This window comes from Elgaria multicarinata, chromosome 1 (assembly GCF_023053635.1).
Source record: "Elgaria multicarinata webbii isolate HBS135686 ecotype San Diego chromosome 1, rElgMul1.1.pri, whole genome shotgun sequence".
NCBI classification, from domain to species: Eukaryota; Metazoa; Chordata; class Lepidosauria; order Squamata; family Anguidae; genus Elgaria; species Elgaria multicarinata.
In genome coordinates this window covers 184,711,323-184,999,680 of record NC_086171.1, presented here as the reverse complement: position 1 = coordinate 184,999,680, position 288,358 = coordinate 184,711,323, and the positions used below count along the sequence as shown (strand labels likewise).

At 43.5% G+C, this 288,358-nt stretch overlaps 2 protein-coding genes and 1 long non-coding RNA gene across 4 annotated transcripts; 2 read left to right on the top strand and 1 right to left on the bottom strand.

Annotated features, from left to right (window-relative positions):
- Positions 1-55,408: 55,408 nt before the first annotated feature.
- EPB41L1 (erythrocyte membrane protein band 4.1 like 1) lies at positions 55,409-264,936 on the top strand. 2 transcript variants are annotated; one of them, XM_063145358.1, is made up of 26 exons: positions 55,409-55,912; positions 79,648-79,704; positions 197,220-197,422; positions 202,400-202,564; positions 209,926-210,030; positions 210,130-210,172; positions 213,205-213,280; positions 214,918-215,136; positions 215,345-215,432; positions 217,002-217,154; positions 218,766-218,863; positions 224,877-225,052; positions 227,446-227,591; positions 229,208-229,243; positions 231,861-232,052; positions 235,880-235,978; positions 242,260-245,178; positions 245,779-245,886; positions 247,120-247,524; positions 248,474-248,560; positions 248,962-249,042; positions 257,655-257,708; positions 259,009-259,098; positions 259,945-260,025; positions 260,575-260,691; positions 261,623-264,936. In XM_063145358.1, the coding sequence occupies exons 3-26, from the start codon at positions 197,234-197,236 to the stop codon at positions 261,629-261,631; spliced, it is 5,736 nt and encodes a 1,911-aa protein (XP_063001428.1). In that variant the 5' UTR covers positions 55,409-55,912; positions 79,648-79,704; positions 197,220-197,233; the 3' UTR covers positions 261,632-264,936. The 2 variants fall into 2 exon arrangements, with proteins under 2 accessions (XP_063001428.1, XP_063001436.1); XM_063145366.1 differs by lacking the exons at positions 229,208-229,243; positions 235,880-235,978; positions 242,260-245,178; positions 245,779-245,886 and having other exon boundaries at positions 55,426-55,912.
- Positions 176,110-180,443, bottom strand: LOC134411530 (uncharacterized). The gene is made up of 3 exons (XR_010026357.1): positions 180,283-180,443; positions 179,851-179,941; positions 176,110-177,062 (listed from the first exon to the last, which is right to left on the bottom strand). It is a non-coding gene; the product is annotated as an uncharacterized LOC134411530 (long non-coding RNA).
- Positions 264,937-270,781: 5,845 nt separating the features above from the next.
- AAR2 (AAR2 splicing factor) lies at positions 270,782-286,298 on the top strand. The gene is made up of 4 exons (XM_063145410.1): positions 270,782-270,871; positions 272,597-273,390; positions 276,604-276,833; positions 285,553-286,298. Exons 2-4 carry the CDS (start codon positions 272,634-272,636, stop codon positions 285,718-285,720), a joined length of 1,155 nt encoding a protein of 384 aa, XP_063001480.1. The 5' UTR covers positions 270,782-270,871; positions 272,597-272,633; the 3' UTR covers positions 285,721-286,298.
- The last annotated feature ends 2,060 nt before the right edge of the window (positions 286,299-288,358 follow it).

Here is a 288,358-nt window from a genome sequence, read left to right as displayed (position 1 = left end):
AATTGCTCCCCAAGGGGGTAAAGTTGAATAAGAACAAACAAACAAACAAACAAAAAAGACCATGGTGACTTCCCCTAAATGGAAGCAGCAAAGGTGGACTGCAGTAGATTATACCTGGTTTCTCCCTATTGCTAGGTATGTGCCCTTATTCACAACAGCATCTTTCTCCACTGGGCAGGTTTCTGGTGGGCCTGTTCTTTCTCATTCTACAACTAGCAAAGAACAAATACACCTTTCATTCACCAAAGGCAGCTGTAAAGGACTCCAGTTTCTGGCATGAGTGAATGAGCTCTAAGAGAAGTGGGAAACCGGTAGATCACCTTGTGGGTACTAATTAGTTTTGTGTTTAGAAGTCTGCCGTTTCCTGGTTAATTATTAAATAATACATTGTGAATGAACAAAATGTGGCTGATGGCTAGGGTCCCAGTTGAGCACTCCCTTTCTCTCTGGACTGCCACATGTCTCTTTTAATCTAATGCTTTCCTTTCTGAGCATCATCTCTGACGGCTATCAGGATGTAGCTGATAATTCCAGAAATAGTTGTGCTTTTGTAAATCCAATAGACCAAGAGGTGATTTTTGATGCCAGCTTTCCTGAGTGCATTACACAAGCCCTAGAAGGAGCAGGCAGAAGGAGCAGAAACTGGTCTAATAGCACAATCATTTGCATTCCTTACCCTCTCCCAAATCCCTACCAGCATTGCTATGGATTCTGGTTGGAGCTTATTTATTTCATTGCAATAAGCTTAGGACTGTTTTAACCCCATCGTAGTTATCCCCAAATAGTCCTTGAAACCATTGCCTAGGTTGCATGCTGGACTGACTTCTCTTGAATGTTCCGCTTACTATTATTCCATCATAGCCAGACTGTCATCTTTACAGCTTTCCCCGTGCCATCTGCGTGCATGCCTTTTATTGCACTTCTTCCTCTCACCACAGAATTTGTTCCAGGGAATGATGGATGAGACAGATTTGAATGCAACTCCAGGCTGCATGGCGCCTTGAGGTGTAGAAGAATATACTTTGAAAATGCCTCTTTCATTCAGGGCTAAGATGCACGTTATGTGACAAACCTAGTGGTGTAGTGGTAAATTTTTATTTATTTATTTACAATATCTATATACCACTCCCCATTCAGAATTTCGGAGCGGTGGACAAAATAAAATAGAATAAAAACAGAATAAAAACACATTAAAAGTACATTCTTAAAAGAAACAAAGTGCAAAATAAACTTTGGCTAGTCATTAAGGGAAGGCTTCCTGGAACAACAACATTTTCAGGAGGCACCGGAAGGAATACAAAGTTGGTGCCTGCCTGATCAACAGAGGCAGGGAATTCCATAGGAGAGGAGCCATCACACTGAAGGCTCTTCCCCTGGTGGACTCCAATTGGATGATGGGTCTATGTGGAACCACCAAGAGCAGGTGCTTGGATGACCTCAGTGACCAGGCAGGTTGATAGGGGAGAAGGCGCTCTCTAAGGTATCCTAGTCCCAAGTTGTTTATGGCTTTGTACACTAGGACAAGAACCTTAAACCTGGCCCACTAGCAATTAGGCAGCCAGTGCAGTTCCCTCAGCAAAAGAGTTACATGCTGGAAAGGGGCAGGCACTAATCGTTACAGTGTTCATGGCCCCAGCCCCAAGGAGAGTCCGAACATTCAGCCAGCTGTGCTGAAAAAACTTGTCAACAAACCAGTTCTAGCCATTTTCATCCACCAAGGTCTTTTATAAAGTTAATGCCTATATAAAGTTTATAAGAAGTGCAGCTAAGCTCAGGGAGAACAGGAAATCCTGAGGGGTATGTGTGATGATGCCAGCATCCCTGTTAATAAAGAAATGGTGGTACCGCCTTCCCTGTGAGTTCTGACTCAACTACACCTCTGGACAAATTCGTTTGCTGTGTGTAAGGACATCAGATGAGACATGCTAGATCCTTTTCCCACAGTTGCCAACCAAATGTCCATGGGAAGCCCACAAGCAGAACATGAGTGCAAGAACATCTGAATTATCCCTTCCCTGAGCTCCTTCGAAATTGCCCTCGTGAAATTCTCTACTGACCTTCTCACCTTCTTATCTTGAAGGATAAGGCTGTCAGTGCCTACTAGTCCATATATTGCCTTCAGCATCAGAGGAAGTTCGCTTCTGCATGGTAGTTGCTGGGGAACATGTATAAGAGGGTGCTATCTATCTATCTATCTATCATCATCATCATCATCATCATCATCATCATTTATTACATTTATATACCGCCCCATAGCTGAAGCTCTCTGGACACTTTACAAAAGTTAAAACAGTGAACATTAAAAACAATTATACAAAATTTAAAACCATAAAAAGCATAAAATACAAACAAAACCAGACCATATCTGTTTAAAACATCTATTCTGGGGTCAGTTAAAAAACAGCATATGCTATGAAATGCTGTTAAAAGCCTGGGAGAAAAGTCTTGACCTTGAGCCGAAAAGATAACAATGTTGATGCCAGGCAAGCCTCGTTGGGGAGATCATTCCATAATTGAGGGGCCACCACAGAAAAGGCCCTCTCTCTTGTTGCTGTCCTCCGAGCTTCCCTCAGAGTAGGCACCTGGAGGAGGACCTTAGATGTTGCGCGTAGTGTTCATGTCAGGAGAGGAGTTCCATCAGGTATTGTGGGCCCAAACCGCATAAGGCTTTATAGGTTAAAACCAGCACGTTGAATTAGGCTTCTAAACATGCAGGCAGACCATGCAAGTGGGCCAGAGTCGGTCTTATATGCTCAAACCTTCTGGTTCCGGTTATCAATCTGGCTGCTGCATTTTGCACAAGCTGCAGCTTCCGAACCATCTTCAAAGGCAGCCCCATGTAGAGCACATTGGAGTAATCTAATTTGGAGATTACGAGAGCATAGACAACTGAAGCTAGGATATCCCTGTCCAGATAGGGCATGTCCTTGTATGGAGTGCCCCTAGGCACCATTTAGCCACTGTGTGAACAGAATACGGAACTAGAGAGGCCCTTGGTTTAATCCTGCACAACATTTAGAACATGAATTCTACCATGGAGCTGTGGCCCTCCCAGTAGAGGCTGGAGGGTTCGATTTCAGTGGGACTGTGAGTTCATTCTGGGTTTTAGTCAGAACCATTCAGGACTCTAAATAGATATCCAAAGGGCTGAACCTTTTTGGGGAATAGAGCTCAGTACTTTGGATAGCTCCTTTAGAGTTCTGGCTGGTTCTGAGTCAAACCCAGAATGGAATCACAACCCCACCGAAATCAGAGCCACCAGCGTCCACTGGGCCCTTCCCAATACATTAAGAATTCTCAACGAGAATAAAGAGGGCATCCTGAAGGAAGCAGAAGTCATTCATCCATGGCCATTTGGTGATGAGCCACACAGATAGCAAACATGGGGATCTGCTCTATGTTGCATCCCACTACATAGTCTGAAACTCAATATCCTGAAATTCAGCCATGGCAGAGGAAATGAACACTGGCACTGGGCAAAGGCTTTTCAATACAGAGACTGAGAAGGTCAAATGGGTAGAAAAAGCCAACTCATTTCCCCAGAGGAAGGCTAAATATCACCCCCATACTACAGTGGATGCAGAACGTTGGCTGCCATTTACAGATGTAAATATATGGAAATGTGTGAAAATCGACTACTCAGCCTGTGAAATATGCCCTTTTAACAAATTCACCCCTTGCAAAGAAAAGACAAGGAGCACCATTTCAGGAACCACAGCAACACAAACATAACAATGTACTAATGCTGCATCTGATGAAATGGGCTATAGTCCACAAAAGCATAAGCCAGAATAAATGTGTTGGTCTTTAAGGTGCCACAAGCCCCTCTGTTATTTTTGTGGCAATAGACTAACACAGCTACCCTCTGGAAAACGTACACACCCAGCAATGCACAAACACAAATTCACCCACTCCCAAATGTGCAGTTGCTGAGTCTTCTAATGTTTGAAAAATCAGAATTCAAACATTTACAGGTTATTGCACCAGGGCCAAAACTGAGAGATGATGGTATTTTAGGAAACAAAATGAGACCAGACAAGACTGAGACCATCTACTTATTTGTAACTGGTTTAAAAAACCTCCTTTGCCAGAGGAGGAGGAAGAATGGAAGAATTGGTTCTGACAAGAATTTGTATTTAAACTTTAAACCATCAATTATGTAAAGGCTGATGCTCATCAAGAGGGAAATGGATTCATTTATATTTTTGTTGTAAATGCTAGCTATGAGTTCTCCTGCTGTGAGAGATATGTAGTCAAGGACAGAACTTTCCAGAAGCTTCTCTCCCATTACAGTGGGAAGGTGTCGCTCTCAAATTATTTCAATGGCTGAATTCACACAACACACTAACCCACACTGAGTGGGTGAGTCTGGGTTGTTGTTGAACTGTGGGTTAGCATTTTGTCCATAGCTGGGACATTTTCTGCAAGGTGGCTTGTTAACCATGCAGCGTGGCTTATTTTCTCAAACAAGCCACCTTGAGAGCCCATAGTTTGTGTTGGGTTATTTAGGGTGGTTAACAAGCCACACTGCAGAAAATGTCCTAGTTCGGACAATGGGCAAACCCACAGATCAATAAACAAGCCACGGTTTAACAACAACCCATACTGAGCGTGGATTAGCATGTTGTGTGAACTCAGCTAATGACTTTTCACGATTCTTCTCCATCGACAGACACAGATCGCTATCATATTCATATGATCCGACAGACCACATTAAAGCTCTTAATCCATTGTGTTTCTTGTTTGTTCTAATTCCTTACTGAAAGCACAAATACATTCAATACTCAATGTTGCAAAGTCTCAGGATGGGCCTTAGGACCATAGTCCACCCTCCACCCAAACGATCACCCACAGAGAAGGAGGAGATGGGGGCAGTCCCAAACAGGCCTGGGCTAGCAGGGCCATCAGGCCTGGGCTAGCAGGGCTATAAGAGCCCACCCATGCTGATGCTAGTCAGCATCCTTTCTTTTCTTTTTTAAAAAAATGTTTATAGTCAGTGGGCAGTCAGCTGGGCATGTACATAGTTGCAGATGCTTGTTTTATTCATTTCAGTTAACAAAATATATTACCCTTTTCAAATAGAAAATGGTGCTTATTCTGAGTAAATGTGGGCAGCAGAAGCAAACTCCATTTCGTTTCTGTAGTTGTGATCCTCCGATTTAAATGAGTTTAAAATGTAATATACTTGACCATCTAATGGGCCCCTCCATAAGAACATTAAGTCGGGGGTCTTATGTTACCTGGCTTCATCCCTGCAAGCCCCTCGACTGCTCAACCCAGGAACTTAGGAGAAGCTCCCTTCGTATTTGTTTTTTAAAAATGTCCATTTCCTTTTGCCATTCCAGAAATGCTCTGCTGGCTAAAGAGGGAAACCAGGGCCAGCTAAGTAAAATAAAACATGACCAACGCAAAGCAGTCTTATTTCGAAGACAGGCTTGTCTCTGAATGATGGTAATTGGTCCATTTGTCATGTTCAAATGTCACCAGCTTTCAGGCCTAATGGGAAGTGCTGTCTTTGGCTTCCGTTGTGGTGACACAATGCACTGCACTAATGCCGGGTAAATCAACATTTGTACTGGCCCATTCCAACTTTCAAAATGGCAGCTTCTCTGCTTTTCCTTCCTACCTTTGCTGCATCTAGCGCCGTAGACACCATGGCAAAGAGGTTGGAAAAGCTTTGTGGTGCAGCCATAATGGAATGCTGTTGTTTAGCTACAGAAAGAGACTGGGGGAGTCTTTTGTTCCCCAATGGGGATATATCCTGTGCCATATGACTGACTATTAGAACTACACCTTAAAGCAGCCTCCCCCGACCTGGTGCCCTCCAGATGTTTTGGACTACAATTCCCATCAGCCCCAGCAAGCAGGGCTAATGGTCAGGAATGCTGGGAGTTGTGGTTCAAAACATCTAGAAGGCATCAGGTTGGGGAAAGCTGTGTTAAATTCTATTTCATGCCAGTGATGTGCTAGGTTCTGTACAGAAGTGACCTTGTCCATGCTTAGGGATTTAAGATTGCTTATCCACTCACATTAATACAGGCTGAGAGCAAAGTGGAGGAAAATCATTCATAGACCTCACACACACACACACACACACACACACACACACACACCCCACCACCTCCATCTCTGGCACTCGAGGATGGTGCTGAACAAAGTGCAAAGGAATACAGAATCACAGCTGAAGGAAGCACTACTCCTCTCAACTCAGTGCAATAAGCTGATGATCCATCACTGGGCTTGCAAAATAAATAGCTATCTCTTTGTAATTTCCTGTATAAATGCCAGCAGCTGTGGGAACGCTGAACCTTCCTGAGCCCTTTAATCACATTTCCTCTTTAGTCACTGGAACTGATGTGTATAGGTGCCATTAATATATCCCTCGCTGTCAGTAGCTGAGAGACAGAGCTGGAGGGCCACTCGCTTGGCCAGATATTCATATACTTTTGGAGCCAATTCAGAATCTGATTCATTGGTCTCCAACTGGTGGGTCAGAACCAGTCGCCACTGCAGTGATTTTTCTTTCTTAAGAAAGACAGGAGGGAAAAGGAGAAGGAGCTACATATGGAGAGCTCTGGTCAGGATTGGGGTAGGGGAGGCTGGTGGCTCCAATTTAGGTGGGGGGGAAGGATCCCATTCCGGGTTTTAGTTACAACCAGCCTAAAGGAGAAATCCATGGTGCTGAACCCTATCCCCAAAATGGGCCCAGCACTTTGGATAGCTTTGTTAGACTCCTGGCTGGTTGTAACTAAAACCCAGAATGGAAGCTTTTCGACACCGAAATTGCAGCCATCAGCTTCTCCTGGTTTGGGGCATTGTCAGACAACTGCCAAAGCCAATGAACTAATAGGGAGCTCATGGTGAATCGCTGCAGGTTTCTCCTCCTCCTCCTCAGTGGAGCACTTTGGAAGCCCTTCTAGACTTAATGGTATTATAGCCCCCTTTAGATGACAATGGGTCCTCCTGTCCATTCTGTTGAGTGGGTCCAGGGCCAGTGTCAAGGGTAGACACACTTGGGCACCTGTCAAGGGACCACACCCCAGGAGGGGCTCTGGAGTTGCTTCGCCTCTTCACCATTGCAACCTGCTTGTTCCCTTGCCTCTCACTCTGCCACAGACAATGGTAGTGGTGAGAAGGAGGAGCAGGAGATGCCACCACCTACTTGCTCACTGGTTCTCTGCCTGCCAAGCAATCACATTGTTGCAATGATGAGAAAGAGAAGAAGGCCCAATCGCATCTGTTGACTATGGTGGTGAGAAGGTAGAGTTACTGAGAGAGGGGGCACTGAGGGTGCCTTTCTCAAGGAGGCACCCAGAAAAGGGCCTTTGATGATGAATGTACTGTATGGGCCAATTCATGCCAGGAGAGGTGCTCCATCAGGAATTTCAGCCCCGAGCCATGTAAGGCTTCATAGGTCAAAATCAGCATCTATTAAAATTATAGTATTGATTATTTTATTTTATTTTGGTAATGGGTTTCTTCTTTTTTGGCAATATGTAAGTGGACACCCTACCCTGAACTTCACAAAGGCTCTCTTCTTTCCCCACAATAATCTTTTGCTATTTTGCAAGCCATTTCTAATTTTCTTTTTGTTTTCCCTTTGCCCCTTTCGTTCCAGGCATTTCTCTCTCCCCACCCCTCGTTCCAATGGTACAATGTACATCACATTGATATGTACAGATCTTGTAAAATCTGTTACATCTCTGTTTCTCGGAAGTCAGATGCCTTTCAATCCGTCTCATTGATGAAATTGTTTCCCCCACCCATCCAATTTTCCAAACTTGCGCAAATTTGCACTTACACAAATTTGCACTTGCAAAATTGTGCAAATCCCCTGCCTTGCAAAATTATGCAAATCCCTCCAAAATGCATGTTTTCCTGCTTTAGTTTATAGGGGCAATGCACATTTTTCTTTTATTTTGCATATCTTTCTACTACTAAATTTACGTAAATTCTGAAAAGTAAATAAATAAATAAATATGGTCTGCAAGTCTGGACAATCCATGTGACTCAGAGAAAGCCTGTCCACTGTGGAATCAATGGTTCAGATTCATAGGTCCACCTATGAATTCGGTTCATTTGATTCTGTTGCAGATCCCTAACATCACCTTCATTTATTTTTTCAAAACAACAACAACAAAAATCTGAAAATTGCCAATACACTGGCCCACTCCCCACAAACAAACATACACCTTCACAGTGTCCATTCATAGTGTGGGGTCTTACTTGGGAGTAAGACCCATTGAACAAATTGTGAATTTGGAAAGCTCTGATATATATATATATCTCAGAATATATAATAGCAAAATAGCCTGTTATTCTGTCATCACCGAACCGAGGGGGAAGAGAGGTTAGCATAATGTCATTTTAGCTACCCACATTTTTCAGAAAAGTGCTCTTACGTATACCTTGGAATGGAGCAGCTAAAAATAAAGGGAAATATATTCTCCCTATTCTTGTTTGCTCCTCCTTTTCTCTCTTCTAGCAGCTCCGTTCGCTTTGATCATGCTCATCTTCCCTCATTTCCCTCTGTCTTGCCTCTTTCTGTACATGCAGAGGCCACGTTTCTATTTATGCATCCGCTCCCCGCCCCCAGCTGCTTTAGCATCGCCCATCATCAGAAAAGAGTAAGGATCACCTTCTTTCCCCTCCGCTTCTGGCTTCATTAGACACATGAGTGGCACTGGCAATTACAACAAGCCTGCTCAGTATTCTGCTACCACTTTGCTCCTTGCCTGCTCCCACTGGTCATCACTTTCATGGCTGTTCAGCACTTGCTGAAAAAAGTGAACGGCTCGCCTGCCAGTCCCTGGGCTTGGAACGCCGGAGTGACAGCTCAAGCGGAGCTTACTTTGTAGGCAGAGTGGTGAGACATGGTCCCTGTTTCCCTTTGGTGGTGTGACAGACATGCTAGCTGACATGTCAGGAATGTCCTGGGTCGTGTGCTGCTCGGAGCATGCTGGGATTCTACGTCTCTGAACATATCAAGGCAGGTGAAGAACGCCAGTTGGAAACCATGTGGCGTCATCCCCCCTGTCTCACTCAAAGCCCAAGTGTTCTTCACGTGTCTTGAAATACAGACCCCTCATAGTACAAACTATAAGCTTTTATTTCAGTAGTTGGTCTAAAGACATCTTGCACTACTTCAGGCACAAACCTATGCATATTTAGACAGCAGAAAAAGTCCTACAACTCCCAACATTCCCCAGCCAGCATGGGAGTTGTAGGTCTTTTTTCTGCCTAAACTTAAATAGGATTGCATCCTAATTAATTAATTAATTAATTATATTTCTATACCATCCAATAGTGTGGGATTTATGTACTGGTGGTGATGTACTGTGATTAAGGGGCCAAATCCTGCCTCTCTAGTGTCTGAGTTGTAATTCACATGCAATCACTGCACAGCAACAGAGAAGCTGCTTTCAGACAACGCAATAGTCAATGGTGGGTTAATAGTCAACTCCGTGGTTGATTATCAAGGCGGTACTCCCCACACAACATGATTACAATCAACCATGGAGTGGATTAGGGGACCCCCCCTCTCTCCCCCCAGTCCTCCCACTGGTATCCCATCAGACATTGTGAGTTCTGCTGGCTGGACTAGAGCAGCCGCCACCGCTTTGGCTACTCTTGCCAGGGGACTTCAAGAGGCAGCTGGACAACCATCTGTCAGGGATGCTTTAGGGTGGATTCCTGCATTAAGCAGGGGGTTGGACTTGATGGCCTTGTAGGCCCCTTCCAACTCTGCTATTCTATGATTCTATGACTCTGCAGTTGCCAAAAATAACTAACTGAGTGCAACAAAATACTCAACTGTGCCCAACACATGACACGATACCCAACACTGGTTCAAATAATCAACTCTGCACAGCATTGGTTATTTCCTTTGGTTATTCAGCTGAATAACCAACTATGGTGTGGAAAAGTCCCAAACGATGACACAATAACCCACTGTGGACTATTTAACCCACTGTTGCTTATCGTGTTGTCCAAATCCAGTCTCTCTGGATTTGGACAAAGCTCTGTTTCAAAAATCTATCCATCCTGTTGCAAGCTAGAAATGCAAGGGGCTAAAGAAAGCTGCTGTCTGTCTCCCCTTCATCCAAAGCAGTCTCCTCTTTCTGCTCATTTCGATGTTCAGCCTTGTGTGGCTCTCTGAATCTTGCCCTTACAGAGTCTATTAGTCCACCCCCTGCCTAATTATGATTTATTACCTGCACTCTGAGACACAGGCAAGCAAAACAGCTTCCAGGCTGACTTGGCGCTGGGCTCTCTCCTCCCCACCTTGTTGCATAGAATCATTAACTTTGAGTAATTTCCTTCTGGTAAACAGGCAGTGAGTGACTTTTCCTTTTAACCCCTTGGTATACTGTGCTTGGTGCACTCAGCCACACATTGGGGGAAATACAGGTGGGACTGCAAAAAATAAAATAAAATAAAGGTTGCAGTGTATGTTTAAGCTGTAAATTGCTCAAGCAGGCCATTCTACCAGTGGAGGCTGGTGGCTCCGATGTCAGTGGGGTGGTTAAACCCACTCCGGGTTTTAGTCAGAACCAGTCAGATAGCTAAAGGAGCTATTCAAGGTGCGCTGCCCCACTGACATTGGAGCCACCAGCCTACACTGCATCCTATTCTCCCCCTTCCCCAAGTAGAGCTGTCCAGGCAGAACTTTGGGGCAGAGGTCTAGGCCCCCAGGCAGTAGAATGAGCCAGAGGGATCCCAATCACAGCACAACTGGCTTTAATAGACATTACCATCTATTTTATTTATTTCGTTTCATTTCTGTACCGCCCAAGAGGTGAAGCTCTCTGGGTGGTTCACAATTAAAAACACAAAGTACAGCATAAAATGTCACATATGGGAGCTTAAAACCACAATATAAAAATACAACCAGAATAAAAGTGAGCAGCAATGGAGAGATTTCAAATACAGATTTAAAACATAGAATTAAAACAGCAGAGCTAAAAGATTAGAATGCTAAAATGCTAAAATACTGGGGGAAATTAAAAAGTCTTCACCTGGCGCCAAAAGGAGTGCCATGGAGATGCCAGGCGAACCTCTCCAGGAAGCTCATTCCACAGCCGGGGTGCCACAGTAGAAAAGGCCCTTCTCCTGGTAGCCACCTGCCTCACTTCCCTTGGCAGGGGCTCATGGAAAAGAGCCCCTGAGAATGATCTTAGGGTCTGGGCAGGTACATAAGGGAAGAAGCAAAACTTCAGATAATCTGGCCCCAAACCATTAGGGATTTGAATGTTAGTATTTTGAATTGTGCCCAGACGTGGACTGCAGCTGGAAAAGTACTGGCGTAATGTGGACTCATTGGCCAGTCCCCATAAACAATCTCGCTGCCCTATTTTGGACAGCTGAAGTTTCTGGACCGTTTTCAAAGGCAGCCCCATGTATAACACATTGCAGTCATTCAGATGAGAGATTATCTGAGCATGGATAACTGTAGCTATGCTATCTCTGTCAAGATAAGGGCGTAGTTGCTCTATCAGCCTAAGCTGACCTCTAAACAGCCCTCCCCTACTAAATCTGGTTTTATATTGCCTTTTAAACTTTTAATGTTTTAAATTTATACTTGTATTTTATGGTTTTTAGTTGTACACTGCCCAGAGAGCTTTGGCTGATGGGCAGTATAAAAATGTAATAAATAAATAAATAAATAAATAAATAAATAAATAAATAAAGTTATCTCATTGTACCACTGCCCTCTACCCAGTTTTCCCGTTGTCTTTTCCAACTGAAACTCAATATTCTGATCATGCCCAATCCTCATTAGGTAGTTTTGGGCTTGGCCCTTTTCATGGGCTTTTTGAAATTGCATTTCTGCTAACCTCAGGGTTCCATCAATCATGTAGATCCCCCCCCCCTGTTTCCCAGTGGCCCCATTTCGCTCCAGTCCTGTCTGCACAGGGTCACTAAGTTCAGTATTAGAGGGAGTGCTTATTATACCACCCACAGCCATGTTTCCATGCATCCTGATTGTCCTGACATGAGAGAGAACCAGCATTGGTTTTGTCAGTGGGGCAAGCTTAGTTATTTCCAGGAGCAATTTGGACCAAGGCTGAGATCTGAACTTTTCCCTTGTTAATATAGCTGTAGAAATTCTCTTTCTATAATAAGCTTATTAACTGTAGTTAATAAGGCAGAGCACTGAGGCTATGAAGAGAGCTGTCTAATAAAGGCCACCTGAGTCATCGTATGCAGGGGCAGCTCTGGCTGATGGAGAAACTGATTGCAATTTGCAATGGATTTGCCAAGCGAAATAGTACATGCCCCCAGATTAAGAAGCACTCCAGGCTGGAGCAGTCCAATTTTGTCAAGGTGAGTCTCCTTTTAAGCCTCATTTAGGTCCTCTGCGAAGAGGCCGTTTTGAGAGGTGGAACACACATTGTGTTTTGGCATGTAGGAAAAATGGTCTTGTGAATGCTTGAAAGCATGTCTGAAGTGCGGTTCACCATGTTTGCAAACAGGCGATCAAACATTGGATTGAGCTAAAGTGGATTGAGTCTTGATTTGGACATGTGTCAACACTTTCACAAAACCTGTTCCAGCGCATCCTAAAAAATCCGCCTTGTGTATGAAAACGATTGTATGTGAATTGGCCCTGACAACTGAGATATTTTTTCCAGTGTTCCCTCGTGTTTTGCACAACAAAGGGGTAGGTGAAATAATGTATGGGCCTTCACATGAACCCCTCATGTGCTCATGACTACTGGGAGAGGAACTGTGTCCCTAGGGTTGAGCACCTTGGGTAGCTCCTTTAGTAGGGTGACCATGTGAAAAGGAGGACAGGGCTCCGTTATCTTTAATGTATAGAAAAGGGAATACATGCAGCACCTGCTGAAGTTCCCGCTTCATTACAAAAGATGCGAAAGAGGGCAGAGCTCCTGCAGCTTTAACTGATGTGATGAAGAGGGAATTTCACTAGGTGCTGCATGCATACAAATGACACCTGCTGAAATTCCCTTTTCTAAACAACTGTTAAAGAAACAGGAGCCCTGTCCTCCTTTCTATAGGGTCACCCTATCCTTTAGAGCTCTGGCTGGTTCTGATTGAAACCCAGAATGGATTCACAGCCCCACTGGAGCCACCAGCCTCCACTGACACTAGTGTCTTTTATCGGGATTAACCCTTTTTTGTCCCCATGATGCATTTTCAGAGAGAGAGAAAATACCACTCCTGAAACTGGTATTTTGCCTACAAATGCGCCCTTTGCTACAAAAAGCACCCTTGGGAGCAAAGAGCAACTTCAGGGAGTATCTTTGGTGAGAAAATATCACAGGAAGAAAGGATTTTTAAAAACCACCCCTCAAACGACAATCCTGATCCAACTAGAACCCACACCCCACAACTACTGCTATTTCAGAAAGAGAAGTGGCAGGTCCTAGTCATGTCAAATGTAACACTTGGGCCCTGGGAAAGGACTACTTGCTATGAAAAGACAGATTCCAACAATAGTTTCTCAGTATGCCCTACAATACACCATGGTGTAATGGGCCAGATTTAAAATGTTTAAAGATGTAATACTAATAGAGTGGCCATGTATCCTATTTTACAGAGGACAATTCTCTATTTGAAGGGCTGTCCAGTCCAAATCTGGTTTAAAGATAGAGAACCATAGGAGGGAGCAGCAGAGGCCTTGAAGTTGCCCACCCACAGTTACCACCTGGAACAGGTAAGTAGATCACCTGGTTAATCCCGATTCCTCCCCTTCTATCATGAGATATACTGCATTGGACTTTAAGTCATAGCCATTATTTCTCGATTTGCATCTCTCTCTCTCTCTCTCTCTCCATGGGCTGAGTTTGTTTGTTTCTAGCTGACCTCAGAATAGCTGTTTTTACAAGGATACTGTTGTTTTAATGCTTATGTTTTTAAATTTTGCATATTTGCTTTTAATGTTTACTGTTTTTAACTTTTGTAAACCACCGAGGGAGCTTCGGCTATGGGGCTGTATATAAATTAAATAAATAATAATAAATAATAATATCTATCTATCTATCTATCTATCTAAATCAGCATGTGCTGTTTTTATGTGAGACTGTATCCCGTTTTGCCCTCTTTTCTCATGACTCATTTCCTCTTTTTTGGTGTTGCACAAGTGGCCACCCAAAATACCAAGAATACTTACATGGAAATCAATTCAATTAATGGGACCTGCTCCTGAATCAAGATGGTTAGAGTGGGTTCTGAAACTGAATCTTACTTCTACTGACTACAATGATGTTCTATTCCTTCCAAGAGGACTGGCAAGGTTTCAAGCTTTGGGAGACAAGGAAAGAGCTTTCTTGGAATTTCTTTCATATTAATCAAAGGGTAAGTGCTGAAACACACATATTGTTTGGAGCAGCTGAAGCAAAGACAGTATGACGTGGAAGCCTGCCATATCTCTGTCCAACATGCTGCACTGCATTCTCAGTCTCAAAGGAGAAAGGCAGGAAAAATGGGATACAATATACATTGAAGGTGATGGTGATAATTGTTGTTGTTGTTATTTACTTACATGACAAATGATCAAGCAAAAAGGTATTTCCACTTCCCCACATTCCTCTGGCACTGGTAGAAGCAAGCATAAAGCAATTGATAGGAAATGCCCAATATTAATGTGCTTTAATTACATAATGAGCAAGTGATTGGCATGGTATGCAAATCAGAGGCACAATCCTATACACCATCCGTTCTCAACACGGAACCTTTCAGGTGTTTTGGATTACAACTCCTATGATCCCCAGCCAACATAGCTAATGATCGGGGATGAAGAGAATCGGAGTCCAAACCATCCGGAGGGCATCAGGTTGGGCAAGGCTTCTATATGCAGTGTCTTAGGAGTAAAGCCCATTGAATTCAATGAGGCTTTATTTTGAATAGACATGCATAGGATTGTGCTATCAACTGCTCAGATTTTGTGGAACTGAGATATGGTAACCCTAGGGAAGAGGCAGAGAAGAACCAGGATGGTTTGATGCTTCAGGCAGCCAAATGGTACCACCACGGTAAAAATATAACAGACTAAATAATTGAATTTTTGCTGCCCTTTAATGGTACCCCGAAATCTGATGCCTAAGTTGGGCCACTTTAGTCTAACTATTGGTAGGGCTGGCCCTGGGGAAAAGAGATCCAATGTTGGCAATTTGGTGGGTAGGGGAACCAGGAGCAGTTCACGTCTCCACAGGGAAGCAGCAACAATGTGATGGGAACTAAAACTCACGAACGGAAAGCATAGCTAAATTCAAGAGGACACAAAGTCAAAATGAGGGAGAGATGGATGAAGGACCTTGAAATGAAGGGCACAGGGATGGAGCTGTAGTACTGGGAGAGGAAATGTCTGATTGCTGCATAAGGAACTGAGGTCCGATGGCAAAATCTCTCATACTGTCTTTAGCAAGGGAAAGCAGCAATTGATGCTGACTGCTGATGCTGTTTCTCCCTATTACATTCTCCATGTTGTGTCAGAGTTGGGAACCAAGGACTTTTCACTGGCCACAATGTTCTACAGCAGCTGCAGGAGAATTCCAAAGAATTTAGTAAGAATTAGGCACAAACTGAATTTAAGCAGATTTAGGCACTGCCATCTTTGTGGTGCAACATTTTAAAGTACGGAGGTCCCCTAACATCAGGGACCCATGAGAGAACACAACACAGTGGGAGAATAGGTGGTATTACAAAGGAATAGTGGGCAGCATGTTGTTGTTCCTTGACAAAAAAATGTCTGTCCTACAGTTTTTGCCTTCAAAATGGTAACACTGCTGTTCCCTTCCCTCCACTGAGCAAAACCATCCAAGATTTCAAGAGAACTCTGTGAGAATCTTGTTATTTCACAGTACTTGGCAATGAGATGCCAGCTGTTGCTACAGCTTTTGTGCTCTTACTCTGCTGAAGTCAGGCAGAGGTTTCTCACCATGCAGATAACCTTGTTTAGAAAAATAAATAAAGGGTGCAATTCTGCAGTTGTGGTTTTATAGCACCGCTTTTCATGAGCGCAAGAAATCCTAAACTGATTTATCAAGCAAATTAGCAGGACATTTGAAACACTGAAGTTGGCCAGATTGATTTTATGTAACCTATTCAGCAGTGGCATACATGTAAAAAAAAAAATCAGTTTTTTTGTCAGAAACTATCACAATAAATGACAAGAATTACTACTTGCCTGTTTCTTGAAAAGCCATAATGCTTGTCTAAACCCAGAATGCCTCTTCACTGTGTTATTTGCACCCCTCTAGCTTGTTATGAAAGTCCACTTTGCTTTTCTCTGCACATACTCTTTGCATGACATAAAATGCGTCACCGCTTGTGCTGCAGACGTCATTTTCCAGTTTGTTTAAAGTAGACTTGCCCAAAAGAGTTTGGGGGTGGGGTAGAGGAGGGTGGAAGGAAACTTCTTGTCCATTCATTTGCTTGGAGGAAGCTCAGTGAGTTCGTTTGACAAGTATGTTCAAACGTTGCCATGGGAAAAGTAATATGGCCTGTAAACACCACTTGCAAACATTTGGGCAAAGTTGCTTTACTATGGATTGCTAGCTATGGCCACAGCTAGACCTAAGGTTTATCCTGGGATCATCCAGGGTTCGCCCCTGCCTGAGCACTGGATCCCCTGTGTGTCACCTAGATGAACAGGTTTGACCCCTGGATAATCCAGGGATAAACCTTAGGTCTAGCTATGGCCGAAATGTCTGTTTCTTGTGTCTTGGAACGCAGCACATGGGTGCTTATTTGTTCTATGAGTATTGCCAGGAGATTGTTTCTAGGACTAAAAGAGGAATCATTTCTGATGGGGTCAATGCGTTGCAATAGCTCATTGATATTATATCAAACTTCTCCTGTTAATCTACAAAGCTTTTCACTGTCTAGCTCCTTCCTATCTTTCCTCTCTCATCTCACACTATTGCCCCGCTCGTGCTCTTCGCTCCTCTGATGCCATGTTTCTCACCTGCCCAAGGGTCTCTACTTCCCTTGCTCGGCTTCGTCCATTTTCTTCCGCTGCCCCTTACTCCTGGAACGCTCTTCCAGAACATTTGTGAACTACAAATTCAATCGCAGCTTTTAAAGCTCAGCTAAAAACTTTTCTTTTTTCTAAAGCTTTTAAAACTTGATTTTGATCTGACTTTTATACTGTTAGTTTTACTCTATCCTGTGCCTGTTTGGTGCATTCTCTTCCCCTTATTGTTTTATTATGATTTTATTAGAATGTAAGCCTATGTGGCAGGGTCTTGCTATTTTATTGTTTTACTCTGTACAGCACCATGTACATTGATGGTGCTATATAAATCATCCTCATCCTCATCATCCTCATCCTCATCCTAGGACAAATTCACTCGGCTATGTTCTGAGCATTTTTCAGTCCAGGGCAGCATTTATATTTCCTGCATCAATTAAACATGTATAGACAGCAGTGCAAGTGGCCAATTACATCGCTGACGTGCGTGCTGTGAGAAAATCCTCACATACTGTTGCACTCAGGTCAGTTGTTTTGCCAATAAATACTTTATTACGTGTTTGCACTGGCCAAAAAAATCAGTTTGGACCCGGATTCAGTGATTCAGAAAATAGCCTGATTTGTCTCAAAGTGATTCGGAGTCTGCCTGCTTTGACTTAGGTCCGAATTAAAATCTCAATTTAGGAATCCAAATTTCATGCCTCCTATTAACTAATATTAGACATCAGCAAATTGCTATACTTTTTGTTTGTTTGTCAGAATTGGATGAAATTTTCAGGCAAGGTAGTGCTTTGTGAGGGGATTATGGGTTGAGGTGATGAGGTGAATTTCCCTAGTCAGCTATGGAAAACCAAATTAGGAACAGAGGAAACTGCCTTATACTGAGTCAAACCATGGGTCTATCTAGCCTAATATTGTCCATGTCCACACTGACTGGCAGAAACTCCCCAGGGTTTCAGGCAGGATTTTTTCCAGCTCTATCTGGAGATGCCGAGGATCGAACCCAGGACCTTCTGCATACAAAGCATATACTCTTTAGCTGACCTGTGGTTCTTTCCTCACACACTTGCAACATATTCCAAGTCCATTACCAAGCCAAATGAGGGGGATTGCATTGTTGATGGTGTCAATGGGAGCACAGTGGACTTGGATCCCTCCCCTACAAGCAGCCCCGCCATGCCTCTTCCCACCCATGTGCTCTCACAGCTACTTGCCTGCCTCTCTCATGTCCTCCAAATCCCCTACTCTACTACAGCTGTAAACCTGGTATCAGGTGGGGAGCAGGAGGGGAGAAAGACACCACTCTCCCACTACATCAGCAGCAAGGAAAGTAAGTGGGTTGCTAGGAGGGCAGAGGGCTTGCAGGCACTGGGTGTAGGGAAGGAAAGGAGGACTTGACTTCTTTTCCACCTCGGACTCAAGTGCACGCCAGAAAAGAATTCCCAGGGCCATGATGCTGGCCATGGAATTGAGGAAAACATTATGAGCCAGGTTTTCATATTGCCATTCCAAGAAATATGAAACTTGGAGATCTCGCTAGAGACATTCTAGGAATAGAAAAGCTGCCTGGAGGAAAGACATCTGGAACTCCTACAATGAATTAGTAACAGCTGCGTTCATTGGTCTTGCAATGACCATCTGAGTAGGCCCTTGGGATCTATTTAAACTACAAACATATATTGGCTTTAAACCACTTCAGTTGCCTTGGGTTCCTCCAAAGAAGCCTGGGAACTGTAGTTTGGTGAAAGTGCTGAAAACTGTGAGCAATCCTTGACTCCCCTCACAGAACTACAGTTGCCAGGATTTACCCTGACAGGGCCGGTAGAGTGAGGCAACTGCCTCAAGTGGCAGGTGCTAGAGGTGGGGAGTGGTTATAAGGTGCTGAAAGACCTTATTCACCATGGTTAAAGCTGTGGTTTAAGGTGTCTTCTGAATGGAGCCAGAGTTGTATGGGTCATGTATGGCCTAGCCTGCACTTCCTAAGATAGCCTGCTGCCCTCAGGTACTTGTCCCATCACCAGTTTTGAAGTAAGATTCCTGACAGCCTGGCTGGCTTCTGATTGTGGAATGGGGGAGTGGAGTGTCATCTTGTCCTTCTCCTCAGGCAGCAAAATATTGGGACAGCTCTGTTAGCTGAGGAGAAGTAATGACTGTGAAAACCAGCTTAGATAATTAGTGAATACAGCTTTATTCTTTCCTTACAGGCTATATAACTGCACAGTCCATCTTGGTGACACAATATTCCTGTTCTGTGTAGGCCTGAATTATGAATAAGGCCGTAGGCTTCTGCCTTGCTCCCTTTGGTAGTATCACAAAGTGCTGCTTTCAGATCATTTTCTTGAGTGAGTGCAACTGAGTCACAGCGACCTTGGTGTCAGAGTTTGTCTGTTACATGCCACCACTGGCACCATATGTACACCGCGTAATTGCATGTGTAGCCACAAGTAATCATATTAATGGTCCAAAATAATTGCCAGGTATGGTCCAGTGACAGAATAAATAACATGCATTTGCATTTCAGATGGATGGTGAAGGAGGAGGATTGCTAGGATGTTATTCCTCTCCGCATATTTGAAGTAAAGGGGAGTGACAGCTCTCTGGTATGGCCCAAAGCTTTGTGGATTGCAGCACTCCAGTGACATCACCGCCCTTGACATTAACAGGGCCTGTGGGCTTGTTTTCTGCATCCTCAGCCATTAACCTTTCCCCCTCTGCCCTAATAAATTAACATTGGCTGTGAGGCATTGCAGAAGCAGAGAGTAAACTCTAGTTGTCTTGACCAAGAGTGGGGGCAGGTGCCCCAGCCCAGAAGACTATTCATCTAATTACCTTCACCTCCCTTAGAAGGTGCTGGCGATTCTTCATCAAGCGGGTGCAGCCTCTCTTAGAAAACACAGGAGCACGTCTCCGCATTTGATCTCTTTCAGGGGGGAACAAAATAGAAGAATAGCTCTGACAGTGCCACTTAATGTGGTAGAGAAACCACAACAAGCCCAATGGAAAGCAGACAAACAGTAATTGAGGCATTTTACTGGCATTTGCCCGTGCCTAGAGAGCCTGTGCGTTTCTATCCCCTGAGCAATTCAAGAACTCTCCACTTCTCCCCAGGGATGCGTCCTGAAGCAAGCGTCTGTTGCGTTTTGACAGAGATGGGAAGAGTTGAGGTTTCTGAAGCAAGCCAGAGTGTTCTTATTCCTTGGATTTCTAGGGATATAGAACTTTCGGATTCCCTGTGGGGGAAAACATGATTTATTTATTTGTAAAATATCTTGGGGCAAAGGCAGTCATGACGCATTCTCAGGATGATAGAAGTCACGTGAACACACGTATCCTCTGCCCGGAAAACAAAATGCCTCCGAATTTTGACAGCAAACGGGTGTCAAAATCACTTCCACCGCATTATATTATTATTTATTTTATTATTGCATTTATATCCCACCTTTCCCCTCCTCTCCATATATTCCCACAACGACCTTGTGAGGTAGGTTAGTCTGAGAGTCAGTGATTAGCCCAAAGTCTCTCAATGAGCTTCATGCCTGAGTGGGGACTAGAACCCAGCTCTCCTGAGTCCCAGTCCATCACTCTGATCGCTAATTATTTATTACATTATTACATACCACCCAAGAGCTGAACTCTGTTCACCACACTGGCTCTCTATTAGGAAATGCATCTTTGGTCTTAGTTGCCTTTCTAAAAATAGCCCAAGGCAATGTACACTTTTAAAAATACAACAAATTGATTTTGGTGGATTAAAAGTATTAATTAAAATGAATGGTTTTTTGGAGGGAATGATCCTGTCAATCATCTGGCATTGATTTGTATTGATTAGAAAGCTGGTAGTAACAGGGTTCAGATGCTGAGCCTTTGGGAGTTGGAGTGCAGGTAAGAGGGCATGAGTCTCTGGGACTGAGGCTTAAGAGGAAAAGACCATACCTGGGTAGGTGGGCGGGCAGGCAGCAAAGTATGAGTGGGGCCACTGAGCAATGGTAGACAACATGCTTTGTATACAGAAAGTCCATCAAGTTCAACCCCTATTAAAAGGATTACACAGCAGGTGATGGGAAAGACCCCTTGCCTGGGAGTAAGAAGAAGGTTGACCTTCAGATGGACTTCAACTCCCAGAAGCCCCTGCCAGCATAGCCAGTGGTCAGGAATGCTGAGAGTTGAAGTCCAAAACATCTGGAGATCTACTTTCTGCCTACACCTGCTCTAGAGCAGGCTTCTCCAATCTTGTACCATCCAAATAAATATGCTGAACTATAGGTCCCATCATCCCGGTACAGCATGCTGGCTGGGAATGATGGGAGTTGTAGTCCAACCCATCTTGAAGCCATTAGGTTGAGGAAGGCTGCTTTAGAGAGCCACTGCCAATCAACAATATGGGGGCCATTGGACAAATAGCCTTGCTGGGTTTAAGGCAGCTTCCCTAGGAAGTACAGCAGGTCCATACAGGGCTTAAAGCAACTGTTTGTTGCTCTGCCAAAGCCTTTATAGCTGTATCAGGCAAAGGCAATCCCAAGGACTACCTGGGTGGAAGAAGTTCCTTTGGAGCACATCAAAGCCTAGTTGCTCACCACAGGGGGCAGCAGAGCACAGATCCATAGTTCTAGCTCTGGTGGTTCCTGACAATGTGAAAAGAATTATGCTCTCCTATGAATTTTGGAGCCATTTCATGGGGGTGTGACTTCTTCAAAGCTATATGAGTTCTAAAACTAGCCAACAGAGGGAGACAGAGAGCCATTCTATGGCACTAAGTTTCAGATCTATCCAATTCTGTTCTGGAAACATCAGCTGAAACATCTAACTGCAGCTGCTGCTGTTGGTTTTTCTAGGCCTCAGGCTATAGCAACTGCCAGATATACACTTCTTCTGAATGAATGTTTTGTCGACAGCCAAGATCTGCAATCCTAGAGCATTCCAAAGTTTCCCATTTTCATCTTCCCACGTTAACTAGTGCCAGATTTAGAAAGTGAGCTCATTCAGCTCTGAGTCCTCCATGAACCACCAAGCTCACTTGGAGGAGATGAATTAGTAATAATATCATTCATATTAACGGGAAGCATGAAACAACCTATTATGTAAGTCACATCAACTTTGCTTCTTAAAGGAATATTAGCTAGTGACATTGGGACTTACTGATGAATGAACCTCCAAAATTAAGCTTGATGCATAGCAAGAAGAGGCTCCATCTGTGAAACTTGGGTAGCCTTTAATCATTTCTTAATCCTGTTTCTGAAAGTTGTGTTGTATTTGGAATAAAAGCAACACTGCCCAAATGGAATAAAAGCAACATTGCCCAAATAGAGGAAAAGCAACATTGCCCAAATGGGGGGAGAGGAATAGTTTTGTGGGTATTATTATTATTATTATTTATTTATTTATTTATTTATTTATTTATATAGCACCATCAATGTACATGGTGCAGGTTTAGTGTTGCATCTGGATTTATAACTTATTCTAAGATTTTGCACTCTCCACTTCTCTGAGTGAAACAAGGAGGCAAGTGGCACAGGATTAATTTCCTTGTGATAATGGAGGGGGTAATGGATTTGTAATATCTGCTGACTGATACATTATACATGATGAGCGTGGAGGAGCAGGAAAGCATCCAAACAGACAGCTACCTCCCAAATCAAACAGCTTTCCTTGGAGTCCTATAACTCCTTCTTGTCAGCCAAGAACCAAAAATCAGACTTTGGTCTCCTTCACTGGCTAGAAGGGACTATATGAATATTTTAACATAGGTAGTGAGGGAACACATACAATGATTTCATGTAGATCTTCAGCAGTTTATTTATTACGTTTATATACCACCACATAGCCAAAGCTCTCTGGGTGGTTTACAAAGATACCATACATTTAATTGCCTTGTGACTCAGGATCAAACTACACAACATATTAAATATGTAGCATGCTGCTTACTCTCTTTTACTTACTCTAAAGTAAGTGTGCAAGATCCAGTTTGAATTGGGACAGCCATGTGTGGGTAGAGGAGGTTTAAATGTCCCCCAACGTGGGGTTATTAAAAAGTTGGAAGCTGGCGTCAAAGTAGGCTTTTGGGGAGGAAATTTTGGGAAATAAGTGGAATGGATTCAATCTGGATTGGACCCCACATGCTTAGTTTAGAGTAATAAAGAAAGAGAGGGTCACCTGCACACCACATTTTTAATATTTTTAATAAACAGTGCAGCTTGAACCTAAATCTTTATTCCCCATGACAATAAGATGCATATATATATGCCCCTTGCAAACAATTTTACAAGTAATTGGGGGGGTCGTGGTTGGATACAGTACTGTGTACTAGATTAATGTTTGATCTAGTCCTGTGGGGCTCTTACGTTCAATCAATTGAGACAATCAACAATCATGACCATGTTTCAATTTAGGCAAGATAATTACCTGATAATGGTTGGGTGAATTTGGGCCTACTCAGATGTTTTGTTTATGATTACTTGCATGAACATGTAAAACATGTTCCCCCAACCCTCTCTCTGACCACCACTACTACTGGGAGCAGTTGGGTTTTCTCTCTCTCTCACTCACTCCTGCTGGTGTTATACAACACAAATGGGCTGAACAAACTTTGTTTGAATCTCTACGCTATACCTGCATTCCTTCCCTTACCCTCATTGGCTGCTCCCGGTAGGTAGGAGTGTGGAGGGCTATAACATCACAACATGGGCAAGCACCACCAAACATTATGGAATAGGACGTTGGGAGCTGTTCACACAGCTGCCGTTTCCCCGCAATGGATGTGTGATCAGTGTCTTGTCTAGTCAGAGCCTGAGTCTTGCAGCTTGAGGTTTGTTTAATGCTTGGTTGGATTTATTTGAGTCTTCTGTTTTCCAAATGCTGACTACAGCTCTGCATGGGATGGAAATAATGATGCAGTATCCTCTTTCCCTGAGCTGCCAGGACCCCTAGGCTGTGCAAATTGGGAGAAGCATTTATTTTATTTTTTAAAAAAGCTTCTTGTCTGAAGAGCAAGATTTCTGTCTTTGCATTTTCTGCTGCCTTGGCGGCTTGTCTTGCTACGAGGTCATGTGAGCCGCCATTGCTGATTCAGGGACCATAATGAGCCTCAGGGGGAGGGGAAGAGAAGACAAAGTCGGGTTTGTTTTCACAACCCCCCAATTTCTTCTGCTTAATTCCCTTGTGTTTGTGCTTGGTCAGAGCCGTTAGCTCCATTGCCAAGAACACCGTCATGGTTGTTGTTGCTTAAACAAAAATGAGGGCGAGGAGGGCAAAGCTGGCCCATAGTAAAAATAGCGGTGAAGAAATGAGGAGAGTGGATGGAATATTTCTGCACAGTAAATATCCTAGCACATGGGGTCCTGTGGGCACATTTTTTTACCCATGGGCACATTTGGGAACTTATGAAACTGCTGTGGCTACCGCCACAAAATGCCTAATCAGTGGATCAGTACTTTGGTGTCTACCTGTTGCATTCTGTGGAACTTAGACTGTGTCTTATTCAGCAAAAATGTTTGTTTCGTGTCTGTTGGACACCACAACATCATTATAATAAGGGACTGTCTGATTCAGCTAATTGCTGGTGGTGCAATACAGCTAACGCTTCTTCTAAACATACGTTTTGTCACTGTCCAGTAGTTGCTTCTCTTTGCTTATTACACAGATATATTTTGTACTGGAATAGACCTTAATATCCACATTCTTTTACATTATTTACCTGCTTCATGGAAATGAACACATGGTCAGTGTAAATGGATTCCTTGTGCCTTTTTGACAACTATAAGAGGGATATTGCAACACTGGAAGGATAAACCTCACCTCTTATAATCCAATAGGTTGAGGCTCTTACAATGCTTTCAATTTAAACACATGGCATTTAGATTCCATCTTCAAATGCATACTTATTTGGATATTTGGTCCACTTTTGTTAAAGTCTATGTATAATTGCTTGAAAGTTGTGTGTTTTCATACAAATCTATGTATATATTTTAAAAAAAAACACACACGGAATAAATAAATAAATGGGAGCCCACATTGGGGTCCCCTTTGCAGGTGCCCTTGGAGGTACCTGCGGGCACCATGGCACCCACAGGTGACACATTGGGGACCACATTCCTAGCAGTTGGCCTGTTTGCAAAGACCCAGCGAGGAACCCACCTCAGCAATAATTTGGAACAGAAATTATGGGATAGGAAATGGCCTAGGACTGTCATTGAGACAAGACATTTGCTTCTTACATTTTGCTTGTCAGAAGAGAAATGGTCTATTATGGCCTCCTTTGTGCTGTAGGAGCAGATGCAGTGTGACATCTTCTCACACTGTGGAAAGAACATGGAAGATCTGGGACATCACCAGCACTGCCACTCCCAGAAATTATAGCAAATCAGGATGGGGATGAAACACAGTATGGGCTTGGGGCCTTCTTAGTGGCACAGGAAGGAGCCATTGCTGGTAACCTCAAAGGGGGACCATAGGTAGAAGCATAAGAACCATGTGGACTAAGAGAGGAGATTGTTTTTAAGGTATTTCACTGTGCATTCTGCCCTAATCCAAGAGTCTAGGCAACATACAATGGGTTGGATCCAGAGTTGGTTGTGACTGTCCCCTTGATTTCAGTGGGTCTCCTCTAAGCATGACCAAGTCTGGATCTAACCGAATGTTCTGCTTCCCATATGTCATGAAAGACACACAATGCTGTTTCCAGAAAAGTATTGCGAGTTCCTGAATAGAGAGCTGATGAACTAAGTAGCATCTGAGATGTGATGTATTCTTTGTGTAGTTCATATCTTAAAAAGCAACAAAGCACAATGAAAACAAACAAACAAAGTTTGACAACCTGTGACACTTTTCCACTATGTGCTTCCCAGTTAAATGTGCATAGGGTTCCCGCCCAACTGTGGATTTCTCACTGCATCATGAGTTCATTTTCACCTTATCTTGCACTCTATCTAATTAGATTCTTCCTTGTTTTGGACACACTATACATCCCTCCCCCTCCACTACTCTAAATTGATCTATTAACATCTTCATTAATGCTATTTTCATTATTCTATTGTTAATTGCCCTGAATGCAGAAAGACCAAGTTATCAATAATTAAATAAAACTAAATAAAAACTATTTTCCTTTTTGTAAAGGCCATACCTCACTTCATTCCACATTTAACCTTCATATAGGGCTAGCACACACACGCACAAACACACACACACACACACACACACACACACACACACACACACACACTTATTAAAGCGCACACACACACACACACACCCTGTGGCAGTCAATGCACATTCGCACATTTGAACTTGTGAATGTTGCAGTAACTTTCAGGAACAAGATCTACATCCACCATATCCTGGAATATCTTTGAGGGCCAAGCTGCATGTTATATTTAGCTACATGTTTCTTTTTTCTGACAGGGGAAAACTCCCTTCACCCAAATGATTTTATCTGCAGGGGGAAACAATACTGGTCCCCCATATCTTTCCCCTGTGGGGTGAAAAGCAGCTTGAGGAGGGCAATGTTGAGCAGACAAATGGGTGGCAACCAAATATCATGCAGGTCCTCTGTTCAACCTTGAAACAAACAGACAAACTAAAAGTAGTGAGGGAATGACATGTAACACAGGAGTGGAAAACCTCAGGCCTGTGTAGGTCAAATCCAGCCCTCCTGAGGTCCCAACCCAAATCTCAGGGGTTCCCCAGACAGACAGACAGACCCCCCTTCTTCCCCCCCCCAACCATTGGGTGGCTTTCCAACTTTTGTGCAATCTCCCCTACCCTTTTTTAACAATTGAAATGCCTCTCCTAATGCTTAGTTGCTGGGAGTAAGAACTTGAAGCTAAAATACACAGGCATATTTTTGATGTATTGGCCCTACCTGCCCTTTTTCCTTCAGCCCCACCCAACACTGGAATGTGGCCATATAACTCACAACCCCCAGGCCTGGTTCAAAGCATCAAAGTCTTCTGGGAAAGTCAATGCATGTTGACCATAACCAATTAAAAGCTGGCCATGTAACTAGCATAACATGAGCTCCTCAAGTAATACAAGTCCCAAGGACCATACTTACCTCATGAAGGCTTGGCTATAGGTATCTTCTTTGGTTTATATTATTCTCCAGCTGCAAGAAAACATGTTCCCAATCATTTATGAGCTAGGAGAGAAACTTGAGGTGGATTTCTCCAGCTCTTTCAAACAAATGGAAGCTCAGCTCCCTCCTTACCCCATGAGACATTCCTCTCAGGCTTCAGCACTGTTCTAATTGCCAGTAAAGATGGTAGTTCTGTCACTGGGGGGTTTAGTTCTAATCCCCACTGGCCCAGCAGTGGAGACTAACATAATCTCACAGTACTGGCTGAAGGCTTTTCTCATTAACTTCTTCCTAGACTGCCGCTAGCAGATGTTATTGAGGAACACATTCAAAGAAAGGGGGGGTGTCTAGACCTCCTAGAGAAGGAATATCTTTAAAATATTCCCATGTAGAGTCTCTCCTACAACCAGTAGTAATGGCAATATAGGGACCTGCATTCTGTACAATTTTGTCTCTTCCCCCACCCCTTTCCACTGGAAAAGGGGATTTTGTCTTTGTCTTTTGCTCCTTTCTGCTTCACTCTGCCTTGGACCAGCCCCACCCTCACCAAGTGCCATGCAATCAATAAAGAAGAATAAAACAAATGGCCCTGTGCACAGGCTAACCATCTAATGATAGATAAACCAAGAATAAGGGACAAGAGCAAAGGAAAATGATGGGTGGCAGTGGAAAATGAAATATCCGCCATGAGAAGAGGAAGAAAAATGAAACATGCTACATCGATCAGCACGACAAAATGAATGCTAGCACGTGATTTCATATTGCAGCTCCATAATAATAAAAAGATGGAATCAATAGCAATGGAGCTGCATGTGTTGAACCAGTCGTAAATTGTTCAGTGTGGTTCAATATGCATCCTGATCATGACTCAACATGTTTGTGTTCCACTTTACGAAGAAGGAGAATTTTTAAGACTCAGAAAGGCTCAAGGGCTCAGTGTTCATTGCAGCCGCCCCTCGCCCAACCTTGATCCCCAATTCCTTATGTTCTTAGTAAGAGTGCAGTAGAGGCTGATGGTGCCTATGTCAGTGGGGCATTGAATCCACTCTGGGTTTCAGCCAGATCTGGTCAGAACTCTAATGGACCTATCCATGGTGCTAAACCTTGGGGATAGGGTTTGCACCTTGGAAAGCTCCTTTAGAGTTCTGACCGGTTCTGATTGAAACCAAGAATGGATTCATTGCCCTCCTGACTTCAGAGCCACCAGCCTCCACTGAACCGAACCCAGTGAAATGCTTAACATTAGTTTTACCAGATGTTACTGATGTGTTGCTTGGGGAAGATGCAGGTTGGGGGCAATCAGGGATCACATGTAATGCGTAGTTGGGCCTGAGAATTTCTGCTTGCATCTTTTAAAAAGTAAGTTGCTAGCCCTCATGGTTGCAAGACAGAACCTTAGGGACTTCCTTGTGCTTTCTCTCTTCCCCCTGTCACACTTTTCCATGCCAATCATGTCTATTTACTTGAACATGTGAATCATGGAAGCAGAGTAAATTACAGGAAACTGATACATCTTCAGAGTAATGCTTTGTTCCTGTTTGTAGTCTAGACCTATTCAGGTGTTATGCTCTTGCAGAGGACGTCACATGAGCAGGGAACATGGCCTCACCAACTAGCTGCAACCCTGACAATGAATAGCCCCTCCTTCTGGTGTCTGCACGAATAATGTGAACATCTGCAGGGAGGGAGACTTGCAGCTGTACATGAGAAGGCTTCCACACAACCTGAAACCCTATGCAATTGGTATTCTAGGTCATGTGGAGTCCTTCGTGTTTACAGCTGTAAGTGCAGATATCAGGGGGAGGACCTAGTCAGCTCATGTGACATCAGTGGCATGCTCCTTGCTCCTGTGTTGTTCTACACAAGAGCAATAATGCCTGAATAGGGCTCCAGAAGTCCTTGATTGCAGATATTAGATAGTGGATGGCTTGGGGGAAGGCACAGAACATCACCACACTTCTGGAATACAACAATATGTTTTAGTATGGAGTGCCCCTGTTCACTGTTCTAGGGGGGAATCCGCACGTCGCTCCCAGAGCGCTTCTATGCGGTCCCAGTGCACCCCGAAAACTATCGTGTGACTTCCCTGTAAAAGAAACGACTAAGAGCCGTCCATGCCGCCGCCGACGACGACGAGGAGAGCTCTCCGCTGGCGAGGAGAGCTCGGCAAAAGAAGGCGGGGTGAAAAGTGGAAAAAGCTCTCCACCCCGTCTTCTTTTGCCGAGCTCTCCTCGCCGACGGAGAGCTCTCCTCGTCGTTGGCGGTGGCGGCATGGACGGCTCTTCATCGTTTCTTTTACAGGGAAGTCACACTATAGTTTTCGGGGTGCACTGGGACCGCATAGTAGCGCTCTGGAAGTGACGTGCGGATCCCCCCCTAGTCAGTCAAGCAACCATCTCTCTCCCCCACAAAGCAACTTGTAACTACTACTCCTACCCAGTTTTCCGTTTCCACCTCCACAACAGTCAGTCAATATTCCATAGCACTGGGCTAACCTTAAATAAATGGACACACAGATAGACAGACATTCATGTATTCACTCTTCCTTTACAGAGTGAACATGTCTGTCTTTCTCTAATGTAATCCTATCATTCTAATCTCTCTATCTCTCATCCCCCTGACCTGCTCAACACACTGGACTTAATCTGCTTATTTTTCTATCCTATAAAAGACGATGATTTGTTAGGCTGCATTATGGGGGATCTAAAAGTGAAGAATCATGAAGCTCCATTGAACTCATTGGAGTGTTATTTGGCAATTTGATGCAAGCAGCACATTTTAGCTGGGTTTACTACTCCCCAAGGATGTGCTCTTGACCCGTTCTTCCATCATTCAAGAGGCAGGAATGATGTCTGCCACAAGCCCAAGCTTCTGCTCTACTCTCTGGTTTGCTGTCTCATTTGCACCCCTGTCCGTCATATCTTTTGCGACTGAAAAGAGAACTAGATAGAAGCTAGCCCTGACTTTCCATGTGAAGATGTTCTGTGCCAAACAGAACAAACAGTAGAAAGTTCAAGGCAGCCTTTACAGGGTATGTTTTCTTTGGAGGAGACCACAATGGAGACTTCAGGATAGGTTAAAGGGTAGGTGGTGGTAGATGTTGATGATGGTGTAAAACAGTTAATGTCAGCTTTAAGACAGGGAAGACAGATAATTCCTAACATTGTCATCCAAATGGTGGGTCCTTATAGTACAAGGTTTGTCTTTCACAACTATAGACTTTTGGTTTTAATACAGTCTATTCCATTTTTTCAAACAATTCCTTTATCTCCACCATTCTTGTTGTTAAAATTGTATTGTAGTTGTAGGGTGATCATATCAAAAGGAGGACAGGGCTTACAGTTTTATAGAAAAGGGAAGTTCAGCAGTGTTGTTTGTATATATGGGGAACCTGGTGAAATTTCCTCTTCATCACACCAGTTAAAGCTGCAGGAGCCCTGCCCTCTTTTAAATCTGCTCACTCTAGTATAGCTCCTGCAGCTTTAACTGTTGTGATGAAGAGGAAATTTCCCCAGGTTCTCCATATATACAAATCACACCTTCTGAAATTCCCTTTGCTATCAACTGTTAAAGATACAGGAGCTCTGTCCTTCTTTCCATATGGTCACCCTATGTAGTAGCAGCCCCTGGCGCTCAAAGAAGCTTCTTTGACTGATAGAGGAGTCAAGAAAATAAAAGGGTTCTCTCAAGTTTCATTTCACTACCTTTTAGTGCCAAACACAGATTCACTGTGGGTAGTTCTGTGAACAAAGCTTGGCAGGTATCTCCTGCCCAAAATGATGTTGGGGTGGGGGGGAATTAGGAAGCAATGTAGTCCCACTACTTGCCACAAGGTGGCTTGGGCTCAGTTGGTAAGATATGTGCTGCTAATTGGGTTTATGCATAAATTTTAAGTCTAGATACAAGCATTCGTCATTCAGAGGAAGAAATTCCTAATTCAAGAGACAAAGAAGGGACTATTGCCTCTGATAGGGAGTGGCTACACTCAAAAGACTTAGGTGTAACCATTGTAATTGGCTGCTTTCACAAATCCAACAGACCTTTCCTTCAGCACTTCTTGAGGGTGACCTTCTAAAAGCTTCACCTGCCAGTTTTCAGCATGTCAGGCTGATAATTAAAGGCACAGAAGCAGGGAAGCGTAAAATGTGGCCACTATAAATAATGGTCAGGAGGGCTGAGTCTTTAACGGTGAACTGTAAATTACATGCAAGCCAAGAGATAGCGGAATCCTAAATGAAAGCAATGACAGAGTTTACTTGTCATGAAGAGATGGATCTTCTCATGCAAACTTTTCCAACCTGGGGCCCTTAGCAGCTGCAGCTTGTGCAAAATATGGCAGCCAGATTGATTGTGAGGACCAGAAGGTCTGACCTTATAGCATCAATTCTAGGGTGCTTGCACTGGCTGACTGTATGTTTCTAAGCCCAATTTAAGGTGCTGGTTTAGGACCAAAATCTCTGATGGAGCAGCTCTCCTTGTATGAACCTACCTATACACTATGATCATCAACTCAGGCCCTCCGCCAAGTGCCTCCTCCAAAAGAAGTTTGGAGAATGGCAACAAGGGAGAGGGCCTTCTTGGTGGTGGTCCCCCAATTGTGAAATGCTCTCCCCACTGAGACCCGACAGGCACCAATACTGTCATCCTTTCAGCACCAGACTAATACTTTCCTCTACTCTCAGGCATTTGACAGCATATAAGGTTTTAACTGGTCCTGGGATTTTTTTTAATTGTTAAATGTTTAAATTGTTTTGTAAATGGTTTTATATTTCACTTTTAAGGTTTTAATCTTTTGTAAACCATACAGAACGCTTTAGCTATTGGGTGGTATATAAATGTTGTTGTTGTTGTTGATGATGATGATGATGATAAATACAGCTCCCATAATCCCCAGCCAGCATTAGTCCAACATATATGGAGGGTACCAGGTTGAGGAAAGCTGTTCTGTTACTTTTTTGTTTCTGCATTCTAAATAAAAACAGATAAAATAAAATAAACCTAACAGGGGATGACTAAGGGCCTGTTCAGACAACACACTAAGCCATGATTAGGCTGCTAAACCTCTTGCAGCAAATGGTTAGTGAGCATGTTTAAACCATGGTTATGTAACTTAGGGTGACCATATGAAAAGCAGGACAGGGCTCCTGTACCTTTAACAGTTGTATTGAAAAGGAAATTTCAGCAGGTGTCATTTGTATATATGGAGAACCTGGTGAAATTTCCTCTTCATCACACCAGTTAAAGCTGCAGGTGCCCTGCCCTCTTTTAAATATGGTCACTCTAGTATAGCTCCTGTAGCTTTAACTGTTGTGATGAAGAGGGAATTTCACCGAGTTCTCCATATATACAAATGACACCTTCTGAAATTCCCTTTGCTATCAACTGTTAAAGATACAGGAGCTCTGTCCTCCTTTCCATATGGTCACCCTATGTAGTAGCAGCCCCTGACACTCAAAGAAGCTTCTTTGACTGATAGAGGAGTGAAGAAAATAAAAGGGTTCTCTCAAGTTTAATTTCACTACCTTTTAGTGCCAAATACAGATTCACTGTGGGTAGTTCTGTGATGATTAGGCTGCTAAACCTCTTGCAGCAAATGGTTAGTGAGCATGTTTAAACCATGGTTATGTAACTTAGGGTGACTATATGAAAAGGAGGACAGGGCTCCTGTATCTTTAACAGTTGTATTGAAAAGGGAATTTCAGCAGATGACATTTGTATATATGGAGAACCTGGTGAAATTCCCTCTTCATCACCACAGTTAAAGCTGCAGGAGCTATACTAGAGTGACCAGATTTAAAAGAGGGCAGGGCACCTGCAGCTTTAACTGGTGTGATGAAGAGGAAATTTCACCAGATTCTCCATATATACAAATGACACCTGCTGAAATTCCCTTTTCAATACAACTGTTAAAGATACAGGAGCCCTGTCCTCCTTTTCATATGGTCACCCTATGTAACTACCATAGTTAGGAATGATTCACATGACCCGCTAAGCCATAATGTTTAGCTCAAAATGCTTAACCACTGTGGCTTAGCATGTCATTTGCACAGGGTCTAATTGAGTTTGTTGTCCTACACTAGACGACAGAGGAACATAGCTGAGATATTTCTTTTTACATGTATACAGGCAAACAGGGCTGGGTTCAGATTCTGGAGGACCTTTGGGCAAGACCCCCTCAATGGGCCTCCTTCCTCGGTGAGTTTACCTTCTCACCACCAATGTCACCAGCTGCTATGTGCTTTGTCTCCTGTCTCATCATTTCTCATCTTCATCCTCTCATTCCCAGCAGAGAGCCATTGAGCAAGTATGCAGTGGCATCTACTTCTCCTCCTGCTCAACACCACCATTGTCTGGACCAGCACAAGAGGCAGGTGAACAAGGCAGATGAAAAGTATGAACCATTCCAATAAGCACTTGCTGGGCTGTAGGCCCTTGGCTGGTGCCCAACCATACCTACCCTTGACACCGGCCCTGCAGGCAAACCTAGGAAGCAGGGATGAATTAATAACTGTGTTGCTCAGTATGCTCTGGGACCTTCCTAACTGGGCCCCACGTTTACTGTAATTATCAAAGAGCTGCTCCTTTAAAAATAGCACAAGTGGCTGTTTTCTCATTATGTGTGACATAAGGCAGTGGCGAAACAGGATTTTAGCTGCAGGGATAGTTAAAATGCTAAAACTGTAATTCCATGTACACTTACCTTGGATTACAATCCTCGTGTGGCGCAGAGCGGTAAAGCAGCAGTTTCTGCAGCTGAAACTCTCCCCATGGCCTGAGTTCGATCCCAGCGGACGCTGGTTTCAGGCAGCCGGCTCGGGTGGACTCAGCCTTCCATCCTTCCGAGGTTGGTAAAATGAGTACCCAGCTAGCTGGGGGAAAGGTAATCACGGCCGGGGAAGGCAACGGCAAACCACCCCGCTATAAGGCCTGCCAAGAAAACGTCAGTGAAAGCTGGCGTCCCTCCAAGAGTCAGTAATGACTCAGTGCTTGCACGAGAGGCTCCTTTCCTTTCCTTTCCTTTCCTTACCTTGGATTAAGCCCCTTTGAACACAGTAGAACACACAATTGCTCTTTAAGATTGCAGTCATATCCACTTACTTCTGAGTAAACATGCTTAGGGTTGAGCGATAAGGCTGGCAGTCTAACTGATAGCTCCATCATCACACTGGGGGGAAACATGCTCCCTACCGTCGCTTCTCCTCCCATGTTTTCAAGAAGAGGAAGTACACAACGAGCACGAGGCCCATTGAGTCCGCTGCTCTAATGACACTGCTTCTCCTGCACACAGCAGTAGAGAGCAGCAATTCCATGTTTAAAAATACATCGGACTTAACCAGGGTTTTTGTTGTTGTTGTTGCGAAAGGAAGGCCACAAGGGGCGGAAGGTGCATGAGAGGCAGACCACATCATGTGAGGGTCGTGAGCAAACTCCATGAGTGCCCGGTAACAAGTGTGCAATAAAACACTCATGGGATGGAGCTTTGAGTGTCGCTGAAGTCAGTGAGATTTACTTCGAAGGAAACATCATGAAAGTTGCATAGCTTTGGTCTCCATTCTATAGCAGATTCACATGCTCTGTCCCTATTTACCAGGAGGCAAGCCTCAAGTTCTCATCCCTTTCACTGATAAATCATGGTACCCACTGTGAACCACCCAGAGAGGTTCGCTATTGGGTGGTAGAGAAATGTGATAAGTACATTAAATAAATATCCGTCTTTAACATTTAGCCTTGTTAAAAATGTGTTTGTGTTGCTAGCTTTGCTACTCTTCAGGTTTCAGCTTTACTCCAGAGCTATAGAAATAAAATCTCCGCATGGCAAGGTGGATGCATCTTGTCCACCTATGCACATGCATTAACATTAAGACACTATGTTGTGTACCGCCTGCCATTTAATGTGCTGATGAAAGACCTTTTGATAACCGATCATAGGGCAATGATTCCCCCCCTCCAACAAATCTTTAATGAAAAGAACAAACATCTTATTGGCTTTGAAATCAATGGAAGATTGGCCATTGCAGAGTAAAATGGACACAGCATGCAACAGACCTAATAGAGCCTCTAGAAATGTATAATGGAGAGAGTAGGGCTCAGGCAGTGATGTCTAGTATGAGAACAGGGCTGCACTCGCACACCCTCCTTTTATATGTGGCATAAGTTGTCCTTTTACTCTTTCATTATGTAGTGAGCTCCTATTTAGGCCGTTTTATTGTAGATGTTCTATAAGCATATTGGTTATAGACTAATAATGATAATGATAATAATTTATTATTATGTATGTTCTTCTTTTTGTTGCCTTAAATAAATAAATAAACTTTATTTTGAAATAAAATAACATTTCATGAAAGAGGAGGAGGAGGAGAACCACCACCACCCCACCACCCTATTTTCATCTTTGAAATATTGGGAGTGTTTGCCGAATGTAACTCAGCCTTCTCCAATCTGCTGCCAGTGTTCCCCAGATGTTGCCTCTGAATGACAGCTTGAGTGCAGGGCTCCTGTACCTTTAACAGTTGTATAGAAAAGGGAATTTCAGCAGGTGGCATTTGTGATGAATTCCCTCTTCATCACAACAGTTAAAGCTGCAGGAGCCCTGCCCTCTTGACCAGACACATCCCCTCCCCCTATGCCCATGCAGCCCTGTCCCCCTTTTCATATTAAACCAAGATTGACTGTTATTTTGATATTGTATCGGTTTTATATGCTATTTCAATTAATTTTATGTATTTGATTTATATTTATTGTTGTACTAAAGTTGTTCCCCACTTTGATCCAAAGGGAGAGGCGAGGAATAAATAAATAAATAAATAAATAAATAAATAAATAAATAAATAATCCCTACTAGCAGTCAGCCAATCCATTTATGGTCCTCCTTTAGTAAAATAGGAGCACTACTTTCAAATAAAACATCATCATCTAATATGTACAAGCATCAGTATCTCGTAGGAATTTCTATAATTGAGAGTATAGCAATAGGAAATTCCCAAAGTAACAAGTCCCAGCCTTCAGTCTGTAATTGTGATGTGTGCTGTCTACATAAATGACCTCACCCTATGTGAACTACAAAGCCACCTGCTTTGTTGTGGCATGTGCAGAAATTCTTTAACATTTACCCCTTATTCTTGATGAAACTCTGCTTGATTGGCAGAGATTGCTGTAATTGGCATGAACATGCCATTTGACCAAGCAGTCTTTTCTTTTACGAGTATTTTCACTATCTAGGTCAATCAATTCTCTTGATTGTTTCTTGCAAATGTTCTGTACGTTGGTTGTTCCCCTGTCCAAATCTAAAACCCTTCCTTGTGTCCTGGATGTGTTTGTTGGGGCAAAGGCAAGGCAGTTGAATTTCTAGGCTGACAGCCATGGCTATCATTATGAGGTAGGCACAAGGGAGGAAAAACCAAATGACCATCCCCAGAGGGAAGGACACTATGCGTGCACATGCCACCATCAGTGCACACATGCCAAATTTGTGAGCCAGAAGAGTTTTTGAAGAAAAGCAATGAGCTTTGTCCAATAATCCTTTAAAATAGCTCCCAAAAACAGCAGAGCAAATTCTGTCTTGAGCTGGAGAGAGTTTGACCAACACTTGACACAGAATGGTCTAAGTAGAGACTTCAGAGGAAAGTCGTTTTCCTTTTCTTCCTCAGTTTCCCATCTGTAAAATGGAAATAACAGCAATGTGCCACATATGTTCATTGTGAGGTCCAACACAATAAATTGCTATGCAAATTAAAAGTAGAATTTACTTGGTTATCACGGAACAGAGCCTGCCTCTCTGATTGCAGCTTGGAAGATGCCAGCTCAAAACTCGGCTCATCCATGAATGCACTGTGTATTTTTTTTTTAATCGATGCATCACCTTTTCATTTATCAGTAGGATAGCCATATGCCTAAGAGGACAGGACTCCTGCATCTTTAATATTTGCATAGAAGAGGGAATTTCAGCAAGAGTAGTTTGCATGCCATTCCCTGCTGACATGTCCTCTTTTACTCAAAGGTCCAGGAGCCCTTTTGCACCTTACCTACTAAGGAGAGGTCCTTTCCACTCAGTCTTAGTTTGTAAGGTGGGAATATTAATAATCCATCCATCAAAGTTGTTATGATTTTAAAAGAGATAAAGCTTCCAAAACATTCTGAATATTAAAAGGCACAATGGAAATGATTAAAAATAACCTAACAGTTTCCCTTTAAGGAATGGTAATATGAGTCTACCCATGGCTCATACAAACTTATGGCCCTCCATATGCTTTAGCTTCACCACTGCTGGCTAGGGCTGATGGAAGTTGTAGGTCAAAACATTTGGAAAACCACAAGTTTCCCACCCCTGTTCTAAATTTAGTCATACTTCGTCAAGACCCATTGAAATCAATGGGACAAGTTAGTCATGACTTACTTAAGTCCCAATGATTTCAGTGGGTTTACTCTAAATCAAACTAAATCTGGAACCAACCCAATCGTATGTGTATGTGTTCACAGATGTGTGCAAAAAGGCCACATTCCAATTAATAATAATAGTGTTTTAGTCCCATTGAAATCAGTTGGATGCAATTAACTTCTCCTATACATTTCAGCAGCCCTAATTTTAAGTGGATTGTATATAATATGACCACTTGTTACTCATTGGCTAAGCACGTGATCTTGCCCATGCTTGGAAAGGAGCTGTGACATCATTAATGACCAGAATTATTATTAATTGTTATTAATTATTATTAATACACCCCTTCTTCCTCATGCCCATACCATGTTGTGACCTTTCACATGCCTTGAAAAGTGATCGTGCTGTACATTCTTGCTGTTCCCCCCAACATCTGGAATTCCGGTTGCTGTATCCAAAGGTGGCAATCCTCCAGTGCTCATAAGGTTGTACAATGGGAAGATAGCACTTTCTAGAGCAACCCCAGAAACGCGTTGAAACTAGCATTTTTGGAATGGGGCAGGTCAGTGGAGCTCCCTTCTGCAAGCTCCACTGATTTCTTCTATTTTGGAAATGCTAGTTTCCATTTGCTCTAGGAAGTGAGGGCTTCCCATTTGCAGTAGAAATCATTCCTGTGAACACAAGGGCATCTTTGGATGCTCCCCTTGTAGACCTGATAGGGTGCTATAAGTAATATTGAGGATCTTGTGGAAGAATTGTGCCAAGCAAAAATGCTTTGGGAGCGTGCCCAACCGAGGTGGGCAACTTGTGGCCCTCCAGGTATTGTTGGCTTGCAACTCTCATCATGCCTCACCACTGGCTGTGCTAGCTAGAGCTGATGGGAGTTGCAGTCCAACAACATCTAGGGGGTAACAAGTTGCCCACCCCTGCTTTACAGGATCACGTAGATAAGCCCAACGGACTTGAAACATTTCTAGGGTTCTCTGGATTGTCCATTATCTCTGACTGCCCTAGCTTTTGAGCCTGAGACCCTGCTGCAAAGCATGGAAAATCTGTCCATAACTAAGGGTCAGTGAGTGCCTTTCTTCTTTCTGTTGGCAACCAACTGGAGAAGCTAAACAAAGGGTCTTTTCATGCCTAGTGTAAACAATATGGAGCAATGAAAGGTTGTTATTGCATTGCATCATATTTCAAACAAGCAAAGCCAAGGGCTCTCAAAATAGCCAGCTGCCATCAATGGACATGAAGTCACCCAAGAGTGGGTTTTTAAAGATGTCCTGTGCTAGTACTAGGCATAAGATGAAACAAGGAGAGAATGCTTAGTAGGACCCTTTCCCAAGCTCAATCATCATGCTGATTGAGGATGATGGGAGTTGTGGAGGATATGGGCAACAGGTTGGGGAAGGCTGCACCTCTGCATCAGTTCTGATTGAATCATTGAGTAGGAGATTAGACAAAGGCTGGAGTGCTGGGCTGAAAACAACAGGATGAAATTGAATAGGGATAAATGCCAAGTTCTACATTTAGGAAATAGAAACCAAATGCACAGTTACAAGATGGGGGATACTTGGCTCAGCAATACTACAGATGAGAAAGATCTTGGAATTGTTGTAGACTGCAAGCTGAATATGAGCCAACAGTGCGATATGGCTGCAAGAAAGGCAAATGCTATTTTGGGCTGCATTAATAGAAGTATAGCTTCCAAATCACGTGAGGTACTGGTTCCTCTCTATTCAGCCCTGGTTAGGCCTCATCTAGAGTATTGCGTCTGGGCTCCACAATTCAAGAAGGACGCAGACAAGCTGGAGCGTGTCCAGAGGAGGGCAACCAGGATGATCAGGGGTCTGGAAACAAAGCCCTATGAAGAGAGACTGAAAGAACTGGGCATGTTTAGCCTGGAGAAGAGAAGATTGAGGGGAGACATGATAGCACTCTTCAAACACTTAAAAGGTTGTCACACAGAGGAGGGCCAGGATCTCTTCTCGATCCTCCTGGAGTGCAGGACACGGAATAACGGGCTCAAGTTAAAGGAAGCCAGATTCTGGCTGGACATCAGGAAAAACTTCCTGACTGTTAGAGCAGTATGACAATGGAATCAGTTACCTAGGGAGGTTGTGGGCTCTCCCACACTAGAGGCCTTCAAGAGGCAGCTGGACAAGCATCTGTCAGGGATGCTTTAGGGTGGATTCCTGCATTGAGCAGGGGGTTGGACTCGATGGCCTTGTAGGCCCCTTCCAACTCTGCTATTCTATGATTCTATGATTCTATGAAATTTATGAAGGTGAACAAGGCTATCAATGGCTACTGGTTCTGGCGGCTTATATGCTACTTCCACTGTCAGGGGCAGTATGAATAAGCACATGTCCACCCAAGTTCCTTATTAGCAAGAATGCTGCTGTTGCTGCTGCTGACTTGTGTCTGTTGAACATAAATGGCAAGCAAATTGTCTTGGTAGTGCATACATGGGTTTTTGGAGGAAACATTTCACGAAATGCGAATGGCCTTTAGAGTCAACACTTCCCCTCGCCCTCACCCGTCCGGTGTAGCAGAAATCTTCATAGCTCTTAGGCCATGATCACTATAGAACTGCAATGCCCTGTCCTGACCTAAGAGTGAAATGTAAGTCTGGTAAGGCAGGAAAAGGAAGAATGGCTGGTGAACGTCCTGCTGCGAGACTCGGTAGAACTTTGGCCTTGAAGTAAGAGAGAAGACGGGATTGGACAAGATTGAAGCAGCAGCTGTAAGTTCCGCTGGGAATCAGAGGAAAAGTCAGCTGATGGCAGCCTTTGGTTCAAAGAAGCAATTGGTAAGTGCAGACTGTAAAGATACAGGATGAATTGCAGCTTGATGGCCACTTCTTACGCTACCTTTTGTACACAACAGGATATCCGAACACAAAAGACAGGCATAGCTCTGAAGAATACACTAGAAAGCGGTATGCATGGAGAAATCACATTTCTCTTTGAAATAGACAGAAGCAGAGGGGTGATCCTTTTCTGCTTTTTTATTGGTGAAAGCTGTTTAGAAAACAAGAAAAAGACAATAAAAACAAATAACACAAGGCATTCCTCATTGCTTAAGATGCTTTTAATCACTGTGCCCATCTAAGCAATATTTTTATTAGGATCAACCAAAATCCCACAAAACTGTGTAAGCTTTTGAGTTCTCCAGAACTCTCCATCAGCCCATCTGATGAAGGAATCGCAGGAATCTTGCTCCTTCTGTTGGCAGGGCCAAAGATTGATTTTGGGTGGTGCACTGGTCAAGGGAATCAGCTGAAGTTAAATTGTGAGTGCTGCACACAAAGGAATGGAGACTTTGGTGTGGGTCGGGGTGTCTTCTTCCCCTGGTGGTAGATTCCTGTAATGAAGAGTGCTGGAGAATGCAAAAGCTTGCACACTTCGTGGAATTTTGGTTGGCCTTAATAAAGGCGTTGGTCAACTCTGCATCTTGGATCCCCACCCCCCGTCCAGATAGACCAGCATGGCTACGTTGTTGTTGTTATTGTTAATCAATCTGTTTATGCACAGTATTAGAAGCATAAAGTAGAAATACTGCTGCCAAATTTTAAAAGATCAGGTGAATCTTTTCAGTGCCCTTTTCAGCGCACTGTCCTCCGCTTTTACTCTGTGTGTGTGTGTGTGTCTGTCTGGAAAGTTGAAACTTTCCCTAGTGAGAAAGATACCCTTCAAAAATTCAGTAAACTTGTACTTGCAACTAAATTCTACCTAGGCACTTTCATGGAGTTTCCCTTTGAAGCCGCTTTGTGAAGTGTGGTGACTTTGAGTTTAACTACAGTATGACCTGGAAGACTGAAGTAATCTCTCCACTGACTTCTGAATATTGGCCTTTTATTGTCAGATTTACGTCCATTTATTCTCCTCAGTAGAGACTCGCCCATGTGGCCTAAGCAGCTTTGCAACGTGGAAAGCTTCTTTAGAGTTCTGACTGGTTTTGACTGAAACCCAGAGTGGATTCGCCACCCCACTGACATTGGAGTCATCAGCCTCCACTCTTCCTACGCAAACAGCACCAGGGCATCAAAGGCAACTGATGGCAAATATTTTATTTATTGAATGCATTTATATCCCACCTTTTTTTCCTCCAAGGAACTCAAGGTGGCAGACATAATCCTCCTCCTCTCCATTGTATCTTTACAGAAACAACAACCCTGTGAGGTAGGTTGAGCTGAGAGTCTGTGACTGGCCCAAAGTCACCCAGTGGGTTTCCAGGGCTACATATCATTAGGACCTGTAGTAGTGTTGCCTTAGTAAATACAGTGACAGAGATAGCACTGGGGTGGAAGGTTTATTTATTTATTTATTTATTTATTTATTTATTTATTTATTTATTACATTTCTATACCGCCCAATAGCCGAAGCTCTGTTGCAGGGCCTTGTCTCTTGGCTTTTAAAGAAGGCTATCAACGTGGATCTAGTAGGTGTAGACACATAACACTGCACAGATGTCTTTTTAAGTCATATGAATAGCTACATAAAGCAATGCTTTTGTAGAAATTGTTGCATGGTGTAAATCAAACTTCCCCAACCTGGTACTTTCCTGATGTGTGGGATTATGACCGCCATGCTGGCTGTGGATGATGGGATCTGTAGTCCCCCACATTGGGAGGGCAGCAGGTTGGGGAAGGCTAGTCAACACTTTTGTGTAGTAACTGTGGGAAGCTGCTTTATACCAGGCCTGACTATTGGTCCATTAGTATAGTTCACTATTGTATTCCCTGACCAGCAGCAACTCTTCTAGTTTCAGGCAGTGTTTTTTTAACGCCTTCTGCTACCCAAGTTGTCAGGGATTGAACCTTGGGCCTGCTGCACGCATAGGCATGTGCTCTCCCACTGAGCCATCGTCCTGCAATTCTGATTGATATGCAAAAGTTCTGTACGCTGCTCTGAGATCTTAATGATATAGGGCAAATATAAATGTTTTAAATAAATAAATAAATAAATAAATGTTCCACATGGAGGCTAGCATATGCAGCAGGACCCTCCTTATTCTCTTCCATTTGGAAGAATCCTCAGTTAGTGTCTGGACCGTTCTCCACCTGACTCCCTGATGTAGAAGGGAACAGGCTTGTTCTCAATCACAGAGACCTTTGCATCCATGTAAATGTAGTGCTTTGAGTGGAAAACTCCAGAGGGAGAAGTTGGGTAAGAAATTAGTATAGCATTGATCTTCTACATTTTTTTTCGACCTAATCCTCTTTGCAATTAGACATGCGCTTAGATAAAAAATGAGTGAAGGTTGCTGTTCAGATTTTTTGTTTAATTAACAGAGGAGCCAAACAAGGTTGGTTTGTTAACTCTCCTTTATGCACTTTCTATCTTAATTAGAATTAATGGCATTGGCTGTGCTTCCCAGTGTAGTCATGCGTATTTAAGTTCCACTGTTTTCAGTAGAAAATCTAGAAGTCATTGTGAACAGGGTTGCAGGGACTTTGGTGTCAAGATGTATCAAACTTCAACGATGAGAAATTTCACATTAAGGCAGCAAGCTTTACAGCACAAACCCAAACAGGTTTCCTCAGAGGTAAGCACCATTGAGTTCAATTGAGTTACTGCCTTGTAAGTGTATACTGGATTACAGCCTCAGAGATCTGAATTCCTTACATCAGTTTCCACAGTTCAGGGCAGGATTATGCTCACATGTATCCCTTGTGTATACTGCACACTTACCTAACTATAGTTTAGCCCACAGCAGGCAACAAGGAGAAAGCAGAACTGAGCAATATGCACAGCACAGAAGTGTTTGTTAAAAAGTTCAATCAAATTGCACATTTTAGTGTGGCAGCCTGAAATCATGAGTTAGTTCAAGAAGTGGATCCCCAGTTGGGCCCTAATGAAGGAACAGGATGCTCATCATTCTTCCAAGACTAAGATTTCTTTAAAGGAGCTTTAGAGTTTGAAGATTAGCCACAGAATCTGTCATACCCTCTTGGGATGCCCTTGGCAAAGCTTCAGTAGATATAAAGGGACTGACTTGTCAAAAGCAATCTGCTCACATTCTACAGGAGAAGCAGAAATTTGTGTTATTATCTTCTGAAATTTTAAGAGTAATATTGGACTAGATGAATTGATACTATAAACTTCTAGTATCACATCCCAAAATGATAATCTGGTCTATGGCTTCATTTGCCCTCCTTGCAAATTTGCAGAATACTAATGAATCATTCTCAATATAATTTTTATTCCAGCTATTTTATCCTGATTTCGCTTCTAATATTATACTTTAGAATGATCCCCCTTTTTTATTTAGGTACTGTTTTATCTTAAATTGTGTGGCTGTGTTGATACCTTGGAAGGTGCACATCTATTATTTTATTGTCTCAGTTGCAGTGCTGAAACTAATGTGCTTAGGTTTGGGCATAAAGGTTTTCAAGACATTACGAAGGGAAAACTCATCCCCTAGTGCAGAGCCATAACTTCAGCTCAGAGACATTAATTGTTATTGTTGACTAGTATTATAGGTCCTCCATCCCATGTCCTTGTACAGCACACTTATACTACACAATGCCTCTTGTGGAACTCTGATGTAGGGTTCTCTCCTGCTCTTGTACTATGGAATGCAATGATGGAGGCTGGTACAAATATCCACCAGCTAGAACTGGTAATTGGGGTGGAGATGGAAACTTTCATGTGCCAATAAGTTTGTACTTCTTCACCAGACAGAAGATCCTGCTTCAGCATCAAACAGGCAAGTTTTCCATTACAGTTGAAGCCAATCCACAGGATCACACAGTAAAATCAATTTTCTATTAATTTACTGCAGTGTTTGATTCTTGGTGCATCAATCCCAATGGTAACTAGCAGAGAAAAGTCAAAATCCTCACACTTTGCCCCATCTTCACACTGTGTTAGGTCCAATTGCAATTGTTTTACCCACCCAGTATAGGCTTTGAAGGAATTAGTTTGTTTAAAACCTTGCACAGTGGGTGCTTCAGATGGAATACTTTAGCACCACCAATCATTGTTCAGCTATTCTGTCTTTTCCTCTTTAATGGATTTTCCATGGTAAGAAAAAAAATGTAAGTAATAATGGAGGGTTATGAGTGGAAATCGAGGATGTCTCCTCCACTGTAAAATCCCACAAATCAGGCAATGTGATGCCATAATCTGGGGGCTGCCTATGTGTTTTAAAAGCCCTGCATTGGCTGTGCAGTGACACTGTATCAGTTACATGATGCAGCAACCACCTCACAGCCACCGCGGGGCTTTCCTGTGAAGATGCGCATTGGAAAAGTTAGTGACTTACCCCAACTTTTCCTGCCAGAGCAAGGTCACTACGGCTCTTCCACTGTCTGATGAGGTGGAAGGAGATCTCTGACTGGTCACCAGAAGTCGGGCAAGGGGCAGGGAGTGGACCCAGCAAGTCGAATGGCCGCCAGAAAGCCCACTCTGCCACTTCCAGTGAAGATTACTCGCTACCACCTTACAGCTGCCAATGCAGCACCATGAAGGCAGGATCCTGGAAGTACCCGGTATCTAGAAGAAGATCCTATGACATTATTATTATTATTTTTAAGGGAAGTACACATAGATGAAAAGACAGGAAATTAAGCCCTGCAGAACTGGAACAGACAAAATCACAAGTCTCAACTTTTATCTATAGGCTGAGAACATCTTGAGAGACAGCAGAGGGTGTGAATATAAACATACCCCTCTCCCAAATGCAAAATTTCTTTAATGGGCATGTTACATAGTTGCAGAATGTAAGGTCCTTTAAAGTGAGGAAAGGTTATTTGACTGCTACTAAATCAGCAGAGAGAGATCCAGCATGTGACTGGCTACAATTCAAAAATAAAATGCTGGTCGAGAGAGATCAGAGTTAAGGTCTGTTCCTGCATTTCAGTACGCAAAGCACTTTTGTTTTCTATGCCTCTTTACAAGGGTGTAGAAGTTTCTTTCTCATACTAGTATAAAGCCCGTGTCACCGTGGGCACTAGTGGTCTTGCTCCTTCCCCGCTCTTTTGCACCTCAGTCCCCTCACCACAGAGGGGCTCATGAATAATGCAAATGTGGCTCATTCATAGTGAACCCCCCTCTGATATTTGCATGCAGCACGGCCCCTCCCCAACTGGCTAGGGTGACCATATGAAAAGGAGGACAGGGCTCCTGTACCTTTAACAGTTGCATAGAAACGGGAATTTCAGCAGGTGTCATTTGTATATATGGAGAACCTGGTGAAATTCCCTCTTCATCACAACAGTTAAAGTGCAGGAGCTATACTAGAGTGACCAAATTTAAAAGAGGGCAGGGGCAACTGCAGCTTTAACTGTTGTGATGAAGAGGAAATTTCACCAGGGTCCCCATATATACAAATGACACCTGCTGAAATGTCCTTTTCAATACAAATGTTAAAGATACAGGAGCCCTGTCCTCTTTTTAATGTGGTCACACTACAATTGGCCACCTCATCCCCCCTCCCTGCTGATGGTGACAGCCTAACCATGCAAAGGCACCCAGGGCCCGCCTTCATGCCACATTGACTGGCCAAGCAGGGCTGCCCATCATCCCCCTGGTGGATGGGCTGCCCTGCCTGTTTAAAACAAAAATGAGCAAAATCAGTCTGGTAGAACTCAAGTAATAAGCCTTACACTACCATATTCTTACATAGATGGGAACGTCTAGAAACTGCCCCTTGATCTCCTGTAGGTTGGGTTCAACCCATAGATGGCACCAGCACTGGTCCTGAATCATTGCTAAACATCAAATCAGCCCAGATTGTTATATAACGTAAGATGGTTGACACCTTGAAATTACGGCTTATGATTTTGTACACAGGATGAATGTGATATTAGATAAAATTAATTATAACAGGTACTCTGTTGCATACACAGCTTGATAGTTGATCCAACCGTGGATTGTGACTGGATTCATAGGGGAAGGAGAATTAATTAATTAATAAACATTCCCAACTTTGCAAGAAAGCATTTTATTGTATCAGTGACATGGCCAGAATGAAGAATATCATGGTCATATGCTAAACTGAAAGCCCTCCTAGAACACTTGCGCACATGCTTATACACAGGCCACACTAGAAATATGCTGCAATCCCAGAACGTGAATTCAAGGCAGACTCTTGACAAATGACATTTAAAGCAACTGTTTTTCTCACATAGAGCTTCACCGTATGAGCAGTTTATCGCACACTCATTTTCTGGGTCCCTTTCATGACATTGCCAACCTCTGATGCTTCTCTTGCTCTTTTCAAAAAGGAATCCATCATTTATAAAACCCTGAAAATGCAGTAATAAATGGAAAATGCTCTATTTGCTGGTGGTAGAATTGAAACATGGGAAGGAACTGGCAAAAGCAAAGGGGGAGCGCATGTATTGTGTCGGTCGTTAAACCTATGAAGACTCCAGAAGACAAAGCCCGGGCTGTGGGATTTTTGCTGAATATGAAGAATCCCATAGAAATGACCACCATTTTCTGAGGAATGCTAAAATGAGAAAGATGGAAGTTTTAGTAGATAAATAAATTCATCACAAGGACCCAGTTGCATAATAAATCTGATGGTTAATCCATCCCTGAATTAAGATTATTGTTTTAAGAGTGAGACCATATGCTAGTACAACCACAACATGTACATAGAGCAATATAAATCTGCATTGTCCTTTGTAAAGTACTTTCCCAATTTAGCTAAGCACCACTTCATCCAGCCCTTTCAGATGGAGTTCTCTGGCATTTTTATAGTGCACAGCAATACCATGCAAGACTTTTTAGCAACCGACTGGAACTGCAAGTGGAGTTTGTGGAATCAGTTCACATTTAACTTATATGCCAGTTTCCTCTTTAATCCTCTGTTCTAAACCATGACTTTCTTTTTCTGAAGAGGTTTCTACTATCTACTCCTTTTTCCGGTTAGGTTTTACTGACTATCATAGCAGCAAAGTGACTTGCTGGAGTTCATCCATTGATCTACACTACTACTTTATGGAGGTATTGAAGTACACTGACAACTGTTGAGGCCCAGGACACATCTACAACAAGCAGGATATAACACTATGAAAGTGGTATGAAAGCAGCATATGGTACGTGTCAATGGGCACCAACTGTTGTCAGTGCTCTTCAGTGCCGCTACTAAGCAGTAGTGTAGCTCCTGCCTTTTATATACCACTTTCATACTGCTTTCATAGGCCATAGCTAGATGGGGCAAAATCCCGGGGCGATCCCCGGGATCATCCCTGTGCATCCACATGACACACAGGGGATCCCGGGATTGGGAAGGGATGATCCCTCCCTTGCCCTGGGAACTCACCCTCCTCTTTAGGCCCGTTTTTTCTGCGGTCTCGGGTTGAGCCTGAGACCGTGGAACATGTGGCCGGGCACCACGGTTTGTCCCGGCTCCTCACAGTTACCTGTGAGGAGATGAGACCTGTGCATGGGGTGCAGCACTCCTTAGGAGCACTGTGTCCATGGGGGGTGGAGTGGGGGGAGCGGGGATTTTTTTTAGAAACACACCACACCACTTACCTTTTGCACATGAGTGCTCATGCACTGCTTGCTCTTTAAGAAATTTTTTTAAATGGTGGGCGCGATACCTCTCCCTCGGAGGTCATTGCATGCCATGTGTAAACTGAGGGGGGATCTCGCAATAAAACTTTTGTGATATCTTCACCCCTTTGTCACGGACTAACAGGTAGGTCTAGCTAACGACATTGTGCAATATCCTGCTTGGTGTAGATTAGGCCTTAGTGAGGAAAGAGAACCCTGAATCTTCTTTAGTCCAAATGAACTCTGCCTTAAGGCTCATTATACTACTACACCAAAAAGACACACATACACACACCCAAAAAAAACTCATCAAAGAGAGCTGGCTACCCTTTCATTATCAGGGCTCTACATCTCTCTATGGTGGGCACATTGGTACACCCTTGCACTTATGAGAGACAGATCTCTCAACAAATTTTAGGGGGAGAGGCCATACAGTTCGAGCGCTCCTCCCCATCCTTTCCACAAACATTTATGTGTTGGATTTAGTTGTGCTAGATGGCAAAATGCTTATTGGTGCTGTCCAGCTCTTCCCACTCTCTCCCAATTTTCAATCAGAGCAATTCAGACTCTACATTTTATGGAGCAATTGTGTTTGACATGGGTGCACTAATGTGGGTGTTTCCCATGTCAGTCATATAAAGCATTGTAATGAGATGGGGACACAGACGACCTTTGGGGGATCCCGAAGAGCCCTGTGATTCTGGTTTGATCAGGAGAAGGTTAATGGACACAGTCAGACTGCTAGAGATATGTCTCTGGCAGAGTGGTCAAATATCCTGTATTTGTTATTGAGACAGCTTGGATGAGCTCTTCTAGAAGGAGAGAAACATTTGGGAATCAGGCCTTACCTTCTCCTCCCATCCTCCATTTTTAGGGATGAGGTCATGAAGCTGTGAAAAAGCTGGAGGTTTTGGAAGAAGATTCAGGCAGCACTGCAACAGCATTTGAGCTCTACAGCTGCATATTTGGTACTGGCTTGTCTCCTGGGAGTACGGGAGCAATGAACTTTGGGGCGTCTTTGGAGTGCTAATGCTGCAAACCGCCAGTTATGCTCAATTTGTATATACATGTGTAAATAAACCATACATCACCAAAATGTCATCAGCTTCCAGTACTTCATTCCAAGGGGGAAAGAAACCCTGGGTAAAACACACCTGAGTTCCCACCGCTCAGTGAATTGGGGTGCAAGTTTGTAATGGTATGAGTGACATACACATGTCCTTAAATACCCACCTGGGAGACCTGTTCTGGCTGTGGCTCTTTGACACATGTACATGAGCGCTTAGGGATGCACATCTGTCATTCTTGTGTGTCTGTTATGGGAAAGACTGACATATTCATGGCAAATGCAATGAAGAACTTAAGAATAGCCATGCTGACTTAGACCAAAGGCCTATCTCGTCCAACTATCTATTCACACAGTGGCCAACTAGATGCCTATAGGAAATGCACAAGTAGAACATGAGTTCCCCAACAAGTTGTATACAGAGGCATACTATCTTGGATTCTGGAGGTAATATATATAGCCATCACGACTGTGGCCATTGATAGCCTTATCCTCCATGAATTTGTCTAATCTCCTTTTTAAAGCCATCCATGTCCATGGCAGTCACCACACTTGTGGGAGTGAATGCCATCGTTTAATTACGTGCTGTGCGAAGAAGTGCCATGGCAGGTATAGAGCTGCTCCCCAGGTTTCTGTGTAAGATTCATGATCGGATCTCCCAACATGTATTTTCTTATATTAACCCATTACAGCTCTGACTTTGACCAGAAGAGTGGTGCTGAGGAATGTATGTATCACTGGAGACTGGTGGCCCTGATGTCAGTGGGATGGTGAATCCAGTCCAGGTTTCAGTCAGAACCAATCAGAACTGTAAAGGAGCCACTGATATCCAAACCACCAGTCACCACTGGTGTGCATTTAACCTTTCCTGCCTCCCACTATTTTTCTGATTTATATTTTATCTCCCCTACCCATGTTACTATTAGCCCAAATACAAGCATAGCCTGGCACAGCATACACAACCAAGTGTGAGCCAGTTTGCACACAGTGTTGAATGCCAGTACTCTGCACCAGTGGAATGCCTATATATTATCACTGTCATTCTCTGAGGGATCCTTCCCTTGAAGACTCAGACTAGTATGACCCTTCTCTTTTCAGTGCTCAGTTTCATCCAGGGCTAGGACGAAATTAAGCACTGTCACCTGTTGCTATATCACCTTTTATGTATTCGGAGTGGCTGAAGCCATTTTTTCACAATATGGTTTTCTTTACTGGATATACTTGAATGATTCTCATGTAATTCAGCCTTTTCGTCTTCACCCTTGAACTATTTACTGACAAAGAGCTTGCATATGATCGTGGTCACTAAAGATAAGCACAGTGCAAACTTATTTCAAACATGCACAGATGGCTGTATTGACGTGGTGCTGGAAGCAGAACCACGTCAATACTATTTTCTGTAAATGGATAATCACCACCAGCCTCCATGTTTATTTGTTTGTTTTGGGGGTGGAAAAGGTACTGACCATTTATTCAAAGGAGGCTAATCCTAATTAGTTTGGGAGCCAAATGTATTTAAGGCTTATCTAACGATCTAGATATGAAATTTGCATAGCACTGCAGAAAGCATTAATAAAGCACGATTAATCTCAAACTATCTATCTAGCCCTATTCATGGATTATTATGAGTGGTGAAACTCACCATATGCGCAGGAACAGGGTTGTGCTGAATAGCCCCACCCCTGCCATCATGCCAAAACATAGCCCCGCCCATAGGTGTCTATGCATACATGCACAAATACCTGCAGCAGGAGGCCCTTCATGCATACACATAGGCTTCCGTGGGATTTAGAACCCTATGGCCAAATTCCTGCTCAGCTGGTAAGTTTCACAACTTAGCATAACATATGAATAGGTCTATCTATCTATCTATCTAAAATTATTGCTAGGTGATGTACAAGATAAAATTCACACAAAGTCATTAATAGATTAATAGGTATGATTTATCAACTCATTACTAAATGACAGATTTAAAATGTGGATTTAAAATTGGATTTTAATCAGCACTTCCATTTGTGAAAGGATATTCAGTACCACAGTGTTGCCATCAGTGATATGCAGTGATATATTGAGCGTAATCCCATGCATGTTTAGACAGAACGTTTCACAGACCTAATACAAAGCACACTAAGGTCTTAATGTATTACTAGAAGACTGAAGCCAAATACTTGGCTGATAAGTGCGAATCAATATATGAAATTCTTCCTCATCCTCACTACTGAGGGGTATGTGTGTGTATGTATGTGTGTGTGTGTGTGTGTTCTATTACGTCCTTAAGGTTGCCAGTCAAAATGCTACAGTGACAGCAGAAAACAGAGCTTGTCAAATTCTAGATCTAGCACTTGAAAATGGATGCTCTTTTGATCCTTTATACCAAAGGTAGTTCTAAATATGTTTATGATGTATTGCTAACATCAACAGTATACCATTGGAGAAGTGGCCCTGACTTAGCAACACCTGTTACCATATTGGCAGCTAGTCAGGAGCCTGAGGCCAAAGGCAAAATAGAGACATCACATTTGCATATCAATTGGCAAATATATTACGTGCAACTGATGCTGCATTTGCATGGCCATCTTCTCCATTTTTAGCACTGAATCTCTCTACATTATATGTTTGCAAGTGTCCATATGATTGGATGATATTTAAATTCTGTAAATTATTTCTATGTAAATATAAAATGACATTCTAGACAAGAGCTCTTAAATACATACAACAGCAGTTTTTACATTTGAAGGCATTGTTCTCCTGGACACGCAAACATGAAAGTGGTACATGAAAATGATATCAAATGAATCCTAAAATGCCAGGGAACAAGGCATCTGTGGGCAGAAACATACTGATTTGGCAAATGTCCCAGAATGGAAATGGCTTTCACTGTATTTTGGTACCCTGAATAGGTGTAAGTATCAAGAGACCAAATGCAAAAGTACCATAGAAATTCAATTCTGATGTAGAACTTGAGCTACGTTTTTGTAAGCCTTTAGGATGCAATCCTATAACTGAAGAATCCACTGGTTAAGGAGCTGTAAGATCTGGAAAAGATTTACTATGCCAGTGGAATTGGCAGACATATCACTGCCATGCCAGGTGCACCAGGGGAACCCACTCCACCGGTGCAACCATTCATCCAGTGAACATACATACACAGAACAGCTGAGACCTGTGCTCCTGTCCTGCTTCCCACCCCATCCCTTCTGTTGTTCTGGGCCTTCCCACCAATATCTGGGGGTGGGGCCATGTGACGTATTTCCCCCTAAGGGCAGTGGTGCAATGGACCCAGGCATGGCAGGGTCTCTTTGAGCTTAGCCGCAATGTCACAGGTGGGGAAGGGCGGAAGACAGCGGGGTGGGGATTTCTCAGGCAGCAACAATATGTAGCTGCAATCTGTCCCTATTGTAATGCAAAGTATTTTGGAATGGCCTGGTCTTGCATGGGAAATTAAGACCCAATAGCTTTATAAAAGAGATTGAAGCTGAGGGGAGACATGATAGCACTCTTCAAATACTTGAGAGTAGGGCTGTGCACGGACTCACAATCCGCTTCGTGGCCCGACCTGAAACCTCTGGATCAGGCCCGATCCTCTTTGGGCCGGTCTGCCCATCCTCCGCTGCGCTCTGCGGAGCGAGATCCGGCTCCACCGCCATCACCACATGGATGGCGGCCGCACTGCCATCACCAGGTAAGCCAACCCCCCACCCCCTTACCTGTGTCTGTCATTGCGAGCTTCAATTGAGGCCCTGGCTTGAAGCCAGAAGAGGCCTCGGTCTTCACTTCCGGCTTCAACCGGGGCCTCAATTGAAGCCCGCGACAGACCACGATGGACGCAGGTAAGCCTCCCTCCTCCCTGCCCCCTTACCTGGCTCTGCTGCCACTGCATGGATGGCAACGCTGGCGACACCAGGTAGGCCAACCCTCCAACCCCTTACCTGTGTCAGTTGCGGGCTTCAATTGAGGCCCCGGCTTGAAGCCGGAAGAGGCCTCAGCCTTCACTTCCGGCTTCAACTGGGGCCTTAATTGAAGCCTGCGATGGACCATGATGGACACAGGTAAGTCTCCCTCCTCCCTGCCCCCTTTACTGGCTCCATTGCTACTGCAGCAGCGGCAGCACCAGATAAGTCCCCCTCCCCCCCACTTACCTGCGTCCAGAGCTCCAGATTGAGACGACCTTCTTTGCCTCAATCTGCAGCCCCCCCCCCCCCGACTCACTTCTCCTCCACCTTTTCCGGAGGTGAATCAGGCTGCCTTGCTATTGCTTCTCTGACCCAAAAAGAAGCGGAGCACAGCCCTACTTCACACAGAGGAGGGCCAGGATCTCTTCTTGATCATCCCAGAGTGCAGGACATGGAATAATGGGCTCAAGTTACAGAAAGCCAGATTCCAGCTGGACATCAGGGAAAACTTTCTGACTGTAAGAGCAGTATGACAATTGGAACCAGGGAGGTTGTGGGCTCTCCCACACTAGAGGCCTTCAGTAGGCAGCTGGACAGCTATCTGTCAGGGATGCTTTAAGGTGGATTCCTGAATTGAGAAGGAGATTGGACTTGATGGCCTTGTAGTCCTCTTCCAACTCTACTATTCTATGATTCTGTGAAAAGACTCGCTCTGGATAGGCATGAAAACTCCTAGACTTGGTTTGTTGATATGGATATTGGCCTCTCCTTGAGGGTGCAGCTATTGAGGTGTCACGATGAGCACCTGCTTCAACTTGTACTGCTACACCACTGCCTGGGGGTATTTGAACAAGAGCCAGTGGGAGCATGTGTGCATTCATGCATTTATCCTTGCAACTATCCCTTTTCAATAACTATGAGCACTGGGAAGGAGAAAACAATTCTTATGTGGATTTGACCGGTGTGTTTCTGCCTGTTTTACAAACTGCACAGGAGTCCCCTTGCATGTGGCAGCTGCTGGGTTTTATGTCTTGATTCCAAGTGGGATGGGCGGGGGGGGGGGTGAAATGCACTGCCTTGCCCATGAGGAAGATTAGGACCAGCAACTTCCAGTGTGTGTTTGAACAGATAGTGTCTTTGGCTGTACCTGCTGTTTAGTTCTTTCCATTTCTTGCAAGGTGGGGGTGTAGCAATGTGACAGACATGCCCCTGGCTCAGCCTGCATGAGTTGGCTCCCTCCGTGTCCATGTCGCATGTAGGTGCCATCACCAGCATGGTCCCTGATTGGTGGGCTTTGATTGGGTTTCCACAGTGGGTCATTTTTATGCAATTTTTGTATTTTCTCAGTGGTGAGTTTTCCCCTGCCCCTCCCAGACTGAGCACACATGATATGGCAACTACTCTACTGATGTATCTCTTATCTCAGCATAATGAAAGATGGAATACTAGTATGCTTAGGGCGCAACCCTATGGATGTTTAGACAGAGAAAGTCCTACAATTCCCAGATGAGGAATGCTGAGTTGTAGGAGCCTTTTTCTGCCTAAACATGAATAGGATTGCACCTTTAGTGATTACAACATTTTACATTTCATCTTGCAACATTTCATCTTGCTTCCTATTAACCAGTATTGCTTGAATAGCCATGTGTGGTTGTGTCATCCAGCAAAAGAGGTGATGGCAGTAAGCCTCTGTACAACAGCTGCTGGGGAACTTGGGCGTCAGGGTGCTGTTGCACTCATATACTGCTTGTAGGTTCCTGGTTGACAGCTAGCTGGTGGGCCATTGTGTGAACAGAATGCTGGATCATGGCTCTTCTTATGTTCTTAAGATGTAAAAAAGTTGGCAGTGCAAATCCATCAAGCTCACTGGGAGGGAACAGATTTCATTAATACATTTTAACTTGCTTTAATTTTTGTAAGATTATACTGCCTTTTCAATGAATATTGAAAATAAAATTACTATCCTTCAGCCTAACGTTCTTTACAGGTTTGTTACTCTATTAAGGTTACAATACTTTTAAACAACAACAACAACCTGCATATTCAGAAGCAAAACATATGTATCTGAAGGAATTGATTTCAGATTTGGATACAAAAATTATAAAGACACTGCAAGCACTTTAAGACACTGAAAAAGTGCTATGAATGAAGCCAATATTTGATGGATATACACACATCAGGATCCAATACTGATGCGATTTCGCCCCCACCCACCCCCCGTAAATACGACGGTGACCTTAAGAATCCGTCATGGGGATGCGTGTGTGATTTTTGGGCGTGCCGTGCGCTTACCTTGGTTTACGGAACAATGAGAAGGGAGCTGCTGGGGGCGGGGTTAGCGTCTTTGCATCTCTCTGACTGGCAGAGAGGAAGGAGAGAGGCTGGAAGCAGACAGGGCTAGCCCGGAATCGCATTCTAACGCCCTTAAACCTGTCGCTGGTTCCTTGCTTCGCACACCTGGGATGCACGAGAGGAGGACTTGAGCGGGCAGCTCCGCCGGATGCGTTTTCCGCAGGTGCGGTGCGAGTTCGAAACCTCCCTCCTCCCGCTGCTCTGAGATCGATTGCATCTCCTTTAGGAGCAGCTCCTCGCCGCCGGTGAGGGGGGAGCTGCCGGCTGCAGCCCGTGCAAAGGCTGTTTTGTTGCACAGATGATAGGTCCCTCATTCCCCACCCCACCCCCTTCCCTGGGAGGCTGGTTCAATTGCTCATGACGTCCCTCCCTCGCTGAGATCGCTGCCCTCCCGCTTTCCAGCTCACTCATTCCTGCCTCCTGCTGCAGCTGCCTTGCATTATATTCCCTCCCCCCCTCCGTTTTTCCCCTCCCTGACGCCGCTCTCCGAGACAGCCCGATTCATTTTTCTTGCTGCTAGAGAAGGAAGAAAGCAGTGGGGGGAAGCGGCCGCTTTTATTCCCCCCCCTTTTTTCTATCTGCATTTTTTTAATAATTAGCATTGCAAGCAGGCTGTGGCAGCCTTTGATTCTCCTCGCCAGATGAACATCGCCTTGGACACTTGGACATCTTGACTCCGGATTACTCGAGGGGAAGAAGAAGAAAAAAAGGTTAGCCACGACGACAATCGCCCCCTCCCCTCCGCCCCTTAAAACTCCCGCGATGGCATCGTTTGCCGTTGCTTGTCCTCCCACTCTGCCTGCTAGCCGGATCGGGTAGACGCCCCAGTTGTGCGGAGCCAGACGAGCAGCGAGATCACGTGGAGGTCTCTATAGAGTTCAACGCCTGCAGGCACCGGGGGGCGGTGGGTGAAGCGAGGGAGAGACATCGATTGGGAAGGCAAGGAGGAGATCCGATCCCGCGCGTGTGTTTCTCCCGATATTTACACAATCGATTTTTATCTCCCCTTCCCTCGTCGCCGTGCTGCAGCTCTCGGCAGCCACCGTGTCCAGGTGACATTATTTTATTTTACTTGTCACATGCTTGCATTCCTCTCGAGCCTCATCCCACGCCGTCTCTTCGCTTGTACAGCGCCCCCATCTTCCTCCCTTGCACTGGAGAGGGGTGTGTTCCTTTCTTTCCTCCCTACGACGAATCAGCGCCTTTTCTCTCCACCCCCCCCCGCCCCGAAACACCACCCGCCTTCATTTGCTGTTGCGTGCTAGAAACAGGGGAGGAAGAGAATCCCAGCCAGGCATTCAGGTGCAGCGCCCTGTTGATCCTCTCTACCTTTAAAACAGTAAAAAACAAAACAAACCGATTTTTTTTTTAAAGTCCCTCGGTTTCTACTTAGGACTAATGCCTCCTCTCGACTACCCCCCCTCCCCAGTACCCGATCTACATTCTTTCTTGCCTCTCAGCCTTGAGGTTTAGGAAGAAGGGCTGGAATGGCCGGGTGGCGAACTGCGTTTTGTGTTTTAAGAAAGCGAGCAGAGCAGCTGTTTGCTCCCTCCCAAGACTTCGCTCAGGAAGTCGATCAAAGGGCGAATCTTGTATGCCTGCCCCTGTGTGTGTGTGTTCCCAATTTTTATTTCCCGTGGAGGGCGGAGCTGTGCACTGGGTGTGTGTCTTTTAAATCACGATGAAAGACAGCCTGGCTAATCCTTGGAGGAACTCTGAGCAAGGAAATGTGTGTGTGTTTGTATTTGAAATCGTCTTGATTTAGGGTTTTAGCGCGTCAAGAGAACTACTATTCTAGATCCAACCGGCGGTCTGGTTCCCTTTCCGTCGAAAAAAAGAGGGGGCGGGTGGGTAGGTAGGCTTCCGCTGTAAGGTCTCCTTTCCCCCCGAAGGCCGTTGCTCTTCTTGTTTTTGTACACCTGGGCAGGTGTTCTGCTAGGCAGGGGCATCCTTGGCAAGGTCAGATGGCACTGGAAGTTCAAGTCTTTTCCCGTAGCTGAGAGACGCCGGGAATCTCAGCTCGGCTGCCACGCCCAAATCCCAGCCTCTGTGGTGACAGAAATCGGAAGCCTTGAACTCTGCATGGGCTTTAAGCTCCGTTCTGGAATTAATCATCACCTGTTGGAAACTTGCTTTCCCCCTAAGGTTATACTTAATTTGTTGGAGGCCGCTTGCTTACATTTTAAGAATAGTCATGATTTAACTTTGAGTGGTTTGTTTTATTATTATTAATATTATTAGTAATTAATAAATGTGTGCAGTTGCATTTGTAATATCATGTGACTCAAATGCCAACACTCCTCAAGGATTGCTTGTGGTTTGAAACCACTGACTTGGGTAAAGTGGCTACTCTTTAGTTTAAGGTTGTTTGTTCAGAAATAAGCCCCCATTGAGCACAATGGGGCTCGTGCTTTGTTTGCAACCATAGGCTATAATCCTAGGCATACTTATCTGTCAGTAAAGACCATTAAGTACAATGGGATTTACAGGCGAAGAAATGGGGCTGTGTGTAGGGTTTTTTTTTTTTTGTGGTTTGTTCCTACGCAACACTGGGAGAAGATCTAATCATAATTATGAGAGATTATCATTTCTTTAGAGTTACAGATTGAAACTTATTGGAGAGCAGGAGAAGTGGCAGTTTACCCACCATCCATTGAACGGATCCACTGCTGACTTTTGTACTTCAGATACTGCTCTATATAGTGGCGAGGTACAGTTTGGAGCATTGCTGTACTTAACTTGATAAATGCGTTATAACTAACATTATGCAATCATGATAAACAGCAAAGAGACTTAATTGTATATTAAAGACTAGCACATTTATTGTGGCATAAGCTTCTGTGGGCTACAGCATAGTCTTACAAAAGCTTATGCCATAATAAATGTGTTTGTCTTTAAGTATCTTTGGTTTTGCTACTACAGACTAACACAATCACCCATCTGGAAAATACATAACATGTGAACAAACCCAGAAAACACTGAGGGCTGGACTGTAGCAACTTGCCCAGAAAAAACGATTGTGGCAAGTTGCTTAGTAAATTGCAATTCATGCCTACTCCCTCTCTTTCTCCTGTTGCATTTTGTCATTTGAAACACCAGGGGCTCCATCTTGTATCTCTGAGCTCATTGAACATTTTTGCCTTGGACTTCTAGGGGATCTGTATTTATTTCTTTGACCAAATCGAGGCTGCAAGCCCCTAGGGCAAGAGCTGGACCACGCCTCTGTTGCGAATAGCACTTTGTATACAGTTGCAAATGAATGTTAACGAATAGTAGGAATTTCTCGTAAATACTTAATTCATCGCTGATGATCTGTAAAACATTCCTTAAGGATCTGTTACTGATGCAATTTCTGATGCTGAGGAATGCCTGAGAATGAATTAAAGGTACATATCAACCAAGCAATTAAGTCGCTGACATTTGCTGTCATGCCACATAACTCAAAGTGGCCCAGTGGAAAATGCCTGTGAATTTTGTACCTTGTCCTGCAGGCGAACAGGACAGTGTGCAAACTGTCTAGAACAGTGGTTTTGTTCTGGGGTGGTGTTAAGATTGGATTGTAGATGTTCTCCTAATGCCTAGTAATAGGCCTACTGATTTTCAGAAAATTAATTTGCATGAAACATACAGGGAACTAAAAATGCTATAGGTCCCAATGTATTTGTTTCTTGAATAAAATCATATGGCAAGCAGTAGAGCCTGATGATAGACATTTTCTTAATGGAGTGATTAGGTAGTTGATTAGCATTAGGTAGTTGATTGGCATGAGTAGCAGATATTGAACATTTTCCTTCTAACATTATTGCTACAATGAATGAATTCTGGTTTCCACTGTGACATTATTTAAGGCTGGCATTTCACATATTTTCCCTTGTCTTATAAATTTGTATTCTGCAAAGGTAAAAGTTTAAAGTAGATAACATGGTGTTCTGGGTAGTATCAGGTCATGCAAGATGAGAGTTGGAGATGGTTTATTATGTCATTCAAATCCTATCACAGTTTTAATCTTCCTTTTGTTTCAAGCCTTTGTCGCTTTCACAAGTTGTTTGATTGCACTAGCTGTGTATCTTCAATCCAGATGTCTTTCACTTTTTGCTGTAATGATCTGATTGTGTAGCAGAGACGCAAAACACTTCAGCTACATTGCATCATCACACCACTTGAAGAACAAATTCTGGCAAATTGCTTTCCCTGCCTTCCATTTTGTAAATACAGCATGATGATGGGATCCCTACATACCCAGCTGTATGTAGGAGCCAAACCTATGATTGTTTCTGCCATCAATGAACAAACAGACTTTGTACATAAAGTAGACAGGCCCAATGTAACAATTGATTTTGAGAATCCTGCTGATTGTAAAAGTCACCCTAAATAGAAACTCTCTTCATTACCATCATTCTGTATTAACATGTTATGAGCAGTGCGATCCTATACCTGAGTCCTCAAAAGTGAGCCCCGTTTAGTTACTCACAAGTGTGTATGGGTTGCACCTAAGGATGATGTCTATCACAGGTAACTGATGTTAGAGCAACTTGAATTCTTCTGCCATCTACTTGCGATGCTACACTTTGCAGTCTTACAATTGCTGTTTATATTCTTTGAGTTGATCAGTTAAAGATGTTTTGGGTGTGGTATGATGGCTGTTGAGGCACTTGCTGGCTTTATGCCCCTCACATTAAGTAGCTTTTGGCCCTTTTCAGAAGGCACCTTAAACCACAGCTTTAATTCACCATGGTTAAAGTTGTGGTTTAAGGTGTCTTCTGAACAAGGTCGTTGACTTATTTCAAGAATCATAGAAAGCTTTTGTGGAGGAAAGGGGAATGGAATGGAACATGACATGTCAATGACCATGTGTTCACTGCTAAATAGTTAAACACAGTCTGGAACCCAATGTGCTATTGCTGCTAGTATGTAGACTTAGCACATAGCATTTATTTCCTTTTTTTCCCTTTGTGTCTTCTTCAACCACAAACTGCTGCAGGATGTTTTTACCTGTAAAAGATGTTGCTACCTTTCCCTGCTGCGGGGTGTGCAGTACACTTTTTACGCAAGGCTTTATTTTAGCAGCCCTTGTGATACTCCCTTTTGTCTTAAAACTTATTAAGAATCACCAACTTGAGCAGGAAGGGGGGTGTAGGAAGCTGGAGTATGTGTGAAAAGGTAGTGTTTAAAAAGGTAGGCATCCTGAGACCCCACCCTATCTGCAGTTAGTGTCCTAGAGCCAATTCACTTGCATAGGTAACTCTTTGGTATGAGCATTCATTCTTAGCAGATGTATGTTTACCAGCTTCGCTGAACAACACTGTGTTAAGAGTGAAGAGGGAACCCTTGGTGGTGATTATGGACTGTAAAGGCATGTATTAGAACAATCACTGGTGGTGATTCATCCTCCTCGCATTTGGACACAGTGTGCACATCTATCCCTATGGAAAAGCCAACATTCCATCACCACAAGGTGCCATCCTATCCCCAGTGCTTTTCAACATCTACATGAAACCGCTGGGAGAGATCATCTGGAGGCAAAGGGCGGGGTGCTATCAGTATGCTGATGACACCCAAATATATTTCTCTATGCCTTCGACAACAGCGTCAGCTAAGGATAGTGTGTCTCCTCTGAATGAATGCTTAGAGTCGGTAATGGGCTGGTTGAGGAAAAACAAACTGAAGCTGAATCCAGACAAGATGGAGGTGCTTACTGTCAAGGGCCCTAACCTGGGTTTGGAGGTGTGTCAATCTGTTCTGGATGGGGTTGCACTCCTGCTGAAAGACTGTGTTCGCAACTTGGGGGTGCTTCTGGATCCGTCACTGCAACTGACAGCCCAGATAGATGTGACGGCCAGGAGTGCTTACTATCAGCTTCAGCTGATACGCCAGCTGCGCCCCTTCCTAGAGTTGGAAGACCTAAAGACAGTGGTGCACATGCTGGTAACTTCGAGGCTTGACTTCTGCAATACGCTCTACATAGGGCTACCGTTGTGCCTAGTCCGGAAACTTCAACTAGTGCAAAATATGTCAGCCAGGTTGGTCACTGGTACAGCTAGGGGTGACCATATTACACCAACTTTAAAATTACTTCACTGGCTGCCAGTTAGTTTCCAGGTGAAATATAAAGTGTTGGTTATTACCTTTAAAGCCCTACATGGTTTGGGTCCAGGTTACCTGCGGGATCGCCTTCTCCCACACAATCCACACTACACATTCAGGTCCTCTGGGAAGGGTTTACTCCAGTTAGACACAACTAGGCTGGCAACTGTTACCCAGAGGACCTTTTCTTCTGCTGCCCCCAGACTGTGGAATGGCCTGCTGGAGGAGATTCATCAGCTTAATGCTCTCTCTGAGTTTAAGACAGCTGTAAAGACTAGTCTCTTCCAGCAGGCCTACCCAGATGAATTTTAAACCTAAAAATCTTAAGATGTTGTGATTGCTATTTTAATATTGTATTGGTTTTATATGCTCTTTTAACTAATTTTATGTTTTATATTTTATTTGATGTTGTTTCTCCCCTCGATCCGGAGTGAGAGGCCGGTAATAATTTATTTATTTATTTATTTAGAATATTTATATACCGCTCCCCATTGAAAAATTTCGGAGCGGTGTACAAGATAAAATGAAAATAAAAACAGAATAAAACAGTTAAAACAAAATTTAAAAAGAAGCAAAAAAACAACAAAGAAATCCAAGGCTGCATGTTAAAGAAAGGCTTCTTGGAATAATGATGTTTTCAGGAGGCGCTGAAAGGAGTACAAGGTTGGAGCCTGTCTAACCTCCAGAGGCAGGGAATTCCACAGGAGGGGCGCCACCACGCTGAAGGCTCTTCCCCTGGTGGATTCCAATCGGAGGATGGATCTAGGTGGAACCACCAGGAGCAGGCCCTCGGATGACCTCAGTGACCGGGCAGGTTGGTAAGAGAGAAGGCGCTCTCTCAGGTATCCTGGTCCCAAGTTGTTTAGGGCTTTGTATACAAGTACAAGAACCTTAAACCTGGCCCGGTAGCGAATAGGCAGCCAGTGCAGTTCCCTCAGCAGAGGAGTTACATGTTGGAAAGGGGCAGCTCCAGACAACAGCTGAGCTGCAGCATTCTGCACTAGCTCCAGCTTCCGGAGCAGCTTCAAGGGCAGCCCCACATAGAGCGCGTTGCAGTAATCCAATCTTGAGGTTACCAATGCCTGTACCACCGTGGTCAAGCTATCCCTGTCCAGGAGAGGCCGTAGTTAGCGAACCAACCGAAGATGGTAAAGGGCACTCTGAGCCGTGGCGGCTACTTGAGCCTCCAACGATAGAAATGGGTCTAAGAGTACCCCCAAACTACAAACCTGTTCTTTCAGAGGCAGAGCAACCCCATCCAGAACAGGCAATGAGCCTGTCTCCCGGACTCGGGAACCACTCACTCACAGGGCTTCCGTCTTGCCAGGATTCAGTCTCAGTTTATTGGCCCTCATCCAGCCCATTACTGAGTCTAGGCACTGGTCCAGGACTTGCACAGCCTCACCTGATTCAGTTGTCACAGGGAGATAGAGCTGCATGTCATCAGCGTATTGATGGCATTTAGCTCTAAATCCCCTAATGACCGCTCCCAACGGCTTCATATAGATGTTAAATAACATTGGGGACAAGATGGTGCCCTGCGGCACTCCATAGCTCAATTGCCAGGAGGCCGAGGACTGGTCACCCAATGCTACTCTCTGAAAATGACCCCATAGGTAGGACCGGAACCACTGTAAAACAGTGCCTCTGATGCCCATCCCACAGAGTCGATCCAGGAGGATACCATGGTCAATGGTATCAAAAGCCGCTGAGAGATCGAGCAGGATTAACAGGGTTGCATTCCCCCTGTCCCTCTCTCAATAAAGGTCATCCATCAGGGCGACCAAGGCTGATTCAGTCCCATAACCAGATCGTAAGGAAGAAATGGACCCAAGGATGGTTTTAAACCAGAGATGGGTAGAAGGTAGATTGGGATGTCCTGGTAGTTCTCTAGGTAATTTGTGAGTTATTTCCAATGATTTCTAACTCCTGATATTTTAGTGATAGCAAGTAAAATTGCAAGTTAAAAAAAAATTCCCCAACTCTGCTATGGCTGGTCTTGTGCTAATTGTCTAACTCTCAGTCCCAGTACTCCTCATCTGTAAAGTGGGAGTATTAATTGCTTGCCTTTGATTAGGTCTTTGTGTAGCTCTGTTGGCCAGTTTTAGAGTTTTGTGTTAGACTCCCTGCTAACTGAGATGTGGATTTGTATGTATTACTGTGTATGGTTTATAGGATGGAGTAGATCATTTACTCTTGCCTCTGAGCCACTATTTTGCTTCTAGTAGGGATATTTGAGCAATTTGTTTCCGTTAGTTTAGCCCCGACCAACTGTTGTTCCTGAATGCACTAAAAGACACCAATGTGCTGAGGGCAAAACCTGCCATCCACCGCCGACTGTGGCCTGCCCCTCGCCCCCACCGCCCTGCCTGTCATAATGACAGGCATTTTGATAGTAGATGTAACTGTGTACCTGTTAGTCTTTTCCGGCTCTGAGCTGAATGAAAAATGTGAGCAACTGTGATAAGCATTACTGATACTTCTTCTGCCCTGGCCACTTATCTTTTGTGCCTAGTGTGTACCTCCCTTGTGCCCCCTCTGTCAACAGAACTTATTGATGGTGGTGAAATATTTCTCTGTTCTGTTTGCAATCTCGGTGTAGGGCTTATTGCTTTAACAGCAACTTTGGGTAGTAACGGAGGCATTAAATCAGACATTTTCTATAAATAGGGTTGAAACATTTGCGATCATTACTACTGCAGGGAGAGCACATACATCTTGAGGAAGGTGCGGGTTGAGACTCTGTAGGCTGGCTTTTGTACTGTGCTGCACAACTCAGTGACTGATTAACGCTTGGCTCCGAGAAATGTTAATCACTCCATTCCCCAACCCCTTTCGTTGTAGAAGAACAGCGATGTTTTATGAATCTGTGTGTCTTTTTAGTGACCTCTACGTTTTCCAGCGCAGAGTTGCATTCCAAGGGCTTTCCCTAACGAAAGAGGTGACGTTTACAGCATTGATTTTTTTTATGGAACTAAATTTCCACTCTTAAAACAGATTTGTCAACCATGTCTATTTGAGCCATTGGCAAGAGAGATGCTTCATGTACTTTTCCTTCTTCTAAACTGCAAAGGTCAGTTGGAGACTTAATTCTGATTCCTGCCTTTGGAAAACTTCTCACGATGTGTTACAGTTCTTTTGAGCTTGGAGGTCTGGCGCTGAAAGTATTGGCTTGGCAATCTCATTTCCTTACTTGGGATGCTTGTAGAATCTCTTTGGCCCGCTGCATAATTTTGCTTTGCACCAAATGGAAGTGTTAATGTTTTGTCATCTGCAGAATAATGTCGTTGCTTGATATGATCCTTATGTTGTTTTGGGGATGCAAATTCCTTGCCAACTTAACGGGATTGTCCCAAATCCAGAGGCATTGATAAATGCATGTGCCTTCTCTGTTCACGTTGGTGAAGGAGGCAACTCTTGTAGACCCACTAGTGTCCCTTTCATTGAAATGAATTGTTTATCTGCTGCAAGTGAGAAGTTCTGAGTTGGCATTAGAGCCCCTATGCATACAGAAGTCTCTGTTCTGGGGAGATTGTTTGGAATGATGGCATAAAAATAGAGTAGACACAAAGCAGAGAACACGTGTGTTGTTGGAATTGTGTGTCATATATGCATGTGCATAAATTTGTACTCTATAAAAGCACAGAGTGCATTTTTTAATAGAGCATGCATAGATGCTCTATAAAAATGTCTGAAAGCACATGTATGCATTTGACAGATTTAGCTGAGCAGCCGTTGTTCTCGTTGGAGCAGTCGGATGGCTCTTGCGTCAGCGAGTTTCCAGTGCATTTGCCGAAAAAAACCCAAAACCATTGTTGCTCCTAATCCTTACAATCTGCATAAATGCTTGCTTGCAGGAGCCCACTGTTGGTTTAGGGCTACAGTTATGTGAAGAAGCCCAGACTCAAAGCTCTGGAGAAGACTCTTAGTCATGCTCTGGGGATGTACGGATTTGGTTAAAACTGTTCCGTCTGTGTTTCGTGGATTGTCGGGCATCTTTCGTTCCGTTGTCTGTTCATTGACAGAATTGGATTTTTAAATCAGAATTTTATTTATTTATTTATTTATTTATTACATTTTTATACCGCCCAATAGCCAGAGTTCTCTGGTTCACAAAAATTAAAAACATTCAAAGTATAAAACAACAGTATAATACCATAATATAAAATACAATATAAAATTTCATTCTATTTCCACCAAATTGCTTTACCACAATTGCATGCCAGTGATTATGTGCCCTTGCAGTAATGCACATGAACACTAATGCAAATGAGCACAAATCCCCACCCCCAGCAGTGAAAAACCAGCCTGCAGAACCCACATGAATCAAAAAAAGCTGGTCCACTGCAGAATCCACAGGTCTGATTAATAAAAATCTGGACTCATTTGAATCAGTTACAGATTTGTCTGACATCTCTACCATGTTCCTTGTATTAAAGTCAATGGGGACAAATAGTAACCCTCTCTCAGAAGCAAACCCTTAAGCAGTGGCCCTAAAATGTCTCCCTTGAGTTCTTGCTTGCTAAGAATGTGAACCGCCTAGAGAGCTTTGGCTATGGGGTGGTGTACAAATGCAATAATAATAATAAATAATAATAAGGATGCCTAGAAAATCATCATCATCTAGTTATGTAGCGCTTTATTGCAAAGTGCTGTACATCAAGTAAAGTAGTTAACAGTTTACAAAAGATACAATAAATGCAATAATCCTAATAGAAGACCTTAAGTGAATCAAAGACTATAACCATGAGAATATTCTACAATATACTAGATTCAAGTTTACAGCAGAACAGATAAGAAAACATATAACTTGGTTGGAATAATATCTCTCGCCCTGAAGCAGTGCCTCCCAAGCTCCACCCTTGCTTTTAAAGTCTCAACGTGTGGTGGTGGGAGGGAGCAGGTGGAATAGCCCACCCTCGATGGTACAGCATCCCACCTTGAAGCAGCACCTCCCAAACTGCAGCTTCAGCTATTTTAAGGTTCTTGCCTGGATTGCTAAGCACACAAGTATGGTTCCCCTTCTCTGCCATTTGCTTCTTCTAGGTGCCCCCCCCCCCAATTTGGCCACCTGTAAGACCAATAGGCTTTTCTTTTCTTTACAATAGTTCGAACAACTTATGAACTTTTATTATCTGGATAGCTAAAGCACTTTAGCACATGTTTTGCTAGTCATGGCCATAACAATGGTAATAGCACACAGGAATAGTAGTGATAAACATATATAGCCATGGATGGTAATTCCAGTTGAGTTATTCAGAAAACAACTGCTTTTGCCTCTACTCATAATTTAAATTTGAAAAGCGAGTTAATAAAAGACCCAAACTGCTTGGCAGAATCAAATGCCCTCTCTCATCTCTTTATTGCTCCTCATATGTACTCTTCTTCTTTACCTCTGTTGTACCTAATGGGGGAGATCTGGGATGTATATTCTCCATTAGTATCTGGTGTGGATCAGATGGGAGTGCAAATGCAAATATGCAGGGTGGAGCAGTCTTCTGCTGCACAAAGGAAATGTTGTTTTCTTTCTGTCTTCTCTCCCCCCACACTTCCCTTTTTAAATTTGAATAAATGGAAGAAGAGATCAAAGGCGGTTTTCTTGAAGCTTCGTTAGGGGATCATAATAAATTCATGACCCTCTCCACCCTGCCTCGCACTCTGCCTGTCTCTGACATGACACCTTTCAGCAGATATTTTTAGCTTTGATTTCTTTCCTTGTGCAAGATCGTGAATGGAACCACATCTTGGCAAATGAAGAGCCATTTCAGGAGCCGTTTCATTGCAAGCGGGGAGTGGTGGGGAGACCAAGAGGAACCCCATTGTGCATTTTAATGACACCCCCCCTTTGTAATAGACTAATCTTGTTTGTTGTCATTAGTGTTGCTGGAAAACGGGGTTAGCAGAGTCAGAGCTAGACAGGTATAAGCTGTCAAGGCTCCCTGTCTGTAGGGAAGCATCTGAAGTTGGGAAGATGTGAGCAGTGAAAGCAGAGGGGAAATGGTCAGCCAACTCCCCTATTTTTCTATTGGGGGTTTGAAATGTGAATCTTTGCTTTACGATGATGTAAATGTGAAGAGGCAGACCTGGGGATGCTAAGAGGGCATTGTTGGTTATTTCTGATGCTACTGTAGGGGGATGATGGATCTAAATGAACAATGGAAGCAATTAAAGTGCTCTAATTAGATGCACTATTGATCTGGCACCATTTCTGCTGGCAAGGGTTTCTGTCGATATTGGGTAGCATGGCACACAGCCAGGCACTCTGGGCTTCTACAGGGTTTATTTTTTCCTGGAGGAATCTTACAATAAAAAGAGAGTGATTATCCTTGAAATCTCATTTATTTAGCAAATGTATAAGCCACACCTTCATCCCTAAAGCATTTCAGGGCAGTGTACATTTTTTTAAAAAAAGAAGAACCAAGAATGGTACAATACAGGACAGTAACATAATCTGAACATCAAAAAGGAAATGTATGAGGCCTAGAACTATTCCAATTGGCTAAAAAGGTATAGACTTGTATCTAAAAAAATGTAAAAAGAAAACACGAAAGCTTGTTTTGAAATGCCTGTGCACCTAAAAAAAAAAAAGGCACTGCACAGTATCTTTTAAAAATGAGGGTTCTTTCATATTGTAGTATTGGAGATCAGCACAGGTATTTACATATGGCTGAATGTTTTTATTTAAAGTCTGTCTCAAATCTCCCCATCCTTTTTCCCTACCCCAAAGCAATCATTTGGGCATTGCTGGTGGCAACACAAAGCACGTTTAATAGGGAGTCACTGCCCTCTAACTCAGTAGAATCAGCAATGATGGGTGACTGGCTGAGACTGAATTCAGCTGAAGCAGAAGTGATGGTGGTGATTGGTTCTCCTTGATTGAGCAGATATGTAATTTGAGGATTCTCTTGGACTCTGATAAAGGAGGTGTTTCCAGAAGTGCATTTTATCATCTGCACATCGTTTGGTGGCTGCCACCTTTTCTGGAGCAGGGCAACTTGGCAACCATCATCTCTGTATTTGTCACAGCAGGAAATGACTCCTAAAATGTGTGCAGCTGACCACAAGCAATGTTAGATATAGGGATGGGTGAATGAGCAATATTCCAGATCGCGAGGATTCTCCGAAAATCGACTCGCTATTCATCTGATGTCTGATTCCTATCCTTGTTTGTTTTCACTGATCGCTCTGCTTGAACAGAAAAATTGCGCAAATCGAGCAGCGATCAAGCATGGCATTCATTCATATTCCCCAAATTTGTGCATATTTCTTCCATAGACTAAAGCAGTGGTGATTTGGAAATTTGCACAAATCAAACAGGGAAAATTGCACAAATTGAATGTGAGCACACATTCAACCATTTACAAATGTTTTCAGTGGATGCGTTCAGAGTTGTAAACAGGCCATATTCACATATTTTGCAAGCAAAAATGAAATTCTTATACATCCCTAGTTAGAGGCTCTTTTTTGATCAGGAATTGGAGAGCATGAACATGTGCATTGCAGCTGCATTGGCTGACTACCTCTTAGCTTGGTACTGGTTATTCCTGGTAAATTGGCACTGGGTACTTCTGGTACTGTAGGACACTACAGCACAATAATATTGTACTTGCCTCTTGCTTTGATATTTGTTTTTAGGCTACCCTGATAAAGGTGTACTATCAGATATTCTTCTATATATCCTTCAACATCTCAGTTAGCCCATCCCAGTAGTTGTATTGACATATTGTTCAGGGTTGGGACATATTTCCTATTTTGTTTTGACTACCTGTTAGCTTCTGGGCCCAATGAGGAGGGATATTTTTTACCTGTAAAGCCCTTAACAGTCTGGGTCCTGTGTCGGTTAGGGACTCTTCTTGTTAATACCTTCACAAGAGTAACATAGATAGATCCTTATCTTATCTTATGTAGTAGCTTGAGGCACAAGGTCTTTACTGTGGGGGTTGTTTTTATGTGCATTTGAAAGTATATAATGCAAGGATCAGGCTGTCCTTTTTGGAGTGGTAAGAATTCATAGGAAGATAGTTATATACAGAGTTAAACCATTTGTTCCATCTATCTCAATCTTGTCAACACTGACTGGCAGTATCTCTTCTGGGTTTTAGACAAGTACCTTTCCCAGACCTACCTGGAGATACTGAGGTTTGAACTTCGCACCTTTTGCATACAGAGCATATGTCCTATATAACTTGGTGCCTTCCAGAAGTTTTGGACTACAATTCCCATAAATCCTGACCATTGGCCATTTTGGCTTGGGTTTGTGGGAGCTTTAATCCAAAATACCTGAAGAGCACCAGGTTGCCTGTCTCTGCTCTACACAAAGCTATGAAACCCTTTGTTTTTAGGAAAAGAAAATTAAAAATTAAAATGTTGACAGTATTAGTTTCATTTTCTAAAATGTTTGTGGCATGGATTTAAGGGTAAATGTTTTATTGAGATCTGTACCCTGAGCAACCTTGGTTCAATTCCGAACAACACCAGAGCAAACCTTCTAATAAATAAACACAGAGAATTTATGAAGACATGGATGAAGCTGGGGAAGCCATTTCTAGAGTCTTCTCACTACGTATATGCCTGCCAGCTATGCTCCAAACACAGTGAAGCATGAAGTGTGTGTGTCGGGGTGGGGGTGGGTGGTATTGACTGTGGCCTATATACTAAAAGGGCCATATCCTGAAATATTCCAAATGATCTCATTTTTACCAGGGCTGGGCAGGAAATTAGTTTGGTGTTGTTTTCCCCAGGGGAGAGAGAGCGATTTAATTTGAAAATTTTAAAAGCGTTCTTTTTGTCAGATTTTCCACTATGTTTGAGAGCGTTCAGTGAAGGCTTAGGAGCCGATGCAGCAGACCCAAACACTTCTTCAGACTTGCCCAGACCAAAAATACCACAGAGTTTATGGAACTCTCTCATGCTCCTGGTCAAAATGCTTTGGTTTTCCATTATAGAACCATAGAATAGTAGAGTTGGAAAGCCATCAAATCCAACCCCTTGCTCAATGCAGGAACCCACCTTAAAGCATCCCTGACACGTGGCTGTCCAGCTGCCTCTTGAAGGCCTCTAGTGTGGGAGAGCCCACAACCTCCCTAGGTCATTGGTTCCATTGTCATTTTTCCTAATGTCCAGACAAAATATGGCTTCCTGTAACTTGAGGCCATTATTCCATGTCCTGCACACGGGGATGACTGAGAAGAGATGAAATGGCATTGTCTACACAGCAGTGACAAAGTTTCGTGAGAAATGTGTGTTTATGGTGAAATTTTCGTTTTGAACGACATTGATTTCATCTAAGTTTTTATAAATTAGTAGCTTTAGTTATTCCACTGTTTTCCTGCTACATTGCACTTGCAAAATGTGGCACACAAGTGCTGTAGCTCCATGTAAACTGCCAGAGAGCTTTGGCTATGGGGCGGTATGTAAATTTAATAAAATAAATAAATGTTTGAATTTTTTTTTCTGTCCCAGGAAAAGGTCAACTAGTATCTTGTTAAATCCTGTAATTTCCCCACAATTGGAAATCTTCAGTGACCTCACTTTTGCTAGCTAGCTACTGTAGAGAATTGTCTCCAGAACAGGTCATAATTTCTCAGGATTTTCCAGGAAGAAGTAACTGGGCACCCAAATGCTGGTGATCTTATTAATGAACAGCTAAAATTTGTAGGCAGTATAGATTTTCTGTGTCCAGCTCTTCCTTGAGGCCTGATTATCAGACTGTGATGTGATCAAGTCACCAGCTTGCTTGGTTAGCTGTAGCTTGGTAAATAGTTATTGTCACATAAACATGTATACCACGACATATTCAAATTGGCCGTAATAGAAATCACCCTGTAGAGACTTCCCCCCTTGTTCTTCATGTCAAAAAAAGTAATATCTGAATCAGACCTTGGTGAAAACAGGCAGGATGTCAGAGGTTTAGGAGAAAGTGTACCCTTTAGGGGCTTTTAAAAGCATTCTTTATTGCAGGGATACAGTGCACTCCTGCTTTATTGATGCCCGAATAGTAAAGAACTGGGCAAAATGTAGGTTTTGCTGCAAATACAATAGCTGGAGGGTTCAGTTCTGTTTTCTTTTTTTGTGAATCAGATGCCTACTTGTTGTGGGGCTTTGCCATGTGCTGTGGATGGCTGCTGCGCCATCCATTTAGAGCTGTCAAGGGAGGCTTTTGAGCAGCCAGTGCTCATTAAGGAGGTGCCTGATTCCTGCAGTTAATGATCTAAACAAAAGGTCTAGGTGAAAACAATTTAGGATCACCTGGGTGCATAAAAACATAAGAAGAGACCTGCTGGATCAGAGCATAGGCCCACCTAGTTCAGCATTCTGTTCCCATTGTGGCCGATCAGATGTCAAGAGAAAGACCACAACAGGGCATACCCAGCATTGTTGATTTGTTTTTAAAAAAGAAAAGAATGAATAACCTCTAAAGTTCCCTTGGGTGTTCGGGATTGTGTCAACATACTTGAGGAATAATCCTCTGACTTTCCTTCTAGTACACTGCTCAGGGATAGAGTCTCTGTCTGCATCACATAAACTCATGGAAGGCAAACAGTAGAGGCTGTGTTTTCGTTGCTGGGCCTATCCAGAAATCTGGTGTAATGGAATGAGGTTTTATTTGATATGTCACTCCCTTTCATTTCTCTCTAATGCTTTAGTGGATAATACTGATGTGTCCATCTGTCGTCAGGCCTACAAATGCATGTTTGCAAATTGGAGTAAAATGAGTACCCCCACAGAACAATATTTTTACTGCTGAGTTCTGTGAGTTGTATATTAGTATTTTGCCAACAGGGCATGGATGTGATCACTCATTCAGCAAGGGTGCCAGGCTCTGACAGCATTTGGGTAGATCATGGTAGGCAGGCACGTACTAGCTCCTCATCCTTAAGCTCTGCTGCTGTTATTGTCCAAATAGCAGATATGGCCCTCCAATTGCGAGTTTGATTGTTCTTTGGGATAGGCCTCCTAATGCGCTGGTCGCCAGGGGTTCAATACTCCACCATCCCCTGTGCTTGCAGACCCAGGGAGGTAACAAAACCAGAGTGGGAGCTGAAGCCCATGGTTTGCCATAATACATAGTTGATTGACTGTGTTCAGCTTGGAGGATCACAAGCTGTACGGGTGTCCTTTGGGGGGAAAGAAATGCATTTGTGTGTTCTGAAGTTCTTTTGACTCTTCTCTGCTGGAATTGTCAAAATGGCTCACCGCAATTGCGACGTGGAGGGAAGCAAATACTGATAGGGTGACTTGTCTCTGACCCCCTCATTCCACCGTGTTGCTGCATCCTCTTCTGTCTTTTGATCCTCATGCTCCTTTCCTCCTTCTCCGTGTTTCAAAAACTTCTTTGATCATCCTGTGCTTGTACTCCTTCGAAGCTTCAGTTTCATGAGGGTGGGAGCTGCAATGAAATCAAAAATTCCACAGCAGAGGCACAACAAAAATATTTGGGTTTCTCTATCACTTGGCCTCTTTGGGAAGTGAGGCTCAAGGGAGACAATTAGCCCAGGCTATTAGCCAGCCTGTGCCTCTGACTGAGACAGTAAGTCTCCCTCAACAGGAACAGTGATGGAAGAGAGTAGTCTACAAAGTACAGTAGCATTGGAAGGTATCTGGTACAGTGTTAATTGCAGGTGTATGTGATGAAGAGCAGCTTGTTTTCCCACTCTTAACGAGATGGGGAAGGGTGATAGGAAGAGCCTTTAATCTCCTTCACAAAGTCCCAGGAGCTATTCCATGATTGGTGTATCACTGTAATACACCAAGAGGAAGATGGCATCCCAGTTTCCACCCTGAGTCACTTCACGCATGATATTAATCGTACATGGTGATAACAGGGAAAACCTGAGTACTGAATGATGCGTACTTTCCCCAACACACATATTTGAAGAAAAATGTGTGTTTATGTGCATTTATTTATTAAAATATTCCTTGGCCGCCTTTCAGGGCAAAAGCCCTCCCAAGGTGGCTTACAGCCGACACAGATATTACATGCATATGTAACCTGTCATAAGCACATAAATGCGTGTTTTTTTTCTTATTCTTGTACAGGCCTGGAGTTAGGATATCATCAGTGCACATAAAAAATCACATTGATGGCAGTGGCTCGTTCTCCCATTGGCTGGTTTGGTTGCTTTAAATCAGTGGTTCTCAACCTTCCTAATGCCGCGACCCTTTAATACAGTTCCTCATGTTGTGGTGACCCCCAACCATAAAATTATTTTCGTTCTTCTCTATACGATCCATTGTCATGGGATGGTTTGCTAATGAAAATAATACATAACAACAGCTTTAATAATACAAAAGATGATACATGACATAGTTCAGTCAATACAGTTTCCTAAGACCATCGGAAACTAGTTCAGAACTTGTTTCAGTTAGAGAAGCATCTTGATCATCTCCCACTGACCTAGTTCTGACAAATCTCTTCATAAAATCTCCTTCCCTCAGATGATATCCATGGATGTTGCGCTGACATTTCCTTCTAGGATGTGTCATCTGCTCTTCATGAGAGGAAAGGTTGGTCCATATTCCGCACACACCACTCTTGTACAGACTCTGCGGACTCTTTTATGTCAAGGTCAGCTCCAGGGCTATTTCTACCTTGTGTGGAAATTCCATTAAAAGTCCAGGGTCTTCCGCTGTATACTCAGAACCACATCTGGGTATTTTCCGATCAGTCTCACCCTAAACTAAACCCACTCAAAAGAAGACCCTCCACTGTACTCTGTATATTGTCTTACTACTGATACGCATGTGGATTTAGGAGTTGAAAGGCAGGTATAACTGGCTTTCTCAGCAGTTCAGCATAACTTTAAACAGGTTGTTTCTAGGAGCTCACACCTGGGCAGCTGCCTACCCCCTATGGCCTCATAAAGATTGCTTTAGTTTTTCCGTATGTAATTCTTGAATTGAGCAAACCGCAGGTTAGTTACTCTCCTTCCCGCCCCCTCCTCTAGAGGAATGTGCATATCTCACAAACAAGGAACTTGCTCTGCCAGATGCAAATCGCAGCAGGTGCTGCTTTTAAAACACAGCACAATCTTGCATAAGCATATTGGTTGCCACACAGTTGCTTTCCAGTGGGCTTCTTTATTTTATTGGGTATGAGACTGCAAGGCTTTGAGCCCACTTCAGCCCTCATTGGACACATTTGCCCTGCTAAAGTACCTTTCATGAATCCATAACCAAGACAGTGTTTGAAAAGGGACCTTCGCAAGCCTTTTTCTGAGTGTTCGTGACTCCGGTTTGAATCGCTAGGGATGATCAAATCCCTTTGGAGACGGATGGAATTGAACTTGACTCATATATGCTTCCACTTTCCCCAGGAATGAAGTCACAAAAGATAATAGTGGAACTGGCTCATCAGGTATATACACTTTGGTTGCATCACTTTTCCATACCGGTGTAAACAGATCTGTGTCACTTTACTGTACCGTGCATTGTTTTTGCACTGGTTGTGCAGTAATGCACACCTTGAGTGCAGGCAGAGACGGCTGTGCTGGTGTCTCCTCCATGGCAGGTGTTTGGAGTAGAATCATCTTGCTGCTCCATGTCATTCCTGCTTCAAGAGGTAAGGTACCTAGAGACTCCTTCCCTTGCTTCCTAATGTCTCTGGAGAGGCCACCAGTGAGGGAGGAAGCAGCAGCCAGGCACCTCTCCACCGTGCCTGGGTCCAGCTCCAGCTGAGAGCACCCTCCCTCCTGCTGTCACCTGTAACTGCTGAACTTTCCAACTAAGATTGTAGTGCCTGAATTTGCTTTCCTTTTCCCCCTCCTCCTCCTCCCTCCCAATCCCCTTTCTTTTTGTGTCATGTCTTTTAGATTGTAAGCCTGTGGGCAGGGACTGTCAAGAAATACCTTTGTAAGCCGCCATGAGAGCCTTTTTTGGCTGAATGGCGGCATAAAAATCCTTAAATAATAATAATAATAATAATAATAATAATAATAATAATAATGTCTCAGCAATGAAAGCAGGAAGAACTGATAAGGTTGTAAGTGAAGGTATTTGATCTTTTAAACTGCGGACACAGAAATATAAATAACATTCCGTATGATACCTCCGCCATTCTGTTATTCATTTATCACTCACCTTTGATGAAAGGTGGCTAACAACAACTGCATTAAAAACAACCCAACAGATGTAAGTAAAACAGCAATAAAAACTTAAAGCAGCAATCAGAACAATGCATTAGTCACAGCACAAGATGAATAAAGTGTACTCTATCATCCAGTGGCCATGTATTACTTTTTACCAGATGATAAAAAATCCATGCGAAACCTCAGTCTGTCAGGGACGATGAGCAGGACAGAAGGAACATACAGGAGAAGGTGGTCCTTAAGGTAACCAGTGCAGAGGGGACAATGCTGGAGTTATGTGCTCCATCCTACCTAAAACTACATTTCCTATGATTGGTTGCTGAGTTGAGCCAATAGATGATGCAGTGTCCGTCACTCCTTGCAACAACAAACTTAATTGGTGAGTGCTGACAGGATTGCAGCCAAAACAAGGCCACTGAGGAACCACATGGAGGCTTCAGCCTGCTCAGGAGAGCCCCAGGGTTTGCAGAAGGGGTGCACCCCACTTAAGTAGCCCAATGAGCACAGAGCAGGCCACAGATAGTTGGGTATGTGTGTGGAATGGAGTTAGAAATGTTGCTATAATGTATTACTTGCCCTTGCAATGTATGTTGCTATGTTTTTAGAATACAGTTGGCAGGCTTTGTTTGTCCAAGAGAACTGGAATATCAGGAATTGCTGGGCTTGCCGATCAGATAATGACTTCTACTGCACCTGCCCTGAGCTCTTGTCAATTCTTGGCTACCCTGAAGGCATTTTTCTTCACTGTTTTAACATACTGGCATTTATAGTCAGGGTGATGTTCTGGAATTCTGTGCAAGCATAGAATTTGGTGTTTAGCAGAAATTTCAGTGTCCTGAGTAGCTAAGCTTTTTTTATTTTTACAGCAGACTTCTAGTCCCTACAACCGCAAAAATGTTTCAGTTATACTGATTGAAATATACTTCCAGTGCTTGACCTTCAGAGGCTTGGGAGCAGGGGTTCAAGGGTAGGCATGGCTGGGCACCTGACGAGGGCCCACGACCCAGCAGGGGCCCACTGGCAAGAGCTTCCTGGAGTGGCTCCTCCTCACCATTCCAACTTTCCTGTTCACTTCCCTCTCGCTCTGTCAAAGACAGTGGTGGTGAGAAGGAGGAGCAGTAGATGACATTGCCTACATGCTCAAGGATCTGGCTGTCATGCAAGCAAGTGGGAGCAATGATAAGAAAGAAAAGTGGGAGCAATAGCAGTTGGTGACAATGGCAATGGAACAGGTAGACTCATGGAGGGAGGGGGGCATTGATGGTTTTTTGCCCAAAGGTCAGGGTGGGCAATTTGTGGCCATCTAAATATTGTTGGACTGCGACTCCCATCAGCACTAGCCAGCAGAGCCAATGGTGAGGGATGATAGAAATTGCAGTCCCACAACATCTGGAGGTCTACAGGTTGCCCACTCCTGAGTTAGAGTAATAAAGAGGAAGGAAGGCCAAACTGTTGTGTGGACAGGAGTGGCTGTGCAAGAAATCTTTAGAAGAAGGCAAATTATTATTATTATTATTATTATTATTATTATTATTATTATTATTATTATTATTATTTATTTATATAGCACCATCAGTGTACATGGTGCTGTACAGAGTAAAACAGTAAATAGCAAGACCCTGCCGCATAGGCTTACAATCTAATAAAATCATAGTAAAACAATAAGGAGGGGAAGAGAATGCAAAGTGATCATGATTGCACTGGGGGAGGGTTGAAAGCTGAAAAGCTGTTTTCCTTAAGGGGGTGGGGGTGGGGCTTATACATTTATCTTTTTATATGTTTTCTTGTAAGAATGCATGACCAGCAAAAGCCTGATCTTTGCTTGGCAACAGCAATTGTTGGTTTATGTACCATTGTACTTGAGATGTCATCTAAAATTAACCTTTCAAGCTAAAGTCTATGCTTTTCTGGTCTTTTGTAAATCTACCCAATGTCACTCATTATTTTGTTGTTTTTTGTTGTTAAAAGTTGATTTCTGACTTTTCCATTTTAATTTTTTTTGGCAAGAAGTTTGATTGCAATTTCTTGATTTCTCCTGCCGCTCTAACTTGTTCCCAGTAGTGATTTTGGAGAAATCTGCAACAGAATCAAATGAGTTTGGATTACTGTGTATCTGACCCATGGATTCCACAGTAGACTGGCTTTCCCCAAGTAGCATGGATTCCGTGAACTTGTGGGCCTTTTTAAAAAAAATATCCATAATTTTACACAAATTTAGTCGTAGGGGAAAAAAACATAAAATAAAGAAATGCCACCTGCAAATATGCATTTTCCCTATAGGCTAAAGCATGAAAATGCACATTTGATGGGGGGTGGGATTTGTGTATTGGCTCAAGTGTGGATTTCCTCAAGCGCAGTGGGGAAAAGTCAATGAGGATATGGCGGAACGAAAGGCACCTAACAATCCACGAAGTGCAGATGGGATAGATTTTACATAACTACTCACCAACTCTATTTTGTGTTTTCACTTAATGCACATTGCTTGTTAGTTCAATTCTTATGGAAAGTGGGAGAGGGGGAGAAGAGACACAGAGAGGAGGAAAAGGCAAGGCAGAAGAAGGGGGGATAGAGAGGACAGGAAAGGGAATTGGCTTGTGTGGTATGCTCCAGTTGCACAGGTTCCCCCCCCCCCCCAAATAGTCCTGTGACACTCATTTTAGAACTGCGCAAGCAGAATTTGGATAGCTAACAGGATGCAGTAATTCTTTCTGGCCTTTTGTAAATGCTCTTCTTTCATTCCATGAAATACAGGCTAGTGTGAAAAGCAGGCCATTCTGGGGTTCTATCTGTATTGTTTCAGTCAGGTTAAACTCATACAGGTTGTAAATAAAAGTGTAAGCAATGCTGGGAGGCTCAAGAACAAAACGGCATTCATTGTGGCTCCTGCACCAGGAGCTGTCATGACCCCGCAGGCCAAATGCTGCCTTCCAGAACACTTGGGTGACCACATTGTCTCCCCTGGAACAGCAGTGGTGAAGTTAAAGTATATAATGAGAAGATAATGGCACACAGGACAGATGGCCCGAAAATTAGAGTGTGATTAACAATGTACTGCGCAGGCCAAAAAAGTATCCATTTCATTTGTTGAGAGATGATTACTACAGCCAGTCCTGGGGAAATAGTTATATACTTGTATCATTTTCATAAGTGCATGTCTGAGGCCGAATCAGAGAGCCCATTGGCAGCCTGAAGAAAGTTCTGTTTTTTACCTTCGTTCACCTTTTGTCAATGCCACGTTGGATATTTTTTTTAACACATCCAGCCATGATTCTAGAGCATTTGCAAAGCTGTAGGAAATACACAGTGGTTCCATTCACAGCCTTCAAATTGTTGTGGGGATGCTGGTGTTTCATCAAGGTTTCCTGTAAACAATGTATGAAATGGCCTATTCTCAACCTGGGGCCTTCCAGAGGATTTTGGACCTCATCCTCCAACATCCCCAGCCATTGGCCATGCTGGCTGGGACTGATGAGAGCTGTAAACAGCAGCATGGCACCATGTCAGGAAAAGCTGTATGAAGTGTGGGTAACAGCTGTGCTTGGAAAACCAGATGGGCAATGTCTTTCTTCCAGTGCATGTACATGGGTGTCTTTAGCAGGGGTCTCCAACCTTTTTGGGATGGTGGGCCCATTTGGAATTTTGAGAGAATGTTGTATGTGCTCTCACAAAATGGCTGCCATGGCGGCGTTAGCCAGTCATAAAATGGCTGCCATCATAGGCATAGCCTAGCATGGCGAAATGCTCATTTCCCAGAAATCAAACTACTGATATTAAAAGAAAATGGATTTGCCCAAGAACCTAAGTAAAAGGCAGAGCTGGGGATCTGAGCACTGAAGCACAGAACCTCCTTTCTGAATCCAAATAAAGATGATATGATGGTACTGGAGGGCAGCAATTTGTTTTGCAGCATGCCAGTGTCCTAATTAAAAATGAAATGGTTTTTAAAAAATTCTTAAGAAATAAGATAAGAAGCAGGAGGAGCCTGGCAAGTGTCAGTAGAGATGTCCAGGCACATTGGTGCCCATGGACACCTCACTGGACACCACAGGCCTTGATACATGTTTACTGCAAAGAACTCTGGAGTACCCAGTAAATGTGATTGCTCATAGTGGATAGAACTGCTTGTGGTGTTCAGTTATCAGAAGAAAACCCTGGACTTGTAAAGAATTGGGAAGCATCTTAACAGTGACAACCTGTACATAGGATGTAATTCTGATGTGCCTGTGTGTGTTTTAAAAAAACTTCCAACCTCTCTCTTGTTTTCTCTCCTGTAGTCTCCAAACAGTGCTTGAACGGAGATAAAATTGTCCAGGACAGCAGCTGGGGACTGGGTGAGTTTTCTCGAAGTGTTTAATTTTCCTTCCACTTCTTTGAATGGAAACGAAACCAAAATTATATATAAAGATTGAATGGTCTTACTATCCTATTTAAAATTTAAGCAACCAGCTCATGGTGTACTTGTTTCCTGGTAACTTCGTCTGAAGCACAGTTTATGCAGCAAAACACATTTGTAGTGTGTATGAATATCAAGGGTACACTGGTATTTCCCTACATTAAACATGTAAAGCAGGGCTTTTGCAACATGTGGTCCCTACTGCCCACCACTGCCCCTCAAAATTGCTTCTTCTTTTTTTTTAAAGTAGTCTAGATTGGCCAGTTTGACCTCTTTTTACCCTTTTGGCACTCCATGGCTGCTTTGGATGCCTGTATTTTTTAAACAACAATTGCTATGGGGCAGGGGAGGTATGTGCATGTGCATAAACATGTCCCCTGGACTCCCATAGTTGCCCTCCCTTGATGCACAGTTCTTTAAATACTTATAGCGAGGCCTGTGCTGGTAAGGGATCAGAGAGCCATTTCTTAGATTTGGACTGTTACATTTTTTTTTGGAATTCTGTTTTCTCTCCCCCTCTGTGTGTGTGTTTTAATTGCCTTCATCTTATTGTGTACATTCTGAATTACTGCCATAAATCCTGAACAACCAGTACACCTTCATTCTATTCCATGCACAGCTAACATTTGTTTAGTCACGGTACCTCTTGTGCCTTTGATCTGCTGCTGTCACAAGGAGAAAGCAGATAGGCACCGGCAGGCAGCTGAGCACATGGGCTTGGACAGAGCTTTATGTGGAAGTTGTGTTTTTCATGATGTATAGTGTGTTCTGCAGCTAACTTGCAAAGTGTGAAGGACAGATGCACGCCCTTAAATACCCATATATTCGCATGCCTGGGAACACTGATGTGCATGTATCGTTGGGTTTGAACCTCTTTCAGCCTGTGGGCTGAATTCAATTTTGGAGAAGCTCCTGGGGGGGGGCATGTTCCAGCGGGGTGAGCAAAAAGGGCCAGGGCCAAAAGCAAAAGTAGGGGGGAAATACTGAAAATACAGAAACTACCAGTGCATTTTAGGCTAAAGGGGAAAACTGCACAAAAGCCAGGAACTGCCTGATTGAGGAAAGAGGGTGGGCCAGGGAAAGGAGGTGGGGCTCTCTAGGGAATTTCAGGTGGGCCAGGTGCAACACCCGTATGTAGTGTGAGTGCGGAGCTGTCTATATGGCTTAATTGCCCCATGGTGGTTGCGCAGTGGCGCTATGCCGGTTATACGATGTAGATGCCAACCCGGAGCCACCATGGAGAAATTATTGAAGCTGCACCGTAAAAAATTAGGAGACTTACCCTGACTTTTCTCTTTGGAATGAGGTAACCATGGTCCTTCCACCTCACTGCAGCATTGAGCCAGGGATGGTCTGTGATGAATGGTGGCCGTTGATTGGTTTCCAGAAGCCTGGGAAGAGGGGGCGGCTGCTGCAATACCCAGATGGCCAGAATACCCCACGTTCCCTGCTGGTGTGTGGATTTCCCATCACCACCCCTCAGCAGTGATATCGCAGGGTTTCAGGGGGAAGGAGCAGTGAAGCAACACCGTGTTTAAAGGCGTGGAGGTCATGTGTTTTGTGTGGGGAAAACACTACTTGATGCATAAAGTGTGGAGCTGTTTATTGATAGAACCTTTCCCCCCTCAAATCTACAGACCAGCTCTTCATTGAGGACACTGGGATCTTCCCATGTGACCTGCAGATACTGCTCAGGTCTGCCTAGGTCCTGGCACTTGGATCTTCTGCGGGGAATACTTGCTTGATGATGCTATCATGCATCAATAGTTGCAGTTCAGATGAAACAAAACCTGGCAAAATTCCTTTCTGTGCGACGGGGTTTGTGCCTCACTCCAGGAAGGTCCTATGGTATGTGTGTGCAAATTAATTACTGCGGTCTCGTCAGGGCAAATAAATATCATGCAAGTGACACAAGGGGAATCCATATCTTTGAGGTGAGCTATAAATGGGTCACTGGCATGGGAGAAGATAAAACGCATGTATGCGCCTCAGGGGTTGTAGATTTTTCTCTCTGAGCAGGTTGGCTTGTAAATTTTTATAAGCAATTTCTGCTCAGTAATTCCAAGGGGCTTGCCTTGTATTATTGCCAGGCTTAGAGGGCATGCTTTAGTTCTATATTTTTGCTCCCTCAACTCCTCCATTGCAGATAATGATTATTACCATGCCTTCTTCAGGACAGAGGGAAAGATGGACAGAATGAAAACAAGGCAGTAGCATCAATCTTATTCTTCCTTGTTGTATGTTGAGCCACATGCCTGTCTGCTAAAAATTATTTCTAGGCCACCTTTAAGGGTGGAAGCCTCTCACTGTGACATACGAAAAAAATCTACACAAAGTGGATACATCAGCAATCAATAAAAACATATTCAATAAGAACCCATAAGAGCAGATTACCAATTGAAATCAATAAAAACCAACAGCCCAGACTTGGGGAAAGCCAGCAAAAACGGGGGTAGGGGTGGGGTCTTCAGAACCTTCACCTGCAAAGGAGGGGCCTGACAATCCCTATGATGGAAGTTGATTCAGAGGTGTGGGGCTACCATTGAGAAGATCTTCTCCCTTGTACTCGGCAGACTAACTGCACTCCACGGTGGACAAGTGAGACAAGAGAGGCAGCTGGACAACCATCTGTCAGGGATGCTTTCGGGTGGATTCCTGCACTGAGCAGGGGGTTGGACTCGATGGCCTTGTAGGCCCCTTCCAACTCTGCTATTCTATGATTCTATGAAAGGCCTCTATTGATGACCTCAAAACGTGGGCAGGCTGGTATAGGAGATGACTGAAGTTGGGTCCAAAGAAAAAAATAGGTTTGTGGAAACTGATTAGAAACAATGTACCAAATTCAAGTGGAGCTCTGCCTGTTGAAATAAACCCATGTGTCCATAGAAAATATATTTAATCATAAAACAAATATGTGCACTTAAAATTTGAACAGAATAGTCCACAAACATACAACAAACAATAATCCCAACTAAATTTCAATCCACAAGGTCTTCATCCGTGGGGAAAAATATATATACAAATTTTTAAAAACTTTTTTTTGCCCCAAATACATGAATTTCCAATAGGACCAAAATTTGGCTCCTATAAATCTTTGAAGATGTACCAGAAAAGACGGGGGACTTGGTGTTCCTTCCTCTCTCAAAGAAACTTGACTCCCAAGTTGTATCTGAAGCATAAATAATGTTTTTAGTTCATGCAGGCTTGTAAAAAGCACTGCCATCAAAAGTGTATGCATGATAAGGTTACCCCCCCACTACCCTTCATTTAAAAAAAAAAGAAAAAAAAAGACTCTTTTTCTTCCTAAAAATCTCTTTCATCCACTCTGGTTGTATCTGTCCAGACAAAGTATATTTTGAGGTATCTGGCAAAACAAGCGAAAGGGAGAGACAGATATTTCACTCGACAGTTCTCGAAAATTCTTACCACTTTCCTTTTTTGCTATTGGCTAATTTATGCTAGTCCTCACTGATTTTTACCTGTATTTAATTTCTTGACAATACATTGCAAGGATAGTCAAAGGTGAACAAATAAGGGACAAGGTCTTTGACCCCCATCTCTTTGATGCTTCCGAGCTTTGGTTCAATCCCACACATGGTAAGAACCCAGTAATTGCATTTTGAAAACTGTGTCTTGCCTCTGACCTGTTATGAGACCTCTTCTGCTAAAGGTTAAGACAGAGATTTAGGACTCTACGCATCAGTGATCCTATCCGGAGAGTGACAAAGCTGAACTAAAGTAATGGGAGTGCATTTAATTTCATACGTGACATTTCTACTTTCACCTGCAGGCAGCTCACCATTCCTACAAATGCTTTGGTTCTTGTTTGTCTGCTGCTGAACATCTAGCTGCCGGCTTCAATATTTCTGGCAATGTTGTTGATGATAAAATTCCATAACTCGGTCTAGAAAGGTCTCGGGGGGAATTGCCATATGTCAATAAACACATAGACAAGGATGATCCAGTGGACATTGTTTACTTGGACTTCCAAAAGTCCTTTTGATAAAATCCCTCACCAGAGACTCCTGAGCATACTTTGCAGTCATGGAATAAGAGGAGAGGTCCTCTTATGGATCAGTAACTGGTTAAAGAACAGAAAGCAGAGAGTAGAAATAAGTGGTAAATTCTCCCAATGGAGGCAAATAAATAGTGGGGTCCCACAGGGATCTAAATTGGGAACAATTCTTTTCAAATTGCTCATAAATGATCTGGAATTAGGAGTGAACGGTGAAGTGGCCAAGTTTGCAGATGGCACCCAATTATTTAAGGTGGTTAAAACCAAAAGGGATTGTGAGGGGTTCCAAAAGGATCTCTCCAAGCTGGCAGAGCGGGCATCCAAATGGCAGATGCAGTTCAATGGAAGTAAGTGTAAAATGGTGCACATTGGGACAAGAAATCCCAACTTCAAGTATAACCTGATGGCATCGGAGCTGGCAGTGACCGACCAAGAAAGAGATCTTGGGTTGTGGTGAACAGTTGGATGGAAATGTCAATCCATTATGCAGCCACTGTAAAGAAGGTAAACTCCATGTTAGGCATTATTAGAAAAGGAATTAAGAATAAAACTGCCAGTTTCATACTGCCTTTATACAAATCTATGGTGCGACTACACTTAGAATACTGTGTACAGTTCTGGTCACCACACCTAAAAAAAGATATTGCAGAGCTGGATAAAGTGCAGAAAAGGGCAGCTAAAATGATCAAGGAGCTGGATCATCTCCCCTATCAGGGTAGTTTACAACAGCTGGGATTGTTTAGCTTGTGAAAAAGGAGGGTAAGTGGAGATATGATAGAGGTGTACAAAATTATGCATGGTGTGGAGAATGTGGATAGGGAGACATTTTTCTCCCTCTCTCAAAATAGTAGAACCAGGGATCAACCCATGAAGCTGATAGGTGGGAGATTCAGGGAAGATGAAGTACTTCTTCACACAGTGCATATGGAATTCATTACAAGATGTGATGATGGCCACCAATTTGGATGACTTTAAAAAGGGGGTTGGAACATGGAGGAGAAGGCTATCAATGGCTACTAGTCCTGATGGCTATGTGCTACCTCTAGCATCAGAGGCAATACGCCTATATGCACCAGTTGCTGGGGAACATAGGTGGGAGGGTGCTATTGCACCATGTCTTGCTTGTGGGTCCCTGGTTAAAAGCTGGTTGGCCACTGTGTGAATAGAATGCTGGACTAGATGTACTCTGGGTCTGATCCAGCATGGGACTTCTTATGTCATGTTGATTCTAACAGGGTGGCTCTTAACTGTCTCCTGGGGTGGCTTTCTCCCAGCTGGACTCACTTCCTCTATCGGAGCCCATGCCCACCTGGGAGAAAAATCTCATTGGAGAGCAGGATTGCAAAATGCCAGTGGGGATTCTGCACTCCTTACCTGTATGTCGCCTTTTGCTCTTAAAATTGGACAGACACACCTGATGTATATGTGCTTCTGGCAGATCAGGGCTCAAACATGCAGATCTGCTAAAGTGAAGTCTGGTCTAATGGAAGTTCTAAGCTTACATGTCTGTAGATTTGCTTATTTGCAAGCTCAGTTATCCCAGTAATACAGATATTACAATGGTCATATTATTTTAAGTTCCCTTCTTTTACTCTGTGTCTGTTTCTGTGTTAACTAGGTCAGTAGGTGTCTTGCTTAGTTTCCCTCTTTTCCAGGTTCCAGCCTGTTTTCTCCTTGCTACAACAGGCAGCAACAGCAGAGGAATACAGTTTGCACAATTGTTGGAAGACAGTGTGAAGGCAGGGGAGTACTTCTCTGTTCATGTATCTTTGGATATATGAAAAGTGCAGCAAACCCACAGAGTAGGATCTGTGTGTCAGATCTCACATAATTCGAGCCTGACTGCAGGTCCTATGATTGAAGTCTTTTGTTGTTCTTAAATTTCCCAATTTGTACAGTGCGCTTAGTTTCACCTCAAGGTGTGAGCATGTCAGCGAGGGAAAGAAACAGACGTCTGCAATAGAACTAATTTGACAGTCACCCTGTCAGCCTGGGGGAACTCCTGGGAAATCTGCCCCAATTTTTCAGCTGTTGTACAAGAAATTGAGAATCCAAATGGCCTGAGCTCCCATCTGAGAAGACGGGCTTCCTTGTGGGTTTGGCTTTTATCAGTGTGCGCCTTTGCCATGGCAAAGTTTGTGGGCAAGCTCTGTGTAGGCATGCACACGCAGGCATTTTGCTTCTGTGTGTCCTGCTGTGGTGGGGCACTGGGGCCCCGGGCTCCTGTTTCCTTTTAGTCTGCTTGCCACCTAGCACCGTGTTTGCTTGGGATCATTCACTGTGGTACATTGAAGTAGTAACGTGCTGTGCAGAAGGCTGTTTTATGATAGCAGGAATGTTGAGCAGATCCTCATATCTGGGGATTTAGAAGAAGAAAGTTAATGGTTTGGCAGGAAGCCTGTCCCATTGGCTATGTGTATGTGGCTCCTATTGGATAAAAATCCTGGACTGAACCATCGCCACATTCCGCTGCCTTCAAGGAGAGTTGGGCAACTTATTCTCATAGCTGCTAGGGAAACATTGTGGTGACCGCCAACCTAGCAACAAAGGGGCTCGGGCTTTTGCTTAGCCTCAGGCACATTCGGTGTAGAGGGTTGCGAGAAAAAGCACTAGCAGTCAAAGAGTGTTGGTATTCACTAAATGAAATGGGTAGAATGAGGGACTCCATACTTGGGCCTCCTTTTCTTGTGGTGCCACCAGGTATTTCCTCACCCAATGTGATATCGCAGCCCCATTGTTGAGAATTTATTTATTTTATTTTAAAATAAAACTTTCTCAAGGCGGTGTACAAGATAAAACCCATACAAAAGTAGATAAATATGTAAAGCTGGGGTCTGATGAACATGGAATCTGATTCCAGAAGAGAGGGGCCATCACTTCTGGAATCTTACCAGCCTAACCACCCTTGATGGTGCACAAGTAGGGAGGGCTTCTGTTTGATGGCCTCAAAGTGCAGGAAGGCTGGTATAGAAGAAGGTGGTTCTTCAAATGATTTTGGACCCAAACCATTTAAGGCTTTAAAGGCTAAAACCATAATTTTAAATTGGGCTCAGAAACCCAGTGGCAACTAATGGAGCTGGCACAGTATGATCAGCTCTTGAGCCACCATTAATATGCAGGAGGCTGCATTCTCCACCAACTGAAGTTTTCAAACTGTCTTCAAAGGCAGGCCCATGTAAAACACATTACAGTACTCAAGCCTGGGTATCACCAGAGCATGAATGACCGAGGCAAGATCCTCCCTCTCCAGATAGGGTCATGGTGAAAACCTTTCAAAAAGTTCTGGCCACCACCACCACCTGAACTTCCTGAATTAGCCCCAAATCTAGGAGAATCGTGAACATAATTTTAAGGTCCTTTGGCCCGCTTTTGACCGCTTTTGTCTCTGGTTTCAGAGTTCACATAAACTTTAATAGATATTGTGTATAGAGAAATACCACTGGACAGTTGTAATGGTCTTTATGCTATACCTCCTTCAGTTCAAAGGCAGATGGATGGTATATTTTAATTATCTCTTATGTCAAAACTTACTCCTGGTGGAAAGCAAATGTGCTATGGAGAAGGTTGGCTTAATCTTCTGTGATAGGATAGTTTTCTACATGCATGCAGCATTTGCTTTTTTAAGTGCAAGAGCCTAGCATTCAAATGTGAGCCCCACCCTGCAGTCTGAAGCAGTACAGTCCAAGAATGCAGGACACGGAACGATGGGCTCAAGTTACAGGAAGCCAGATTCCGTCTGGACATCTGGAAAAACTTCCTGATTGTTAGAGCAGTACAACAATAGAACCAATTACCTGGGAGGTCGTGGGTTCGTGGGCTCTCCCACACTAGAGGCCTTCAAGAGGCAGCTGGACAGCCATCTGTCAGGGGTGCTTTAAAGTGGATTCCTGCATTGAACAGTGGGTTGGACTTGATGGTCTTATAGACCCCTTCCAACTCTACTATTCTATGAAGAAAGGCTGTGTGACCTATTTCTACTTATATAGTTCTGTGAAAATGCAGGAGATGCACAGCTTAAAGATGGAGACAGACTGTGCACCAGCATGGACACCCAACTACATTTGTGCAGTTATAAATGCATTTAATTCCCCACAAATATGTATTCACTTAACTATTCACTATAGTAAATGTACACAATCTCTTGAATCAGAAACTGATGAGAAAGTGAGTGAGACAAGGTTGGATGTGACAAGGTGTGCTTCCCATCTTGATTTTGTTTGCAAAGACTTCATATAAGGCCTCCCTTGATTAGGATTCTTTTAAGTAAGCATTTCAGGAACCCTGGGAAAAGCAGCATGATACTTGTATCTATGTGTGTATGAGCTTGTTATCTCTCTCCTTTCTACAGCTGCAGTGCAGCTCGTATAATAATCAGTTATGAATATCATGTAGAACTTGTGACTGTGTGTCTCTGTATCAAACTGGAAAGAGATAAAGAAAAGCCCTGGGTTTCTTTGGTGCACTTTTTCTAAGATTGTGTCTCTTGCTAGTAAAGATACAGATGATGCATTTGTAGACTTGGAGGTAAATGATAGCTTTAGTGTTTGCAGCCAGTTGGATTTCTCAGCATGGTAGTTGACAAAGTGGTCCTACAGAGCGATCGCAGGCTGCGGTCAGGGATGTTTAATGATTGCTAGATTGGTTAGGAAGGCTTCCTTTTTTAAAGTCTCAGACTCTGTACTTTCAAACCAACTTTATGTTTGAATTACAGGTTCTAAGTGATACCTTGGTCTATGGCGTCTAATCGTACAGGCCAGAATGTGGTGGAAAAGCCTCACTTGGATATAAGAACATAGCAAGAACATTGTTGGCACTGACTGGCAGTGGCTGTGCAGGCATTCAGGCAGGGCTTTTCCTAGCACCACACGGAGATGCTCGAGAAATGAAAAATGGATGAGGTCAGATGATGTCATGAGGGAAGGGGCTTTGAGAAGGAACCCCACCCACATGATGTCATCCAACCCACTGGCTTACTCCGGGGGGTGGAGTCTACCCCCCTCAGACCAAAATATGTTCTTGCCCCTGACCTAAAGCTTCTACTGTTTTCCTGAGAGATCTTTTATTGCATTTTGTTATTTCTCTACTGTTTCTCTGCACCTAATATCTTTGCTTCCCTTCATTTACTATTTCATTGTTCCATTTAATTAGTGCTTAGATTCTTAGGGGCCAGTTCACATGATCAAGCAGTCTACCATGGCTTATTTAAGCCACGATGGGCTGTGGCATGGGTGGGTGGCCATTTTGAATATTCAGGCTGCAACCATGGCTTGTCATGCCATCCAGACTCAGAGAGGGTGGGTTGCTGGTGTGGTTAACATAGGGTGACCATATGAAAAGGAGGACAGGGCTCCTGTATCTTTTAACAGTTGTATTGAAAAGGGAATTTCAGCAGGTGTCATTTGTATATATGGAGAACCTGGTGAAATTTCCTATTCATCACACCAGTTAAAGCTGCAGGTGCCCTGCCCTCTTTTAAATCTGGTCACTCTAGTATAGCTCCTGCAGCTTTAACTCTTGTGATGAAGAGGAAATTTCACCAGGTTCTCCATATATACAAATGATACCTGCTGAAAATCCCTTTTCTATGCAAGTGTTAAAGATACAGGAGCCCTGTCCTCCTTTTTATATGGTCATCCTAGTTAACAAATCATCACAAACTTAAAAGAGTCCTTGGGTTCTAGACTCGATGACACAACAAGCCGTGGCAGTACCTGAATATTCAAAACCCACCCAGCACATGCTGGCATGCGCAGCAACCCACTGTGGTTTAAATAAGCCATGGTGGGCAGTAGTGATCATATGAACTTATTCTTGTGTTTCTTGCCTCTAGATCTGAAAGCTCTCTAGCTATCTGCTTATAATATAGGGTTGATCGCTGTTGCTGACTTTTCCTCGCTTTAGTGAGGGATACCTCTGTGAAATCTAAATAACTTCCTATTTCCTGGTGAAAGTGTCTTAGTTCTTTGACATTTGTGCTGAATTCAAATGTACACCTTGAGATTGAATATTTTGGTGACCTAGTGGTGCTAAATAGGAGTCTTGTAAGTTTTTTCTTAGCTGAATTAATTCTGATTTGCCATTACTTTAAGTGATATACGTTGATGAAGCTGTGTGATCAAAGTCCCAGTACTTAATGAACTTCAGACTAAATCATACTGGAACCTGTTATTTGCATATGCTTTATAGATATTGCAGAGTATGTGAAGTGTGATTATCCCCTCCTTTCCTCCCCTTCTTCCGTATGACTGTTCTGGTTGAAGTATAGGGTGAGAAGCCAGTTTCCCCAACAATGAAATTTCCTTTTGGTACTTGCTTAAAAAAAAGTCTATACTCTGTTTACCATATTATCTGCTACCCACAGAACATGTTCACATTTCCCCCTCCATATTTGTACTGTGCATGCAGCTTGGACAGCATTCTCTCCCCACCCCGATTTTTATAACTATTTTGGATGCAAATGTTTTAAGTTTTGTTGTGGTATATTCCCTATCCAATCAGTTGGGGACTTCTCTTTCTGTCTTTAATGTTTTTCCCAATCGTAATTGCATCATTCTATAGAATAGCCTCCCCCAGCCTGGTACCCTCCATATATGTTGGAGGATGCTAGGAGCTGTTGTCCAACACATCTGGAGGACATAAAGTATAGTGTTCTTTGTCCTTTATTTCTGATTTTTCCCTCTTCTTTTTTTTGCGGACTGTATGCAGAGACTCAACTCTCTGCACTTCCAGGGCTTGAAACCTGTCTTGGAGTAGTTCAGCTGCCCCCCACTTCTCCAAACTTTTCTGAAAGGTTAAATAAATTCCCTTGGCAACTACACCTCATCTTCATGTGTCTCAAATTCCATGAACTGTCTAGTCCCTTATCAATGAATCTTTAATATCTCCAGAATTGTGACTAACTGACAGCATCTATAAATCGATGCGGTTCTCAATCAATACTTCTTCCTGTTGCTGGATCTTGAGTGGAAAAAATACTTTATTTTTCCACTGGAGTTGTAGTGAGTATCAAAACATCTTATTATTGCAGTCAGGGTATGCTGTGTTTAGAGAATGTCTGAACCCAATTCTCTCTTATCCATCTTACCCCTACTCCAGTCAAGTACCAAAACACTTTAATTTTCACAGCTTCCTCTTTATCTGCTACTGCATTGTCCACATACAATTGAACTCTGCTCTCTAGCTCTTTCATTCCTCAGTCAAGTTCTTGTGTTGCAGGTTCTAATGATTGCTGGTAACTTCAACTGCTCCACTTTCTCTGCTCTTTTAATCTTCTGCTGTATACTCAGTTCTGTGTTGTTGTTATTATTATTATTATTATTTATTTATATAGCACCATCAATGTACATGGTGCTGTACAGAGTAAAACAGTAAATAGCAAGGCCCTGCCGCATAGGCTTACAATTGTTTCTTCTGTGAGCACCATTATTTGAAAACTGCTAGATTGATTAGGAAGTCTTCCCTTTTAAAGAATTGAACGTACAGCGTATTTTTCAAGCCAACTCTTAAGCATTTATTTTACATAAAAGTTCTGCAGAACCTCTGCTGTCCATGGCCTCTCTTTCCCTAAGCCAGATAAAGTAGGTGTTGCCTTTAACCGGCTCTTCCCAAAAGTACAATATTATTAGATTGAAAGTGGTTCTCTTCATAAAGTTACAGTGGAGCTGCCTGGATATCTAAACGTGGGGCTGTGTGTTTGTTAAATCTGTACTTTGCAATTCTTCCAAGGAGCTCAAGCTATCATGCTTGGCTTCCTCATCTTGTTGTCCTTGTAGTAAGCTTGTAAGGTATATTTGGCTGAGAGATGGGCAGGATCTACACTACTGCTTTAAAGTGTTTTATAACAGTAGTGACAACGGTTCCGGCCCAGGACACACTTCACATACAGTTTTCAGATTGTTTTCAAAGTGCCATATCCTGCTTAGTGTAAATCTGGCCTAAGTGAGTGGCCCAATACGAATTAAAGGCATAAATACAAAGCAAATCACTGAAGAACCATGTATTCCATATACCACCACTGAAATCCCTTTGGCTGACTGTTGTATAGTGCTGGTTTCCATCCTTCTCCCCAGTTGTATTTTCAGAATTATACAGCAATCACAACACTTCCATAATTTTTCCATGTAAACAGTTCACACAAAAAAAACTTGGAAAGTTTTTCGGTGCCATTCACTCAGTTTGAAATAGTACCTGGTTTAATATAATGTGCACATTATTTGTTGGTGTGCATAACCTGCTTTCTGTAAATGTTCAGATTTTCAGAAGTCAAGGCATCCTAAGCCAGCTGCTTAGTAATGAAACTGAAGTAATTCTTGTCTCTCTTAAAGCTTTATAAGTTTTAAAAGTACATTGTTTCTACGTTTTTTGTCTGTGAAACCAATTTCAGGTGTGTGTGTGTGGGGGGGAAGAGATCTTGCAATCCTTAATAAAAATACATACTATTTGTAGGTCACCTATTGTATACTAGGATGTCCTTAAAAGAATGTAATGTGTAGGCCTAAATGCTCCAGCCCCACATCTATTCCTCAGATGGTTCTATAGAGGCGCTGGAAGCAGGGCCAGCTCTATCATTAGGCAGAGTGAAGCAGTCACCTCAGATGACAGATTCTGGGAGATGTCAGCAAGGTGTGGGAGGACAGAGCTGTGGACCATGTGGCCTGCCCTGAGCCTCCTAAGCTAGATTGCTGCCTTCAGGTGTGGGAGAGAATGCTGTACCATGGTTAGTGTTGAAGAAAGTTTCAACTGCCAGTCCAGGCAGTTTTTGAACATGGAATGGGAGACGGCACCATCTTGTCTTTTGTCTCAGGCAATGTCTTGAGTCAGCCCTGGCTGGAAGTGACTATTGAGAGGCACTAGGTATTTGGAGGCAGGATGGTTGCTGAGGAGTTAAAATGATTGGGTAGGGGTTAATGGTGGTGTGCTTGGTTTTTAATGTTATGGGTTTGTTTTGGGACTAGTGTTGCACAATAGAAGCATTTGTTGCATAATCTGAACTTTTGTGCATAATATGCCATGGCTTCCTTGACACCAGTAAAACAATCCTTTTTTTTAATATTGAATACAAATAGCAAGGAGCTACAAACCAGTCTGTTGCTAATGGGAAGGTAAGAGAAATCCTCTTGAAAAACATGGTCTGGGTTCACAAACTCAATTGCTTAATTCCCTCAACAGCTTCTCCAGTTCTAACACAATTCAAGCACCACTCTTCATGGTGTTTGCTTGTTCCACAGTAGTTCCTGAAGATAACCAGCTCCTTATCATGTGGTTCCACACAAAGGAAAATTAGATGAACTGGGAGATTAGCAATAACACACACCTGGCAGGCAGGTGCTTACACATACATGACCATCCATTCCTGAACTGCTCTGTTCACTTTTAGGATTCTTCTTTCCTTCAAAGCAGGTATAACATACTGTTGTTCTTTTGAGAGCGGTGAAATTCCTTTCTGCTTTTGGTCCAACTGATACTTGTGTTACCAAATTGTGTTTACTTAAAGTTCCTGTCTGATTCCATTTGACTACTGTGTACTTTACTTGCAAAATACTATGCTATGCTCCAGATCTTTTATTTGTCTTATGTATGTTAAATTATTTCTATCGATATTTAAAAAGCCTTAGATAAAGAACGTTGTCAACTCAGTTCTTACTCTTAGAGAAAACGTGGGTGACAATCAGAATATCCACGATCCTGCCTGTTTCTTTTGAAAGTGTGTGAGAGAGCATACGTGTGATTGGGATCATGGTGCTGTGGGAAGAGGGAGAGTTTACCATTTTCCTGATCTTAATCCCTCCACCTACACTTTGACCCTTGAGTGGACAGCATGTATGTATGTTTTCCATAAGGGCAGATAGCAACTGTGAGTAGAGAGGGGTTAGGTCAGGAAGACTGTACAAGGGGAAACCCTTAGATCTCCCCACCTGTGACACCGTGGTCCTAATTCAGTTCGCCCTTCTCCCTGCAGCTGCATTAAAAGAGTCACAGATCTCAATCTCATCCGGTCAGATTTGACATAGGGATGGGAGCTGGAAAATTTCTTAAAATTCTGCAGTCTTGATTTGGAATCAAGGGTAATTGTGCATGTTTCACTGTTGATAATCAAGCTTTCCACAAGGAATTTTAAAGCTTCACTTCTGCACTTGACTGAAACTGTGTCCACCACTGCTCCTCTCTGGTTTTGCAGTTTTGGTTGAATCAGTGGTTTTGCATTTTTGGTTGAACCAAGTGGAGAGCTGTTCCAAGTTGAAGGAGTCATGATTGCGTCCAAGGCAATCGCTTGAGCAATTATTTGCACCTTGGATGTTGCTGATGTTAAGTACTTCTCCATCACCTCTTCTTGTTTTTGATGCATGGATGATCATGCCGTTGTTTCTTCTGCTTCCTGCATTTTGAAATAATAGGTGAGAGAGTGCAGGTACGCTGATTGTGGGACAAGGCGAGGGGAGGGGGGCTAACCCCGTTCATAGCAGGGTGTCATGATGAAGAATGCTGCACAGGCAGGAGGCAAAGTGAAAGAGCAGGATTTAGCTTTACAGGCACACTCCTTTTCTCCTGCCTGCTAACAAGCTTGGCCTGATGCTATGTGTGTCTCTGGGCCTGCCTCATTCAGTTCTGTCCATGCATCTCATTCCTCATTTTGAGCCGCTGCTGCTGCTTTTAGACTGTGCTTTGGGCTACTGTTATGACCATGTAACTCCAGTTGCCCTTAGACTAGAACCTGCTGTTTTTTGACCTCCCAAATAAGAAGCAGCAAACCGTGGTGGTGGTGATGATGATCTGAGATGGAAGGGCACGTCTCTAGGATAAGAGCAGGGATAAGATACTAATAAACTGGAGCTGACTATGAAAACAGTTATCTTTGGAGAAAAGGGCTGCATTCTTGTCCTTCTAACGCAAATTTCATTCTCCAAGAGGCTGTTTAATCTCTTCCTTGCCCTCTAGACGTACTGGTCTGTTGGCCATGGAAGCTGGCCTCCTGAGGTTAGTTTTAAGCTAACAGCAAAAATGCCCTTTGAGCACTATAGATATTTGGTTTATTCTCAGCCTTCCCTTGTACATATTAAAGGATACACGACTGTTAAGGCCAGTGAGTGAAATGTACAATGGTAATCCTGGGGTTGCTTGTTCTAACCTTCATAAAATTGGAATTGGCTTCACCAATCTCTCTGGAATTTACAGGTGCCAGAGAGAAGAGTTGGGTTTATATACTGTAAACATTTCAGGGCGATTGATGAAAGTTTGAGAGAGAAAGAGCAGTTTAGGGTAGTTCCTTTCTCTTAGTGGGAATTCTGTACTCAGAGGTTTCTTGGTGGGCTGCTGACAGTAGGGCATGAGGAGTGATGGAGGTGATCTTTACCTCTCTGTCCTCCATTTACAAAGTTGTCCTCTAGATGGGCCTCTGAGCTCCTGTCTCAACTTCTCCCAATCTCCTCCTCACCCACTGAAACACCCTCCTTTTCCTTCCCTTGGAAGGAAAAGGAGGAAGCTGCATTTTGCGACCTCAGGTAGCATCCAATGCTGTTTTTTCGCTGTAACTGTGGGGAGGCAGGGGAGGGTGATCAAAACTCATAGTCCCCCTCCTGAGTTTGTAGCAGTGTTTTTGGTCTCAGGAAGGAGATGCCAAACAATCCTTTGTTCCCTTGGATGCTGTGCTGTCTCCGGGACCGTAAAACTGCTCTCTTAAAGACCAAAAAAACACACACCCCAAAACAAAAAAGACACTCCCTCTGTCAAAACGTGACTTTCAGAAATAGTTTGGCAACTGTTTGGTAGATAAGTTTTCTGAAAAAATAAAAATGTTTTCACATAAAATGTTGATGGCTTTTTATTTTTCTTGTACTAGAGTTGATGGAAGTCTATTTTTGTCTTAAATTTCTGTTTATTTTATATATGGTGTGTAGGTGGGTGTCGTTTTGACAAGTAATGAGAGTCAATAGGACTCACTTTAAGCCCAGGCACATGCAGAAGCCTCCCTAGTGCCTATTCAGTGTTGATTTAGACTATTGAGAGTGAAGTGGAAAAACCCTGCTGCCTTTCTAGTCTTGTTTTCATTGTGGTGGCCATTTTGTTTTCCCCATCATGCCATGTTGTCTGGTGTTTTGGGGGGAATCAAAATGGCCACCACCATAAGGCAGTACATCTAAAATTACCAGATGTTGTGTGATAGCAATGGTTAACTTGTGACACTAGATACTGGTGAGAAAAGAAAATATTCCTGTGCAGAGAATGATTGCTGTCTAGGGGTCTTTTGCATATGTGAACCGCCCAGAGAGCTCCGGCTATTGGGCGGTATAGAAATGTAATAAATAAATAAATAAATAAATATGTGGTGCTGGGTGGGGATCATGGAAAAAGGAATCAGCATTGGACATTGGTGCCATGTCTCTCTGTAGTAATGTGACAGACAGCAAAAAGCAGTTCCTTGTTAAAGGGTAGAAGCAACATTTGTCTGAACTGTGTGTGAGCAAAGGCTTTACAAGACAAGTTTGCATCCAGTTAACAAGATATATCATGTTAACTTCTTAATTTACTTGCCTCCCAGTTGTAATAATGCAGACTTCAGTTGAGTTTATCAGGTGAACTCATTTAACAACGTAAGCCAGTACTAGGGATGTATGTATTTTGTGAAATCCGTTCCGTCTGTGTTTCATGGATTGTCGTGTGCCTTCATCCCATTGTCTTCTCATTGGTGGAATTGTTTTTTCCCCAATTCCCTAAATTTGTGCAAATTTGCACTTACAAAAATGCACAAATCTCCCCCAAAATGCACTAAGCCTGCCAAAATGTCATTTTCGTGTTTCAGCCTATGGGAGAAATGCGTATTTTTGGCTGGTGTTTTTTTTAGTGTGCAAATTTAGCCATAGAAAAATATGTACAGTAAAAAAAAAAATGGTCTTCAATTTTGTGGACTCGAAGATAACTGATCTGCTGTGGAATCCACAGATCAGATTCAAAGAAATCCGAACTCATTTGATTTCATTGTGGATTTCTCTGACATCCCTTCCCAGTTCTGCCAAATTCACCTGACACCCTGTATGGAGTTGAGGAGAAAATATTGGACAGGGATCGGAGGTGACCTAAATACAAATTTACACACCAACATGAGCTTGCCTGGGACATTTTAGCTCTCAACCCAACCTTTTTCCCCAGGGTGGTGGTTAGGATAAAATGCCGAGCTGTAGGTATACTCTTCCCTCTGTTGTTTGGTGAAAGGATGTGATGAATGTACAACCTGTTTCATAATTTCTGCAAAACCTATATGTTTCTCTTCTCTCCCCTGCCTTCTCTCTACCACTATTTATCAGACCTCGAGCAGTTTAGATCTTGAAAAGAAATAATGCCCCAGTCAGTGTATCGGGGCAAAGAGAATTCTCTCCACCCTTTCTGATTAATTGAGAAACACTGCTGTGATATCATTCTGGTTGGCATGCAGCAGCTTGAAGCTGCATATAGAGAAAGGGACACTTGGAATTTAGATGTTAGGAAAATCAGCATGGCTTGGCGGTCTATTTTTATCTGGTTCCAGCCCTGAAGAGCTGGCATGCTTCTCAATCTTCAATGAATTTTAATTGAACTCAGCACCCCTATAAAGGAAGGATAATGCTGTCTTGCTTCATGTTTGAGGAGCGCAGCTGTACATTTCAAGCCTTATCCTTCTCATCCCCTTTTTAATATTCACAACTGGATTTGCTTTGCTCTGTGCAGAACTGAGGATCAATTTGCACAAAACTGTTTTTGTTCTATACCCCATCTTCTTTGCGTATGCTGTCGTGTGGGCAAAAGCAACATGACAACCAGGCAATTTTCAATCTAGTTAACTAACTTCTGGGAGTTGCCCCATCCCCAAGCCACCATCATCATAGACTTTCTGATCATTGTCTATGTGATAAACTGGTTCATGTATGTTTGTCAACATGAATACATATACACAGGAAATTCATTGAGTGCATCTTTCTTCAGGTCCTAAGGGAACAATCCTATGCCCCCTAGACAGCATCTGAGGAGGCCATTCCTAGATCCGAGGTCAAAGACAGCACTCCAAGTTTGGAGCTGGGAATGGGAGCTCCCACCTCCTTGTAGCTGGCATGGAAAGAACAGAGCCCGACTGCCTTTCTGAGGTCAGAACTTTGAAGAAGGCCCCTCCAGCCTCCTTCCTTCCCCCTTCAAGATGCATTTGCTACATGGGCAAAGAAGTGCATTTAGCAAAAATGCAGGGTGGGACGATGGGGAAGAAAAGATCGCCTCAGCTGCTCCTGCTGCCCTGCATAGAATGACTCTAAGCCTTCAAGTCTGTAAACCTCCGATCATCACAATAAGGTTGCGCCCTAAAGGATAATTTCAGTATCTTTTAGAGTACCTGAAAACTCAAGAGGGATGTAGATACAACAGAACAGGCTTTCCTGCCTGAAGCCCTCCAGCTCTTGTGGACTTCATCTCCCACCATCTTTAGCCAACATGACCAATGGTCAGGAATCCTGGAAGCTGTAGTCCAAAATCTCTGGAGGGCACCAGGTTGCAGCAGAAAATTCTTGCTGTGGCTTTCCTCTTCATTTTTTCTAAAAGGCAGCCCAGTAATTAAGAATTGTCTTGCCCCAAAGAGTCAGTGGGGTATATTTGGCTCCTCCTTTTGTCCCATCATAGTAGCCCAGAGTGAGGAGGAGATGGAGGCATGAGAAAGACCATTCCTACCCCAGATCTGGCTAGCATAGTGAAAGGTGGGAATAGAGGAGGCTGCATAGGCCAAGAACTTCCAGAATAGACAGCATCATAAGAAAGGAGGCACCAGCAGTGAGTGCTGGTGCGGGTTTAATGGAGTTTGAGATTCAATTTGACTGATTGCAGAGAGGCACATAGTTGAACTATTTATAGCATGAATTGATCCCTTGGCCAGAATCCTTCTAAATTAAATATGATCAAGGTTCTAGCCCTCATCATTTTGGTGAGAGAGCCCATCTTGTTTCTAATGCATTTGGGAAGAAGTGCATACTCATGAGTAGGACACATGGACCACACATCTACGTCCCAGTAGATGTGTGTAGGATTACAGTGTTAGTGCATTTAGGGAAGAAGTGTGGGTATGTGTCTTTTTAAAAAGTTTTTGAAGCTTGCTGTGTTGAACTCCTGATGTGTACAAATCCTGCTCCTTGACAAACCTTCACTGTAGCAACCACTTATCCCCACCTCCCATGCATATGGGATGTAACTCTTACCCCATTTATGGATCTGTGATACATGAAGAAAATCAAGTAACTTAATGGATGTTTACAGGTGAAACGACAGATGTTGGAGAGCTACTGCCTGTCACAGCAGACCAGGGGTGGGGAACCTCTTTCAGCCAGAGGATCGAATTGCATTTTGGAGAGCTTTAAGGGGCTGTATTCTAGTGCTGGGTGGGGCCAAAGGCAAAATGGGCGGAGCTGAAAAGTCCAGCTTATTTTTGCCCAAAGCTCTTACTGCCATGAACACCCTTCGGAGAGGCATTTCAGAAACTGCACAAAAGCGGGGAAGCCAACACATGATCGGTGAAAGTGGGCAGGACCTGAGGAAGAGGGTGTGGTCATCCAGTGAACCCCAGAGGGCCAGATGTGGCCCCTGGGCCTGAGGTTCCTCATTCCTGGAATAGATGGTACTGGGGTAGGTGAACTGGTATATGGCAGCTTCTTATGTTCCTATGCGCAGGGGAGGGGGACTCTTTAGGTGTTCAACGAACACACAGAGGACTGATGACATGATATGTGAAAAAGGCTTCTGTGCCTCCTCTTTACAGCATGTGTGAAAGTCTGCTAGAGAATCTGCTATATAATTTGAATGGTTATCCATAGTCTCAGCAGCTTGCCTACCTGAGAGGGGAGAATGGGGCTGTCCCTGAACTCGTCGTGCTTTCCTCTGGCTTGCTCAGACTCTCTCCTCTCTCTCAACATTGCAATTCTTTCTTTTCTTTCTTTAAGAGCAGAGTTTAGTAAAGCACTTGTCTCTCTCTCTCATCTTCCAGTGACAGCTGACAGGTGCTCCATTGTGTAGAATGTTTGGGTGTGAACTGTGTTCGAAGTCTGTCCTAATGACAAGGGCCTTGAATGGTGGTTCTCAACACTGTGAGTATGCAGGTGAATCTCAAACCCCCAACGGAGTGGTCTTGAAGTGCAAATGTTAGGGTTGTAGGCAATACAAAGCGTACACCAGCCTTCCCCAACCCAGTGTCCTCCAGATGTGTTGGACTGCAACTCCCATCATTCCTAGCCAGCATGGCTAATGGCTAGGAATGATGGGAGTTGTGATCTAGCACATCTGGAGAGTGCCAGGTAGGGGAAGGCTGTTATAGAGTATGGATTGGAGTGCACACAAGATTTTTCTAAGACTGGTGATTTGAAGGGCAGTTCACAGTAGGAGACCGTGAAGAACATAAAGATCATGAGTAGCAGAAATGTCTGTACTGAGAATTGGTGGATATCTTGAAGGTCTGAGATTCTGTACTAAAAATACCTCCCTAATATTCCAGCCCAAAACATTCTGCTATTTCAATAATTACGTGTTTTTTTATTTTATCTGAAATTTTTGCTGCTGCTCCTCTTCCTCCTCCTCCTTTCTAAAGAATTGGTTTTAGGAGGAGGGGTTAGTGTGGAATACATATTGTCCAGGTTCACATGATCAAGGAAGGAAAATAAGCTCTTAGCTTATTTTCCCATCCCACTCATGCTGATCGCATGCTGCGTCATTACTATAATTACCCTTGCTAGGCTCAGTTTGTTATGTCATCCGAACCTGGTGGGGGGTGTACAAACCACCCCAGAACACATGCCTTGTTCTAGGCTTTGTACCCCACTTCCACTGCTCACCCTAGTGTAGTAAAAATAGTGGAACACGAACCAATTAAATCCAATAAAAAGGCATCCGGATGCAGTTTTCAAAGAAAGGTTTATTTTCCACTTCAGGTACCAAGGAAATCCTTTGCGCAAAGGGTCCTCCCTCCAGACCAGATGATGAGAGAGAGGCCCCGAATGGATGTTAACTTGGAGTTTTATACAAAGTAAGAATATTACACAAATACAATTGGCTAATAGCCCAAATCATCACAGTTGATGTCACTTCCAGAATTTTTGACATGCTCAGATGGGGAGAGACCCCGTTGACCTTGCATATACTCCATTACCACATGATTCCTTTAGCAATGCATCCTGGGATATACCTGCCACGTATCCCATTGTCTGGAGAAGGTTTCCTGCTTCAGCCCCCTCCAGCCAATCCCAAACTATTATCCCTCTCTGGTTTCCTGCCAAACCGTGGGAAAAAGAGAAAAGGAAGAAGAAGAAGAAGGGGAAGGTCCCAGGACAAAGCCCCTGTCCCCCAAACATGGCACCCGACCAGGTTTCATTACTGTCTGTAAGTGAGTTTTCCTCCTTTACTTACTCTACTAGGTAAATGGGGTTTTCCTCTCCACCTGGGAGTAAAGGGTCTACTGTACTCATCTAAGTCACTTAGAAATCACCCAAAAGATGGCGTTTCAGGGCGGGGAAGTGGAGGATCTTGGACAGAAGAAGGGGAGGGGAGAATGGACGAGGGGAATCATAGGAATTAGCTAAATTTACATAACACTAGCTGACTTGGGACAACACAACAAACAGCACCTGGTGAAGGTAATTATGGTAATTATACAACACAGGACCAGCAGGTCCTTCATGAAAAAATAAGCTACAGTTCCTTATTTTCCTTCCCCAATTGTGCAAATCTAGTCATTGAATGAAACCCTATCTTCTGCCAAACAAAGCTAGCATGGTAAGAAGTCTTGAGAGCTAGGAAGTAGTCTCTGATTCAAACCTTGCCTCAGCCAACTCAATAATTGGACTTAGGCAAGTAGTTGTGTCCCACCCTCAGTTCCTCTGTCTGCAATATGGGGATAATATTGACTGAAGCCTTTTTTTTTAAGGATTACTGACAGTCTACAGATACATATGTGAAACACCTTGAACATTCCAAATGTTAAATAGTTTTAGTATTACTTCTGAGCTTGAAATGTGTTCCCATCCCTGATCCTAGTCTTTTGCCTCCAGCTGGCTCATCATGAGCCATTCAAGGCTATGGGGACCTTTATCTGAAGCTGGGCTACAGCATTAAAGCAGATATGTGTGGATTGCCTCCGTTTCTGCTGGAAACTTAATGTCCCTGAGAAATGGTTGAGAACTTACTATTTAGTCTCCAGTTGAGGCCACCCTTTTCTGTTTGTTAACGTGTTGATGATGTGAGTTGTGAGTGGGAATGTGAAAGGGTCTGACCTTGGTGGCCACCTAGAAGAGGGCAGCAAAAGACTGTTGCTTGACAGACATTCCATTAAAGATCAAAACCGACATTGCTTTAAATCTGTGTCTAGCAGCTATGTCTTTTGTTCATTTTTACTCCAGAGTAGGTGCAGAAGGTCTGATCGCTTAAAGAAAAAGCCTCCTCCACACACACACACGCATCAAGCTTCTGATCTAAATTAGGGGCCCTGCATCTACTCTACCTGTAGCTGCTATATACAGATTTAAAGTAATGTGTGTTTTGGCCCTACAGTGTGTTGTTGAACAGTTGAATGTCATCCAGGCTGTGCAGGCTCTGGGGAGGGGGTTGACCCCAAAGCCTGTTTGACATCCTTGAGTGAACTGGATAAGACGAAACAAGAATCTGGAAAGTGCCCTCTGCACTTCCAAATTGATATTTAACTGCGTGTCTGCAACAAGTGTTGCAGTGTATGCCGGGAGTCCCTGTTTAGGACTCAAGCCAGCCTAAAAAAGGAGCCCAAACCTGCATGCTTTATTGCTATCTAGTAGTGAAGGGGGGGGGGTTCTAAAGGGTGGGAAAGGAAAATGGCATCCTTCCCTGCTTCCTCCCAATATCCCCATATAGTGTGGTATTTTCTTTCAAACTCCGTGGCACAAATCCTCTTCCAAGATATGATACATTGTTAGGGGCAAAAATTGTCCAGTTCCTTTCTTCCTCACCCCATCTGACATCCTCATAATTCTGCGTCTCAACTCCCTCAACATGGGTCCTGAAAGCCACTGAACATAAGTATTTGGGGGCAGGCTGTACTCTGGTTTTTCCCCCCTTTCAGATTTTCTTTTTTTTTCTTTTTAATTTACATACTTGTATACCTGCTTGCCCAGAGAGCGCCCCCCTGCAAATATCCAGAACCATTACCTTATTTTAGGAGTGGCCCTATTTCATTTCAAACTAATAGGCACGCTTCCTCCTAAGTTTGCTATTTGAGGGGTTGTAGATGGTGATGATATTGATAACAAGAAGTCTGGATCAATGTAGCTCATGCTAATACTAAATGGGGTTCCCCCAGGGCCGGTGCTACCATAGAGGCCACTCAGGCGGCCGCCTAGAGTGCCAAGCTAAGAGGGGCGCCGGCCACAGCGCAGCACTCATGCGCGTTAGCTGTGAGCCGGCCCGGCCTGAGGATTCAGCTGGGCCTGGGCGGGCAAGATGGCGCCCCATACCTGCCCAGATGAAGCGAAGCCAGGGACACTGGGGTGGGGGTGGGGCGGCTCCATGTTCGGACTTCCGGAACGCGCCCAGAAGAGAGAGAGAGAGAGAGAATGTATGGGTGAATGGGGTGCATGGGGTCTTTGAGTGAATGCATGTGTTCATGCGTGTGTTTGTTTGGAGTGAGTGATGTTGAGTGTGTGTGTGCGCGCGCGTGTGTGTGTGAGTTGGGGAGGATGATTTGGAGGTGATATTCCTATTAAATAATGCATTTTAGACCCATAGACGTTCCTTTCCAATTTGTTTGCTATAATTGGCATGACGTATTTCTTGCACTTCAAAATAAATTTAGCAGTTTCAAGTTTTGTGCTTCTTATTTTTTCCAGGAAACATATGTTCTTAAAAATCAAAGTTGGCATTTTGGGGTGGGGTGGGGGGTGGGGTGAAAGTAACTCACCTTGCCTCGGGTGCAAAATAGTCTGGCACCGGCCCTGGGTTCTCCTCTGCCCTCCCCATGCACACACACTTTGGGCTTCAGATGCTAGCATCAATGATACTCTCCATGTTCAGAGAACCAGACCAAGAAAAAATGGGATACTAGATACAGTTGGAGGGAAAGCCATTACAGTCCTCTGTGAGATGTGCAAGGCTTGGAGAAAACTCATGAGATTTAGAGGTTGCAGTCAAACACTTCATAGTACTTGCTTCTGGGCTGGACCCAAACATTTTGCTGCCTCAGGCAAAGGACAAGATGGTATCCCTCTCTAGTTCATATACTGAAGCTGACTGGGTTGGCAGTTGAATCTTACTTGAATGCTACTAATGGGATAGTGCCCTCCATCATGCCCAAGGGAAGCAGGCTAGTGTAAGAGTATTGGATAAGCATGTGTCACCTATAACTCTGTTCTCCGAGGGAGGGGAATGGCTGGGGGGATCAGGAGAAAAGGCCAGTGGTGTGCTGCCTTTCAGCATCTGCCACCTGGGGCAATTGTCTCACTCCACCTAATGGTAGGACTGGCCCTGACTTGCCAATTCACCACCATCTTGCACTACTTCAGTGTGAAAGTGGGCCTTGTTGTGTCATGTCCCTTCACCCTCCAAATCTTTATAGAGCTCCTGAAGACTTTGTTAAAAAATAATTCCAGGTGTATTCCTGTTCTCTTCCCCCCTTGCAATTTTATTTAATTGGTTTTGTAATGTGACTGCGTTGTATTGTATTGTATTAGAAAAGCAATTGCCATTGCCTGAGTTGCCAATTAGTGAAGATACTGTTTACGTGAAATTGTTGTTCTTCATTTCAGAAGTAGGCAGTTTAAAATGTCTTAAATTGGAGATTTATTTTTTATTTTTTTAAGAGATCTGTACCAGAAATGAGATTGAAGTCTGCATGGGAGAGAGATAGAATACGATAATGAAGTCGGACCCTTTGAATAAACTCGGGTGTCTCTTGAGGCTACGTGCTGCACGTGCACTTGCTGGTTCTGTTAGCCTAGGTCATCAGTGGTCCCAAGACAAGTGGGAGTAAATGGAGAGGTCCATGCAATGGTCACACCAGATCCTGTGATCTCTTAAAATCACCAAGGAGTTGTATCCGATCCTCCTGGTGCTTCTGTAAACACCTGGCAGCCTTTCAGTTGGGCAAGGATGCCATGCCGTTAATAAGCTTCAAGTCTGCTTCTGGGGAAACCTAACATAATTTTCCTCCCACCCTACAATTTGAGATGTGAAAAAGTTCTTTTTCCACAGCAGAGGATTATATATTAATCACGAATCTCTGATGAAAAGGACGAGAGGGAGAGGGAGAAAGAGAAAGGAAGGGGCTGCCATAATCCTATTATGGATTCAGTGTGGCTTATTCTGCACAAGATCACTTTGCTGCTGCTAATAAGGCACCGTTGTCTGGGTTTCCAAGGTAACGAAGGCTTTGGGTCTATTAGGAATTGCTATGGGCATTACAGTATATTTCCCACCTCTTTTTTTTCTTTTTATTAAAAAGAAAAGAAAAATGCAACCCAACACACACACACACACACACACACACACACACACACACGCCCCCACTGCTCTGTTTTTGCCAGTGTATGCTGTTAAGTAATGGAACGATCCCAGCTATTGTCACCATTAGACAATGCCAGTTGTGCAATGATGTGCCCTTGCTTAGCCCATCCAAAGCATCTTTCAGCCATGGACCTCTAAAGAGCTTATATTTGTTGATGTAGGGCTGTCTGTCCATGCCACCACAAGGTAGATGTAGTGCAACCCTTGGAAGTGGGAATATATCTTTCCATTGCTTTGATATTGTCATAACTGTCCCATTAATGCTCAACAACAAGCAATCACAAAGCATGTTCAGGCAGACTGTAGGCCTGTTCAGGCTTTTGCCTGAATGTGTGTGGGCTAAAGGTGTTGTTGTTTGCAGGATCAGGCCTGGTCTCCCTGGTATGGATCCCAAATCAGACTCGGAAGCTGAAAAAGAAGACCAGTGAAGACAGGAAGTGGCAGAGGAAATTCTCCAGGAGTCAGTGAGGAATCTTCCCAAGAGCTTGTCATTACTGGAGGCTCAGGCTCAGAGATCATCTTCCCCCTTCTCCCCCTTCATAGAAACTCAGTCTTTGTCAGAGAGGGAGGGATTGTCAAAATTGACTGTTCCCAAAGTCTGCCGCATGGTCAAGTGGGCGGAGTTGAGAGGAGGTGGGAGGCAGTCTGCTAGTCTAGCCACATGGCAGAGGTTACAGCTTAAAGACCTTCCCTGAAGAGGGCATCTGGTAAAAGCTTTTGGGGCATGGCAGGCAACCATCCATTTAGTTGATAGGCAACTGCCTTGCTTTGGTAGGTTAATTAGGCTTAGAGGATAGCTCCTAGCATTCACACTCCCTTCAAGTGTGGCGAGATGTCTATTTGCTGAATAAAACTGTTTGTGGATTGCACAGCAGACCTCTTTATTGTCTCATATCTCAGTGGGAGGGCTTGAAATCACAACATGTAATAGAATGGGGCTGTGCACATTGGCCCTGCTCCCAACATCTCTGGGTATGCTGACCTGCTGTGTTGAACTACCAAGGTCTGCAAGGGATTCTACTCATCTTTGCTTGAGAGTTCCTCCCTTTCAGATCTTGCCACTTCAAACATCTGAACTGTGGGGGGCTGTGCACCTGGAAAAGTTGGGTGTGGGACCAATGTGCACAGCCCCATCCCAGTACACACTTTAAGCCTTCACACATTTAGATGAATGTCTGAACAGGGCTAGTAAGGTAGCTGACAACGTGATCATACTATGCCAGTACTTTTCCATCTGTACTGGCTTCCAGTCTGGGCCCAGTTCAAAGTGCTGGTATTAACACCCAAAGCCCTAAATGGATTGGGACCAGGTTATCTGAAAGATATACCTGCCCAGACCCTAAGACCAGCCTCAGTGCACTTTCTCCAGGAGCTATGCCAAAGGAAATGAGATGGGTGGCTACCAGGCAGAGGGCTTTTCTGCTGTGGCACCCCAATTATGAAATTAACTCACCAGAGAGGTTTGCCTGGTACCTACATTGTGCTCTTTTCAGTGCCAGGTGAAGACCTTTTTATTTTACTATGCATTTTAGTTCTGTTTCAAATCTCATATTGTATTTTAAATCTCTGCACTACTGCTAAGTTTTAGTTTGATTTTACTTCTACACTTTTAAAATATTGTATTTCATGCTGTATTTTGTGGTTTTCATTGTTGTAAGCCACCCAGAGAGTTTTGGCTATTGAGTGGTTGTGATAAATAAAAAATAACAACAACAACAACATTGGCTCATCAAAAAATAATAATTAAACAGCCAGAACCCATTGGAGGTTGTAGGGTTCTGGTATGGCTTGTTAACCTAATGTATTTCTCACCCATTCCTACAGATCCAACACCTGAAGGTGTCTTCGGAGGCCTTGTGTTGCTGTTGAGCTAACTTCTGAATTGTGGATCTCTTTTCCCTACCATAGTCCCTTCTTTTAGCACAAATCTTTGTACCATTTAAAGATTGGCAGCCTTTCTAATCCTCTCTGAACGTTTGTTTTGCAAACGTAGTGTCCTTTTATACTCATCAACCATCTTTCATTTATGAGAAGTGGCTGCCTGGCCTGCTTTGTCAACATTCTGCGTTCCATAAACTTTGGGGCCTTGATGAAAGCATTTGAATGCTTTCCTCCCACCCCATCCCCAGTGTTAACTTTAAATAGCATCAAAGACTTTCGCTTGTTGTACAGATTTGTTAACCTTCCTGCCTTGCATTTTCCTTTCTTCCCTCGATCTCTGCTTGCATGAGGTTTGCAAGGGATGTCAGAGGAATGCGGTTGGGGCTCAAAGCTTGACATGTTATTGCGAGCTCCCCACCCCACCCCGGCAGATCTCTGCATTTGCCTGGCTCGGTGCACCGTAAATAGCATTTATGCAAAATTATGCAGGCGCAGAGCCAGCTTCGGAAACTTCTCTAGCTGAAAGTCTTTTAGGCGGGAACCCCTCCCCCACCGTCCACTGAGCGTGCTCAGGGGTTCCCGCCCAATCCCCTCAGTTCTTGAAACCACCTAAACAGTCTCACTGAGGTGAACCACCAGGTAATCAAAAAATGACACCATAGTGGGGACGGTGGGAGGGTTGTGTGACTGCACAGATGACCACTCGAAGAACTACAGTTACAGGTAAGCAACCTGTCTTTCTTCTTCGTGGTCTCTGTGTATCACACATATGGGCGAATAACAAGCTGACTACCCGGAGGTGGGTGGTGTCAGGTGATGGATGAAATAAGTGACATTATTTATGACTGCCATTTTGTGCAAAATGACAATTTCCATAAATAGCTAGCCGCCATTTTATGCAAAATGGCGGCTTGTGAGAAGGAGGGACGCGTTGCACCAATTGCCAGGCACTCACAGATTGCCTGGTGGATTGTCTTGCATGCCCGCCAGGGTCAGGTAAGTGGCGGGGGTCTGGCGAGTGGTGCAGGTGCGCAGGGTTGGTCGCCCATCCCTATCTAATGGTCACTGCTGATTGCCAGCTTTGGGATTCACAAAATATTGCTGCTGGTCTGGGAGGCTGAGTCGAGTCAAAATCATACTGATAGAGGACAGGAACTGGTAGGTCAAGGGCATAGCAAGAACAAAACATGGTGGATTATGGGTAGAGCCTGTTAGAATCTAGAGGATGATTGCTTCAGTGGCTTTTCAGACCTCAGTACTCATTTTATTGGACAAGACCATAAACGTAAAGGATAATTGGCAATCCTAGAGCTGATATTATATCATTTGTTAGTAGTAAAATGGGCCATGCCTACAACCTGCTGCACTGATAAATGCTGGCAGGGAATCAAGCCAATGCTGGACATTAATATAGGCTAGCGCAGTAGTACAATGTTATTGCAACAGCTGGTGTTCTTAAGTATGACATGGCTTACAAAGTTCTGGAGTTCTGACAAAGGAACGGGTAGAGAGGGAGTGTGGTAGGCGTGGAATTGGTGATGACTCATAGCTGTTGAGCTGAGGTGGTTCTTTCTATTTTTCTAACTTTGGTTCTGGAGATATGCGTTGGATGTGATTCTCTGGGTGTACTCAAATGCACATTTTGAAATGCTAAATAGGCTATATGCCTGTAGTTGCATGTAGTTGCACAATTGTTGTTTTTAAATGGATACTGTTGTTTTTAAATGGATACTGTTGTTTTTATACTGTTTTTATGTTTTTATACTGTTTTTTTTAAAAAATTGTATACTTTTAATGTTTACTATTTTTAAATGTTGTAAACCGCCCAGAGAGCTTCGGCTGTGGGGCGGTATATAAATGTAAATAAATAAATAAATAAATAAATAATAGTTGTTCTGCACTTACTGGTTTACTTCTGTGCTTTTGGTTTGCCATAGTTCCTTGCAGAAATTACTGGGCCACTTTCATCCTTTCCACACGGAATACTTGCAAGCTGTCCTAGATAAAATGGCTGTTTACAGTCATGATCTTAAACCATGATTTAGTCCTACATGGACAAGCCTGAGTGAAGCCTCATGCTTGTGTGCTCCTTCTCCACACTCCATTTTCTGATGTGGCTGACACTTAAACTGCACCAGGATTAAGTTTCAGTTCCTGCAGTTCCTGGCTTGTTTTTATGTACAAATGGGGAATCATAGTTTAAATCAGACTCTAATTTATTACATTATTTCAATGATCCATTTTTTGTAAAGTTTGCTTATTTAGCAACTGACTAGATTGTTTTAAATTATGATTCCTGGCTCATACAGAACAATCCAGGAATTGTAGAAACTGAAATTGAATCTTGGTTAATGTCTTTTCCCACCCATGTGAGAGGTGGAGAGGGAAGGGTGTGTGTTGCTAGGTAGCACAGAGGCTCATCCACAATGGCCAGTTGTGATTTAGCATTGTCTACAAACTGGGCCATTGAGTCTTAGCAGAGTGAAGAAACAGAAGTCAGTACTGGCTAAGATGACCATATGGAAAGGAGGAGAGGGCTCCTGTATCTTTAACAGTTGCACAGAAAAGGCAATTTTAGCAGGTGTCATTTGTATGCAAGCAGCACCTGCCGAAATTCCCTCTTCATCACAACAGTTAAAGCTGTAGGAGCCCTCTCCTCCTTTCCATATGATCACCTTAGTACTGGCTTCCGAATGGTGAAGCCAGGGTGGGAGGAAAGCTTTGCATCAGGAGGTCCCATACTAGGTTGAATGTCTTCAGTGTTTGTTGAAATCAGGCGGGTGTACATTCTAGCTCTAGATACCGTAGTAAAAATTGCAAACATAGTTTTATGTTGCTAGCTTGTAAACTGCTCCATAAATTTATTTCCTGGCAAGAAAATGTGTGTTACTGTTTTATCGTGTTCTGTGATAGAATAATGCTCTCACAGCTTCCTTAGAATAATAAGAAATTAAGCACTAGTCTTCGGAGTCCATTTATCGTGACGATTTTTCACAAATGTTGCTTGAAATGGAGATTTGTTAGCTATTTTTGCACTGCATGCACCTGATTTTTCTCTTTGCTCTTGTAATCTATTCTTTGAAAGTGTTACTCTTATTTCTTCCCTACCCTTGTAATTGCATGCGCTCTCTCTCTCTCTCTCTCTCTCTCTCTCTCTCTCTCTAACGTGGACAATGAAAATGTGGAGTGATTCGGAGCAGGGAATAACTTAAAATCAGTGTAAAATGCTGGTTTTGCTCTAATGATGTCCTAATCATGAAATGAGAATTATCTGTTAGGACATCTCATATATACTCGAGCAGCCTATACATGATTATCACATTTTACAAATGCATGAGTAGGAGAATGATGAGGACCGGAAGCATATTTTGGTGAAAATTTATATCATTAAGAAAATACAAAGAGCTGTGTTGGATAAAGCCAATGGCTTACCTGGACCAGCATTCTATCCCCAAAGTGACCAGTCAGATGTCTATGGGAAGCCCACAAGGAAGGCATGGGTACAGTAGCTCATATTCCCCAACAACTGCTATTGAGTGACATACTGCCTCTGATCCTGAAGGTAATATATAACCACAATGACTAGTAGCCATTGATAGCTTTATTCTCCATGAATTAGCCTAATCTCCTTCTAAAGCCACCCAAGTCATTGACACCTTCCTCTTTTCTTGTTGTAGACAGTGGCAGGCCCTACCAATTCTGAGGTTGCTTTTCTTGACATCCAAGGCAAATTGGCTGTTTCTAGTCTCAACCCAGGATTTGATCAACTGCAGATCCAGGTCTAAATGAAGAGCCATCTTTTGGGATGTTAACTCCATAGTAAGTTGTGTAGCTTCCAAACAATGTTGGCATTTAAGCCGAAATTTTCTGCTATGTTTGAAACACTTCTACAAAGGAGAATCACTGTCCTTCCTTTCTTCAGCAAGTAACTTAACAAGTGTCAAATCTTCCTGAAAGCCAAAAACGCTGCTGTGGAAACTTCTGCATTTGTGTGGAAGGAACTCTGTGGGGATATCTGTGGGGGTGGTTTCAATGTGCCAATCAGAGTAACTTTTCTAAGCTAATCTTGTGGATAGTGGCACACTGGTGCAAAAGTTAGCATTTGTTTTATTCCGTCCAGAAACCTATAAATGTGTTTGTTTCTCAACCACTGTCTGGTCTAGGTTTTGAGCTGCTGGGGTTAGCTGATTACAGTGGTCATCTATAGGTCCTTGATTGAGAGTTGCTATTAAGTCTGTCCACCTACTGAGGCGAGAGTTAGTGGCATAACCAGGTGTCCCTCAGAGCAAGGCATTGTGCAGGAGGTGGTAATGGAGAACGGCTGTGCTGTTGTGACACAGGTGGTCCTCAGGATTACATTTGCCTGTCTATGATACCCCTCTCTGAGGATGGCTTTTCTCTCTAAAATGCCTATTTCTGAAGAAGGACCCCTCAGAATGAGCTACTTGGACCTGGTGGGCTGTCCTGAAAGGGTTTTGGTTATTGGGTGGTAAGCAAATGCAATGAATGAATGAAGACGATTGATCTGTAGAACTCCTGTGTGTGGTCTGGTAGAGAAAGAGGACATGTAGATTACAGACAAACTGGCTTAATGGCCATTCCCACTCCTTAGTGTAGGAATGTTGAACCTCTTTCATCTCAAGGGCTGAATTCTATTTCAGAGAAGCTCTTGGGAGCTGCATTCCAGCAGTGGGTGGGGCTTGAAGGTGAAAGGTGAGAGCCATTGTGGTGTAGTGGCTAAAGTGTTGGACTGGGAGTCAGGAGATCTGGGTTCTAGTCCTCACTCAGCCATGGAAATCCACTGGGTGACAAGGGGTTTCCCAAGAAGGATAGAGTATGCAGTTGCAATTGAAGATAACATTAATGTACTGCTAGAATGCTCTATGTATAATGATCTCAGAACCAAATACATTCATCCGTTGTTAAGATTGGTTTGTTGGTGGAGTTTTAAATTGTATAGTGTTTTATTCTGTGTTTGTGTATAATGGCAATCTGCTAAGACACAATGAAGAACTTCTTCTAGTTAGTGGAAACCCACTGGGTGACTTTGGGCCAGTCACAAACCCTTAGCCCAACCTACCTCACAGGGTTGTTGTTGTAAGGATAAATTAGAGAGGAGGAAGAGGATTATGTACACTGCCTTGGGTTCCTTGGAGGAAGAAAGATGGGATATAAATGCAATAAATAAATAAAAGGGGCCAGGCCAAAGGCAAGAGTGATTGGGACCATAATACCAAAAGATACCGGCATGTTTTAGTTTAAACCTCTTACTGCCAGTATAAGACTTAGGGAAGGACTTTCAACCTTTTAGAATGGGGAAAAACAGTGCAAAAGCCAGAAAACCATCAAACAATTGGTGGTCATCGGAAAGAGGGGGCAGGGAAGGGAGAATGACCATTTGGAGAACTCTGGAGGGCAGGATTTGGCTCCCAAGGCTGGGATTCTGTACCCCTGCCCTAGGGAAATACTGAGTGGGGCTAGGAATTTCTAGTAGAGAATTCTCTGCACCTTTTTTCTTTAAACCACAACACCCAGGATTCTTTAGGAAAAGCCATGCTGCAAAAGCAATATTTGTCTGTAGTGTATATAGGTTGAAATTGTTTACTTTGCCTTTCCAGCTTAATTAAAAAATCTGTTCAATAAAACAAACTCTCCCTTCCTCTTTCTTTCTGTATAAAATAAGATGGTGGCTGTTGTAGAGGTTAATGGAGAGGTGGTATAGTTACCTGCTCATCTGCCTTGCCTGTCTTGCACGCCTGCAGAATGCATTCATATTGCAATCTCTGGCTCTTTGCTGAAAATCTAATAAAACAAAGTTAAGCTTTGTGTGAAGAAGCTTGAGGGATATGGATTTCATTGTTGGTTAAAGGAAATCAATCCACCAACACTTGCAGTTTTGAAAAGCTCCGTTTGGTCCAACTCTTACGAAACAAATGAATGGAGTCCAATAAACCAGGGGTCTATCAACAATGGGAGGCTGCTGAGAGCCTGAAGCTAAGCCTGGCTTAAAAAAAGAAAAGAAACTTGATCACTGATAGTATTTCAGTGCTTATCTTAAAGGAATATATGCAGCTGGTGAGGTGGATTCTGGTATTTTCTAATTAAAAGAAATTATTGGAAACAACTTGTAGTGAAAGAAGAAGAAGATGGGCCCTGATCCAATAGTTCTAGTGCGCATACAGGGACAATATGTGTACAGACCATAAGAAGGGACTTCATTTGCATACTGACATGGGGCCTCTTCCTTATATAAAAGTGAATGTGGAAACCCTAATCATTTTGAACTGTGAGCTGGGCATAACCCCATCCCAGTTTCAAAGCCCCACTCATCTGTGAAGCTCATTGGTTGTCTTGGGCAAGTCCCCAAGAGTGCAATCCTATGTATTTTAGATGGGAAAAAAAGTGTGACAATTCCCAGCATGCCCCAGTTAAACATGCATAAGATTGTGCCCTAACTCTCAGCCTACCCTACCTCACAGGGTTGTTGTGAACTCTGAATTCATGCAATGTAGCAGATTTAAAATGGTCAAATATATATGTATTTTAAATTTAAATGTCTTTGTGTTTGTGTTTCTAGACAGAAATGTATGTCTACACTGGATTCCATTTTCATTTTCTTCAACTTTGTCCCGATATAAATCCAGTGCTGGATTTTGGTTGTTTTTAAAACCACCTTACAAAGCAGTGGTTCAGGAAGAGTCTTTTTTGTTTTTTAACCAACTCTTCCTGAAGTCATTTTATCGTAAGGTGGTTGATGGTCTGTTTCTCAGAGGATATATGCAGATATTGACCTTAGAACATTCTTCCAACAGAAACTGGGAATAAGAAATCAAGTCTTACTACTTATTCCACATGTCCTATAAGACCAGTTAGCATCTGCTATAAACATAGCTACAAGCGACATACCTCTTGCTACTCTGAAAGTTCTGAAATACTGTTATTATTATTATTATTATTATTATTATTATTATTGTTGTTGTTATTATTATTTATTTATTTATTTATATAGCACCATCAATGTACATGGTGCTGTACAGAGTAAAACAGTAAATAGCAAGACCCTGCTGCATAGGCTTACATTCTAATAAAATCATAATAAAACAATAAGGAGGGGAAGAGAATGCAAACAGGCACAGGGTAGGGTAAACAGGCACTGGGTAGGGTAAAACTAACAGTATAAAGTCAGAACAAAATCAAGTTTTAAAAGCTTTAGGAAAAAGAAAAGTTTTTGATCTGGTCTCCATTGTTTAGAATAGTGGACCACATAAGGAGATTGTGGTGTGTGTGTAGATAGTGTGTACAGATGATGCTAGGGTGACCATATGACTGGAATTGCCTGGATTTGCCCAGGTTTTTGATGACAAATCCAGGAGGGGGAGGGGAAATCTGGATTTTTTCGGTCTTCCCCAGCCAAAGAGCAGCTCTAATGGGAATTAACAAAAATGCTTATAACTCTGTCATTTTTAAAGATAAAGACATGAAACTTGGCACAATGGTAGCTCTTACGTAGGGCTTTAAAATTTGAAACAGATCCGGTAATCCATTGATTTTTTAAGGATTTTTTTTTTAAAATTGAGGTTTTAAAATTATTATTTTTAAAATCACCATTTTTAAAGATAAAGAGATGAAACTTCGCACCATGATAGGTTGTAGGTAGAGCTTTAGCCGCACCAAATTTAAAACAGATCCGCTCATCCATTGATTTTTAAGGATTTGTTTTTAAAATTGAGGTTATAAAATTAATATTTTTAAAACCGTCATTTTTAAAGATAAAGAGCTGAAAGTTGGCACCATGATAGCTTTTAGGTAGAGCTTTAGCCATACAAAATTTGAAATAGATCTGTTCATCCATTGAGTTTTAGGAATTTTTTAAAATTTGAGGATTTAAAATTATTATTTTAAAAAAATGTTATTATAAAGAGATGAAGCTTGACACCATGATTGCTCTTAGCAAGGACTTTAGCTATGCCAAGTTTCAAACAGATCTGATCATCCATTGAGTTTTAGGATTTTTTTTTAAGTTTGAAGTTTTAAAATTATTTTTTAAAAATGACATTTTTAAAGATAAAGGGCTGAAAGTTGGCACCATGATAGCTCTTAAGGAGAGATTTAGCCATGCCAAGTTTGGATTGGATTTGTTCATCCTTTTTTTTAGGATTTTTTTTAAAAGTTCAAAGTTTTAAAATTATTGTTTTTTAAAACTGCTGGACACATATCCTTCAAACTCAGGTTGTCAAACCTCCTCTTTGCACATTGAGCAGTTTCAGCCCTTGGCATTAAGGGGATCTCCAGTCTTTAGGTAAGAAGTCCTGGGCAAGAAGAGTACCTTTCCTGTTGCAGATTTGGTGTGTAGTCAGGTACCTGGAGCTCAGCAGAGGCAAAGCATCCACAAATCAAAATGTGGGAAAGGAGAGGTTAATCAAAGCAGCCCACAGGGCAAAACAGAATGGGCCAGAGGCCTTTTTCTTAAATTTCCACATCATGGGCGATGAAGGGTCATCTTTAGAGAAAAACTCTCACGACCAACAGTAAGGTGCCAGTCGAGAGAGAGCATCTCTTCTTTGTGGATGCCCTGTTGCTGCGAATGTTGGAACCTGGCATATCATTGCTTTGCTTCGCTACCACTTCCCTTCCATTTCACTTTGTACACTTGTGAGCTAGGCTCTGACTGCACTGCTGGGGTGCAATGCAGAACATTTGAAGTGCATAACAGAGAAAAATAGACAGATTTGTGGCTTTGGCTGGCTGGCATATCTCTTAGAGACAGAGTTAGACTGAAGACACAACTCAGAGATGGCTGTAGCTGAGCCCTGAGAGGCTGCTGTACCACACAGAGCCTTTTTAAGAGTTTCTCAGAGTCTAGTTTTGGTGCAGGCAGAGGGGGCTGGCGGTGGAGTTTTTTTTAAAAAAACAAGAGTCACCGGATGCAACCAAGCTATAAGCTGTTGCCCTGCCCCAAGCCACAGGGTACAAGTGCACAGCCTGGCTGGACCGTTGGGAGACTTTGGCAGAGAGAGAGGGGGGTGGGGGATTATTTGAGGCTGGAAATGTTGGCAGGCTGGCATAAGGCAGAGAGAGGCTGAAGGCAACCCAGATGCACCTGTAGCTTGGCCCTGAGGCTGGCTTGCCACGCAGAGTGTTTTAAGAGTGCAGGAGGAGATGAGGTGGAGGCGGCTGGTGGCAGAGGTTTTTAAAGTATTGGGCAAAAGGCGGGTAATAATAATAATAATAATAATAATAATAATAATAATAATGTAAGAGTCACCAGACATGACCAAGCAATAACCTGCAATAAGCAATATCCCAAGCCACAAGTGTGCAGCCTAGCTGGACCATTGGGAGACTTTGCGGGGGGGGGGGAGAGGGAGAGAGATTGTTTGAGGCTGGAGGCTTTGGTTTGTCTGCAGTGACTTAGAGTGAGAGACAACAGAGGCTGCACAGACAACCCAGAGACATCTGTTGTAACTTAGCCCCATGGTGCTGGCATGAAACGCAGGGCATTAGGAAGAGGGTCTCAGAGTCGCATGTTTGTGCAGGAAGTAGACAGGAGTTCAAAGTCTGGATGTGCAAAGTGGTGCCAACACACAAGCCTTGAGAAGCTAATGTATATAAGTGAGAAGTGTGGCTGGGCAAAGTAGTGTTCACTGCCACAACACCCACCCTAATGCTAGAGTAGAGAAACTTGTGACAATTATACACAAGCTTTTTTAAAAAATTGAAAGTAAAAAAAGCCAGCCATCCGGCTGGCCAGTAGCAAACCCTGTTAACAACAACAGCAGCTTGCAATGAGTGAAGATACAGTCAGAAAAGATATTTGAGGGAAGGGGAGAATGTAACACACAGAGTATAGCAAAAGCTTCAAAGTACAGCAAAACCTACAAAAGTAGGAGTGAGTGAAGTTAATTTCAGATACATTGAATCTCTCACTTGTTCTTTATTTCAGTGATTTTAACATTAAGATGTTATGTAGAACAAATTTGTCTTAAATGTGTGCTGTAAAATCAGACGTGAGCTATTTTCAGGTGGACACGCCCCCTTGGTGCTGGACACGCCCCCTTGGGGGCCAACCATGTTGTCCTCCTTTTTGGTTTCCAAAATATGGTCACCCTTGATGATAGCTATCTAGAGATTTAAAGGGAATATGATAGAGGCAGTATTGTCTGTGATACACATGTTCATTTTTAGTCAAAAAGATGTTGCAGATATTTTTCGTTAAGCACTACAAAAATAATAAACCTATAAAATCCTTTGGCCAGGGAAGGTTCTCAGCTAACTTGCAAAATTAGTTCCCCCCTTGTCCATTACAAAATGAATCTTAATTTATTTTCATGAACCAGGTACATGCTGGCTTATATTTGACCTAATTCAATACTTTTAAAAATGCCGCATAGGAAGCCCTGTTATAGGATTGCACTCCCGGGAGCATTAAAGAATTACAGTCGCTTCCAAGTGTACTTGTATATCAATGGCTGTATTAGTCATGATAGCTCAGTGCTGCCTCCCAATTTGAAACCAGGATACCTCTGAATTTTAAATATGCTTGACCAGATGGACTTGTGAACTGAACTAGCATAAGCAATTCTTATGATCCCCATTTGTTTATTGACTGCAAAGACATGTCTTCGTTACACTGGAAAGGTAAGAGGTAAGCACCTGACACATGAATGGTGGAGAAGATGCCAGTAGCTTTACAAGATCAGCATTTTATGACCTTTTTAATGACACAACCCATATCAATATTTATAAATTTAATTAAGAGATAGTTGTTTGTGTATTTATACAATGTCAATGTAATTAAATATTTTAAACTATTTAAAATAGGTTTAATCTTATGTGAACTTCCCAGAGAGCTTCAGTTATGGGGTGGTATATAAATGCAATAAATAATAATAAATTTGTTAAATATTTTAAATATGCTAAATATTATTATCCTTAATTATTACAAACGATTCCACTTGGCATTCCACAATAGCATATATTCTATTTCTACTTCTTTAAAACCTAATTTTAAATACCAGATCCCACTTTTTAAAAGTTTTATTACATATTTTTTAAAACATTTCTCAAGAAAGCTGTCAGTTTAATTATTTCTACCTAGTCCCTTTCTAATGGTAGTAATGCAGACCTACAAGGACCTAGATCCCCAAATTTTCACATATAGTATTCTAGCTATAGTAAAAATATAACATTTGTTTCTCGAGTGCAACACCATTTTTTTCAGAATTTAATCGGCACACTAATTGATCCTCCTTTAAATTAATTCAAAACGTTTAATTAATTACACCCAATACCATTCTCCAATACCTAACCACTCTTCCACACTCAAAATTCAAAAGTAGAAGTCTCCTTTTGAATTTTGCCCTGTCCAACATGTTTCATCTCCTTATAAATTTTCCTCCTTTTCCAAGCTAAGCGTCACTGTGTGCATCTCTTAAAACAATTTCCCCTATGCTGAACTGCCATGGAAAAAAGTGAACCTCAAATATGTGCAATGTTCCACACCATGCTTCATCTGTTATCCCTCTTCATAGGTCTTTACTCCACTTCTTCACAAAACCAATTTCAGCTGCATATAATTTAGCTAACAACTTTTTCTCACCTGTTATGACTGATTTGTTCAAATCCTTTCTCCCTATTAATTTTCTTTTTCATTTCAATTATCTGAATATACTGAAAAACTGGTGACCTTCATTGCATTGCTTCACTTACCCATTCATATGACATGATATTATATTTCATGGGTGATAAGGTTATCAGTGACTATTAGTCCTGATGACTATCTATGATCTCCGGTATCGCAGCACGCAGGACGGTGCTTTTGAACTCATGCTTTGCTTGTGGGCTTCCCATAGGCAGGTGGATGGCCACTGTGGAACAGAATGGTGGACCAGATAAGTCTTTGGTCAGATCCAGTGTGACTCATCTTATATTCTTTATCTCTAACTTGATATTTACCTATTTCTTTCTGTTTCCACATCTCCAATTTTCCAAGCTATCCATCTAAATTAAAATTACCACCATTACTCACTGAAGCCTCAGAGGAGGTTACAGGTAGATGTGGAAGTAGCAGGGAAATATTCACAATTAATTGAACACATTTTTATTTGGAGAGGGGCATCTAGGATATTTGAGAAGCGCAGACAATCCCTTTTTATATACTATGTTAACATTTTGGAAGAAATGGAAAAAATAAATTCTGGAAATATCCCTGTTGCTTGCAGTCTTGTTGCACCCAAATTTCTCCATGTAGATAAAGAAGAGAAAAATGCCAAATGGAAATAAGGAGTTTATAGAAGGAGCAATGTGTATAAAAATCAAACTCCTCTCACTGTAACGAAATTAAAAGGAAGGCTTCAGGGAAAGCAAATGAATTGGATTCTCCTTCATGAAATATATTAACTTATCATGAATCATATAAGAAGGCAAAGTATGTTTAGAAATATGAAATGCAATTGAATTCTATTGGAAAATATGATTCATACAGAAAAAAAAATCATCTCTAAAAATTTATCCACATGTCAGATGGATTGCACATAATATGGGAAGATGATATTGGGAGAACCACAGACCAAAATGAAACAGTTAACAATAATGCTGATGGGACAAACCTGTCTGGTTTCTCTTACTCAAAGACTTCCAATAGCCTCCCAGTAACAATCCTCATGGATTTGAATATATTATATCAGTCCATCCCTGTTTTAACATTCCTTTAGGTATATCCATTCAAGCCTGGATGTTTCCTCCAAATTAAAAAGTTTTAACATTCCTTTAGGTGCACCCATTCGAGCCTATCACAGACATTTTTCTGTATCAAAAAAGATGTATGCTGCTTTATATTTTCAGTGATGGTCAACGTCCTTTGAACATTTAATGTTAAAGAACACTTGACAATATTTATTTATTATATTTCTTACATTTCATACTATTATATTGTATGAAATATACAATATAATAGTGTATATAGTGGCCATACTCTTTCCATTCCACCTTCACATTGCTTCTCCTCCTTTGAGGTACATGTGGTGAGGCTCTTCGCTCCACTGCAACTGCGGGTTGCAGTTCTGTACCGCCCCCCAGGCTCGTCCTCAAAATTTATCTCTGATTTTGATTCGTGGCTGTCCTTTTTCCTCTCTGACAACTGTCCTACTCTTATCCTGGGTGATTTCAACATTCATGTGGATGACCCTCAAGATGCTGCAGCTCTACGATTTCGCTCATTATCTTCCTCTTATGATCTTAAGCTTTGGTCTGATGCACCCACACATTCCCTTGGACACTGTCTGGATCTTGTTCTCACTCGGAATTGCTCTGTGTTGGACTTTTCTACTGCTCACTTTCCGCTGTCAGATCATCACCTAGTTTCTTTCAATATTACTCACAATCCTCCTCCTTCACGTCCCGCTTCTCGCTCTTGTCGTGACTTGCAATCTATCAATTTTGAGGCTTTTTCCCAGTCTCTAGCCTCCTCCCTTCCTTCTGTCTGTTCGGCTGTCTCCTTGGACTCAGCTGTCTCCTTCTTTAATTCCTCCTTATCTTCAACTCTTGATAATCTTGCTCCATCTACAACTCGGATAGCTCGCCCTTCTCAACCCCAACCGTGGCTCACCTCTTCCCTCCGCTACCTTCGCTCTTGTTCCCGGGCAGCTGAACGCCTTTGGCGTAAGACCAGGGACCGGGCAGACTTTGTCCATTACAAATTTGTACTCTCCTCTTTCTCTTCTGCCATCTCACTGGCCAAACAGCAGTACTACTCAACGCTGATCCAGTCAAATGCTAGGCATCCTCAGCGGCTCTTTGCGTCCTTCAATTCTCTTCTGAAGCCTAATCCGCCATCTCTCCCCGCCTCTCTGTCTGCTAATAACTTTGCCTCTTTTTTCAATGCTAAAATCCAAACTATCCGCTCTGATCTGGCCAGCTCTGCTCCTCTTCCAGTTCCTGTTCCTCATCTGTCAGCTCCTCCTGCAAATTTCTCTGCGTTTCCTTCAGTCTCTGCGGATGAACTGTCTACAATACTGCGCTCTTCGAAGCCTTCCACTTGTTCTCGTGATCCGATTCCTTCTCGCGTCTTTATTAATCTTATTCCTGCTATCCTCCCTTCCTTGCTACATATTATTAATCTTTCTCTGTCCTCTGGTTCATTTCCTTCTGCTTTTAAACATGCTACAGTCTCTCCCATTCTCAAGAAACCTACTCTTGATAGGCTATCTCTATCTAACTACCGACCTGTCTCTTTGTTGCCGTTTGTTTCAAAGATCCTGGAGCGTGCGGTCTACTCTCGCTGTCTTGACTTTCTTTCTAGTAACTCTGCTTTGGATCCATTTCAATCTGGATTCCGTCCTCTGCATTCCACCGAAACAGCCCTTACTAAGATCACCAATGATCTCCTTACTGCCAAGTCTAAAGGCCATTATTCCGTTCTTATTCTCCTTGATCTAACTGCAGCCTTTGACACGGTTGATCATGATCTTCTCTTAGATTCCCTTCATGACCTTGGATTTTGTGGCTCTGTCTATAACTGGTTTGCCTCCTATCTAGCGGGTCGCTCTTTCAGCGTGTTGGCTAATGGCAGCTCGTCTTCCTCCTTTCCCCTTTCAGTAGGGGTTCCGCAAGGCTCGGTGCTTGGCCCGTTGTTGTTTTCCTTATACATGTTGCCCTTGGGCAAGCTTATTCAATCTCATGGCCTCCAATATCATCTGTACGCCGATGATACACAACTATATCTGTCATCTCCGGAACTTTCTCCTGATGTTCACGATCGTATCTCGGCATGTCTTTCAGATATCTCAGCTTGGCTGCTTCATCGTCGCTTGAAACTTAACATGGCAAAGACTGAATTGCTTGTTTTTCCTCCTAAACCTTCTCCTCATCTCTCATTCTCTCTTACTGTCAATGATGTTACGCTTACTCCGGTCAAGGAAGCTCGTAGCCTTGGCTTTATCTTCGACTCCTCGCTCTCCTTTATTCCTCATATTGAGGCAGTAGCTAAATCTTGTCGATTTTTCCTGTATAATATTGCCAGGATTCGATCATTTTTGTCTGTCTCTTCTGCCAAGACGCTTGTTCATGCACTGGTTATTTCACGGTTGGACTACTGCAACCTTCTTCTCTCTGGCCTTCCTTCTTCTCACATCAGTCCGTTGGTTTCTGTTCACCACTCTGCCGCAAAGATCATCTTCTTGGCTCGCCGCTCTGACCATGTTACTCCGCTTCTGAAATCTCTTCATTGGCTTCCAATTCACTTCAGAATCCAATATAAACTTCTCCTGTTAACCTTCAAAGCTTTTCGCGGTCTAGCTCCTTCCTATCTCTCCTCTCTCATCTCACACTATTGCCCCGCTCGTGCTCTTCGCTCCTCTGATGCCATGTTTCTCGCCTGCCCAAGGGCCTCTACTTCCCTTGCTCGGCTTCGTCCATTTTCGTCTGCTGCCCCTTACGCCTGGAACGCTCTTCCAGAACATTTGAGAACTACAAGTTCAACCACAGCTTTTAAAGCACAACTAAAAACTTTTCTTTTTCCTAAAGCTTTTAAAACTTGATGTTGTGCAGACTTCTACTGTTACTTTCTACTGTTAGTTTTTCCCTACCCAGTGCCTGCTTACCCTACCCTGTACCTGTTTGCATTCTCTTCCCCTCCTTATTGTTTTACTATGATTTTATTAGATTGTAAGCCTATGCGGCAGGGTCTTGCTATTTACTGTTTTACTCTGTACAGCACCATGTACATTGATGGTGCTATATAAATAAATAATAATAATAATAATAATTATATGAGCTTTCTGAACCCTTTCTGGCTGCTTCCCAGATGTGTATAGGGAAATGTAAGCTCATCCATTGTTAGAAATGGGCTAATAGCCCAGAGCTGTTCTTCAAAATGCAGACCTCTGTTAGAAGTGGGCCTCATCTGCTCATTAAAGTGCATATAAAATTGAATTCTAAAAATGCAGTAGCACTTTAAAAATGGAGGTAAAATGGGATATCAGGATATCAGGAGCTAGGCTCCATTGCTGTTACTAGGGTCTTACTTTCTTAGTACTAAATTTAGCTGCATAATGTAGCGTTGGTGACTTAAATTTTTCTACAGGGCCCTTGTCACATGGTGGTTGTGATCTTGTTAATTAAAGGAACAATAATTTATTTTTATATGCTAGTGTACTAAAAATGTAGTAGTTCTGATTTTTAAAGAACTTTCTGTTCCAATGATATGTCAGGCCCTCTCCTTTTTGTCTCCAAAGGAAATCCAGCAGATTTTATTTTTCAGCTTTTGATTTGCCACGATTAGCACATCACATTGCTTTCACTCTTTCCAACCACACAAGTAATTTTATTTCTGAGGTAGGCTGAAATGAAGTAAAAATCATAGCTGCATTCTAAAAGGGAGAAAAATAAAGCTGACCTAAATTGCTTTTTGCACAGCTGGATATTGTTGAACTGGCCAATATGTAGAAAGGGGCAACCAAATGGAGCTGAAGCAATTCTCCCATGAGCAAAGGTTACAATTCTTGGGGCTTTTTGGTTCAGAAACAAAGAGTAGCAGGTGGGTGGGGGTGGGGAGGAGTACATGATAGAGGTGTATGGTATGAAGACAGACTTGTCTATCCCTCTCTCATAATTCTAGAATCCATCAGCATCCAATGAACCTGAATGGTGGGAGATTCAAGATGTAGGACATGTCTACACCTACAGGTGTAGAGGGAGTGAGGGAGGATCTCACGATATGGTGATCGCGAGATCCTCCCCCTCAGTCTACACGCGACGTTCTGGGAGGACGTAGGATGTCACGGCCACCATTTTTTTATTTTTTTATTGAAAAGGAGCACTTGTACGAAAAGTAAGCTTAAATAAATAAATAAATAAACCTGTTCCCCCCACCCCACCCCCAAAACTGGGATGGCTGCCCACACGTCCCGTGGTCTCGGGATGAATTAAAGGGTAGGGTGATCTCCCAGGGCAAGGGAGGGATTGTCCCTCCCTGCTCCCGGGATGCCCTGTGCGTCATGTGGATGCACAGGGATGATCCACAGGATATCACCTCGTGTAGACATGCCCATAGAAAGGGAAGTACTTCACATAGCACATGGTTAGATCAGGAAATTTTCTACCACAAGAGATAGCTTTTAAAGGGGATTAGACAAATTCGTGGAAGATAAGGCTATCAAGCCAACTAGCCATCATGGCTATGTACTACCTCCAAGAATAGAGTCAATATATCTCTGAATATGAGTTGCTGGGGAACTTCAGTGAGAAAGGGCTATTTCCCTCATGCTTGAAACCTTCTCTCATGCCCTGCTTGAAATCTGGTTGGCCAAAGTCGGAAACAGAACACTGGGCTAGAGAAGCCGTTAGTCTGATCCAGCAGGGCTCTTCTTATCTTTTTAATTCATTGGCACGCTCTCTCTCTCTCTCTCTCTCTCTCTCTCTCTCTCTCTCTCACACACACACACACACTACTACTACTACTACTACTACTACTGTATATGCATTTTCATTTTTGTCCCTTACTCTTGGCACGAGGAAGGTTGATATGGTGAGAAAAAATAGGCTGAAGACTTTTGGAGCCCTGATTATTTGGAAAGCAGCAACATTGAGGCCTCTCCTTTTCTTCCTTCAGCAGAAATGTTTTGGTTTTCTCCAATCAGAATAATTGTCACTCACTGCAATGATTGGTTTTGGGTACTACTGGTAGTCTTGCAAGTTAAACATTGACTGGGACTTTTGGGGCAAAGGCAGATGGAATGGGATATTTATCCAGTAACATAAGAAACTGCTTCATACCTAGTCAGGCTATTTGCCCATCTCGCCAAATACTATCTGTTCTGACTATCGACACTTTTCCAGGGTCTCATCTTTTCCCATCACCTACCACATGATCATTTTACCTGGTCATGCCATTGACCTATGGACTCTCTCTGAGCTTTTCCACCTATAGATCAAGTAGAAGCTCGATGTACTGGGAGGAAAAATTTCATCATGGAAGATAATGAATACCTAGCCCTCCAACGTTTCCCAGATGAAAATAGGCATAGTTGTGTAAGTGTAATGCTTATTTTCACACAAAATGTCATCTACTCCCTCCTGTGTTAAGGAAAAGCAGTGTTCAGTTATTTTGCGTCTATAGGTGTGCATTTATTATTGAAAACCTAGTCGTCGTGACTTTCCATGCACTCACGGTTAGGATGCAACAAATAACTTTCAAGTCAAAAGTACACGTTTAAAACAGTAAAAACTATTAATAGCTCTAGATATGCTAATAGCATCAGTCATAATTAGTTGGTATAATTGCATTGCCCCAGCCTTTAACTAAAAGCCTTGCAGAACAAACTGCCATTACATCTTTCTAAAAGCAAAGAAGGAGGTGAAGATGTTTTGGGGACTTTATTCCATGACCTTGGGCACTGGCACTTGCTGTAAGGAGGAACACAGAGCAGAAATTTAGCAGAGGAGGGTGCTATTGCACTCATGTGATACTTCCAGGCTTCCCACAGGCAGCTGGTTGGTCATTGTGGGACTAGGACACTGGACTAGACAGGCCTTTGGTCTTATCCAGCAGATATCACTCCATCAGGTATTGGGACCGCAATACCTGATGGAACGCCTCTCCCATCATGAACCTACCCGTACACTGCACTCAACATCTAAGGTCATCCTCTGAGTGAAGCTCGGAAGATGGCAACAAGGGAGAGGGCCTTTTCAGTAATGGCCCCCCAACTGTGGAATTATCTCCCTGATGAGGCTCACCTGGTGCCAACGCTGTTATCTTTTAGGCACCAGATCAAGACTTTTCTCTTCTCCCAGGCATTTAACAATGCTAAGTTTGTTTTCTAACGGACCCCACAACTGTTGTTTTGAAACGGATACTGTTGTTTTTATACTGTTGTTTTTGTGTTTCTGATGTTTTTTTTAAATTTTGTATACTTTTTAATGTTTACTGTTTTAACTTTTGTGAACCGCCCAGAGAGCTTCAGCTGTGGGACGGTATATAAATGTAATAAATAAATAAATAAAATATTCTTAAGGTCAGAGTGGCTGGGGGAGTGACTTCCCTAAGACCACCTAGGGCCAAAGCAGCTTTACTTTTAATCTAACAGCAACATCTTTTTTCATATTTTTTTTTACTCTAGATGGGGGTGGGGTTTTACTATCCAGATTGGCTGCCCTGAACCTAATCTACACTAAAAAAACGAACAAAAGATGTAGCTGACAGTCAGATTTAATGTAATGTCTGTTTTTTGACCCCTGGTGAGCTCATGGAAGAAGTGAGATTTGAACTCGGGGCTTCCTGATTCAAAAATTAGCCTCAAGCGTCTTCCTTACAGATGTTGGCATGCTCCAAAAATGGGAAACGTGTATTGGATCAGTGGTGCAAAGCGATTGCTGGGACAGTTTTTTAAAATATGTATTTTGTTCATCTGAGCTGTTTGAAACTAGAAACAGACTGGGGCTGTGTTTAAGTTATCATAGGAAGACAAGCATGGCAGTGTTCCAGTGAGCTAAGATGCTGCTCCTGTCAGGGGAATGAAAGCTTGGGAAGGTACAAGGGTTGAGGTAAATATTCTGGGGGAAGGATGGTTGCTAAGCAACTAGCGAAGGTAGAGATTGCTTGTTGTCAGAGGCAGTAGCCTCTCAACTGCTGTTTGGATACCCGGAGTATTGTGTCTGCCTCGTTAGTAAATGACCTTAATTCAGTTGATATATTTCCTAGAGCTTAGCTAGGTGTGGTTTTCCTTTGTTGGTATTCAGTGTGGTCCACACTGTGGTTGCCTGATCTGGACAAATTGGAGGAAGAGAGCTATATATTTCACTTCTGACTTGGGAGATAAATACTGAGTCCTTCCCAAATGCTGTCCATTCATCAGCTTCAGGCAAGGCTTTTTGGTGTATTGTGAACTTGGTCAGAATGGGTAAATTCTGACATGCTGGGAACATGAGGAATATAAAAAGGACTTCTTGGACAAAGAATCCATCTGTCTGAATGAGCAGAGAAGAGTATAAAGTGGTTTTTTGTCTCCCCCAGAAGAAGGTGTTTTTTCCCCATACTTGAATCTTAAGTAACCTTTGGATTTCTCTATCACTATTTATGAGAATATATGATCATAAGAGCTGTGCTGGATCAGACCAAAGGCCTATCTACTCCAGCATTCTGTTCCCTTAGCAGACAATCAGATGCCCACAAGTTCGACATGAGCACAAAAGAATCCTCCTGCTTGAGTTCTCCAGCAACTAGAGAGGAACACTGCCTCTGATACCGGAGGTAGTAGCCATTGATAACATTGTCTTCCTTGAGAAGAAGCTGCCTGACTTCAAGTCAGTCTACTTGTCCATCTATCCCATTTCTGTCTGCTCCGATGCCAGTGGCTCTCCAGGGTTTCAGACAGACACCTCTCCTTTCACGTTTTCCCCAACCTCATTATCATTGGAGATTCCAAGGTTTAAATCACATGTAAATCACATGCGATTTACATGTGATTTACATGTAAATCACATGCTCTCCCACTGTCCCTCATTGTTTTCTCATTGATCATTGTTATGGTGAAGGACACAATCACCAGGTTTGCACAATCACCACCACTGGTTGTGGTGTGTGCTGGAGCTCCTGGGCGGCTTTTGAATTTTCAACTGTGACTATCTTGCTGAAAATTCATGTCATCTGAACCCTGCCAGGGTAGGTTGTTGGAGTGGTTAACAAACCACCCAGAACCCATAGACTGTCTTAGGGCTGTGGGTGGTTTGTTAACCACATCAACAACCCATCCTCTTTGTCTTGTATGTAAAATAATAATACCCTGAGCCAGTAAACTAAGGCAATTCAGTGAAATGGGACTGTATATCAACTGTATAAACCAGGGCTCCATGTCATTCTGCCTCTGTCTCCCCCACTTTTATAATGGAACTTCTTCTCCTTAGCACTTGTAAAGTGTTAAAATGCCCTTTGATAGAGCTGGACATAAGTAGTACAGAAAATAAAATGCACTCAGTTATTTACTCTGATGATGGTTTGTGTGGCCAGATACTTCCAAGACTTGTGGAGAGCCCTGAAGCATGCAGTACTTCTAGAAATGGTGTTTGTGCAGGTGCAGCAGAATCAGCAGAGGCGCATGGCAACATTGGATTCTGTCCTTACAACACAATACTACTCAGAAGTAAGTCCCATTGAGTTCAGTTGGGCTTACTCCCCGATAAGTGGATCTAGGATTGCAGCCTTAGTCTCTTTTGCATGTGCTTATACGATACCACTTACAGGTTAAATAAAGAAGCCTTTGTTTCCATCAGAAGTGTTGCAAGTACATGGCTTCATACCGCAGGGTCATATGTCTGCTAGCTGCCTCGTTTGTGTGCATGATGGGAAGCAGATGTCCAGGCTCCAGGCAACTGCTGACATGCTACAAATACATAATTACCTAAAAACACATGCAACACGTGTCAATTAATTGTTAGCCCATTAGTCTTCAACAGCTTTGCCAAATCCATTCAAGCAAGTTAAGAAGCCTGTGGTCTTTGCATGTACTTGCCCGTTGCGTCTTTGGAGCCAAACTGTATATGGTGGCATATGCTTCTAGAATTTTCAGACTTGCTAAAGCATCAGGCTAGATGACTCAGCAAGGCTGGGAGACCACACGGGTATAGCTTTGCTTCTGCCAGTGATGGGACGTTGGCCATGATACTCCTCTGCCATTCCGAATTTTATATATGGCTCAGTTCTCCTGAGTACCAGGACCAGCATACTCAGTTCTCTGAGTACCATTCCTTCTGTAGCCAAAACAGCACCATCCATTGCACAAGAAGGAAGCTTGGGTTTGCAGAAGGCAAAGAGAGCTTTAGGGAACAAACCCTTAGGGCTTTCCCCCCACAAATAGCCCAGTGAGGACTGAGTATATTCAGTGGGTATGGAATGCAGACTGAGTGTTGATGGGGAATGAGTGAGAACTGAAAACTAGGGAGGGAAGATGGAATGGAGTATCCCAGAAGAGAACATGGCTGGCTGGAACCCTGAACAGGAGTACTCTACACTGCAGCATTTTGTTGCAGGTCCTACATCTGCTCTCCTAATATTTTCTCCACAGTTTAGAGTTCCTCAAAGCCAGACCTCAGACCTTGCTGATTAATGTGTTCAGCTTAGGACAGAAGAGCAAAGCAGCTAGAAAACAGTATTTGTGTTTCCATCACACTCTGTGGGAAAGCTGACTATTGGAAATGAATTTGTGCCAGGGCCATTCAAATTAGATTGTGGTCCAAATTTTTCTCCAGGACCACAGTGGGGAGGAAAGTGATAAACTCCCTACAGCAGCACCTTTTGCATTTAAAAATGCATGCATTGTGTCCAGTTTGTCCCCCAGCAAGGTACAAAACAGATTCCAGATTGTACCCAAGGCCCATTGGGACAGAAAAGCACTGATGATTTTCCTTTGAAAATATAAATGCCAGCAGTAACTCAGATCTGTCTGTATTTATTTCAATGAATTTTGCACTGTAGGTGAATGTATAGCTATTTTTATAGTGAGACTTTACCCCAAGAGCAGAGCTGTACTCATTCTGTTCACGGAAGGCTTGGAGGAACCATCAAAAGTTTGTGATCAGCCTGCTGAAATGTAATGTAATCTGTGCAGATGCTTAACTGGGCCAAAAAGAAAAAGAAAAAAAAAGATGCAGTAAGCAAAATTCCTTTTTCTTAAGGCTCAGTATTAATGGCATAAAAAGCACGTTTATCTCTGTAGATGATACTTTACCCAGCTATTGTCAGAGGGCTTAAGCTGCAAAGAACAGTGGAAACAAAGCTGACTTGACTAAATGTTCTCAAAATACTAGGCAATGCCTTTTTTGTTTCCACCATAGGTAGGCTCACAGAGATAGAATTTGCCCTGGTTCCCAGTTTCTCTGCTCCCTGGACTGCATACAAATTTGGACAGTGTGAAAAAAAACCCAATCCAGGCTTCTGGAAAGCCCAAGAGCAAGAGAAGTTTTGCTTTAAATCTGTAGGAGGTGGAACAGACTACACCCGTTCATGCCAGCTAGACCCATTGCAGTTGCTGCTTCATTGAAGCCAGGCAGAATGCCGTAGTCTGGATATTTCCTGGTGTTTCCTGTGTGTGTGTGTGTGTGTGTGTGTGTGTGTGTGTGTGTGTGCACGTGCGTGCGTGCGTGCGTGTGTGCGTGCGTGCGTGCGTTTGTGATCCTGTGTATGTTTGTGTGAAAGAGAGACTAGCCAGCTTGTACTACATTCCTATAGTTTCACCTCCCCTGTTGGGCCTTCTGTTTATTTCAAACAGCAGGTGAAACACTAAGACCACAAAGACCTATATCACACACTTACTCATGCACGGACATGGGCTCACACTTGCAATAGGAAACAAAGACAAATCTCTCTGCATTCTCTTCCCCTCCTTATTGTTTTACTATGATTTTATTAGATTGTAAGCCTATGCGGCAGGGTCTTGCTATTTACTGTTTTACTCTGTACAGCACCATGTACATTGATGGTGCTATATAAATAAATAAATAAATAAATAAATAAATAATAATAATGGAATTTTCAATAGGTTGTCAAATGCTGGGCCACACAGCTGAGAGCAAGCAGGCACTTCCAACGATGAGCTGTCCAAACTATCAAAGAAAGTGAGCCCCTGCCTGTATTGCATTTTACTGTTAGTTCAGGACTTCTAGGGGTTGCTTTCACACTACAGCTCCTTAGCGCTGCTGAGGCGTTGTTTTTCAGCAGTTAGGTGGAATTGGAATTGGAACTGGGACTAATTAAGTATAACAATTCCCCAGAAGCACTTAGTACTATATTATCAAACTCTTCCTTTACCCATGGTCATGATCCTTGTGTAATGTTTACCCAGCAAAAATGTATTTATTAGGATGATGTATATCCTTTATCCCTTTAAAAAACAACAATAAAGTGCTCATGGTAGCTAATTATACAGTCATTAAAAATACAAAGATGCCATCAAACAATTATTATATTGGAGTTTTAGCAACATTAACTAAATGTTTCCACTTTTTTTTTTAGCCCATTTTATTGAGTGTGGGTGGGTGGGGGGGGGTTCGTGATTAATTCAGTAGCCCCAAGGTCAGTTTCTGTTCCCATGGGGTGTCAATTTTAAAAAAAAACAGTGGTGTTTTTTGTTTTTTGTTTAAATGAAAAGCAAAAGAGAGGGAGGGGCAACTAGTAACAAAAGCTTCACGCAGAGTAGAATAGAATTGAGATTAGGGTAGACAAAAGACTCTATTACAGGGTAATTAAAAGGTTATACATCACTAATCCCCCGGCCATGTTCATTATGAAACAATAACATGGGCTGAATCTTTAAACGGAAAATGTTTAAAAGCACAGGAGCCCTTAAAAGCCTCAGCAGTGTTTTGTCTATTCACATTAGATGAGCTGGTGCTGTAATTTATATTTTATGACAAAAATATCACCACAAAGTCATTGTTTCCAACAAAGGGCTTTCTATCTGCAATCACTTTTGTTTACTCAATTTTTTACAGAGAAGATGCAGCCCTAAAACAGCGCATTGGTTCTGGATGGTTTGTCAACCAGCCCAGCAACCCACGTTTCTGGGTTCGTATATAACCAGTAGGGGTGGTGAATCCGCTCCAGGTTTCAATCAAGTCAGAACTCTAAAGGTGTTTCCACACCTTGGATAGCTCCTTTAGAGTTCTGATTGGTTCTGACTGAAACCTGGAGGAGATTCACCTCCCCACTGACATGGGAACCACCAGCCTCCATTCCACTTAACAACAAACTATGGCCCCATGGGGAAATTCACCTTTGGTGGCTTCTCATTATGTGTGAACCAGATCCTTGACTGGCAGTGGCTCTCCAGGGTTTCAGGCAAGATTCCTTCTTAGCCTTACCTGAAGATACCAAAGAATGGCAACAGCAGAGCTATGGTGGCCTTCCCTCCCTCCCTCCCTCAAGTGCACTCATGCCCTACAATACCACAAGCAAATAATAAGAATTTTTTTAAATAATATTTTTTTTTTAAAAAAAAAAGCCAGAAGTGGGTGTGAGTAGAAAGTTGTCATCTAGCAGCGTTGTCATGGATACTGTCCAGTTATTGCCCTCATATCCCACCAAGGTCAAGCATATCTGGAAGGTTCAGAACAGCCAGTATGGATTCTAGATGCATGTGTAGTCTTGTCGAGACATCTTTGTTTTTTACTAATTTAGTGTCAAACCTAACCAAAATCTGCCTGTGTTTCGTGGACTATAGTGACCCCCGTAGAAAAGGATGGTCTACTGTTCATATAGGCTGGGATCTTAGATCTATTCCTGCTGCTGGCAGAAAACTTTACTGTCCATTTCTTTTCTTCCTTCCTTCCTTCCTTTTTCATCTAAAACCTCAGTTCCCGTTCTGTGTCTGTGATTTCCTTCCTATACACAGCATTGTCTCTTTTACTTTCCTTCTGTGTCTCTTCCTTTTTGTTTCTCGGTTTAAAAAAAAATCATGTGCCTTTCTTTAACGATAAATGAGGAGTACGTGTAAATAAGGGTCCAAACAGTAATGCATTTGCTGGAGACATATCATTGGCCTGACCATGCACTCTTGCAAGATGGGGAATGGGGCGAGGCTTACTCTCAGTCCTGCCTCCACAAGGCCTACAAGGGAGAGAGATCTAGAAGGGGGTCTTGTATGGGAATGCACAAATTAGACATGTGACAGATGAAAAAAGCTACTAACCTGATGACTTGAAGTTGGACTGAGAAACCAGATTTTTCCTCTAAATAGGAGAATGCTAGGCATCATGGGAAGAGGGAGAACCATAGAGCTTGGGAGGGCTCAAGTCAGGCACACACTTGTCAGTTTCAAAATATGGTGAGGGGAAGGAGAACTGAGTTTGAGTAGTAGGGGGAGCGATGATGGTGGTTCACCCAGGGTTAAGCTGGGTCTCCCGCATTGGAGACAAACCCACCTCTTACTGTCTGACTCAGTTTTTCTTTAAATCCAGCCATACCTTCCTTTTTGTACCACTGTGGTTTTTGCGGGTGGCTTTGACGCATGGTGTTGTGCTACCAGTAGGGAAGAGCGAATGAGTGATGTTCAAGGTCAGCATAATTTTGTGAATGTTGTCTCACCACTTGCCTCAGGCCCAATTCCCATTAGTGTTTGTGATCAATGCTCACTCTGCATGAATGGGAAAGTTGTGCAAATTCAGCAGTGGTCGAATGAGAGATTTGCTCAAACCTTCTCAAATTTGCCAGGCTAAAGTGATGAAGATTCAATCTTAGGAAATTTGCACAAATCAAACTGGGAATCAGGAATGAGATTATCGCAAGCACGTGCTCAACAGTTTGCGAATATTTTGGGGGGGACACGTGCTTGCGCTTGGGTTCAGAGCTTCGAATGGGGGGTGGGGCACGCTCACCTGTTTTGCAAGCAAAACCAAAATTCTCATACATACCTAACTCTCGGGAAGATGGATCCAAAGGCAGGCGTCAAGGCTTGGTGTATCACTGTCTTGATTAGGCAAGCTGGGCTGTCTGCCAAGCCTGAAGAGTGAGGTGCACACCTGTGGAATGTTTTTGGGACACCTGCGCTCGTAGAAACACAAAGCCTGATAGGAGAGAGGGTCAAGAGAGGCAGGCGGTAGGAAGAGGCTGCCACGAGGACCTGCATGTCTGCAACAGACACCTGTCTCTCTTTGCGCTAAATATCAATAGACAATTGAATAAAAGGCCAGGAACAGAAAGGAACATTTTTCTGCTTTTCTGCTATTACTGCGAAATCATTTTTCTGTTTTTCTTTAGAAAAACTAGCAAATGTTGATGTTTACTCTGGATGTGTGTATGTTTGTTTTCTTCCTTGCTGGTTTGCATAGCACTGGCTGTTTGCTGAAGTGTTTTCGATCATTTTGCTTCAGGCGGCCTAAATAAGAGAATGCTGGGAAAAGCCACTGAATCATAGCCACTGTGGTTACATATTCAGTCTGGCTCTAGGCCAGAATTTAAAGCAACAGAGCTTCTTCCTTTTTTAAAAGTTTTGATAACCCTTTGGTAGGATCCTAATTTAGGAATCTTAATTCCTTCCTTTAGTTATGTATTTCTATCTGCAGTACGCAAACTTACACAGGGCAAGAGCAAAAGTAGTATTAGAGAAATAGAAATATATTTTCTTTTCATTTCTTTCCTTTTTTTATATGTATAAAAAATAACGTTTTCTTATAGTTGACTTCAAGTTCAGACCCAATTTAATCCCAGGCCACCAGAACCTATGTCATCTTTTGACCTGCACTTCGGCCTTCACATCTCTAAGCCATCCACAATCAGTGTGCGGATGCTGGGGGCACAGCCGGGAAAGTCATGCAGTGCTGGAGGTGTGCAGCCACTGCCTTGCTACCCCTTCAACGCTTGGATGCCCCTTTGCATGATTAACATTTAAAGAAGCCTCATGGCACTGTCCAGTTAAATGGGTTAATGTAGTGATTCCCAAACTAAAGGCTGGGTACATTAATGTGCCATGAGAGAGCTGAAGCATCCTGGGATGGATAACATCACTCCATTCTCTATTGGTGTGGAGAGTAGGGGCGTGCACGGACCCCCCGCTCCGCGGGCCGATCTGAAAATTTCAGATCGGCCCGCTCCGCGCTGCTCCGCCCATACTCTGCTCCTCTTCGCCACGGAGCTCTGGCTCCGAATCGGAGCTCTGCAGTGGAGGGGAGTGGCGCCAGGTAAGGCCGGGAGAGGAGGGCGGGGGAGTTACCGGGCCCTGCTGCTGTTGCCGGCGGTGGCAGAGCCCGATAAGGGACCAAGGGGGAGGGGGACCTTACCTGGCTCTGTCCGCGGTCCGTCGGCTTCTTCAATTGAGCCCGCGGTTCAACCAGGAAGTCTGGGCCGCAAGTGCGGCCTAGACTTCCTGGTTGAACCGCGGACAGAGCCAGGTAAGGGAGAGGAGGTTTTTTTTACCGGGCCCTGCCGCTGTCGCCGCATGGGCGACAGCGGCAGGGCCCGGTAAACCCCACTTACCTTTCCGGCGGAGCTCCGGATCGAGGCGAAGGATCCGCCTTCACCTTGATCCTCTTCGCCACGCTCCGCCGGCCCCCCCAATCCTCTTCGCCTCCGCCCCGCTTCTAATTCGCCTGTCCGATTAGAAGCGGAGCACATCCCTAGTGGAGAGCGGTCTTGATTATCTCCCCACTTTGTGTCATTGGAGTGAGTGAGTAAGGATGCATTAGGCATTTCTTACACAATCGGAATGCATTATGCAATCCCAGAAGAGCATGGCTGCATTCCTGAGCCCAGACTGGAAGTCCCAACTGCAGCCTGCAATGTGGTTGGAATTGTCCAGAGGGTACGGCTGTCAGGACACCAGGATGCAATATTAATCGGAGTATCCCATAGCTACGAAACCTATAGCAATCTGGGAACTGTTTGAGAAATATATGCATCGTGTTGTAAGAACGACTGTTCCTTCCAGTTTTAATCCAGGGGATTGAGAAGGATGACTCCCCTTGGTCAAAAGCTTGGAAAACACATAGTTAACCAAATGGCATCCAATCCATCCACCATGCTTGGGGAAATGAGCAGGGGAGCAAGCCAATTCAGGAGGTTTAGATTGTCAGATACTTCCTTCTGAAGAGTGGCAGAGACCTTTACGTTACCCGTTCTGGCCTGACAGTGACGCACTAGGCAGTCTGCAGTAGGTTGATTGAAGCCTGCCCCTGCTGGGGTCTGGGGACCATTCAGTACAGGATTTTAAATGTAAACTGAAATTCAATTCTAGCCAAGACCCCTCCAAAGAATTTGGATATTGAGATGTGTTCCACGTAGGCCAGGAGGGAGCTGCTGCTTTTGCTACAAAGCCTCTGAGTCATCGAAAAGAGCTGCTAGTTGCCACCGAGAATACAAATGACAGGCTCCTGCATAGGTTGCGACTGCAAGGACACAGCAAAAATTGTTTTGCTCTTCAACCATATTGAAATAGCCGGAGAACAAGGAAGGAAGCGTGTTCATTTCCAGCAATGTGGAAAGAACTCTTGTGTGGGTGTTGCCTCCTGTGGAGCTGCTTTTTGCCAAGGCTAGCTCTTTAAGTTGCTCCGTTTCTCAACCCCCAGGACATTCCACTCGTGGCTCTCATTGGATAGCAGTGCTACTTGGGAGAGAACTGTTCAGCAGGGAAAACTGGGATGGTTTCATTGTCACAAGCATTAAGGAAAGAGTATCCAGCTATCCTTGCCCGAAGAGTCCAGAATCTCCATGGAGTTGAGCCAGTCCAATTAAGTGTGACATGTGCATGCAACAGATGAGGGGTTTGCTACTGCTGGCCGGCATCAGAAATAGCTCCTGATTTGTATATTCAGTTGTGCTATAGCTAATAGGTACCAATGGACCACAAGCAGTAAGTTAGGCCATGGATGCCTCACTTTAATGGCATCCAAACCACACGCTCCATTGGCTGACAGCCTTTTATGGCAAGGGATTTTTGCCATCCTGCTCTGTGTCGCAGAATGGAGACTGCTTACCAGAGAGAGTTTGCTAAGGTGACAGATTGTCTTTGTACAAAGCAAATCTGCAGGCCTTTTGGAAGGCAGATGATGTGCGTGGTTAAAATGATAATCGTTGCTAGTGTTCTCTTTCTTCTGCTACACTCTTTGCCATGTATATTGTGCTTCTCCTCCCAACAGCTCCAGGAGGCAGGACTCTGCTATCTCCTTTTCACAGATGGGAAGGAGAGACAGAGAGAGATTTGTTAAAGGCCAGAAGAGTGCATGGGATCAGGGGTACACTGTTGGCTTTCTGCACCCTAACCATAGCCCAAAAGTATCTTTAGGAATAGAGCCCACAGCAGATTGATCAGTCCTGGAAGAACTGAGCTATGGATCAGTGCTGGCTCCAGGTTTGGAGGGCCCTTGGGCAAGACACCCTCAGTGGGCTTTTCTACTTGCTCACCAGCATCATATTCAACGGTTGATGCTCTTTTTCTTCATTCTCACTGCTATCTGCTTGCTTGCTGGGCAGAATGGCAATGAGCAAGCAGGCAATGGTTTCTACTTGTCCTCCTTCACACTATCACCACTGTGCTCAGGTTTGGGCCCTGTGCAGATATCCAACTATACCAACCCTTGACATTGCCCCTGCTCTGGATAATCCAAGCCAATCCCAGAACTCCCAGTCAACAATCAAATGGACACAATTCTAGCTCTGCAAAATGGGTCAGCGGTTAGGGAGGCAATTAAGAGCAAATCAGGCAGGCAGGCAGATGGGGTTACAAGAAACAAGTGGGAATAAAGGACTAGACAAGTAAGAATGTCCTAGAGGCATTAAATCAACAACCACACCACACCACTTGAGTGGCTGAGCCATCTTCTTTAAAGCCTCTCTGGATTTTCCAGGAAGTTTGCTATATAATCCCAGCAGCCAATCAGGCTGTAAAACCCCAGGTGTGACTCAGGCACAAAAACAAACAGAACCAGCAAAAGGCCAGCCTGAGGGCTGAATTCGGCCTGGAGCTTTTAAATCAGCGCTATTAGCATGAAGTCCAATGTTCTATCAACTGGACCATGCTGACCTTCATTTCCCACTTACACTTTTCCACCAGATATCTTGCTTCTTTGTTTCCCCTCATCCCCAATGATCTATACCAGTCTTCCCCAACCTGGTGGCTTCCAGATGTTTTGGACAACAATTCCCATAATCCTGACCATTGGCCATGCTGAGTGAGGCTGTTGAGAGTTGACACCCGCATCATCTGGAGAATTTCATGTTGGTGAGGGCTAATATATAGAGTCTGGCATGGTTCCTTGGTGCCTGGTATCCTTAGGCCAACTGTCAGCTTACCTGGTTGTCTACCTCATTTGTGTTCAGTTTGGGACATAAGCAAGAAAGCTTCACTCATGAGCAGTCCTGAGTTTGACAGGGGATAATGTATCAAATAAAGAAAAGCTTTTGCTCCTTTATGCATGGAAAATACTCCTTCTCCCTTGAGCCTTCTGATGGTAGACAGCAGTCAAGAGGTCAGCCAGCCCCGGCCTGAGAAGGAAAAAATGTATCTGTCAGAACTGATTCCTTCCCAGACGGTTTGTTTCTCTGATGGGTTCAGTAGATTGCCTAGTCATTGGGAGCAGCCTGACTCAGCCATTTCTGCCTTTCTCCTCCTCCTTGGATGCTGGTTTTGTAATTAGAGCCATTAGAAAACAAGCCCAGCCTTCCTACCCCCCTTACTGTGCTTCAGAGTGACCTTGATATCTCCATCTGTCCTCTTTTCCCACATTCTCAGGAAATATAATTTTCTCTGTGCTTCTCAGATAGATATCGTGATCTTAATTGCCCCATCAGTTGTCCTCTGCCAGTCCAACTGACTCATTCAGCAGCTGGTGACTCTCTTCCATATCTTCTTGTGAGTTTTTTGCTTTGGATTATTTACTTCTTCCCTCATCTTAACGTAGCCTGTTTATGTCTTTCTCCCACAAGCTTCTGCCATTGTCAGAATTCAGAGAGGGAGAGATTCCCTTCCACCCTAAAGGCATACTAAAATACATGGGTTTATCTGTTTTGCTCCTGAGAAATATTCTTGGGAACTCACTCTGTCTCCTGGCAGTATTTTTATATATAGTTTTGCAACCCAGCTACTTTTAAACCAACCAGAGCTGTTCTGGATGGTGGTGTTTTGTTTTAAATGCACACACCTTTTACAATTATCTTTAGTTCTGCTTCACAGTTTGCGCATGCCATATTTGAAGATGACAATTTAATTAAATGTATGCAATTTCAAGTTGGCCATGGCAATTTTTCACCCTTTTTAGGGAAAGTTTTATGTTGTCTGCATTTCCAGGATTTTATGGAATTCATGGCTCCTTCCCTGTACATGTCAAGAATATGTGCATGTCATTGTTTGCAGCAAACAAACAAGTATAGACTTTTTCTAAGAAGCTGTCAAGGTTCCTTCTATGACTTAGTCCCTCCAAGCAAGGATCTCTGCCTCCTTAACAGTCCCACTTTCCTTCTTTTATCTTCCCCTTCCCGGTAACAGAAGGTTTAGACTGTAAACATGGGATGAGTGACACTTCTGGCTTAACACTTTATGAGTGAATTTAAAGAACCAAATTACAATAAAGGTATTTAGTCAATAGAGCTGAGTGATACAAAAGGCATTAAAAGAAAATAAAAATTGCAAAACGCAAGTCCTTTACCCTAGCTGCATTTAGGCTTTTCTCCATTGCTTCTTCCTCACGTTCCAGTCTTTTGCATGCTATTTTCTGGGTGGCTCTCTCACTCATTAATACCCTCTTCCCCCAAACCAGAAAGTACCTTTTCAACCTTGAAGAAATGAAACTCTACTAGAGAAATGAAACTTGAACCTTGATGGGAGAAATGAAATTACTTTCAGGGATACCCCCTCCCAACAGAAAAACCCCAGGCCTCTAAGCCTGACTCTATTATCTTTCCTCTGTAGGGCTCAAATGTTCACAGAAGCTAATTTTCTCTTTCATCCTGCTTCTGATTTTCTTCTTTAGTCAGGCTCATGGCTGGCCCTGCCATGTAGCACGGTAAAGTGACTTGCTTTAAAAAAAAAGTATCGAGAGATGGGGTTATTTGCGCTGGAGGGACAAATCTCAAAAGCTGAATGCTCAGTCCATCCAATTCAAGGCATCTCTAGAAATTGCTGGGAGTTGAAATGCCCCTAATGGTGATTCTTCCCCTTCTTGTTTTCAGTTCCAGTAGTGAAGAGAGGCAAATTTGGGGTGGAGGGGAGTAGGTTTAAACATCCCCTACCTATACGTTTATACCAAGGAAAACAAAAAGTTGATGTTCATCTGAACGCTGCACATTTAACGTAGCTTGTAGTTTTAGCTTGCATTCTCATTTAAGAGCAAGGAAGGGACTTCTTTTCTTTAGACGGATTTGCCATTTGCTGGTGGAACTACCCAGCTCTTTCCTGTTTTCAGAAGATGTCGGTATTTAGAATGCAGGTTTTGAATAAGATTTTAATTGAAGTCACCCCCAATGACAGATGGCAATGCTGTGAATTATCTGTCTGCCTCTGGGTGTCAGGCAATACTTTCAAGAAAATTCCCTAGCACTAAATACTTTTTCTCTATGTTCACTTGTGAGAAAATATTATCAATATAATATATAATCAGTATGATCATCAAAGCCTCCCTTGTAACCAGAGAGCGTAATATTTATTTTGACAATACGCTGACAGGCAGTTGTTGTTCTTCGAAAACCCTATTGTAGTTTTGACAGCTCTATGAAAAGGCCTTTGATGAAGCAAGCAAACTTTGTTGCACCTAAGGAGTACGCCTCCACAACTTGTAACCCACCCAACTGAATGCAGCCCACCAGCCATATATGGCAATCTAAGAGAGGGTTGATGAACCTTCTGTGTTTGCTGCTGGCCTGAGATGGCAAAAATCAAGATGTTATTCAGCACCTGGAAGGAAGATCCATAGCAAGCTTCTCCTAGCTTGGGGGTTTACAAATGGTTGAGGTCTGACTTAAAAGCATATTAAAATAGATACTTGAGGTAGCAGCTGCGTTTCTAGCATTGGCGTTGCCTTTGTCTCTCCTGGGTGCATAGAGTTGTTAGCTTAAACTTGTCTGTGGGCCAAGACAGACCTTATTTTAAATACATAAAAGCTACATCTTTTTTTCTTCTTCATTTGTGCTCCAGAGTGTGCATAGTGGCTCTGATTCGGATCTTAAAAGCCTCCCCTACTCTCCATGCTAGGGCATAAGAGCATAAGTTCCCATACGTTCTGGAAACAGGAGAATCGTAGCCAGTGCTGTAGTAGAGTCAGGCCTCACAGAGATGCAGCCCTGGCACTTTTTTATTAGCAGAGCCGCTGACGCCACCTGCCCTTCCCAGCCGCCTTCAGAATTTCCTTTCCCCTCTGAGCTTAGCTATAATCTTCATAGTAGGGCGGATTAATTTTGTCAGCAGCAATAGATTGTTCCCTGTTGTAATGCAGAGTATTTTGGGGTGTCTTGGTCTTTAAGAACCATTAGTTTTACATCAAACTTTCTCCTGGGGGAAGTGGACACTGTTTGAACTGGTTTGTTGATATGCCTGCAGATTTAGATTTTCTTTGGAGGCGTGGCTATTGGGACTGTCATAATGAGCACCCGCACTTCAACATTTCTCACTAACCCACTGATCATACCGATGCTCAGAAGCCAACAAGAGTCGTTTAAAGTCTTGTGGCAAGTTGGTGGCAGGCCTGAGAACAGACTCCAGGAATCCTGTTCCATAAACCTCTGGCCGTCCATCTCTAGATTTTTGATTGGCAGTTTCCTGATTGCTTATCCGGTGAATGAAGCAGCACCTGCCAACGTCCAGATGAATAATTCCTGCAGTGCTCTTGGAGAGATGGTAGAAGTGTGCAAGCAAGGCAAAGAGGGAGATTTCCTTTGATTGAAGGAAAGGGCAAAGTTTTTTAAAAAAGCAAATCCTGGGAATGATTAATCTGTCTTGCTCTCCTGGCCGTGCGATGCAGCTTGATTCGCAGTGGGATGGTTTCATCCCTCGTCGAACTGTTCAATACTTAGTATGCTGCTGTGGTATCACAGCCCAGAGTGACTGATGTACACTAGCTATGTGCTTCTTGAACCAGGCACACTGAGTCCCATTGATTTCAATGAGCCTTAAGGGTCCATAATTTTGCACTGATTTGTGGCCAATGTTTATATCATGACATGATTCTGCTTAACGATAACCAATGACCATTTAGGCTTGCCTGCCTTTTCATGTCCACATGTTCAAATTAAGTGTGAATCAAATTGTTCTGGTAATTAAAAGAGTGTCTGATTTTTGCTGTTGGCTTTATCAAAAGTTATGGCATTGGTTTCCAGCCACTTAAGACTGCAATCTTATACCCATTTACCTAGGAATAAGCCCTGCTGAACGCAATAGAATTTCCTTTTGAAAAGACATGTATAGGATTGAATTGTTAGTTGAGATTAGGAAGTATCTTAATTGAGATTTAGTTAACTATACTAAAAACCAGGTCAAATTTAGTTGTTACAAGTCATTTTCACAAATTAGTCTCCTCTTGAGGTCTTCAATTTCATTGAACTAATTCATTAAAAGCTAACTCTGTGATTAAATTATACCAGAGGTGATTTCATCTAACCAAGGTCCCAGCTTCCTCTAGTTAGAAGGTTTAAAGATGAGAGGATTCTAAAAACCCTGCATTGAGAATTCTTTTGTGAATTTTCAATTTAGCAATCATAGTCCATTGATCCTAAAGGATAAAAGGTGTGCAGTATTTGATCCAACCAAAATTAAGTGCTTTTGTCTCATTGATTTCAATGGAAGAGATGTTTAAGCATATGCAATCCCATTGCAATCAATAAAAGTACTTGGTTGGATAATGTCTCATTTAGTTAAATCAGGACTGGCCCAAAGACACTTTGCTGCCTCAGGTGAAGGACAAGATGCCCCCTTTCCAAATTCCACATACAGAAGCTTACAGATCTGGCAGTTGAATCTTACTTAAACACAGATAATTGGACATAAGAACATAAGAAGAGCCCTGCTGGATCAGACCAAGGGTCCATCTAGTCCAGCACTCTGTTCACACAATGGCCACCCCGCTGTTGACCAAGGACCCACAAGCAAGACACGGTGCAACAGCAGCCTCCCACCCATGTCCCCCAGCAACTGGTGTATATAGGGTAGTTTAGGGGTGCAGGGCAGGCTGCAGGGCAACCACAGAGCTCTGTCTTCCAACACCTTACAACCATTCCTCTTCCCACAGCACCTGCTGCCTGAGGCAGCTGCAAAGAAGGACCAACCCTACCATTAGGGAGAGTTAGGCAGTTGCTTCAGGCGCCAGATGCTGGGAGGTGGCAGCATGGTTTTGGAAGACAGAGCTGTGTGCCAAGCGGCTTGTCCTGTGTCCCCTAGCCTGGTGCCTTCAGATTTCAGTGAGGATGCTGTCCCATCGCCAGTACTGAAGAAAAATTCCATTGCCAGTCTGGTAAACGTTTGTACATGGAGTGGGAGGGGGTGCCATCTTGTTCTTCTCAGGCAGCAAAATGTCTGGGGACAGTCCTACAGTGCTTCACTCTGCTTAATTGTAGGCCAACTTTGAGTTAAATTATTCCTTATTCTGGATCAGCATAACGTAGAAGTCTGCGCTTCACTGATCTTTGATTCTGCTGGGGAAGAATTCCATGAAACTTAAATTCTTTTGCTTAGTTTAGTCCTATAGCAATCTCTGCTGGCTCTTTCAGAACGGATGCCAAAGGATACATTGTGTCTCAGTGAATTTCAACAGAACACACTAATCTCTGTTTTTCCTTGTGTAATCCCAGAGGTGGCTTCATTTCAATACTCAGTGATGTTATTTTTGCTATGTATATCCATCTGTGGGACCTTTGGGATTAATGCCTTGGTGTAAATGTAAAACTGTTAGTCATAATCTCCTGGCAGCATCCCAAACTACAACGTGAGGTATCTCATCTGCAAGAATGAAATTTGTCCACTGTCAGCATTATGTGCGCAGGCATAAATGAACAGTGTCTCTACTCAGCACAACCCTGGCCAAGAGGCGATAATGAACACCAGAGCTTGACTGGCAACAGATCTGAATGGGTCGTCTTGTGCTCAGGGTACACAGTCATTTCTAACCACAAAGCAAGCCTCGTGAAGGGGATTGTTCCTGCCCTATCCTGTTGGACTAGCGCTGCATCGAATTAGAGAGCAGAGGCCATTGAAACATCATGTAGGAAAATGAATGCAAAACAAGTTGCCATTTTGCTAACTGCTCCAGCAACACAGATGCACAAATTCACTAAGACGAAAGAGAATCCTTAGTGGTGGATGTTAATTTCTATTTCCAGGTCTAAATAGGAGGAGGAGGTTGGATGGTGCATACATTGTGTGGATTACTGACTTTTATAATGTGTATAGAAGGATTATCTGTAGCATTTAATATACTATGGATATTTATATGGATTCTCAAATCTGTGTAGCAGACTGCAGAAGATAAATGAATATCCTTCAACTTCCATACTAGGTTTTAAAATAATTTCCACTGAACCCTGTCCACAAATCTGTCCTGTTGAGATCTGTTTTTAACATTCCATCCTCATGCTGTTAAAATGTCCCAGGGTTGGGTCAGTGATGTGCTGTCTCTGTTGATTACGCTATTCATTTTATTGTGTCCATGCATACATAAATATTACAAGCATCTGCAGGGGAAGGGTAGAAACCAAGTGAGGCATTTTCAAGTATATATCTACAGATTTTGTCCTGGACCCAGGTTTAGATTTTACATACTGAATTATGTAAACAAAGCACAATACATTTTATGGAAAAGCGCACTGACTGGAAAATGGGTGGCAGACTTGGCAGACTCTAGATCAGGCATAGGAAACATGTGGCCCTCCAGATATTGGACTGCAATTCCCTTTATCCCTCATTGTCTATGGCTGATGGGAGTTGTAGTCCAACAACATCTAGGCGGCCACTCCTGCTCCAGACAGTGGAGACTGGTGGCTCTGATGTCAGTGGGTGGTGAATCCGCACCAGGTTTCAGTCAGAACCAGTCAGAACTCTAAAGAAGCTATCCAAGGTACAGGAGCTCCGTTAGACTTCTGACTGAAACCTGGAATGGATTCAGCACCCCGTCGACATCAGAGCCACTAGCTCCAACTGGCTCCAGTTACGTTCTAACTAGGTAGATATGCAAATAGTAAGCCGCTTTCAACAGAGTAGTCACCAAATTTTGCCTCAAATGAAGATGCAAGAAATTTTGGAGAATGCAAAAAGAATTTCAATAAGATTAGTAGAATTTCACTGGGTGATGCTGTTTATTCCCGATTGTCTCTAGTTGGCAACTTCTTTCGTGGCTGGAGGTAGGGAATAGGACCTCACAAGGACTAGTGAAGGTGCTTGCACTGGATTCATTCTTTTTGAGCAGCTTCTCAAAATTCTCACTGCCCTTTGGAATCGCAGCTCAATTTGGCACAATCCCAGTGTACCTTGTGTGGGTGCAAGAGGCTTTGGTAGCTAAGAGCCATGTTCATGAGATGGATCTACATCCACAAGATCCATTTCTACCATCATGGACATAAGAAAGAATGGATCAGATTTTCAAACTGGTTGAGTCTCCAGCAACATCTGTACTATTCTGAACTTTTTTTCCAAGCTTATCCTGAATGTGGCTTGCTAAATAAATGGGTGTTTTGCCTGTGCAGTTGAAGGAGCCTTTGCTGCACTTAGTACCATCTGGCTATTGCCTTTTATAAAATTAATGGCTTGACGAACTTTACCAGATAGTAATCCTAGGTAATAGGAATCTAGAGGCAAAGGACTACAAATTAGTGCCAGTAATACTCATTTATGCTTTTTTTAAAGCAATATTGTCATAGATCTGTGGTTCATACATAATTCTCAGTGGCACAAAAGTTTTACTTGATTTTTCTTTGCCTATCTGTGGTTTTTTACCCTTGAGAAACGCTCAGGGGTAATGAGCTTCCTACGCTATAGGTCAGGGAAAAGCTTTTAGTATCAACTTCTACCATCATGGTTCTTTTTCTCTGAGTCACAGCAGTTTTGCCAAGTCCTTCTCAATCAGTGACTATGCAAAATAAAAGGTTGGCCAGAGTATTACTTGGCACTTTTGGTGTGCTGTTATCACCCATAAAATTAATTCAGGGGAACCTTGACTATTTAAAATAGCAAGAGCTTTAGTTGTGCAAAGAATTATAAAATTATTTTACCAACACCAAAAACCCACTTACTTGTGGATTACTTGAAGGGAGAAAATGGCTAGCAGTGCAATCCTATAAATGTCTATGCAGAAGTGAACTCCATTTAGTTTAATAGGGCTTATGCCCAGGTAAGTATGTATAGGATAGCAGCCTATGTTTTATGGTGATGCATTGCAACAAAACTCCTGTTCCCTGAGTCTTTGGGCATGTCTACACCAGAGGGTGTAGAGGGAGGGAGGGAAGGAGGAAGGATTGCAGACTTACCTGCTTCCGTGATCCTCCCCCAGCGTCTTGACAGCCACGAGATGTCCCGAAAGTAAGGTGGGATGTTGCAGTGGCTTTTTTTCTTTTTGGTAAACAAGGCAGAAGGAGCTCAATTGCCCACTCCCAACCCCTGATGAACATGGACTGCCCCCACGCAACTCCGTGCCCATTTTAAGAGCCCTGCTACTCGCGGGAAGGAAGGGACAACCCAGGAGCAGCTGCCACATGGCCCGCACATCTCAGGATGGTCCCAGGACCGTGGAAAAATTGGCTTTTCTGCAGTTCCTGATATCCCAGGGAATGTCCCGGGTTGCCCCTGGGATCCCCTGTGCATCATTTGGACTCACAGGGATGATCCAGGGACAACTCTGGGATATAGGTATGCTGCAGACATGCACATACTTGCACTTTGTTTCCCATTATATCGCATTCTAAACAGCCAGTTATCTGAATGCTTTATTTTAGTTGTTCAACATATTTACATCCCACTTTTCAGAGATATATCCTCACAAAGCGCTACATGCTTCCCAAACGTCCAGAAGAATGGATAGGTTTGGCTCAAATGAGGGCTTGCACTAAAGTATCTCTCTGTGTGCTACAATTTTACATCAATGGGTTTCCTGGAGCAACTCTGTATTTCTGCCAGGAGAACACTGCTGTCCAGTTGGCCATTAAGATGTGACACAAGGTGCTATCAGTGACTACTCTCCCTTCCACCCATGCTTCCTGATCACGAGAGATCAGTTCCAGAAAAGGGATGCAAGTGAAATCAACGGAATCTGAAACTGGTTCCACTAAGTTCTGACAAAAGCCCACTTTTGTTTTTCATACTCTATTCCAGGGAATCCTAAAATTGCTTGAAAGCTTTTCATGTCAATAACGTTAGATAAACTTCCTATGGATCTTCTTATGCAATGTGTAGATGCAGGGAGCACTGAGTGCATTCTAGAGTAGTGGTTCTCACACTCCCACCCCGCTTAATAAGCTTTTGTTGTTCTTCAAGTCAAGGCACATACATAACTCATATTTAAATAACCAAACTCTTGCCTTCCTATTGCAATGGACGTGGCTGTTTTTGCCAGCAAAGTTTTGTGAAATCAAAAGTCAAGCTATCAGCCTTAGCCTTAGGTCACTTTCAGCATCCATCCGGCTTCTGTATTTGTCGGCAGTGACTGACAACATATCCAGGACCATAGTTTGAGAACCTCTGTTCTAGAGCACACCCTCTGTTCACATAAGACCGCTGTAAGGCCAAACAGGCCTGGCCAGTATCCCACATGAACAGAGGGTGCACCTTTACAATAATATTCCCAAGAATCCTCTGCAATACAGGGGAAGGGGAAAGGGGGGATTTCTAATAGATGCTCAGTGTCGGCTCCAGGTTTTCGAGGGCCCTTGGGCAAGACACCCTCAGTAGGCCCCTCCCTCAGGACCACTGTCACCAGCTCTTCTTCTTTCTCAGCATTGCTGCCAATTGCTTTCTTGACAGTGAAGAAGTAGGCAGTAGCACCTGCAGCTCCTCCTTAACACCACCACCACCGCTATTGTCTGGGCTAGAGTGAGATGTGTGTGAATAAGCAGGGTGTAATGATGTAGACGAAAAGCAAGTCCAGGGGGCTCCTGTCAGTGGGCCCCTACTGGGATATGGGCCCTTAGCAGGTGCCTAACTATGCCTACCCTTGATACCAGCTCTACAGATACTCAAGGGCTTCGGAGCCAAATGTTGATGGGAGTTTCCTGAAGGTAAAAGAGTTTGAAAATAACAAGTGCACTTCCTATTCATCTTGACACATAGTAGAAGGAAGTTCAGCAGATGCAGCTTGTCACTTGCAGTTGGGAAAAGCTGTACATGCTGACATTCCCTCTTCTACACATCCAGTACAGGACCCCTGTCCTCTCTTGCATTGGGCTGTGCTTCTGTCATGGCGGGTGCCTTCGCAGTTTGCAAAAGTATTACTTCCAGAGTGTCTTCTAAGGAAGCAGAATTGAAGGCCGTATCCCATTCGCAGGCATCAGAGCCTACATAGGGCATATGCAATGCACACAAGATCTCTGGGAAGCGTGACTTACATGGCAGCTCTTGGGTCTTCCCAGCTAATACCACAATACTGGATGACTCCATGGGAGTGACAAGAAGGCCCAACTCCTGTTCAGACCAAAGCCTGGGCAGAGACATGTAAGCACTGGTGTGCACTGAATTGTCAGTGAGTGATGGCACTTGGTACTAAGGAGAGAGCGAGAGAGAGATCATACATGGAGTTATTGGGCATAGGGGTGGGGATCTGGCAGGCTTTTTAGAAATTCCATGGAAATGTAAACACAGCATTTCTCTTGAGCTGGGGTTTAGTCACTCTTCCAGAATAACTATGACACGTGAGTATGCTCATAGGCTCAGTCCAAAAAGCCTTTGCAGGAATGTCAATAATTGCCTAGATTCATGCTTGATACTGAAATAGTGATCCAAAGGTTCTTAGGATCTCGAGGGGCTATTTTTCATGCCAGATCTGAAAGTTGCTGTGAATTAAAGTGTGCCTTTAATGCAGCCGTTTCTTTCTCAGTCTGCAGTTTCAAGCAGATCCAGTAGAAGGGTGTTGAACCTCTTTCACCCTGAGAGCTGAATCCTGTTTGGGAGACGTTCTCAGGTGCCACATTCCAGTGGCTGGTGGGGCTGAAGGCAGAATGAGGCCTGGCCCCAAATACCAGAAATGCCAAAAGTATGGGCATATTTTAGCATCAAGCACTTACTGGCAGTAAGTAAGCCTTGGGAGAGGTATTTCAATCTTTTAGAATGGACGGGGGGTGAGGACTGCACAAAAGTTGGGAAGCCACCAAAAGATTGATGGTTGGGAAAAAGGAGAGGTGGTCCACTGGGGAAACCCAGAGGGCTGGATTTGGTCCACAGGCAGGCCGGATTTGACCCAATGGGCGTAAGGTTCCACACACCTGTAGTAGTGATTCAGTCTTCCAAGCCTTAGTTTTATTAAGAAAGAGAATGCATGAAGGAATGTGTAATTGCTGCTCTTTGTCTTTGAGCTAATAGCACACTGTTCCTTAGTAGGGGAGTGGGGGAAACATGAATCCCACCCTTAGATCACTTAGCAAAGAAATTCCGAGTCACTCTGGAGCTGGTACCCAAAAACGTAGCACTGTTAACCGGAACAAAACTCAGCCCCATCCCACCATTCCTAGATGCACGCTGTGGCATGGAGTTGTCAGTGCATTCTTATGCTATCTTATTACAGTAGCCATTATTTATGTGGCCATTACTCAGTGACTGCAAAATAGCCTCATTGTCACATTTATGAAGTTACTTACAAGGGCCGTATTTGCAGCAGTGTCACATGTTGTGACTTACGTGAGGGGACTGTGAAATGGCCAATTGCCTGCCCTGCTACTTCATAACTGTCTAGCTAACCTAACCTAACCTTGAAAGGGTAGCCATGTAATATTTGGTGGGGCAGCAGAAGGACAGAGAGGAAAGCACACCTACTGGTGAGGTCAGGTGTTTGGCAGACCGTTAATAAATAAAATAAATAAATAAGTTTTGCTGTTGTTGTTTTTTGCTGTGGTTCAAATATATATGGTAGCCTTTCCCATCCTGTTGCCCTCCGGATGTGTTGGATTACAACTCCCAGCAGCCCCAGCCAGCATGGGAGTTGTAGTCCAACACATCTGGAGGGCACCAGGCTGAGGAAGGCTGATTTATAGGTCTCTCTATATTTGAAGAGGTTGATCAATTAGCCCCAAATCTTTTGTCAATTTGGAAATGTTACACTTGGAAAACATATTGTTCAGGAGAGTTGAGTGATGATGGCCATTAGGCTTATGAAGAAATGCCTATGTATGAAGCATTTTTGAATGCTAAACCACTATATAAATTCTCAGTATTGTTTCTAAACCTTCCTCACCAAATCTACACAGAGATCTCTCCATTTTATGTGACTAAGTTGGAGGTACTAGTTAACTTTGTCCACATCTACACCAAGCAGGACATGGCACTTTGAAAACTGTATATGGGGTGTGTCCTGGGCCCTAACAGTTGTCACCACTGTTATAAACAGTTTTAAAGCAGTAGTGTAGATCATGTTTTTGATAACTAACTAGTAATTGATTGGTGTGGTACCTTGCTGCAATCTGCAGTTGTGTCAATTTCTAATACTTCTAACTGTTGGTGTTGTTGTCATTTTGTTATTGTTTTTGCGTCATCAGGGACCAAATGTATGCACACACAAATGTGAGTTGTTTCAAATTTATTCTTTTGTTACTGGTTCAGTTGAGTTGATCCTCCGAGCTATGGTTCTGAAGAAACATGAACAAACTGTGGGTTTGCACAATTCCTCCCCTTCTCTAAATATTTATGAATTACATTTCTATACTGCCCCATAGCTGAAGCTCTCTGGATGGTTCACAAAATTTAAAGCATCAAGGTACAGCTCAAAACAATGTAAAATAGAAAAACTTAAAAACTACAGTGTAAAAGTATGACCAGAATAAAACCTAGCAGAATTTTAAAAAATAGAGATTTAAAACAGGAGAGCTAAAAGACTAAGGTTTATCCTGGGATCGTCCCGGGGTCATCCCTTGCATCTACATGACACACAGGGGATCCCGGGAGCAGGCAGGGACGACTTCGGGATGATCCTGGGATAATTATTATTATTATTATTTTTATTATTATTTATTTATATAGCACCATCAATGTACATGGTGCTGTACAGATTACACAGTAAATAGCAAGTAAATAGATAAACCTTAGTTCTAAAATGCCTGGGAAAATAAAAAAGGTCTTTACCTGGTGCCGACAGGAGTACAAGGCACAAGGCGAACTTCTCTAGGGAGCTTATTCCACAGCCGCCGTGTCACAGCAGAAAAGGCCCTCTTCCTGATAGCCACCCATCTCACTTCCTTTGGCAGGGGCTCCCAAAGAAGAATCCCTGAAGATCATCTCAGGGTACATATGGGAGGTGTTTATCCTTCAGATAACGTGACTCCAAGCTGTTTAGGGGTTTGACTGTTAATACCAGCACTTTGAATTGGACCCAGAAATGGATTGCCAGCCAGTGCAGCTGGAAAAGTATTGGCATAATATGATCTTGTTGGCCAATCCCCGACTATGGGCGAGGCAAGTTGGTCTACTGAGAGATGAGACAAGTTGGCCTACTTAATGGTTTCTTTGGGCACACCAGGGCTTTCTGCTGGGTCAGATAAGGCTTCTGCAGGATTCAGGTCAGACTGGCTCCTGACACTTGAGCATACCATGTGAACAAGACTTTTCTTTGATAAGTGCTTTGAGATTCTCTGCTAAGAGCTAATGTTGCTAGTTGAGAGTTTTAGCTGATGAGTTCTTTTAACCATACCGTTCCCTTTAATGACAGAGCTGATCATTCTTGTGATTTATTACTGTCCTGCTCCTAACAGTAAGATTTTAACCGATTGTGTTTTGGAATTATGTAGTCACATTGGAGGATCATCTTTTATTTAAAAGCCAGGATTCTTATTTGGAGGAAAACAACAGGATCCAAGGAATAAGCCCCAAATCTATTTACTTACATTTTGAAGCCTGTCTTTTGACAATGTTAAGTAATGGCCCAAGCAGATATGGTAGCATTTGAATTACCTTTTTCTGCTTCTTCCCATATATATTTGTGGAAAATGTAATGGAAGCATCTGTGGTATATGCCGCTGAGATCTGAAAACATGATTTGGGTAATTAAATCAAGATGAGTGTGATGATCAAAACTGAGATTTAATGTAGACTCTGTCACCTATTAGAGCAGGAGCAGACAATATGGCATCCGTGGGTATCACTGTGCCCACTTTTCTTGGCACTCACTGGGTGCCCTACTCCTTTCGTTTCTTCTGTTTACACAAGTGTTGGATTGCGCCCAACGTTTCTTACTGGCAGGCCTCTACCTGTCCCCATCTTCTTTCCCATGAATGCCTCTGGGCTCCACATGGGGTTGAGAGACGTTCTTAAGAAATGAAGGTGTTGGGCGACAGCAGGCCGATGCATCCATCAGCAGTGTGGCCATTTTGTGATGGTGCCCAGGCCAGTTTCTCTAATTGCCAGATGTGCCCATGGGCCCCAAAGGGTTGCCTATCCCTATATTAAAGGCATGGAAAGGAAACGTCCAGGGCTCCTTCCCTCCCCCATTGTTTTTGCAGCAGTGCATTGTGCGGATAGCAAGCAGCTTTTTGTTCCCTGGAGACCTCCCTGAAATGAGCCAGATGTTTGCAGCTTGGGGGAGACTGTAGGAGGGGGGTGGATAACAGGCTCAATGAACACCGCTGGATGCCTAACGAGCATTCCTGCTATTAGTCTAAAGCCATCTGCGCAATCTGTGTGAAACTGGGAAATCCCCCAGGGGTGGGAGAGAGGAAGAGACATGGAGAGAGGCAGCACGGTCGCCACGGCTCTGGCCTGGGAGTGTGGGAGGGGATCCCAGACTCCCTGCCACTGGCAGCTGTGGACCGCGAGGTTTGCAGCGACTGCAGTATGCATCAATCAATGCGTGGGGGTGGGGGTGGGGGGTGCTAAAGTTAGAGAAGAGGTTGCTCTGCAGGAAGGAGTGCGTTGTACACACAGCACCAGCCCAGCCGAGAGGAGCGACACAGCAGAGATGGGGAGCGTTTGCAAAGGTAGGACTGAGCAGGGAGCGGAGACGAGAGGGAAGGAAGGTGAATGCTGGAGTCTTTGTTTTTGTAGTAATACAGGCTTTCTCCAGAGGTTTCGTAGCCTGGTCGTTTGGTGTTGGGGTAATAGCCTCCCCGTCTAGACAGCTAGGCATCTAGACATCTGGGCTTGTAGTTCCCCAGCGACCCCCCACCCCCCGCTCTGTTGTAACCTTGAGCCAGTGCAATGCAGCTGCTCAAGCCTTTGCTGCCGAAGGGACAGGGAAAGGGAGGACCCGCTTTTCTGCTTATTGCATTCAGGTTCTTTAGAAAGAGATGCTACAGCCATTCACATTGCGTAGAGTTTTGCAGCTCTCCCCACACTGCCCTGCGTTCAAATTACAGGTGGGGTTGGGGGAGAGGCGGTGTCCCTCTTAGCTGCTGTTTTAGAAGTCGATGAGGGTGTGTGTGAAGATTTGACTAAAATCAAGATCCGGACGTAGGGTTGTGGGTTCCACTGAAGAGCTCCTACCTTTTTGCACATAATTCGAGCTCTGTTCCTCCCCTTAAGAAATGTCTGGGTATTCAGGAGGAGTTATTTCACACTCAATAGGGTTGGCTTAACCATGATGCTTCATACACTGTAGAGTAGGGTTATAGTGGGGCTGGGGCCCCTGCTGTGTTGTAAGTATCTGAAAGCGCATCAGTGAGAAGAAGGCCTATCCCTGCCTTCCTCAACCCATTGCCCTTCAGATGTATTAGGTTACAACTCCCATCATCCCCAACCAGCACAGCCAGAGAGCAGCCCAACACATCTGGAGAGCACCAGTTTGGGGACGACTTGCCTATCCAGTTTTCCCAGCCTGCATTCATTTGAAATCCCCGACAGCTCAGAACACAGTTTCTATTCTCGGCGGTGTCCAAATTTTGTGAAAAGTTCCTCCCCAAATTCACTTAGGGGAGGATTGCCAGTGCCTCACCTTGAAAGGTGCTCTTGTGCTTTTAATAGTCGCATAGTGTGTGGGGGGGTGGGGAGATGACTTTTGTAGTTTGTCTCCTCTGTGCAACATTCTTGCAGGAGAGAGCACACACCTGCAAAAACCTGCTTTCTGCCACGCAGTCCTTTAAGACACAAAAAAGCCCACATCATAGGGGATGAGTAGCATGACCAGGCACAATATTAAACAAACGGCGAGTAAGCCAAGGAAAAGGTGCCTGCCTGCCTCAGTGCTTTCTATTATTAGGAACATAGGAAGGTTCTTTCTATGGAGTCTGACCATATTGTCCATCTAGTCCAATATTGTCAATGCTGACTGGCAGCAGCTCTCTTTCAGGTGGGATTCCTTTCCTTGCCCCACTTGGAGAAGCTGGGGATCGAACCTGTGACCTTCTACAAGCACTGTATGACACTGAACTATGGCTGCTTCCCTTATTAAGTGCCTGTGTCGAATTGATGAGAGAGAAAGGCATTCTGGTCAGAGACAATTTGACCAGGTACAAATGAGGACTGAAGAGGGAGGTGCAGTTTTTCCTTAAACCTCCAAGACAAGCTGTGCCTGTCAAACTTTTCACTTCTAAAGGCACAGGAGCCTAATCTTCCTCTACAACCAGGCTACTCTGTTCAAGAAGTATGAGGTTTCCTAATAGGGTTTAGCCTAAGGCCCTCACAATGGTTGCCAAGTCGTAACCTAGAGATTGCACGTGAACGTTTTTAATAGCCCCTCAGCTACAAGGAGAGTGAAGAAGTGGCTTTCCCCAACCTACTTCTCCCTCAGTTCCTTCACCCACCTTTCTCTCCTGCCTCCTGGGCCAAACAGAACTCCTGTGTTGCACCCAGAGCACATGGGAATGGAAGGCAAGCAAGGAAGGATGAGGGGAGAAGCTGAAGCAGCATCTCCGTCATCCTCTTGCAACATGGTGGCCCAAAACTGTTGAGCCAATGTTGATACACAGTGGCCGGGGGAGGGGCATTCTAAGGAGAGTGTGCATGAGTTCCAATAGCTTCTGAGATCACTTCATCCCAGGAAAGGAGAGAAGTATAAGACAGTTCCTTCAAGGATACCTTGGGGGCAAGCTGTCTTTTTCATACTCATTGAGCCTATAGAAAGTATTGATTCTGGCCTCTGATCCATGGGCTCCAAGAAAGAGGGTTTAAGATGGAAGTTAATCTACATGGGAGGTGATTTTCTGAAGCAATACCTGGCCAAGCAGAAATTCAGATACAGGAGAGAAAAGCGAAATGGATAGGAAAGGAAAGATCTGGCATCTTCACAAATGTAAAATTGTACGTGATGGAAGAAAACCAAGCTCTACCAATAGAGAGACTGGCCCAAATAGCGTAAATTATTTGCCTTTTAGCAGCAAATAAACACTCAGAATTTTAGCAGGTGTTTGGAAAAAGCATCACCTGTTCTATTACTAGATGTCAGGCTGTGGTTAAAGGCACAAGAGCAAGTCCAATTAAAAACTTGGCAATTGCCAGCCCAAATAAATTCCATTATGTTGAGACTTCTGCAACATTGGCTCAGGGATCATCGTGCTCTGTATGTGGATGTCAGGCCGACAAAATGAAAGCACCCCCTCCCTTAGCTTTCCTGTCCGAAGTGCTGTCTTTCCTACATTTCCAAACATGTATTTACAGCAAAGAGTGCAGCAAGTTTGCTTTCTTTTGTGCAAAGTTCAGGTCTGCTGAGTTGCTGCTGCTATCAATTAATTTACAGATGGATAGCCCCATTGTACAGGCAGCCAAACATAGGGCAGGGTACGGCTCTCGTAATTTGAATGTTTAAGCAGAGGCAGCTAATTTTACATTAGGCCACAGGACTCAGTTCATGCCCTATTTAGGTTTCTTTTTAATGTTTGCTGAAACTGCGGAATTAGCACATTTTGTAACCTGGGGAGAGCAGCACCCTCTTATTTGACTATATTTACCATTTTTTCCTGTGTTGGGTGTCGAAGATAATTTTGTTTGCTCACTTCACTGGACCAAGGTTTAGATTAGTTGTTTAAAGCACGGCTGGGTAGAATGTAGGTCTTCAAACGTTTTGGACTTCAACACTCAGCATTCTTGACCATTGGCCATGGTGGCAGGGGCTTCTGGGAGTTGAAGTCCCAAAGATCTGGAAATCTACCTTTTGCCTACCCCTGGTCTAAAAATATTGCTAAACAAAATGGTCGTTCAACTAGGATGACTGTGGACTTCAAGGTAATTAGCTAAGATGGAGGGAGGCCCATGACTGGATCACTGGCATTTTATTTTATTTTATTTTTTAAAATATGGCTAAAATGGCATGCAGGGTGGGGGGCTGATCTGATTGTGCCTACAATAATGGAGGTGGCTTTTACCCTTTCCCCTTCACCATTTTTCTGCTTGACACCTACTCCTGGTTGTAATTGGTCCTGCTGGTAAAGCATACTAATTGTAGACGTTTTGCTATCTCCTCTGGTTTGGCAACAGAAGATGTCTGTCTCATCCATCTTTCTGCATTGCAACTGTGGGCTTATTATGGCATAACACTAGAAATGGAGCACAGGGCAGTGACACTCTGCTCTCTGGAGTTGACCTAATTTTACACACATGGTAACATAGGTCAGGTTGTGATGGTTTCAAAGTATGTCCAAGGTCTCATGGTCAGAGTCCAAAGCCACTGTTGTCATGGATTAAAATCAATAGTCACATAGAGATGGAGCTATTGCCAGAAGTTGGAATAGACAGGAACAAGATAAACCCTAGGAGCAGTGCCTTGGCCAGAAACCAAGCAGGACACTCACTGAGAACAAAGGCATTTACATGGGATTGCTATGGAGTTTCTGCCAGCTGTTAGGAATTTTCTATTCAACTTTTGTACAGGTTCCATCCAAACTTTGAAGTACAACTAATCATGAACTAGCTTGTAGCATGTGCTGCTGAAAGGCCTGACTACGCCTTCTGAGTTTTGTGGTTCCTAATGTCTGTATCTCATTGGCTTAAGGGAGGGGAGGGCAGAAGGTAGATTTCCAGATGTTTGGGACTTCAACTCCCAGAAGCCTCTGCCAGCATGGCCAGTGGTCAAGTATACTGGCAGCTGAAATCCAGAACATCTGAAGATCTACTTTCTGCCCACTCTTGGCTTAGGGTACTTGAAAGTCTGAAGTTGCTTTATTTGAAGAGGTGGAGTGAGGGGAGGTAAGTGTCTATTCTCAGAGGAGGGAGTCTTGCTAGCTGGCTTGTGGCCACAGTATAGTGTGGCCATAGCTAGACCTAAGGTTTATCCCAGGATTGTCCTGGGGTCAAACCTGTTCATCTAAGTGCCACACAGGGCATCCAGCGCTCAGGCAGGGACGAACCCGGGATGATCCTGGGATAAAACTTAGGTCTAGCTACGGCCTGTGGCTCAGAATGGAATTTTAACCAAGAACCAGAGCAGCCTTCACAGCATAGGGAACCAGTAATTTTAGGTACACACTTGGCCCGGAGAAGACTTTCCAAGTGAGAAAGTGGTTGAGATGTACAGAGTGTCTCTGCATGGAAAAGTGCAACTCCAAGGTCTTGACTCCAGCCTAGTCAAGTAGTAGTAAAAATCCTACATATTAAAAGCAAACTCATTATCCAAGTGTGGATCCTTGTGTAGCAAAAGCAGCACCATCCATGCAAAAAGGGAGGTATCAATAGGCTTAGGGAAACTACAAAGTTTGCATAAGTACAAATATATATACAGTACCTCTATATAAGGACTCTAAGGAAAGAAACCTGAGAATAACCCAGTGAGGACTGAGCATGCTCAGTGGGCACTGAATGCTGACTCATTGATGGGAGGAGTGCTAAACCAGAAGGAAGGAGGATCAGAATGGAATACCCTGGAAGAGGGCATGGCTTGCTGCAACCCTGATTAGGAGCAGTTCACACTGCAATGTTTAGTTGCAGGTTCACTGCAATTGCAAACTTAGTGGGCCCCTTGGCCAGCTGGTAGGATGAAGTGGGGCCAGCCACAGATAAGGTAAAACGTTGTGCACCCTTGGGGTATTCCCCAGGTACGCAGTAAAGAAATCACTTTGTTAAAAGCAAAGGAAACAACTCCCCCCCCCCCCACTCTGGCAGCTGAAAACACTTCCAACAAGGCCTGCACATGTGCAAAGCCCTCTTATAGGAACAAAATGTTAGAAACTGTTAAAAGCTCTGGCAGTGACAAGTGTGTGTGTCTGGCAGAGCAGAGGAGGGGAGGAGATTGACAAAGGAGAGTCCAACTTCACTCCCCCACCCGGTCCTCAAAAAACATAGGGAAAAGAACTCTCCTGCGCAGAATGGAAAGAAGGGGAAATACCACGCCTACTGTTTTGGTCAGTTTGGAAACTGGCTTCGTGACTAGCCCTCACCCCAACCTCTTCCCCCTCCCTGCCCCAATCCTCTCTCACCAATCTACAGTGCTGTGGTGGTAGCATTCAAGTTCTCGGAAGATGCTGATGCTTGCCATGCTTCTGGCACCCAACGCCTTGATACTTCCTCTGCGGTTTTGCTCTGGAGCCCCACGGCCCGCCCAGAAACCTCTCCCTCTCGATGGTACTATCGTGCTTAGATTTCAGCTGGCAATTGCAGGCGTTTGTGTGTGTGTGGAAGGGGTGTCACATTGGAGATTGCCCCCACTGTCCTCTGCCGCCCACCACTTCCCTCCAGGCCGAACAATCCCTTTAGAGGAGAAGAAGGCTGAGACCCACCCTGCCAATCTGTGTATTTAACTAGTAATAGCATTTATCTGCCTATCAGAGTGGCATAAACGTAACCTGGTTTATAATTGCTCCCAGGTAAGAGGGCAGCCTGTATCTCAAAGCTGGAGTCCGCAGGGCCTTTCATCGCTTGCAGCTAGAGTGGCCAGAGGCAAAACAGGGCAAGCCCATCACACCCCCCCCCCCCCCGCATCTTTCATAGTTGTGCTGAAAAGGGCATTTTGCATGACAAGGTACACCTGGCGAAATGCCATTTCTTCTACACAACTACTAGCGGCGTAGGAGCCCTGTCCTCTTTCGGTTCTGGCCACTTTGCTTTCAGCAGGCCAAGGCTATGTCTGCAGCGGGTTCTCTGCACTGAAAGCTTTCCTTGTGCAGGTTCTCTGCACTGAAAGGCTTGTTAAGATACACACTCAGGGCCGCAGGAGAAGGAAGGGACAGTGCCTCGTTGATTTCCTTCAGCAGGGTTGTTGACTTCTTCAGTTTGGCAGCCTGCAGTGGTGCTGCGGGCCTGAATGCACCCTTTGTCACTGGGCCTCAGAACGTGCCCATGCTAGTGTCAGTCCTGGACTGTGATTGCCACTACTCACTGCTTTTCTTTTTCTTTTGCAAAGCCATCTAAGGCCAATGTGCATCTGCCAGGTTCAGCTGGATGCAGCAGGAGGCATGTGGACTTTGGTTCTCTTGTTAACATGCATGGCTTACAGTCTGGCCCAGTATATCTCCACTCCGTTCTTCTTCCCTTTCCTGCCAGATTTGTTTTTCAGATCTGTGCAGTCCCAACCCTTCTTCCGAAAGCTCATATCCAAGCAGACGAAGCAACTGGTTGGAACAACGTGGGCTGTGGATCTATGCAGGGTGAGTAATAGGACAGATTGCCATAAGAATCCCCCCATGGCATGGTTGCTTTTGGGGAGTTAGTAGTCCACGCTGTGCCCGTGGTTCTTGAGCTGATGAAGAGACAGGCACTTTGGATGATATTCATCCCAGCATGACACCTTCCTGCATCTTCAGTGGATTGGGGGAGAAGCAAGCAGACAATGGGCTAAATTGGAATTCCAGAGGAAGAAGGCCTTTTGTGAATGTGCCCAGCCTTCCGAGGGCCCAAGAGCGTTTACCTTTTTAATGGATGCTGAACAATGGCCTTGGAGCGTAGTCACAGAAAACTCAATGGGACATTCAGTGAGCGAGTGGGGAAGGCACTGGAGTGGCCTGCACTCCCGTTTTCATCTGTGAGAAAGAAGCAACTGTGCTGATGATACTTTGTGTAGTAAGACCAGAAGAACAATCTGAGCCTCTCCTGTGCTTAAATAGGCGTTATTGATTAATTTAAAAATCCCTGCAAGATGCAAGGCACACACCCATACACCCAGATGCAGAATGCATATAAGGAAGCTACAATTCTACAGTCACTTACTCCTAAGTAAGCTTCACTGAACGGAGAAAATATGACCTTTCGGAAAATATGCACACGCTTATGCTGTTAGACTCCCTTTTTTGTTTGTCATTGAGCCTAGCTCAAAACTCCAGTGTGGCTGAAATGATGACGCAGCAACTTATTGCTGCCTGAAAGTAATTGCTGCAAAAACTGCAGTAAACCAACTTGAATTTAGGAGTGCTGCCATGAGGCATTCTGCCATAAAACAGTACTGGTGAAAAATGTAATGAGATATAGCAGGTGTCACTTCTTCTCGAGCAATATTCTATGTTTCTACTATAGTGGTGTGATACTGAAGGGTGTAGGGCCGTGCCTAAGGACACAATCCTATGCATGTTTAGGCAGAAAAAAGGTCCTACAACTCCCATCATTTACCTGCCAACCATGCTGGCTGAGGAACACTAGGAATTGTAGGACTCCCCCCCCCGGGGGTCTAAACATGCATAAGATTGTACCGTAAGGGCCTTCCTAGACGGGGCTTTAGTCTGGTGCGAGCCCCGGGCTCACCCCTGTGCATCCAGATGACACACAGGGTATCCCGGGCTCAGGCAGGGGTGAACCCTCCCTGGGCCCGGGGTAACCGGCACCGCTTCAGGCCTGGTTTTTCCTGTGGTCTCGGGTGGGGGATTGGACATCGTGGGCAGGGGGGCGGGGGGTCGGACATCACGGGCAGGGGGGCGGGCAGGGGAAAGAGAACGGGGCCCAGGGGAGATCGTGAATGGGGGGGAAGGAGAATTAAAACAACAACAACTACTACCCCTTCTTACCTTTCCTGGCTCCTGCGCTGCTGCTGCCGCTTTAAAAAAAATAATGGCGGCAGCGACGGCTCTCCACCACAGCTTGTCGCGGCTCGCTTTTGAATAAGGGCGAGATCTCATGTTATTCATAACGCAAGGTCTCCCCTCCTCCCTCCCCCCCCCCGGATTTTCCACCAGGTCTAGCAAGGCCCTAAGAGTGCAAGCTGTGATATCCACAGTTCAAATCTTGCCTGAGGCATGAATTTATTAGGCAGCCTTAGGTAAACCACTCTCCAAAATCCTCAATTATTCCAGTCTGTAATATGGGCATAATAATAGCAGCCTACCATACAGCACTGTTGTAAGTATTACTAAGATAATGTATGTAAAATAAAATATAAATGTCAGGTGTTTTCATTAGGATCCTAGGAAAAATGAATGACATGCAAAGTAAACATGAAGAAAGGTAGTTTGAATGGCAACATCTCTGGAAACATGCTAATTCTAGCTTTTATTACATTAACTCGATGTTTGATCTAGATCTCTAGTCTGCATAATATATTGAAAGCTTTCTTGAGTTAGTCTTAAAGTATTATTGGACCAGTTTCTTTTGACTGGTGCTGAATGTGTAATGGACTCTTCCTAAGGTAGAGTAAAAAGTTTTCAAACGTTACCTGTCATCTTATAGAGTAACCAACATTATCTTTTTTTTTAGTGTGTCATATTGCTAGTACATGAAAAGGATGAGAAGCTGAAAGAAACCGATCGTCGAAGAATTTGCTTTGTGATTGTTGTCTTCAGAGCTATGCGTGTACAGTATTTAACAGTAGACTATGCATGTTTACCCAGAAATAATTCCCACTGAATTCAGTATGGTTTACACAGGTTAATGTGTTTAGGATAGCAGCCTAACTCTGGATGGTTGTAATTTGGCCTGATTGGATTTAGTCAATGAATCAGTTTGATTGATTATAAAACAACAAAGAGCCTTTGAGAGCAATCCTATGGGTAGACACCCAATGGACAGAGGGCTCCAACATTGGAAACCTCTGTCCATCCTAAGCTGTGCCATGCTGTTCCCGGCTGAGCAGGAGAAGAGATAGACGCTATTTTTGCTTCTGCATCATCTGAAATTCCTTCTTGTATCAGTCAGGCCTTTGCGGTGAGTGGAGGCAAGAAATAAAGAGACGACATCAAGTATTGGATTTAAACTGGGCCACATTTTATTAAGTGATCTGTAGGGGGTGGGAAATTCCTATCCTAAGAGGGCATCGTTAATCAGGCCTCTTGACAGGCCTGTTCCTCATTTGGGCGAGCCATTCGCCACCTGTGGGTTGGCGCCTGGGTCATCGCCATCCCACGGGCTTTCCCTTATGGGGTAGGGAGACCTTCCGGTGTCACTCCAGTACAGGCCACCTAGGCTCTGCGTGAGAGAGGAGGGTCAGCCTCAGAGGTAACCCTTATCTCTCCTGCCAGGCCGCTAGGCTCAAAACAGGGAGCCTGAGGTGTTACCCCTCACCTCAACGGTGCCTGCGAATGCTCACCGCCCCATAACCCCTCTCAGGATGCCCTTACCTACCGCCCTAAATCAAATGTGACCGAATTATGAACGTGAACCAATTAACCTATTTAATACTCCCAAGCTGCCCTACAGTATGGAGTAGGCGAAAAACTCTTGGCCAAATTAGGACAAGAGCAAAAATTCCTACTCGGCCCCCTAATGGCAACCAGCAAGCTCATACTGTCTACAGGGTGGGAGGGAGGGAGCGGCATGACGAAAGAGGCAGTCAGGAGGGGAAACAGCAGTTTTGTTTCCTCTCACCCCCTCCCAGCCACGTGACCCAGCCCAGCTGCCAGTCCGTGGCTGGCTCCAGCGTCTCCTCTTGTCCCCACTTGCCCCCTCCCCGACGCCCAGGCTATGCCAGTCGTGGCAGGATGGTGTTTGTGACTGCCTCCCTGTCCCTCCCTGACAGAGGTGGAATGGGAGCTGAGAGGCCTTTGGATCCCGCAGATTCATGGCCTTTCCCTGCACCGCCCATTGGCCTTCCCCCGAAAACCCATCTCCTTCCTTCCCGAGATTGAAGACTTGACCTTGGAAGAGGCAACTGAGTGGAAGGGGCTTGTGGGAAGATCCTCAGACAAATCTCCACCTCCAAGGCCAGAGCTTTCTCCCCCATAGCTTTCTCCTCCTTTCTGAGAAGGAGATCCGCTGCATCCTATGGCCCCTCAGACTTTGTGGAGGGGACCTAGAATGGTTTAATTTGTTTTTAACTGTGTATATTTATTGTTTTATACTGCATTTTTATCTGCACGCTGCTCTGAGATCTTAATGATATAGGGCGGGATATAAATGTTTTAAATAAATAATAAAGCACTTTAAAACAACCGACCCACACTGGTGCACTCCAGATTTGTTGGATCAAAATTCCATCAGCTCCAGCTATTGATGGGGGCTGTAGTCCAACACATCTGGAGGGCAGCAGCATGGCTTCAGCTGCCTTAAAGACTTAACAGTTTTATTCTAGCGTAAGCTTTTGTGGACAATAGCGCACTTCCACAAAAGTTTATGCCAGAAAAAAAATGTCTTTAAGTTTCCACAATACTTTTTGTTGGTTTTGCTGCTTTAGATTAACATGGTGACTCCTCTAGAAATTAATTTAAAAGTTGCCCCTGATTCTTTAGTTAGCAATTTTTAAGTAGTATACATTATTTTAAGTACGTGTGGAAACTTGAGTGTTGAGCACCTAGGGTAGCCAAGTGTCCTCTTTTACAAAGGACAGTCCTCTATATCAACGGCTGCCAGAGGATTGTTCTTTATTTGGAGGTGTCCTCTATTTGAAAGGCTTGCCTGGTTCAATTTCAATTTAAAGATAAAGAACCAGAAGTGTCGCCTATCAGTAGTTAGCATCTGTGCAGTAGACTGAAGAGACAAGTGTATAGGTTACCTGGTCCCAGTCTTCCACACTATGGTGAATTGTACTGTATTTCTATTAAAATTGTAATACTTATTTCTAAATTTGCATCTATGCATATAAATTAGCATATGCAAAGTTTATGCAAACCACTGTCCTCTTTTACATCCCCCTCCTTTTTGATGATGCATTTCCTCTTTTTTGGTGACACCAGAGTGGTCACCCTAGCACCATCTTAAAAGAGGCATGTCTCCTCTCATATACAAGAGGGAGGGCACTGCCTGGTACAGTTGTTAATCCATCAACTAAAAACAAAAGATGTTCCCCCCCACCAGCCATACTGTTTTATTCATGTGCAAATTTAATCAATCGAGGAACCAATTAAAACTCATGATTGACTAAGAGGTTTTTTTTAATCAGAACAAGAGAGGTGAAGGGACCTGCAATTGGAGAGAGTGTTGCTTCAGCAGCAGCAGAGGACACTTTTCCTGAAATATTTCTGACACTCTGGCTTTTGACATCAATCTTGTGGACATAAAGCCACATGAATGCATAAATCTAGCAAGTGTGTGTTTTATTTCAACAAAGTGTTACAGCCTAATTTGGTTGCTCATCCAGGGAGGGCAAACTCTCTTGTTCTCTCTCTCTGTGTGTTTCTTGTCTGCCTAAAACAGCTTTCTCAAACCTAATGCCTACAGAGGTGTTGGACTGCAGTACCCATAATCAACTCATGGCTGGGGATGGTGGGAGCTGTACTCCAACACATCCCAGCCCACATCGCCGGTTAGACTCAAAGAATGGGCAAGTGCACTGTTAACCCTTTCTCTGCAGCAAAACTACTATTGTTGTTTACAATAGCGTTATAAGGAACCCTGGAATATGAATGGCACAGTTTTCTTCACCTGCAATAGAACACATTAGTAGTAACTCAAAGGAAAGCACTGAAAGGCAACAAGTTTGGGAAGGCTGGTGTGGTGCGTTCAGGTGCTCAGCATGCTTCACACGTGTTCAGTGGAAGCTAGTGGCTTCGATGTCAGTGGGGCAGTGAATCTGCTCCAGGTTTTAGCCAGAACCAGTCTGAACTCTAAAGGAGCTCTCCAAGGTGCTGGATAGCTCCTTTAGTGTTCTGACTGAAACCCAGAGCGTATTCATTCCCCCATTGACACCAGAGCCACCAGCCTCCACTGCATTTATTATCTAGTTGTAATCTTCATAGCAATCCTGTAAAGTAAATTAGTTTTAGTATCTTTCATATTGCAGATGGCAGGGACTGAAGCTGAGAGAGTGTGGCTCTGGGCACCTAGTAAGTTCATGGTAGAGAGACAAGCTTTGGCACCCTTGAGTTTGGATGTCACAGTGAACAACCCAGGAACAGGGTATTCCAGAAGTGGGTGAGTGAAAGAGAGCCAGCATGCATGCTTGCTTCCGACCTCGTGTAAACAATCCATGGTTAACAAACCAGGGACAATATGCAGTGATGTTTTGGCTGGGGAAGGGGAACCCCATCACCCATTCCCGTGTAATTTGTCTTCAAAATAATTTTGTTGTATAATAAGACAACACCTTTCTGTTGCTCTATCCTATAGTCTCCTTTCTGATCTAGCTCAAGCCTTTTTGTTGTAAGATAAGGCAATTAAGAAGACATCCTACTGTTGGAGCCATTAGTTCTAATAGGCAATTGAAGAAAGACCCTGCCCTGCTCATTCTTAACACGCCACAGGCCAAGAGGCAATACAGAACGACTAAGACTGCTCATGTGCTTTGTGTACTGTTGCTATGACATGCTGTTTACTAATGTAGTGTTACTGTCCTGACAGGCCACGTCAATACTAATACAATTCTCAGGGATGTCAACTATGTTTGTTTTGAAACACTGAAGATGCAATGGCATGGTGTGCAGGGATCAATTTCATTGGCTCCTCCAGTTACCATAGGGCTGATTCAGGGCATGAGGGGGGAACTGAAGTGTGAAGAAAGGATGTAAGAAAAATCAAAAGCTGTGTAGTAATAGTTGTCTTTTTGAGCAAACCAAGTCAAGGGAGGTCTTTAATTTGTAGCTTATTAGAATGCAGGCATTGTCATGATGGAACTGTATGATTTCTATCTGTTTTAATTTCCCCATCTAGAAATAAAAACTTGCCCTTTCACTCAGTTTCTGTCTAAGAAAACTGAAGCCAAGAGAGGTTTCCCTGCATGCTAATACACATAGATTGAGGCAGAAGTCAGAGCAGGTTTTGCTTTGCTATATTTTTAGGGGCACATGTTCCCAGTCACCGAAGGGCTTGGTATTCACTCTGAACCTTTGCTCCAATAGCCCTGTATGTATAAGTAGGGCAAAAGTGCATCAGGCTACCAAGAGTCCTAAACCATTTTTGGTGGGTACGTTTGGAATTCTGAGTGTGTCTTGGGAGCTCTCATGAACTGGTGCTGGAGTTTTGCCTTTTTCCTTCTCCCTCCCAAACTCCTTTCCTTTTGTGTCATGTCTTTTAGATTGCAAACATGAGAGTAGGGACTCTCTGGAAGCCTTTTTTGATTGAAGAGCAGGGTAAAAACGCTCTAAATAAATAAATAAAGGGTGGACGTGGGGAGCTTGCCCATTTATAAAATAGCTGTCACAGTGGGCATGGTGATTCATTCCCTAGATGGCAAATTGGTGAGACTAAAAGAAAAGTAAGTTGTCCAAGAAGCGAAGTACAAGGCAGAGGCAGTCCCTGAGCACCAATACAAAAAAACACTCCTTTGAACCCAAATAAAGATGAACTAGCGGGCAGCACTTCGCTTTGCAACAAGTCAGGCTCCCAGTATAAATAAAAACTTTTAATTTTAAAAATCTTAAGAATTAAAATAAAAATTAGGCAGGCCAGAGAATCTGGTCAACACCAAGAGGGAATTCTGCGGGCGCATTGATGGTCACAGGCACCATGTGGAGAGCCCAGAACTTATTTAGAGGCTTTGTAAATTCACAAAGCAAAACAACAGCCTCCTTTTTGGGAACCCTTGAGCTCATGAAAACTGCTGACTCCACCCAGAAATGACCAAGCCCAGTGCTATCTAGTGATTAAACCATACAAATGACACTACTTGTCTATAGAGTTGCAGCTTTAAGTACGCCAAAATCTAGATCTGAAATGGCAGGTTGTGCATTCCTCAAGCATGCAGACTTTTAGGGCAGAATCCTATCAATTGCACCCTTGGTGACTGGAAGCCCCCGAATGTGGAGGTGTCCAATCATCCAATGCAGGGTGGGAGGAGTGGCAGAGGTGGTCATCGCCTCCCCACCCTTCCACCATGTAAGGGGAGGGAAGGAGTCTGGAAGAGTTTCAGGATAACTCATATCCTGGCCTCCCTGGTCTCCTCCTCTTTCTTCCCACCAGAACACACACCCCTTTCCCCCTCTCCAAGGTCCGGTTTCTGGCCTCTGAGTGGCAGTCAGCACAGTTCTCTCCAAGCCTACTGCGAGGGGTAAGGGTCAGGGATTGGATCTCCCCTTCAGAGCACTGTCTCCATCCTCGCAAGGATTTTACAAGCCATCCTGTGGTCCCTGAGACACTCTCCTAGGATTCGTCTCTTAATCTAGAGTCTGTTGCAGTAAAAAATAAGAGTTTGCAACTATTTATTTATTACATTTCTATACCGCGTTTCACAAAAATTAAAAACATTCAAAGCATAAAACAACAGTATAAAACCATAATATAAAATACAATATAAATGCTCAACCAGATAAAAACAGCAGCAATGCAAAATTACAAATTTAAAACACCAAGTTAAAATTTATTTATAGACTGTTAAAATGCTGGGAGAATAAAAAGGTCTTCATCTGGCATCTAAAAGCATATAATGTAGGTGCCAAGCGAACCTCCTTAGGGAGCTCATTCCACACCTGGGTTGCCACAGCAGAGAAGGCCCTCCTCCTGGTAGCCACCTGCCTCACTTCCTTTGGCAGGGGCTCGCGGAGAAGGACCCCTGAGGATGACCTTAGGGTCCAGGCAGGTACATATGGGAGGAGGCGTTCCTTCAGATAGCCTGGCCCCAAGCTGTTTAGGGCTTTAAATGAATCGGGCCCGGACCTGGACTGGCAGCCAATGAAGTTGGAAAAGGACTGGCATAATGTGATCTCGCCGGCCAGTCCCTGTTAGTAAACGGGCTGCCTGTTTACTCTTTGAAAACTAACAAAATGAAGAGCCTATGGTGGCTCATGCCACAATCCATTTCTTGTTAAAGTCTTGCACATTTGTGGTGGCATGAGCATTCATGGGTGCCTCAAGACGCCTTCTTTTTGCTTTCATTTCTCTAGCCTTCATCCACTTTTAGACCAATGGCTTCACTGTTGTAACACAGATAAGAAAGCTGCAAAGAACCAGCCTCAGCACCCTGATCTGTGTGGGCAGAGAGAGCTGTGAGGAGGGTTGTTTGTCAGGGTTTTGCAGTTCCTTGTCTCGCCAGGACCTGCCAGCTGCCGATGGCTGACTCTCTTTAGTGCATTGCGGGCTAAGCCTGGGGCGGCTGGAGCTGATAAAAACCAGACGCTCATTATTAATAAAAGACGTTGGTCGTGGCGAGAGCTGGGGGTGGGGGTGGCAGGGAGTGAAAGAGAGACCAAGCACCACGGAGCCGGCCGGGCCCGATACTTGGGGACGTGGGACGGACAGAGATGAAAGAGGTTTGCGCAGCCTGGGAAGACAGATGGGTTGAGGGGGAGAGAGGTTGGCTGTTCTTTCTCAATCAGGGGAGGGGGACTCATCTCCGAGGCACCCTGAGCCTTGGGAAGGCGAAATTGGCTGTGGGAAATTAACTCTTAGCTCTCCTTGACAATATGAAAAGACACTGATTGGGGCAGCATGGAGAAAATTCTTTCTGTCAGTCTAAAGTCTTCCATAACATTGCAGGAATCACAATGCAAGTGCGGCCAGCTATGAGTACATGCTCTTTTCAACAAAAATGGGCTTGAAGGCCACATGTTCTGTTTCTGCCCCAACTGGGCATTGTGTTATTTGTTTTATTGTGAAATAGTCTTAGCATTTAGGACTGGTTTAGTTTCTCCACTATAGATCTATCAGTAACTCATGAAGCCTTACTATCTGCTATCCTGCCTTCATTGGTTGTTCCTAGGAGGAACTTTGAAACCAGTTTGGGCCAGTACATCCTCAGTAGAAGCAAGGCCTGGTTCTTTGCTGCTGTCCTGAGTTAAAAGCCTGTCTATTCGCGGGGAAAGCCCCGTGGTGACTGAATCTGCACTACATCGTTTAGATGATGCAAGTGCAGGTTCACAGTCACTCCGGGGCTTCCTCGTGATGCTGCGTTTTGAAAAAGTCAGGGATTTAAACCAACTTTTTAAAATGGAGTGACATCAACAGGGCGTTTTGCTGTGTAACGTCTCTCTGGAGCCAATCCGGGATGAACCCAGAGGCGGAGCCTGGTGCAAGGTGACCAACAATTGGTCGCCTTTCACCAGGAAGAGGGCGGTGGCGGTTTCTGGACCTAGATGGCCGCCCAGAAACCCCGTGCTCCCTCCTCAGCATCAGGATTACCCACCGCCACCCCGGGAGAGGGGAAAAGCAGGGTTGAAAAGGGAGGCAGTGCCAACCCAGCACCCTGAAGACAACCCCTTGGTCTTGCATTATCTTCCTTCACTTCATCCATAGTTTTTATTTTATTTCATGCTTCTTCAACGTTCATCCATCCATCCTCCTTCTACAGTTAAGTATTGATCCTCTGCATTTGTTAGCTGCCTTGCTGTTCAAGATCTTTTATCAGTAACGATGAAGATTGATTTACATGGAAGTGTGGACTGAGTGTGAGTTTAGCTGCCTAGATAGACACATAGCCTGACTTGAGTTGAGGTCAGAACAAGATCACCCAGTTTTCTTTTTCTTCCACTCTCCTTGCTGTTGCTTCCCTGCACATCTTGACCTGCTGCTTAAAGGGGCAGCTGGCATCCGAGTTGTGGGTGCCATGTTTCCTTATGGGTGTTATAAGAAAACATATCTGCTACGCTTGGAGCCAGTGTGAATTAAAGAAAAGTTACAGAAGTAGTGCAAAATCATTTTATGACACATTGGCCTGCCTACTGCACACTGGGGGGGGGGGGGGAATCTACGCTACTGCTTTAAAGCACTTTAAAGCGCTTTATAACAGTTTTGACAACCGTTGGGGCCCAGGACACACTGCATATACAGGTTTCAAAATGTTTTCGAAGTGCTTTAAAGCACTTTAAAAGCAATAATGTAGATCCCCCCCACCCCCGGGCCTGTTCAGAAGACACCTTAAACCCTGCTGGTTAAGGCTTTTGGATAAGCAGAAGGGTTTAAGGTGACTTGTGCGATGCATTTTGCTAAACCCTGATCACTCACTAACCACAGTTGGTTCGTCTGCAGCAGGGTTAGCAGCTCTATCCATAGCTTAAAGTGTTGTGTGCGACAGCATGGCTTGTGGTTAGTGCTAACCCCAGAGAACCACAACTTCGCTAACCACAGAGCCTGAAGTGTCACCTGAACAGGCCCACAGTCTTTTGTAATGAATGTGCAGTCTGGATGGTGCTGGTTGCCATGTGGTTGGTTTCCTTTTGGCTACAGGGCTGGACTAGCTCATCAGTGGCCCCTTCTGGAGTTCTGTGGCTGTGAGCAGAGCCTCTTGGGAGGGCAGTGCAAGGCATGCCCAGAAGCTAGGCACAGCAGGGCTGTCCTTTGATCACCAACAGACTGATCAGCACAATATTGTGCTTTGATCAGCATAGTATTGTAATCTAATTGGGAGACACAAGGAAAGGAGAACTCTATGTATGGAGCCTATAAAAGATAACTATGGCACCTCCCCAAATGCCATGACCAAGGGCCAGTGCCTAAAATTATATGTCAAGAAAAGAAGTAAATGGAGTACTTTATGGAAATTGCTCTGAACTTGCTTAATTTGTATAAGCCTTTTATTCAGAATGTAATATTGGGATTTCCAAAGAATTTAGAGTATTTTCCCAAGGACTGCAGGGGTAAGTGATCTGTTGGGCATGGAAGAAGAGGCTTGGAACTGAGGAGAGGGACTTTTAACTATATGTGAGTGGGGGTGGAGGAGTTGGCTGCTGGAACTGCTTCCCCCTGACCTTTTGTAGCTTTCCTCTGTCTGAAACAATGAGGACTAGAAACATTTTCTTAAATGAAACTGAAATCTCAGAAGCCAACTGATCACAAGTCCAGATTGTATTTAGAGGACTTGATTTGAAGTAGTCCTGCCTGTGACGATCACATTTTGTTCATATATACCATCCGCAGTCTCAGATTGTAGATAGAAAGTCAGGACTATATTGCTCTGATGTTTTGATTGTGCCTCCTTTGGAGGGCAGTTTGAAGCAAGCAGGTTAAAGCTGTATGTGTGGGTGGGTAAAAGGAATGGAGAGGAGAGCGTCTCCTGGGTTTATTGCTCAGAAATCATTCTGATGCTTGCCATTTCTGCACACTCTGACAAGTTTTTCCCTTCTTTGGAATGTATAATTCTGTTATCAGGACTTTTGTAGGTTGGTGTGTAGGAGAAGTGCAAAGACTCCCTTTGGGGGAGGATCCATCTCTGAAGAAAAGGATTTTTCTTTGTCATGGAAAATATGCAAATGTTCTTTCAGTTCGTTGGCCAGAGTGCATGTGCACGCGCGCGTGACAAAGAGAGCGAAAGGCATCAGATACCGAATTCAGTACTTGCTAATCATAACAAAAATGCTTGCTCACCACCAGCCATCAGAATTAGAATCTGCAGTATAAACAGTGAGCGGGCTGTGGTTACATTTGGAAGAAAATTGCTGCTTTCTGCACAAGTGCCTACTGGGAAAAGGGCACAACTGCTGCTGAGCGACTGCTCCTGGAGATTCACGCTCTCCTCCCTCCTCAGGGGTTACTGGACATCTGTGCCAGGGCCGGCATCAAAGGGTAGGCATGGTCGAGCACCTGCCCAGAGTCCACACCTCAGCAGGGGCCCACTGACCAGAGCACCCTGGAGTTCCTCTTCCTCTTCACCATGGCAACCTGCTTGTTCACCTGCCTCCCACTTTGGCCAGACAAAGGTGGTGATGGGAATGAGGAGCAGGAGGTGCCACTTGCTCACTGACTCTCTGTCTGCCAAGCATACAAGTGGGAGCAAAGATAAGAGAGGGGATGAGGAGCAATATCAGCAGGTGAAAATAGCAGTGAGAAGGTAGAACTCACTGAGGAAGGGGGCCATTTGAGGGTGTCTTGCCCAAGATCAATATGCGGATGATACCCAGCTCTACCTTTCCTTTTCATCAAACCCAGGTGAGGCAGTGACTGTTCTGAACCAGTGCCTGGGCACGGTAATGGACTGGATGAGGGCTAACAAACTGAGACTCAATCCAGACAAGACGGAGGTACTGTTAGCGGGTGGTTCATTTGTCCGGCGAGGTGATGTTTGCCCTGTCCTGGACGGGGTTGCACTCTCTCTAAAGGATCGGGTCCGTAGTTTGGGGGTGCTCTTCGATCCAGAACTGTCACTTGAGGCACAGGTGAACTCAGTGGCAAAGAGCACCTTTTATCAGCTTAGGCTGATATACCAACTGCGCCCTTATCTGGACAGTGATAGCCTAGCTACAGTTATCCATGCTCTGATAACCTCTCGTTTGGATTACTGCAATGCGTTATACGTGGGGCTGCCTTTGAAAACGGTCCGGAAGCTTCAGCTGGTACAAAACAGGGCAGCCCGTTTACTAACAGGGACTGGCTGGCGAGATCACATTACGCCAGTCCTTTTAGAACTTCATTGGCTGCCAGTCCAGGTCCGGGCCCGATTCAAAGTGCTGGTATTGACATTTAAAGCCCTAAACGGTTTGGGGCCAGGTTATTTGAAGGAACGCCTCCTCCCATATGTACCTACCCGGACCTTAAGATCATCTACAGGGGCCCTTCTCCGTGAGCCCCTGCCAAAGGAAGTGAGGCAGGTGGCTACTAGGAGGAGGGCTTTCTCCGCTGTGGCACCCCGGTTGTGGAATGAGCTCCCCAGAGAGGTCCGCCTGGCGCCTACACTGTACTCCTTTCGTCGCCAGCTGAAGACCTTTTTATTCACTCAGTATTTTAACACTTAATTTTAACTTAAATTTAAATTATACTGTTTTAACTCTGTATTTTAACCTTATATCAATTTTGCTGCGTGGTTTTATCCTGGTTGTGCTTTTTATATTGTATTTTGTATTTGTATTTTTAACTTGTTGGTTGTTTTATGATGATTTTAATTTTTGTGAACCGCCCAGAGAGCTTCGGCTATAAAAATGTAATAAATAAATAAATAAATAAATAAATAAGATCCCTGAAAAATCTGGAACAAGGATTGATCTATGGCAGGAGGCTGTTTTGGGAAGGCTTAGCCAATGTACAAACAGAGCGGTGGACTACATAGGCCTTTACTCCGAAGAACATAAGAGCCAGCTTGGTTCTTATTTTCTTATGCTCAGTAGTCCTGCCTGTGGTTGGAGTTCACACACAGTTGTAACCGCCAGCCTTTATTGTGGAGGAGGGCTTGCGGGAATGGTTGACGCCAGCCATCCGTAAGAATTCCACGACAGGGACCAATAAATAGGATATTGTTTAGCATGGGGAAAATTCCTATCCACCTCACTCGTGCACCAGAACAGATTTCTCCCTGTCCTTATTACATTTGTGCCCCACCCAGTGTCATGGTATCTCCATCCTTCAGGATTTCATGGTCATCCGATGCATCCCACCCAAGTATTTGGTGATCTGCAGATATGAAGAGTGAACCCCCCCCCCTTTCTGTTTTAGCACTAGGTGTGTGGAGCGGATACAGGGCCAAGGGGTGGGGCTAATTTGAAAGGGGAAAGAGGACTCCATCGCTGGAGAGACAAGACTGATGTGTCTACGTGGGTCATGACGGCATAGCTGGAATGTGAAGGGGTCTGCATTGGTGTGGAGTCAAGGAAACACGGAAGAGAGATGCTGTTGGGGAAAAGGTGACATCCTTGAAGGAAAAGGTTATGACTGCATGGTTCATTGCACAACACTTTCTCAGTTGTCTCTAAAATCATAGGGCAGTACCCAACACGATACTGCCATTATTGTAAATGATGTTGCGCTAGCATAATCTTATCTCGAGTTCAACACCAATAACATTTGCTGGCACTATTGGCTTTGTGTTAGGGATAGTTGATGCTAGTGAAATGTAATGCTACTGACAGTGATGTGGGATGGAAAAAAATCATTAGTAACAATGAATGGATGCCAATTGCAAATACAATATTAGGCAAGCTTGACAGTTTCGAAATTGTAATTAATGTTTTTCAGGTGATTATCCCCCAGCAAGTATGTGAGAGAATTCATATATGTCAATTTAAAAATCTACATAATACAACATTTAAAAACATAACATAAACATTTAAAGTGTGCTTTACATTCCCCCCCACCAAATATTTCAAGTGAAATACTTATGGTGTTTTGGGACAAAAAAATAACATGGGGTACTTTTAAAGCTTCATTTTCTAAATATAAGTACAATTTAGTCATGCTAAATTAGAACACTCCTCAGGGCACAGGTGGGCAACTTGTGGCCCACCAGTTATTTTGGCAGCCAACTCCCAACAGCACTAGATAACATAGCCAGAGGCAACGGGTTGCTGGGTGTTGTGGCCCTCCAAATGTTTTGCAAGTTGCCCACACCTGCTTTAAGGCATCCCAAAAAATTCCGATGCAAATGACCCTATGCAAGTTAGCCTAATTTGCATAGACATTCCCCCCTCCCCCCGAAAATCTACATCGCTGGCTAGATAAGATCAGAAGAGCCCTGCTGGATCAGACCAAGATTCCATCTAGTCCAACACTCTCTTCACACAGTGGCCAACCAGCTGTCGACCAGGAACCCAAAAGCAGGAAACGGTTCAACAGCACCCTCCCACCCATGTTCCCCATCAACTAGTGCACATAGGCTTACTGCTTCTGATATAGGAGGTAGCACATAGCCATCAGGACCACTGATAGCTTTCTCCTCCGGGAATTTATCCAACCCCCTTTTAAAGCCATCCAAATTGGTGCCCATCACTACATCTTGTGGTAGTGAATTCCATAGAGAACTATGTGCTGTGTGAAGTCTTTCCTTTTATCTGTCCTGAATCTCCCACCAATCAGCTTCATGAGATGACCCCAGGTTCTAGTATTATGGGAGAGGGAGAAAAATGTCTCCCTATCCACCTTCTCCACACCATGCATCATGTTATACACCTCTATCGTGTCTCCCCTTAGCCTCACTTTTTCCAAGCTAGCAGTAGGGATGCAATGGATACTACCCATTAAGCAAATACTACCCATTAAGATACTACCCCTTTGCTCTGGGTCAGCTTTTGTTTCCAAGCTGTGAGCTTCCCTAAGCCTTTGTAATTGTGGCAGGATAAAGATCTAAGTAATAAATATTGACTAGAAAATTGTTTCCTTAATGTATTTATTATGAAATTTTAATCTTGCTTTTCTTCCAAATAGCTCAAAGCAGGCTAGGGGGTCCCTCACTTTTATCATTGCAAGTGCCCTGTGAGACAGGTTACCCTGAGATGGTACTTCCTGAATGTCACTTCAGCTTCATGTCAGGGACTGAATCTCCCCAAACATAGCCCTACTACAATGTCCTCTAGAACTTTCTCTGTGTTTGCAGTAGTGGTGGGCAGCACAGACATGCACCTACATCAAAAGAGTGATTTGGTTTGCAAAATGAAGTACTTGAAAGCTGTGGTGTGCCAGACATGTTGTTATCCATAGAGTCTTCCTCCTGTCCTCACTTGCTTCTTAATCACTAAGGGATGATGTTAAACCCCAATTAAAACATAATGAGCCAGACACCCAAAATTCCCAAGTTTGCTCAAAATGCATGTCACATGTGTCAAACTGATAAAACCTCAGGTCTTTTTAAAATGCCTGCTTCATTTCCTATCCTTTTTCTTTCAACTTGACAGAACTGTATATATTGGGCGGTTTATGATAAACCACAAAACTAGATTGGACCGACGAACCCCATGGTAATTGGATTGGTAGGACTCCATGTCAAGTTAGACATCGAGGCAGAACATAAGAACAGCCATGCTGGATCAGACCAAGGGTCCATCTAGTCCAGCACTCTGCTCACATAGTGGCCAACCAGTGATTCATAAGCAAGACACAGGCAACAGCACCTTCCCACCGATGTTCCCCAGCAACTGGTGTATATAAGCTTACTGCCTCTGATACTGGAGGTAGCACATAGCCATGAGGACTAGTAGCTATCAATAGGAACTTATCCAACCCCCTTTTAAAGCTATCCAAATAAAGCCTGTCGCTACATCTCACGGTAGCAAATTCCACAGTTTAACTATGCATTATGTGAAGAAGTACCTCCTTTATATGTCCTGAATCTCCCACCAGCCAGCTTTATGGATTCTAGTATGGGAGACTGAGAAAAAACTTATATTGGAATGAGACCATTGATATAACAAGCAAAATAATAATAATCTAGATCTGGAGTTCTTTATTTATTTATTACATAATTATACTGCCCAACAGCCTAAGCTCTCTGGGCAGTTTACAACTAGAATCCAGTTTAAGACTTTAAAATCAAATAAAACCAGAATAAATTACAGTCCAAGGAAGGCTTGTTTTAAACTATATGTTTTTAGGAGGCGTTTAAAAGATATTACATTATTAATAAAAAGTTCTGAAGATTTTTCCCTTCAAACAATTTAAATGGGTGCCAAATAATACCAGGTTGTGAAACGAACAGGGAATTGCCATCTGTTGCTCAGGGACAAAAAAGATGGGCAAGACCTCGTATTTTTCTGGCTATTTCATTATTTGCTTTTGACTTTGTTGTTCAGCTCCCTTCCTCTAGAGATCACGAGGCAACTTTAATGCTTGAGGTATAAGTGTGTCAATGCTCAGTATCACTTTATTATTAAGTCTGTAGCCTTTGAGGCTCAAGCCACATGTGAGGGAAGCAGACCTGTATCTTCAAACGCTCCCTGCACCAATTGCTTGGAGCAATCTATTATTTATGGGCATTTATATTCCACTGAAGATAATTAGAACGGCTTCTAAACTATAAAAATACCTAACAATAATAAAAACAATCTTAAGGTAATACCGCAGAAATACAAGAGAAAAAGGCAGGCGCAGTTAAAATTCTGTGGTATAAATGGCCAATAGCTTGAAATAAACTCATCTTAATGGAAGGCCAGCAGAGACAGAGATCCAAGAAACCTTCCTCGTGAGAGTGTTCCACAGCTCCAAAATTGCAATACACTGGCTGCAGTTAGAGATGTAAAGGCCTGAAAATAAATGGACACGTGTTGGGCTGTCGGTTAACAGCCGTTCAAATGGAGGATTGTCCTCTATAAAGTAGGACACCTGGCCACTCTAGGTGTAAAGGATAACCCACCACAGAGATGTTTTCAGCAGCAGATCGGTGACATGCATTACAAGTTGTTCCCCATTTTGTGTTTAAGATGCCATAAGGTTCTTTGGTTGTTTTGTGTTTCCTCTGTGATTTTGCTGAAACAGACCAACGTGACTGCTCTTCTGGAATAAGTGGTTTGTGGATTTCAGCCTCACTGTCTGAGTAAATGAAGGAGAGAATGAAGTATGACACTTAAAAGAGCTGTCTAAAAAGTCACCATTTCAAAGATGATACAGAGGTGATTTTTAGACTCTTGGAGGCTAAACTCCCCATTGCATCTGTCAATCACAGCTACCATTGCGAGTAGCTGTCTTTTCCATGCAATGTGGGCAGATTTTCATGACCTCCTTGGTCCTCAAAATCAGTGAATGGAACCCCGTTTTCCCAGAATTGAGAAGGGGGAAATCCTAGATGCCAGCATAAAATATTAAGAAGAGAAGATTGAGGGAGAAGAGTGCTATCAGGAGACATGATAGCACTCTTCAAATACTTGAAAGGTTGTCGCGCAGAGGAGGGTCAGTATATCTTCTTGAGCATCCCAGAGTGCAGGACACGGAATGATGGAGTCAAGTTACAGGAAGCCAGATTCCGGCCCAGACATCAGGAAAAACTTCCTGACTGTTAGAGCAGTACAACAATGGAACCAATTACCTAGGGAAGTCGTGGGCTGTCCCACACTAAAGGCCTTCAAGAGGCAGCTAGACAACCAAATGTCAGGGATGCTTTAAGGTGGATTCCTGCATTGAGCAGGGGGTTGAACTCGATGGCCTTATAGGCCCCTTCCAACTCTACTATTCTAGGATTCTAAGAGGTTGGGCACGCTACTGCTTAGGTTTTCCAACCTGCTGTTTCCTGTCTTTATTATATAGAAATCGCAACAATATGAAGCCGTGCTCAATTCAAAGATAAAAGCAAAGAAGAGCAAAACATAGGTCTTTGGGTTGCTGTGTATATTAGCATATTGCACTTGAGAATTCCCAAGTGCAACACAACGCAAGCGCTGCATCATTTATGATGGCACGCTTCTGTGTAAATTGTGGCTTTTGGTTGCAAAATGCTAGCAAGCGGTGACCTGGGAAACGGATCACACTCACACACACACACGCACACACACACACACACACACACACACACTTGTGTGCATTTTTCAAACTAACGGCATGTTCCTACACCAAAATGTATGGTTTTGTACTTGGCAAATATTTTCTAGAGAGCTAAACATAAACACATGAAGTAGCCCGGCACTTTTATTACACTGAATAGGGTGGGTGAGATTTGGTAGAGAGTCATCGAAAGAAGAATGGCGAAACCACATTTTTTAAAAGCTTCTCCTGCTCCTAGGCAGAGTGCTTGTAAGTGTGAGTGTGATAGACAGATAGAAATGGATCGATGTCATTGTGATGGTTGAAACCAAGTCGCAGAGGTGCCAAAAATGTGCTCCAGTCAGAAAATGCTCTCTCTCTCTCTCTCTCTCTCTCTGCCAGGGGCTAGTGTCTGCATCACAGAATATCAGCCGTGACAACTCTATTAAACGAATTCTCTTTTCGTTTGAACTTTTGTGATTAAAGCTCACAAGCAGCCGTGCCTCTGAGCTGTGAGTATCAGGTCTGGGGACTTGGGATGGTGGGGAGGAAGTGAGGAACATGTGCAAGACAGGGATGCAGATAGCAAAGGATGGAGGGGGAAGAACGGGATTGGAAAAGCAGGGCAAAGGCGCAGGAGAAGGGGGGGGGGCGATTTCAGCAGAAGACAGGCTGACAGGGAGGGAGAAAGGATAATGACAGACCGAAGGGAGCGGCAAACAGTATCCTACAGAACACAAATTGTGGAGCTGGGAGTCTTCTAGCATCCATGTGCCATCTCAGAACAGAGAAAGAACAAAGAGCCAGGATGGAGGAGAGATGGAGAGGTGATACTGAGCGGCAGGGGAAGCTGCTGTCTAGCTTAGTTCAGCAGGTAGGTCGCTCAAGCGTCTCTGATCCAGTTGCTGCTCCTTTTGTACACCTGCCTGCCCTTTCCCTCCCCTAGGTTTTAGAGACTTTACTTCTAGGTTATATTTTTTGAAGCTGGTTTGGGTAGTGGAGGCTGGTGGCTTTGATTTCAGTGGGACAGTGAATTCAGTCCTGGGTTCACTCAGAACCAGTCAGAACTCTAAAGCAACTTGGCTAGCTCCTTTAGAGTTCTGCCTGGTTCCGGGTGAATCCTGGAGTGAATTCACTGTCCCACTGTCATCGGAGGCACCAACCTCCACTGGATTTGGGGTTTGCGAAAGGAGGAAGGGGAATGGAGGAAGCATCACTTTTACCATAACCCTTCCAACCATGACTTAGGGACATAGCCAAGTGCCAGAAGGTGAGCAGCCCAGGCAAACATCTCTGGGCCACAACAAAGGGGCCCATTTGTAATCCTACCACATGATAATAGCCAATGTGGCTAAGGTGTCTGACTTTATAGAGGATAGTCCTCTATTTGAAGGGCTGTCTAGACCAACTCAGGTTTAAAGATAAAGAACTGTAAGAATAAAGAGCAGGGGTCTTGATGAGATGTTTTTAGGCCTGGGTATCTCTAAATGCAGAGATCTCTGAAACAGTAATGATTTTGGAGGGCCTTAGACTGTACAGATATCCCCCTTCCAAACACCCACACATTCATGTCACAGATATTGACATTTTCCACAGGGTGGCTTGTTAACCATGCAGTGTGGCTTATTTTTCTTGAATGGGCCACCTGGAGAATCCATGGTTTGTAGCTGGGTTGTTCAGGGTGGTTAACAGGCCCCACTGCATAGTTAACAAGCCACCCTGTGGAAAATGTCCTGGGTTCAGACAACCCACTAACCCCTCGGTTCATCAAACAACCCACGGTTCAACTATGTGATAGCATGTTGTGTGAACTGCCCCACTATCAGTCCAGAGAGCAAACCCAAACAGCCCAGGGTACTGTTACCTGTCTTAAATGTTTTCTGGTTGTGTGCTGGGAAGCAGCTCAAGGATGGAACTGGAGAGAAGGGCTGGCTCTGGAGGAAGCATCGTTGTCACTAGTGGTGGTGGTGGGAGCACAGGAAATAGAAATCATGAAAAAGAGAGAGGAAGGTGTACAAGGTCTCCTCTACCCAGAAGCACTGTTTTTGGTGACATCAACAGGTATACCCTCTACATCAGCCTTCCTCAACCTGGGGCGCTCCAGATGTGTTGGACTGCACCTCCCAGAATGCCCCAGCCGAGCTGGCTGGGGCATTCTGGGAGTTGCAGTCCAACACATCTGGAGCGCCCCAGGTTGAGGAAGGCTGCTCTACATTTTCAGAGTTTGATTCAAGAACCATAAACACTAGAAACATGCTTGATAAATTTATAGGTATGATTCAATAGAGAGGCTTACCTGGTCCTTCCATTATGGTCATTTAGCACCAAGCGAAGACCTTTTTATCTCCCATCCATTGAAAACCCTCAAAACACCCTGTTTTTAGTGCTTTTAGATTTTTGCCCTGTTTTATTTTGCTGCTGCTTTGGCTTTGCTTTTACGTGCTGCGTTGTTTTTGCTCTCCGCTGCTGGTTTTATCTTGGTTTTATTATCTGCTCTTTTTATCACTGTCTATTGTTTGTCTTTCGTTATTAATTTACCTGCGCACCGCCCAGGGCACTCCGGTTATTGGGCGGTTTAGAAGTGCAATATATCATTGATAAATAAATTCACCGGATGCGGTTCACACAGTTCTGTGCAGGCGTGATTAGGTCACAAATGGCTATAGCAGCCTGAGAGAATAAACTCCCACAATAGTGGGAAAATAGGAAAATGCCAAATGGTTTACCCAAATACTGCAAGGTATTTAAATCAGCCATGGAATCTGCTGCTTTAGCCCCTTTCTGAACTATTTAGTGCCACCACCATGCCCCCGAAAACTTGTCTTCAACTCTGTTGACATACTGATTGGTGGTGTAGATTGGTGGTGTAAATGTTATAGTATATGTGCTCATCATAACAATCCCCATGGCCACACCCCCAAGGAGAGGCCAAAAATGCAGCCAATTATGTTGATCCATATCAGTGAGTGTAGATATACTGAAAAGCAACCACCACAGATCTACAGAGAGAGAACTCTGATGCTGGAAAATATAACTTTATTTTCAATAAAGCCCAACGCATTTTTGCCCTGATATTTTTAGGAGCCGAAATGTAATGTCTTAAAATGAACAATAAACAACAGCAAATCAATTCAATACAAATTGCATACGCCTTTGTACTTACTAGCTTTAAAATCACCTTCTGAGAACTCAGAATGATATATCTTTTCAACTCAATTACTGGCAGGTAAAATTATTATTGAAGCAAAGCAAAAGCAGCAGATTAAATATCCTATCCCATGGGTGTTGGCAGTCCCTCACTCAGGTGCTAGTAATTTCAGAGATATAAACAGTCAAATTGTTCTGGGTTATCTAACTACACGGGAAAAACCAACGGAGTGTCACCAAAAAAAAAAAAAAAAAAAAAAAAAGCTTCAGTTACAGTAGAACAAAGAACTCTAGTTCCTCTTTAAGGCCTTGGGAGGTTAATGTTTTTAGCCTTAGAATCCACTCCATGTCCTTTCTGTATAGGGACCTATCATTTTATGTGTTTAGTTTCTCTACTTACCAGATCCTCACATACAGCACAGCATATTTTTTAAAAAATGACTGACTAGTTAGGTACCCATTGTATTGTTTCTGATGTTGCAAAATAATAATAATTATCATATCCTTTTCTGGAGAATCCTTGATATTTTTCCAACATAAAATGGGGCACTGTATAATATTAACTACGTTACAGGTGTAACATGTGGTGAGTGGTTCAAGGGACATAATTTACAGTTGGAAGGAGCCTCAGACTCCGCCATTTTGCAGGTGCATCTACAGTAAGCACAGTGCCCGCAAGGATGATGACCCTAAGCATTGTTGCTCCTGGTATAGATGTGTCTGTTCTCACTAAATTCATTCCGGACCAATATCTCTCTCATATCTGCGGGATCTCCTTCTCCCATACAATCCGCCCCGCACACTCAGGTCCTCTGGGAAGAATTTACTCCAGCCAACAAAAACAAGGCTGACAACTATTACCCAGAAGACCTTTTCTTCTGCCGCTCCCAGTTTGTGGAATGGCTTTCCGGGAGAGATTCATCAACGTAACAGCCTTCCAGAATTTAAGAAAGTCATAAAGACTGATCTCTTCTGGCAGACCTACCCAGTTGAATTTTAAGATGCCTTTGTTAATGGTGTGCTGCTTTTAATTATGCACTGGTTTTAAACGTTTGAATTAGTTGTATGTATTTTATGGTGTTTTTCTTTGTGTTGTACCTCGCCTCGATCCAGCGGGAGAGGCTGGTAACAAATAAATTTGTTGTTGTTGTTGTTGTTGTTGTTGTTGTTGTTTTAGTTTTAGTTCTGTTTGCATTCCAACAGGATAGTTCACAACTATATATTGTTGCTGGAAAAATTCATCTCCCACGGCTCCCCACCCCCTGTTGCCAGCTACTGTGATCATTGTAATCTGGTAAATCTGAGGGGATGGGGACACCATCAGCATCCTTGCTCATCAAAAAGTGTTGGCACTCCATCCCTGCGAGCCCTGGTTCCACTATACGACTGTACTTGATGTAAAAATCTTCTGTGAGGAAAGCCCATAACCCCACCTATGGGTTTACCAACCTCCTTTGCTTCTGGTCCACAGGATGCCTTCCTGCTCTAAACCTGCAGCCTCCACATGTGTGTTTGTGTGTGAATGCTCTTTTATTCTGCAGCTTCCCCAGCTGCCCTGATTCCTCTCACTTTCAACATAAAAGGGTAACCCAAGGCCACACAGTGAGCCCATGGCCGAGCAGGGATTTGGAACCCAGCTCCTTTGGTCCGAGGCCAGTGTTCTTTTCACTCGGACCAGGCTGGGCTCTAACAAGGCCACTGTTGTTTTTGGACTGTGTTTTTTTTGGTACTGGCTGTTAGACTGAGAGCTTCTGGCCGCTGCGCTGCCTCGTCAAGGGCTTGAAGGGGCTAGATTTATGTGCGAGTTTGGCCCTTCAGAATGCGCCATTGAGACTGAGAGCACCGTGTCTCAAGCTGACTGTGTTTGCTTGGCAGGGTGGCCTTGGCGACTCTGGCGGCAACCCCTGCAGGAGGTATGTAACCTGTCACTCTTCCTTGGCTAAAGGCTGGAAGTTCACAGGAGGATAATTCTGAAGTAATGTTTTCCTCCACGGGAGAGACTTGGCAATTTATTTTTGTGGATGAAAACATGTAGGAAACAATACATTGCAATGGGGTGCTTAAATTGTGATTCTCTCCCCCCACCCTCCAGCTCCCCATAGAATTATCAATGCACAGAGCTGGGGATGACTGCTTCTGCTTTAATACTTTGCCAGATGTAGTTACAAAGCAACAGAGAATGAAACTAGGAAGATTGTAAGACTTTCTGCCTAAACTGGGGAGAGAACATTTATAGCTTGCCCAGGCTTTGATATTGGCCTCTGACGGCCTTTTTGCCAGCCTGTTGAGACTGACCAGTACCCAGGGACAGGGCATTTTCTGTGGTAGCCTCAAAGAAATGTGTGTGTTCTCATCATTGCTGGTTTCTAAGAGAATACTTAAGATATTTTTATTTCAATCTACATTGTATTAATTGCTATGCTTTGCACTAATTGCTCCTGATGTATTAAGAAAAAAATATGGTAATGCAAAGCATTAGAGGATATGATTCTCGGCACGCCTGAGCCAGCATGGCTGAGAATTGCAGTTCTACATATATGGAGGGTACCAGGTTGGGGAAGACCACTATATATCCTTCCTTCATCACCATCCTGCCCCTTGAATCAAAAAGCAATTTCTAGCCATGAATGGCATACTTTTCACAGCTCAAGCTTCCTCTGTTACTATTGCCAGTCCCAGACTGTCTTTGAAGTAATGGGGTAAGGCGATGAGTATAGCTTTATTAGAATTTAAAATTAATAAAAAGGTTTTGGTTTCTTCCCTTTGGGGAATAGCCCTTCAAGGGCTGTCTGTGCAATTACTCCTTTAGAGTTCAGTGCTCAGCAGATCTGTGTGAACCATGGGTCATCACAGAGTATGCTCAAAGGGAGAAATCAGCCGAGAGGTTAAGGGTGCAAACTGGAGACGTGCTTCAGGCAGAAGTTACACTGACTCTCGGAGGACAGGGGTTAAATGGCATTGGTGACACATTTCTGGTGGCTGGCTGATTGGACAGCGGAATGGCAGCTGAGATTCACTGTAAACAAAGTGATGCACATCAGGGCAAATGGCTCTTATTTCATATATTATGGTCAGGGTCTAAATGGGTCAAAAGCACCAAAGAAAGATCTAAAAAATCTCACCGACCAAAGGCAGCTCAGTGCTGTGGCAGTGAAAAAAAAGCAAAAGCAAATTCATTGTTGGGGATTATTAGAAGAGGGGCTGATAATGAAACAGAGAATAACAGTATTCATAAATCTATGCCCCACCAATATGCAGAATACTGTCTGCATTTCTGATCACTCCGTCTCCCAAAAAGATATTGCAGAGCTGAAGCAGGGACAGGGAAGAGCCACTGAAACTAGTTGGTGGTAGGAAGGAGATGGAGTCTTCGTATGCTGGGGGCTTAGATCAGAGAAAAGACAAGGGAAGCAGATGTGTTTCCAATATGTCCACCATGTGTCTTCCTGTGAACACTGCAGTGTTTGAAAAGAACACACAGGAGACGCAAAGCAGGGAAGTAGGGTCTGACTCTGATCCTTGGCATGGGTCCGCTGCACATTCGACAACGTTCATTTCCCTGTCAGATGTTATGGCATTCACTGCTTAGAAGTGCAGTTCCCCCACTAGAATCATAGAATAGTAGAGTTGGAAGGGGCCTATAAGGCCATGGAGTCGAACCCCCCACTCTGTGCAGGAATCCACCCTAAAGCATCCCTGACAGATGGTTGTCCAGCTGCCTCTTGAATGCCTCTAGTGTGGGAGAGCTCACAACCTCCCTAGGTAACTAGAAGCTCAACTGCTGCCTAAACTTGAAAGCAATTCTAAGGCAGAAGGTAATAGAAGTTTATAAAATTATGAACAGTTATGGGAGACAATGACGGCAGAGAAATCATTCCCTACCTCTCTAGAGGCAGTCGAGTTAAATTAATTGGCAGTAAGTTCAGGACAAACAAAAGTACCATTTTAAGCGATGCATAATTAACTTAAGGGATTGTCACGGGATGTTAGGAAGGATGGTCACTAGCGTAGATGGCTTTTTAAAAGGGTTACAGATTCATGAAGGAGAGGTCTATTAAGGGCTAATTGGCCCATCCATGTTCAGAGAACTCTTCGCAGACAGAGAGCACAGGATGGCTCCTTGCCATTCCTTTAGATGACCTTTGCAGAGGGATCTCTTTGACCATAGTTGGAAACAATCCAAGCTATCTGGGCTTTTGTTATGACTAGACAAGTACATTCTTACATTGCAGCCTGTTGAAGACAATTTGCTTTGTTAGATATTACGGTAGTAACCAACGGAGCCCTTGTGCGGGCAGCTCAAGCCCATTGGCCCTGATGTGCACGTGGCCAGCCCCTACTTCCAGTGGTCATGACATAGCACTTCCTGGGGGAAGCACTGCAACAGGCAGCAGTTCTTTGTTCTGGAAGGGCTGTTTCCTGCCGCTTCCAGAAATGAGTGTTTGTGCTCATTGTGATGTACCCTGGACACGATACATCGTGGCTGCCTTAGGTAGGGGCCGTGTGCCAGCTGCCGTCAGTGGTGCTGACTATGCATGCACCAGTGTCGGGCTTGGCTGCCTGCGCAAAGGCTCATCGGATAATATCCTAAATTCTTAAGTTGCACGTTTTGTGCATGTAATCTTAAATATGCATTGAGCAATCTATGTAGCCCATCTGCATTGAAGAGGGGAAATCTGATTTTCAAAATCTCTTTTAGCTGGTCCTACTGGCATAGAGATAGGATACTTAACTTTAATGCCGGTTAAGGAAACTAAGATGGGTGATGTGAGCCTTTACTATCTGCTGTAGTTGACTTTAGATAGCTTAAGGAGATTTTCAGGTTCTCAAACTGTTTCCCAATAAGACAACTGGTTAAAGTTGCAGTCCTAAGCCCAATTAATGGAAGGTAAATCCCACTGAACTCTCTGGGGTTTACTTCTGCATAAACATGCCTCGGATTAGGTCGCACTAAGGACATCTGCAGTAAGAGAGAAGCTGGACCTTTAAACCTGTAACTTTGGTGGCTTAACAAGACATTGATCCAGTTCACACAATCAAAACTGCACAGCGGGCTGCAGCATGTGCCGGGCAAGATTATGGCTGCAATCATAGAGTCCGCCAGCAAGAGCAACTGCCACTTCCAGCAGTACTCGAACTACCATGGTCTTTTTCTATGGTTGGCGGCCATTTTTTTAAAATTTTTTTTACTGGAGCAGCTGCCAGGGTGCGGAGGATTTATTTATTTATTTACAATATTTATATGCTACTCCCCATTGAAAATTTTGGAGCAGTGTACAAGATAAAATGAAAAAAAGAGAAGTTTTTGCTTCTTTTAAGCCCCAACCAGGCTCAAAAAAAGCAAAAGCAGTGACTCATGGCTGGACATTAAGGAAAGGGTTCCTGGAATAATGATGTTTTCAGGAGGCGCTGAAAGGAGTACAAAATTGGCAGCTGCCTGACCTCCAGAGGCAGGGAATTCCACAGGAGGGGAGCCACCACGCTGAAGGCTCTTCCCCTGGTGGACTCCACTCGGAGGATGGATCTATGTGGGACCACCAGAAGCAGACCCTCGGATGATCTCAGTGACCGGGCAAGTTGGTAGGGGAGAAGGCGCTCTCTCAGGTATCCTGGGATGGCAGGATGCGTGGTTAAACTGCATGGAGGAGTTATAGGTAACCACGGAGGGTAGGTGGGTAGCGTAACCACACAACACTGTGTGGTTCCGTGATCATATGGCGGATTGTCATGGTTCCATTACCTCTCCTCCCTACCCACCCACCCCTCCGTGCGCATCTGAACAGGGCCTCAGTCTGCCTCTTAGTGTAGTTGATCAGCAGACCCCCCTGCTGTATTTTCTCTAGGCAGTGCTAGAGGGTGCCTTCTTCCTTCATAATCAGCTGAAATGTATGTCTGAATAGGTGAATTTATTGGAATTGTGGGTGCATTTATCACAGCAGTGTGGTAAACAGTGAGTTATAATCGCTATTTCAGCATGTGCTGATCCATTGCACTGTTCTACATTCCATCAGACGGTATATACCTCAAGGCCTTTTTCTTGGTCTGATGCTAGTGGTATGTTGTTATTAATTGAACTCATTTAGGGCACAGTCCAATCGATTGAGCCCTCAGTGCTTAAAAGCCTCTGAACTTGGAGGCTTACAAGTTTCCAATGCTGAGTGGGAAGCGCGGCTGAGGTGTCTAGCTTTTTCACCTGTCTAGCTGGAGCATTGCGTAGGGGCAAGGAAGGAAGCTGGAGAGGCCTCCCACAGAAATGCCCCCTTTACACTCCCTCCCTGAGGTCACTTTTGTGACCTCGGAGGGGTATCTGGCACAGTTCTCTCCACGCAAGCTCCGGGGGTGGGGTGGGGGTAGGATGACTTCCGAGACCTGTTGCCTCCGACCTTGAATCTGGGTATCCAAAATATCCTGTGCCCTATACACATTGTCTAGGGGCCATAGGATTGCTCCCATAGCATGCAATCCTATGCATGCATAGACAGAAAAAAAGCCCAGATCCCATCAGCTCCAGCCAGCAGAACTAATGGATGGAGACTGTGGGAGTTCTAGTCCAAAACATCTGAAGGACATGAGCTTGAGGAAGGCTGCTATAAATGATGGCAATTTTAACCCAACAGGCAGAAAGGAGTGCAGTGATAGATTCTTCCTCTTTCCACTGCCATTTCTCCCACAACTTCTTTCCCAACCAGGCTTATTTCCAGTCCCGGAAACTGACCAGTGGGAAAATGGTTAGGGGAGTAGTTACCAGGAGAGGCGAGAGGTAGCAACAAGTGGAGGATGGTCACATCACCTCTTCCTGCCCACTGCTTTTCCACTTTAAATCACCCCACCCCCTACTTTACAGGTTTGCTGTAGCAACCTGTGTTTGAAGATGTAGTATGCTGCTGTCACATGTAGTTCTGCCCATAAGCCCACCTTTTATTCACACATATTATTTATTACATATCAGCCTTTCCATGCTTTATGATCAGCAAAAGCGGCCCTTCTTATTGACCCACCTGTGAAAGTAATTAGATGGAGGACTATATGCAAGAGGACCTTTTCTGCGGTGGCCCCTCATCTCTGGAATAAGTTGTCATTGGGGGATCCGCCATGCCCCAGCATTGCAGACTTTTAAGAAGGTCCTGAAAACATACTACTTTACTCTGGCCTTTTGCTGTTGCTGTTTTTGCAGACTGTGTTATGCTTTAAGTTGTCTGATGTTTGTTGTTTTTTAAAATGTTTGCTGTTTTTATTGTGTTTTACCGTTTTTAATACAGCACTGGTTTTTTATGATGTGTTTTATTGTTGGGTGTCGCCTTGGCAGGGCTGCTGCTCTTAAAACTGGCCAAAATATTTTAAATAAATAAATATGCCTTTGCTACACATTTTGATTGCTGCATGAAGGCCCAGCGTTTTTCATATCAAATTCACAGTGTGTGGATCTTATACACATTTTTTTTTAAAAAAAAAAACACCAAAATCTTTTTATTTGCAACACAACAGTAACAACAAAAAACACAAAAAGCAAAAAAGGGAGGAAATCCATATAATGAAATCTATCAATATACATTAATAATTAACAACTCCCTTGATATATGTAAAAGTATTGTGTGTGGGGTGGGGGTGGGGAGAGAAAATAACAATAAGAAAACAGAAAGACAGGGAGGAAGGATTAACATTTCCTTTTTCAACTATAGAGCCAGTGAGGTGCAGTGGCTAGAGTGTTGGACTGGGAGTCGGGAGATCCGGGTTCTAGTCCCCACTCAGCCATGGAAGCTCTCTGGGTGAGTTTGGGCCATTCACAGACGCTCAGCCTAACCTACCTCACACGGTTGTTGTAGTGAGGATAGAAGTGGAAAGGAGGATTATGTACGTCACCTTGGGTTCTTTGAAGGAAAAAAAGGAGGAATATAAATGCAATAATAATAAATAATAAAATATATGTTATAAATATCTAAATAAGCACCCATATAACTTTGATGGCTGTAGGGGATATGTTCAAACAGATATGTTCAAAGAGCAGTAAGACCTTCAGTCCATTGAGTGATAGGCGGTAGGTGTCCCCCCCCCCTTTCCAAGCTTGAAGTATACGTCTCTTTGCAACTGTAAAGGCTCTCAATATCCACTTGGCTGCCCATCTGTTAATCCCCACATCACAGGGATGTAATTTAAAACTGCATGTACATCCGCTACGATCACAGATTTTTCAAGAACAAAATTTATATGAGGAATGACTTCCAACTAAAAAGAAGCCACTACAGGACATGCCCATGTGATATGCCCCGATGAAGTGTTGCCCTCGTTGCATCGCCAGTGTCTAGCAGAGCTAGTCAGCTTCTTCTAAGCAAGCCTCTGTGGTGTCCAATACACATGGGTGAAAGCTTCTTCAAAGCAGTCGGTGTCAATCGAGAGTTTCCAGACGCATGTACGGGGGTGTTTAGAGATGCTTGTACAGTATATGTGTGTATGTTTGCAGTATTGGCTGCAAAACCACTAGTTTATCATATCTGTTTCTTACAGTAGCCATAACATGTAAAACTGCCGTAAGCCTATAATTTTCACTCTTTTGTAATGTTCATTCTCCAATCCCCTAAGCAAGTTCTACGGAAATGAAGCAAGGCAGGTTTCGGTGCCTCTGGTATACCAAGGGAATTACTTGAGGCCAGCTCTCGGGTTTTTCAAAGCAAGAGCAACAAAAGGCCTGAATGCAGGTGCTTTCTCATTTTAACAAGCAGAAAGACTCAGGACAGGGTGTAACCAACCAATGGAATTCTGTGCTGTAGGAGCTTGCTGGGCAGGAAAGAGCCTAGATTTCATACCGTGGGTGGGGTGGGGAGTCGGGGAATCTGAGCCATGCGGACATGTGGAGCCACACAAGTGAAGATAACTATTTGGTTAACCAAATTTCATGCTCCAGGGCACAGGCTGATGGCGTGGGCAGGGTTTGTTAACCCTGTTGTGCTTGATATACAACCATATATACCATCTGAACAAGAGGGAGGTTAGAAGTACAAGACAAAGGCTGGGTGGGGAAACTACCACCAAAGCATGCTGTTTTCTTCTCATGAATTCTAGGTTAACGGCATAGTGCACATCAGCACTAGGAAATTCAGAAGGATTTACTTAAAGGGCATGGGTGGAGAACAGGGTAGGCACTGGAGCAAGTTGCCACTCCGTGGTATGAACAGTTTTTAATACTTCTGCATTTTACCCCCATGGTAAATCTGCTTCACTTCAGAATGGGCTGGTTGGTATGTCACGGTATGTCATTTCCTGGGTTATCTAACTCAGGAATTGCGGGGATTAGCAGAGCATGAGAGTCGTTTCTGCTTTCACTTAACAATCCAGGAATGTCCGGTTCCTGGTTGTTTCATGACATGCGAACCTGGAAACTCTGCATTATTTATGGGTTAAACAATCTAGAATTAACCCAACAACAAACCATGGGCAATTGTTTTGGTTAACTTTGGGTTGTTTGACCCATAAACAACCCAGAGTTTCCAGGTTTACACATCACAAAACAACCCATGATGTCTGGGGTGCTAATAGAAAGCAGGAACAACAAGTTTGTGGCTTGCATGCTCCACCCTGCAGTTCCTGGGTGAAACAATCCAGGAATTGTCACCATGACATGTGAACGGGATCAATCAATCACACACACAGAGAGAGAGAGAGAGAGAGAGAGAATGATGTTGGCACTGTTCTTTTTATCCTTGGATGCTTTCCTCCAGTGCAATAGGAAGCTGCCTTGTACAGAGTCAGAACATTGGTCCATCTAGCCCAGTATTACTTATACTGACTACCAAGCAGAGGTTCCACCATTTACAGTTCTTTTAACTGGAGATGCCAGGGATTGAAACTGGGGCCTTCTGTGGGCAGAGCAGGTTCTCTGCCACTATGGCACGGCCCCTGTCTTGAATAAAAAAAACATTGTTAAGCATTAGACACTTGGCTCTTGGCAATATTTAGGCCACTGTTACATGCCGGTTGAGATTAAACAAGCAACTATGCATGCCGGTAAGCAAGCTAGGAATAGGTACTCTGTAGGTTCTGTCTTCTCTACCTAATTATAGGTGAATGGAGGAAAGCAGAATCTGAGATGAAAACTAAAGGCCCACCCACATAGTAATCCCAGCAAGGGAAAGGCAGAAATCTTTCAACATTTGTTCATACCAAATAACTGCAGAAAATGTATAATCAGGAGTGATCTGCCACTGGAACCTGCAGTGACATTACTTCCTGTTGTGCTTCTTGCATGTAGCATTTAATATACCTGCATCCACACTGGATGAAGAAGTAAGGATCCTAGTAACTTTCTTTTAGGGATTTGAGGGTCAAGCTACTGCTTCCTTTTAAGTAAAGGAAAAATCCCATATGGAACTGCACACTATGTATTAAACATCACATTGTACCCACAATTATACATTTATATTGTCTTCCCTCCAAGGTGGCCTATATGATCCTCCTCTTCTCTGTGTTATCCTCACAGCAACCTTGTAAGGTAGGTTGGGCTGAGAATTAGTGACTGGCCCAAAGTCACCCAGTTAGCTTCATGGCAAAGTGGGGACTAGAACCCAGAGGTCTCTCTGGTCCTAGTCCAGCACTCTGACCACTGCACCACACTGGCTCTCTATAGTGCTTCATATGCATGTAGTATGAAAGTAGTTTCCAGGCTCTTGAACTCCTTGCTGAGAGAGTCTAGGATGGCTCCCTCTGTGTTGTCTTTCCGCTAATGGGAAAAGTTGTTTTTATTCAGGCAGGCCTTTGGCACGTGCTCTGCTGCTGAGGGGGAGTTTAACTGGTTGGGTGCTGTCTTTTTCTTTTACTGTTGTATTTTTAATTTATTTGTTTCTATACTGTGTTTTATTAACTTTGTTTTAATTCACTTTTTAATGCTAGCCGCCTTGAATGACATTCTTTGGCAGAAAGGTGGCCTATAAATTAAATAAATAAATAGTAGAGATTCATCCTTTAATTCTGCCACTGTGTTGGGAGACGAGATGGCTGTGTGTGTCTTGCTATTTCCATGACTTCCTTCTCCAGTTCTCATACCATGGGACTCCTGCATGTTATGCATGGCTTTTGCTGCTCCATCAAATCTCGACTCTGCCCAGGGTGGAGTGGTGCTGGGTGGAGGAGAGAGAAACAGACAAGAGAATCACAAGCTGTTTCATTTCACAATTCAGCAGGATCTTTAAAGGTAGAGAGGGAGTCCGCGGACTGCAAACCTGGCAAGTATAGGAGGCAGGCAGACAGCCTTGGTCACAGAGCAGGAATGTTCGCATTGCTGCTTTTGAAGCGTGAAGGTAAAACGTTGTGTGGGATAATCAAAAAGCCCATTTTAGGTGAGCGTAGCACACTGTGTGTGTGAAGCCTGCTGTGGGAAGAAGGCACAGCATGACAGTTTTAGCGTGTGAAATCTCACTGCAAATGTCACCTGTGACCAAAGTATTTTGGGATAAACAAGGGCACCTCCTTGTGAGGGACCAAGCCAAAGAGGAAAGCCTGGATTCTTCTCCAGAAACTGACATTCTTATTCTCCCTGTGTGATTCCCATGCAGCTTTCCTTGTTGTATGCATTGCCCTGTCAGGGTTGCGAACTGAACAGAGGTGGAAACACACGGCATCACATGGTTTTGTTTTGTTTTTCTTTTGTGGCATTTCCCAAGAAATAAGGAAGAATGCTGAGCTTTTTTTTTTTTAAAAAAAAGGAAAAAGCGGCACATTTTGGGTAAATAGATAACTTTGGGGCTGGGTTCCACACCTGGTCCGTAAAACAACAACTACAGCAACTGTGTTTCATCTGTCGGGCCACCAAAACCATCTGGGCTCCTTTCCCAGCTCAGTTCTTGGGCACATTTTAGGCTCTGCACTCTAGGTCCCACCTAGGCACCTGGATTTCGTATTTCGTGTTGATAACCAAACTACCTGTGTGCCACAATATCTAAATGGTTACCCCATTGCAATAGCTGAGACTAAATGGTATCACCTATTCCTTAATTGATGACTGGATTCAAAAAGAAGTAGATGTTCTGGTTATATAGCAGTGGTGATGGAGAGTTCTCTGCATTACACACACACACACACACACACACACACACACACACTGTGAATGTAGAAATTCTATACAGAAATTGAAGCTAAGCTGGCATTGCCAATAATAGAAAAAGGGCTTTATATAAATTCTTGGTATCTTTGTAGCAACTGCATTGTTATTATTATGTTTTAATGTGAAAATGAGATTCGTCAATGTCAAAGGTGTTCTTAAGAAAATGTTGTCCTGACTTTCATTCTTTTTTATGACCTGTCAGTAGGGGAGGTTAAAACATGTCACTTCGAAGTGACATTTTGAAATGGGGAAAATATTATTTTGGCATGTGCAAACATGTCACTCCTTCAATTATATCAACTTATTCATTTCAACATTTCAGTCTCAAAAAATGTATTGTTCATTTTGACAGTTCTGTTCCAAATTAGTATTGAAAATGTAGTATTGAAAAGAAGTTTGCAATGGCCAGAACTCCGGGGAGTTGGACATTCTGTCTCCTGACCAGTTCCAGTTGTATTTGCCTTGAAGGGCAATTTCCCCCTTTCCCCTCTAGTTTCACAGTGACTAACTTGGCTGCCTTTATTGTTAGTAGTCATGTGTTTATAGCATTTTAAAAGTACAAAATGCTATTCAATTCTTCTCTTTTTGTCAGCTCTGATAGTAACTTAATGACTGGTGTTGTGTGAACAGGGTGTCCCTTCCTGCTCACATTTGGCTTTCACACGCTGCGGCTATGCCCCCCACCCCCGGCCCACTTTCCCATGAAGGAATGCAGGCTTTATCCTAAAAAAAGCTTCTCCAACCTCCTTACACATGAAAAATGTGTGTTATGCTACTTAATATATTGCTGAGTATACTGTTGAATAGCTTCCCAAGATTTCTGGCTGCCACCCAGCTAGTGTGATCTCTTGCTTGATGGATATTAATCCTCCCAGGTTGAAGCTTCATTTGCATCACATTTTCATGAAATTCCAGAAATGCATACCATGCTAACTTGAGATGGGTGGGTGAGTGTAAAAATGCTGTTCTCCAAACAGATTGAAGCCTTGCTTTTTCCTTTCTTTCTTTCTTTCTTTCTTTCTTTCTTTCTTTCTTTCTTTCTTTCTTTCTTCTCCAGCCTATATAGAATAGAATTCAAGCCACAAGTTGATTGAGGGCTAGAAAAGATGGAGCAAACAGCATGGATTGCTAAGAGACTTTGAGTTGGGAGAAAAAGATGAGAAGCTACAGAATGGGCTCTCTTAGATGGGTAGATGTCAGTATTTCGGTAGCTCTTCGGAAAAGCAGGCATCTCATTTTCTCAGCATGTCTGGATCTTGTTTTCCATGAGCCTGCTCAGGCTGTGAGACCTGCTGTGTTGTCTGTACCACCACTGGGATGGAACCTGAGAGCTGGGATCCCATCAGCAATGCTAGTAATTTGGAGGAAATGCTGCTAACTTGGTACAGGCAACACCACATTAATCTATGCCCTTATGTTGCATCTGCCATCTCATTAAGCCCGGATGGCAATGCACAACATGGGGTCAGCCGCCCAACGGCTAGAAGTCAGGGCTCAGCAATCAAGGAGTTTGCTTGTGAATTCTAATATGCATGTGGATTGTATTTCCTTGGAACAAGGAGGAGGAAAGATTGGGTGCCACAAGCAATCACTGGCTAAGTACAGTGCTTCCATGTGAGGCTGTGGTTCTCTAAGTCCCAGAGGGAAAGATCTGGCTTTGTGAGATTTTGTTAATATTCTTCCTCTTCTGCTCAAGCTTCTGTAGCAGGGGTGGGGAACATATGTTCCCCCATAGCCGGCATAGCTAATGATGAGAGATGGTAGGAGTGGCAGTCTGGCAGCATCTGGAGGGCCTCATGTTCCCCATTCTGGTTTGATAGCACTAGCAGAGAGGGAAAGTATTGGAAGTTACAGGGGTGAGAAAAAGGTAGTGAATCCCTTAGGATTGTCACCTAAAATGTTCTTAGATCTTCATATAACCCCATGATCCTAGATAAAGAACAATAGATAATCTCATTAAACAAATGATACACAAACATGATGCTTTTTCAACATTTATTTATTTTCAACATATTCAACATTCAATATCCATGTGTGAGAAAGTATGTGAACCTTTAGATTCTGTACCAAAGTCTTCAAGTAAACATTTCTTGTAACTGTTGGTCAGTCTCTTGCATTGGTTTTGAGGAATTTTGACCCATTTCCCCTTACAGAACTACTTCAGCTCAGTGACATTGGAGGGCTTCCTTGCATTAACAGGTCACTTCAGGTCCTGCCACAACATTTAGATGAGGCTTAGATCTGGACTTTGACTAGGCCACGCTAAAATATGGAATTTCTTCTTCCACAGCTGTTCTTTTGTAGTTCTGCTTGTATGCAACAAGATCATTGTCTTGTTGCATGACCCATTTTCAGTTTGGCTTCACCTCATGGATGGATGGCCTGACGTTGTCTAGAATCTTCTGATACAGTGCTGAATTTATGGTTGTGACAGTGATGGCAGGCCGTCCAGGTTCTCAGGCAGCAAAGCAGGCCCAAACCATCACATTCCAAACCACCATGCTTGACAGTTAGGATGAGGTTCTTCTGTTTGAACTCAGCCTTTGTTTTTCACAAAACATAACATTTTTCATTGAGGCCAAAAAGTTCTATTGTTGACTCGTCTGTCCAGAGAATGTTTTTCCAGAAGTCGGTGTGTGTGATCTATGTGATCTTTAGTGAACTTCAGATGAGCATCAATGTTCTTTTTAGAAAGCAGTGGTTTCCTCCTGGCTATCCTCCCATGAACATCATTCTTGTTCAGTCTTTTTCTGATGTTGAGTCATGAACACTTGTATTAGCCAAGGTGAGAGTAGCTGCAAATCCTTGGATGTTACTTTGGGGTTATTTTTGACTTCCTGAATGATGTGCTGATTTGTTCTTGGAGAGATATTGGTAGGATGACCACTTTTGGGTAGGGTGACTGTGATCTTGAACCTTCTACATTTGTAGACTATGCACCTGACTGTCAATTGGTGGAGACCCAAATCCCTAGAAATGGTTTTGGAATCCTTTCCAGACTGATCAGGAATAACTGCTTTTCTGAGATCCTCAGATATGTGTTTTGATCGTGGTATGATGTGCTTCTACACAACCATATGGTGAAGACCAAACTCACAAAATTTCTGATCCTTTTATTGGGTGGGACCTCCCAAACTCAACCCTGAAGATCTACCTAATTACTTAAACACTTGATTCAAATTATTACCTTTAATTGGGCTGCTGCAGCCAGGGGCTCACTTACTTGTGCACATACCCTAACTCTTAAGTACACATTGTTTGCCTAATTAATACATTGTTTTATTTCACAAGACATGGAATTGTTTAATATAAACCCTATTGGCTATTTACAAAAGAACTGGTATTGATTCATGAAGGCTATCATGGTAAACTATGGAATTTCTGTAATTATCAGTAGGGTTCACAAACTTGTTCTCGCCACTGCATAAACATCTGTGGTTAAGCAAGTATTCATTAGTGCAAGATAAACCTAACTGTAGATGGAGTTAGTGAGCATCTGGGAGCACTATGTCTGATCCTTGTATATGTGTTTGTTGGGGGTGTCATGTAAATAAACATGCAGGCCCTTCAGAAGTTTGATCACCTTGGTCTGAAACATGGGATGTGTGGGTGGCTTGCTGCCCCCTGCAAACAGTGTCTCTGCAAACGCCCACCTCGTCTTATGTTCTCTTAATCCAAAAGAGGTCCAAACGGAGCAGAGCTCTGAGCAATAATAAATGTCAGTATCAGGCCACTCCATCAAGAAATATTTACTATGAAAATTTCCATCTGTAACATCCTAGTAGCGTGGAGTGTTTAAGATTGGCCTACAGTGGCTGATGCAGTGATCGTGTAAGTTTGATTTGGAAACCTCTTTTGCAGTTAAGTTTTCTGTATGTCTGTCATCACCAGGAGGCACATGTGTCTCTGCAGGTTTGGAAAGAAATCATTGCCATAGCCAGGATTGCACATTTAATCCCTTTCTTGTTCCTCTCTTTTTACCTTTTCAAATGCAGAATAATTAGTAACCATGACAACAGAGACGGGCCCAGATTCAGAAGTGAAGAATGCCCAAGAGGAAACTCCACAGCAGCAGCTAGAGGCAGCGGCCAGTGGGCCAAACGCAGTGACCGGCAGCTCCACACCCACTGCAAACAACCAGGAAGCTGAGGCTAATGAGAAGCCAGGAGCCCCCGGTGACTCTAAACATGCAGAACGGGTGAGTTGAACGGGCTGCTGAGAACAATATGACCAGGGCGGAGGCCTAGAAGGTGTTTTCAGTGCCGGGACTCTGTCATTGGACATGTGAAGTAGTATAGAAGAGAGAGCCTTTGAGCATGTGGAGAGTGAGGTCCCAATCCCCTCTCTATTTGAGCCCATTGCAACTGCAGCTTTGGCTTTCCATAACCAAACTGATCGTATGCGTTCCAGTCATTATATCTGGAGGCGGGCATGACTGGGCTTTCTGCGCTCGCAGAAAATTCCCTGTGTGGGAAGTGTCCCACCTGGGGGCTGGAAGTTAGGTGGACTGGCTAAGCAATTGCTCTAAGTAGGCAACCTTTTGGAGGCGTGGGCACATTTGGCAAGTTGAGAAACTGTCCTGGGCAACATCACAAAAAGGCTGCCATTGGAGGCATGGCAAAAGCCAAGTAACCTGCCCCAAAAGGCTGAGGACAAGGCAGAGGTGGAGGGTGAGCCCCAAAACACAAACATCTCCAGTTTTCAGCACAAATAGAAACCCATTTTACAGCATTCCCAACTGCCGGGAAGAAAATGTGAGCAGGGGAGGGCATTTTTTCCATCGAAAAGGCTCTCAGAGCAGCTCACATACAATTGATAAAACAAGAGAGTACCTGTCCGCAGGCTGACAATCTAAAAGAACACCACACAAATGCAAAAAAGGATTGGGGGTGGGGGGAGAAGAGGGGATAATAAGTCTTTCAGCAGGACTGGTGGAATTTCCCTCTTGTCTCCCCCAATATAGCCTGCTTAGGGTGACCGTATGAAAAGGCTCCTGTATCTTTAACAGTTGCATAGAAAAAGGGATTTCAACAGGTGTCATTGGTATGCCTGCAGCACCTGGTGAAACTCCCTCTTCATCACAATAGTTAAAGCTGTGGGAGCCCTGCCCTCTTTTGTATCTGGCCACTTTAGTATAGCTCCTGCAGCTTTAACCGTTGTGATGAAGAGGGAATTTCACCAGGTGCTGCATGCATACCAATGACACCTGCTGAAATTCTATGCAACCCTTTTCTATGCAACCCTGTCCTTTTGATATGGTCACCCTAAGCCTGCTGGAATAGCTGGTGGTGGAGACAGCCTAGGGCGAAGGAGTCTTCATGGAGGTGGTCTTTATCAAAGCTTGTGCAACGGTCCTTATTTCCCTCAGCCTGCTGAGATTATGGGACAACAGTATGACTCAGAACCATCATTGAGTTGTTCTAGTTCCTGTTGGAATGCCCTTTTGAGGTATAGGGAAAAAGAGCACTGCAGCTTCTATCCTCTGGGAAAACCAGGCCCTCTATGGAAGAGAAGGAGGCACGTGATGCTCTCCCAGATAAATCTCCAAACCAGGATGATCATCATCAGGGGCTGCATGTGCCATGGGGAGGTTGCAGTTTGTTTTCCATTTCACATGGCCGAGCAGCCTGCGGCACTGCCTTGCTCCTGCTTAGAACGACGCGTGAGGCCGTATGGAAGTCTCATAGTGACGGCGAATCAATATGGAGCTTTTTCTACCAAGGTTAAATTTTTGACCCTGCCCATCTGTCAGACAGAGACTTAATTCTTCCTTAAAATTCATTTGTGTGCAGGATCCCTATTTCTCCCCTAAGACAATGATGCGGTGAGTATAATTGGGTTGTGTTACCTTCTGACATTGTTCCAAGCTTGACAATGGTTGTCCTTCCTTTTGTCTTTTAGGAAGTTCCTTTAGTGAGTAGAGAGAGTGCCCTTACATCTCATTCAGTATGCCAGGTTTGGACAAACAGCAGAGTTAATGAGTGTGTTAAATGGCCAGAACAGTCATATACGTACATGGAGCGGCCAGGTCAACAGATGCAGGGTTATTTTCTGAAGGAGTGAAAAATGGCCCTTGGCTTGTGAAGAACTAGCTAGGAGGCCAAAGAACAAGATGAAAACAAAGGAATGATGTCATTCCACTCCCTGCCCTGCAAAAAAAGCAAATGTCTAAAAAGCTGTGTGGATTGAGTGGGGAGAAGAGATAAACATTCTTTCTTTGTCAACTCTCAGATGTCATTTCATCTGCCCAAAGTCGGCTCCATCTGATATTCATGGCAATTATCTGGACTGATTCTGAGCCATCTGAGAGTGCTCCCTGTTTGATAATATACATAGCAGCCACTGGGTGGGCTGAGAAAATGTGCTTAAAGGTACTTGTAAGTTGTCCAGAGCTGATTGAACAGGATAACCAAGATACCAGTCAGAGTGAAAATCCATGTCTTGCCCAAAGCAAGTTCTTGAATGTGGGGAGGGGATCATATTCCTCCTGATCAAACTTCAGCTGGGTGGGGTGGGGGCACAAATCAAGAAGAGTCCAACACCCCAGGTCCAAGAAGTGGGAGGGTGCCTGCACAATAAGAATGGCATGCTGTCTCCTTACTTTGCAGGTGTCCCATCCATTGAGAAACAAGAACTTGCCAAAGAGGCCTCTCTAATGAGGCAGAGGGAATCTCTGTGCATGATTCGGTCTTGCTCTCTGCTTTCATTCAAGTTGGTACCAATGACATGGTTAAAGGCTGAGCACACTGCTTTTACCCCGATAGATGCCCCTGGCTGACTCTGAAAAATGTTAGGTTGCCCCAGAATGCTGTTGTTCACTACAGAGGTCTCTGAGGTGACCTCTCATTCCCTAATGGGAGAGATAACTGCAGGGGGAAAGGGGCATGTGGTTATCCTGGCCTGAACCATTTCTCATTGGATGTGAATGCAAGGTGCTCTACCAGTGGTGGGACAAAACGCAGCCTGTGAGCACATGCATCCCGCGCACCCCTGGCCTGTGCTGCTGCTGCAACACCCCTGAAATTCACCGGTTCAGTTGCAAACAAATTGGCAGCAAACTGCTACATAGGTTGAAAAGGAGGCTTAAATTTGCACCTTCTATGCCTCTGTAGCAGTTTGCGACTACAATTCAGCAGCAAGCAGCCTATTATTTTTTGCCGCTGCAACACCATTTTGGTGGTGCGGCAGCAGCAGGAGTGCAGCCCACGGGGGAGTTCCAGGAGCTGGAAAATGGCCTCTGGACTGCCCCAAAGTTTTCCACCCTTGTGCTGTACCACTTCCTGTCTGAATCCTCCCATCAGCTCTTCCATCAAGAAATGAAAATATGACTGCCTGGTTCAAAGCAGCGAAGCGATTCACAGTCTGGCACAGGAAAGAGGGCCAGGGGCCAGGGAAACCCAGGGTGGAGGTGGCCTGTGTGCCACCTGGTGGCTATCCCTGCCTCTGACCATGGCCCTCAGCAGTCCCAAGACCTCCTGAAATCTTCACTCTGGAACTTCAGAAACAAGTTAGAAATCTGGCTACTCTGAGGATCTGCCTGGGGGCACTAAGTGCTCATGCATTAGAAGATCGGCACTGCCATCTCAGGGAGAGACTCTCGCGTCATGCATTTATGTACAGTTTTTCATGGTCTGTTTGTCCATTGATTCAGAAGGGCTCTTTTGCCAGGAGCATCAAATGAGGCTTTGGTTGAGTAAATGTTGTGTTTGTATTGTGGAAGGCTGTGAGTACTGCCCGGAAAGGAGGATGTTTCAACCCATGTGTCTGGCTTCTCTCTCCAGGTGATTCTGTCAAATTCTGTAATCCTTGCATGGCTAAAAACCAACCCTGGCCATCCCCATTTCCCCACCCACCCCTTAGGTTCTTCTGTGTCATACATGCCTTATTAGTGCAAGGGATTAGCATTGCCGCAGGACCAGCTCTCATCTTGCTGCTGAGTGCCAGATTGATCTCCAGGATACCACTAATGGGAAGTGCCTTGCCTTCCTAGCTACTGTGTGGGCTCTAGTGAGACTTTACACTGAGAGGCATCAGAGCAGTTGCCTTGGGAGAGTGCCAAGCCATTGGCATTTTACAGTGTTCAGATCCTGAATCTTAACAATTTCCCCTTATTGTGATTATTGTGCCCACTGGGGATGTCATCTTTTGCTTTCTGGGTGGTTTTTCTTTCTTTTTCACAGTGGAAGCTTTCAGATAAAATGCTGCTGTGCAGTGACATAAAACCACAACCAGAGAGAAGGCAAGTCATGGCTGCATATACTCAGCACTTGGTCAGGGGGTATCAACTTGTTGTCTAAAGAAAGCTAAACAGTGCAGCCAATACACGTGATACAAACCTTCATAGTTCCATATAGAGTTGTGCCTTTTCTTTTTTCTGCTAGCCATTCTATATGAAGCACTGGAGCCTTCTGTCCCTGACTCCATAGATCTCCATACCTCAGTTCTTAGCATTCATAATAAGATTGATGTATAAAGTATCTTCCGATCTACGCACCGTGCCATAAAGTTAAAAACAAGGACAGACAGTCGGAAAAACAAGAGATCTGGGGGAAAGATAATGGAGATGAAGGAAAGAGGAACATAGAAGAATGATCGACACATGGTTGCCCAGTTGAGGAAGGGACTGTAAATCATCTTGGGGCATAGCCAAAATACTTCCATTTTATGGGGCTGAGTGTGCTGTTCCAGTACACCCCATCACCAAACTGCTCACAGGTTGGATAATTATTCTGCTAGACCACATAGTTTACAGCAACCAGCATGGAATGCTTTCTCTTGTAAGAAGAGAAGTCTTGTAGTGATGACGTCTCTCATAATAAATATTGTGTTGTCTGGGGTGGGGGCGAGAATTGCTATTTGTTCTTGCGATACAAGATACGCCTCTGGCTATGCACTGCGGCTCTAAACAGTGAGAAGTTGCCTGTTTGGCCTCCCCTTTACCCAACATTCCCCAATGTGGTGTCCTTCAGATGTGTCATACTACAACTACCATCATGCTCCAGCTGGGGATGATAAGAGTTGTAGGGCCCCAGGTTGGAGAAGGCTGTTCTAACCCCATTGCTATAAGCCAACATCTCATTTCCCCAGCTGAATCTGGGTGCCCAGATCATAAGGCTGAGGGTCCCTCTGGAGTGGAGAATAACCATGCATGTGGCTCATCCTCTCTTCCTCCCAGGCTGTGGATATGGATGAAAAGGACTACAGCGAAGCAGATGGGATATCTGAGAGAACCACCCCTAGCAAGACCCAGAAATCTCCCCAGAAAGCCACCAAGAAGCTCAAGAGTGCCATCTGCAGAGTGACCTTGCTTGATGCCTCTGAGTACGAGTGTGAAGTGGAGGTGAGCAAGGAGACGCTACTTCTTGCTGTTTTGAATGCAACTGCTAAGTTTATGTGGATTGTACACTATGCAATACCATGGTCACTGGGCACCCTTTCTCTGGGAAGAGTGCCTGCTAAAATGCACATTAACCCCCCCCCAAAAAACCCCTCTCAATTGTGATCAATGTGTGAAATCAATTAATGCTTTCAGTTCTGCCAAAGAGGGGTGTGTGTGTGTGTGTTTGTCTCTTCATAGGGATGCACAGGGAAAGCAGGTGTGAGTGACTCATGCATTTCTAAGTGTGGGCTGCCTGCTATTTATGTATTAAGGCGAAGATGACGTGTTGGCATTATGTGTGTGTGCGCACACACACTTGTGTAACTGTGACTGGGATCCCTCAAGGAGAAGAATGTTATTAATAGCATGCAAGTGACAGGGTTAGATTATTATTATAAAAGCTCATTTGTATGACTACCTGTCCCTTCCTTTCTGTGGATATTTCCGCTTTCCTGCATATCCAAGCCATTGCTCACATCTCTATAAAGATGATGGAGAGCAATTTATTCTTTACTTGGATGGTGAAGAAAAAGGCAGAGCAGGCCTTAGGGGTGGGCAAGCAGGGCAGTTGCCCAGGGCACCGAGCTAAGGGGTGTTTGCCAGGCTGAGCTCAGTGACTGTGTTTTTTTTAAAGTCCTGTCTTTAGTGAACTAGGGTGGCAAAAAGCAAGTGTCGGCAACCTTTCTTTCAAGGTTCTACAGATTGTTTGGGTACTGATTGCAAAAATCATTTCCCTTCAATTAGCTTTAAAGTATCTTTCTTCTTCAAGTTCCACTTTTGTTATTTGTGGTAGGTACTTTGAGGCAATGTCACTGAGCACTTCGAATACATATTAGCACTATGTAAATAATAAAATAAAGCTGTAATCTGTAAGAGGTAGGCCATATACCTTTTATATTTATATCTTTATTATTTTTAAAGATAAAAAAATGGATAGTCTAAAATAAAGGATGCTTACCAAAAGACGGGAACTTCTACAAAACAAAACAAAAGTATTAAAAGTAAAACCTACTTTTCTACTGTATTGCATAGTGCCCTGCCACTACTCAGAATATGGCTTTTTAAAATTTGGCTTGTGCAAACTGTTGCACAGTGGCTGAGGGATCAAGGCTTTGAGCAATGTTTTCGCAGTGGACAACACACCTGCACCAGGGTGGCCCTGCAAAACTGACTAGGGGCTCCTTGCTCAGGGTGCTACTTATCCCTGGAAACGGGATGTATTCTTAAAAATCCTCAATGGGAGAGACAGCAGCTGACTGGATAATGCTGGGAGCTGTAGGACTTTTTTCTGTCTAGACATGCATAGGATTGCACCTTTACAGTCTCCTTGGTAAATGGAAAGGGTGGAGGAGGGTGTAGAACTGCCTAGAGCTGTCTTGTGAATTGCCCGGAGAGCTTTGGCGAATGGGCTATATGGAAATGTAAATAAATAGGGTAACCATATGGAAAGGAGGGCAGGGGTCCTGTATCTTTAACAGTTATATAGAAAAGGGAGTTTCAGTAGGTGTCATTTGTATGCCTGCAGCACCTGGTGAAATTCCCTCTTCATCACAACAGAGAGCTCCGGCTAGTGGGCGGTATAGAAATGTAATAAATAAATAATAAATAAATAAATAAATAAAATAAAGCTACAGGAGCTCTACTAGAGTGACCAGATACAAAAGAGGGCAGGGCTCCTGCAGCTTTAACAGTTGTGACAAATCATAATCATAATAATAATAATAATAATAATAATAATAATAATAATAATTCTTACCCGCCTCTCCATTTTGATTGAGACGGGGAACCACAATAAATGATAAAATACATAAAACTGAATTAAAACATAATATACATTGTTAAAAACATCCTAAAAGACATCCTAAAAACATTCTAAAACATCTTAAAATTCCACTGGATAGGCCTGCCGGAAGAGATCAGTCTTTATAGCTTTCTTGAATGTTAGTAGACTGTTAAGTTGACAAGTCTCTTCCGGCAGGCCATTCCACAGTCGAGGAGCAGCAGAAAAGAAGGTCCTCTGGGTAACAGTTGTTAATCTAGTTTTTGCTAGTTGAAGTAGATTTTTCCCAGAGGATCTGAGTGTCCAGGGCAGATTGTACCGGAGAAGGCAATCCTGCAGGTAGCCTGGACCCAAACCATGTAGGGCTCTCAGCAAGTGCTGCATGCATACAAATAACACCTGCTGAAATTCCCTTTTCTATACAACTGTTAAGGATACAGGAGCCCTGCCCTCCTTTTCATATGGTCACCCAATGAAAGAATGAATGCCAAGCAGATATATGCAGTGTGGTTTCAAACCAGAGCATTAAGGAAGATAGAAATTTTACAGGGTGTGCAGCTCCATAAAAAATTACAGAAAGATTGCACTGAGTATCTTATGATACTTCTATGTGATACAGATAAAAGAGTGATTGCATTCGTTATGCACATACATTAATGATGTCATTTTTCTTGGCAAAATACACAGAAGTGGTCATCATGAAAGACTGGTTCTTGCTGCTCTATGTGGTTTATATGTGAACATCTGTACCTGAGTCCAAAAAGTATTGCTAGAAGTATTGCTATTACCTTGTTTTACAGAAAAACACAGAAATTAATAGAACTGGGTGGCATGGTGGAGTATCTTTCTTCTTCTAAAGCACACGTGCAGTGTCATAAGGGACTATGGTACTAGCAGCCCCTGCGAGCTGCAGACTGAAGTGAGAGACAGAGAGGAGCAGATGATGACAGACGAAGGGGGCTAGCTGGTTTACCCTATAAGTAGAATAGCATTGTTGGAAGGCCTTGGCTCAACTTTCCTCAGAAGCTTTGCTGAACAAGTAATTCTGTCATGTCTGTTTTCCTCCTTCATGAGCTATGTGTACTGTTGCCCCCTCCCTGCTCTTTGCAAACTTCAGTAGAATTAATTTTGAGATGTTCAAGCACTGCCCTCCACTTTGAGCCACGGTAGTTACACATTAACCTACCAGTTAAGGCAACATTTTTTGCTGGGCCAATTCAATGTGGGAAGTGTGGGAGCAAAGCAGCAAAATGAAATGTAAGCATCACATGTTGCCTCTTTTAAGAAAATACTGATGACAGAAAAAATGTAAACCAGACTCTGTGTGTGTGTGTGTGTTCACGTGCGCACACGTGCATGTGTATGTTTGAATATGGGGAGAGAGCATGAGTCCTAGCAGTATATGTTGAATCATTTGCTTACATAAGGTGCTGAAGCATACAGACTGGTAGATTTTCTCCACACTAATGCAAACTGGCAGAAGAGGGTGGTGGTGGTTATACAGTAGGAAATCACCTGAAGTGTATGGTAAGGCTCTTGCACACAAAAGGTCACCCCATAATGGTGGCTGCCACATGGCCCTATTTAAAGCAACCCTGAGTTGCAATTGTAATATGTGCAAGGGCTCACAAACAATGGGAGACCAACCAACTCAGTAAGAGAGCGGAGACATTTCCAGCTGTTGGGGAGAACCACAGATTTTTTTTAGCCATAGTAGTTCTAGCCTCAATGCAAGTTTTACTTATTCATTTATTTATTACATTTCTAATCTGCGCAATAACCAATGTTCTCTACCCTCATGTAATGCATGGGAGGGTTGCCTGTTTTCGTTACTTTACAAAATCATAGGAGCTGTGTTCTCTAATAGAAGGCTAGCCTGTCTAAGTATAAATAAGTTAGATGTTGAGAGATTTTGTATCAATTTTTTATTGTTAGTTGCATTTATTGAGCACCTGGTTTTGGGTGGGGTGGGGGTAAAGGTAGACAAAGGTTTAGGTCCTTTTTATACTTCCAGGCCCAATTCCAAGATTTGGCTTATTTCCTCTCCTGCATGTGCTGGTTGCATGCTGGGAGGATTGGCATAATTACCCCCTGAAGCACAGGCTGTTGTGTTTTGTGAACCTGGCCAGGGTGGCTTGTTGCATGACATGACAAGCCCATTGCTAGGGATAATTATACTAATCCTCCAACACACGTTTGGCACACTACAGAGGGGAAATAAGCCATCAGGGTGTATTTCCCCAATGTGATCATGCAAACTGGCAAGTCTGTAAATCCCTAAAAAGGCTGGGCCCTGCATATGTTAGAGAGCTTTTCTCCCTGTGTCAACCTGAATGCCCATTAAGAAGTCCTGCTTCATGTTCCTTGTATTAGGCAGGCACAACTGGCAGGGACGTACAGCAGGGCCTTTTCAGGAGTGTCCCTTGCACTGTAAAACTGCCTCCCCAAAGAGGCTCAGCATAGTCCATTGTTAACTAGTTTTTACGATGTTGTGAAATCCTTCTGTTTATATAGGCCTTTAGTAGTTGAGTGTAATGAACTTCATTTTACTGTTTTATGTGGCACATTCTGCTGACTGCTATTTTGGATGCTTGCTTTGTTATTTTGAATGGCCAACTAAATAAAGTGAAATAAAGGACTGAGAGAAGGTGAAAAGGATCAGAGCCAGTCTGTGGCTTTGATCTCTGCTCTCCAGCAGCTGGGCTCTTTAGCTGACATCTCTAACAGTGAGATGCTGAGAGTGAGCTTTACTTACTTCAGTGGGGTCGATTGTTGCAGAGATGAAAGTTCTCTTAAGCAAAAGGGAGTGGGGGGGATGGAATTGAGTAGATTATTAAAGGAACTTTCAAAGCAAAAGAGATGAGTTTTTGAGAGGCCTGAAAGGGCTCATGGAATTAGTTGTCCTTCTCTGAAGACTCTGATTGATATTTTCCCATTGAGGAACACACAGAAAGATCTGTGTCGTTCTGTTACCCTTAACTTACCAATGGTTTAGACTAGCCTTCTCCAACCTGGCGCCCTCTAGAAGCATTGGATTGTAACTCCCATCAGACCCCAGCCAGCAAGGTCAATTGTCATACTGGCTGTGGAAGATGGGAGTTTTATTCTCCTCATCTCTCATTCTCTCTTACTGTCAATGATGTTACGCTTTCTCCGGTCAAGGAAGCTCGTAGTCTTGGCTTTATATTTGATTCCTCGCTCTCCTTTACTCCTCGTATTGAGGCAGTAGCTAAATCCTGTCGTTTTTTCCTGTATAATATTGCCAGGATTCGATCATTTTTGTCTGTCTCTTCTGCCAAGATGCTTGTTCATGCACCGGTTATTTCTCAGTTGGACTACTGCAACCTTCTTCTCTCTGGCCTTCCTTCTTCTCACATCAGTCCGCTGGTTTCTGTCCACCACTCTGCCGCTAAGATCATCTTCTTGGCTCACTGCTCTGACCATGTTACTCCACTTCTGAAATCTCTTCACTGGTTTCCAATTCACTTCAGAATCCAATATAAACTTCTCCTGTTGACCTTCAAAGCTTTTCACGGTCTAGCTCCTTCCTATCTCTCCTCTCTCATCTCACACTATTGCCCCACTCGTGCTCTTCGCTCCTGTGATGCCATGTTTCTCGCCTGCCCAAGGGTCTCTACTTCCCTTGCTCGGCTTCGTCCATTTTCTTCTGCTGCCCCTTACGCCTGGAACGCTCTTCCAGAACATCTGAGATCCACAAGTTCAATCGCAGCTTTTAAAGCTCAGCTAAAAACTTTTCTTTTTCCTAAAGCTTTTAAAACTTGATGCTGTTTGGACTTTATACTGTTAGTTTTACCCTACCCTGTGCCTGTTTACCCTACCGAGTGCCTGTTTGCATTATCTTCCCCTCCTTATCGCTTTACTATGATTTTAATAGAATGTAAGCCTATGCGGCAGGGTCTTGCTATTTACTGTTTTACTCTGTACAGCACCATGTACATAGATGGTGCTATATAAATTAATAATAATAATAATAATAATAATAATAATAATAATAATAATAATAATAATATTCCAGCATATGTGGTGGGCACTAGGTTGAGGAAGCCTGGTTTAGACACACTGCACTGAAATGAGGATCCCTGCCAAAACAGCTAGCTCTCTACATTAGATGAGGGGGAAGCATTGGCAATGAGCTGTGTGGAATTGAGAGCAGAACGTTGAGAAAGGCTATGGAGCAGAACATAAGAAGAGACCATGTTGATTTAGGAAAAGCATTGTTAAATACATGAAACTTGAGCAGTAGAGGTAAGCCTTAGGAATGGGGCATGGGTGAGTAGATATTCCATGTACAGGGCTTGACATGGAAGGAGAGGAAATGAACTGAAATGGAGCAGAAGCAAGAGGGGATGTAAGTGGAAATGAGGGATGTTATTTGAGTAGCAGTTAACATGTGGAGAGCTTTAAAACTAAGAACTAGAACAGTTGTGGGCAGCTTCAAGAGTTCTGGGGCCCACCAGTTGACCCCAAATAGGCATCCATAGCTGCTATGGAGCACTAAAAGGGTCAAATTTAGCTTACTTTCATGCTAAATGTGATCCGTTTGCAAACAAGCTAAATTTGACATTTTTAGCACTTTGCAGTGCTACAGATTGTTTTCCCACAATAAATTATTATTTTAAAAAAATTGGGGGCGGGTGGGACAGTAGTGGCCACATGTGGCTCACAGGTCACATGTTGCTCACCTTTGGACTAGAATCTTGAGAATGATGCAAAGCATAGTAGAGGGCAAATACAGAGACTGATGGAAAACACTGACATGACCATAGCAATTGGAGAGAAGATGAGTTTAGCTGAGGCTTTCTGATCTGACACCAAATAGGTGTGACATATCTGGCAGTTTCTCAGTCAACGTCCTTTCCTCCTGCAGGCAGCTTAGAACGCAGCATTTCGTTATCTTCTACCAAACACGTTATCGGTGCCTTTCTCGTTCCCTGTTGTTTAGTTTTACAGTGCAGGTTGTCACTCAGGGAACTTGATCTCCTGAACCTGTTCTTGATTAAAGAAAAGAAAAGAAGATCCATGTTTAAATGCCTAAATTGATTCAGTGCCTTTTGCTGTGCAGGTTAATGAGGAGTCTCTGCATACAGTGTAATGCTTTTATGAGAAAATGTTAATTGCTTTATTTAAAAAGGCTGCTCTTGGCGTTTATTGCTTCTTGCTGGTATAAGCCATTTCTCCCCATTCTAAGAACCTATATGCTAGTCTATCAAGGTTTAAGATCAAGCTATGAAGCTCTGATTTTTTTAAAAAAATATTTTAAATCATCATGTTTATACAACCTGCTTCTGAAGCCTGCATCAAGCAGGAGGTGGGATTACACACCGACAGGACCCCCTCCCTCTCTGTGATTCTGTGAAGTTCTGACATCGTTCAAGAGAACAAGGAATGATTGTGTTTGATTGCACGATCAACCAAAGGGGCCCCAATTTTGCCTCTGTCCTACATAGCAGGCTTTGTAAAGGAGATAATATATTCCAGATGGGTGCTTGGTTTTTACGCTATATGTTTGTGTCTTCTGCAGAAACATGCCCGAGGTCAGGTGCTCTTTGACATGGTCTGTGAACACCTCAACCTCCTGGAGAAGGATTATTTTGGACTCACATTCTGTGACTCAGACAGTCAGAAGGTATGTTTGGGTGGTCCAGACAGACCCCTGCACTGTCTCTATTTAAGATGTTGTGCTCAAACAGGACTTCCCCTTATGTGCTATGTCTTACCATTCCAGAATTGGCTAGATCCCTCCAAGGAAATAAAGAAGCAGATTCGCAGTGAGTAGCTGAAAGCATGAATACTCATGGGCTTACTATATCTTTTCTGTCAGGGCCTCTGCAGTAACCTCATTACACATATGGATGGGAACTGGACAAGATAGAATAGATCCCTACTCTCTAAGATACCATTTGTAAACAACTCAATTATTGCACTCAAAGGATTTTCCCAGGAGAGGTAGGGTGCTTTCAGACAAGGCTTTTACTATGCAATCATGCTGTCTCATTCACAGTATTTTGCAGAGGGTCAAATGACAATGTCTACTTGTAAACCTCCCATGCTTTTCCACTGCTTTCCCATCTTTTTTCTTTCTACAAATATCTGTGAGGGAGAAAAAGATGAAATAGCTGTACAGTGGGCTAATCATGGATTGAACAGCCCACAGTTAACCTAACTACTAATTGTAGGTTAACTCTGGTTTGTTTAACACTATGATTAACTCTTAGTGTCTGGGTTCACATGTAGTAACCTCTGATTGGAGGTTGAATATGCAAAATTTCCACAAAATGCACCCAACACTTGCCACAGAAAATATGGATTAATCAGACCCATGATTTGCTGCCGTTACGTGCAAACACTGTCAGTGTCTTTTGATCAGTAGTGCTAGGAGTCCTCCATCTGAAAGCACTATAAAAGAAGCAGAACAAGAAGAATCCATAGTAACTGGAGAGTAAGATGGTAGGCCTCTAAACTCTGACAGTTTTTCAATGCTTCGGATTCCCACTAACACCTGTACAAAGTGTTACGCTTTGTTGGGCAGAAGCAGCACTATTGCATGCCTCTCTGGGTTTGTGCATAGAGTTTTGGCCTTGAGCATGATACCCTCTTTCATCACCATCTGGAGAATGGGAATAATAGCAAATGCAAGCCACCATGCAAAGGGATATAGTCAGAAATGTAATGATCGTATAAAGCACATTAGATGATAGGACCACCATTTAAATTAATAACTATCCATCGTCATAATGTATTCTTAATTAAACCAAATCCAAAATAATTATATAGATCCTTTGGAAAGACTGTAGGCCATTCAGATGAATGAGGCAGTACTGTGTCTCTATATCTACATGCACCAGATGGACTGCTCCTGCCAGTTTTCTGTGAGGTGATTTTTGTTATAGTAACTGAGGATCAAACTACACATTATATTAATTGTATAGCATGTAGCTGAAAATAATCATTTATTTTACTTGATAGTAAGGGCACCCAGCTTCAATTTGGATTGGAGCCACCATATGAGGAGGCTCCAAACCTCCCCCTCCCACATTTTTTTCCTGAAATTTTGCCTTCCCCAAAGGGATTTAAAAAAAGAGAGAACCCCCTATATTGACAACAGTGATAGAGCTAGATTTACTGCTCCTCAGACCTTCGTTTAACACATATCTGGGGATACCATATCTGTCTCATTCTCTAGCCCTGGTGCTAGTGCACATTTAGAAATTATTTCTCCTCTTCAAAGGAGCTTCAGAGACATCCTCTTTAAGAATGCCATAGGAGAATTCTCAGCACTGCCCCTTTACATAGGATCATAGGAAGCTACCTTATACTGTGACAACCATTGATCCATCTACCTCAGTATTGAACCCGGTGCTTTCTGCATGCAAAGCATGTACTCTGCAACTGACCCACATTCTCTTTTATAAGGGCCAAACTAAATACTATTATAAACAAGTTTATTTATTCCAGAGTAAGCACACGTGGCCCCGATTCAAATCAGAAATGTGACACTCTGAGAGGTGCCACAATCCCCCCTCCATTTTCTTTCAAAATTCCACCCACCCATCAGACAGGAGGTTAAAGAAAAAATGCTTCCACTGGAGTCAATGGAGGTGTGTTTTCCTTTTTTTAACCCCTCCCCCCACATACACACACATATGGGGGTTGGAATTTCAGGACAAAAATGGGCACAGGGAAGTTTAAACCCCTTCTTCCCAGAGCGCCACAGTCTTTATCCAAATTTGGGCCGCTTGCTTACTCTGGAGTAAATAAACCAACTGTGCATAGCTCAGATATGTGTGACTACAGGAACTTTTAGTTTGGGCCTAAGCTCATCAGAGTAGGAGGGTTTGTGTGTCTAGTATCCATCCCAGTCGGGCACAAGCACACAGCCTTAAATCCCTTTCATAGTTGTGTACAGTTGGAAAAGAACCAAATACCTTGCAGCCTAATATAGGTCTCTCCTTCTACCAGGGCTACAGATCAGGCTCCAAAATCCAGCCCAAAATATGTATATAAGGATATTGTTGTTTTTATGCTTTTTATGTTTTTAAACTTTGTATATTTGTTTTTAATGTTTACTGTTTTTAATTTTTGTAAACCGCCCACAGAGCTTCGGCTATAAATGCAATAAATAAATAAATAAATAAAAGCAGAGTGCTGTTATGCTGCAGAAAGTTACCTGCAGTGCAAATAGATTGTGACGATTTAATCCACTCAGGGCGGAGTATGTGTGTGTGTGTGTGTCTCAGTTTTGTAACTGAGGTCAGGTAAAACAAGTGTTGCCCTTTGCACTGAGTTAAGCAGGCAGGAAAGTGTGGTGATTGGGAGTAGGCCTTTCACGCTATCGGCTTCCTCGCCCTTCCAGTTCCCTCTCTGGGAATTGGCTTGTAGAATGGCAGGCTGTGGGGTGGGTTTGCTGTGCAGTGGTTTGCACAGATGCTGCGGGAGGTCTTTCCCCAACAGCAGGCCCTCTGGGAGACATGAGCTTGTTTCCATGGCAACAGCAAAGTCATGGTCTCTCTGTGCGGCGAAGTCTGTTCTGCTGCGTTGTAGGTCTTCGCAGGCAAGCGCACCCTGCCGTTTGCCTCGGCCATGAACATCCAGTCAAGCAGAGGCCCCTGCTGATTCTGAGGCATTTGTCTTCTTCAGAGACTTGGGGGGCTGGGGCGGGGAGAGTGAGGCAGCCCATATCAAGGAAGCAACAACAATTAGAGATGCTGGGTGCACATTTGAGAGGTGCCAGAAACAGATGCCTCAGCTAAGTATATCTGGTCTCTCATATTTTCCTGTCCTCCTTCTCTCCCTTACCCAGGTGGGCTCTGGAACTTCGCCTTCACAGTCAAGTTTTACCCACCAGACCCCGCTCAGCTCACAGAGGACATTACAAGGTGAGAAAAAGCAGGATACCTCTTAGGGCCGATTCTCACGTTCATTCAATGGTCTGAGGATCTTACTGCTCTCCTTACATTTGAACATATATCCAGTAGTTGTCAATCTCATTTGGATGCCTATTCTATTCAGATACGTTAATGCATGTTTTTAAGATAGGAGAGTTGAATTTTTGCTGATGTTATTGTGAATTGATGTTTTTTGTTATTTCTTTTTTGTTACATTTGCAAATTAAAAATAAAAACAGAATACACACACACACACACACATGTTTAAACAAAATAAGGGAATCTGTTGAGCCAACACCCGCTGCCTAGCATTTGCCTTGACAACAAAGGAAAAGGCTATCAATGGCTACTAGCCCTGATGGTTGTGTGCTATCTCCAGTATTCGAGGCAGTAAGCCTGTGTGCACCAGTTGCTGGGGAACATGGGTGCTGTTGCACCATGTCCTGCTTGTTCATCCCTGGCCAACAGCTGGTTGGCCACTGTATGAACAGAGTGCGGCAGGGTCTTGCTATTTACTGTTTTACTCTGTACAGCACCATGTACATTGATGGTGCTATATAAATAAATAATAATAATAATAATAACTAGATGGACCCTTGGTCTGATCCAGCATGGCACTTCTTACGTTCTTATGTTCTTAACAGACAGCCTTCTTTCCACTGGTGACCAAGAGAGGGTCCAAGACAGCAGTGGGGGATCGGTCCCAAGATTTGTCTCCTAATTCAAGAGCAAAGGAATAGCATGACCAATTCCATAGCTGTTGTCCTCACTGCTTATATTGGCCATTGGAAGCCGGCAAACCTGGTATCTTCTTCTAGAAGCAAGGCATTGGTCCTAGTAATCACTTACCCCATAGGGGCAGGGTTTGAATAAGAAAATTTTGGGTATGATCCCTTGCTGCTTCCATCTCTCTTAGCTGGCAGAAGAAATTTTGTGTTCGAAACAAGTAGTAGTAACAGTGGGAGCTGAATTTATTATATTCTCATGGAAGACTGCGGCACACCAGCCAAATATTTGGGCCTGCCAGGTCCTTAATAATATATATGCTTCTCTCTTTTTTTTCCAGTCTCAGGAAAGCAGCTAAAACTGGATGTTTATCAAGCTCCTAGTGGGCTTTTGGGTGGAACAGGCATTACTTTAAATCTGAGTCTAACAGCTACATCCTTTTTTCATTTTCATATTAGAATAGGCAGAGGTCTGGATCTTAACCCTCCCTCCCCATCCCTCTACGCTAGAGTTGCAATCCTGATGGGGGCCCCGCACCTTCTGTAGAGTAAAAATGAAAGGAAAAGATATAATTGCTAGATACAGATTTAATCTGAGCTTTGCACAATTGATGTCTGTTTTGGCCTTTTGGTGGATCAGATACCCCACACACATTTAAACATTTTCCAAGATTAAGGAGTTCAGAATGGCAAATGCAGACTCAGATGGCAGCAAAAACATGAGATTTATCAGATCCCTAGTGGGTGGCTGTATGTAGCCAGTGGGGTGCATTTGCCTGATGGTCAAAACATTGTACAAGGTTGCCTTAAACAGGAAACCTAAACCATCCCTTAGTAAATGGATGCAAGAACATTACTAGCTGTTACGGACATTCCAACTGCTTGGCGTTCTCCCCTCCCTAGATACTACCTATGCCTGCAGCTCCGAGCGGACATCATCAGTGGGCGCCTGCCCTGCTCTTTCGTTACGCATGCACTACTGGGCTCCTATGCTGTACAAGCTGAAATGGGAGATTTCGATGCTGAGGAGCATGTGGGCAACTATGTTGGTGAGCTTCGTTTTGCTCCAAACCAGACCAGGGAGTTGGAAGAGCGTATTATGGAGCTGCATAAGACTTACCGGTGAGTGTGTCTTTCACCGTCTGTGCAAAGAGAAAACAAGATCTGGGAAACCTGCCATCTCACAATATTTGGAAACAAATAGCATTGCTCAACTTATATCTTTGTGTCCCTACCTTAAGAAAGCCTTGTTAGAGACACCCCAGCCTTTTACCCATCCATCAGCAATTGAACATTTACATTGCTGTGGGTTCTTCCTTTTCTTTCAAAGGGGCATGACGCCTGGAGAGGCAGAAATTCACTTCCTCGAGAATGCAAAGAAGCTTTCGATGTATGGAGTTGACCTACATCATGCCAAGGTACTCTGAGGCTGAGGATTCAGAGGTCTAGAAGGTGGGAGGAGGTCTTCGCTCCTGGAGTCTTCTGCAGACAGCCTTCCCCCCCTTTCGAGGTCTGCCTTAACACATGTATTCTCTGCTTGTGCTACTGCAGAAGGTGGGCAATATGCAGGCCACATGCAAACCCCACCCCTTCCCCAGCCTTGTATGCAGCCTCCAGCATAGAGAAAGGACAAGAAAGGCAGAAAGGGACAATGTCAGGGTAGGGTCTTTGGGGGCTGGTCTCCACTTGCAGCAGCATCCAGTCCTCTAGGTCAATTACAGTTCGGCAGCCCTCTTCTAGAAGATGAACTGCATTTCAAGCTATACTTTTAGACTCAGGTACAACTGCATTCCCACCCACAACTGTGGGTGCTTACTGCTTCCCTGGTAGCAAGTTCAACAGCGCTCTGCTGTTTCACAGTGCAGAATTTGTTGAATGGGCTTTGAACGACATGGGGTAGAATAGAGGAGATGCCTCCAAGCCCCACAGTTACCCAGTCTCCATTGTAGCACAAGTTGCGAGGAAGAGCTGCAAAACATACACTTTTGGGGAGGGGGTCATAGCTCAGCAGTAGAGCACATGCTTTGCAAGCAGAAGGTCCCAGGTTCAATCCTCGCCATCTCCAGGTAGGGCTAGGAAAGAGCATTGGAGAGCTGCTGCCAGCCATTGTTGACAATAATGGCATAGATTGACCAATGGTCTGACTAAGTGTCAGGCAACTTCCAGTGTTCCTAGCTGTTGGCAGGCTTGTGCCTTTGGCTCAAGAGCAGAAAGCTTGTTTATGAGATCAGCACAAGTTCTGGTTCTAGAAATTGAGTAAACCCTCAATGGTAGTCCCTAATGGTGAATATATCATTTAGACTTTGCTGTGGTGTTTTAGTCACTGCGGTGTTTTAGTCACTGTACCCCCACAACTTACTGCTAGAGCATCGCTACTGTGTCCTAAATGCATAGACAAACATATGTTGCCTGCTGCAGTGGCTTGGAGAAAATATGTAGTCATGCACAGCTGCAATTCATGTTTGCGAGCATTTAGAATCTCAGAAGGCATACTATGTTGAGCAGTTTAGCGCCCCCTTCCCTAAAGGAAGATACCCTAGACCTAAAGCATTGCTGATCTCTATCCAAGAAGAATGAGATGCTTTGCTACTCATCATCATAAACCCCTTTTCTCCAGCCGAAACTGGGAAGACAAAGATCTCCTTTTCTTGCAGCCATAGAAGGGGGCTTGGCTTACCAGTGAAGTCTGCATACTTCAAGATGTGGCTAGCCAGCTGGTCCTGTCTGAGTTTTAGTATATGATGATATAAGTCAGATGGAGGTGAAAGCAGGCAGTGGCCCACTTGAAATTTAAGAGGGAGACGTATTGACCTGTCTCTGCTCCTCCACTGCTTTACATCCTTGCAATTGACCTGTTCAGAAATAAGAGCTTGGCATTGGCCAGCAGGCTTTGAGGATTTGCTCGGAATCCTGATTTTGTACTGGCAGGTTTTTATATGCACTAATGCAATATTATCTCTTTTTTTTCTGCCATGGCTCCTGTTCAGGACTCAGAAGGCATTGACATCATGCTGGGTGTTTGTGCCAACGGCCTTCTCATTTATAGGGACAGGCTGAGAATAAACCGTTTTGCCTGGCCCAAGATCCTCAAGATTTCATACAAGAGGAGTAACTTCTACATCAAAATTCGACCTGGTGAGGTAAGCATCTCCTGTTCAAAAGAGGGAAAAAATAATTCGTTAGCAGACACTTTACTGGATAATGAAGCATGAATCAATTCCTCGGGAGAATCTGAATGTTAAGAAAGTCCATTTTCTCATCTGGTTAATGAGTGTTTGATGGGTCTACAGATTTTGGCTTGGCTTAATAGCCAGCCAGTGTTTGGCTTGCCACTGGTTCCTCCTCTCCCTTCAGTCCTCTGGCATGGGCCAGAAGATGAATGGGGCTGGTCTTTCACTTTGCACTGGGCTTTAGAAAATGGGAGCAAGGAGAGGGACTCTCACTGCTTCTGTCTTCCAAGCTCAGCACAAAGTGAGACAAGAGTCTGGCTGTCTTCTGAGTTCTCTGCAAACAGAGAGGATTTAGGATGAGTGGGTCTTTCTTTGGAGAAAGAAAGGGGCTGTACATGTCTTTCTTGCTGCTTCCTCCTTCTGCAACACCTGGGGCATGTCTACACCATCCATTTATCCCGGGGTCATCTCTAGGTCATCTCTGTGTGTCCAGGGGACCCTGGGGTCAACCGGGGACAACTACAGACTTTCCTGAGGATAATTGAAACCAGGGATTTCCTGATTTTCCCTCAGTCTCAGGACCGTGGCCAGTGCTCCTGGGTCCTCCCTACAAGTAGCAGGGCTCTTTAAATGGGCACGGAGCTGCACAGAGTGACTCCATGCCCATCGGGGGTGGGGCAGGGAGCAATTTCGCCATCCCCAGGATGGCTGCCAACGCTTTTGTTTCAAGTTTTTCTAAATTACTTACTTTTTCGGAAGATTGGGGCTGCACAATTGTGTGACTAGCTCCTCCTTCCAAAAAACCCCCCAGACTGCTGCGCCAGACATCCCTCTTTCCTTCCGGGATGTCATGCTGGCGTATGGATGCTGGGGGAGGATTGCAGAAGCTGGAAAGGCTGAGATCCTCCTCCCTGAGTCCTGGAAAGCCTGTAGGTGTAGACATGCCCCTGGTTTCTTGGTGCAAAGTGAAGGATGGATTCCTGCCTTCCCTAAGTTCTTCATGGGTGCCTGAGGACTTGGGGAAAGAGGAAGGGTCTCATATCTGCCATGGCGAAAGACTCCTTTCCCCCCTCCCCTCTTGAGATTCCTGCAATTCACAGAGAAATCAGAGGAGGGGACAACCAGGGTGAGAGGTGTAGTCGTCACTGGCAACTCAACTGGTTTTATTCTATTGACAGTGGCTTGAATTGGGACAATAGATTTTTGCTGCACTACATGTGTTAATTGGCTTACCTAGTGCCTGGATGTTTGCTATTTGCAACAACTGCAATGTAGTTTCTGCATTGAATTTCCTTGTGATCTCACTGTTTACAGTTCTCCCAGCGTCATATGTCCTGTATAAAAAATAAACCTAAAACTCTCCATAATATTCCATGCATCTGATGAAGTGGCCTATAGTCCACAGAAGCTTATGCCAGAATAAATGTGTCAGTCTTTACAATGCTGCAAGACTCTTCATTGTTTTTATATATCAAGCTTTCTCTTCCTGGGAATCCTCCTGGTGCTTTCAGCGGCACCGCTTGGTAGGGACTGACTTGATCCATGGTCGTGATGCCTGGTCTCTGTTTCCTGCATTTTCAGTATGAGCAGTTTGAGAGTACTATTGGCTTCAAGCTGCCCAACCACCGCTCGGCCAAGAGACTCTGGAAGGTTTGCATTGAGCATCACACATTCTTCAGGTGAGACACGGGGAAATTATGAAGGCTTTGCCCTACACAATGAGGTGCGGCAGATCCCTCCACAGCCTTGAAGCTCACTGAGGAGCATTGCACAGTTCACTCTCTCTCAGCTTAACCTGCTTTGCAGGATTGTTGTGAAAGAAAGGCATTACAGCTCACCTGGAAACCTAAATAAGTTTAGGAGCGGAGTTGGATTAGCTGCTGCTATGAGCAACTTGCAGCCGTCAGCCTGATTTCAGAGCACCTCTGCAAGCAGTCAGTTCAGACCTCTGGGAAGAGTGATCTGTCTTTTCGGGGCACCACACTGGGCAGGGAGGGAAAGAGAGATGGGAGGTGTCAGAGTGAGAGAGACCAAGAAGGGATGGGCCCACCCACCAGCAGCATGCGTCCCCCATAGCAGGTCATATGAGTGTGGTGCTCTTCCATGAGTTTGAAGACGAGACATGTGCAGTATCTTAAATCACACATTCCCACTGACTAGAGTTGGTTTCATGAGCTGCTTGTGGAAATTGACCTATGAACAAGAGGCAGCTGGACAAGCATCTGTCAGGGATGCTTTAGGGTGGTTTCCTGCATTGAGCAGGGCGTTGGACTCGATGGCCTTGTAGGCCCCTTCCAACTCTGCTATTCTATGATTCTATGATATTATTTGGATTTATTATTTATTTAATAGATTTATAGACCACTTACCATATTTAATCATTATCTCCCACGTTCCGTTCTCAGATATTATGCTGCTCAGATAAGTAGATCACAGCCACTTAAGCTGTAAAATGTGTGTGTCAGTGGCCAAAAGTAAGGTACAGTTCACCCTTCTCTTAGGGGTCATCTTCGTCGTATCATGTTTCCTTTAACTCTACTGATGCATCAGTCACTTACTTGCGGCATTGGGAACATGTACCACCAATTGGAAAACACAAAAATACTTGTAATATTTGTAATGGCTGCCTCCTGCCACTGCACAACTTCACACCTAGTTGCCTTCCCTACTGACTCTCTAAGCTTGTAGGGACGGTAGAGCTACTAGTTATTGCCATGAGGCTTTCCAAGCCCTTGTATGTCTTCCCTCTCCTCTTCCCAAAGCTATTGGGGGAAGCAGAGGGGTCTGTGAGCATGCCTGGAGGCTGCCACTCGTAAGCGGTTTCTCGTAAAGCACATTTTACGGCGAGGTTCTATATGTAGTACCCATCTACAATTTGCGCAGATGCAGAATTTGATATTCATTCCAGCATCTTAGCACCTACTTTATAGGGGGAAAGCCTCCAAATTTCTATTCCATGGCTATAGAGATGAACTGGGAATGTGTGAGTAGTGTCAGATAAAATCTCAGAAGCCAGATGAGAGCTAACCAAATCATCCTGTAGTTGTCAATCTGTTTCAGGGCTCTGCATAGTTTCTTGTCCTTTTACGTATACGGTTGGCAAAAGCAAATGCATGCAAATCTGCCCAACGTTCAGATTAAGAAAATTTGGATTTATTTGGGCACCCATTATATTCAGAGCTGGGTATGGCTATATAAGCCACTGTTTCCAAAGCAGTTATCCCCACACATCCTTTGCTCCATTCTTGCTGGAAGGGACACTTGCCAGAGGCATCTGAACACTTTTTAAGGAGCAAATGTTTTGAAGCATCTTTTTCTATTTTCTTCTGGACTCACACTTCACAGGTTTTCCACTTCTGTCTTCATCCGAACCATTTCTTGTACTGACAGTCCAATGTTTTATACATCAAGACACATTCCCAGATCTTTCGCCCTGTAGGTTTCCTGTGACATCCTTTCCCCATTAACTGTCACTGAAAAGCAGCTGGCAAAACATCTGTGGATGCACTTAGAAGCATTGACTGCCTAAATGACAACAAAAATTAAGGCTGGCTGGCTGGCTGTGGGTTTCCGTGTCACATTAGGCAGACCTCCACACAATGAAGAAAGTCTTTCCATATAGAGCTTCTCAGAGTCCTCTGCAATTGGTCACAAAGCTAAGTGGGCTGAGATGAACGTAGTCAGGAAATTGAGAAACTACGGGAAACTGAAAATGAAGGCGTCTCGGGTCATTCCTCCCTTTGCCTGCCATACACACTTAAGTGAGTCTCTGTTTGCGACAGCAGGATCGGGCCATTTCCCTTTTATTTTCCCTTTATTTCTTGGTTCTGTGTCACTGCATTGCATACAGTATTGTCTGTGAGTCTTTGTCTCTGCATTATTTAGGCCTACCATAGTCTCAGTATAAAGTAGCCGTAAATGTCTTAAAACTCAATTTTTTAAAAAAAACTCTCAAGGGCTTTACACCACCCCTATATTTGCACTGATATAACAACAGATGTTGGGAAGCAGATGTTGTCATAATTACATAGCCTACCGATAGCGGATATATTTACAACAATGTAAATGCATCGTCCCCAAAGACCTGTGTCAGCAGATGTCTGCTTATTAAACTCGCAAAATGTTCCAGCATAAGACCTGTGCATACCCCTAGTCTTTGTCCCATACCAGTTTAGTTACGACTCTGCTCCCACCCCCTCCCTGCACTTCAGTCATTAACATCACATGAAATCATCAAGGGACGGGAGCAAGGGATAGCTGTTCCAGCAGCTCTAATCTGTCATGGATAAAGTTCCTACAAATTGCCTTAAGTTCATTCTAAATTATTACGAAAATCTTGAGCATTGGTAGGCAGAACTCTTTACCATTTTAGTTAAGATTAGAAAAAATAGCATGAAGTCTTATCCAGAGAGCTATGCACCATGCTTTCATCATGCTCTGTGGTTAACTTAATTGTGCTTCTCTGTGGTTAGTACTAACCACAAGTGGAACAGTTGAACATGACACCATTAACCCTGTCTAGTTCCCAGTTTCCTTAACCACACGCTAACTACAAACCTGTTAGTTGAGCATCAGAGTCCTCCAAATGCTCCACCCCGTATCCCAGCATTCCTTGCACTAAGAGAGCCAACAGTTGCACCTGCCATTTTAGTTCCATCTCTACAGTCAGCAGCCATTACTTGTATAATGCACCCCTTGAAGCTAGCGATTCCAGTGTTCTGCAGCTCAAATGCCATTTGCCTTTCAGGATTATTGATCGCCCACCCTTTCAGTGGCCAGGAGTTATGCCAGCAGATTTATTTACATGAAAGACATGGCAGCGCCATCCCACTCTCAATGCCATTTTGGCAGCGTCGGCCACTCTGATATATGCAGTCCGCCATTTTTAGATACTAGCACTGCAGCAATCAGAAGCAGTGAGTGAGCCCGCAGGCTAGAGTGTCCTGGGTGGTTGTGGGCCAATCTATACTGCTAGCTCTATGATTTCAGCCCCTTAACCTCAGGTGTGTAGCACACAACACCTTAAGCCAAAGTTAGTGCCGTTAACCCTGCTGCATAACAGGGTTAGTGAAGCCGACCATAGTGTGGTTAGCAGGGGCACCTGGTTAAGAAAAATGTGTTGTACATGACTCTGTAAACCCTGCTGCTTAACCAGTAGGGTTAACGGTGTCAGCTGAATGGGCCCAATGTGTGACTTCATTCATGAGCCACATACGTAAGTACTTTAAAAGAAAGCCAAGACATGGGTTGGAAAAACCAAACAGGATTCAAATCTATGCTCACTCATGAGCCAGCAACTATCCTTCAGCCTAGCTTACCATTCAGGGTTGTTGTAAGAATGAAATAGGATATTCCTCTCTTTTCTGAGCTCCTTGAAAAAAGAGTAGATTCAAATGCACTAAATAAATCAAAACAACTTCTAAAAACCCAGATCTTTGGCCTTCTACTGTAAACCTGCTTTGCAGGGAGGGAAATGGAGATTGAAAATCAGAATGACTCTGTTACATATAATGATGCATATAACGGCAAATGTTGCAAGCTGCTTCTGCAGGGTGGAAGACACAGAAGAAGTGTGGGGTGAAGCGGCACATCATTTAAAATGAATAGCAGAAGTTTTGGAAGCCAAGAGTATAGCTGTATTGCCTTGAGAGGGTTTATAAACTAGCTGATATGCCTAGCGTTGCTCAGGTCCGTGAATAGTGTTTATAACATTTATTTGATATAATAAATTTCTATGCAACTTATTCATTTTTAGGTTGGTTGGGTTTTTTTAGGTTGGTTGAGTTAGTAAATTGTTTTGTTAGAATAAATGGGAAATTGTGTTAATAAGAACTGTATTTTAAATTAGAGCTTCGTGATAAACCACATTTTTTCTTTTACCTGAAAACCCTACACCTCCCATCATGCCTTGGCCAGAGCAGACATCTGATTAATCTTATGATTTTTATGGAAAAGCCTGACTTTACTATTAAAACAGAAGAGTGAATGGAGGAATGACTGACAGCTGAGGCTAAAATGGAAAGGTGGGTGGGGTGAGTGGCAGTTGAGAAAGTCAGATGGAAGGAGAAAAAAGACAGCAAAAGGTCAGGAAAGGGGAGGCCAAGTTAGGACCGAGAGATAGTGATGCCAGTACTACACCTCCCAGCATGCCTTTGGCGGCCCTCAGGTGCCCGTGTCCTCTGAGAGGTGCTTTCCTCCTCTTGTTGCTGATGCTGCTCCTTGACAGAGCATCCAGGAGTAGCATCGCCAAGGAAGGGAGGTAAGCAGCTGTCAGTGGACATGCACAATTCTGGCCAAGTCCTTCTGGGACTGCCCCAGCCCACACTTTCATCCACAAAATGCTCCATCAGGAGCCTGTACTGAAGGTCTGGGACTGGGCCGGGCACTTGCCCCCTTCATCAAGCCTGTTTCTGGGCATACACAGAGTGCTTCCCTTTCCTCCTTCCCTCCTTCCCTCCCTCCTAAGGGTGAAGGCTGTGTGTGTGTGCTTCCCTCAGTTTCTGAGAAAACGAATATCAGGACGGGGTGCCTATGAGCATGTCCAGAGTTCAGCCTCTCAAAGACACACTGTCGTATCTAGTTATGATTTTAAAACCACACATGGCAGATGGGAGGAGGCACCACAAATGGATGCAGCCCATTTATGTGGGTTGAGTCATTTTATGTGGAATTTGGTTGACTGCTTGAGACTGACATTAGGCATCACAATGGCCGCCAAAGGCCAGTAAGTCTGGCCTCCCACCCAAGGCGTGCTGGGAGCTGTAGGCGTAAACTTAAGTTTTTATTAAATTCTTTAAGAATACTTAAACCCCCAAAATTCATGTTTTTAGTTTTTATCTGATCCATTTACATGAAGTCCTATCTGGGTGAACAGCATTAAGGCAGTACCCTATGTGGAAGTGGCTAAACATTTAGGGACTGACACACACATACTTTCCGCTTTATAATCATTGTTATAGGGAAACATTTAAAAATGTGGCTCTCCCTGCATTATGGAGCATAGTTTAGAATTCTGTCTCCTCTGCTTAATGTATAGAAGGGCTCTAGAATTTTATCAAGGCAGAATGGAACACAGATGCATCAAACTTTCAGATGATCAGTTTCATTCACTGCATCCCTAGGATAAGTAAAATGCTTCCCCTCAAAATTAGGGCATGAAATACTAACTGAAGCCTGGTTTGAAGGTGTAAGTTGCTACATAATTAACTTGCAGAAAGTTGTTGTGGTACCTAAGAATCGCCATCAGTGAAGGTGAGAACCTATTGACTGGATGAAAATCTTGAAAAACAATTTAGTGCAGTGCCTATAGACAATATATGTTACCACATATTTCATTTAACAGTATTTGTCCTGGAAAGACTGGCTAGATTAGCCTTCTCCAACCTGGAGCCCTCCAGATATTTTAGACTTCAACTCTCATCACCCTGGATCATAGACAATGCTGGCTGGGGCTGATGGGAGTTGTAGTTCAGAGCATCTGAAGGGTACCAGATTGGGAAAGACTACATAAATAGTTATTTACCAATTAGATTTCAGTGATAATATTCCAATATGTCGGTCTGCGGACTTTGCAACTTTGAACAAGATAACTCTCCTACCTGTAGTCCCTTTGTATCAATGCTGGTACTTTGTACCCTGCTTCTGAATGGTGCACTGATCCATTACACCTTCCTCTTCTTCTCCCTTCTGCAGGCTAGTGTCCCCAGAGCCTCCTCCGAAGGGCTTCCTAGTCATGGGTTCCAAGTTCCGCTACAGTGGGCGAACCCAGGCTCAAACGCGGCAGGCCAGCGCCCTGATTGATCGTCCTGCCCCATACTTTGAGCGATCCTCCAGCAAACGGTACACCATGTCTCGCAGCCTCGATGGAGGTATGCCCCAAATTGGGGAGGGGGAGGGAGATTGGTTTCCTGGTGGGCATGGGAAGGCTTTTGTTGAGAGGATTGAGGCCATGCTCAGAGGTGATGGGTGGTGGAGGGCTAGGCTCAATAAGTTTATTATTTCTTGCTGTTGGGTTCTAGAGCAGTTTTTCCTCCAAAACTGGGGAGGAATCCCACAGTTGATCACTCAGAGCCTTTCAGGTGGATTACCAGGCGGCCCATGGTGGGGCAATGCAACACAAGGAGATGGTGCTGAGCAATGGTTTCCAAACAAGGACAAAATTATTATTATTATTATTATTATTATTATTATTATTATTATTTATATACCGTGCCATATCCGAAGCTTTCGGGGCGGTTCACATAAGATAAAACATTTAAAAACAATATGCAAAAATTAAAACTATTGGTGGTCCTTAGAACGGGGGTCACCGCTTTTAAGGAAAATTCTCTTTCGAGCATTTGAAAACCTTCATTCTTGAAGCAGATCCCAATTCCATTATATGATAGGAAACATGGTTGTAGCCTCTTGTTGCACATAGCTCTGATCTTATCTGCTCACAGACACATTACTCTTGGAGCAATGACTTACTAACAAATGATCCTCTGATAGAGACCTGTTCTTTTGTGCAGGCATATGTTCTTGAAAGCAGCTGATATTAACAGCTCCTTCCAAGGCCCCATAAATGCTCTTCCAAGATCCTTGCTTTTTGCACGATGGTTAAAACTAACGAGCGTCTGAGAATATTGGTTAAGGGGTAGATACTCTTGTGGGAAACCAACCTCTCAGCAATAATTAGACACATCACTTGAGAGGGCCGATAGAGAGCAGCTACTAGAGCAAGTTCCCCCAGGACACTATTCACAGGCTTTGTTATTTAGTATTTGGTCAATCCTGGAACCCAGCAGTGCTAAAGGACACTGCAGATGAAGAAGCACCAGAATGGACAGGTTTTCCCCTCTCCAGTCTGATATGATTCCATTAGCACTTTTAATGGATTCAGCTTGAGTGAGGTGCCAACTGCAACTTCTGAACAAGAGAGGGTCTTTTTCTTTGGGTGTTGGAGAGTTTTCTCCATGGCTAAGAAATTATGTCCTTCTGTTTCTGTTCTTTGTAGAATGACAAAGTGGGAAGCAGAGGACATGAGTGTAAAAACCGCCTCAGAAAGGGATTGTTGTGCCAGACAGAGTGCGGAGTAGGAGAGAAACTAGAATAAGTGAATGGCCTCCATTCACCACATCCCTGCACGTTGCATTGTCCCCTTACACTGCTGTGAACTGGTGAATCAACTGAAAGTAGTTGTGAGCCAGTGTGGTGTAGTGGCTAAAGTGTTGGACTGGGAGTCAGGAGATCCGGGTTCTAGTCCCCACTTGGCCATGAAAACCCACTGGGTGGCTTTGGGCCAGTCACAGACTCTCAGCCCAACCCACCTCACAAGGTTGGAGGCAGATTATGTACACCACCTTGGGCTCCTTGGAGGAAAAAAGGCGGGATATAAATGCAACAACAACAACAAAGTAGATGCAGGAGCCCCACTTCAGATTTTTGGGTGGCAAGATGACAGCTATATTGTCAGAAAGATTTAAAGGTCTGCTCTTGGCTGTAATCAGGATTGGATTGCAACCAGAAAAGCAGTGTGATTTAATTTATTTGGTTTACTTTTTTCTTTTTTTAAAAAAACTTCATAATAACTGAAGCAATGTTATCAACGTGCGTCAGTCGCATGTTTATTTTTAAGCAAAGGGATTTGTACTTTTGCAATGCATTCCTAGAACTACTATATATTAGAACAAGCATCAGCTATTGCGCAGTATAGAAATATAACAAATAAATAAATAACTCACTGTGCAGAACCAGTGAGCTGACCAGAGATATAGGTACTCTTAAGGAATAGTCTGAAATAGGAAATATTGTCTGAAATATGGAGGAGTGGGTCACGCCACTCTCTTCTATCCTCCATATATAGAACTCTTGATTGGATGACTCCTCTTTTGATGTAACAAACTTTCATGTAAATGGTCAAACTGCCTGTGAGCCAATTATTGCACAGTGAGCTAAGCAAGAGATAGTCAAGCCCAATACAGCTAAGTAGGAATAGTCTACAGTTGTCCACGACAGAAGCCCCCCAAATCCAAGGACTGGAAAACAGATCAGAGTAAAACATGAATCACAGAGTTAATTTTGTGGGCAGAGTTCTGAGAGCCTCTGAGGTGTGTCCCAAAGGAAAAGGTGGGGAGGGGAGGGGGATCTGCACTCTTGAGACTGAATTGGATGTCATATTAGAAGCATGTTACCTAACCTGTAGGAAACAGTTCTGTCCTTGCTTTTGGCTGGACTCATTGGGACAAAATAGGGCTCCTCTGGCTCGCTCTCTCCTATGCAGAATTCTCACGCCCAGCTTCAGTCAGCGAGAATCACGACGGAATGGAGTCAGACAAAAGAGACGAAGACAGCAGGTATGGCGGGAGGACGCGGTCCGAGGCAGAGGATGAAGAGGTGACCACCCCAACAAAAATCAAGGAGCTAAAGGTACAACATATATAATGCACTTGGACAGAGGCTTCTGTCATATCTGTACCTCCGATCTAACATCATAGCTTCCTCATAGGAAGATGCTGCAGAAAGCAATGATAATATTTATTTATTTATTTAAAACATTTCTAGGCTGCCTTTCAGAGCAGTAGCCCTCCCAAGGTGTTATACAACAATAACATCCATGTAATAAAATTCATATAATAATAAAAACAGATGCAGTAGTAAAAACAGCAAATGTTCCAAGAAACAATGAATACCAGCAAAAGACAGAATTATCATCACTACTACCCAATTCAGTGGGGAATGTTTCCCAGTCCTGTGATATGAAATAGTCCCCATGATGGAAGTGATAGCATATGGCTTGGCCTGAAATCCCCTTGCCATTTCCAAAAATGTAACTAAGCCAGAGTTGCCCAATTGCTGGGGTGCATGCCATGACTTTCTTTAGTAACTGGAAAAATGTTTTGGTGTTTTCTACTCTGTGAACAGGAAGTTTTCAGCAACAGTAATAGTATGATGAGCATAGCTCCTCCACTAGACAGAGATGCGTATCCAATTCTGTTTATTAAACTGAGCTTTGCTGCTTTCCCTTCAGCACCCAAAAGTATAACAAAGGCGCTGTACACCTAGAGGCAGATGTTCACAGAGGCACGTCTTTGTATGACAGGCTTTCTGTGACATAACGGATTCCCCATGTTTCTCTCCAAGAGGCTTTGGGGAAGACGAGAATTGCTCTTCATATCAAGTAAGGTTCACCTGGTGTATTGTTGCTCCAATATCAAAAGTCTTTGTGTAAATCTGGATGTTCATCCCCTTCTTGTTTGGAACAACTGATTTTGATGACATCAGGGGCAGGCAATACCTCATCAGCATTACGATATGTCCGTCCACACACGCAGAAGTGTTGAATCGCTCTAAATTCGTATGACAGACTAGCTTGCAGCCTGTGTGTTGCAAGATACAACCCCCCTGCTCTTCCATTGTTCTAACCAAATTTCAACGAAAACTTGGACTTTTATGTAGTGATGGGGAAAATTCTCTTGGCTGTATTCAGAACTGGGCACTACAAACTAAGCTATTTCTATCCCACCCAAAATGAAAGTCACTTACTAGGCCTCTGTCCTCTAGTGCGCCTTCCCACCCACTAGTTCTCTCTTCGCAAAGAGTAACAGGAAATGGGGAGGGCTGGTGATGGCAAAACCCCAATACAGTATAAGCCAGGCTTGAATTCTGAGAGTTCTGGGCTTGGCTCATAATAGCAACTAATTAATAGCCCATAGCAACTAATTAATTTAATACTAAAAGATTTATATCCCACTCTTCTGTCCCATGTATGGGACCTCTCAGATCCCATTGCAAATGTCCCCCATTCCCAAATCCTTCCCCATCAATGGATTCATTGATCATAAGCCCACTTGTTTCCTAGCTTACAGGGGGAGAAGCCTAAACCCTAGGGGGCCTTTTCCAGCGCTGGCAATGTCCTACTGAAAGCATGTGGCATCGCAGGTGATATTTTTCTTGGCTCCTGTAGTGTAACGTGCATTATTTGAGTTCCCTTGACTGACCCTATGAGTTACTTTCCCTTCCTCCCACCTCTTTTCGCATACCAGACGGAACAAGAAACCACCCCAAGGCACAAACAGGAGGTATTCTTTCTCTGGAATGTCTTAACTCCTCATCAGTGCATCCTAGTGTTCATCCTCTTTAAAAAATGCAAATGACATTGTATGTGCCCCTGTTTACTGGAATACAAGATGCAACTCAGACCGGGAATAGTGGACATTCCCCTCTCAAAATCTTATAAACAAACTTTGATGCTTAAATGTAAGGGGGGTTCTTCCCTGGAAGTACAAGCTGCATCTTTTATCCCACTAAGTAAGTCAGTTCCCTTCATCTTGTTCCTGTGAGCAAGACTCCCTCCTAGCAAGCAGTAGCCAGGTTACTTCAGCTACTTGCTTCCTGGGAAACCATGCCTATTTTGTCACCCAACTGACTCTTTCCTGCGTTTTCTTGGCATTCCATTGTCTTTGTTTCTTTCATTTTCCGGCCCTGATATCCTCAGGTAGGAGATGCTTACTGAATATTCAGAAGTAAGCTTAACAAGAACATACATCCCTGAATTGCAGGTTGGAACATCTGCATCATTGTCCCCATGTTGGTCTGCTTTAAGCTCGAACTGAAATTGCGGCTTCCACCTAATTACCGGCTAAATTGCCAAGTAGTAGAAAGCAACATTACAAAACTGCCTGCCGTTTTTCTTTGAATGATAAACTTGATGCGACTAGAAATGCAATTGCTGAGTTAATTAAGGATAAGAGTATAATACGCCAAGCTTGTTACAGTACCTTGTACATCGTTGTGAATAAGAAATTTAGAAAATTCTTCATAACTTGGCACGTAGCTTGATTTTTGCAGATGAATTCTACTACACAAAGCTGTTATTTAGCTTTTATTCTGAGCAGAGTTGCAGGGTTCCCATTTAAATTTGCCTGAATCACAGTGGAGAGTTTTCGTTGTTTTTTAGCAGGGTTGAGTCAAGTTCTAGAATTGAAGCTAGAAAACAAACAGGTCAAAATAAATGCTTTTAGCTGCATGCTGCATTTGTCATGCTAAGCTTCATGATTTCACTGTGCCTGGCCATTCCCACAGGCTCCCCACACCCCCCCAACATTCTCCAAGCACCTGATCTTCAGTGCCGGCTATTGTTCCCTCCATGTTGTCTTATCATCCATTACCTTTGCATGTTCTATATTGCAATCCTTAATGGTCCTTATTTACAACCTCACCGGCACATGAATGGGGCAATGGGCAAACTGCTTCAGAGATTCACATCATTCAAGTTCTTTTCTTTTCAATCTCTAAGGAAATAATTCCTAAAAAACTGTTCTGCTGCATGACACAACAGAACTGCTGGTCTGCCACAGGAGATAAATTAAGACAGCAATCCTATACTCACTTATCTGGGCATTAAACTCAGTTGGACACATTTCTGAGTTGTTAAGGCTTCTTTAAGTACACATCCATAAAGGAGGCTGCCTGCTATATCTCTGCATGAATCACTACTCTGTCCTGGCCTCCTTCTAGTCAGCCTCTGCAGCTAAATAATTATACTGTATTGCTCCAGTGGATGTAGTTTGAACATTCATTCTCTCCCAGTGCAGAGGCAGTAGATTTACCCTCTAGAATAGCTCTTAGATGCTTCTCTGCATGAATAACTGTTCTGAGTCACACCCAGAACAATGACTCAAGCAGAAACACAAGGAGGGCACACCTTTGGGGGCAGGCAATTCTTAGACTTACACACTCCAACAGAAAGCTTTCAGTGTGCCATCAGTTTTAATTCCCAAAAAAGAGTGTGCTTTGCCAATCACATATTTGGGAAACTCTGCTCTAGGGTGAGAAGAATCGAGGCAGCCGATTGCTTGCTGTGGTACCTGGATCGATCCTTGAAATGCAGAGGAAGCTTTCATCCAGAATATAACAAAACGGGTGGGGAATAGGACCATTACAACTTAAATCCATATTTGAGTTGGGAATAAGTATTTAAGATCTTCATCTCTTTGAATCAGTTTGTCTAGTACAACAGAGTGGAGCTTCACTTAGCCACAGGAAAGGCTTTATAAAAGGGGATGATTTTGTCTTAGTGATGGTCCTCAGCCCAACTTGATTGTAAGCCAAATCTAGCTATACTCTGTTTTGGACCTTTTTTCTATTTGGAATGGCTGATATCCAATTCCTGATTCACATTTTAAATCCCTGGCCATTTCAGTCACAGATGATGTCCTGAGGACACCTAGTGGAAATTACCATGGAAGACTGTATACACTGGATAGGAACAGATCTGGCTGTCTCCTGGCCCCTTGGGCTGTTGGCTCTGGAATGACTTGTCTTCCAAAGAAAAACAAAATATACAAATAGGCCCGTAGAAGCCAAGGAAGAGGATTCTAATGTAGATTACTATAATATTTACTTGAAAAAGAATATAAAATGCCTTACAACTTTCAGGAACAGTCAGAACTTTCAGGAGCACTTTTTTCAGTGGCCAGATCTGCCTTTCAACACTACCCATCATTGTAAACTGTGGCTTAATTTAAATTCAATCACTAAATTCTGTCAGAGGGGAGTTCACGTCTCAGAAAATAATGCCTCTGGGATTTTAAACTCAGTGAAGCCTCCACCTCACAAAATATCACTTGTTGCCCCATTCATGTACCCACCTCTAACCCTCTCCTCAGTAGTTACCTTCCCCTCTCCCTCCAAAAGTTTTTAGACAAACCGGAAGATGTTTTACTAAAGCACCAGGCCAGCATCAATGAGTTGAAGAGGACCCTGAAGGAACCTAACAGCAAACTCGTGCACAGGGACCGGGATAGGAGACTGCCTTCCTCACCCGCCTCTTCCTCGCCCAAACACGAGGATGAGACACCAAAGGGAACTCCAGAGAAGGCCAATGAGGTTTGTTTTGCTGTTATCCTAATGATATGAAGGTGTTGTTTCTTGTGTACCATGTTGCTATGCAGTTGTGTTATTTTATATTTATTTATTGATTTAGCGCCAACAATGTACTTGGTGCTGTACAGAATATACAAATAAAACAGCAACACCCTGCCTAGAGGCTTACAGTCTAAAATCACATTAAAACATATGAAGGGGGAAGGGGTTACACAAAACAGAAATAAGGGAATATTTACAATGTTTGTGCCTTTAAAAATGTGTCACTTTATTCTATGTCTGCTCTGCAGCGTAATGGAATCAGCCTGGTCAGTGGCCATGTGGCATTATCTCGACTGTATTTGAAATCTTCCCAGCCTGTATAGTCAAAGATTGTTCACGTCCTAAGTGGCCTGGCTGTTTATGTGTGGCGAGCACTCTGTCTTGTGTGACTTTAAGAGCTTCTCTTCATGAATGATTTGTTGCACGCTCATGATTGACCATTCAAGGAAATCTGTAGAGCTGTCAAACTACAGGACATCTCCTGTGCCTTCCCCCAGAAATCTCGTTAAAAACACAGGCAGTGATAATCTGGTATTTAAAATAATTGCAGGATTAATTCCACCACTAGATGGTGAGGTTTCACTGAACTTGATGGAACATTGCCCAGAGGGAAAGGTTTCAATTACAAATTATTATTATTATTATTATTTATTTATTTATATAGCACCATCAATGTACATGGTGCTGTACAGATAACACAGTAAATAGCAAGATAATATCATCTCTGTCTGAAGGAGTCTGTAGCGAACGTGGAAAGACCTGAGGGTGGGGGGAGCCTGGGAAGGGTGTGTGTTTTTTCCTTAATGTAGAGACACTCTAAAATAGTGATGTCTTCAATTTTAGGCAAAGATTCAAGTAGCATCTTAACAACAGGATTCAAGAATCTGCATTATGGGGAGGGACAATACCTCAGGAGCCCTTGAGTAATTACGTTGCATGCCAAGGGCCCCAATTCATCTCCTGTATGTCACAGGTGATGAGGAAGACCTCCGCATGGAGAAACACTGCTATTCACAGTAGGCAATACTGAGCCAGATGGACCAATGTCTGACCTGGTATAAGGCAGCTTCCCCTTTCCAATTCTTGAGTAGCTGCCGAGTCTTTTGTTTGTGAAGAACCAGCTACATTCATCCTGTATGTATATAAACCATTGCTAAACAATGTCTGAAATCGTATTCATACTAGTAATCTTGTGACCTGAAGGCTATGAAGGCATCTCTAAGTGGAGATCCTTGATATGACTATTCGTGCTGAGCCAGGTAAAGTCGTGCATTGATAAGGTGGCTCTGGCAGTCAAGGGTTTTTCAGGATTGTCTGTGTCATATGTTCTGCTTTGACATGTCCTTGTTGCACTCAGACCTACCTTGGGGGGTATTGTAATACAAGCAAGACTGGGCTGGTCATATTTCAGTCTGGCGCTTGTGTCAAGTAGGTACTCACCACTACATCTTTTTCTTTAAAGCCAGGCAAATAGGAGATTCCTAGAATCTGCAAGGAGTCAGTTCATATGACCCTACACACACCTTCATTGACCGAGCAAGTGGCTTCAACTCACTGCTTGTACTTATCTCTATTAGGGAGAATTGCAGCAAACCCAACAGTCAGGAGAAACGTGAGTTTTGGTGAGATAATTGAACCTGTAGCAAGAATTATTAGACAAAGTACAGATGCAGGGGGTGGACTTATAGCAGGCATATCAAAATAAACATAAAATAGCATTATATCTCATACTCACAGTTCAACATAAGATGTTGAACACCACAAGTGAGGGTGCCATACTTAAGTTACAAAACCTCTGCAATTACACAGACTATATCAGGGTAAGTTAAAATGTTACCGCTGCTCCCTGGAGGCTGCTGGAAATGCTTCCCCAATCGCTGTGATGGGAGCTGAAATGTTTTAAAGCCATTTGCCATGTTCAAACATATGCCTCCATGAGGTTGAGATAATCCACTAGGTGAGTTGCATTCTAATATTAGGCTTACCACATAGAGACACTGCCATGTGGAAAACATATGTAGCAACTTCCATATGGTGACTCTTTTCTCAGCTTTCTCAGAGATGCTTGCAACTTAGCAGGGAGCATCCACAAAGCCATCAATGAACACCTTGAGTCATAAAAGACTTCTCTCTTATCAAGGGAAGAATTATTTTGAAAGTAGCGTGGCATTACACTCCAGATGGAAGTAACTGTCTCCAGGTCAGCCTTGGCCAACCTGGCACCCAGACTGCAGTTCCATCATTCCCAGGCAGCATGGGAGTTGCAGCCCATCACATCTGGAGGGCTCTATGTTGGGGAAGGCTGATCTAGATTATTTTCATATAAGGTCTAAATAGTGAGATTGTCCCAAGAAAAGAATTTTGCATGTTAAAAATCCTGTCTGGGGCAGTATTTCCAAGATGTTTCTATCAGCAAAGCTCAGATTGAATCCAAAGAAAAGATGAGGAGGTTTTCAAAACAGGGTAGCAGTTATACAAAATAGAGATATGGATTTGTGGATATGTGGCGCTCAAAATTTTTGTTTGAGTCTTACGATTTTGGCTGTTGTACTGTCTTTCTCTGTCACTTGGGTTTTATTCTGGATCTGCTTTATTCTATATGTGTTGCTCCAAAGCCAAACTGATATGGGCTTGTCTTTTTATGGGTGTTCAAAGTAAATGGAGGAGGTTGGGCTAGAACATTCTTTGACTCTACTATGTGATTCTGCTCTATGATTTGACACAGCCTTAAAACTGCACACTTATAGAAGACCCACTTACGAAATGAAAAGCTCTTTCGGTTTTAGGAAGCCAAAACAAACATCTTTAAAAGCATTGCCATTGGCAAGAGTAGTGTAGTAGTAGAGAGACAGAGATGAAATTTGTCCTATGTGGAGTTCATTTGTTTTTATGGGCACATATACCACTAACATTCAGGCTCTTTTAACTCCTGCTGATTCTGTAATGGGCAAGACTTTGGTGCATTGGAGAGCTAGGACAACAAAAGACTAAACTTGAGCACCGGAATCCTGGAGGCATCAGGTCCAAACAGATGGGGGCAGCCATATTAGTCATTCATACATCTTCCCTGTTCACAGACAGATTGATTTTTACATCAAAAGGGATCTGTGGGTGAGGAGAGCTGAGCTCTTATCCCACTTGCATCCCCAATGCTCCATTGCCCAGGATATGTTTCTTGCAGTTCAGCTCCAATAAAATAAGTGAGCCAGGATGGGAGAAAGGTGCCTGAAGCAAAGGGGCATAATTAGGTAAGGTGAGAGAAGGTTGATCTCCTCTCATCTGGATGCTCCTGTTGTTGTTAAAATGAGATGTCCCTTCCATCCCTGCTTTATACATGAACGTGGCAGGCAGGTGAACCAGCAAGCATGGCTGCTTCCATCGCATCTAAGTTTGTTCCTTCAGTTGAACAGTATTCTTGGATAAGCGGGTTGCATAGAGTAAGATTTGTATGAGACTGAGCTTAACCCTTTATCATGGAAGTTGGCTAGATCAATTTGTGTTCACCTATTCTAGCAGAGAGCAAAAGGGCATGGGGTAGCAAAGTGTAGCAGATCATTGGTTGCTACTGTCATTGATATAGAGAAGGTAGAAGATGAAGGAAAGAATGTTTTCCAAGAAAAAGTTGTCAGATAAAGAGTGTAAGATCAGAGTGAAAACTCTCAGTGTGGAGAATATTCTCCATACTTTATTTACTCTCTGTCTCTTTCTCTATCTCTCCCTGTCTCTTTCTCTGTCTCTTTCTTTCTGTCTCTTTGCCTTGGGGTCTTGGGTTTCCCCTGCTGAAACAGATGTCAGAAGAGGATTCTCCAGAGGATCTATCATCTGAGCATGGAGCTGCCTTACTCATGGAGTCTTTTACACAGAAAAGCCTTGTTTCTTCTCCTGAGGTTATCACCACTCTTTCAATTTCTCTCTCTTTTCTGTATCTGCTTCCCTTTTTGTTTCCTTTTATAGTTGTTAGAAAGATTACAGCTGTAGTCCTATACGTACTTATCAGGGAGTAGGCCCAATTCAATGCGATGAGACTTACTTCTGAGTAGGCAGATTTAGCCACCCAGTAAATTAGGTATTCATTTTGATCTTCTCTCAAACAAGACATTCTAAGCCTGTCATTCTTGGTGTAAGGGTGTTAAAAGCAGACATGGATTATGATAGAATAATGTCCTGGCTATGGTATGTTTAAGAGCCTTGTGTGTCGCAGAGCGGTAAAGCAGCAGTTTCTGCAGCTGAAACTTTCCCCACTGCCTGAGTTCGATCCCAGCGGAAGCTGGTTTCAGGCAGCCAGCTTAGGTCGACTCAGCCTTCCATCCTCCCGAGGTTGGTAAAATGAGTACCCAGTTAGCAGGGGGAAAGATAACGGCTGTGGAAGACAACGGCAAACCACCCCGCTATAAGGCCTGCCAAGAAAACGTCGGCGAAAGCTGGCATCCCTCCAAGAGTCAGTAATGACTCAGTGCTTGCACGAGAGGTTCCTTTCCTTTCCATGGTATGTTTAAATTCTCCTAATGATTTTGAGGATAATGTTTTTTGAAAGTGGACCTGAACCTAATAATCAGTACTTGAATAGGACAACTGCATAAAAATCATCTAAAATGGAAGGCAGTATTGGTAATGTATTCAGTTTATTTATTTAATGCTTATCTCGCCTTTCCACCAAAAATGGTGTTCAAGGCAGCTAATGGAGGTGCATTCATCTATGATGAGCTCCTTATTCTTCCACATGATTCCATTGGTCAGCAACATAGATTTCAATTATCTGAAGGAAGATACATAGCTTAGTGGTAGAGCACATGGTTTACATGCAAAAAGTTCTGGGTTCAATTCCTGACATCTCCAAGTAGGACTGAGAAAGACTCCTGACTGAACCATAGAGAGATTCTGTCAGGCTGCATTGACCTAGATGGACCAACAATCAAGATAAACAGGTTCTTATGAAAAAATATATAATGGGAAGTCCTATAACACGGTCATGGGGAAGTCCTATAACATGGCCTACCTACTGAATAGGGCCTACAGGGATTCCCCATCTGGACCACCAAGCTTCTTCCCCAGCCATGCCCCGTTCCCCTGCCCCAGCACCAAGAGAGGGAGAAAGGGATTATTTCTAATCTAGTATATCCAGTGCCTCTCAGCACTGGAACTGAGGAAAAGTGTTATCTCCAATCTCACAGCATTTAGGCAGGGTAAATGCCCTCCCTAAGCTGATTTGCATGTATCACCTGAGGAGGTGGGGTTGGGAAGACGTATGTGTGTGTGTGTGTGTGTGTGTGTGTGTGTGTGTGTGTGAAAGAGTATGGTGTGTGAGTGTGTGTGGATGTCTGTGGGGGTGAAAATGTGTGTGTTGGGAGGGACAGAACAAGCTAGCAGGGGCTCCATTCCCATTGGCCATGGTCCTGCTTACTTGGGATATAACCTTGTCCCTAGTATGAAGCCCCTGATGTCCTGGCTTGGGGCCAATTCAGCCCTATGACTGAAAACACTTCCCCACCTCTGTGTTGTTGTTGTTGTTGTTGTTGTCGTCATCATCATCATCATCATCATCATTTATATACTGCCCCATAGCCAAAGCTCTCTGGGTGGTTTACAAAGATGACTGTAGTGTATTCCACTTAAACTGTTCCTCAATACTTTCGATGAAATAGGACAGCCTTTGGTGGTTGTCTATAAGACCAAATGAAGTAGACAATTCTTCACTCAGTGCACTGCGTTAAGTGGATTTGTGTAAGGAATGACTTCATGTTTGCCCAAACCATTTTGCCAAATACAGAGGCTGAGATATTAGGATGAAAGCTATCTTAGAAATAGAAAGCACCAAGGCCTTCATTATTCTAAAGAAACATCCATTTTGGTCAGTTCAGTTTTCAGATACTCAAACACAATGGTCATGTATCTAGAAATGCAAAATAAAATAAAACTTGAGACATCTGGTGGCAAAGGCAGTGAATAGCCCTCCCACAATACAGCAAGACAGTCCCGCTTGTCGAATCTGCTGCCTGGCTAGAAAAAACTAGGCCTTGTCTTTCACATTTAAGCAAATACTCTCTCAAGTTTACTTCTGTAGCCTGGGGAAATTTTAAATAGAACAACAAGGGACATAATGAGACCAAACCATTGGTGCTTAGACCCAAGTATCATTGTATAATTTTAGCTTTCCCCAACCTGGCACCCTCCAGATGTTTTAGTCCACAACTCCCATCATCCCTGACAATTGAATATGCTGGCTGGACATGATGGGAGTTGTAGTCCAAAATATCTGGAAGGTGCCAGGTTGGGGAAGGCTGGCATAGAGAATGTCTAGAACACCCTGTTGTTTGATATGCTTTTAGCATTACGTTGGCTTGTCTAATTGTACACTGTCAGATATATGACTTGTAACTCAGACATTGAAATGCCCAACCGTTGCTTCCACAGGGAATATAGTAGGCAAACCAGTTCAAACTGCAAGCTAGTTCCCTGTGGACTATCACAAGCACTGAAAATCCTGTCTTGGAAGGGGGAACTAGCACAGAATTCTTGCCAGTTCTGAATATAGTTTCTGGCATAACTAAAGTACTAAAAAAGGAATACCGGGCTTTAACTGCATTGCTCTGGCCCAAAGCCAAGTTACAGAGAAGAGCATTGCATTTTAGCAAGCACTGTAAGAGAGGACATTGTGAGAAACAATCAACCTTCGATTACTCTCAGAAGGGTAGGTGCTCAGCTAGCCTCAGGGCAAGGCAATTGAGGCAGCTGCTGAACTCCACAGAACTTGGTTTCCAGAAGTGGGGAAATCTGATACTGACTAGGATTTGTGAACAAACTTGAGTGAGTTGCTGTTTGCAGAAGCATGTGTTCATCCATTGAAACCATATACTCCCCACATCCGTTTGGTCATCAGAACAGGCACCAAAACTTCCTATTTTGGCTTCTGGTTATATGTGTAAGTGGCCTGTAGGCCCACTCATCGCCCTGTACATTATCTCTCATCAAGAGTTTTCACACCCATGGCACTTCTCAATGCATGGAACAGTGGGTTGGATTCCAAACCATGGCGTAATCTACGCCAAGCAGGTTATTGCCCTATGAAAGTGGTATATAAAAGGCCGGAGCCACACTACTGCTTTATAGTGGTATTGAAGTGCGCTGACAACTGTTGGGAGCCATTGACACATACCATATACCGCTTTCATCCCGCTTTCAAAGTGGAATATCCTGCTTGGTGTGGCTCCTGCCTTTTATATACTGCTTTCATAGCACAGTACAATATCTTGCTTGGTGTAGATAGGCCCTGAGTTAGTTGGACTTGGGTCCTGATGGAATCAATGTGAAAAGATTCCCATTGATTTTAGTGGGACCTATGTGCAACTAACTTAATCTGGATCTAACCTGTGAATCCAGAATGTAGATTCAAATAAGCCGTTTTGATGGCTTTCTATAAAAAGGGACTTCACCCCCAAAAAGTGTTTAATAATTTATTTTATTTTTTAAAATGCTATATATAATTAGAGATGACCTAGGACATGCAAGGTTGGTTAGTTCAACTGCTGCAAAATCAGTGTGTCTTAATTATATAATTATTGTGCAAATGAAGGAGGAAACTCGTCATGTAGCTATTTGTCTGGATGAAGAAACCCAGCAGTTCACAACTGCAATAGAACAACTGCTCACATGCTTTGTGTTGACTGTAGAGCTCTTTTTAAGAAAGATGGATATGGTAGAAGATGAATGCATTTAATAGTTCAGTCATGGTTGAATGAAGTGGCTGATTGAGGAAGGGTTGTTTGAGGAATTTGATCTTGGCCAATCCCTACACGAAATGGCTTGACCACACCTTTTAGTCTAATGTACTTCTCAAAACATAGCTCTCCAACAGAGTTTGCAAGTCTCAAGATGTTGCAATGCAGTTCTCAGAGGTTTATATGTATTCTAATACATATTTTGAGATGACTCTTTATATTTGCAGATTAATGCAGAAACAGAATTATTGATAAAAACACACAGAGACCAGAAATAGACAGACATGTCCGTCCCCTATCTGAAGTGCTATGAGTAAAACCCGACTGATTTCAAGTTTTAGCTGACTTTCACTTGGCACAGCCCTAGTTGTTAGTAGGAGCAGTTATGATAGAAATGAAAGCTAGTTTTTATGGAATTTTTCATTTACATTTTTCTTAAATATATGTTTAATGGGTGAATGAAAAACAGTGATCCTTGTAAATATTTGCATTTGATGTGTGTTTTCCATACTAATGTTCAAGTGTACAACCTGTATATGGTTGGTAATTCATTCTGTGCATAATACTGAGCTATACTACTGTTACCCCATAATTGCAGGGAATATTGAAGTATATTGTAATGCAAATCAAATCCTAGGCTGACCCACAGCACTGTACCACAGCATGACTTCAGAGCAAATCATTTCTGCTGGTACCAAACCATAAGCCTTTGTGAGGCTATTTGAAAAAAAACCTCTTTTTTCAATGCACTCTTTTTCCCACTAGCAAATCAGCAGTAACATTTCCAAGCACAAACAAGAGATTTAACTAGCCAGCAAGTGGTATCTGTATGTCTAGTGTTAACATTATGAAATCCAGTGCATTATAGCAGGGGCTTAAACTTCCTTTTTGTCAATCCTCCACCACTATTCCCTCAATATGTCCTCTGTCTTCATGCTTTCTTCCACAGAGATGACTGAACTGAAACACTACTGAGTGTGTAATGGGTGATGAGTTTGGATAGCATACACCACATAAAATACCAATCACTACAGATTACTACACAGCATCCTCCTTGTTTAAGCAGTTTGGTACTGCTGTGCTATGTGGTGCACTAAATAGTAGGCTTTCTATTTGCTGCCTCCTACACTTTGCTGTACTGCCTTTAAAGCATTTTGTATAGCAGTTTCTGCTGTTTACTTTCTTCACCTTGCTTTTCTAATCATAGCCCCTGATCTGTTTTTTTTTTCCTGAATGAAACTTAGCTTAGATTCAGAATTGCTCAGCCTTTGGACAGAAATTGTTGCTGCTACTTGGGTTTCCCCAAAGAAATGTGAAGTTGCAAAAGTGTCTAAATGCCCAGGAAATTTTAGGATGTTGCTAAAGACACTGGGTACTTTTGGGCCTTCAGTTTGGAATCTTGCTTTTGATGCAGCAGTTTAAAGGGATCCCACTAAGCTGATGAATTCTTAGTGAAGTGATGCACACAGTTGTATTGAAATATGATAAATCTAAGCAAACCTCTCTGGGGAAATCCAGACACCAAGGATTGGACCCAGACATAGTAATATTTAGAACAGATCCAATGAAATCAATGGGATTTCAGTGGGTGTACTCTAAGTATGACTATGTGTAAATTCAACTCTTAGGAAGAAAGTCTGAGAATTTGGATATCCATACAAAAAGACAGCCTGGTAACTTAATATTACAACTTATAAAGTGGTTTATATATGCCTGTATACTATGCTGAGATTTGGTGTTTAGATGTGCAAATTATAAACGAGATTAATTGAAACCAGTGTTAAAGCATCATATACTTTGCATTCAGTTCCATCGTATATATTAAATAAAACCTACACAACATTTTCCTATAAATCTGTTTGTAATTTAAAACAGTATTATTGAGAACTCCTGTACATCTCCTGTCCAAACTGTTTGAAATGTTATAGAAGCAATTCTAACAGAATTAAATAGATTTTTTTTAATATCCAAAAGCTAAATACTTTCTCTTTGTTCTTACAAACATGCATATAAATCTGATCAAGCTACAATGGGATCGTTAAACTAAAAAGTCACTCAACAAATGACGCTTATATTAGAATTCTGACTTTTGATAATGAGAACCTGAATGTTCAAATCTTTAATCCAGTATTGAGAATCACAAAATTATTATAATGTTGCTCACGTTTATGGGAAACTTTTTGCATCCGTCATTTGCCACTGAAAAGAGGGAATAGTTGCCTGTTAAAATTAGTTCTCAAGCCTAGCCTCAGAACTGAGCTTTGAGATCTCAGCATCCATTTAGGCAATGTTAAACATCTGACAAGCATGTACCTCAAGTTGTTTTCTCATTAATAATTATATAGTTTAGTTAATACAAGGACATTGGCAAGATTCTTGTTTCATGTTTAATGACCAGCTGTTCAGATAATTTATCTTTAATGCTAACTCTTCTTGCTCCAATTGCAATGCAGGGTTCAGAGCATTGGGTATTTATAGAAAGAGAAACTTCTGAGCCGGAAGAGCTAGCAATAAAACAAATTATTGTGGCACAGAAGGAAGAAGCACATGCTGGTCCTTCAGAGAAGCAAGAACATTTGGATTTATCAAAGGTGACCACTGCAGTAGGAGAACTTAAAGCAGCAGCAAAGCAGGAGGAGGAAGAAAGTGAGGAAAGCAACTCACAGATTCGAAAAAGAGCTAAAATGATAGCTAGTCCAGAGGATTTTGAATCCTTATGGGAGGATGATGTGTATGAGAGAGATAATAGAAAACACTCTTCTGAGACAGACAGTCAGACAACTGAAGAGAGAGAAGAGCAGAAAGACAAAATAGTGGCGGTGATAGATGCCTCCACTGAACCTGAGGAAAGAAAAGAGCAGAGAGACAAAATGGAAGCTGTGGTAGTTGCCTCCATTCAACATGAGCAGAGAGAAGAGCCGAAAGACAAAATGGAGACAGTAGCTGCCACTGAACCTGAGTGGAGAGAAGAGCAGAAAGACAAAATGGAAACAGTGGTGTTATTCTTCAACAAACCTGAGCAACCAAGTGGCCCTGTTAAAGGGTCATCAGAAAAGAGTACTGAACCTGAAGGTTTCCAAGCTGAAGAAGGACAAAGATCTGTCTCTTTTTGTCCGGAGTTCCCAAAAGAAGAAAGCAAAGTTTTAATTCAAGAATATAGGAGTATTTTGACAGTCTCAGAGAAGGAAGTGTTAAAATCTACCTCAGATTCTGATTCTGTTAAGGCTAAGGTGAAACTGAGTGATAAAGCAGTGTCTTCTGCTGCAGAAAGGATAATCTATTTGGATTCTGAAGAAACAGATGAAATAGATTATGAGGCCAAGAAAATACCTGATAGAGAAAAGGATTGCTCATCTGAAGACAGACAGGAAGACCAAACAGAGCTATCCATTGAAAAAGAGAAGAGTTCTAGGCTTGCATCAGTTGCAGCTGCAGGGGAGACAAGGGGAAATGATGAGTTCCAATCCTGTTCACCCACATATGCTGAAGGAAAACCAAAGATCAGCACACCAGTTATGAAATCTGATTACCCTGACAAAGATGCAGAGGATGGTAAAAAGGTACATCCTATAGAGCAGAATACTTTTGAGAAAGAGGAACATTCGTCAACTGCAGAAGAAAGAGCTTCAGTGGAGTCAACTGATTATGGAACCAAAGTTTATAGTGAATCCAGTGTATACTATTCCATAGAGGAATCCAGCCAAAGGGCTTTCCATTTATCAATGCCAAAGCTAAAATCTGGATCCCCAACAAAAGAAGCAGATGCTCAGGTCCCTTGTGGGCAAGAACAGAAAGCTGATGAAATACATAGCACTCTTCTAGAAAGTGAAGAAGAATCCAACAAGGAGACTGACAAAGTAGCTCTAATAATCAGAACTTCAGAAACCCCAAGTGAAAGAAATGAGTTAGAAGAAAAGGAAACTTCTCAAATACTTCTTCAAATGGATGCCATAGAGATTACAAAACCCACTACGGATTCCTCACCACAGCAACTTTCCTGTACTAGAGTTGGTACAGATGGAGAGCAACATAAAGCACAGGACACAAAGACATCAGAATTAGCCAAGGATGAAACCCTTGATTCAAATCATCCCTCCCAAGACAAATTGTTTGAAATCAAAGAGCCAACCAAAAATAAATGCACCAAATCAGAAGGATCCACCATGGATAAAAACTCTGAAATTGAATATTCAGCTGAATATGAGAGCCCTGAATTAGAAGTTGTAGACAGAGGCAAACTCCAAGAACTGGAGGATGCAGCCAATGCCAACAATATTGAAGTGGAACAGATGACAGAAGATAACCCTCCTCAATCAGAAGAGTCAACTACAGATAAATCATCAACTTTGGATAATCTCTCAGAATTTAAAAAGGCAGCTAAGGATGGCTCTTCTGACGCTGCAGAAACCGATAGAGATGAATTCCATGGATTGCATAAAATGGCTAAAGATAAACTCCAAAAATTGGATAAACACACGAAAGTAGCTGAGGATAAAATTCCAGAAGTGGAGGACACAGCTAAGGAGAAACACTGTGAAGTGGAAGAGCTGGCCAAAGATAATCTCCAAAAGTCAGAGGATATAACTCTAGACCCGGACGAACTGGCTCAGAATAAATTCTCTACCTTGAATAAGGTATCTGAGGATTACATTTTATCCCAGGCTGGCTCTCCTGATTCTAAACCTCCAGAATTGGAAGGGACACCCCAGGATAAATCTCCTTTGAAAGAAGGAAGGGAGGCAACATATCCTGTCTCTCATAAGACTGGGTCCGCAGAAGGGAGTGAAGAATGTTCGCAACCTCCTCATGCGACAGTACAGGGCAGGGAAGAGCGAAAGACTTCCATTGAGAAACAGAAACCAGAACTGGAACCACTGAAGCTCATTGTATGTGGCACAGACACTACTTCTTCACACGTAGAGAACCATTGGGGCTCATTTGAGCACAGAAGTGAGACAAACCAAGAAATCTCTGTAGCTTCTAAAATCAGGATGTTCGAACAAGGTGAAACGTACAGCTCACTTTTTGATGAGCAACATGCAGCCCTAAGGAGATTCCATGAGAGTGGCACTGAGCAACTGAAGGATCTGCCAAAGATGCACATAGAGCTACGGAAGGATATCCTTTCAGAAAATGATGATGCAAAAGTGAAAGCACCCTTGGGCCCTTTGGATGGCAAAGCAAAGGATCCCAGAGACACACAAGATGTGACATACCTAGCCGTTGCACAAGGAGCAAGTGAGGGAGAACCTTCTCAGCCTTCATCTTGGAAGGAAGATATTTCTGTTGGATCAGAGCAAGGGGAAGAAGAAGGAGATGCTGAATTGGCTTCTCCTGATTCTGGCTGTGAAATCACTTTGGCAGAAGCTGTGGTAAATCCCCAGATGAACTATCCCACTGGAAAGTTCATAAAGCATGTTGTGTGACTCGTCTTTTATGCATATTGTGCCATGGCTTCAAACATGGCCGTTGACTTGAGAGCTGCTGCTTGCATCCCCTCTCCTTCCTGTATGTGCGTGTGACCTGGCTCAGTTGCTGAATGCAAACCACCTGGCCCAGGCAGCTCATCAGCTTTTGGACTGTTATTTTGTGTGTCTGTGTGCGAGTGTGAAAACGCCTACTAAAGGTTTGGCTGCCTGGAGAATGGCAGCTGCTAACTTGGAACCAGGCCAATGAGTATCGTGAATGGAGTTGCACAATGGCGGGGCAGGATGACATGCTGAGAGCTTTGTACCGTGCCCATACCTCCACGCACACACACCGAGCAGCAACATTCTCACGCTTCTAGCTTCTTCCTTCTTGCATCTCTTGATTTTTTGATACCCCTTCTTGCTTGGCTTGTGAGCCCTCCCTCTCTCCCCTGCCTTTGACAAGCTAGTGGCTGGCGGACAAAATAGCTTCCCACTGCTCTAATAAGGCACCAGCGGAGTTCCTTTCTGCTCCTTAAGACTAACCCCTTTTCTCTAATCTAGAGCAAATTTCAAGAACCAGCTTGGGAAGAAAAGGATTTGTCAGGCCCATCAGTAAAAGCCTCTCCGAAGGAAGGGAGTTTAAAGGCTGCTGCTCCAGCAGCCCCTCAGGTCTCAGTGCTGTTTTACTAATTGCTTGTTTTCATGGTGTAAAAGCTCACCCTAACCAACAGTGAGCCATGTGCCACCACCTCCTTCCCCTGCTTACTGAGCTGCTATATATATATTTGCTTGTATATATATACTCTCCTGTATGTTTTAACGATCTTTTCTCATACCTCTCAACATACCAGAATCTTGGACAAAGCAAGGCATAAGGAGGTGGGACATCATAGCAGCCTAAATTAAAGGATAGTGTTTTCTTCCAAGGGGCCAGTCCAAACCCCACTGGTGTCATAAGGAGACTCTCCATTGACTTCAATAACTTTTGAGTCAGGCCCTAACAGAGGAACATTCTTAGTGGATGGATAATTCAAGGTGTTTCGATATTCTGCTGGAAAAAGTCTATAGGCCAGTGTGGGTGAAATTTCCACTCTGATGCCGTTGAGAGGTATGTGCAGTCTTCAAGGAGAGCTAGGAGAGAGATGTCCCTTCGTTCTGATTTTTCTTGTCAATTACACTGATTAAAAGCATAGGTCAAGAAAGTTAATATGTAAGGGTTTTCCTCTGATGGAATACTGACTCCAGAGATGTGAGTACTCACAACACAAGCCCTTTCATACAACTGCTATGTTCCCTCAGGATAACATTGACAATTCCTTGCACAGCTTTTAAAATGAACCTTAAAAACTGAAGTGAGGTGTAAGCAACACATGGGCAGAAAAATATGTAATGACCTGATCTCAGTGAAATTGACAACCTTCCTTGCTTCTCCTGCAATATGTGCAGCTGACTACTCTTAGCCTTTGCCTTTTCCCGGCAATCACTTTTTTTCTCTTCACCTCCCCCTTTCCTTCTTTTCCCCTTTCAAGTGCTCTTTTTCTGACTGTCTGTGAGAGTCAGAGCTCGTTTTTTTAATGTCTTACGTTTGCTATTTTGCACACACTTTCAGTACAAGTACTACTATACCCAGTCATTTCTTTGGGGCTGATGTTTTCAAGGTCTTGGGGTTTGTTTTCTCTTTGTAGTGTTGCAAATAAAATTAGAAAACCTTTCCCTTCTCTCCTCCCTGTAGATAATTTGCTGTGAGAAATGTTTTGGTTGTCATGCTTGGGATGCGTTTGATACTCTATGACGCTTCCTTTTCCCTCCCTCCCTCCCTCTTTCTCATTGGGTCCAGATGGATCTAACCTGTTGTGCGGCACTTACAGTCTTAGCTTCTTTCCTCCCTTTTGTCTCATTCAGAGAGCGGGATTGAGGGAGGGCACAGAGGAGAAATCTAAGCCACCTCGGCACAGGGCTCCCGAAAGTGACACTGGGGATGAGGATCAAGACCAGGAGAGAGACTCAGTCTTCCTGAAGGATAACCACTTGGCCATCGAACGCAAGTGCTCAAGTATCACTGTCAGCTCAACTTCGAGCCTCGAGGCTGAGGTGGACTTCACAGTCATTGGTGACTATCACAGCGCAGCCTTCGAAGACTTCTCTCGGAGTTTGCCTGAGCTTGACAAGGAAAAGAGTGAGGGGGAAGCAGAGGGTCAAATTTCTTCTGAAGAATCCGACAAAGCAGCTCCCAGGGAGGAAGATGATACCAAGGATGGCGATAAGGTTCCCCAAGTAATCCCAGAAGAGGTACAAATGGGAGCCATGGTACACAGATGTGTCTAAGTGTCCTCATTTGCCGTGTTGTCTGTCTTGGCATTTGCATTGCTTGACTGACTGTCCATCTCATATGTGTTTGGAAGAGCGCATCTATTTCCAAACAGCAACAAAGCATCATCTGAAGTATTTTTACCTACCTTCATACATGTTGTTGTTGTCGTGACTGCATGATTGTTTTTGACATCCAAGTGCATGTTTGCCTTGTAAGTGTCCTTATGCATCTCCTAACCATGAAGTACCATTGTAAGTTAACCCACTGTATTTGCCTGGCTGTTCAACCATAGCTCTTGGGGTGGGTTTGTGTGTCCTTTGTGTTGCATGAACTCAACAAATAACATGTACTGAAGAAACGTAATTTCTGTATAAATTGTGACTACTGAGGAGATGAGCAGCCCCTAGGAAGATAGCTGAGTCAAATGGCAATAGTTCATTCTGCTTCTCTTAAGTCAGACGGGTGGGAATAGTTATAATAAGTATAGTTAAATTAACTGTCCACAGACTAACTGAAAAATGGTGGTCAAAACAAATGAGAAAATCCTCGGGGAAACAATACTATCCCTGGGAATCTGAAATTAAGCCTAATGTTACATATTTGCCGGAGCAAGCCTCACTTAGACATTTGACTTCAGTATATTAGTCCTTTTAATGGAATCCCTCTACTTTATATGACTGGAGTTCTTACCCTACTTTTCCAGCCTTCATCACTGTGGCTTATGTTTTCAGTCAGTCCTCCCTGGTGTTTAAAAACTACACATGACCTTTGCAATAGAAGAACTCTTAAGCTCAAGCTAAGCAAAGACTCTGCAGTTAAAATAACTTCATGGCATCTTACAAGGTGCAAAAATTAAAGTGTGTGGGATTTTCGGGCACAAAAGAGCATTTTTGAGCGGTTAAATAGAGCTTGGACTGTTGCTAAATTCTTTTGTTCTTTTGGTAGTCCTCGATTGTGAAAACAGAAACTGTGAAAAAAGCAGAAGGAGAGGCCTCTATGCAGCACAGAATCATTGCAACAGAAATTACACAGGTAAGTCTTAAATTCTATTCTGTTGTACTCTTGTGTTTATTCTGCAGCATAGCACTGAATAATTCCATTGGCAATGCATCACGCTAAGATCATATCTGCACTGGAAAGTTGCTCTTGATTTTACTGAAGTGGAAGGGATGTTATGACATACTTTCCAGGATTCATTGATATGCTTATTGCATGACTTTGTCTAAAACACTACAGTCCTTTCTGATACGTCTAAGGCACTAAACAGCCCAATCAATAACTGAGTTTTAAGTCCCAAGTATATGGAATAGGACTAGATTGATGTAAAATCTTCACTGAAGTAAAACAGGACAAATACTGTCTTTTTAAAGACTGCAAATTGCACTTAACCAGTATCTTTATTGACACAACATGTTTTTCCTTTTTATTTTCAGGTTGATGGTACCACCACAGGTGGAAAAGAAACAATAACCACTTCTCACATTGTCAGCACAGAAACCATATCAACAACCTCAGTAAGTACTTGGGAGGGGAAGCTGATAGGGACAAAAAGTCTTTTATGCCCCTCAAAACTACGCCTGGCAACGCCATACTCTGTTACCTAGTTTCTTCCTCCTTTGCCTAGGTGCCTACTTGTTCTGAGTCATGCTGGATTCTCTCCAGTTTTCTTATGGCTTTATTTCCAATAAGAATTTTCTTCCTGGTCACAATAAGCCTAGCACTGTTACCACAGAAGTTATGTGTTAGAGCAGAAACAGGTATCTGTTAAAGTTTTAGCATACATATGCTTCTTCCATGTCACATGTGAGACAGCAACATGTTTTTTCCTAGCAATGAGTGAACTTACTCTGAGTGAGTTCATTATTTATTCAGAAAATAACAAACTTGTTACGTAGGCTTGGGTGAGAGTTCTTGCTCAAAGCAAACTCTCGTTCCAGGTGAACTAGCTTCTGCACATGTGCAATATCAAAGTGCATTTTGAGAGCTATAGTTTGGAATCACATAGTGCCTCCTTAGAGCAAGAACGGTAGTGGAAGCGATGGTGACAAGGGAAGTTGCTAAGGAGACCGTAGGACAAGTAAAAATGTAGTGCGAAGGGCACTACTGAGTTCTCCTTCTTAAGGAGCCACAGTAGTGAGGAGAGAAGCGGCACCAGATTAGGCAAGCACAGGGTTAATCCAACCAATGCAGCACATGCGCAGAAATACCAAATTAGTCAAGGAAAAGGTTAATCCAGCAACGTGCATGTGCAGAAATGACATTGTTTAGATACAGACTGCACATGCTCAGAAGGTCACAATCAATTCCAAATATAATAGTGAATGTGTAAAAACCCAGTCTAGGATTGTTGAAAAGGTAAGGATTGTGAAGGGACAAGGTTCAACCAGCAAGCAGACTAATGACACAATTCGGTGGCATTACTAGTTTTTTCTTCCATCTGTACATCACAGAAACAGCTGCGGGGACCCAGAACGAGGGATGGGGGAGAATTTCATTCAGTTTGCATTTTGATTTGAATTTACCAAATGTGCACTTCCTAAATCAATATGCAAACGGGAATGCAGTTGTCATTCGGTAGTTGCACTTCTCTGAATTTTGCTATGAAGTCCTCTGAATAAAGAACACATACAAAAATAGGTATACTAGGGAAAGGTGCACACAAAAATGCATATATTAGTAAATGTATAAAAAGCATTGTGTAAGGGGAAACTACTTGTGAGACATGTGTATATTAGGCAAATGTGTGTACAAAAAAGCATGTTAGGAGAAATGTGTACAAAAATCCATACGAATATTGGAAACTGATGTGAAAACAAGATGGAAAAACTGAAGGCTGGAATAATGAGAAACCAAAATTGACAAACGGCAGTATCCAATCTTTTCTGCACAAGTGGGATCCACTGCTAGCACAGCTGGTAGCTAGCCATTCCAGGAACAGTCATAAGCAATTCTTCTTCGTGGTCTCTATGCATCACACATATGGGCTTTGCGCCTGCGCAGAGACCAGACCGGAACCTACTATAGCTGAGTGGAACGTTTTTGGCGGGAACCCCTCCCCCCACGCTACCGCGCATGTCCATGGGGTTCCCGCCCTTACCTCAGTTCTTCGTCGTCCGCCATTGTGCATAGACCATAGAACCAACCTCGTAGCGTTTGTGTCTTTAAAAATATCTTCTTTACTCTAATTCTTCTCTTCTTTCTCGTTTTTTCTCGCTTCGGCGTTTCTTTCTCCTTTATCTATCCTATATATATATAAAAAAATAATAATAGTTTTTTGTAGTTTAGATTTTCCTCAGCGACTTCGTCGCTTGAGGCCTGTATGGCACTAAAAGCACCGTTTAGAAAGTGCGTAAAGTGCGGAGCTAAGCTCCCTCCATCGGACGGACACTCCCTTTGCATATTGTGCTTAGGTGAAGGGCACGTTGTCGAGACCTGCCATCATTGTATGGCCTTCACAAAACAGACCAGGAAACATCGAGCAGACCGACTCCGCTCGGTTCTTTGGGAGAAGGCTCTCAAGGCCGCTGAGGCCCCGGCAATGGAGAAGACTGCGGCTCATAAGTCCGTGACTCATAAGACGGCACTTACTAAGACCGCACCGGACAAATCATCAGACCAAAGCACTGAAGTGCAGACCAGAGCTCATAGGGCTGAGATACCCCTCACGCCTGGTCGGTCTTTCTCGAGTTCAAAGGCTAAAAAGGATTTTAAAAAAGCCAGAACTCCGATATCTTCTTCTGATACTGAGAAGAAGAAGAAAAAGAAGAGAAAGAGGGACGCGGAGAAAACTTCCTTAGCGTCGCCTCGTCCTATAGAGCGGGTCAGGAGTCAATCCACTCCACCCGCTGCTCCCACTACCTCGGTATCGAGACCACCTTCGGTATCTGCCGCTTCGATATCGAGACCACCCTCGGTATCGAGGCCACACTCGTTACCAGCAGTACCGACTCGTCCGCCTAGCCTTTCAGAGGGCGAACTGAGGGATTCGATGTCGGCAGCGTCTTCTCACCAGCCCCCTCGACCGCGAGAACTTCCATTGTTGCCATCTCCAAGGCTAACACCACGCCGTGATTGGGAGGCAGCCTCTCGCTACTCTGAACCTCAAACGAGGGATGACGATTACCAATGGGAAGGATATCGCCCCCAAAGGTATTTCCAGGAACAGCAATATTCGCGGGAGGATTACTATGCTCTTCCCCCGCCTACAACTAGGGTGTGCCGTTTCCCATCACCAGCGCCTCAAAGAGCCACGGTATCGACGCCTCATAGACAGCCATCGGCGTCGGCTGTTCCTGCGGTTTCGACTGATGATTTACATCTAGTCACAGTTATGTCACCGGAGGAAAACTATCCTTCGGACTCGGAATCGGGGGTGTCGGCCGCTCCTTCATTTCCATCACCGGAGGATGAGGTCCAAGATAAAGACCCTTCCTCCCCATCAGACGACATGGTTAGGTTCTCGGACCATATCCTGCGAATGTCTAGAGCATTGGGGATAGAGACTCAGGAGGCTAATGAAACGGTGGTAGATCGCATCTACGATGTGTTTCAGACTACCACAAACCAGAGGATAGCAATTCCCCTCCCTCACGCGCTAAAGCAGGCAGCGCAGTTGACTTGGAAGACACCGACGTCGACGCAGGCAACATCAAAACGCCTAGAGACTCTGTATAAAGTGCAGGAAGAGGGTGCACAATTTTTAGTTCAGCACCCTAAGCCGAACTCAATAGTGGTTGAGTCAGCACAGGGCCAGTCTCAGAAAGCACATTCTGCTCCAGTGGACAGAGAGGGAAGAAAGCTAGACATTACTGGCAGAAGAGTCTACTCGTCATCCTCCTTGGGCATCAGGGCATCAGCCTATGAAGCAACTATGGCCCGTTATCAACTTTTTCTTTGGGAGAAGATTGGTAATCTGTGTGATCACCTCCCAGAGGATAAAAGAGAGGTGGCAAGAGTTCTTCAAAATGAAGCAACGGGTATAGCACGGCAGCAGTTGTCCACCGCTCGACACCAGGTGGACTGCCATTCAAAATCGATGATGGGGGCCATATCGTTAAGAAGGCATGCCTGGCTTAGATCCTCAAATCTAACCAACGAGACTAAGGCCAGGATAGAAAATATGCCGTTTGATGGAGAAGGTCTATTTAACAGCAAGACCGATGACACGCTGGACTCCATCTATAAAGCTCGGACGACTGCTAAAAAGATGGGGTTTACTTTTCCCTCGCAACCTCAATACTGTTCGAGGAAATGGAGACCTCCGATGCAACAGCAACAGCATCGGCCCCAATACCAGCCTCAACCTCGGCAGCAACAACAACAACTGCAGAGGAAGAGGCCTTACCAAAGCCGATTCCAGCTGGACAAGAGGCAACCTGACTTCAGCAAGAAACAGCGTGTTTGACTCTTCGGCTCCAGATCCACTCCCTTTTGCGAACCGCCTAGCACCCCATTACCACCTATGGGAGTCAATAACAACAGACTCCTGGGTGCTCACTATCATCAACTCGGGCTATGCCATCGAGCTCGATGCCCTTCCTCCTTTTTCCGGCGTGAAAGTAACGGCTCCATCCCCTCCTCTGCTGCTCGAGGTACAGACCTTACTATCGAAGGGAGCCATCTCTCCCGTACCGGCAGAGGAACTCAATCAGGGATTTTTCTCCCGTTACTTCACGGTCCCGAAGAAAGACGGAGGTCTTCGACCGATCATGGACTTAAGACAACTGAACAAGTTCATCACCCCGAGGAAGTTCCGTATGACAACGGTTACTTCTATTCTGCAGCTTCTACAAAAAGGAGTTTGGTTCGCAGTGGTGGATCTGAAGGATGCGTACTTCCATATCTCCATCAGGAAGTCGCATCAAGCTTACCTTCGGTTTTCGATCGGTGCATCTCAGTACCAATTCACCGTTCTTCCGTTCGGGTTGGCCACGGCGCCGAGGGTTTTCACGAAGGTCATGGCGGTGGTATGCGCCCACCTAAGGCAGAAAGGCATTTACATTTATCCATACCTGGACGATTGGCTCCTCGTAGCGGACAGCAGCGAGGCGCTCCAGTCAGACATACTAACCACCCTCAATCTGTTGGACTCATTGGGGCTGTGGGTCAACCACGAAAAGTCCATTTTGACTCCACAGCAGAAATTGGATTTCATAGGGGTAACCCTATCCTCTCGAGACGGGAGGGCATACTTACCATCAACCAGGGCGAATACCTTACAGCAGTTAGCCATCGATACCGAGAGCCGCCGAAAGGTTTCGGCATGGACAGTTCAGAGACTATTAGGTTTGATGGCAGCTACTACGGCAGTCATAAAATTTGCAAGACTCAGAATGAGGATATTGCAGGCCTGGTTTTTGAGGACTTTCGATCTCAGGCACAATGCTCGACGGACTTACCTTTCGATACCGAAGCAAGTGAGGGCATCCCTGAGATGGTGGTTCTCGATGTCGACTCTTCTCGAAGGCGTTCCATTCCAACAAGACGCGCCTTTGGTAACGATCACGACGGATGCATCCTTAGAAGGATGGGGAGCCCATTGCAGCTCCTTAACCTCTCAGGGTCGTTGGCCTCGATCACAGAGGGAGCATCACATCAACCATCTCGAACTCCTGGCAGTAGAAAATGCAGTAAAAGCATTTGCACAGATGATTGAGGGCCGAAATGTCTTGATCGCAACGGACAATACTACCGTGGTGGCATACATCAACAGACAGGGTGGAACAAGATCACACACCCTGAACCGTTCTGCACTCAGAATATGGAACTGGTGCATAAAGAGAAGGACTTACCTGACTGCGATCCATGTAGCCGGCAAGGAAAACATCGTTGCGGACTCTCTCAGCAGGTCCTTCCATGTCGACCACGAGTGGGAGCTCGATGTCGAAGTGCGGGAAAGCCTTTTTCGGTACTGGGGCCGTCCTGTTGTCGATGTCTTCGCTACCGAAGACAACGCAATTTGTGCCAAGTATTGCAGCAGGGCAGGAAGAGGAGAGCAATCTTTAGGAGACGCCTTCACCAGGACTTGGAGAGGAAACCTCCTGTACATGTTTCCTCCCTTCCCACTATTGACAAGGGTGGTAGCCAAGATCCAGATAGACAACTCCAATTGCATCCTCATCACTCCGTGGTGGCCTCGACAGACGTGGTTCTCTCACGCCCTTCGGCTATCGAGAGGGGATTACATCAGGCTTCCGTCGACACCGAAGCTACTGTCTCGACACCAGGGCAGGGTTCGACACGCAGATCTGTCGACCCTCAAGATGACTGCATGGAGGATAACAACCACTCCTCCTCTGGAACTAGAACTTTGACTGTGGACCACATTATATTGGCAGCACTAAAGCCTTCCACAAGGAAAACTTATGCAGCAAAGTGGCAAAGATTTCAGAACTTTGCATCAAAAGATGGTCAAATACCAGAATCTTGCCACTTAGCCTTTATCCTCAATTATTTATTGATGCTTTTTCAGCAGGGACTTAAGCTTACATCCATCAGAGTGCACCTAGCTGCAATTACATCTTTTCACCGAGGCATAGATGGGTTTACACCCTTTACCCACCCAACAACTAAGAAATTTTTGAGAGGGCTTAAGAACACAATACCAACTGTGAAAAGTATTGTACCTCCATGGAGCCTGTCAGTTGTGCTGCAAGCACTGACACGCAAACCCTTCGAGCCTATGGCTTCGACAGACCTTAGGCTACTCACTTTAAAGACTGTCTTTCTAGTAGCCATTACATCGGCAAGACGGGCAAGTGAGCTTAGAGCTCTTAGGATAGATGTCCCATACACTATCTTTCATAAGGATAAGGTTGTGCTACGCACAGATCCAGCCTTCCTACCTAAGGTAGTGTCTACTTTTCATCTGTCCCAACATATTACTTTACCTGCTTTCTTCCCTAATCCAACTACACCTCTTGAGTCTTCCTTGCACACTCTCGATGTAAGAAGGGCTCTCGCTTTTTACAAAGACAGAACAGAGACTTTAAGGAAAACAAAGCAATTGTTTATTTGTTATGGTGAGCCTTCTAAGGGACTCCCTGTCTCTTGCCAGCGGTTGTCACACTGGATAGTGGAGACAATAGAATTGGCCTACTCTATTTCTAAATTAGAGTTAGTGAAACCTGTGACGGCTCATTCCACCAGAGCTGTTTCAACATCGGTGGCCTTCACCAGAGGTGTTCCACTGACTGAAGTCTGTAGAGCCGCAACGTGGTCCACTCCATCCACGTTTGTCAAGCACTACAGTTTGGACACCCGTGCAAGGCAGGACTGCTCATTTGGGAGGACAGTGCTTTCAGAGATCTTCAGATGATGCACCAACCCACCTCCAAAGGTATGTCAGCTTGCTACTCGCCCATATGTGTGATGCATAGAGACCACGAAGAAGAAATGCAGGTTGCTTACCTGTAACTGTAGTTCTTCGAGTGGTCATCTATGCATTCACACAACCCACCCACCATCCCCACTTGGTGGTGTGAGACTTATAAATGACACTGTTTTATTGTGGAATGTACTTTATTTTATTTACACTCATGTTTATGGGGGCACAATGTCGGACTCCTGTAAACTGAGGTAAGGGCGGGAACCCCATGGACATGCGCGGTAGCGTGGGGGGAGGGGTTCCCGCCAAAAACGTTCCACTCAGCTATAGTAGGTTCCGGTCTGGTCTCTGCGCAGGCGCAAAGCCCATATGTGTGAATGCATAGATGACCACTCGAAGAACTACAGTTACAGGTAAGCAACCTGCATTTCTGCTCACTTCCAAAATGGAGCAGAGCTTGCGGAAGGAAGCTCCGCTGAACTGTCCCGATTTGGAAATGAGAGTATCTGCTTGTTAACCCTGGCTCTTCACCATGTGCTCATTCATTTTGGGCTGGTACTTCATACATTACAGGAAAGATACTCAGTAAATCTTTAACTGGCACCTGCTTCTACTGTAATGTGTGCAATGGCTCTAAGCTAGTCTAGCTAGCAGCTGACTTGCATGTCTATACTGAGCACATTTAGGGACAGGTGTAGGTGACAAAAAGGTTTGCATGGCTCAAGTAGAGATGGGTCACCTATAGGGAAGGTATATGTGCTGTGGATGAGTTGGCATGCAAGGATCCTACCTAAGGACAGGGAAGTTACGTAGGTTTGTCTTTGGATGCCTTTCAGCTCTGTGACTCCAGAGGCTACTCCTAAAATGTGACATGATATATAGAGTATGGGGATGGGGACATGTTGCTATGGAGTGTTAGTCCTACAACATGGATTATTGTGGTTATGCTGCTTCAGAATTGCAGATGTGAACAATTGACCATTTATGCATAAGATTAAATTATCTATGGGGATGGTAAACAAATAAACCCTGCTAGCAGAAGGGGTAGAGAAAAGTACTTCGATAAAAACTGGAGGAATAGTTTTGGCAAGAGATAATCTATAAACATGTAAGGACCACCTCCTCCTATATGTAACTGGCTCCTTGTTGAGACCCAGAGAATCATTTTCAGAGGCTCTGCTTCAGGGTTCCCCAACCTCAAAGCATAGGCAAATAGTGACCATAACAGGACCTTTTAAGTGGTGGCATACCTTCTTTCTTGTGTTCCAGGTGTGTTTAATATGCTTCAGGCATTAATTTGTTTTGCTGGTTTTGCAGTTTCTATAATTTATCATGATACTCTGTACATTAAATTTTACAGATATCATTGGTGTTGTTTTCCATGTATCCACTTAATATTTGTGTTAGCCACCTTTAAAAAACTGGAAGGTGGGGTACAAATGTTTTAGCAAAATAAACAAACATACGAGGACTGGGTTTGTTTTTAATTTGGCAGGAATTAAAGTCACATATGTGGGGCAAAAAATCCTGTGGCAGTGTGGGGGCAACACCAGTATTTTGAATGGCGTTACACAGGTAGCTAAACAAGCCCTGGATGCCAGAGATTGCGAATCCCTCTCATTCGTTGAACTCCAGGGTGGAGCAGATGGTCATGGAGCAAGTGTTGCCCATGTGTGACAGAGTTAGAGGATGAGACTTCTTAAGGTTTCTACTATGATGTTTCTTGACTGCTATCATCCCTTGTTAATTTCGTTATCTCTATATATCCAAGCTCTCGTACAAAAACTGTGTTTTTTCTAGGATCACAGCACCAAGCCTGGGAAAGGCACACCAGAACTTCGCTCCATCTCCCCAGTAAGTGATTTTATATTTGTGGCTTGAGGAACAGATATCTTGAGAATATTGGTAGACATATAATGCCCAAGTGGCCTGCAAAACACACACACACACACACACACACACACACACACACACACACACACACTGCAAACCCATCAAGGCATTGTAAGCCCATACCATGAGAGACCTTGGTATTGGACAGAATGATTAAACAAATATGAAACATTTTTTTAACTACTGGAAGACCAAAAAATTATTCTTAGCAGCCATCAACTTCCAGAAACACAAATGTACATCCTCACGCACACTTACACACGCTCCTAGCAAACAAACCACCATCTGTCCTTTTAATCTGACTCATGTACTGGTTACTTAGCAGCTACACGTATGATGATAGAATTAAATTTGTCTGATTATGGTCTGACAGGAGCTCTGATCTTTTGGTCGTGTTTGTAAGTGAAGGTCTCATTTCAGTCCAGAAGGTACGGCCTCGGTTTTCCAGCATGGTTCCTTCTGTGCATACTGCTTTTAGCAGAAAACACAGAAGAAGCAGGAAGGTAACATAAAATGTAGATGTGAATCTCATTCCTGATCTCTGCCTTAAAAATGTATAAGTCTATTATGGTGTGCTTTCCACTCATTAAAGATCTACCCTGCTGGAGGGGCTCTCAATTCAAGCAGTGAATCGGGACCCCAACATTATGTAACACCTATCCTAAAAAAGCCCACTGGACCCTGTTTTTGCAGGCCTTTCAGAAGGTTGCTACAATTTTCCTTTTCAGATAAGCCTACCAAGAGATGGAGCAAACTAATCTGGGCAGATATTTAATTTATATAGTACCCTTGAATTCTAACAGCGACTCTGTATTTTAATACAACTGTTTGAATGAAAGTTGTTCTAGTAGATTACTATTAGTTGCTTTAGATGGCAGAGAGTGTGAAACAAATAAGCAAACAGCCAAACAAATATAATACTAGAATGTATAAGGATCTATGGAGCTGTCATATGCAAAGCTTATTTAACACCTAATATGATTTACCTCTGACTGGTAGTGATTGTCAAGGTGTCAGGGAAAAGCTTCTCCTAGCTCTGCTACCTGTTATATCCTCTCAATACAATATGCCCATGATTGGACCTGAGACCTTCTACATGCAAAGCATTTACTCTCACTGAACTACGACCCTCCTTGGCAAGGAGTGCACACTCCCCAATGAATGTCATGAAGAGGATTGTTTTTCTATGATAAGCCCTTGCCTAACACCCAGAAAAACTGGCAGTCCATTGACATGAATGGTGCTTTGCATGTTTTTGTAGATCACCAGCAGTGGGAAAGAAGCCTTCACCAGCCTTTTTGGTGCCACTGCAGAAACCCTCTCCACTTCCACCACTACCCACGTTACTAAGGTAAGACCAGGGGAGGAGAGCTGAATATCAGAGCATCTCCTGCAGTTAAGGCAGTCTTCCTCAAGCTGGCACCCTCCAGATGTGTTGGACTAAAATTCTCATAATCTCCATCATGGCTGGGGATGGAAAGAGTTGTAATCCATCATAAGTGAAGGGCACTAACTTGGGGAAGGCTGGTTTAAGAAGTGGCCCAGTTCACACATAATGACAACCCATGGGTTGTCGGGACTCTACAGGAGCGAGTGCTCTGCCTCCCGCCCTCTTGCTGCTTCTCCTTTGCATCCGGTTTAGCAAAACACAGAGGAATGCCCCATTCCTGGGTTGTTTGCTGCAATGTCCAAACACGGCACTCTGTGTTGTTGAGAAAGAAAAAACCCAGAGTTGCAGATTTGGATGTCACAACGGACAACGGGCATTCCTGGATTGTTTGCTAAAGCAGAAGTGGTGAGCACATGGCCTAGACCAACAATGGTTTGATTAATTAACCCATGGTTCATTGTTAGGTACAAAGTGGGACAGTGTGTGCTAATGAAGGCTAGTTAATGTGTGAGCTGGTTGAAAGTTAGTTAATGTGCTATGAGAGCTAGTTAATGTGAGAGCTGGCTTTTAAAGCCATGCTGAACCTACCCATTGAAAACATTTTTCTTCTAGTTTACTTTTCCTATAGTTAAATTGCCTTGAGCAAGTCCTTTTTTGTTATCCCCAAGTCCATAACTTTAAAAGGGGAATAAGTGTGATGGACCTCAATGATTTGTTGTGGCTAAGTGAGACAAAAGGTAACTTAAAAAGCACTTTACACATTGGAAGTGCTATATCAATATCGAAAATGTGTCTTCTTCATTCCAGACTGTGAAAGGAGGCTTTTCTGAAACCAGAATAGAAAAACGAATCATCATAACAGGAGATGAAGATGTGGACCAAGACCAGGTGTGTAGGAAATCTGTATGAGGCTGTCAGTACTGTTTACAAAGTTCTTAGGAAGCTTTTAATCCCTATGTTTATTGAAATGTTAAGAAGGCCAGAACACCCCAATGCTGTCCCCTTCATACAGTTTGTTCCACTTCTGGATACAAACAGAGATAACGGTAGAGATGAGAGTCTCACATATTTGTATATAGCAGACCCCAGAACTGATCATCCTTGTGATACATGGACCTAGTGTCACAGTAACATTAGGGGGCTGGGGTGGGTGGGTAGGGGAAGAAGCATAGCCAGGTCCTCATCCAGAGCTATACATGTGTAGCATTTGCCTGTGCACATGGATGTATCTACATATGCAGATATCCTGAGCAGCTTTGATAGCGTCGTTCATACATATGAATGGGAAACTTGATGCAAGACTGAGCGTTTTCTTTAACATTGAACAGAGTTCTGTGTATCCTCAGTAACATCCCTTTTTTATTATTCCCACATGTTCTTGAGTTGTTGTCTACTTATGTGAAGTAACATTAAACATTCAGTGTTTTCTTTCTGTAGGCTTTGGCTTTGGCAATCAAGGAGGCAAAACTGCAGCACCCTGACATGCTGGTAACCAAAGCTGTAGTATATAGAGAAACAGACCCATCTCCAGAGGAAAAGGACAAGAAGCCTCAGGTACGTAGAGATACCGGAAGATGCAGCAAATAGTCAAGCAACACCAGAAAATGAATGAACGATACACAAGGTCATTGCTTTATACTTGCCAAAACAACAACTGTTTCCTCTACATGAAACAGTGTCCACTCAAAAGAGATCAGGCTCCAGTTCTTTGACCACACCAGTATGAGAATTGGTGCTGCTTGACTTGGACAATGATCATGGCTATGGCAAAGGCAAAGTTGCAAGCAATGTCATGTGGCTCTGTTCTCTCTTCAGATGTGTTACCAAAAAGGTTAAATGTACGCCTTTTTGCCCTGGAATGGTGCAAAAAGTGGCTTTCAAACTGTTGGTAGGAGCCCTTGGGTTTCTTGAATGCATATCAGATGTTTTTGCTTGGGAGAACTGGTACCACTAGACAAGGTGCCCAAACGACAACTTGCCCATAATTACTGAACTTGTTCTGGAACTTGTCATGCAAGTATTGGGCACTTTCTACAGTGCATCACAGAGCGCATCACACAGTACAACAACTATGATAAACTGGCTTGGCTGGTGCCCTGTGCTAATTGTGGGTGCATCTCAGAGCACACACCGGAATCCACTGCAGGATGGAGGAATTCCATAGCAGATATGCAAGGTTTCCCTGTCAAAGAAAGCTTCAGCTATTGGGTGGTATAGAAATGTAATAAATAAATAAAGTCACGTGGAAAGAGTTTTCTGCAGATTAGACAGCTAAGAAATCGATTTAACTAATGTACACCAGGTAGTAGTGCAACTACCTCACTTGGTATACCTAGATACCACTAGAAGTAGTTGCTAGAAAATCTGTTCACGTTATTGCAGCTAAAGCTGCCTCCCACCCACCAGAAAAAAACCCTGAAGTGCCAGAGTCAATCTTGCTGATTGCTTATCAATTTATTTATTTACTTCCATTCTCCTTGTACAGGAATCTTGACCTTCGTATTTCTAGAAGTTGGCATCTCTATTTTAACTTTGGAGTAAAGAAGGGGCCTTTATGCTGGATTCCTCAATAAGACATAGAACGTCCTGGCTGCAAGAATAATGTTGAGAGACAAAAATAAAAATAAAAAATAAAAAGGAATAGCAAATATATTATATATTATATATACAGGAAACAAAATGCATCCTTGCACTGCTGCTATATGCTGGATATGAATTACAAACAGCAACATCAGCAACCAACAAAACCAACCACCTCTTCAAATAAAATGAAGAATTGACTGGACTGATCTAAAAGAAAAAAAAATCATGATGGTAATAATATTATTAACAATACAATAAACCACCATTCTGCATGTTACATTTAAAGGATACATAACTCATTTGTTGCACACTGAATGGAAAAGCAAAAAATGCTTTGCAACAAAGCAAGAAATCAACAAGCAAAACAAGCAGAAATACAAACTGATTCCCTGCATAGGAAAGAATCAAAAACCATTCATTGTATAATTCTTGTTTAATTATTTTCTGATTTGGGATGTGTGGTGATCACTCTTTCTCTTCACTCCATGCTACTTCTGTTGCTTCATCTATTTGGTCCTCTTATTTTCCCAATCCCTGTCCTTTTTTTTTAACCTTTCCTCCCTGTATTCAGTTCCTTGTTCTGATGAAGATAATTAAGACTGGATATCACTTAAACAAAACAAAATTATTTGTATATGATTTCTCATTGATCAAATTACAGCCTGTAGAGGTTTCATATGGATGTGCTTTTAAGTTATGTATATTATATATAACTGGGAGGGTGGGGAAACGATATTAAAACAAATTAAACAGTGCTGATAAGTATGACAATGACATTTTTACATTATAATTATTTGTTTGACCATGCTTAATGTATTGCAAGACTCTTAGATCATGCCGATAGCCCATGAAAACAGAGTAGGAAAAAGATCACTAATTCCCTCTGGGGGCGGTATTTTTTTGTCACTAACCTGACCTGAGCTCTTACAAAAGAGACTGGCATAGTGACACAACAATGTTTGTAATTGGTTGGTGATAAGGCAGCATTCAACAACATGGGAAGGGAGTCAAGGAAGACAGAATGGATCAGTGTTAACTGCAGCCCTGTTAGAGTCACTAAAACATGCCAATCCACTATCTCTCCCTCATCCTCTAGGCCCAGGAAAGGTCAGCTTGAGGACATGAGGTCAGGTTGCTTCATCATTCACAGCCTTTCAGTATCTAGAAGTGTTTGATCTCTCAGACCTAAGCGTCTAACTGGAGCAGAGCTACTGTGACCTGTGTGTCAGTTTTTTTAAAACTACAGCATTTGATTCCAAACCTAGTGGCCCCCGCAAACTTACAGGTGACAATATTCCATCTTTAGTTCCTTGCCTGAAATCGGTCTGATAGCTCTTCCAAGAAAAGTGTCCAAGCTGAGCAAGGAGGCATCCCTGCCCTGCTCTCTGCACACTCCATGATTCTATTTTGCCGGGATAATGCTCGATTTTGCAGAGAGTATCCAACGGGTGGGGAACCAGGATGAAATAGAACTGCTTCCTTCCATGTGCACTTGCCTACATTAGAGCCAGGGTTTATTAATGGACAAATGACACACGATTTCTTGAAAGTGCATCCATCCAGATTACAGCAAGATGTGAAGCATGGGAGGCCAGTGAACATAAGGGCACACATTGTTCAGGCATGAGGGAGGCGTTAAATCTAACTGCTCAGCTACAGATGGAACTTTCAACTTCAATATTTTACTTTACTACTTTCCATTAATTGCTTTCATCCACTTTGTGAAAGGGCGAGTTAGAGCAGATGCAGAATGTAAGGAGGGAACATAACAAAATTAGCCCGTTTCCAAGTGGAACAGCCAGTGGATCCAGATGTTAGAGAAGGGGCAACAAACACTGCACCATGCTTGCCTTTTATCTCCCCTCCTCAACACACATTTGATCCCTGGAGAAGGACATCTAACTAGTGCCTGTAGTTGGGATCTAGAGAACTTCTGGAGAAAGGGTCTACTTGAATACAATCATTGGCATAAGATGGACAAATCTCATACAGTAAACTGCCACTGTAGAAAGCACTGGGCCAATGGTCATTTCAGTTGTCTGCTACTATGGCTCCCAAAAATTGGATCTGCTTCTGGCATGCAGGCATGTCCTAAGTAAGCATTGAGAGCATAAACACACACACGTTATGCTATAGGAATCATTTCCATTTCTCATGTATCCAAATGTATGCTTCTCTGAATTTTATCTGAAGATTATTCTTTAATATTTTTTTCACTTCCTGCTGCTCTTTGGGACCACCTACTACCCCAGAACCAAAACGTAAAGAAACACACACATAGCAAATGAAGTATACAGAACTCCAATCAATCTTTGAAAACAAATCCTTGTGCTTTTAGTTAAAAAATTAACTCAAATCTAGGGAAGTCGTGGCGGCATAAATATGTGAGATATTATGCCGGTCCATGTTACAAGGACAGGGAGGAAATCTCCCCTCCCAAACTTTGCATTTTAGGTTACAAAACAAAAAGCTCAGAAGTCACCACTGAGCAGCTAGATGAAAAGTACGATCCCACTTACCCTGATATGCACTGGGACAAGTGAGTCTAACACTAAAAACTGTGGAGGTGAACTGCTTCAAAACCAACATGCGCAAGATCAGAATACAACCCTGGGCAATCAGAGGAAAGCTGAAATTTACATGTTTCTTTGGATTCCTTCCACAGTTTATCTGATGGGTAGCCATTAACAAAAACTAGATTTTTGTTCACCTAGCAAGATGTGGCTTATACATAGAAATCTATATAAATATATAAATATATATAATATTTATTATTTGTGGTAGTGTTGAAGCCATGCATCGTTTTTAAGGTCCTGGTTTCCTCTCACTTTGATCTTCACGATTGCTGCCATCTGATATAGCTGATCACTCTTTTTTCTTTCTTTTTTTTGGGGGGGTTTTCCATTGAAGGGGGGGGGAAATGCAACTGCTTGTTTGTGACAAATCCCACAAGTTGATTCAAAAACCGGCCAGCAATTGCATGGATTAATAATATTCATAATTCTTTCTTCTTTTTTTAATTTGAGAAGCACCTTACCAACCAACAGCAATGCCCTTTCATCCTTTCACTAATTCCTCTGTCCTCCCCGCTGCCTCCTCATGCCTATTTTTGTCCCCCACCCCTTTCAATCATATCCTCTTTCAGTGCTTGGTGGTGTATGCGTGTGTGCTCACTGTTCTTGTATTCAATAAAAGTGAAATAAATGTGTTTGATGCTCAACCACTTTGTGGCTTGCACTGACTTTTCTCTCAGGAACGAGGGCAGTGGAGACTCTGAATGGGCTAGCTCTGGAATTCAGGACCCCACGTTCAGATATGTAGCTGTTGGCACATTGAGTATAAGAGGACAGAGACATTCTGTAGAAGGATGCAGACCTAACTTTGAAGAGCTACTCGGATGATAAGAATGACACAGCTCAATTCCACCACAGGATAAGCCCTGCCCTTATATGTCTACCACTCGTGCACTAGGTCCATGGCTGTCCAGCTGCCATTGCTGAGCTCACCTGTTCCCATGCCTATCCTTTGTCCTCAGTTGCTCATAATTCTGTTGCTATCATTCCCATTTGTCTTGTCATATTTCTAGGCGTCAATAATGGGGACTTTATCCCCAAGGGTGCTGAATCACTCTCAGTCTAAAGTCCAAGTTCCATTTCAGAGAAGCTTTTGGGAGCTGCATTCGGGCGGGGGGGGGGGGGAGGGCAAAAGCAAAAGGTGTGGGGTCAAAATGTCATATGACAGAATTCTACCTTATTCCACTATCTCATCAAGACAGTAGCCAGTGTTGTGGGTAGTGGCTAATTAGCTTGCCTTCTATAAAAACTAAATTATACTAATTATTTCCAATTTTGCCCATATAGCTATATATGTAAAGTATCACATGCAAATTTGTGAAATTTTGTGTCCAATGGGCCTGTGGCTCAGATTTCGGTACGTAATAAAGGTAGCCAACTATACATTTTGGTACTTTTGTATAATGATGAGGTAGCTAGAAACTTAATATGGAGACATTCGGTGCAGATTTTGGGATTTCAAAAAAAATTAGAACCCAAGTTTTTGTGTGTGTGTTTTTTTTTAAAGGAATCCTAGAAACTAAAAAGAAAAAAAACCCTATTTGAAATAAATTGAGGAGCCATCTTTAGCAGTGGTTCTCTCTGCCTCTTCTCCTGAGACCAGGGGCAGCAAAGCACGATTCTCCAGTCCTGAGATCTCTGTCCGATGCTGTTGTGCTTGTTGGTGAGGGGAGGTAAATTTAATCTGTAGAAAAATCGTACTACATTTAATGAGGTTTTTCCCTGTTAATTGTGTAAGTTTGCACCTTAAGAACATGGGTCACTATGGTCTACAATACACCCCTTCAGTCCCCCTTGCCAGTGTGCCGTGTTCAGTTTAGTATTAATCAGAAAATGTTTAGTGTGGCATACAGCTCTTGGGGGTCGGGGGGAGGTCAGGCACACTTGGTGAAGCTACAGCATGAAGAACATGAAACAGACATGTTCTTCCAAGAGGAAGATTGGAGGGTACATCTTACACATTTACTGGTAAGCCACTATACTTGGAAAATTGGGCTTTTAAGATACACCCCTCTGAAACCATGGAGATGCCATATCACAATGAAAATGTATATCTGAGGAGACCTGTTCCAACACTTCCTTCTTTTCAGTGCCATGATGTTCATTTTGGGCCTAAAAGACCAAAGAAAGTGTGGGTGCATGGAGGGTAAATTATAAGCAAGCACAATTTGGGACACTGCACAGTCCTGTACTGTAAGCAAGGAATAGGCTAATTAGCTTGCCTTCTATAAAAAAACTAAATTATACTAATTATTTCCAAGTTTGTCCATATATCTATATATGTAAAGTATCACATGCAAATTTGTGAAATTTTGTGTACAATGGGCCTGTGGCCCAGATTTCGGTACATAGCACTGGCCATTCTCAACAACTGGACTTCTCTCTGACGGTTCTTCTTCTAATTGGCTGCTATTGTTCTAACTCAGACTTCCCTATCCTGGTGCCCTCCATGTGTTTGACTACAACTCCCACCATTCCTAGTCAGGAAGACTGGGGAGGATGGGAGCTGTGCTCCACCACCATAAGAAGACCCTCTGAAGCCTCAGCTCTGGTTCCTGGTCCACTAATGTTCTGCACAACTGGCTGCAATTATGTGGACTGCATTTACAACCCCAGCCAATATGGATATTAGCAAATATCTAGAAGGAAAAAGTGAATGATCATAGCATTAATTTAAAATTAAAGCAAGTCATCATCCTTTGTGGGGGGAGGGGGCTGGAGCATGATGTGCATGCTCCATGATGTGGAGGTCCTGCTGATGTGCAGGTCCTGCTGAAGATTGAACTTCCAGATTTTCTCCTCTCCCTCCTCCTCTCCACTCCCGCAATACAGAACACTCCTAGACATGTATCCTCAAAGGTAAGTCCCTTTAAGTTCAATGGAGTTTACTCCCAGGAAGCTGGGTTTAGAATTACAGTTTAGAAAAGGAAGGCCTGGGATGTGACACTGCCTTTCCCTGTCTAGAGGAGTGGCATCCCAACAAGCTCAGTGAGGGCATGAAAACTTGCAATACCATTACATCGTATCATGTTCCTCCAATTAATCTGTGAGTCTCCATGCACCTCGCAGTCCAAGTGACACAAGTATGAGGACTACCTCCTCCTCCTCCTCCCTGCAAATTTGTTGAAAGAGAAACCTGAGGTAAGACAAGGCCAGCACAAGAGGCAAACACAGAAATAATGGCTCATTTGCTGCTCTAAAACTTTGGAGTCAGGGCGTCTTCACAGCAGCTATGAGGCAAATCCAAGCTGGCTCAATAAGAGAGGGACAAATGGGAGCAGCAGAAGCCAGACAGATGGCTATCCTACACACTCTTGTTTCCTTCAGGCCACCTGCTCTCTTCACTCCAGTGCTTGAAAATGTTCAGAAAATTATTGGAGGGACACACAATCCTCCTCCCCTTGAGGTGGGTACAGCCTGTCCAGGTTGGACCTCTCTGGCTCATTTGCCTCTTACAGGTCCATCCCACAAAGATGAAGAAAAATACAGTTGGGATACCCTTCAACCAATCATATTTCTGTGACTAAGCCTGGGGTTATTGTCAGGGCATTCCATTCATTCCAGCAGGTTGAGCTGAGGGAGATGCAAGAGAAATCAGGGCAATTACATCAGCCCTGCTGAAAGACTTTATCCCCCCCACCCCCCCGGACCATTCAGGCAGCAGTCTTCGTAAAATGGTCCAGGAGGGAAACTTCCACATGAGACAAATCAACCAAACTCACTAGTCACACATGGTTAGATGGGAGTGATGCAATAACCCATAAACAAACACTATAACTCAATTGTTAGAATTAAAAGCCACATTTAATGTATATTAAAATAATATAATAGAATCAAAGCCACCTTAAGAACATAAGAACAAAAGAAGTGCCATGCTGGATCAGACCAAGGGTCCATCTAGTCCAGCACTCTGTTCACACAGTGGCCAACCAGCCATCAGCCAGGGATGAACAAGCAGGACATGATGCAACAGCACCCTCCCATGCACGTTCCCCAGGTGCACACAAGCTTACTGCCTCAAATACTGGAGATAGCACACAACCGTCAGGGCTAGTAGCCATTGATAGCCTTCGCCTCCAAAAATTTATCCAAGCCCCTTTTAAAGCCACCCAAATTGGTGTCCATCACTACATCCCGTGGTAGTGAGTTCCATAATTTAACTATGCACTGTGTGAAGAAGTACTTCCTTTTATTTGTCCTGGATCTTCCACCAATCAGCTTGAGATGACCCTGGGTTCTAGTATTTTGAAAGAGAAATTTCTCCCTGTCCACATTCTCCACACCATGCATAATTTTGTACACCTCTATCATGTCTCCCCTTACCCTCCTTTTTTCCAAGCTGAACAATCCTAGCTGATGTAACCTTCCCTCATAGGGGAGATGCTCCAGCCCTTTAATCATTTTAGTTGCCCTTTTCTGCATTTTTCCAGCTCTATAATATCCTTTTTAGGTGTGGTGACCAGAACTGTACACAGTATTCTAAGTGTGGTCGCATCATAGATTTGTATAAGGGCAGTATGTTAGGCAGTATGTAAGGGCGTGGGCTGGTCCATGAACTCACAAAGAGTTGGAAGCGACTGAACGAATAAACAACAACAAAAAGTATGTTATTGGCCATTTTATTTTCAATTCCTTTTCTTTTAATGCATAACATGCATTTTGCCTTCTTTACAGCAGCCGCACACTGGGTGGACATTTTCATCGAGCTGTCCACCACAATCCCAAGATCTCTTAAACATTACCGACATGTGTCTTTAACTTTTAGCCCTTCCAAGTCACATTTGACATCAAATTAAAATTGTCTACTGTTAAACCAGTGTAATTTATATTCAATGATTTTTTTAAAAAAAAAAGCCTGCTGGTTTAAGACCAGAGTTAAAGCTATCTCATGCTCGCTCAAGTTCCACAAATCTCGGAAATGGGAAGCTAAGTCTGGTGCCTTAACTGACGTTTCCCGGGATCAGTGATGACTTTGTACAATGTCATGAATTATGCTTACTTACAACTTACCCTCCATGCACCCATATTTCTCCAAGGCCTTTCAGGCCCAAATCTACACAAGGAGAATGGAGTGTCTGGGACCAGCAAAGATGGTCTGTTATTTTGAGCCTGAATTGCCTTGTGAAGCATCTGAGCTTTACTCTATTGTTAGAGGAACCCTCCTGTTTGTTAGTTACATCAGGTTAAACAATGAAAGCGATCCCCCGCAAAAGTAAAAAACAACAACACTAATCTGGTTATCAGAACATTGTTTTTGTGAAAGTTCTGTGGTTCATTGCATCACTCCCATCCAATGATGTGTGGCAAGTGAATTTAGTTAATTTTGCTTATTTTGAGGTTGCCCTTCTGGGCCATTTTCCAGAATATGGACTATTGCCAGGAATGGATACTGGAACATGGTTTCTGTTGGATATTTGAGGCTTATTGCATCCATCCCATGTAGATACATGTGACAGGAGATTTTGATTGATTTGTCTCGCTTGGAAATTCCTGTTCTTGGTCATATTATAAAATAGGAACTGTTGCCTGAAACAGGCACAAGAATGTGGCTTTGTGAAGGTTTCATAGCTGATTATCTAACCCCCATATAATCATGTGTGACTGGTGAGTTTGGTTGGTTTGACTCACCTGGAAATGGTGTTCCAGACCATTTACCAGAATATGGATTGTTGCCCAGAACAGGTATCCAAACGTAGTTTCTGTGGGCAAGGTTTATTGCACCCAACCCATGTAAGTATGTGTGAATTTGGTCGATTTGGCTCACTTGGAAGAGGCTGTTCTGGGCCGTTTTTCAAGAATGCAGGCAATTGCCTGGAACTGTGGAAGTTTGGTGGCTTATTGCATCCTTCCCATGTAGTTATGTCCAACCAGAGAATTGGTTAATTTGGCTCATTTGGAAGTGACTGTTTCGAGCTATTCCTTTCTGGTCCTGATGTGTTCTGGGCATTAAGGGATTAATAATCATATAATTTTTTCCAAGAGTTTCTGTCCTAAAATATTATTCTCATGTGTCTCTAACCCATCCCATAGTGTTTGGCATGGTTTGTTGTTTAGGGTTGGGTTTGTTTGTTTTTTGTAATAAAGGGGCCGTTCCGGGTCGTTCCGTTCCGGCTTTTACACCGTCCCGGTGGTTGGGGCTCCTGGAAGGCATGTTTATGGAATAACCTTAGAAACCGTTTCCTTTGCCCACGGTTTCTGTTTTCCTCTGCCGGCGTAAATACATTCTTCGGTGTAAAACAGCTATACCTGGGAAAGGGATATAAAAATTGCAGCCTCACCAACTCAAAAACAATAATTTTAAAAATCCTGTCGCCTGGCACCTGCCACCGCCTCCTTTCTATCAAAATTGCCCTGCGACCAAAGGAAACCTCCTTCCACCCACCGACGCTGCCTCCAGCCCTTAGAACGGAACGCCTTGAAGTGCGACGGGAGCAACTCGGGTCGCTTTCCTAACGGGACCGGAAGTTGCCTTGTCTAACTCCGTCGTCCTCTTCTTGACGGAAGTTGCTGAGAAGACTGTTCTGGCTGCGTGAGGCGAGAGATGCGAGTGGGCTTCGGCGCTCTTTCTGCCTGCCTGGGTGGGTTCCTTGGCTTTGGGCTTTCTCGCGGGTCGTCCGTAGCTCTCTTAGGTGGGATCTGTGCCGCGTTGGGCAGCTCCTGATCCATACCTTTCTGTCCGTGACCCCTTGTTGTGCGTCTCTACCTGCCCCCCGCTCCCCACCCGTCTGGACGCGGCTGAAACTTCCTAGGGCCCAAAGAGATATTACTTTAAATCTCTGTCTAGCAGCTACGTCGTCTTCTTTTCTCTTTTCTTTTCTTACTCTAGAGTAGGTGCAAGACCCCTCCCCCATCCGGATCTGGACCTTGGAGTGGGAGGTAGGAGGGCGTTTAAGATGCGAATTGGGGGCATTGCTCCTACTCTAGAATAAAAACGGAAAAGAAAAAAGACGATGCTGTTAGACATGCATTTAAAATGATGTTTCTTTCTATCTCTGTGCCTTTTCTCCCATGCTGTTCAGTATTCCTGTCATATATCTCTGTTGTGTTCAGTGCCCAGCATGTGGACGCTCTATATATAAATGTTTCGTACTAGTAGAAGTTGTAGGGCTATTGTTTGTTTATAGGTACTTCTGATCTCACGGAAAAATTGTGTGGGGAAATCTGTTCGGAAGGGACATTCCATATTATCAGTTTTAAGAAGCTGCCCTCTCTGTCATGGAAGCACCCAGGCAAATATTCTAAAACTCTGAACACCCTAGAACCTGGTTGCAGGAGACTAAAAAAAAAGCTTTTGGCCTTAGTTACCAAATCCCAAACTGGTAAATTGCCCCTGGTGGTTTGCTCAGTCATTTTACTCTGGGTGCTACGTCCAAGCGGGGGCCAAGGAAGCACCATCTCCCTCAGTCTCTCTTTCGCTCGGTTGTGTCTCGGGCCGATGTACTCTGGGCACACTGGCCAAATGGGCCAGTGAAGCCTTCCATCTTTTCATGCTCCAGACCAGAAAAGCAGCAATTGCTGGTTTTGACCCTGTGCTGCCAAAATGCTCTGATTGCCATGATGAGGTACCTGCCAAACCACTCCCATCCTTGGAACTGGACATAGGGCAAGGATTGCCCAACGATTACTAGGATGATCCCCGCTTACCTCTGTATCTCCCAGTCAGGGAAGAAAGGTGGGGCTTACCAGGCAGCAGTGATGGCTTGCTGGTTGTGACAAGGAAAAATGTAGAAGCCTGCCTTTGCCAGTTTTATGTACATAATGTACAGGCTTCTACATTTTTCTCACCTTATAGGCATATATTTCTCACCTTATGGGCGGCTTGAGAATTGTGTTATAGGGACGGTCAGCTACCCTTTACACCAGGGATGGGCAGTTCATGGCCATCCAGATGTTTTGGGCTGCAACTTCCATCAGCCCTAGTCAGCACAGCCAGTCATGAAGGATGATGGGAGTTGTAGGCCAAAATAAGTTGCCCATCCACTGTCTTACACTGTAACAATGCTCATATCAGTGTGGTGTAGTGATTAGAGTGTTGGACTGAGACTCAAGAGTTCTGGATTCTGGTCCCCACTCTGCCATGAAGTGCACTGGGTGGCTTTGGACTAGTCACTGTTTCTCAGCCTCACCTATCTCACAGAGTTTTTGTGAAGATAAACTGGAGAGGAGGACAATGTATACTACTCTGTACTCCTTGCAAGAGGAAAAAGGCAGGATATACAGTAAATGTAATATTAAATAAAAAATAAATATCATGTATCATGCTGGAACAGTGTATTTAATTATAATTTGTTTGCCCCTGCTAGATTGTAGTGGAGTGGTGTGACCAAGGCAACAGCGGAGATGGCAGAAATGCAAATGGATCAAGACCTGGCCAAGCGGCTCTTTTTTGAGGGTGCCACAGTTATTATTTTGAATGTGCCAGAAGGAACAGAGTTTGGTATTGACTACAACAGTTGGCAGGTGGGCCCCAAGTTCCGTGGAGTTAAGATGATACCCCCAGGTATTCACTTCCTTCACTACAGCTCTGTTGATAAGAATAATAGGAAAGAAAGTGGTCCTCGCACTGGATTCTTCTTGAACTTGCAACACCGTGATCTGCGAGTGCTGCACTGGGACCAAGTTAAAGAAGAAGTGGATCTCACTCCAGCATCTGAGAATGAGACTGAAGCAATGAGGGCCAACCTCCAAGAGATGGACCAATATTTGGGTCCTTACCCATATGACACGCTTAAAAAATGGATCTCCCTCACTAACTTCATTAATGAATTTGTGATGCAAAAGCTGCAGCCAGAAAGCGGACAGATATGTGCCTTTTCAGAGGTACTGCCTGTTTTGGCTGGGAAGTATACTAAAGATCGAATTGAACAGAACTTGCCCCGGTATGACACTGAGTGCAAAAGCTATGCAGAAGGTCTCGCCCGGCTGCCTAAAATGCAGCTGAAAGCTGGTACTGAGATCAGATTCACAGAAATACCTAAGCAAATGTACCCTGAAGGTGCTACACCCGAGGAAGTTACCAGGCACAGTATGGACCTTAGCTACGCCCTAGAGACTGTTATCAATAAACAGTATGCCAGCAATTCTCAGGATGTGCTTGGTGAGTAAACCTGCCTTCACAGAAGTTGTTACTCAGGCATCACTTTCTTGACTAAATGAAAACATGATGCCTGAACTGTAATGCATACATCTGTTTTGGATTGATATGCAAATCCTAGAGCCACTTGGAGGAGTTGCAGTGCTTTTGTCTGTCCTCTGATCAAGTGCAATCTGTACTGGCCATTTTTGTACTTTGGAAGGGGATGCAGGTACCTTGGCAAGTAGGACAGTTGTAGCTTTCTTCCCAGGCATAGTATTGTGCTCAAGCCAGTCCATAGGATCATGCAGCTCATGATTAGATATCCCAAAGCAGGAATCCTCTCCCCCTCCCAGTGCTTATTAGGCAACCATGTTTAAATAACAAAGATGGCAAGTGAATTTAGGAAGCCAAAAGCTTCTCATGTGTGGTATTGGTGACCCCTTGTGGTAAAGCTTTGGCACTGCTCTTATAGAGTTAAACAATGTTACATGCATTATTTAATGACTTATTAGAGAGAATCTGCTGGTGTTTCTCAGTAGCAGTACCTTAATTATCTGCTCTCACCCTTGGAAACAAGGAAAAGTTGTGGGTATACACTAATGCCTACTCTAGAGAACATGCTCTTGAATAATATGCTACGAGTGTCATGGGGTGAGAACTATGAAGGCAAGCTGGGGTGCCTCCTTGGAATTAAACCTTGAGATATTAGTAATGACTATAAAATCCTTTTATTTCTGTTAATTTTCACAAATGAAGAACATTTGGCACTAAGCTTAAAAACCATTTAATCAGCTTCACAAATCATTAAGGTTTTCACATGTTCTCAGGTTAAGCTATTTCTTCTTTGTCGATTTATCTGCATTATATGCTGGCTCTTTGGTGAGAAGGATGGTGTGCAGCTCTCAAAGGTAAGGAAAAGAAGACATCACTCCCAGTGTTTCTTGATACCCCAGCAGAAGTGTGAGAACTCTTTTCCTCTCCCTCAAGCACTCTGCACATGCCAGAGGGCCTTTTGGACACAAATAGATGCTTGCAAATAAACCCATCCAATATTTGTGGCCCTCTGTTCATATGGTTTATTCTGTTTTTGTTTCCTTTAAATGCTGTAACCCAATCAAGTAAGAAATCTATTTATTTTATTTATTTATTTTATTTAGAGTATTTTTATCCCGCACCTCAGCCAAAAGGCTCTCGGAGCGGCTTACAATGTATCAATAAAGAAGACAGTCCCTACCCTCAGGCTTACATTCTAAAAAAAGACGTGACACACAAGGAAAAGTGGATGGGGAGGGAAGAGGGAGAAAATAAAAAGAAATTAAGGAGACTGGTTAGGCTGGTGGGAAGGCCCTGCTCCGTCCTCTCATCTCCCAATGGAGGGGCAAACCAACAGCTCCTTCTTCCCCACAAGGTGAATATGTTAGCCCTGTGGGGGGGGGGGGTGTCCAACTGAAGCAGGCCCCGATGGTGCTTGCCTGCTCCAGTCTCCCTCACATCTTCTTCCCCACAGGGTGAAGATGTCAGTTAGCCCTGTTTGGGGGGGGGGGTCCAACTGAAGCAGGCCCCGATGGTGCTTGCCTGCTCCCTCGCATGCTCCAGTCTCCCTCGCAATCTAAGCCAATAATACAAATTACTTTTAAAAGGTGTATAAGTATGCACAGAAACCTTAATCCGGCATCATCTTTACTTTATGAAGAGCAGATAACATTCAACTCAAAATCTCCCATACCCAATGATGGCCAATCTCTTGGCCAAGTGTGTCACATGTCAAATCCATAAACTGCACAGACTGTGCCCCTCCAAGGCCTGCCACACCCAGTCCACCAGCCATGGATAGTTACCTGCAGAGTTCTTGATATCTCTTTTTTGTTGTTGTAATCCTTGGCATGCAACTGAAATAGGTTTGTGAATGCCCTGATAGACCACCATATATAGCTGTTGGGCTGTGTTGCACAGGCCTTATTTTTTCTGTAGTGAGGTATGGCAGCTGTGCCACAGACAGCTTTCTCACTAAATGAATCTCAAGTGAACCTTTTCTAGAAAAAGACATGTTCCATTTGCCTCTTACCACATATGCCTGGCCCAAATACAGAGTCCCATGGATGCCAGCGGACATGTTAGAAGCAGGCTTGTAGTTGCCAAAGGGACAGAACAAAAATGGCTGCTTTGCGCGATGTGTCTTCTCATCTTGCTGGCCAAAGCTGTTGCATGTGGCGCTTCTGTGCATGTACCACAGATTGGCCACTTACATACTACACAGCAGAGGTTAGATGAATAAAAAAAATTGTCATGCTTGTTTTGTAAGTCTTATTTTGTGCAGCCAAAGCAGCAATAGCTGTCACACTCTGAAAATCAGTTGGCAAGGCTGTGATTATTTGACCCTCTTAGATAGGGTCTCTCAAGCATAAAGTAGGAACAGCTTTGTCTTTGTCTCTGATGTTTTGAAAGAAGAAAGGGAAGAGAATGGGTCCATGCATGGAATGACTTCTTCATATAGACAAAACTATGCATCACCCTCAAATGAGTGTCCCCAGAAGGAACAGATGTGTAGTTTGCAGATGCTCCTTAATCCATTTTTGTCACTCAGAGCACAAATTGCTTCTGTGGCATGGAGCTTAGCCTGGTATATCAGCTGTGAACCAACTTGGACAGAGCTAGCCTGGCCTCAGTTATCCATGCTCTGGTAACAACAGGTTATAATACCATAATACGCTGTATGTGGAACTGCCTTCAACGTTCTGGTTTTGACCTTTAAAGTCCCTCACAGCTTAGGACCAGGTTGCTTGAAAGCTCATCTGTCTCCATCTGTCTCCTGTACTTTTAAGATCTTTTGTAGAGGGCCTCTTGCAGGTGCTACTACCATCTGAAGTGAGAGCCTTTTTGCTGGTGGTATCCCAGTTATGGGACACACTCCCCAGAGAGGTTCATCTGACATCCACTTTATTGTCTTTTTTGGTGCTACGCAATGACCATTGTTATTTTCCAGTTTTTACGATGAAATTTTAATCCTGATGAATGTCTGAATATTCTGAGCTGCTGCTTTTGGCTTTACCTATTATCATTTACATTTTGGTTTTTTCCCCCTTTTGTAAATTGCCCTAGGAATTAATTGAAGGGTGCTACAAACCTGTGTATAATAAATAAGTAATAAAAGCATTTCACCCTTTAGTTATGCCGCCAGAACTGAATCTTTGTGTTTTGTTTTGTTCTTCTATTTTCTTGGTGGGACCTTTCCAGGGGAGTTGCAGTTTGCCTTCATCTGCTTCCTGATTGGGAACGTATATGATGCATTTGAGCACTGGAAAAAACTCCTGAATCTCCTATGCAGGTCAGAGGATGCCATAGTGAAGCATCAAGCCTTGTTCGGCAACCTCATTTCTGTCCTATACCATCAGCTCAGTGAAATCCCAGCTGACTTCTTTGTGGACATAGTCTCCCAAGACAACTTTTTAACCAACACCTTACAGGTAAGGGAGCTGCTTTTGGTATTGTAGGTTGGGGAGCAACAGTGTGACGAATGTTCCCGAGTTCTGGGCAGAATCCAGTGGGACACTTAGGCCGATTCCTTTCCACTCCACAAGCAGTGGCTCCCTCTAATTCTGTTGTGAAAGTGAGAGGGAGATTTAGCACTTCTTAGGGGAAGCCCCAAATTGAGAAGTAACGTTGTTTCTGGAAGGAAGCAGGTCAGCGGAACTCCCTCATCCAAGCTCCACCAAATTGCCTCCTTCCAGAAACGAGCTTTTCCGCTCATTTTGGAAGTGCAAAATTGCCATTGGATTTTGCTCATTGTATGGATGTGCACAATGCAATGTCAGATTAAGTGGTGACTCTTGCAACATCGTAATGGATTATTTTTTCCAGAATGGTAAATAAAATAAAAAAATAAAATAAAAAGAAAAACCCAAAAATGTCTCTCAATTGAAATAAAATTTAGGATTGGTCTTGAGACAGAACTAGATAAAACAGTGATTTTTCCCAACATTATCCCTTTTTTGTTAATGGAATGCATGATATGACATTGTCGGTGCATTTTTATCTTCCTTAGCTCCACATTATTGATTGTTTGGTGGCAAGGGGGCTGGGAAATGCATAACATAATAACACTGCACATTTCCTTAAATAAACATGAGGGGGTTGGGCGAGGGGAGATGCAGTATGGGGTTGCCCCTTTCAGCCCTAGCACTGGAATTGCAATTGCATCTAGAGTTGACCTATTGAGGCTTGCTCTTTGAAGCAGGAAAGTCCTTATTAAAGGGCACCCAGATAGCTTTATTCTAAGCAGTAACTCATTCAGAAGCACTGTAGGTGGCTTGTATGCCTTATTTAGTACCCTCATGCCCTGCTGAAGAACTTAGATATACTTCTGTATTTGGGATTACAATCTGTGGCCGTAGGACATCTTGGTAGCTATGCATTTATTCTATACCGTTTTGAGAGCGCAATATAGATACAAGTTAAAGTGCTTTTGAGGAGGAACAGAATCTCTGGACTTCCCATTTATAGGATTTCTCTACTAAATTCAACAGTGGAGTTATGCACCAGTAATTAGAGTGAGAAGATCATAGTGCAGAATATTTCCATACTACCAAAACAGAACATGAATATTTGCAAATAGGTTTTTATTCCACAACTTTGAAAAGGTGATGGCAGGTCTTATTGAAAGTATTCATTGAAACATCGACGCACGCACATCTCTTTTTTTATTCTTTTGTAGAACTGAATTGTAGCTCATTAGATGATCTCAATATTTATCCATCACTGTTGCTGTACCAGGGCAGTAGTAAGAAGTTCACAATGAATCCAGCAGCAGAGGAATGTACCATTTCCAATTCAACAATGTTTCCATATACATTCACTGCACATTCCCATATTGATTTGTTGCATTTGCTTTTGAATTATGATGTTGGCAGCTGCCTTGAATATGCTAATGGTAAGGCAGGATCTAACCTTGATAATTACATAAAATCCCATGTCTAAGGTATCCCTTTCAGATACCTGTCTACTCTTTGCTTGAACAATTCTGCCTTGGCCTTTCCTGGCTTTTTTCTGACAGACTCCTTATAGTCATGCTTATAAAATAGCTGCTCAGAGCAGCAATAAAATGAACTAAGATGGAACAAATTCTTGGATGGTGAATGAATACTGCCTTTATTCTTAAAAAGCAACCTTGGAATAATATTTGAAAGCATGCAATTTTAAAATAACTGCCCAGTATCATGGGGTGCATTTGTGACACCTTTCCATATATGTTCAAAGAAGTTGCCAACTGATTCATCCATTTGCATCTCATCATGTCTCAATCAGTGCTGCTGCAGAGAGTCCACAAACATTCTGGGTCAGCTTTTGAGGTAGGGCTGTCGTAAGAAAGGGAGCTTAAAGCCCCAATGTGTGCTGAAAGATTAAAAATTGCCTTTTGGATCTTGGCCATAGTATTTAGCTATTCTTTGTGTTTCATTCTGGACATTGCTCCAACAATCTTGTCAACAAATTGAAATTCAATCAGGCTTTATAATAATTATAGATTGCTTCATTACAGCTTCAAGGCTGAACAAAGCAGTACTTTTTTTTTAACCAGACAGCTGGAGGAGACATTCTTTAGCTGCTTTATAACTGTTAGAAACAAGTAGTGTTGATGTTGTTGACAGCAGGTGGCAGGTGACAACACTCCTAAGGGATTTCCTCTTGATAGGAATCAGGCAGGGCAGGAGGTGGATGAAGACCAAAACACCTTCAGTTCCTCATTTTCTTTTCTCTTGGCGCATCTAGCTGACCTACTTTTCTGTAGGCAGAATGAGCAACAGAGATACTTTATTTATTGATTTGATTTGTATCCCACCTTTCTTCCAAGAAAAATGACACCCAAGGCAGCTTTAGGATCCTGCAAATCCTGGCTTCTCCTTTTTCCGCCCACTGTCTCTCTCCCCGAGCTCTTTCAAGGCTGCCATTGCGACCTTGGAAGAGCACCCAATGTAGTGCTTTCCACAGTGGCAGACAGAGGGGAGGGAATGGTCCAATCTCAGATTCTTCTTCCTGGGGTAGTAGCGGTACCTCCAGCCTCAGGAGGGAGGATCTGCCATAGCCTGTAGTCCTTGGCATGCTCTGCCAGGGACCGTAGCATTGCTCTGTCACGAAGTGTGTGTCTGTTTATCTGTAAGAACTAAGAAAATGTCAGCCGTCTATTGTTTCCTTATAGAGGCTTGGTTAAAGAACTTCCAAGAAATTTTCCCTGCAGAAGACCTTTTTTAATACCTCAGCCATTCCTTGTGCTGTCACTTTATATTATTATTTATTTATTACATTTCTATACCGCTCCATAGCCAAAGCTCTCTGGGCAGTTTACAAAAGATTCAAACATTAAATGTTAACAATCGATATACAAAATTTAAAAACATAAAACAGACAACATACAAAGACAATATCCATTTAAAGAGAACTTTGAACTCTCAGCCAGACCTAAAGATAGATCTGTAGTCAATTAAAATTCAACATATGCTGTTAAATGACTGGGAAAAGAGAAAAATCTGGGGGGGGGGACCACTGAGAAGGTCCTCTCCCTTGTTGCCCTATACCAGATGAATGCTCCCAACAAAATATTGCTGTGTTTCAAATAGTGTGGTGTATTGGGCAGAGTGCCTGACTTAGACCACTGAGATTTAGTTCCACTCAGCCGTGAAGCTCAGTGGGTGACCATTCCCATTCCCCATTTCTCTACCTACCTTGTAGGGCTGCTATATCAATAAAATAGGATAACTACACTGCTGTGAGCTCATTGGAGAAAGAGCAGGGTACATACAGTCGTGTGAAAAGGAAAGTACGCCCTCTTGGAACTGTATGATTTTACATATCAGGACATAATAACAATCATCTGTTCCTTAGCAGGTCTAAAAATTAGGTAAATACAACCTCAGATGAACAACAACACATGACATATTACACCGTGTCATGATTTATTTAACAGAAATAAAGCCAAAATGGAGAAGCCATGTGTGAAAAAGTACGTCCCCCTTATGATTCAATAGCTTGTAGAACCACCTTTAGCAGCAATAACTTGAAGTAATCATTTTCTGTATGACTCTATCAGTCTCTCACATCGTTGTGGAGGAATTTTGGCCCACTCTTCTTTACAACGTTGCTTCAGTTCATTGAGGTTTGAGGGCATTTGTTTATGCACAGCTCTTTTAAGGTCCCGCCACAGCATTTCAATCGGGTTGAGGTCTGGACTTTGACTGGGCCATTGCAGCACCTTGATTCTTTTCTTTTTCAGCCATTGTGTTGTAGATTTGCTGGTGTGCTTGGGATCCTTGTCCTGTTGCATGACCCAATTTCGGCCAAGCTTTAGCTGTCGGACAGATGGCCTCACATTTGACTCTAGAATACTTTGGTATACAGAGGAGTTCATGGTCGACTCAATGACTGCAAGGTTCCCAGGTCCTGTGGCTGCAAAACAAGCCCAAATCATCATCCCTCCACCACCGTGCTTGACAGTTGGTATGGGGTGTTTGTGCTGATATACTGTGTTTGGTTTTTGCCAAACGTGGCGCTGTGCATTATGGCCAAACATCTCCACTTTGGTCTCGTCTGTCCAAAGGACATTGTTCCAGAAGTCTTGTGGTTTGTTCAGATGCAACTTTGCAACCCTAAGCCGTGCTGCCACATTCTTTTTAGAGAGAAGAGGCTTTCTCCTGGCAACCCTTCCAAACAAACCATACTTGTTCAGTCTTTTTCTAATTGTACTGTCATGAACTTTAACCTTTAACATGCTCACTGAGGCCTGTAGAGTCTGAGATGTAACTCTTGGGTTTTTTGCAATTTCTCTGAGCATTGCACGGTCTGACCTTGGGGTGATTTTGCTGGGACACCCTCTCCTGGGAAGATTGGCAACAGCCTTGAATGTTTTCCACTTTTGAATCATCTTTCTCACTGTAGAATGATTGACTTTAAATTGTTTGGAAATGGCCTTATAACCCTTCCCAGATTGATGGGCAGCAGCAATTGCTTCTCTAAGATCATTGCTGATGTCTTTCCTCCTTGGAATTGTGTTAACACACACCTGGATGCTCCAGACCAGCAAACTGAAAAAACTTTGGCTTTTATAGAGGTGGTCATACTTGCAGATGATCAATTAATCACGGGCATTTGATTAGCAGCACCTGTCTGCTACTTAGCATCTTAATTCCTATAGAAACAGTAAGGGTGTACTTACTTTTTCACACATGACTTCTCCATTTTGGCTTTATTTCTGTTAAATAAATCATGACATGGTGTAAATATGTCATGTGTTGTTCATCTGAGGTTGTATTTACCTAATTTTTAGACCTGCTAAGGAACAGATGATTGTTATTATGTCCTGATATGTAAAATCATACAATTCCAAGAGGGTGTACTTTCTTTTTCACACGACTGTACATTAACAGCATTGCATTTATATATGTCTGTTCACAAGCAAGGCAATTCAAACTGCTCATGTACTTCTTTGTATACACATTGTTCCCACAGAACCAGTGAGGTTTTAATTGACTTCCTACTCCTTATGAGGAGATGTATATAAATGCTACTGAGCTATGATGTTAAACGTGACAGTGCTATTACGTTCATGTCCTACTTGTGGACTTCCAACAGGCAGCTGGTTGGCCACTGTGTGAACAGAATGCTGGACTAGATGGACACTTGTTCTGATCCAATGTGGCTCTTATATTCTTATGGGAATTACTTATGAAGCACTCCCATGGCTTAAAACGTAATATGGGAATATGCACTTTCTCCTTTATCTCAGGCATTTAGTGCTCACTGGAGGTTGGGAGGTGTTACATTTATAAATGTTAAGAACAAGTTCTTCTGAAATTGAATTCCTACCGAACCATTTCCTAGCTCTTCATTTTTGTGACATACATGCTCCATTTCTCTTTTATCACTTTATGGCTGGCCCAAGCATAGAGCTCCCTGGATGTCAGTGTGTCAAAAGTGTGATAGCATTTGGTAAAGTGGCAGAGTAAAAATGAAAGTACTACTGAATATGTCTTCTCACCTTGCTAGCCAAAGGTGTTTTACTGTTGTTGGCACTTTTGAGTCCTTGTTATGAGTGGGAACTAGATATTCTTGTATCTCTTGCAATAAGCACAAAATATTTAGCTAAGCTTTGGCTGAAGTATTCTTATTGATAATGATGCTTTCGTCTCAGCTGGAAGTACTCTGTGCCATGAAATTTGAAATTTTAGCCAAAGAAGCTTATGCTGTTGGTAATGTTGTTACTTCACTTGAGACTAAATTATATAAACTTTATACCATGTTAATAAATTATAAATACATGAACATGGATTGGTGGGGTTTTATTTTAAAGAAATAAAGCTAAGAGATAAAGATTATTGGAAATAGAGATTTGTGGCTTATGTGAGGGCTTACAGATTGTCGGATGGCAGCAGAGGAAAGGATAGGTAAATCATGCATGGTAAGGTTCTACAGGTAAGACAGAACCTTTTGGATCTGTGAACGAGGAGCATATCAAACACGGCACAGAAGCTGCACTCATTGAACACTGAAGTCTTTTCACAGACATTGGCCGTTTCTACACCTGCCTTTTTCCCTGGGATCATCCCAGGATCATCCCTCTGCATCCAAATGACACACGGGATCCCAGGAGCAGGCAGGGACAATCGCTCCATTTGCCTGGGATTATCCTTAGGTGTAGAAAGGGCCATTGTCTGCATATTCTTAAACATACCTCCATAGCCACAAGGGCTAGAAACCTGATTTTAAAATTGTGACAAAACGTTTTGTTACGTTTCTGCATCATTGCTGCTTTGTATCTTTTTATGGCAAAAAGAAAAGGAAAAAGCAAGATTATCCATGTTGTGCATTAGTGCTCAGATCCTACAGCAGATGCCAGCTTTTTCACTTGCAGAAAACTATTAGCCCCCCCCCCCTTACCAGGGAGAAAGATAGTTGCTTAATTTATTAGTATCCTAAGAGCACCTTGTTTAAAAATTTTTTAAAGCTCGCAGCTTTTCTCTAGCCCACGTCAACCTCATATGTATTTTACGGTGCTGGTGAAAGGAATGAAGCAAAATTATGGCTTTCCATTTTCTAATCCTAGGATTACTTCATAAAATAAAGATTTTAGTAGGAACATTCACTTCGCACTATGATAAACAAGGGAAAAATGATCATCACATAAATACAAACAATGTATCACACTGTTAATTTTCAGTGTTTTCCTGTGTTGTGTGTAGGTCCTTTTTTGAACTATAAGCTTTCTTCATCTCTTACACATTCCCTCCTTTACTTGAATCTGCAATGAAAATGTCTTGGCTTTTGGCCATCAGTCTGTTGCCTTGGAAATGAATTATGTGTAACAAATTTAGCACAGTAGCAAAAGAGATTAACTTGGTGATCAAAATTCTTGTTTAATCAAGCACATATGTGATGGTTCAAAAATGCCAAAAGAAAAATCCATTGTGTGGTAATGTAAGACAAGGAAAAGTTCCTTTAAGGGTTGATTCTAAGGATCAAGTAATTAATATAATCAGTCATATTGATAAGGAACCTTTTGATATTTTCTAGAACACCTCTAATTAAACAGGTAGCTGATCTTTTTTAAAAGGTTACCTGTTTTATTTAATTAAAGTGCTTACAAAAATAGTGGATGGCATTCCTCCTCCTCATCTCTTTCACAAGGGAATGCTTCTTCTAACATTGGACCTGCTGTGACATAAGTGTGCAGCCTGGTATTTAACGGTCTACCTGCTCACTAGTGCCAAGGAATTTCATGACAAGGAATTCCATGCAGGTGAATGAGCAGGCTGATAGAGACGGGATGGACCACTCCATTGCTCCTCCAGCTTGCTTGGTTTCCATGCTGACCATGGAGGAAGGGAAGTCACTTCCTCCAAGGCTAGCACAGAAATACAGAGGAGGAATGAGCCACTCCATCCCTGCTCCACCAGCCTGCTTGGCAGAAGGCAGGGGGAATTTTTTTCTTCTGCCCTGCTATGAGCTAGTAGCCTGTGTTTCCATGCTGGCCACGGCAGAGAGGAAGTATGAATACACAAGCTGCTTGCCTCTTAGCAGGCTATTAAAAATGGCAGTCTAGGAAGAACATAAGAAGAGCCCTGCTGGATCAGACCAAGGGTCCATCTAGTCCAGCACTCCGTTCACACAGTGGCCAACCAGCCGTCAACCAGAGACCAACAGAGCAGGACATGGTGCAACAGCACCTTCTCATCCATGCTCCCCAGCAACTGGTGCACATAGGCTTACTGACTCAGATACTGAAGGTAGCATATAGCCATCAGGGCTAATAGCCTTTGATAGCCTTCTCCTCCAGGAACTTCTGATCTTATTTACAAGGCTACATGTGTGCATCATCTAAAAATAGTGTTCTGCTATTTTATTCATATGGAGGTTTAATCAATAATAAATTGACAATGATTTCTTTAATTGTATGACAGCTCTGTTATTTCAGATTAACTTGTTCAAGCATTAAGGGGCGTTGTTAAAAAGGACATGATGTGAGGTTTTAGTTCCTGCACAACGCCTCTAAACTCTGTTTCTTCTGCATCTAAAACAGATTGTTAAGACTAATTGGATATGGCTTGGCTCAGTTTCTTCTTGAATCAGGACTCCAAAAACTTTCAACCTCATTGTGGATAAGTTTGTATGGACAGTATCAGGATTACTTAGTAATGTATTAAGTGCCTTTGGGGAGTGTATTAGGGTGGGATTTGAACCCTTGGCATTTTCTCCTTTGTTAGCATATTTTGTCTGCCTATGTTCCTACCTGTTCTCCCCCATCCAACATTCTCCCTGCTTTAAAACGCTGAAAAAGAAGAGACAGCAATAATTCAATTTATTTAATTTAGTTATGCTTGTCTAGTATAAGGTTTTGCTGGTGTGAAGTTATGAAATGGAAGGCTTAGGCACCTTTACTTGGTTAGGAAGTTGCCTGTTCTCCTGAAACCAAAGAGTTGCTAAAGCTGTAAATGAATTTGTGGTAGATCTTATGTGCTTTGATTATCTTAACATTAGGATTCTCTTGGGATAAAGATGGATCTTTAAGTAGGGATCACTAATATAGGTTTAACTTCATCATGAGTTTTAATGTTGGTTGGTTGAACCACTAACAGTGACTTCTACAGGAGACATCATGCCATCAGTCTATACTGTTCTATTAACTACTATGTGTTTTTCTAGGTGTTCTTCTCATATACCTGCAGCCCAGGTGTTGACAGGACTCTGAAGAAGAAGGCAGAGCGATTTAAAGCCCATCTAACCAAGAAATTCAAGTGGGACTTTGAGGCTGAGCCAGATGACTGTGCTCCAGTAGTAGTAGAGCTGCCAGAAGGGGCGCTTGTGGACTGAACGAGAATCTCCCCTTTTCTGTTTGTTTTTAAAGCCAACTTTTGTATTCTTGTACCTTCTTTGGTTCTGCAGTCAGCCATTCAATGCATACTTCGTATTCTACAGTTCTGGTTCATGCTTCCTTCATGGATGTGGAACTGAAAAATCCAGGAAGAAAGCAAATGTTGCTCCTGATGGAAATAAATATAGACATTCTGGAAAATGAGGATTAGATTATACATCTGGATTGTACAGCAGATTGAGCCATGTTTTTATTTAGGCTTGTTTTGACTTAGTTCTTTTGTCACTGCAATCTCATATACATTTACCTGGAAGCAAGTCCCATTGAGCACAGTGGGGCTTAATACTTTATAAAACATGCATAGGTTTGAACTGTGTGACTCATGATGGACACCTTTCTGTTTGTTGTAGAACCTAATTTGAGACCATAGTTTTTTCTACTTTAATTTGGTTATTCTTCAGTTCCACACTTTATATGTGGGAAGGTGGTAAGTTTGAATGGAAAGCTGTACATCATCTTCTAGCATATGCTTGAGCTGAACAATGCTGAATAAAAAGAACTCATAAACATTTGCAAATGGAGTTAGCCCACACAACTCAAGCTTGTTACTCATTGTAAATCTTCAAGGTTTTGCTTTTATTGTGGACTTTCCTGACAGAGCTTTACGATGGCAGACTCAATGTGCTAGAATTCTTGCCTTCCATCACTTTTACCCTCACATCCCACATTTCTCTACCTGAACAGATGGTTTCCCTGCCCTTTTCCAGAGCAACAGAAATGCCCAAAGGGAGCAAATGTAAAGCAAAAGAGAAATTTCATATTTAATCAATGGTGTTATCCTGTCTAAGCCGCTACTAAAAAGCTACATTCAGTGTTCTCATTTCTTTTTATTTGCGTCCTCTCTCAGGACAGCAAGGACTTTCTCTTGTTACTTCAGAGCAATGAGAATGCTATAAAACAGCCTGCAGCAGGCACACTACCTGTTATCATCTAATGCTTTCTCTGGGGTGCAAGATGCTGCTGAATTTTTCAAACAAGAATCCCTACTGTGTAGGGATTTAGTTGTTAGCCTTGCTCATTCCTTTCCAGGCTATTAGGCTCCCTCAGGTGTTGATAGTGTATCTAACAAGATAACCAGTGTGTTAGTGTTCAACACACAATAAATCTTCCTGTATTAGGTTTCCTTACAAAATATCCATAAAGTCTCTTGTATGTGGAATAGTTTAACAAAGGTGTGTGCTTGGTTACTATTAATACTGCTGTAATCGGGATGAAACACTGTTTATCATGCTTGCCACCTTTAAAGTAAGGACTTTTTAATGCCCAGACCTTATAAGCGCCATTCAAATGTTATTAAACTTTAGTTTAGTACAATTTACTATTTGTTAGCTGCAGAACCCATGAGTTTCTGTCCCTTCATATAGGGGATTGGACTCGATGGCCTTGTAGGTCCCTTCCAACTCTGCTATTCTATGATTCTATATGCAAAACCAGTCATAAAAATCAGATATAAGGGGTCAGGCCTAACTTAAGCTTGGATGACCTACCTGTACACTGTACACACGGCGGTCTTCAGATTTAATGCTAAGCCATAGTTTTAACATTATGTACACAAGCCTGTTCCCCTCTCTTCCTTTGACATGGCTGTAAGAAGGAGATAAATAGCATCCGTTTCTGTTTTCAACTAATTGTGTTTGCTGATGTGTTTGAACTGGGGAAAACTGGTTAGATTTAATTATGGCCTGTCTAAACTAACTAGGATTGTAAGCCACAGTCTGAAATTAGCTTGTTCAGAAAAAACATTTTTCCCAAGTTTGGAAACAATAACAAACCACAGTTAGTTGAAAATCGAAGCAAATGTTTCTGATCTGGTGGCAGCACCAGAGGAGAGAGGGAAGCACAATCATAAAATCATAGAATAGTAGAGTTGGAAGGACCCCTAACGCCAACAAATCCAACCCCCTGGTCAGTGCAAGAATCCATCCTGACACATTGCTGTCCAGCTGCACCTTGAATGCCTCTAGTGTGGGAGAGCCCACAATCTCCCTAAGTAATTGGTTTCATTGTTGTACTGATCTAACAGGAAGTTTTTCCTGATGTCCAGCCGGAATCTGGCTTCCTGTAACTTGAACCCATCATTCCGTGTCCTGCACTGTGGGATGATCGAGATCCTGGTCCTCTGTGTGACAACCTTTCAAGTATTTGAAGAGTGCTATCATGTCTCCCCTCAGTCTTCTCAAGGCTAAACATGCCCAGTTCTTTCAGTCCCTCGAATTTACCTGTATCCTTCTTGAAATGTGGTGCCCAGAACTGGACACAGTACTCAAGATGAGGCCTAAGATTAAGGGAACCAGTACCTCACCAATCTGGAAGCTATACTTCTATTAATGCAGCCCAAAATAGCATTTCCTTTTTTTTTGTAGCCACATCACACTGTTGTCTTATATTGAGCTTGTGGTCTACAACAATTCCAGGATTCTCGCTTGTATTGCTTGAGCCTTATTTATATACTACTAAACCATAGTTTATTGTAATGTCTGAATGCAGCCAGCATGTGTGATTGTACCAATAAATAGGAATGTGTCCCATTTCTATGATAGGTGCTTTGAGATGTATTGCAATTCTGTGCACACTTAC

Excerpts from the sequence above, each read along its gene's own strand:
- EPB41L1 (XM_063145358.1), top strand. The coding sequence starts at position 197,234 with ATGACAACAGAGACGGGCCCAGATTCAGAAGTGAAGAATGCCCAAGAG. Across the intron at positions 217,155-218,765 it reads TCAAAATTCGACCTGGTGAG|TATGAGCAGTTTGAGAGTAC; the intron begins GTAAGCATCTCC and ends CTGCATTTTCAG. Across the intron at positions 225,053-227,445 it reads GTCTCGCAGCCTCGATGGAG|AATTCTCACGCCCAGCTTCA; the intron begins GTATGCCCCAAA and ends TCTCCTATGCAG.
- AAR2 (XM_063145410.1), top strand. The coding sequence starts at position 272,634 with ATGGCAGAAATGCAAATGGATCAAGACCTGGCCAAGCGGCTCTTTTTT. Across the intron at positions 273,391-276,603 it reads CAATTCTCAGGATGTGCTTG|GGGAGTTGCAGTTTGCCTTC; the intron begins GTGAGTAAACCT and ends GGACCTTTCCAG. Across the intron at positions 276,834-285,552 it reads TTTTAACCAACACCTTACAG|GTGTTCTTCTCATATACCTG; the intron begins GTAAGGGAGCTG and ends GTGTTTTTCTAG.